The 273483-nt window shown below is 48.2% G+C and overlaps 8 protein-coding genes and 1 long non-coding RNA gene across 27 annotated transcripts; 3 read left to right on the forward strand and 6 right to left on the reverse strand.

Annotated features, from left to right (window-relative positions):
- The first annotated feature begins 7672 nt into the window (after positions 1-7672).
- Positions 7673-20139, forward strand: IL10RA (interleukin 10 receptor subunit alpha). Of its 4 annotated transcripts, none has more exons than XM_082683599.1 (7): positions 7673-8014; positions 10033-10153; positions 10719-10903; positions 11800-11969; positions 12610-12760; positions 14088-14209; positions 17452-20139. In XM_082683599.1, exons 1-7 carry the CDS (start codon positions 7948-7950, stop codon positions 18358-18360), a joined length of 1725 nt encoding a protein of 574 aa, XP_082539725.1. In that variant the 5' UTR covers positions 7673-7947; the 3' UTR covers positions 18361-20139. The 4 variants fall into 4 exon arrangements, with proteins under 4 accessions (XP_082539725.1, XP_082539727.1, XP_082539726.1 ...); XM_082683601.1 differs by having other exon boundaries at positions 11800-11951; XM_082683600.1 differs by having other exon boundaries at positions 7716-8014; positions 10039-10153.
- A 1832-nt stretch (positions 20140-21971) lies between these two features.
- On the reverse strand, positions 21972-94038 carry SMIM35 (small integral membrane protein 35). 2 transcript variants are annotated; one of them, XR_014298866.1, is made up of 6 exons: positions 93729-94038; positions 34448-34564; positions 33379-33412; positions 32583-32715; positions 31761-31911; positions 21972-22566 (listed from the first exon to the last, which is right to left on the reverse strand). XR_014298866.1 is itself a non-coding variant. In XM_082683675.1 (5 exons), the coding sequence occupies exons 1-4, from the start codon at positions 93733-93735 to the stop codon at positions 32616-32618; spliced, it is 258 nt and encodes an 85-aa protein (XP_082539801.1). In that variant the 5' UTR covers positions 93736-94038; the 3' UTR covers positions 24966-31911; positions 32583-32615. The 2 variants fall into 2 exon arrangements, 1 of the variants encoding a protein (XP_082539801.1); XM_082683675.1 differs by lacking the exon at positions 21972-22566 and having other exon boundaries at positions 24966-31911.
- On the forward strand, positions 84782-118486 carry TMPRSS4 (transmembrane serine protease 4). Of its 2 annotated transcripts, XM_082683622.1 has the most exons (14): positions 84782-84995; positions 100516-100549; positions 103880-103996; positions 106713-106865; positions 107919-108048; positions 110353-110454; positions 111423-111463; positions 111610-111684; positions 113334-113493; positions 114573-114739; positions 115527-115625; positions 115813-115955; positions 117148-117297; positions 117687-118486. In XM_082683622.1, the coding sequence occupies exons 1-14, from the start codon at positions 84993-84995 to the stop codon at positions 117696-117698; spliced, it is 1386 nt and encodes a 461-aa protein (XP_082539748.1). In that variant the 5' UTR covers positions 84782-84992; the 3' UTR covers positions 117699-118486. The 2 variants fall into 2 exon arrangements, with proteins under 2 accessions (XP_082539748.1, XP_082539749.1); XM_082683623.1 differs by lacking the exon at positions 111610-111684.
- A 15906-nt stretch (positions 118487-134392) lies between these two features.
- On the reverse strand, positions 134393-154322 carry SCN4B (sodium voltage-gated channel beta subunit 4). Of its 2 annotated transcripts, XM_082682841.1 has the most exons (5): positions 153898-154274; positions 145989-146161; positions 144742-144970; positions 142024-142153; positions 134393-138245 (listed from the first exon to the last, which is right to left on the reverse strand). In XM_082682841.1, the coding sequence occupies exons 1-5, from the start codon at positions 153956-153958 to the stop codon at positions 138152-138154; spliced, it is 687 nt and encodes a 228-aa protein (XP_082538967.1). In that variant the 5' UTR covers positions 153959-154274; the 3' UTR covers positions 134393-138151. The 2 variants fall into 2 exon arrangements, with proteins under 2 accessions (XP_082538967.1, XP_082538966.1); XM_082682840.1 differs by lacking the exon at positions 145989-146161 and having other exon boundaries at positions 153898-154322.
- On the forward strand, positions 151521-153139 carry LOC309840621. Its single transcript, XR_014298715.1, has 2 exons — positions 151521-151622; positions 152807-153139. It is a non-coding gene; the product is annotated as an uncharacterized lncRNA (long non-coding RNA).
- Positions 154323-163615: 9293 nt separating the features above from the next.
- On the reverse strand, positions 163616-175982 carry SCN2B (sodium voltage-gated channel beta subunit 2). 5 transcript variants are annotated; one of them, XM_082683265.1, is made up of 6 exons: positions 171112-171301; positions 170605-170758; positions 169725-169790; positions 168404-168570; positions 167905-168115; positions 163616-167416 (listed from the first exon to the last, which is right to left on the reverse strand). In XM_082683265.1, exons 1-6 carry the CDS (start codon positions 171214-171216, stop codon positions 167217-167219), a joined length of 903 nt encoding a protein of 300 aa, XP_082539391.1. In that variant the 5' UTR covers positions 171217-171301; the 3' UTR covers positions 163616-167216. The 5 variants fall into 5 exon arrangements, with proteins under 5 accessions (XP_082539391.1, XP_082539392.1, XP_082539394.1 ...); XM_082683266.1 differs by having other exon boundaries at positions 171151-171298; XM_082683268.1 differs by lacking the exon at positions 169725-169790 and having other exon boundaries at positions 171112-171296.
- Positions 175983-184393: 8411 nt separating this feature from the next.
- JAML (junction adhesion molecule like) lies at positions 184394-215348 on the reverse strand. 5 transcript variants are annotated; one of them, XM_082683634.1, is made up of 12 exons: positions 214164-215348; positions 212105-213095; positions 211773-211888; positions 206644-206707; positions 203678-203832; positions 201583-201808; positions 196593-196705; positions 193908-194145; positions 190719-190857; positions 187960-188020; positions 186474-186560; positions 184394-184888 (listed from the first exon to the last, which is right to left on the reverse strand). In XM_082683634.1, the coding sequence occupies exons 3-12, from the start codon at positions 211800-211802 to the stop codon at positions 184817-184819; spliced, it is 1185 nt and encodes a 394-aa protein (XP_082539760.1). In that variant the 5' UTR covers positions 211803-211888; positions 212105-213095; positions 214164-215348; the 3' UTR covers positions 184394-184816. The 5 variants fall into 5 exon arrangements, with proteins under 5 accessions (XP_082539760.1, XP_082539761.1, XP_082539758.1 ...); XM_082683635.1 differs by lacking the exon at positions 212105-213095; XM_082683632.1 differs by lacking the exons at positions 211773-211888; positions 212105-213095; positions 214164-215348 and adding an exon at positions 211518-211700.
- Positions 212831-237329, reverse strand: MPZL3 (myelin protein zero like 3). Of its 3 annotated transcripts, none has more exons than XM_082683652.1 (6): positions 237170-237329; positions 228191-228357; positions 224209-224419; positions 222510-222675; positions 220533-220596; positions 212831-216035 (listed from the first exon to the last, which is right to left on the reverse strand). In XM_082683652.1, the coding sequence occupies exons 1-6, from the start codon at positions 237240-237242 to the stop codon at positions 216009-216011; spliced, it is 708 nt and encodes a 235-aa protein (XP_082539778.1). In that variant the 5' UTR covers positions 237243-237329; the 3' UTR covers positions 212831-216008. The 3 variants fall into 3 exon arrangements, with proteins under 3 accessions (XP_082539778.1, XP_082539780.1, XP_082539779.1); XM_082683654.1 differs by lacking the exon at positions 237170-237329 and adding an exon at positions 230581-230837; XM_082683653.1 differs by lacking the exon at positions 212831-216035 and adding an exon at positions 221052-221106 and having other exon boundaries at positions 220532-220596; positions 237170-237307.
- A 1246-nt stretch (positions 237330-238575) lies between these two features.
- MPZL2 (myelin protein zero like 2) lies at positions 238576-251110 on the reverse strand. 3 transcript variants are annotated; one of them, XM_082683661.1, is made up of 6 exons: positions 250691-251043; positions 249496-249662; positions 248801-249011; positions 245467-245614; positions 242337-242412; positions 238576-240613 (listed from the first exon to the last, which is right to left on the reverse strand). In XM_082683661.1, the coding sequence occupies exons 1-5, from the start codon at positions 250746-250748 to the stop codon at positions 242349-242351; spliced, it is 648 nt and encodes a 215-aa protein (XP_082539787.1). In that variant the 5' UTR covers positions 250749-251043; the 3' UTR covers positions 238576-240613; positions 242337-242348. The 3 variants fall into 3 exon arrangements, with proteins under 3 accessions (XP_082539787.1, XP_082539788.1, XP_082539786.1); XM_082683662.1 differs by having other exon boundaries at positions 238576-240540; positions 250691-250971; XM_082683660.1 differs by lacking the exon at positions 238576-240613 and having other exon boundaries at positions 242066-242412; positions 250691-251110.
- Between the last annotated feature and the right edge of the window lie 22373 nt (positions 251111-273483).

Genomic DNA, 273483 nt, shown 5'->3' on the forward strand with positions numbered 1-273483 from the left:
CCCCAGAAGAGCCAACCTATAGCCAGGTGAGCCTCACTCACCAGCCTCCAGCCCCACACTGGCCTTGTCAATCCCAAACATGCCAAGTACACTCCCACCTCAGGGCCTTTGCACTTGCTGTTCCTTTGCCCAGAATGCTCTTCATCCACATATCCACATGGCTCATTCCCCGTCTCCTTCTGGTCCTTGTTTAAACTGCCAAACCTATCATGTGAAGCCTTCCCTGTATCCCCCTGTTTAAATTGCAACACGTTGGGACACGTGAGTGCCTCAGTCAGTTAAGTGTCTGCCTCGGCTCAGGTCATGATCCCAGGATCCTGGGATCGAGCCCCATGTTAGAATCCCTGCTCGGTGGTGAGCCTGCTTCTTCCTCTCCGTCTGCCTGCTGTTCCCCCTGCTGTGCATGCTCTTTCTCTTTCAAATAAGTAAATCAATCTTTATTTTTTTTTTAAGATTTTATTTATTTATTTGACAGAGAGAGATCACAAGCAGGCAGAGAGGCAGGCAGAGAGAGATGAAGGGAAGCAGGCCCCCTGCTGAGCAGAGAGCCCCATGCGGGACTTGATCCCAGGACCCCGGGATCATGACCTGAGCCGAAGGCAATGGCTTAACCCACTGAGCCACCCAGGCGCCCCGTAAATCAATCTTTAAATAAAAAATAAATTGCAACATGTTACTCCATTCCCTCCCTTTCCTACTTAATTGTTCTGTGTAGCACTTATCACCATCGACCAGTATACATACGTATCTAACTTATTACTTATTCACATATCTCCTCCCAGCAGCATGAACCCTCTGTGTGGCAGGAGTTTTGGTTACTTTGCCTAAAATTAAGCCTGGTACATGGCAGGCAGTCAATAACCATTTGCCAAAAGATAAACATACTCAGGGGGCCTTTCTCTGGGGGAAGTGGAGCTGGGACCTGGAGAAGAAAGCCTTTGCTTTGGAAGCCTTCAGCCCAGAGCCCTTCTTACACAGGTCTCAGGGCCAAACACAGAACCCCTTGGGGCCTTTCTTACCATTCCTATTCATTTTCATACCCAGAGAGCCAAGAGGCACCACAGAATCATCACAGACCCCACCCCGGCTGCTTGGGGTTCTGGGTCTCTCCCAGGGGCCTCAGCCACACCCAGACTCCTGCCAGCAGCCTCTATGCTAGTCCTTTGCCTGGCAGCCCTCCAATGGGCTCATATAGCTGGAATTGTCCTACCTGCTTCTTTTTGCCTGTGGCTGGCTGGGGGAGAAAGGGAAGAGGAGGAGGGACATGGTGTAGCCCATTCAGGAAGAGGGGACCACACTGTTGGCTGGGTAATCTTGGGAATATCATATAACCTCTCTGAGACTCGGTTTCCTCCTCCGTCAAATGGGAAAGTCTACCTCAACTAGGATCAGATGAGGTAGCAACAGCATATTACCCAACACAGTCACAAATGCTGGATTTCCTTTCCTCCTTCCCTTCCAGATGAACATCTTCTAAGGCAGAGACAGTATCTTTTCCATCTTTGTACCACACACTTAGCACAGTGGCTGACACATAGCCAGTACTCGAGGGATATTAGCATATTTGAGCTGTTGACCCAAGAGGAAAAAGGGCCTTGAGGAAGATGTGGTAATTATGGACTCTCTCTCATCCGGGTAGGACATCAGCGGAGCTGAGTTACTGACTTAGGATTTAAAGTTTTTGTTTTTTTTTTTTTAAGATTTCATATATTTATTTGACAGAGAGAGAGAGAGAGCACAAGCAGGGGGAGCAGAAGAGGGAGAAGCAGTTCCCCCACTGAGCAGGGAGCCCGACGTAGGGCTCAATCCCAGAACCCTGGAATCATGACCCAAGCTGAAGGCAGATGCTTAACTGACTGAGCCACCCAGGCGCCCCTGACTTTGGCTTTAATATGCGGTATCCAGAATTGGCCCAGGGAGGAGAAGGGAAAGAATGAAGTCCTGAGCTCAAGAACACGGTGTAACAGAAAGAGGCTACTAGATTAAGAGCCAGAAGAAGGATCTCCTTCGGCAGCTGGACGGGGAGCATCCCCAGGGACCAGTGGGTAGGTAACCATCCAGAACTCGCATGGAAACCCTTCTGCTAATTTATAAATGTGGACACAAGTAGTGACCACTGATAAGACTGTCATGAACCTCAGAGCATCTGTTTACTCCAGCTTTCTAAAATTAGGCTTAGAATTTCTACAGATTTATAGCAGTAAACATGAGTTTCCCCTTTGGAACTCCATACTGCCCATCGAAGTGTCAATAAAAATGGTATCGACTTCTGAACATCTGTTACTTAATCAAAGGATTCTCATGTGTTAAAAATTGATTTACCAGGGCGCCTGGGTGGCTCAGTGGGTTAAAGCCTCTCCCTTCAGCTCGGGTCATGATCCCAGGGTCCTGGGATCGAGCCCCGCATCGGGCTCTCTGCACCACGGGGAGCCTGCTTCCTCCTCCCTCCCTGCCTGCCTCTCTGCCTACTTGTGATCTCTGTCTGTCAAATAAATAAATTTTTTTTTAAAAAATTGATTTACCAAAGTTCTACGAGGCATTAAAAAATTACTGCACCATACACAAGGGCTAAAAGAACTGCAGGCAAAAAGCCAGTTTTCCCCTCTTGGGTCCCGGAAATTTCCCACGTGGGTTCCTTGGGCGACCTGGCAGCTGGGGCTGGGGCGGGACGAAAGGGCCGGGTAGCGGAGGCAGGGAGGATGCTGGCAGCTGGACGCCCAAGGGCCCAGCAGGACCTCACGGCATCAGTTGCCCACCGTTGGCTTACGAAATATAGTTTGGAAGAAGGTGTAAAGAGCATGAGCTCGCTTGTTCTTATGCCCTCAAAGGTCAGATGGCCACAGCATGAATCTGAGGGTGAGGTGTGAATCTGCCGTTGTCAAAATGAGTTTTTCCTCTCTGACTTTCATTTTCTCATAAATTATAAGAACTTCAACTCCACCCTAGGAATGGAGCTTCCCTCTTCTGTGACCCCCTCCCACACGTGTGTCCCTGACCGCAAGACACACGTGCACACTCAGCACTCAGTCTCTCCGGCTAACCTCCAGTTACTGTTTCCTGACTTGTCACGAACTCTGTTTCCTGGGACAGAAGCAGGAGGGTGGGTGAATTGACCTCCACGCAAGGAGTCCAGGATTCTATGGGAGCATCAGAATCTCGAGTCCAGGATTCTATGGGAGCATCAGAATCTCAAGAAGGAACAGGTTTGGGGTTGTGAGCTGGTCAAGGTGTGCTTGGGCTGCAGTGAACGCACAGGACACCTGATCTAAAAAAAATAAATAACAAGGGTACCAATATCCTGCATAGGCACTATACGTTGGAGTTGACGGAACGCTTTCTATCTGAGCTGGTCCTTCTAATATGCTGTCAAGAGTTATTTATGACAAGTTTAAATCCCCTGAAAGCCCATGAACCTGACAAGACAGTGACTAATTTTTGCACCCCACGGTGCTTAGTCGAGGGTACTTAACAAACACTTGCTTACATTATTCCCATCGGCTGCTCTGTGAAGAGGTGTCATCCTCATTTCACAGCTAAGAAACCTGAGACCCGAAACCCAGTCTCAGGTGACAACGGACAGCTGGGACTTTGAGCCCCTGGAGTAGGTCTTCCCAGCCAGCACTGGCTGCCAGTGGAGGTCAGCCTTCAAATACTCGAAACTGTAAACTGAGGTTTGCCAGAGTGGCGGTGGGCAGGGGGACGTGTGAAGGAGAGCACCGGTGGGGCACAGCGGGTGTTGCAGGGAAGGGATGAATCACTGAATCCTACCCTGAAACTAATATTACACTGTATGCTAACTAACTTGAACTTAAAGAAAAACTTGGAGGAAAAACAAGTAAAACAAATACTTAAAAACTACCTATAATAAAAGAGATGACAGGCAGTTTCTATAACACAAGCAGTGATTAAGATTTGTCTTTGAATGGGAGCCTCCCTCTGCCCTAGGTGGACCTTCTTAGTCATGTCGAATTAAAGTAAGTGCGTGTCCCTCATCTTGGGCAAAGCCTTGGACATTCCTACTGCTCCAACTCTGCTGATTCAAGGGAATTAGCAGGGGAGGCTCCTCACCGGGAAGATCAGAATTTCTTCCTCTTTCCTCTAGGCTGATGGGCAAGACACCCTCCCATAGTCTTCAGAGTGCCACAAGTTTGCTGCCATGAAAAGTCAGGCAAAGAGAGGTGACTCTAGAGACCAGGGTTTTGATTCTGCCATTAACTAGCAAATCTCACCTCAGCTGCTCACCTCTATGCGCTGAGTTTCCTCTTCTATTTCGGATGCAAATCTGCCATGCTGCCCTCCTGTCCCAAATCCTTCAGGGATGCCTATCACCCACCCAGCTGAAATTCAAACAACTCCCCCTTCCCATCTGCGTCACTCTCTAAACCTATGAGAGGGGTCCTTCCGAGAAGGGGGCTCTGTCCCTTCTGAACTCTTTTAGGTCAGGCAGACAAGGAAGGGAGGTGGACATTAATTAGGTTCTGTAGTCAACAGCCAGAAGGTTCTTCCTGGAGCTGGGGATGACCTCTGGTGGCCCCCTCAGCTTCCTTCCACAGTTCTCCTTGATCCAATGACTGCCAAGTGTCCTCAGGTTGTCTCCTTCTCTCTGTCTCCTTCTCAGGGTCGGTTCCGTCTAGGGCTCTTTCTCCGTTATGTGTAGCTCTGACACAGCGATCACAAGGCCTGGAACTTCCCCAATCATCAGTTCAGGGACCGAAACTACAAGTGTGCCTGTTACCACAATTGAGCATGGACTTCCTACCCTCCCAGATGTCCACCCTACCCGCCCCTCCTCCCCGCCCAGCAATGCCTGTTTAGAAGATCATCCTGAGGACCAAGATGAAGTAAAGCGAAAATGAGACAATGCAACTATCCAGAGCTCAAAATATGCCCTAAAAATTTCCCAGTGTGGCCATGGGGACAAAGCTGTCTACCAGCTCCACCCACAAGTTCCCTGGGGTCCACCATATTCCTTCCACCCACAACACTCAGCCCTGAGCTGTTCTCCCCCACCGTCCCCCCCTCAATTCACTACACATTTGTCTTTTCCAAGAGCTCTTCCAAGATGGGAAAGGGCATTGTTTATAGGGTAGTGAAGGCAGGAGTTCTGGAGCTGGAGATCTGGACTTTAATCTTAGCTCTGTTACTCACCAGCTGAGTAAGGCAGACAAGCGACTTGGTCTCTGACCTCACTACTCCATCTGTAAAATGCTGGTAATGAAGCCACTCTCGTGGTGGTGGTAATCCTTATTACCCTCAATGTTGGGAAACCTGGGTGGCTCCGTCAGTTGAGTGCCTGCCTGTGCCGGGCTCGGGTCATAATCCCAGGGTCCTGGGATTGAGTCCTGCATTAGGCTCCTTGCTCAGTGGGGAGCCTGCCTCTCCCTCTGCCTGCTGCTCCCCCTGCTTGTGTGCACTCGCTCTCTCTCTCTCTCTCTGACAAATAAATAAATAAATAAAATCTTTTTTTTTTTTTTTTTAATGAGACAACGCTTGCATCAGGATACCTAGACCTAGCTGATATAACAAAACTTCCCAAATCTCAGTAACCTGATACAACAAGAGTTCACTCCTCTCTCAAATCACAGGCTCACACAGATTGGGTGTCTTTACTGAACAGCTCCCCTCCAAGAGTTAATTCGGGGACCCAGTCTCCTTCCATCCCCTTGGAGTCCTCCACTGGACCCCCTCCACCTAGCTCACAGAATAGCAAAGACACAGCTAGAGGCCAGGCCAGGAAGTGGAGCCCATCAATTCAACTTTACATTGGTTAAAACCCAGTCATATATTTCACCTAACTGCAAGGGAAGGAGGAAATACAGTTGTTACGAATACCAGAAATCACAGAACCTTAGTGTGGACATTTTAGAACGTGGAGACTACATTACTAAATACAAACCAAAGCAAATATATGAATTTGTTTTTTACAAAAAGTATGGTAAAATCGTATGTTGGACATAATTCCTGTTCTGAGGGCTTTGTATGAATTTAGAATGTAGTAGAATGTAGAATGTAGCAAGCTACATGTGAATGGCCTATATTCAAACTCGGGCTCTACCTGAGCAAAACCTTAACCTATGTCAGGCATGGTGACGTTCTCATCTTAAAAGAGGAAGACTAATTTATGCACTTGTCAAGGTTCTTCAAAGTGCCATGTTCCCCCATCTCTAAGTATATACTTCTGTCTGGAACACCTCCCTATCTGCTCTTCACCCAGCTGCCTCCTACTCATCCCTCACTATCAGCTTATATGTCACCTCCTCCAAGAAGCCTTCTCTATCTTCTACCAGTTGGGGTCGAGTGCCTGTTTCCTGTGAACCCATACTTGTCTGTACTTCCCTTCCCAGCACACTTCTCACAGCATACTAAAATCTCTCTTTACTTTTTGTCTCTAGCTAAATTGTAAATTTCTTGGGGGAAGGGACCTTGTTCTGATCACCATTGTATCCTCAGCTTTAACACAGTATCTGCCCCCAACAGAGTGTACAGAAAATCTTTGTCATATGAGTGAATTAAGAAATCAAACCCTCCTTTAAAATGGCAATGGAGAAAGACTTTTAAGCTATTATAACTCAACAACAAAAAAGGAAAGGAAAGTGTAAAGGCAAGTTCAGCAAGAAACTGCACAGTGTCCTCCTCCTTCAAAAGGTCAGTGGGAACTGAGAAGTCATCTCAAAAGGCAGCCCCACCCCTTGGGTCATGCCTGGATACCTCTGAGCAATTGGTCACACTCTTGATCTTTCAGCTGAGCAACAGAGAGTGCAAAAAACATTCTCACACATTAAAAACCCTGGAACTCTTTCTCCCAGGGGGCTGAGACTGCGGTAACAAGAGTTGTCCCCTTAGGGTGGCTCCAAATGACCCTGTATCCTGTGGGCTGAGGTACACCACTCTCCACTATCCATGCAGCTGGGGCATGCCTGACCTTCACTCATCATCAAAAAGTGACGTCTTCCTAAAGTAGACCCTCAGACCCGAATAGGACCCCTTCCTCAAGGCTCGCACACACTCTGAGGCAGGTGTCACGGTGCAACCAAAGTGAAGCGGACAGAACTTGTCTCCCCAGCTCCCACATCTTCGGTGTACCTGGAGTGAAATCTCCAATGAGTCAAGTGATACCGAAGCGTGAGTAACCAACCGATGCTGGGCTACCAGGTTTTCTAAGAATGCTTTTACGGGGGGGGGGGGCACAAACAAACAAAACAAACTCTAAACGTGAGATTTCAGGCAAGCAAGGGAAACCAAAAGGAGCTGAGGGAGATTGTGGGCACCCTCCAAAACTATTCAGTCAGGGAGGGGACTGCCTATTCTACCGTTGGTTTGGCTCAGAGCCCTACACCAGGTATTAGGGCAACACCAAGAGTCACGCGTGGGTCCTAGCAATGTTCCTGAGCGGCTGGGACAATCTCCTTCCCCAACTCGAGCAAGCGGCCGTCTTTGGCCACAGCTCCAATCCCAACCCTATTCGTCGGGCAAAATCAGCTCTGACACCCTCACCCCACCTTCTGCATGACAGCCTGCCCTTCCGCGCAGCGCAGACCTCTTTGACTAGATCGGGGTGGGGGGGCGGGGGGGGGGGCGGGGGGCGGGGGGGCGGGGCTTGGAAACCGGGAGAGAAGCGCTGATCAGAGCCCCGCCCCAGGCCCGGGGCAGCTGGGTGTTCTCCCCCCGCCCCCACCACTGCACCGCAGCCCCTGCATCCTCCCCATCCCCGGAGGTGGCCAGCGCTCCGCGGTGGGAACCCGGCCCCGACCCGCAACCGGACGCTCAGCCTCGCGAGCGAGGCGTTCCGGGGCCCCGCCCCTCTGACGTCAGCCTCGTGGGGCGTAGGCGGGACTGCAGGCAAGTCCCAGCTTTCAGAGGCAGAGCCGCGGAGAGGCGGCCGGAGGCGGGCAGCCTGGGTCCTGCTCCGGCTTCGACTCAGGCCCCGGAGGATGCGGCGTGCCCAGGATGCTGCCGCACCTGGTAGTGCTGCTGGCGGTGCTTCTCAGCCTGTGCCTCGGCTCCTGCGCGCACGGTAAGGATCGCGGCCAGCACGGCGGGGCTGGGGGCGCGTCCACACCCCACTCCGGCTCTGCGTCGCCCCTACGTTAAAGTTGTGCGTTCCGCGGAGAACCCCGTCTGGCTGTCCCTTCGGAGAGCGGGGAGGGGGTCCGTTGTCTATCAGAAGCTCCCCGGTCCCCTCAAGCCTGAGTCTTAGGCTCCCCAATGTGGAAGTGGAAGAGCAAGAAATTGGTGGGGCGGGAGTTGGATAGAGAAGTTCAGTGACACCCACCCACGCGCCCCCAGTTTATCTTCCATCCATCTCCAAGCGAGTCAGAAACTTAGTCCTGGCCTTTTGTTGTTGTAGTAGTTCAACTGGTAAGAATGCTTTCCCCTCTGGGGAATGACTTTGATCCCCCAACTGACTCCATCTTTCCCTAGCCCTCCACTTAATCTATTTCTTTCCTACACCATCCCCTCTCATCCCAGGTCTTGCCCCCTACTATCACCTGTTGCTCCATCCAATCGATCATCCCTGCTCCTTCTTTAGCCCCAGATGTACTCCCACTGCCACCTGCCTCCTCCTCCCTCCTCCTCCCCCTTAGCTCAGTCTTCCAACCCAGGCAGCTCTCCTGGAAAGTTTCTGCAAGGAAGAAGAGTAAGCCTGGAAAGGCAATGCTGGGGCAGGGAGGCCGAGGCACGGAGAGCGGCGCCAGGGAGAACAGGGATTGAAACTGTGTCTACACCAAAATACAAAGTAAAACCTGCAGTCAGCCATTCACATGATCGAGAGCTGAGTCGGCAATATGCAGCCCCAACACCGCAAAGTCCTGGTGCATTTCTCACTTTCCATCTAACGTTTTGAAATTGAAACACAGCCTTAAGGATCAAAGATACTTTAAGAAAGAAAGCAAGGGACAGGGGAGATGTACTTTCTAAGTGTGAATGATAATTCTAGAAGAAGCTGTTACTAGAGAGATGGTGAGAAGTTAGAGAACAAAGGAAGCCTGAGAGAGAGGCTGGCAGATAAAGAGATATGAAGGGATGGAGGAAACAAGAGTAACAGACTGGCTAATGGCCTTGACCTACCTCATTGCACTTGATTGGCAAGACTCTTAGAGTAGGTGTATTTATTACATTCTTAGAAATGAGAGGTTCGGCGAGGTTAAGTAATTTGCCCAAGTCACACTAGCAGATGTTAGAGGCTCCTGAAGTTGGGGTGCCCCATGGTGAATAGGGGGCCGGGGAGGGGGGCAGGAGATGGAGTTAGACAGTGGTATTTAGTATCTTACCACAGAGCCAAGGGTGCTGACTCTGTGTGGAAATGTGATCAGCACAGTCTAGAATCAGACCTGCTTCATTCTGTCTGTCCTCACTCAGCCTATAGCACTTCTAGATAAAGGGGAATGGAGTAAGCATTCAGCTTGGGGTTGCCCAAGACATCTGTGAAGAGAAACAGGCAGATGCCAACAAGCAGGATATCTGTGTATCCCCAAGAACTCCAAAGAGGAGGCCCTGGGCTGGAGCCAGGGCTGCGGTCAGGGTGGCGACCAAGGCTGGGGATGGGGGCCAGCCTTGAGATGAGGCTGGAACAACCACAGGGACTAGCTCATCTGAGATGAGACTCATAGTAGACAGACATACCTCAGCCCATGCCTTCTCTCTGGAGATACATCAGACTCAGCTTGGCTCTTCTTAGCCACCACCTCTGCTTCTGATCACAGACAGCGATCTATGGATACAACACTAGCTCTGCAATCAGACACATGTGGATTCACCCTGCCCCTTATTAGCTCCACTGGCCTTGGGCAACTCACTCAAGCTTTTTGAGCCTCCATTTCTTCTCCAGTAAAGCTGGGGTCATAACTGCCTATCTTGTAGGGCTGGTTGTGAGAATTAACTGAAATAACATATGTAAAGTACTTAGTAGAGAGCCCAGAGTAAAGTAGTCAATAAATGGAAGCTGGTAGTATGATGGCCACCATCACCATTGTCATTGTCATCGCTGGGGGTAGGCTCTGCAAGCTCTGATACTGACACTTTTCTCGCCAGGGACAGAACTGCCTAGGCCGCCATCTGTGTGGTTTGAAGCAGAATTTTTCTCCCATGTCCTCCACTGGACTCCCATCCCGAAACCGTCAAACAGCACCTACTATGAAGTAGAACTTCTGAGGTACAGAAAGGGGAGGATGGAGAAAGGAGGGAGGTGGGTGCGGGGGGACGCACCCATCCCCTTCCACTTCCCTAGCATGGGAAGACATATCTGTCTCGTTAATGAAGTGACACTAGGAAGGATCCTGGCATATATCCATCGGTTGACAAGGACTGATGTATGTGTTGAGCAGTGTGCTGAGAACTCTGGCATAAGAAAGCAAAAGTATTTCTTTTACCCTCAAGTTTTTCCCATTTGATGGAAAAAATAGGAATTGCATCCATAATATAATTGGAAAACAAGGAAACCCTAAGGGACTGCAAATGTAATTGGGAGAAAGCCTGAAAAATCAGGCTGTACTGCAGTGGGTAGGAGGTCTTCCTGGAGGAGTTGGGAGATGTTAGATATTCCAGTCTAAGAGAAGTTGGTACGAGGTCCCAGAACCAAGAGAGATCCTCTTGCAGATGCCCAGGACCAGAGAAAATACTTCATAGGAGCTCACTCCCTGGGCCCCTTGCTTTCCTCTTAAAAGAGGTAGGTATGAACACAACTTTCTCTACCAGTGCCCTGCCTCGTCTCTCCCCAGGTACGGGCAAGAACTCTGGAAGTCCATCCCCAGCTGTAGCCAGACCCAAGTGTCGTTTTGTGACCTCACTATGGTGACCCTGGACCTGTACCACAACAATGGCTACCGAGCCAAAGTCCGCACAGTGGATGGAAACCAGTACTCCAACTGGACCTACACCAACACCCGCTTCTCTGTGGATGAAGGTGCTTTTCCTCCCATGCACCTAGAAGATGGCTTTGGGGGCTCCTTCCTGCCAGAAACTCTGATCTAGAATGTGGCTCTGTTCCCGTAGCTCACCATCCAGCCAGGCTTCCCGGCCAAGGACCTAGTTTGCCCAAATGACTAGTCAGGACTTTTGAGAAGATTTAGATGAAAATAGCCAAGTGGTTCAAGATTTAAAAGGAACTGGAGTTGTTTATCCTACAGAAGAGAAGTCTTGGGGTGAATTGGAGGAGCTGAGTCACAAAGGCCAGACCTGTATACTTGCAGGGTTCTGGAAGAGGAAGTGAATCCCTAAGCACTCAGCACAAGGCAGCAAACAGTGGACAGAACTGGATCCAGTCCTCAGTCCCTTAAGGCCGAACTCCCAGGAATCAGGTTGGGAGGCTTTGAAGCAGGGGGATGTTACTAAAGAAGGTTTGGGGGTCTCTCTCAGCAGACATAAGAGAAAAGGGTTAGCCCTAGACTTGATGGGATTTTTCCATTTTACAAATTGGAATTGACCATGTTCTATATGTGTGTGTGGAGAGCCCACTCTGCAAAATTCAGAGTCACAACCAATGGTTTTCAAGGTCTTTGGTTCCCAAGCGCCTGCCCACAGGCCAGTGCCAGCTGGCTACAGAAACATTACCTAAGGAATGTGTTTCAAAATCAATGTATCCAGGGCCCAGCTTCAAAAATTCAAGTTCACTATGTCTTGAATGGACCCAGGGCATCTATATTTATAAGGTTCTCCCCAGGGAGTCCTTATGTGCTGCCAGGCTGGAAAATGGTGGCCCAGGTTTTACGGTCGGTAAAGCCTGACTCTAGAGGCCAGGCATGGGTGGGACACCCCGGCCCTCCCCAGCTTGCAGGCCTCATCATTTTGCTTCCCCACCAGTGACTCTGACGGTTGGCAGTGTGAAGCTAGAGGTGCACAACGGTGTCATCCTCGGGAAGATCCAGCCCCCCAGGCCTAGGACAGCCCCTGCGGACGACACCTATGAAAGCATCTTCCCACACTTCCGCGAATATGAGATTCAGATCCGCAAAGTGCCGGGGAACTATACGGTACAGGCCTCCCTAGGGCCACAGGATAGCTGTATTTGTAATGCAGTGGACTCCCTGGGTCTCCCTGTCACCGGGGCTGGCAGCACCTTTTGTGCACCCCTGGGGAACTTGGCTGGCAGAGTAGGGAGGGAAAGCATGGGGCGGGGGGGGGGGGTATGCTGAGATGACCTCACCCTTCACACCTAAGCTCTTGCATAGGCAGCAGGGAAAACATTGCCCATGAGTATCAGGCACCACACGACATTTAATAGCTATTATTCCTGATCCCCTCACAGGTGGATATTTTATTCCATTTTATAAATGGGGAAATGAGGTGCCAAGAGTTTACATAATTGCCACGGACACCCCCCCTAAGTAGGGGATCTGGAATCTGCCAGAATCATCCTCTTCCCACCATCTGATTCCAGCCCCTTCTAGGAAGGTCCTTGGCATCTATGAAATGGTCCTTTTCTCTTTTGGTACAAACTCAGTCATGTTAATCAGAGATCCTGAGCTGTGTTGAGAAGAGCAGGTTGGTCATTTCAGGGAAAGGACACTGAAGGGGGTGTCCTGGAGCATCTCTGACAGATCCCCTGCTCTCAGCTACCATGGCCCATGAATCAAGGGTATTTTGTTTATTGCTATGTTGTTTTTGTTTCAGTTCACAGAGGTGAAGGTGAAACATGAAAACTTCAGCTTCTTACCTCCTGGAGAACTGGGAGAGTTCTGTGTCAAGGTGAAGCCATCTCTGAGCTCCCGACTGAACAAGGGACTATGGTCCAAGGAGGAGTGCATCGTGCTCACCCGGCAGTGTGAGTCTCTGGTCGGGGCTGCTCTCTGGGGCAGGGAGGGGAGGCAGAAAGGGCCTCAAATGATCTTAAAAGCATCAGTTGAGGGCCACCCATGCCAGGGGCACTCTCCTGCACAACCTATGAGAAAGCGCCTACTGTCCCCATTTCAGAGATGTGAGAACTGAGGCTCCATGGGTCCAAACAACTTTCTAGAGCATGGCAGCAGAGCCAGGTCTCCTGATTCTGCTGGAGATGGTGTGCTTCCCAAGAACCCCCCTCATGTCTAGACCTGCTCTGTCAGCTGTAGTAGTTCCTGTTTGTCACATCCCTCTGCTGTCCTTTCTTGAGGCTGGGCACAGATAGCCTTCTTCTTATCCCCCCTAATCACTGGAACTGAGCTGAACCCTGCCAGAGGTGCTAAAGCCAGGCTCTCCACAGGTGCTGAGACAGGGGAGGGGGAGGGACAGAGGAGGGGAGAGGACCTGGGGTGTGAAAGCCATGGTCCTGTTCCTGAAGATCTTACAGTCTGGCTGGGGAGGAAGCTGTAAATAGCAACTCAAGGAAGCACATGCCCGACCAGTCATGCCAGGCCAGTGTGGGCAAGGTCCAGCAAAGACCAGAGTGACTCCCTATATTTCTACCATGCATTTCAAGTCACGAAGAAAACTCACACAAGTTCATTGTCATTTAGCCTCACTCTCACATAAGTGGAGTTAAGGCATCATCCCTGTGTCAGGCAGCCTTAAGAACTTTTTTAACATTCACTCACTGGTAGAAGAAAAAGTTTTGTGTCTAGGTCTGACTTCAGATCTCATCTTTACCACTTACGTGGTAAGTGACCTTGGATAAGTGACTTAAACTCTCTGGGTCCCAGATCCTATTCTGTATGGGGATGATAACAGTATTCACTTCCTAAGGTTGTTATAGGGATCAGGTGACATAAGTTAAGCAAGGTGATGGATGATCAGTGCTGTGTACTTCACTATTGTGTGGTAGGCACTATTACCGTTCCCATTTTAGAGATGGGAAAACTGAGGCTCAGAGAGGCTGAGTCAGTGGTGGAGCTGGAATTGGAATCAGGCCTCCGCTCTTACCTGCTGTACCATCCCGCCCCCGCCCCAACCCATTCCACATGCTGTGGTGTGAACCGTGTGCGGGGCTAGAAGCACAGTGTGTCTAGTGAGGAAATCCCTTCAGAACAGAGCTTGGAAGTCCAGGGATTTCCAAGGATCCAGAAGCATCTGGTTGTGGCCTAGGAGAGATCACCTGGGCCATGGACGAGTGGCTCCTGAGAGTAGTCATGGACTCCCAGGAGCCAGGCCACAAACACATCCCTCTGGGCCTGCAGATTTCACCGCGACCAACCTCAGCATCTTCTTCACCTTCGTCCCGCTGCTGTGCGGAACCCTGGCCTACTGCCTAGCCCTCCATCTGTACGTGCGGCGCCGGAGGAAGCTGCCCACCGTCCTGGTGAGTCTCGCGGCGGCCGCAGGCCCATCCCTCCTAGCCAATCCCTCCTAGCCATGTCAGGAGTCCAGCAGACAGGGGGGCTCCCTCCCAGATAATCCCTTCCCTCAGCCCTGACAGTACAGGAGGGTCCTTGCCCCTTCAGCAAGGACCATGGGGACAGAGGGAAGGCTTAAACGCAAAGCCCAGTGCTAAGAACACTGCCTTCTAAGAGGCCCCCAACAAGGCACATACTGAGTAGTCCCAACCCCCTACATGTCATTTTGTAATTATTTACAGGCCATGGGCCCACCCCTTTGCATTCCTACCTCTGAGGCAGGAATTAGCCTCATTTTGCTGGAGATGGTGTGCTTCATTTTGCAAGGAAGGAAACTGAGGCATGGAGCGATTATTACAGACACGGGGGCCATAGAGTCAGGAAAACTCAGGAAGAGCCCATTCTTTCCCACCCCTACCAGCTGATGAGGATTTGCGCACCAGAAGAGGAAGAACACAGGACTGGAAGTCCAGCCCTGGGCTGCTGCAAGTGGCAGAAAGCGGAGTGGGGGGTACTGCCTAGGAGCTGGGGTCGTGGAGGTGGCCAGGCTCTCCACTCCCCTCCCAGAGCACTTCCTCTTGCCACACAGTGCCTGCAGCTGCTGCACTTGGACTAAGCCAACCCCCAGAATTCAGCTCGCAGCATGCAGCAGCAGTTCCAAACCTTCACCTGTCCCGACTGGGACTCAAGTCGCCCCAAAGGCTGCCGCCTCATCCCCACAGGGGGCATCACTGTGAGGGCCACAGGCTCTGCTGGGAAGGACCGGCTCCATCAGGGAGGCAGGGGGCCCCAGGAAAGGCCACAGCTGGGAGGGCACTCCCCCCTCCGAGGGTTCCCAGGATTTCTAGGAAAAATAAGGAGACAAAGACCCTTTGGAATTATGTTGAGTAAGAACTCTGAGAAGTGGGAATGCAGGCCTAATTAGGGTCTTTATCCAGGCAGCAAAGACTATGTTCCTAGCTCCAGTGCCCATCCAGAGTGGTAGGATGAGGAGACTGGGAACAGGCAGCCCCTACAGCCTTACAGGATTAAAATGTGCCTAACTGAAGTATGTAATTCATTGTCTCTTCTCTGTGCTCCCGGGAGATTCGGATCCACAGACATGGATGCACCGGGCCATGCATCAGCTTAAAAGCGCCCTGAGTCTGTTCTATATGCAAGGCCTGGAGTCGGTACATGGCCTGCCCTCAGGGAGGGATGAGAAAGCAAAGGGGTGGTCCTGGCAACTGGAGCAGGGATTCCTCGCTGGGCAGCTGGAAGAGCATCTAGGATGAGATCATTGAAGTAAGCACCAAGGACAGGCCAGATGTGGTCCAGGAAGAAGCTGATTCTTTTACAGCCCAGTAGAGCAGCCAGCATGGAGTCTATTACTTCTAATGCAAGCCCGGGAAAGAGGCACAGGTACAAAATGCCAAAGGAGACCAGCCTCTGGGTGTTTGTCCCTCTGTGCCATTTGGATCACAGAAGTGAGCTCTCCTGGAAAATGTTTTCCTCCTCAAGACAAACGCAGCCCAGCTGCCTTCATCTAGCACTGGCCGTCATTGCTAACTTCATGAACAACTTCGAGTGCACAGAGTACTTTAACACTCATATGCTTATTCCCAGCCATGAGCTGTTTGGATCTGATCTTTGGCCAGACAGGGAATTCAGATCAGGACAGTGGACTACAGGTTTGCTCTTTGCAGCTGTGACCTTGTGTGAGTCATCTCATGTCTCTGAGGTTTGAATATCTCCTTAGAGATTGAAGAGTTAAATTCAGTTCACCCAATACTGACCGAGTGCTTTCTCTGCACCAGGCACTATTCTAACTACAACATGAGGAGGCAGGTACCGTCACTATTTCTGTTTTATAGGTGAGGAACTAAAGCACAGACAGGGAAAATAATTCAGCCAAGGCAACACAGTTGATGCAAGACAGAGCTGGGAATTGAACCATGCAGTCTGATATCCTTAATCATCAACCTGTGTGATGTTCATAGGAACTCAACCAATAAGAGTTGCATTTGAGTCCAAACTTACAAAGGGAATGAGGATAGGTGTGTCCCAGTGAGTTAGTAAGTCAGTCAACAAACCTTATGAGAGCCAGCTTAGTTTAAGCTCCAGGAACAGAGTGGCCAACAAAACCAGACATCTCCTTTCCTTCAAGAGCTTATATTCTGCTGTGTGTGAGGGGGAAATGTAGCTAGATAGCAGGTTGTGATGGGAGGCCAAAAATAAATTTTAAAAGAATTTCAGGAGCCAAGTGCTAGGAAGAAGTAAACTAGGTGAATGTTGAGCATGTCGGAGCACTGTTTTAGCCAGGATCATCAGGATGACCTCTCTGGAGAGGAACATCTGAGCTGAGACTCAACTGATAGGACAACGCAGCCAGAAAGTGCCAAAAGAAGAGTTCCTGCCACAGGGCATAGCATGTGCAAAGGCCCTGAGAGCACTGAGCTGAGGCATTCCAGAGCAGAGAGAACCCCAGTGTGGCTGAGATGGAACAGCAAGGGGGAGAGGGATTAAGTGACTTTCCCTGGGGCTCCGGGCAGGTTGTGAGGAACAGGTCCTCCCCACTGCTAATTCTGTGCTCATTACATTGCCCCGTGTGGCAGCCACCCCATCTTTGTGCAAGTCACAACTTGGTGGGTGGAGAACTTAATTTGGTGTCTCACATCCAGCATTTTAAAAAAGGAAATGGACAAGTGAGGGTAATGGAGGAGATGGGATAGGACAGGGTAGGATAGACTAGAACAGGAGTATAACAGAAAGAGAGTAGTAGTGTAAGTCACAGTACCCAGGTAGTAATGAGAAGTATTTTGTGAAACTGCTTTCAGTTTATGGGTTATCTATAAACGGGCTATTATGTAACACATTTCTTATTTGGGATCCTAGCAAAAAAAAAAAAAAAAAAAAGTTTGAAACACACTTCTAAATCTATCTAGAGGAGTCTGGCTTGCTCTCAGGTTTGGAAAGGACTGCTGCTGGGGCTGAGAACATTCTCCGTTCCCAGGCCAGCTCCCATTATGCTTGCCATTCCACCTGAGCTGCAAGCACACAGGCCTGAGCCAGACTGAAAATCACACTGGGAGGAAAGGTAGATTCTGAAGTGAAATAAAAAGTGCAAGTGGCTCCATGGGCCTCTCAGTTAGAGCAGAACCTTCTCAAGCCCGCCTCCTGGCCCCTGGAGTGGGTTCCCACAGGTAACCCTTGCTTCTCTCCTGTCCAGGTCTTTGAGAAGCCCCAGCCCTCCAGCTTCATCAGCCGGCTTCCCTACCCCGAGCCTCAGGACACCATCAATCCCCTGGACGAGGAGGCCTTCCCCAAAGTGTCCCCAGAACTGAAAAACTCGGAACTGCATGGCAGCACGGACAGTGGCTTTGGCAGTGGGAAGCCATCCCTGCAGAATGAAGAACCCCAGTTCCTCCTCCCTTCCTCCCACCTCCAAGATGGAGGGACCGTAGGCAAGGGGGCGATCCCAGAGCTGGAGGGCAGCAGCAGCGGCAGCAGCAGCAGCACAGACAGTGGGATCTGCTTGCAGGAGCCCAGCCTGAGTCCTGGCACTGGCCCCAGATGGGAGCGGCAGGTGGGGGACAGCAGCGAGAGTCAAGATGACAGTGGCATTGGCCTAGTCCAGAACTCTGAGGGGCAGCCTGGGGGTGGGCATGGTGGCTCCAACAATCCCGTTGGGCCTGAGGGGCCTGGAGAAGAAGACCCAGCCTCAGTGGCTTTCAGGGGCTATCTGAAGCAGACCAGATGCACAGAGGAGAAAGCAGCCAAGACAGGCTGCCTGGAGGAAGAGTCCTCCTTGACAGGCAGCCTTGGCCCCAGGCTTAGGACATGCCTGGATGCCGAGGCAGGCTGGCCTCCACCAGTGCTGGCCAAGGGCTATTTGAAACAGGACCCAGGAATGACTGTCACTCCCTCAGGGACCTCAACCGGACAGTGGGACCAGCCAACTGAGCAGTGGTCCCTCCTGGGCATGACCAGCTGTGCTGACCTAGGAGCATCTGACTGGACCTTGGCCCATGATCTTGCCCATCCAGATAGTGTGGCAGCCCCAGTCGGTCTCCTGGGCAGCTTTGACTCAAACCTGGTCACCCTGCCACTGATCTCCAGCCTCCACTCCAGTGAGTGACTCAGGCTAAGGGACTGCTTTCGATTTCAGCTGAGGGCCCCCAAGGGGCAGATGCATGAGGCCAATGTGGGCACTCTTCTGCAAGCCCGGGGTAGGGGGGACCAGCGCTCGCCAGGCCCAGTAGGGCTGGCTAAAGGGCCCAGGGCAGAGAGAGAGTCTCTTGCTAAACTCCTGCAGGCTGTAGGGGTGGCGCTGGCCCATGCTGCAGGAGGGCTCCAAAGACTGTGGCAGAGCCTGGAAGGGCAGGGCGGAAATCTCCCCACTCCTTGGTGCTCTTCCTGCGCTGTGACAGAGTATTTGCTGAAGGGAGTCATAGGGTTTTCTGGAACTGTGGGGAGATCCAAGCTGAAGTCAGTTCGGACTCAAGCCTCGCCTCCAGAACAGCCAAGGGCCAGGGCTGGAATGGTGGGCGCTTCCCTGCAGGGGTCATTTCTAGGAGGACAAAGAAGGAGCAGACCAAGTTTGATCTCTGGATGGTCCGAGCTGGTCAGCCTGGGATGATCACATGGAGAAGCTTCCCGGCTGGCAGCCCCCCCAGGCAGGGGGCTTGTCATGGAAGATCTTAGGATGTGTCCGGTGGGTCAGTCAGTCGGCCAGCCCCAATTATGGAGCCACCGGGGAGGAGGGGATGAAGCCCCCAAGGCCAAGCCACTTACTCCCTTCACCCTAATGCCGCCACCATCCTGCTGACGGTACCAGAGAAATCATGGCTCTTTGTATTGGGCAAAACTCAGCCCTTCAGGTGGTCTTGGTGTGGGCACCAGCTCGCCTGGCCCAGAGGGTCAGGGTTGGGACCTGTGCTTGCGTTTACTGCTAGCATTGAGCTACAGACCCACAGGACACAGCACTGGGCTCCGACCCCTGCTCTTTCAGCATCCAGCTGTGTAGCATGGGCCAGCCACTTCTCAGAGGCCCTCTTAACCTCTGATAACGCATGTGGAATAATGACTCAGTGTCCAGTGGGCCCTCCATGCTGGATGGTAACCAAGCTGGCGTCAGGCCTGACGAATCCAGCCTGGTGTGACCCCGGGCTGGGAGGAAGTGGACTGCAGAACCCGTATGTGCACACAACGGCTTTGTTCACATGCTGGGGGTTAACAGATTTAGCAGAAGTCCACGCTAAGAGGACCAGCTGGCCCTGGGCCCGTGAAGGGGACAGGTATGGGCTCTGCCTCCCCACAGTCCAGGTTGGGTTCTACCTTCAAAGCCAGTTTACAGTGCCTGGGCAAGAAAGCTTGGTGGGGAGCGAATGACAGGCCTGGGGTTTGCCTGCCCCCCCCCCAACCCGGGTCACCCCTCAGCCCTGCACTTTTCTGTGGCATTCTGAGAAGGGACACTAGCTCAGAGAATCCACCAAGACGCACCCCCGACTCCCCCACCACATCATACCCGGAGGCTCTGAGGTGCCCCTCTGATACCTGAACTCCCTCTCGAAACTTGAGCTGGAGGGAGAGTTCCTCAGGGTTCTCTTGAAAGGTTTATTTATTTATTTTGTTCACGTATTTATTGAAGCAGCAGCATGGTCCAGTGCAAGGATTCTGGGTATATCAAGAACCTGGAGGTTCTTGTTCTGACTCCATGGTTTCCAGCGTCTCCTCATCTGTAAACTGAAGGGCCTCAGTTTCTTTATCTGTAAAACTAGAAAGCCACACCTGATGTGTGCAATGGACACGGGTGCGGGGTCACCAAGGTGGTGGGTGTGAATGTGCCTTGCATGACAGGCTCTGTAAATCAGCCATGTATGTTTTTTACTTCAATAAATTGTCAGGACCTCAGGAATCCTGTGAAACCAGTCAACTTTCTGATGACACGGTGGCTGGTGGAAGCCTCAAATTGTTGATAACTGGGGTTGATAACGAGTTAGATGTGTCATGTCGCTTTAGCAGCAGCAAAGACTCAGCTCCAGTCAGAATGACACAGGTAGGCGTCCTCACACTAACCTGAAGTATGGAAGGGACTGGAAGTTTCTTTCTGAAGGTTGAAAAGTAAATGCAGAACATAGTGTTTTGAGTGTGGCATCTGACCTGTTGGAAAAGAGATCAGACCTGCCTGGAGCCTCACCACCTGCTCCCCTCGACGTGGAGGGGTGTCACGGGGTGCTTCTCATAAGTGCGGAAGCCATCTGCATTTGCTTCTGAGAGAAAGCCTGCTCCTTCCACGAAAAGCCACACGTGGGTTTGAGTCTCTCCCCAAGCTCAGCCTTCTGAATGAAGCACACTCAGGGCCCCAGCCAGAGTCTCCAATGCACTTTGCCCTTTGTCCCATCCTGGATCCTCAAGGAGGTGAATGGGGACACCTCACCCCTGTTCCTCTGTGTCACCTCTGACAGCACTTCTTGCCGTCTTGCGCTGAGGAGATACAGTTCTGGGAAGTGCCAATCCTGGCATTACCAGAGATCTTGGCTAATACCACACCATTTGGAAATGCTCAGACGTTTGCCATGGAGGCCTCCTGCCCTGTCCTGTTGGTAAGAGCTTTAGGGTCTCCTGGCATCGGGTGTGGCAGATGGCCTCTGCCCCCAGGAAGAGGCCCATGAGGCATGTTGGATGGAGAGCAACAGAGAGGTGAATACGAAGATGGAGAGAATAAGAGGAATCAGCAACCAGTTGGGCAGGAAGAGACCAAGCGCAGAGCAGCTGGAAGAACCAAGTCCAAGGATGTGGGCTCTGCTGCAGGCCTTGCCAGCTTTCCTCGGGAAGCATGAACAGGAGTTCCCACTGGGTCTCCTGCCCAGCCCAGCCGATGCTTATGGGGGAAACGGAGTCCTTCCTGCAGCTGGCGCTGAGACACTCATAGGCTTCTCCAGAATTGGATTCAAGACCCTCACAGAAGGCCATTTGTTCTTAAACTGAGTAAGCTCCTTCGAGGGCTTTTCCAGGCTGAGGAATGTGTGATTCTGGGTTTCTATGAGCTAACGGAACTTCCTCTTAGTAAGGAGAGGGGAAATGGACAACGCTGACTGAAGAGGAAATTTCTATTGAACTGTGTTTTCCTGGCTTTCTAAATAGCTGTATCAAAGAGCCTGCCTTGTCTTCCCCGAAGATCTCTACCCCCACCCCAACCCCCTGGGAGGTACACAACATACCATCCCAGAATACACACAGTGGTGGGGTGGGGAGACACACCCCATGGCACACACTGCCCTGTTGGATGGGAGCTCTCACAGCCCCACGTGGGGATGACAGAGACGGGCGCTGTGGGCTGTGGCCACCTGGGACAGCAAGCTGGTGGCCGTGAGAGGCAGGCTCAGGCAGTGAGGGCCGACTCTATGTAGCCCCAACCCAGAGGACACCAGGTAGTGGGAGGTGTGACTCATCCATTTCCTGTAGTGCTTGTGGGTTTCAAGGTTACTTGGAAAACACATCCACAATTTGAAATTAAATGCATATTTATTAATGATTCACAGCACCTTTCCTCACTATCAGTTTGATCTTAAATTCATCTAGCTCCCGTAAACATTCGACCCAGAGCAGGGTGGGGGGTGGGGGGAGTAGAGCCAATAAACACCCTGACAAGGAAGGGTTGGGTTGGGTGGAATTAGTGTTTTAAAAAGTCTGTGAAGTGTGTAAACCTGGCGATTCATAGACCCCACCCATAGGTTGGGTGGAATTAGTGTTTTAAAAAGTCTGTGAAGTGTGTAAACCTGGCGATTCATACCCCTGGGGATAAAAATATATTATATGTTTATAAAAAATAAAAATAAAATAAATAAAATAAAAAGATAACCATGGCCAAAGCATAAGGCATGAGTCAGAAGGGACAAGGCAGAACATAGGGAGACCTGGTTGGAGGTGCGTGTAGTCAAACTTTCATTTCTTCAAGAAACATTTTAAAGCACCTACTGCATGCTGGACATGGTGCTTAGCCAGCCCTGGGTCCAGATGGAACAAAAGAGGTGCAGCTTCATGGAGGGAGCCATCTGGCTATGAAGATAAACATCAAGTAACAGACTAGCAGACACATCATTACAATCAGTGGTGAGTGCCATGAAAGGAACTCAGATGGGAAAATAAGGAACGGAGACTAGAGGCAAAGAAGCTGAAGAGGAAGTGGTCTTAGTTTGCTTGGGCTGCCATAACAAAATACCATCAACAAGAGACACTTCTCATCAGAGGCTGCAAGTCCAAGATCAAGGTGCCAGCCAATTTGGTTCTTGGTGAGGGCTCGCTTTCTGGCTTGCAGAAGGCCCTCTTCTCCTTTGTCCTCCTGGGAGAAAAAAGGGAGAGGGGAGAGGGGGAAAAGAGAAGAGGAGGAGGAGAGAGAGAGAAAGAGCTCCAGCTAGGCAAGCACCCTGATCTCTCTTCCCCTTTTTTAAAAAAAGTATTTATTTACTTATTTGAGAGAGAGAAAGAGCACGCCCTTGAGCGGGAGACGGTGAAGGGGAAGAGAGAGAATCGCCAAGCAGATTCCCCACCTGCAAGGCTTGATCCCAGGACCCCAAGATCATGACCTGAGCTGAGACCAAGAGCTGGCCGCCCAACCAACTGAGCCACCCAGACACCCCTGTCATCATCTTCCTATAGGGACACTCATCCCATCATGGGGACCTGGCCCTCATGACCTCATCTGACCTCTAATAGCCTCCCAAAGACCCCACCTCCTGATAATATGGACTCCTAATGTGCTTCCGGGCTTCCACATACGGATTTGGAAGGGGCACATTCATTCCACAAGGGGCTCACACAGTAATCCGATCCAATGACAATATTGAGCAGGGACAGCAGGAATGGAGACCAGGTGACAGATTCAAAAGACATTCTGCAGAGAGCGCTGGCAAGACTGAATGGCAGGCTTCAGGGAGAGAGGCACTGATCCCACTCCAGCATGGAGAGGAGGAGGAAAGTGAAATATGCATGAGGAAAGGAGACATGGAGAGGGGAGGTGGAGAATTCTGGTTCCCTATGACAAGTCACCCAAGGAAAAAGTCCTCCAGCATTGGTGAGGCAGGCTTGGCAATAGGGGAGAGCTCAGAGCTGAGGGTTCGGATATACTCCGTGTGCCCCACCAGATGGGAGCCCACACATGGGTAAGGAGATGAGGACATGGATCTGGCACTGGCCACTCTCCCTGCTGCCCACCTGCAGTGAGAATACTCAGCTATTGACCTGCCTAGAGGAAAAGCAGGCTACCATCTCTGTAGAGTGACTGGAGCCATGCCTGTGCCCAGCACCCATCCTGCAGACCCCAGCCAGGAGCCTCATTCATGCTGCAACCCACCACAAATGTGCATCTGCTCCATATAGGGTGTAAGCTCCCAAGGGGACACGGGCAAGGGTGCCTGGAGCAGACTGGCACATGATTGGCAAAGGTCTGGGTATAGGGTGCCACACCCATACACCTCTACCTACACAGGGAAGGAGTAGTTGATGGAGGTCAGGGCCTCGTGATGGCTCTGGAGAGAAGAGAAACATTCCTAAGGATCCTGCTGCCTGGTCACCATGATGTTGGCAGTATTCCTTACCCTCCACTGCCTGACATTCCCATCTACCTGTCCCTAAGGACAGTTCTCAAAGGACGACCTGCATCAGAGTCATCTGAGGGGTGCTTCTTTTCCTGAGCATCTCCAAGGCCAGGAAGCTCTGGATGCTAATTCCCAGGGTCCGGCTTTAGTAAATAGTTTACAGGTGATCAGGTACAGGTGACCCCCTGCACACTGACTTGTGAAGCTCGCTCCTTTAGAGAAGAACTTGATGTGATGTCTACTAAACTCTACCCTAGTCCATGCCTTTAAATGCCACCTGGATGCTGATGACTGTCCCTTTACTGTCCCTCTGCTTCCACACCTGCTGCCTTAGTCTAGTAAGGTATGATTCATATAGTATGCTTAGTCTAGTACAGCAGCCAATGTGATCTTTATAAAATACAATTCAGGTCATGTTATTCCCTGGCTGAAAGCCCTCTCCTTTGTTTCTGGTCCAAATGAGAGGCAGAGTCCCAAGGAGTTAGTATCTGCCCACCCACCACACCCCACCTCCTGTACTCTCCCCTCTGCCCACCCTGCTTCAAGCTCATTGCCACCTCAGGTCATTTATTCAAGTGTCTTCTCAAATGCAAGCTCCTTGGTGAGGTCTCTAATGACCACCCTATCCAAGTATCCTCCCTGTCTCCACTGTACCCCTATCCCCAGATTTTTTCCATCAGAGCACTTATTACCTGAAGTTTTAGGACCTCTTTATGTTTATTTGCTCATAGCCTCTCTCTACCAATAAAGCAGATCTTTCTATGAAGGCAGAGACTTTCTCTCTTTTGCTCAGTCCTCCAGTCCCACAACCAAGAGCCTAGTAGATGGTTTGTATTTGCTGAATTAAAGAGCAAGTAAAGGGGCGCCTGGGTGGCTCAGTGGGTTAAAGCCTCTGCCTTCGGCTCAGGTCATGATCCCAGGGGCCCCACATCGGGCTCTCTGCTCAGCAGGGAGCCTGCTTCTGCCTCTTTCTCTCTGCCTGCCTCTCTGCCTACTTGTGATCTCTGTCAAATAAATAAATAAAATCTTTAAAAAAGAAAAAAAGAAAGAGCAAGTAAATAAAGGAATAAGGGTAAGCTTACAAAGGTGTAAGCGTAGTCTTAGCCTAGATTGACCCCCAGAAGCAAGAACACAATTCAAGGAGTTGTGGGCAGGTGGTTTATTTGAAAGGTGATCCCAGAGAACAAGAGTGAGAAACCAGGAGAAGAAAAAACCCAAGCAGGAATATGTTATCAAGCTGGTCCTGCTGGGAGCAACTGGGCCTTGATCCCTGGAGCAGGTAGAGGCCTCTTCCAACGGTCCCTGAGCATTGACAAGAGAAGTCCTGATCCAGCAGCTTCTGAGCGGGCTGAGGCTTCCCCCAGAGGTGTTAACACTCTCAGACTGCTGGTACAAGGGGCTGAACGGGTCCCCCCAGAACACAAGGAGCCAGGGCGGTTAGCAAGTGATGTGCAGTGAGCACTGGAGAGGAGATTTGTCAGCACGAAGTGGGAGCCCATTCGGAACTGTCTGGAATCAGGGGTGGAGCCAAGGATGAGAGACAAGGCACTGGGGCACCTGCTGTTCATGCTATGAGGGAGATGTTCCCAGGGGTCATGGGGGCATGGGACCCACCCAGGGGGTTCAACACACACTTTTTGGACTGAATTGAAAGGAATGAAGTGAGATTTATTAAATTATGCTAAGAGAGGTTCAGAAACTCTCCCCAAACTTGAGAGATTATAAGATCTGAGCCCACCATTCAAACCCAGGGCGATAGGAGGACCCAGGCAGTCTAGCAGGCCTGAGTGGCAGGATGCACTGATGGCCACAGGACCCTCACATGATGGAAGCATGCACCAGACACCCAGACTAACGGATGAATCCAGAGATAGGCTTCCATGGCAAGGCTGTTGGTCTGGAGATGCCCCACGGACAAAGAGGAAGAGGCAACAGACCCATGCAGTGGAAAGAACACTGGGCTAGCCCGGAACTCGGGAAATGGAGAAATGGTCAGACCCAGGAAGAGGCTGGGCCGGTCAGGAAGGGCTGTGCTCCAGGAAGGGCTGCTGCTCCTCTTAGCTCAGCTCACTCAGTCATGTCCTGTCAACTCTGGGCCTCCATCTTCCCAGCCATCTGCAGAGAGCACTCTTCGGTCTGACCTCTCCCTTGAATGCCCTGGGCATCCTGCTGTCGCTGAACGTACCACTGAATGTGCATTTGTTCCACTGTGAGCTCTAGAGAACAGAAACTTCCCTGACTGACCTCTGTATCCCGGTGTCCTTCACACCCAACTGAAGCCTAACATACAGGAAAGTGCTCGGTAAATGTGATGAAGAATGAACGCATGAACGGATGGATTCTTCGTAAAAAAAAAAACCTATGAAAGGGGTTGAGGAAGTAGGATATCCAAGCATGACCATGGCAAGGCTAGCAATGGTAGCTTGAAGCTGGATTCTTCCTTGGGAGACATTAGACTGAGCCCAAAAGAAAGCAGGCTGAATGTAAATTTGACTGAAATTTTATTTTCAGGTCTGTCGTCTTCTTAGCTTAGTCATATTATACCATGATCATTCCTTTCCCTGTGATATTTACCCTCTAGCTCCTAAATATTGTAGGGACCCAGGGCTAGAGACCAAACAGGAAGTCTAGAGCAGCGAATGTGGTCAGGAGAGAAGGCAAAGGACCGTGAAAATATTCAGTACACAGTCATTCACTCCTTTAGCAAACATTCATTGAGCATCTGCCATGGGCAGGCCCTCTGAGGATATAGCAGGCAACAGTACAGATCCTTCTCCATGGGTCAGGACTCTGCAGTGTACACACACGCACACACACATACACAGGTGACTCCACTACCTCCTCCCCTGCCCCCTTCAGCCCTGTGGAACTGAAGTCACCCACGCTCTGCGACAGCATCACAGCTGGAAGGGAACTTGGTGTCCTCAAGTCCGACAGCAGCCTTACCCAAACAAGGCACCTGGCGCCCCCCCCCCCCGCCCCTAGCTACCGGGGCTACCACAGAACGTGAGGCTCTGTATATACTCCCCTCATCTCCTTCCTAATGGCTCCCTGCTTATACATGAAAAACCTTATCCTGAGGCTTTGGGGGAGGGGAAGAAAACCCCCATAGACTTGCAGGTAAAAATCCAGGAGACAGGGACCCCACCAAGGCCATGGTCTCCAGCTCCGCCCCACCTGTTGTTTTGTTGGCCTGTTGCTACTCTGGGCAGACAAAACATTTTCACTTCTGGTCTCCAAATGTGAGAATTCACCAGGCCACTGGCTTCCTGTTTTGTACCAAATCTGCTTAAATCTCACTGCTTCTCGACAGCTTTTGATCACTAAGCAATTTTTTAAATATAGTAGTGATACGCCTATGTGCTCCCACTTTGGGGTTCTTAGACTCCTGGGGCAGAAAGAGGGCACTCCAGATGCTGGCCCCTGCATGGCCACTGGCATGAGACAACATCATTACCACAGGGGAGCACAGCCCTTCCTGACCGGCCCAGCCTCTTCCTGGATCTGACCATTTCTTCAGGGAGCCATTAGACAGAAAAAGTCACTGTGGGGTGCTCTGTGTCCAGATCTGCATCTGATGATGGCTGCAGTGTTGCGCATGATTGAGGACAGGCAGAGAAAATCAGAAGCTTTGGTTTTCAGAGCACCTAAGACTAGACCAGGGATAAAGTAAAGCCCAAGCTTCCCTGAAAAGACTGAGAAATATACAACATAATCTCCTGAGTCATTCCTGGCTATGGACAGAACCATATAAGCTACCATAGAGAACTCAGAAAAGTTAGAAGACCTGAATTTTGCCTGCAGAAAATACCCATCAGATAGGAGGGTACACAGTTAATCTCAAGAAAGACTGGATGCCTCCACAGTGCCTAGCAGTTCCTGGCATATTACAGAAGCTGCATGAACAAATGAATACAAGGGAATACTCAATAATTCAGTTACAGAAGCCAGAGAGTATTTGTAATTAAAAGTGAGAAGACAGTCTGTCTGTCAGGTGGGCTGGAGGGCTCAGTCTGTCAGGTGTCTGCCTTCAGCAGGTCATGGTCTTGGGATCCTAAGACTGAGCCCCACATTGGGCTCCCTGCTTAGCCAGGAGTCTACTTCTCCCTCTCCCTCTGCCCCTCCTCCTGCTTGTGCTCTGCCTCCCTCTCTCTCTCAAATAAACCAATAAAATCTTCAAAAAAAAAAAAAAAGTGAGAAGACAACAAGATCCACCAGTCTTAAGGAAGTCACCCTGGGGAAGTGAAAATTGAGCTGGCATAAAGAAGGGGCAGAATTTGACGATTTGATGGCCAAAGGGGTATTAAAAAAATAATAAAAGGAAGAATAAGAAATGGAGCAGCAAGAAGCCCAGAGCTGAGGACAGGGCTGTTCTCACCACACCAGGGGACCCGGAAAAGAGATTAGAGGCCAGCGGGAGGGGCCTGCTTCCTTGGGGGCCAGGAAGCTCAGGGAAGCTGCGAACTTGGACAGAGGCTATAAGGGGCTGACATTTTAAAGAAAACCCATTCTTGCCTGGCCTTCAGCACATCATTTCACTGGCCCCTGATCCTCTGTCTCCTCCCTGTGAGAATGAAGGGAGCCTGCAGACAGAGCCCCTGCCCTGCACTCTAGTATGTGTTCAGCAAACATCAGTTTGCTGGTAAAGAAGGGTTTGGTTGGGAACGGTCTGGTCTTAGATGCTGGTTGGATTTATCCAAAGTCAAAGAAAGGCTAAGGAATAATTTGGATCCTAGACCATCAGAATCTAAATGAACTATACTTGTCACCTGTCACCTCCTAAGCGAGAAAGTATCACTATACTTTGTACTTGTATCTTTTGTTCAGTGAACACCTACTATATGCCAAGTCCTATGCTAGACACTGAGAATACAGAGATCTAAATAATGGTACAGGGGTGCCTGGGGGGGCTCAGCTGGTTAAGCATCTGCCTGCAGCTCAGGACATGACTTCAGGGTCCTGGGATCAAATCCCGTGTTGGGCTTCCTGATCAGAGGGGAGTCTGCTTTTCCCTCTCCCTCTGCCCCTCACCCTGACTTTGTTTCTCTCTCACTCTCTTTCTCTCCCTCTCTCAAATAAATAAAGTCTTTAAAAAAAAAAAAAAAGCACAAAAACAGATAAGGTCCTTTTTCTCCTTCAGGTAAAGAGAGGAGCCTTGGACAGGTAATCTGATCCCTCGATATCCAGATGCTAAAACATATGCCCATGGTGGTGAATGACTAGCCCATGGCCCCAGAGCACAGCATGGCAAGTCCAGACCAGACTGTATTTTCCAGGGTTCCATCCTCATCCCACTAAGCCTGTGGTCAGGGTGCATCTGTGAGGCCTCACTCTCTCCTCAGGCCTCAATGCTGTCGGTGGCTATGCAGCCTTAGGCAAAGTGTGCTACCTCTCTGAGCCTCTGTCTCACCAGATGCAATACGCAGCCGGCGACGGTGCCCACGTCACAAGTTTGCCACAAGGTTCAAGCCGCAGTAACGCACAGGAAAGCAATTTGCTCTCTGTGGACTGTGTGTTGTGCAAGCAGCTCCTGCTCCTTCTCAGGTCACCAGGGCATCTTTCTCCAGGACCAGGCGGCCTTCCATCACCACAGTGAGGATTCTGCTCCACTCAGCAGGCCTTTACTGAGTACCTCCTACGGGCCCTCCTTTTAGCGGTTACTGAAGACTATGGGCCATAACCCTGCCCACAGAGGGCTCCCCCTGGCAGGGGGGGACAGCACAAATGGGAGAATCATGGCCACTTGCCATCAGGATCAAATGAGTGGTAACGAGTCTGGAGTCCTGGGGAAAGCCACAGGGAAGAGGACACTTGAGCCAACCATGAAGATGAGCTGTGGCTCGGGAGGGGTCAGCAGGGAGGGAGGTGGCATTCTGGGAAGCCCTGGCAAAGACACTAAAGAGGAACAGGGTAGCACAGGGACTGGGAGTGGGCAGCCCGGAGAAGTGCTGGCTCTCCAGACGGCCTCCTGGCTCTTGGGGCCAGGGCAAAGAAGAACAGCTAAGAGGGGAGGGTGGGTTTAGGGAAGGTGTTGGCATGGCCATGGGTCCTACTACCAAGCCCAACCAGACCCGCAGCCAGATCTCCAGCCACCTGTTCCCTAATCATCTCTGAAGCTCTCAATGAAAACATGTTGTATCCTTGGGAAAGGCCTGGGGTGAAGGGCAATGGTATGTTCACCAGCAGGACTGAGTGCGGAAGTCAGGAAAACAAGAAGGAGGTGCAGGGGACAGGGAACACGTCAGAGGACCCTGAAAGAGGAAGTAGCCCAGTCTCGGTTCCGCTCCCAAGGATGGGAAATACCCTCCATTCTCCCAGCCCTCAGCAGCTGTCCCTGTGTCCCTACCTGAAGCCACCAAACCTGGGGTGGGACCATCTGGGCCCTGGGCCCCATCCTTTCAAGTTTCCCCAAGGTCTCAGAGTCCTGAGCATACTCAGGGAGCTGAGAAGCCCCCTATGGGCTGCAGCCCCAGGATCCACACTGAAAGGGGCATCATGGAGAGTTTCGCTGAGCCTGGACATCCCATGGGTTAAGGAATGGGGCCCAGCCCTCAGCACTGAAATCCAAAGAAGGATGTCAAAGTCACCCCATCCCCCCTCCTCGCTGCTTTCCCAATAAAGCCTTCAAGAGAGAGTGGGATCCGAAGCTACGGGGGGCTCTGCCCCACACTCACCAACTCAGGGATAGAAATACTGGGGCCCAGATGAAAATCTCCAAATTTAGAGATTCGGTTTATTAAGTCAGAGCCTGGCTAAGTCAGACGTTAGGAGAATGGCCCCCCAGATCCTGGCAGGAAGTGAGGGGGTAGGGGCTGGTAAGGCCCCTCTCCTTTCTCCCTTCCTCCCTTCCTCCCTCCCTTCCCCTTACCCTTTCCTTTCTTCACAACTGGCTAGAACCCAAAGCAAGAAAGAAACCAGGCTCTGGGGAAGTGAGGATAGGAAGACAAATACTAAGACTTCTGTCCTCCCCACCCATCACTGTCCTCGGCTCCTGCATCTTCTCAGCCTTGGTGCTGGGACATGGGCAGGTAGTTCTAACTACAGGTTTCAGCAGGGGCTGGGCCCCTGTCAGGCCCGGCTCCATCCACAGCTGCCCTGAGAGCACAGTCTCTCTGGATGGAATAACAGTGCATTAAGGGCCTACTAAGACAACATCTGGGTGTGGATACCACAGCAAGGCAGACCAGAGGAAAAAAACGATGACTCACAAGGCAAAAAGTGCTGCTGTCCACTAACCTACATGTGGTTCGTGATTTCCCTTGTGCATTACCTAGTTGGTTTTTTTAAGCCTGGCGTGGGTCCCTCCCTGACTCCCACTATTTCTAGTCTGCCCTCCCCATCACAGGGCAAGCCTGGCACAGGAAATGCAGAACACAGAGAGTCTGAGCTCTCTGCCCCCGACCCCTGCCCACCCATCACGGAAGCCTACAAAATAAGATTGTATTTCTAGACTGTTTTAAGCACTGACCTCCAAATGGTTTGGGAGGCACTGAGGCTGGTCAGCGGCAGGGTAAACAAAGCCAAGTGGTAGACAGAAGTGTGGGGAGGTTGAAAGCACCAGAACAAAGCAACAGAATGGGACAGGGCAGGGCAAAGGCCAAGATCAGTCTTCAGCTCTTAGAGGAAGTTGGCTTCTGGTAGGAAGGTTAAAAACAGCATCTGGAATCACCTCCACTCCCACATGACTTTGCCTATTAAAGATATGACTGGTTTTCCGACCTCTGGAGTCCGCCCTTCGAGGGGAAGTGCCTGGGGATGTCCCGTGGAGAGCTCCCCTGTGGGGCTGCAGACCTTGCCTACACTGGGCTGAGCTGGGAGGCCTTTGTTCTCCAGGACACCTGGAACCCCTCCCCAGGCTCAGGGTCTCCTGGGAACCAGTCTCTACTCCTGGGCAAATGCCTATCTTTTTGTTTGTAGGAGAAAGCCAGTGCTACCCTACCAGACTCTGTCCAGAGAACCTCCTGGGGGTCCTCCTGCTGCAGGCCTATGGTGCACCTGGAGTGACTCCTCATCATCCACAACAAGACTCCAGAGGTTGAAGGCAGCCCGGGGAGCCCATGAGGGGCAGGTGCCTCCCCAGGAGCCTCCTCCTGCAGACAAAGAAAAAGGAGAACAACTAAGAGATGAGGCCTAGAGGATTCCTCTAAACCACTGCATCTGGTGAGGCTTCTCTCAGGCCAGAAGAGAAGCTCAGAGAGAAACTGGGGGTCCATGAGGGATTCTGGAGGGAGAAAGTGGCTGGGAAAAAGCAGCTGCTATGCAGAGAGGGGATGGGCTTGAAGGCGGGAGGGGTGGAGTAAGGGGAAGGAAGGTGTGATCCAGGGGTCAGCTGGCCATGAAGCAAGGATGGCTCCTGGGCCTTCCATTCAAAAATGACACTCTGGAGTGATGATTCTTGGAGAGAGTGGCCATCTAGAACCTTTGATTCACAGCAAAGGGTTGAGATAGAAGCTTGACTCTAGAAGCTGCTACCTGATTAGAAATCTTTCCCCAGGAAAGAAAGGCAGGACGTGGACTGGGTGCCCAGCTGGAAAGGAGCAGTCTGCTGCCAGCAGGTGGTGAGGACAGCATGACCCTGGGCCTTGGCGCCTGAGATCATCTCCCGTGGACCCACTCCTGAGAAGTGGGGGCGGGGGGGCAGGGAGGAGATGAAGCGAATCATCTCTTGGGTTCCAAACAGTTCCTGGTGTTAGGCTTGGGCGCCTGTGCCATCCGAAGACCTTACCAGGGGATCATATTTACTCGGGAACTCACCACTCACCTCTCCCGGGCTCCAGAGCCTGACACTCCCCCATCAGACTAGCCTGTCGGAGAACTTCATGTAGCCACCATCCGAACTGCTGACATGGCCACTGATGGTGAAAGGTGGACCCACCTCCAGCTCCTTCAGGTTCCTGAGAAAGATGATCCAATCAAGTCTTGGGGGGCTGAGAACCTGGACTCTCCTTGGGAGCCCAACTCCCTAGGCCAGAGCATGGGAAGAACTTCCTGGCCATGGCTCCTCAACCAACCCATCTTCCAGAACAGGAGTTGGCCCACGTCTCAGGGCCAGATGAAGAGCAGGCCCACCTGGGGGCAGCGAGCAGATAAGGGGGCTGCAGGAGCATTTTCTGAACCCCACTCCCTAAATCCCTGATGGTCTCCACTTGCTCCTCTCTTCTGACACTACACTGTGCCTGAGATGATATTATTTGTAGTCAAGTCTGTGTCCACCACAGACACTGAAATGCTTAAGGACAGAGACTATGTACATCATACCCCCTAGAAAATAATACCACGATACCTGCAACAATAGATTCTTCTTGAGAAAACTATGAGTAGCTGACAAAGGTATGGCTGGTCCCTGTCTGGGGGCAAATGTTAAGAGGATCGCCATCAGTAGGGTTTCCCATAATCCTGGCCATGCTCAAGTTTTTATTCATGGTACTTTCTAAATAGACCCCAGCTCCTTCCTTTACTCTTGTTTGCTTAGAAGCATGGGGAAGAGACAAGGAAGAGAAACAGGGCATTTGGGCTCCATACCTAACCCCACCCAGATCTGCTCTGAATCTACTCACCTGATCTGGTACAAGTTGAAGACAAAATTAGGCCCTAGAAAGACAATCAGAAAAGAGAGGGTTAGCACCTCCAGGGAGACCAGTCCATCACATTTCTGGGAATATCTGGTGCTCCCTCGCCCGATCTGGGAGGAGCAAGGTGGCTGGGTTGGACCTCAGGATGCTGTGGGAGGGTCCCAAGCTCCTTCATTGGCTTCTGCCTGCCACACGCCCATCTTCCCAGAAAGAACCACCAGCTTTGTGGGGCAGATCCTGTGGCTAGGAATCCCCCCTCCCCCGCCTTTAAGGGATGCTTAAAGGATGATTTGCCCTAATTGCCCTGGGAAAGAGGCAGTCCTAGTGTAGAGCCCAAAAGAAGCAGACCTGGGCTTGAATCCAGACTGTACCACTCTTGAACCCTGTGACTTCAGACTTCTTGCTCCATCTATAAAAAACTAAGAATTCTAACCTTACTTGGAATTTTAAAGAAAATCCTATTAGGCAAAGTACACTGGCACATAGTAGGTGCTCAGCAAACATTCATGGAAGCCATGGAAGTCAGCTGCAGGTCAAGAAATGCCTTCTGCCTCAGGGGATCCCAGCACTCCCTGCCAGCTCTCCCAGGTCCCATGGGAAATGCCCATATGGCTCAGAGCTGGGAGGGCAGCAGCAAATTCGGGGAGACTCCCAGGGAAGTGGAAGCTGAAGCAAGTTTCGGAAAGGGCCCCAAGACCCACAGGCAGGGGGAGGGATGCACAAGGAGCCAGAGTGGGGGTCCCCTGTCCAGCCTGGCCTCGAAGCCCATGCAGGCCTTGGGGATGGACTCTGGTGGGCTCTGAAGGAAGAGAGAGACAGCCTCTGGCTGGGCAGGCAGAGACCTCACTCCCTCAGTCAAGGCCCAGTACCCCACCCTCAACCATTCGAGCGCTCTGCCACCCCCACTCAAGTCTTCAACCACTGCAGCCACCACAGGAAATATTTTTGCATGATACCATGCTGAAGGGTGTGCAGCCCCACCCAGCCGTGCCCACTGCTACAGGAGAGGAGGGGCAGGCCAGGGCTGGTCTGGCGGGGTCCGGCACTCACTCACCCTCCCAGCAGTACCCACGCTGGTACCACTTGGCCAGGCTGTAGCCCAGGATGGACACAAGCAGCAGCGAGAGTCCCACGCCGAGGATCAGGCCCAGGGTGCTAATGGAGTCCTCACCTGCAGAAACATGGCCCCTTCTGTCGGCTGCCCAAGTCTCCTTCCTCCCTCCCCTCTGCCATCAACATGACGGCTCCCACTAAGATAGCAGCATCACATACCCAAGTTTTTAGTGTTAGCTTGTTTATCCAAAGTCCCAGTCCTTGACCACAGAGGTAGACTGGAGCTGGGAGGGCCTCCTGAAGCCACAGGCCTTCTGCTTATTGGAAAATGTGCTGCAGTTTGGAGGAAGAGCCTAGAAGGTCTCTCCTCAGCCTTGCTCAGTGGTCAAGGGCAGCCTGGAGGCCCCAAGAAGGGAGATCAGAAGATCCTTAGTATCCTCCCCACAAGCCCGGGGACTAAATGGCAGGGTGTTTACTTGTAAATTCTGTTGCCACTTATACATATCATTTCTTCCCTTTTTGTGGTATGAGCTCTTAGCTAAATTTATATTTTATTTGTAAAGCCAAACCAAGGTAGAAAGGGAAGGAGGAGGGGCGGTGGGGGATCGAGGAAGGGGGAGAGGGAAGGAAAGAAGGGAGGTGAGGGAAGGAGGGAGGCCGGGAGAGGCAAGAGGAGGGGAGGAGGAGAGGAGAGGGGAGGGGAGGGAGATTGGACCTCTCCAAGAAGATGAGATGGGCCTGAAGCTGAACCAGCAGCAGAGAGGGAAGCCAGCAGAAAGAGGCTGACAGTGGGGGCACCATGGAGAAACCCACCTGGCAGGCCAGTGAAGGAAGAAGAAAGCCAGCACCACTCCTGCTGGATGAGCACCAGGAGGGTGCAAGAATCAACTGATCCCCAGCTCTGTGGCCCAGGGTCCTGGGGCTCTGGGGTGCTGCCAGGGGGCCAGGAGGCATAGTGGTTAGCCTTCAGCACAGCAGATTTGCTTCCAAAGCCCAGGCTCATCATTTGCAAAATGTGGGACCTGAGCAACTCCCTTTCCCTCACTAGACTTCAATTTGCTTTTATGGAAAATAAGCATGGTAATAAATACACGCAGACTTGCTATGCTGATTAATGGCAGTGCATTGCAGAGACTAAGTGTAGTACATACACTAAGTGTATACAATGTGAACTACAACAGTGTTGCTGTTGTCATTATCAGTATCAGTGTCCTTTTAAAATATTTCACAATCTCCCCTGCCCAAGCCTTTCCCTCCCCCATGCCCCTTGGCCCTTCTTCCCATGAAAGCATCCCAGCAAAGCATGTGAGTGCCAAATGCACAAAGAAAGGGTCTGTCTTCCTACTTTTTGATTTCAAAAGCCCAGACCCTTAGCAAAATAGAAAGTATTCACAACTTAGACAAGAGATGAGCCAAAGCAAGACGGCCTTCCTCGTCTTACTAGGAAAAAGATCTCCAACCTGGGGGAGGAGAGGGAAAACAAGAGATTAAGAGAGAAGTAGGAAAAAAGCATTGAAAACATTGAAAAAATGCCAGTGGGTCCCAGAGAGGAAGACCTCATTCTCTGATCCAATGTTGAGCCCTGAGGAGGCAACAGAACTTCCAGGCAGAGCTGTGGGACCAGAAAGCTGGACTGAGCACCAGAAAGATAAGAGCACAGGAAGGATGGCTGCAGGGAGCACTGTGGCAGATGGAGCCTCAGACTGCCTTGGAGAGCTGCTGTGCCCTCTCATGGCATGCAAGCAACCAAATGATATCTAGCCCCAGGAGAAGCAGGGAAGTCACAGAGAGACCCTCTCAACCACAGAGAGTCACACAGCTGGGATCTCGGGACATCTCTGCAGCCCTCTTCCTGGCTGAGGCTCAAAGCCCTCTCCAGATGATGGCCATTGTCATGGGTATCCACATAAGCACATGACATCAAGGACTATGCACCCTTCCCGACTCCTTACATCCCCAAGAGATGGGGGGTGCAGGGATCCCCAAAGTCACTAATGGCATCTTCTCTGTGCCAGGCACTTTTTCTAGACCCTTACCTTATAGCAATAAACAAAATTAAAAAATCCCTGTTCTCGTAGAAATTACATACCAGTGGAGGGAGACAGACAACAAAGAAATAAACTGTATAGCATCCTGGAAGGGGATTCATGGTAGTGAGAAAGAAAGAAAGCAGAGGAAGAGATGAAAAGCTCTGTGGGGACAGGAGTACAGTTTTAAATAAAGCAGTCAGGGACGGGCTCGAGAAGAAGGTGACAGTTGAGGAGAAGGCCCCACAGGAGCTGAAGATATGCCATGCAGGCGGCTACAGCAGAAACACGCTGGGCAGAGGTTCCAGGAGCATTGAGGAGCCCTGTGTGAAGTTGGGGGGGGGGGGGGATGAGGGACAGCAGCAGGCGACGGGTAACAGGAACCAGCTATGATATTGTATAGTGAGTAGAAGGCAGTACGGCAGTTTGGGTTTTCCTCTAACCAAGAAGGGGTCGCGAGAGATTCGGAGCAGAGGAATGACATGATGCCATGTATTAAGAGGACAGTCCACTGGCTATTATGTTAAGAACAGGCAATGGGGAGGGGGATGATGATGATGAAGGGAAACCAGTCAGAGGACCACGGTGAAGCTCCATGCTAGAGACGCTCACTGAGGAAAGCATCGCAAGAAACAGAGAGGTTGAAATCCAAGAGACCATCTGTGTGGGTCACAGAAAGTGTAACAAGAACCCAAGAGCTCAAGTCTTCCCCAGTGATGATGGGGGGTGACTCGCGAGTGGTGGACAGATGACTCAACAAGGCACGGGAGAAGTATCTGCAGTGCTGGTGGAAGCTGAGGTTTTGAAGGGTTTCATTAAAGAAAGTACCAGAAGGAAAGCACCAGCAGGGAAATCACAGGTCTTCTGGAGATCCAGCTGATGAGGGAAGGAGGTACACCAGCTGTGCTGGCTACCATTTTGTCCTCACCCACAAAATAGTGCCTTCTGGCTGAGGTGGATTTCAGACACACAAATTACTCTATTTCACACCTCTTTATCTTCCTAGGCCACTCTTTAACTAATATCCTTTTTTTTTTTAAAGATTTTACTTAGTCCCTTGAGAGAATGTGAGAAAACAAGCGGGGGAGGGGCAGAGGGAGAAGCAGACTCCCTGCTGAGCAGAGAGCTTGATGGGGGTTCCATCCCAGGACCCTGAGATAATGACCTGAGCCGAAGACAGATGCTTAACTGACTGAGCTACCCAGGCACCCCAAGGTTTTATTTATTTGAGAAAAAGAGAGAGAGAGACCAAGAGCAGGGGGAGGGACAGAGGAAGAGGAAGAGCATCTCAAGCAGACTCCGTGCTGACTGAGGAGCCCAACATGGGGCTCCATCCCACAACCCCAAGATCATGACCTCAGCGGAAACTAAGAGTCAGATGCTTAACCACCCAACCGAGCCAACGAGGTGCCCCATCTTTACCTAATATTCTTTACTTAATCTTTACTTAATTCTCCCTTTTGTATACCTTTGCATTTCTTATACTTCACACACACAAGAAGTACACAGATTAACATGATAAATATCCATGTGCCTACCATTAAGCTTCAAAGAATTCAAAAATTCCAGTATTACTGCTTATTAACTTCAGAATAGCCTTCTCCTACCTCTCCAAGTAACTGCCCTCTCAAATTTGATGTTTTTTATACCATATATTTTTAAAATTTATATATATATAATATATATTTTATATATATTTAATATATAAATAATATATATTTAATATATATTTATATATTTTTATACCATATATATATATAACATACCTATATATATAGGTATGTTTTTTATACTATTTCCTTTCTCCTTATTATATGTGTGTGTGTGTATATATATATATATAATTGTTTTCCTTATTTTTAAACTTTATAAAAAGGATGGTGGGATTACTTCCATTCCAGGCCATGGCAGAATAACAGACCAGATTTACTCTCCCCACCCCCTAGTTAAACACTAGAAAACCAGACAAAATAGGTTTTCTATTTTGTCTGCAAAGGTACAAAGGTGCAGACCTAAAAAGGTCTGCAAGGTGATGATTCCTGAGAGGCAGAAATGAAACACAGGGCATTCTGTGACTGCCCAGCTTACTGCCTGGGGTGGGTTTCCAACCCCCAAGTACAGGGAGGTGGGACCCAAAGAGAAGCCAGCAGTCCAGGTTGAGGAGAAAGAGTCTGGCACCCAGGAGACCAACACAGCTCAAATTTATGAGACGAGAACACCAGAGGGGAAGGGTGCATAGACTGATTTCCAAAATTCTGCAAAACAGTCCCCTGATGTCCCTGGTTGTGGTCTGTCCTTTAACTTTGCTTATGGCATCTTTTTTGAGCAGAATTTAAATGTGTACTTAGTTAAATCCATCCATCCATTTAAAAACTCTTATTTAATAAATCCATCTTGGGGCACCTGGCTAGCTCAGTCGGTTAAGTGTCCAACTCTTGATTTCGGCTCAGGTTATGATCTCAGGGTCGTGAGATCCGGTCCTACATCGGGCTCTGTGCTGGGCATGGAGCCTGCTTGGCTTTCTCCCTCTCCTTGTGGCCCTGCCCTACCCCCCACTTGCTCACTCTCTAAAATAAAATAAAATAAAAATAAAATCTCTAAAAAAAAAATAATAATTCATCCCTACTTCAAGATATACACCTTAGTTTTCTTCTAAAAGTTTTAAAGTTCTGTTTTTCACAGTTAGAACACTCATCTACCTAGAATTCATTTTTTGTATGTGTTCTAAGGTAAGGATCTAATTTTTATATGGAAAGTTATTTTTCCATACTTTGCCCTGTGATTTTCATTGTTGTCACTTTCGTGTAACAAGTTTTCCTTATATGTTTGTTTCTTTTCCTGGGCTCTCTATTGTCTTCTATTGGGCTGAACATTTATCACTTTAACACTCCTACATGATCTTAATTACTATAGTTTCATAATAAAAATTGAATCTTGATCACTGGCAAAATAAATACTGCTCCTAATTCCCCCTCAAAAACATGTAAATTATTATGGATACTTTGCCCTTCCCTGTGAATTTTAGAATCAGCTTTTCAAGATTACTGCAAACCTCTATTAGAGCCTTGATTGGAATTGCCATGGGTTTATAGGTTCTTTTGGGTAAAAATGATGCGGAGTCTTCAAATTTATAAATATGGCATATATTTTCATTTATCTGTGTCATCTTTTATTATTTTTGTAAGATTTTATTTATTGGTCAGGAAAGAGAGAGTGAGCAAGTACAAACAGGGGAAGTTGCAGGCAGAGGGAGAAGCAGGCTCCCTGCTGAGCAGAGAGCCCAATGTAGATCTTGATCCCAGGACCCTGGGATCATGACCTGAGCTGAAGGCAGGCACTTAACCAACTGAGCCACTCAGGCATCCCTGTATCATCTTTAATAAGCTATCATATGTTTTTGCGATTTCCCCTTTAAGGGTTTTCCATACCTTCTTGCTAGATTTATTCTTAGGATCCAAATCACAGCTCCAAAAATGAAAACCACAACATCCAAGAAAAAAATATATTGGGATGGGATTAACAGCAGATTAAATGTTACAGAACAATCAAAGCTGTGCACCTGAAGACAGAGCAACACCAACTTACTCAAAATGAAATACAGAGAGGAAAACAAAACAAAACAAAATGAATGGAAAGAACACCAGTGAAGTGTGGGAAAACTCCCAAGCAAATTAGTACATGTGTAACTGGAGTCCTTGAAAGAGAAAAGGACAAGAAATATTTGAAGAAATATTTGGCCAAACATTTTTTAAACTTAAAGAATCCATCAATTATCTACTCAAATAATACCTTTCCTTCTCAGTGAGGAATTCTGGCACCCATGGTTGATAGCAAACCTATTTTCCTTTTCATTACATCAAAAAACCCTGGGCCAGCTATAGGAAGATGACAATTACATTTCCTTTCTACCAAACCTCTGTAAGAATCACTATTTTCAATGACAGTGTATGTATAAGGTGGAAAGTATGCCAGACAAGGGCTACTTGTAAGACCTTGGACAGAAGGTGAGTCTCTGTGTTGGTTATAAAGGCAAAACCAAAGATTTAGAACCAGACAAAGCAGATCAATATGTTGGGGTATATTTTCTCGGTAGAAATAAAGAAGCTTGACCCTTCTTCTCTCCTGTGAGATGCTTGTGCTGAGGTGGAGTGATCTTCAAGCACAGCCAGAGACTTCCTCAGAAATCATTTAGGATACCTCTACTATAGGAATGATTCAAGATGAACAGGGAAAACCCTATGATCTTACACAGGGAAGTAGTATTTCTTTGAACTCTGATACATTGTGCTGAAATGCAGGTTTCATGTAAGTCTCAGTAACTCTGACATTATGATAAACTAATAAACTGAATAAGGGTCAATAAAACAATGTTATTCCCAAAGATGGTGCTATAGGTGAGAATTCTCTCTGGTTTTTCCAAATAGGCTGTCAGATATGCAAGTCCCAGAAAAAAAAATCTACCATCACTTTTTTGTTTTTCCTTTTTTGGGCTGCAATATTATTGCCATTCTATATTTTAAGGAAACTATAAATAAGAGCTCATAGAAGCTAAGTAATTGCCCAGTCTGAGGGGCCCTATGCACCCAATTATTTCTGGCTCCAAAGTCCATAACCCTTTCATTATACTTTATTGCTTAAAATTACTTGTTCTGCAAGGCTATTAGACAGAAATTTTTAAAATTTTAGATGACATTTCCAAAACTATGATAACACTTTTCTGAATAGTTTACATGAAGCTTCTTTATGTCAGTAGTTAGGGAACAGTATTAACTCATCACTGAAGCTATCCCTAATTCAATACATTCACTACCACCAACTTAGAAAAGGGCTCACCCTTTCATTACCTACAGCAGGGAGGCGTATAACCACAGGACCCAGAAACAGCTTCAGATCACTAGGATGTTTGTTTAAAATGATGCTATTTAATATCAGAGTCCTGAGGCACCTGGGTAGCTCAGTCTGTTTAACATCTGACTCTTGATTTTGGCTCAGGTCATGATCTCAGAGTCTTGAGATTCAGCCCTGCATAGGGCTCCATGCTCAGTGTGGAGTCTGCTCAAGGATTCTCTCTCCCTCTACCACCCTGCCCTGCTCACACTTTTTCTCTCTCAAATAAATAAATAAATCTTAAAAAAAAATTCTGAGTCCTATTTTGTATTACTCATGACTTATTGGATTGAGGGGAGCATTTCTCTCAGCCCCCCACTATTATCATTAAGATGCAGATTTGTGTCCAGCTCAGTTGCCATATGGCTAATAAGGAGTCACTATCACTGTGATCTTTTATTAGTCCAGATCCCATAAAGGACCATGGGGCTCTAGGGGGAAGTGAAGCATTCAAGACTACCCTTTACATCTCCTTTCCCAGCCTGCTTTACTACTCTTCTCAGTGATGCTGATCGGCCCCAGTTCACCAGTGGGCCAAGTCAGTGAATGTCAGAAGGTCACAGTCATAACTGTTCTACTCCACTTCTTCCTTCCATGTGTCTGAACAGCAAGCAAGCAGTCTACCATCATAAACCCCACACTTATGCTCCTTATGACAGCTCCCTGTCCGTGCAAGCCAGAGCATGGTTAAGATTCAGGATTTAGATTTGGGTAAGGAGGACAGAAAAAAAAATGCCCAAGCATCTTCAGCCATGGTCATTATTCTAGCCAAGTTTTCAAGATAGATGTGTGGGGACTGGAGACACAAAACCTCTGATATAATGTTACTTTATTTACTTTAACATTTGTTTCCTGTTTCTTTATATACATCTCTCCCAGAGATTTTGTGTAATCAATGGTAGGACTTCTGTATTCCTAGATATGGCCAAAAAATCATCAACTCCTTTAAAACCCCTTTGAAAAAGACTGTGCCAACTGGCTTCACCAATAAGCCAATGTTTGTCCTTATAGAAAGTACTGATCTAGGAAACTCAGGTTTTTAGTAAAGAAGGAAACTGGCATAAAGTATATTTGGAAAGATGAAGAAGAAAGAGGAAAAAGTGGAAGAGGAAAAGAAGAATCTGAGAACAAAGGAGAGTTAATGGTAGTTAGGAGATGGGGAAGGAAGGGAAGAATTGAGAGAAGAAATTTGTGAGTATGTGTTTGAGGTGACATCATATTTTCCCTTTCTGAAATTAGGATGCAGGACAATATAGTCAGTTATCATTATGTCAAACAAATAGCATGTCTGGACATAGCCACCCAAATAAATGGCATAGCAACCACACATGCAAAGTTGTATAAGTATATAGATAAAACCAAATGCAAAGAAGGACCAAGACCCCAACCTAGTACAGAACATTACTCAAAAAATAGGAGTAAACACCTCAAAATCATTTGACTCTTTAGAAGCGCTTATTAAAACCATGCATTAAAATGAAGATTACAGGGAAACAAAGATTAAAAAAATAAATCAAGGACCACATATTATGATGAAGATATTATATTCAATATAAACAGCAAGAAATAGAACAGATACATTAAAAAGGAAATTATTGACGTAGAGACAAAGCTTAAGAAAAGCATAGAGGATGGGGAAGAAAAACTCAGAAAGCAATTAGAGAAAAAGCTAATAGTTATGGAAGACAAAGATTATACAACTGAAGGAAAACTGGTAACTCTGAGGTTGAAAACCCAATAAATCAAACAGAAAATATTCTCAAAAAATATTTTCCCAAATCATAGGACACAAAAATTCCCAAAACTAGGACACAAGATGGGTTACGTGGGTGGCACAGTCAGTTAAGTATCTAACTCTTGGTTTTGGCTCAGGTCATCATCTCAGTGATGTTGGAGCATTGCTGTTCTCAAGCCCTAGTGAGGACAGAGCTACAAACATACACCTCTCCATGTATTTCTATATCTTTTTGTATGTGGAATATCTGAATGCACAACAATAACTCCAATATAACACCAGAAGGTTTATTCCATCATCCAAGAGTGAGAAATCTGGCTTCTGTTAATTGACTAATCCTCTCTATGTATTCACTTCCTATCTCTGCTGCCCACTCCCTGCCCTCCATGCTCTCATCATCCTGCTTGGGATCTGACACCTCCTACTGGGCTGCCCTGTCATGGCTTTTCAACTCACCCTGTGTGGGCTCTGACCCTGTGCCAGGCCACTCTTCCAGGGCATATCTTCTGCACTCTGCATGGGTCTGACTCCCCTTGCTGGGCCATCCCCTTCAAGCCCACCATGGATGCCTTCCTCATCCCACTCAGGTCCTGATTCCATGAGGCAGATCACTCCTTCAGGAATACCCTCCTTACCTGGCTTGGGCTCCCTTATCAATGAACACATCTACCACCAAAATCTTGGCTTCTAATTACCATTTTCTACTCTAGGAAACTAGGATTCCTTGGATAAAAGACTGATTCCAGGATTGGCAGGAAAAGCACCAGATGAACATGTAAATCTTGTCCCCTGCTCCCACCTCAAAAGAGAAGGGTCTAAAGAATAACAGGGGCATGTCAAAAGAACATATAGGGGCAACTGGCTAGTTCAGTTGCTGGAGTGTGAGACTCTTGACCTCAGGGTCGCGAGTACAAACCCATGACAAAAGATATATAAACCAGTTTCTGTTGGAGCCAATTCCATGTTAAAACCTGTTAAACTCCTAGGGCCTCCCTGGGCCTACTTAGCCAGAGTGACTCCATGTTGCCTAGGTAGCCATTTTGTTGTTTAATAAACGCCTCAGCAGTTACTGGTATCGGTTCTGGGTAACCATTGCTAAAATGCACACCTAAATAAGGCCAGACAAGTAGGAGACATCCAATCAGCCAAAGTCACATACGTAGAGGTCTGTGGTTGTGCCCTATAAAAACCAGCCTGTAAGACCAAGGGGAGTCACTCTCTTCAGAGGCGGCCCTGGCTGGTCAGTCTGACTTCTAATGCTTGGCATAGAATAAAGCTTTGCATAACTTTCACTTTGTCTCAATCTCGTCCCTTAGATAACGGACCCCATCTTTTCTATTGGCCGAATCAGGATAGTTTGAGCATCAAGATAAATTATAGTGCTAACAACCCACTGGATAGCAAAGAAACCTAAATCCATACAGATATTAGTTAACTAACTAATGAAAAGTTAAGTGCATAATGAGATATTTACATGGTTTCAAATCCCTTCTCACAAAAATTTATTTTGAGAAAGAGAACTAACTTGACAAAGGGGAACCCCGGCAAACACACTAATCAAGTGATAAAGTGGACATCAGGAGCAATGACCCACACACAAAAGATGTGCCTCCCGACAGGATGCCAGGGAGAAGAACGCGGCTTCATTCCGAGACATTCCTGCCAAAGATACAGAACTTGAACCAAATCACGGGGAGACATCATGCAAACCCAAATGGAGGGCATTTTACAAAGAGCTGGCCTTCAATCTTCAAAAGGGTAAAGGTTACAAAAATCAAGGGAAGACTGAGGACATGTTCCAGACCAAAGCCGATTAAAGAGACATGATAACTAACTACAACCTGTGATTCTGAACAGGGTCTTTCTCCTATAAAAGCCAGTGCTGAACAACTGACAGGACCTGAACAATCTGAAGGAGTGACGTACTGATACTAATTTTCTGATTTCGACCACTGTATCCTAGTATGTAGGGAAGTATCTCTGCAAGGAAACACACTCTGTTGAGTTGTGATGGGGGCATCAGGCTAATAACTTATTCTCAAATCATTCGGGGAAAAAAATTCTGATTTACTTTTTTTTATATATAGTTTCAACTTTTCTATAAACTTGTAATCATTGCAAAATAAAATTTAGTAATTTTTAAAATGCAGCTTGTCTCTGTTTAATGGTTTATAAAATCTCCAGAGCATTTTATAAATGAAAAATGCAAAGTTTAAAGGAATATGGTATGTATGGTATATATATTTACATATTTTATGCACATATTTGTATAAATGTATTTATATATTTTATGTATATTTTCCAAAAGAGTATATTGTTACATGCATACACTTTGTACAAATACTTACACAAACACATTTATGTATCTTATGTCTATTTTTCAGAAGATTATACATTTTGCTACACATGTATATATAATTTTTCTGGACAGATACAGAAGAGAAATAACACAGTGATCTGCCAGAGCCAGATCTGGGTGGTGGTGGGAAGGTGATTTTATTTTTTATTTAATATCTTCCCTCATGGTTTCAATTTTATTGTCAGGTACATATGTTAGTCTAATTAAAAAAAAAAAACAAGAATTTTATGAAAAGTAAGATTCTGTACCATTTTTGTCTTTCTTATTTTTGTGCATTCAAATAAATGAGTATGTTAAGCATTTGCATCTGTATACATTTAAAAATGTCTATAATCAGGGTAAGAGTTTAACAAGGGTGAGATATCTTCAATTAAGTCAAGTTCTGAACAATTTTGGTAGCAGGGAGACTTTATCTGATGTTTTATTTAATTTTGGCTTTCTAATTTAAATATCTGATGAATTTCTCTTGGTGACCAATTAGCAAGGATTCTGGAACGCGCCAGGCTTCAAGGTAGTAGTAATACCAGGACCATGTTGCTGAGAAAAGCAGCCCCTCACTTATTAATGTAGATGTGTGTTTCTACTACTTTGCTCATCAAAACTTCATCCTGTAGATATGTCTTCAAATCTACCCTCTTGTCTGGTTCTAAGACCTCTGACACGCATTTTACAAACTTAAAGGTTTTAGACATAATAAGTTTAAATAGGGTTTAGATTTTATAAACCCCTGAGTGTTCTCTTCCATATTTGTTTATGTGCTGCCTTATTAGTAGAGTCAAGGGGATTTTCCTATTGTTTTTGTTGTATTTGGCTTCCTGATAATGTCCTTGTAAAATCAAGAAAGTCTATAGCAAGAGAATCTACTCAAACACAGAATGCTTAGAACAGATTTTGGTTTTCAATGATCTCTCGATAAAAGATGAAAGGGAAGCCTCCCTCTCTCAAGGCAACTATAGGTATAGAAGAAGTTTCAAGAAGCACTTCAAATGAAAGTTTACATGAGGTTTCAGAAGACTGTCAGACAGCAAGAAACCACTTACAGAATTCTAGAATCCCTGGGCAATACAAAACAGAGTTTAAGAATTTGAGCACTGGTGCCAAACAGCCATGAATTTGAATCTCTACTTAAAATGTGTCTTTGAGCAAGACACCTAACCTCTCCCAAACTCAGCTATTTATCTATCCAGTGGTCTCCCAAACTCAGCTATTTATCTATCCAATGGAAATAAAAGTACCTACTGCTTCAAACTAATAGATTCTTTGAAATAATGTCTTTCTAGCATAGCATTTAATAAGTATTAAAAGTAGCAATATGGTTATTGTTGTTGTTGATTGCTTTTTAAAAAGAAGCCATCACAGTCTCAATCTGTGTTAGCAACCTCACAATTCCAAGGCTCGGGGACCACAGTGTCAAAGGTAGAAGGAAGAGGGAGATGACTACTTTCTATATGCAATTCTTCACAAGAATTGGAATATGTGTCTGTTAGGCTGCCAGTTGGTAAGACCAGGTTGTAATTATGAATATTAAGTGGTGAGGAGTTTTCTTCTGAACTTTTCCTCTGACTCCCTATCAGCTCTAAGTAGAGCCCCAGGACCAAGCTCCTATCCTTGGCCGTCTATGCTCCACGCAGCATTCATTCCCACATTCCCATACACTCGACAGTATTTGTGGAGTTCCTGCTCCGTGCCAGGTCCTGCACTAGAACTGGGCATAAAGTGGTCAAGGCAGACAGGATCCCCGCTCTCATGAGTTCATGCTCTACAGGAAAGAGGTATGTTAAATAATCATCCTAGTAATCAGTTGATCAAAAACACATATTCTAGGAAGTACGGTGTGTCAGAGTGCCTGTAGAACAGGGGAACATGAGCTATTCTGGGAGATTAGAGAAGCCTCCTCAGAGGAGATGACATTTAAGCAAGACCTGAATGAGAAGTGAAAAGCAGCATTTAAGGCAAACAACAACGTGTGCAAGGGACCTGAAACAGGACAGAGCATGGGACATGTAAGATAAGAACTGCAAAGACTAGTGTGAGAGCAGAGCATGTTCTGGTGTGGAACAGAGGAGAGAGAAGGAGCAGGAAGTGGGCACCAAGAGAAAGGGACACAGGAGGAAGAGGAAGATAAATGGGGTCTTATAGTACATGTTAAGGAGTCTGAACTTTATTCTAAGAGCAATGGGAAACCAATCACACATTTAACTGGTATAATGTGACCAAATGTGTTCTAAGAAAAGCTCTGACATGTGTGTAGAGTAACTTACCAGACAGCCAATAGAGAGGCAAGGAGACCACTTGGCAGGGAAGAGACAGTAACTTGAATTGGCGTAATTATCATCTCAGCTATGGAATACATGGAATCAGTAATGCAAACATCCAGCAGCTGAGCAGGTAGTTTTAGGGGAAGGGGAAGGGAAACTGTTAGGCAGCCTAACAGACACATATTCCAATTCTTGTGAAGAATTGCATATAGAAAGTATTAAGGCTTATATTCACTTAATTAGATAACTAGTTCAGGCCAAAACAGGATTTTACTGCCGTGGTCTGTAAGCTCTGTAACAGCGTCTTTAAGGCTGCTGAATAATCAAGGAGTCCAAGAGAGAAAATGCAGAGCGCCTGGGTGGCTCCGTCAGTTAAGCATCTGTCTCCAGTTCAGGTCATGATTCTGGGGTCCCACATCAGGCTCCTTTCTCAGCAGGGGGCCTGCTTCTCCCTCCGCTCCCCCTGCTTGTGCTCTCCCTCAAAAATCTCCCTTAAAATCATAAAAAAAAAAAGAGAGAGAGAGAGAGAGAGAAGAGAAAAAAAGGAAAAGAAAGAAAAAGAAAGGAGAGACAGGAAGAAAATGCTAGCATGAAAACATGAGAAGAGCCACTTATACTCCTCCAATGAAACTGGTGAAAAATGAAAACAACAACAACAAAGAAAACATTTAAAGCTCTGGAAATGGTTCTAAGGGCAAATATCAAATGAAGAAATATCTATGCAAGAAAATCTATGAAAATCTGGTAGGAAAGGCAAGAATATGTGCTATTTGAACCAAGACCACCGCCTCCCTCCCCCCACTCAGCCCAGCAGAGACTCCACTCCAGACTGCTGCATCCATGAACAACACAATGCTCCCTCTCCCATCACACCCAATTAGAGGGATTTCTTCCCAGGAGGAACAGGGCCTCAGCATTTCTCACCCTGCCCCTAGCTACTGTTGCTGAGGCTAAGTCCCAGGTGAGTGTAGCTGAGAAGTGGGGGCTTCCTCTTCCTGCCAGCTGCCTTTTATTGGATGGAGGAAACACCTTGGGCAAGGCATGCTAAGAATACTGAGGCCCTGCTTCCCCCTGCCTCAGCTTATGAGAGCGAGCTTCCACACCAGGAGAGGCAAATCAAGAGGACCTCAGGCTGCTGCTCCCCACCCACTGAGGGCTCAGGTCCTAGAGGAAAGGTGGCTCTCAAAGAGGGATCTGCCATTGTCCCCACCCCCAGCCTCATAGCCTGGCTCAGGTTTTTCCGGGGAAGTGGGGAGCAGGCCATGAAACAGATAGCTCATAATATCTTCCCACAGGAACTGGCTTCCTTTGCAACAGAACATAGAGAAGTCAAACCCAAGCTTTGCTCTCAGCACAGAGGAGGTTGTAGAGAAAAGCAAATTAAGGGAGATTCAGAAATTTAATGAAAACACAGCTTAACTGTAGCTAGTTTGTAGGAGAAAACCAGAGAATGAGACAGCTGGGAGAAAGCTTTGTGGGGCCAAAACACATGTCAAACAGAGACCTCAGAAACTATTCCTTCAAAGGAGCCAAAATTTGACTGGATTCATTTGTAGAGCAATTAATACCACACAGCTTGTTGAAAACAGCAGAGCAATCAACCAGCAATCAATGGAGTTTAACAGCTGGGTGTGGTGGAGAAAAGCAAGGAAAAGAGCACTACAAATACCATTGTCATCCCTGAGTAACTGTAGGCATATTCAAAGCTGCATCTCCCTCAGGAGCAAACAACATTAAAGGCTGAACACTAATGGGAAAAAGGAGACTTCACTAAAATAATCCAGCCAATCACTAAAAAATAAACAAGAAACAAAAGCAAGCCTGAGGTGGGGAGAACCAGCTGCCCAAAAAAGTGAATATATGACAACGCAAAGAAATCTAAAGTATAAAACATATTCCAGAAAGAAAAGCAGGTAACATGAATTACATGAATTGCTGCCCTAGGAGAACAACAAGATGTTGGATTTAAAAGAAAAAAACTTCAAAATACCCATTAAAATCCCTTTAGAGAACTAAAGGAAAGTGTGGTTAAATAAGTAAAGGAAGATATGATAACAAGGTCACATAATATAGAGAATATCAATAAGGCAGTAGAAATTATAAAAAGAGTCAACTGAAATTCTGGACTTGAGAAGTACAATAACTGAGATAAAAAAGTCATTACAAGGGCTCAACAGCAGATTTAAACCAGCAGAAGAAAGAATTAAAGAACTCAAATCACTAGATTGGTAGAGATAATACCAAAAAACAGAGAAAAAAAAATGAAGAAAAGTGAACTATGCCCAGAGAAATGGCAGACGCCAAAAAGTGCGCCAACCTATAATGGGAGGACCAGAATGAAATGAGTGAAAAAACAGAGAAAACATTGGTTTTTAAATAATGGCAGGAAACATCCCAAATGTATTGAAAAATAATATATATGTCCAGGAAACTCAATAAACCTCAATATGATAAACACAAAAAGATCTACAAACAAATATGTCATGGTCACTTACAAAGGACCCCCAATAAGATTAGCAGGTAGCTCCTCAGAAGAAGCAATGAAATCCAGAAACAGTGGAGTAACAAAATTCAAATTGTTCAAAGCAAAAAAAAAAAAAAAAAAAAATCAGCCAAGAATTCTATATTCAGCAAATCTACCTTTCAAAAATGAAGGCAAAATAAGGATTTTCCCAGAAAAACAAAAACTAGAACAATTTGTTGCTAGCAAACCCACCTTATAAGAACTACTAAAGGTTGTTCTTGGGGCTGCAAGAAATGATTTTAGATGATTATTTAATTCTACCAAACATTCAATAAAGAAATAATACCTATTCTCCTGAAGCTGTTTCAAAAAACAGAACCAGAAGGAAAATTTCCAGACTCTTTTTATGAAGCCAGCATTACCCTGATCCCCAAACCAGACAATGACCCCATTAAAAAGGAGAATTTCAGACCAATATCTCTGATGGATATGGATGCCAAGATTCTCAAAAAGATCTGAGCTAATAGGACCTAACAGTACATTAAAAAGCTTATCCACCATGACCAGGTGGGATTTATCCATGGGATGCTAGGGTGGTTCAACATTCGCAAATCAATCAATGTGATAGAACAAATCAATAAGAGAAGAGAAAAGAACCACATGGTCCTCTCAATTGATGCAGAAAAAGCATTTAACAAGATACAGCATCCGTTCCTGATTAAAACACTTCAAAGTACAGGGATATAGGGAACATTCCTCAACTTCAGAAAATCTATCTATGAAAAACCCACAGCGAATATTGTCCTCAAGGGGGAAAAGCTGATAGCCTTCCCTTTGAGATCAGGAACACGACAAGGATGCCCACTCTCACCACTCTTGTTCAACACAGATGATTTTTTAAATCCACACAAAAACAAAGGTAATTATGTACCAATAAAGAAAATTATTTAATTACTTTTAAAGTATAAATGCATATTTCTCTCCTTCATTCTTATAACTAATTAAAAAGCAATAGTATAAATAATATGTATATAATGTAATGTTGGACCTATAACATAGAAAAATATAATATTTGTCAAAATAACACAAAGGAGGTGGGTGGGAGCAAAGCTATGCTGAGCTAAGAATATGTCTGCAGTTAGTATACTAACATAATGCATTGTGGGTTTGTAACATAATAGATGTGATGTGTATAACAATAATACACAGAAGTGGGGAAAATGAACTAGAACTATGTAGAAATAATGTTTTTAAACATCACTGGAATTAAGCTAGTATAAATCTAAAGCTGATTCTAAAATGTATATGGTAAACTCTAGAGCAACCACTTTTTTAAAAAAATGGTGAAAAAACATTAAAGAATCTAAAATGCTACATTAGAAAAATATCCACTTGATGCAAAAGAAAGCAGTAAAGAACTAGATAAACAAAACAAAAATACATAAGCCATACAGAAAATAGAAAATACAATGGCAGATATAAATATAACAATATCAATAACAGCAATAAATATGAACGGATTAAATAATCAAATTAAAAGGCAAAAACCATCAGACTGGGTTAAAAAAACATGGTTCAACTATATGCTGTCTGCAGGAGCTACAGTTTGAATTTTAAAAAAAAGTAGTTGAATATAAAAGGACAAAAGTAGACACACCATGCAAATAGCAACTAAAAGAAAGGTGGAGTGATTTCACTTACATCAGATAAAATAGACTTTTTTAAAATGTTACTAGAAGAGCATCTGGGTGGCTCAGTTGCTTAAGTGTCCAACTCTTGATTTTGGCTCAGGTTGTGATTTCAGGGTTGGGAGATAGAGCCATGCATCAGGCTCACACTGAGTTTGGACCCTGCTTAAGTTTCTCTCTCTCTTTCTCTCCCTCTCCCTCCTCCTCCCCCTATCCTCTCCCTTCCCTTTCTTAAAAAGAAAAACATTTCTAGAGATAAGGAAGGACATTTCATGATGGTAAAAGGGTCAATCCATCAGGGAGGTATAATAATTATAACAAAGCACAAAGATATATAAAGTAAAAACTGACAAAAATGGAGAGACAGACAACTCAACAATAGTTGAAAATTTCAGTGTCTTACTTCCAAGATTGGATAGAACAATTAAACAAAAGATTAACAAGGAAACAGAGGACTTGAACAACATTATAAATCAACTCAACCTAAAAGACATCTCTAGTCAACAACAATAAAATATACATTCTTCTCAAGTGCACATTGAACATTCCCCAGGATAGACTATATATGTTATGCATAAAACAAACTTCAATGAATTTAAAAGGATAGAAATAACACAAAGTATTTTCTCTGACCACAGTGGAAGGAAATTAGAAAGCAACAGCAGGAAAAAAATTTAAGCAGCTCACAAATATGTGAAAATTAAACAACAAGCTCTTAAATATGACCTATAACAAATGAGACAAATAAGAAATCAAAAGAGAAATCAGAAAACAGTTTCAGATGCATGAAAATAAAGACAAAACATACCTACAGGGACACCTGGGTGGCTCAGTTGGTTAAGCAGCTGCCTTCGGCTCAGGTCATGATCCCAGCGTCCTGGGATCGAGTCCCACATCGGGCTCCTTGCTCGGCAGGGAGCCTGCTTCTCCCTCTGCCTCTGCCTGCCATTCTGTCTGCCTGTGCTCGCTCTCACTCTCTCTCTCTTACAAATAAATAAATAAAATCTTAAAAAAAAAAAAAACATACCTACATTTATGGGGTGCAGCTGAGTCAGTGATTACAGGGAATTTTGTAGTTGTAAATGCATACTTTAAGAAAGAAGAAAGATCTCAATAGCTTAGCCTTTCACTTTAAGACACTGGAAAAATGGACAAACCAAACCTACGGAAAAAAGAAGGAAGGAGATTAATGAAATAGAAAACAGAAAAACAGTAAAGATTACAAAGGAAACCAGAAGTTCATTTTCTGAAAAGTTTAACAAAACTGACAAACCTTTAACTAGATTACCCATGAAACAAAAAGAGAGAAAACTCGAATTACTAAAATCAGAAATGAACAAAGGGATAGAAATACTGACCTTACAGAAATAAAAAGGATTATAAAGGAGTCCTATGAACAACTATACACCAACAAATCAGATAATGTAGATGAAATGGACAAATTCTCAAAGATGAAAACTTCTAAAACTGGCTCAAAGAAAAATAGACTATCCAAATAGACATAACCAGCAAAGAGATTAAACCAGTAATCAAAAACCTACCCACAAAAGAAAGCCTAAGTTCAAATGTCTTCATTACTGAATTAAAACCAGTTCTTCACCAACTCTTCCAAAAAACAAAAAAGGAGGGAATACTCCCAATTCATTTTTTAAGACCTGTATTACCTTAATGCCAAAACAAGACAAAGATATCGTCAGAAAATTACAGACAAATATTTCTTATGGACTTGAACACAAAAATCCTCAACAAAAGACTAATAAATTGGATCCAGCAACATATAAAAAGGATTATACACCATATCCAAATGAGATTTATCCCAGAAATGCAAAGTTGGCTCAACATGTGAAAATCAATTAATATATCATATCAATAGAATTTTTAAAATTACAAGATTATACAGTAGATGCAGAAAAAGTATTTGAAAAATCCAACACCCTTTCATGATAAAAGCACTCAACAAACTACAAATAGAAGTCCAATGCGCTATCCATTGCACGACAGAGCCTCAACAAACTACAAATAGAAGTTATCAACTTGATAAAAAGCCTTTATAAGGAACCCACAGCAAGGTTCCAGGACCCCAGATCAATACATAAAACTCTGTTGTGTTTTTGCAACAAACAATCCAAAATGAAATTACAAAACAGCCATTCACAATAGCATCAAAAAGAATGACACACTTAGGGATAAACTTAATAAAAGTAGTGCAAAATTTATACTCTGAATTTCATAAATCATTACTGAAAAAAAGAAGAAGATCAAAATAGATGGGGAAACATCTCATGTTCTAGGATCAGAAGACTTAATTAACATTGTTAAGACAACAATATTTCCCAAACTGATCTGTAGATTCAACACAACCCTATCAGAATTCCAGATGACCTCTTTGTAGAAACTGACAAGTGAATTTTAATATTCACACAGGTTTGCAAGGGACCCAGAACAGCTAAAACAGTCCTGAAAAAGAAGAAAAAAAAATAGGTTCCATACTTCCCAATTTCAAAACTTACTACAAAGCAAAGGTGATCAAGACTGTGATCTTACACAAGGATAAACATATAAATCAATGGAATATAACTAAGGATACAGAAATAAATCCATGCAACTATAATCAACTGATTTTTTACAGCGAGGCCAAGACCATTTAATGGGAAAAACAATCTTTTCAACAAATTGTGCTGGGACAACTGGATAGCCATATGCAAAAGAACATGGTTGGACCCTTACCTCACACCATATACAAAAATTAACTCAAAATGGGTCAAAGACCTAACTGTAAGAGCAAAAACTATAAAACTTTTTGAACAAATTGAAGGGGTAAATAGGACCCTGGATTTGGTTAAAGATTCTTAGTTAAGACACCCAAAGAATGAACAATATAAGAAAAAAACTGGACTTCACCAAAATGTAAAATTTGGGGCTTCAAATGACATCATTGATAAACAGAGTCCCCTCAGGATGGGAGAAATTATTTACAAATCACGTATTTTTTAAGGGACTTATATCCAAAATAAAGAACACTTACAACTCAAATTCAAAAAGATAAACCAATTTAAAAATGAACAAAGAATCTGAATAAGTATTTCTATAATGAAGATATACGCATGGCCCAGGGAGCACATGAAAAGATGCTTTTGACATCATTAGTCATTAGGGAAATACAAATCAAAACCACAGTGAGACGGGCGCCTGGGTGGCTCGGTGGGTTAGGCCGCTGCCTTCAGCTCGGGTCATGATCTCAGGGTCCTGGGATCGAGTCCCGCATCGGGCTCTCTGCTCGGCAGGGAACCTGCTTCCTCCTCTCTCTCTCTCTGCCTGCCTCTCTGCCTACTTGTGATCTCTCTCTGTCAAATAAATAAATAAAATCTTTAAAAAAAAAAAAAAAACCACAGTGAGATACCACTTCCCATCCACTAGGAAAGCCAGACTTAGATAATTGTTGGGTATTTGTTGAGTTATGTGGAGAAATTCAAAATCTCGTACAATGCTGGTGGGAATAAAATGGTGCTGCCATTTTGGAAGATAATCTGTCAGTTCCTCAGAGTTACTGACCCAGCAATTCCAAGCTCCTGAGTATGCATCCAAAAAAAAATGAAAACATGCCCACAGAAAAATATGTATGTGAATGTTTATAGCAGCATTGTCTGCAATAGCTGAAAGACAGAAACAACCCAAATGTCCATCAACAAACAAAGGGGTAAGCAAAGGTGGTATATATCCATATGATGGAACACTATTTGGCCACAGAAAGAAATGAAGTTCTGATACATGCTATGACTTAGACAAACCTTGAAAACACTATGCTAAGTGAAAGAAGTCATTCACAGAAATCTGCATATTATATGATTCCATTCACACAAAAGTCTTGGAGAGGGAAATCTACAGAGCTAGAAAGCAGTTATAGGTTGCTTAGGGGTAGGAGGTAGGAGGGATGGGAAGGTAAGGGGATTTATAGATAAAGTGCATGGGATTAGGTGGGAGCTTTTTTGAGGTGGTATGTTCTAAAATTGTGATGATGGTTGCAGATATGTGTGAATACACTAAAAATTACTGAATTATATACTTCAAATGAGTGAATTATGTATTATGTGAATTACACCTAAATAAAGCTGTTTTTTTTTTTAATGACAGTCTATTTTTATCTCTAATTATCCCCACTTGCAGCTGGAAAGAAGAGGTCCCTAAATCCTTAAAGTCAAAGAAATGCACTGAAATGTATTTTCTATGATCCAAGTATTGTGCAGATATAATGCTTAAAATCCACTCAAAAAGCTGAGGTACCAAAATCCTTACAGTTAGGGTCCCATCTGCTCACATTCTGGAAAAGAAGTCTTAGTCACTGGCCAGTCTGCCAGGTTTGGGAAAACTCAGGTATTACCCTTCATGCAACACAATGTTTCCTAAACTATGGGGATGAGCTGACCTAAAACCAAGAGAGTTTCCAAATGGTCAGCCCGCCCACTTATACCATGACCTCCCTCTAGATGCCCCTCCAACTCCCATTTACCAGTTTATTTTGACAAATACAAAATAAAAAGTTTGAGGAGAAGTGGGTTGGGGGAAATCGGAAGGGGAGACAAAGCACGAGAGACTGTGGACTCTGAGAAACAAACTGAGGATTTTGGAGGGGAGGGAGGTTGGGGGTTGAGTAAGCCTGGTGGTAGATATTAAGGAGGGTATGTATTGCATGGAACACTGGGTATGGTGCATAAAATGAATTTTGGAACACTGAAAAATTAAATAAAATTAAAAAAAAAAAACAAAACAAAACAAAACCCAAAAAAGCAGTTGGACCCTCCTCACTTAGAGGGAACCTCTAACAAGTGGTTGGATCTCTCTAACTTTTAGCTCCATACTGCCAAGGGGCTTAAAAACAAACAATAAAATTAGCAAATACATCAAACAAAATCAGAGGGAAGTGTTAAAATTCAAAATTTCAGTGTAATCAACCTCAGTGGGAAGTGGTAGGTTTAAGTATTAGGATTAATATTGGTGAAGGCAGACATGGAGACAATAGGGCCCGAGGTCCAGCTATGGCAATAGAAAACCAGATATTTTGATCTCAAACTTCTGGTAAATCTGGTTCCCTTTGCTCCCCAATCCATCAAGTTTTATGGAGCCTAGTTTCTCCGCAGTTGGAACCCAGAGTCCCTTTTATTGTTCATTTCATCAAACAATGCAATAAAATGATGCAAAGTTCAGTTTTTTTTTCTCAAACTGTTTAAACCCATTCTGAATTGTGAGCCCTAAAATTAACAGTTGACCTGTGGACAAACACGGGTTTTGACTCCCCAGAAACTTAATAGCCTGTTTAATGGAAGCCTTGCTTATAACATAAACTGTCGATGTACACATATCTTGTATGTTCTATATATTCTGTACTGTATTCTGACAATAAAGTCAGCTAGGGAATAGAAAAGGTTATTAAGGAAAACACAGAAAGAGAAAATACAATTGCAGTACTGCGCTCCAAAATATCCCCATGCAGACAGTGCACCCTGTGATCCCTCAAGTTTCTCTCTTACTGCAACATTGTTTGGGCGGAACAGAGCCAGGGAGCCCCTTCTTCCAGCCTCCAATCATCCTTCAACCTCCTCTGTAGCAGTAAACTTCGGAGCCATCTTCACAACCACCCCCTTGCCTTGGGGACCAGCCAACACCAGCTTTTGAGCTTAGCCCCCACTGCCCATGAGCTAGGACTTCCCAGATTTGCCAGAATTATTCCACCAACGTGGAGGCCATAGCCAGCCACCTGGTCAGCCTGCACCTGCATGCCTCCAACCCTCCCTGTCCTGGCTTTCTATTTCCACCTCGATGCTGTGGCTCTGGACCTCAATGGCACTTCTTCCAAGAGTGGGCCGGGAACCAGCACCAAGGCACTGGGAGTCCTTGGGTGCAAAACCAAGACTGCAGCCGTGCCCTCCTTCAGGACAAGCAGAAAACTCCCAGGACTGACAGTCAAAAACTGAATTTCATGGAAGCCGCCTGCCCCTGAAAAAAACCTGAAGCTGACCCTTCTGGATCTGCCAGCCCCAGGCGGTCTGTGCACGACTCTGGGACCTGCTGGAGAACTGCGTCCTAGAGCAGCAGGTGAAGCTCATCAGGAAGATGGGGCGCACCTGCCTGAGCTCGGCGGGCTGGGCTGCTCAGCTTCACTTTCAGGGGCTCACCCTCCTGCGGACAGGCAGTCCCCACGGCTTTGAGGGGTCCCTCTGCACCCTCTTCTGTTGGGTCTTCTGCCTGAGCCTCTCCCTGCAGGCCCTCGGCAGTTTTTTAAACCTCATCCAAGCTAGAAAGCAAATGGTAACAGTATACCTCTTTGGAGGGGGGGTGGAATCTGAGTATAAGTGGACCCAGACAGTCCAAACCTGTGTTATTCAAGGGTCAACTGTACTTTATTTTACTTCAATTAACTTAGTTATATGCCAAATTAAAATATAGTCATTCCATTTTTAAAAGATCAATCCAAATTGCAAACAAAATGCCACACACACACACACACAGGAGAGCCCACACACATACAGAAAGGACACTGTAATTGGATGGGAGGGGGGTAGGAGTAAAGACAGAATCTCTAATTCTGCCTTTGCATTAATTGAACCCTATAACATTGCAATTTTTTAAGTCAAAACAGGTATCAGCAATTTCATACCATTTTAATTTTTTGCAATAGGAATGTTTGTGTAAAATAAACTATGGACTTTGTGTGATAATGACATATCACTCAGCTTTATCAGTTGTTAACGAATGTAGAATTCTCGTGGGAGTGCTGATGGGGGAGAAAATGCATGGTGGGGCAGGGGTTTATGAGCAATCTCTGTATCTTCCTCTCAATTTTGCTGTGTACCTAAAACTGTACTTAAAAATTAATTTTTTAGGGGCACCTGGGTGGCTCAGTTGTTAAGCCTCTGCCTTCGGCTCAGGTCATGGTCCCGGGGTCCTGGGATGGAGCCCTGCATCTGGCTCCCTGCTCAGTGGGGAGTCTGCTCCTCCCTCTCCCACTCCTCCTGCTTGTGTTCCCTCTCTCACTGTCTCTGTCAAATAAATAAATAAAACCTTAAAAATATATATTTTTTAAAAACTAGACACACTGATTTGCTCACTGCCTCTCAAATTCGAAACTTTATCCCATTCTTTCAATCCAGTGTCATGAATGAGTGGACAGCAGATGTCCCACCCATCTTCGTAAGTCTCGGCTACCAGAGTACTTGCTTTAGTGGTAGGACATCATGGAATAAGAGTTAGAGGCAGGCCATCTGCAGGCTGAAATATTGTTACTTTGAACAAGATCAAGTTTCAATCCTTGCCTATATCAAAGTGGAGATAAAAACAGGAATTTCACATGGTTATGGTGGTGACTGAGAGGTCTGTGCAAAAATAGTATTATACATACCACTTACTGAAACATAGCAGATATTCCGTAAGTTACTTTCCTTCACCGAAGGTGAAATCTTCTAGAACAGCATTAGAGTGCTGGAAGTTTTGTACTGATCCATCAGCAACCTTTGACCCACCCCAGGGCAGAAATCAGCAACGCACCAAGCCATGTGAGCCCACACAGTGATCGCCATCTGCCCACACTGTTCACAAGTCTGCCTCTGATCCCATTGTAAGAACAAGGGTAGGCAGCAATGGTCTCCACATAGATCGTGATCGCACATGACATAAAACAAGGCTGATTGTTGGGCCCCTTGCTCTTTAAGTGATACCACGTGATCTGATGCCACTTCTAGATTAGATGGAGAAAGCCCCTTTACACAGGAAGCTAAGCATTACCCCTGATGCTCAGCATAGGGTTTATGGAGTAGGAGACCTCAAGAACCTCTTGGTCCTGACAACCAACATAAATGCAATCTTGACATCTGCTGGTTGCCTGCCTACTCAGGCCTGTGCCTCAGCACACCCTTGTGTACCCCAGGCCCCAGCTGGAGTCAAGTTTTCCCTGCAATTTGGGCAAGTTGGAACAGTTATAGACCAGGTAGTCCCAAATACTCCAGAGTCCCCTAAGGATCTTTCCAAGAAGGGAGCTACCTGGAACCCATTCCACATCAGTCTCCCCCATCTCTGCAGAGGGGGAGCCCAGGAATCTGTAATTTTCACTAAGTCCCCAAGGGGACTCTCTTACAGACCAGATTGCCCCCATTCGGGTCTGCAGGACAGGGCAATGGGTCTACCAAAGTCTATTCTAGGAGAGTCAGTATAGGGAGTTTCCCAAAGAAATAGTTCCGGTTATCTACACTAAAGAGGAAGAAGGTAAGAGTCATAGTGAACATACTTAAGGTTAGACACAAAGATGTTTAGATTTGGAAATGTATTCTTCTGAGTAAGACTTGAAGATAAATAAACATTTTAGGTTTCTTGGTAGATTCCAATCCCAAGAACACTTCGTTTTACTACTCCTCTGAACCACATAAGGTCAATGAGAAAATCAGAAGCCTCGTTTCTAATAAGCCTCAGGAGTGAGGCTCAGGAGTAAATTGATTGCTGAGTGTTAGCCACCCCCTTGCTGTGGTGATCTTGAGGGAAGTGATACAATCAATGGGTGTCTGACGACAGAGACAGAGAAAAACCTACAAAGATGAAGCCCTGGCCCTGAGTCGGGGTGCTGAGGCTAGCATTCTAGAGTCTTCCTGATAATACCGGGAAGCTCTAGTTCCCTGAACAGAGTCTTGGTGGTATCCCAGTAAAGCCAAGACATGATCCAGGGGGAGGCATGTATAGTACATCTCATAGCTAGTCCCAGTCATCTCAGAAAATCCCCACCTGAGACTGTCCTACTCAGACACCAAGGGCTGGAGAGACTGAGAAGATCCTGCCTCTGTCTGCAGGGCCTGGCCCTCACAAACAGGGGAAGCAAAGAAAAACACTCCAGCTGCCACCAGATTGGAGTATAAGCTGTGGTCACTTACCACAGGGGGAGTCAAGCCAAGTTTCCTTTACATTAGCATAAGCAAATGGCTGCTGTGAGCTGGGGATCACTGTGACCCCCACCCCAGGGCACCAGTTTTTGAGTGCCTAAGTTTGCTGGACAGGGTCTGTGTCTTGGGAGGTGTGGAATGGAGAAAGCATCACTGAGTGTTTCAAGTCTTGACAATGGTCTTTTAGGAGGTAGCTCTCAGGCTCAGGTGGAACATGGCCAGGGACTCTCCCTCCAGCCTTCCACATCAGTGTTCCCCAGAGCACGGGCGCACCTGCTGGTGATCGGGAGGTGATTACAATGGGGAACCGTGTTTCTGTTCAAGTCATGCATTTATTTTAATGTGTTTAAGAAGAGCAATTAGCATATCACAGCTGAATTTTGCGGACTTCATTGCTTAGGACAAATTTAAAGAAACAAGAGATTTAATATTAAGAAGTGACTCGGGTTTAAGAAAAGTATTAAATAATAGTACACTTGGTTTGGGCATGAGAGGTCATAAAGGGGTTGGGAAAACACAGGTCTGGATTAAGGGTGTAACAGCTGAACCCCAGGCCATCCCAGAAGAGATGGAGATGCCTTCTGGAAAGGAGGATGTCCTAAAGGAAAAAAATGCCGGGGGCCCTGAGCCCATGGTGGGGGGCAGGGGAAACCACTCCTCATATTTCCTTCCGCCCACAACCTCATGCCTAACACCACACTGAAGAGCTGCAAAAAAGAACAAGTAAAAACCACAACAGCTTTGTCAATAATCCTAACGTGCTACTTTTGTGACAAATATATTTTAGCTAAAAAAAAAAAGTGTGCTATTTCAGAAAATTTTCCATGGGACATGGCAAGCATGAGCTGTCATAGCAACCAGAGACAGCAGCCCCTTGACACGGACATAAGAGGTCTGCAGGCAGAGGGCCCTCCCCCCAAGGGCAGCCCTGTGGCCACCGCTCTGGCATTAGCAACAAGGGGGGACGAAGCCACGGTGATCCACAGAAAGGGGACAGCTCTGCCAAGGGGTGGCCAAGAAGGCTGGTCCAGAGAGAGAAGCTAAGATGCCATCTGCAAGTGTTTCAAAAGCAGCGGTGTTCCCTTATTCTTGCATGTCTGTTCCTTCTCTTTAACTGATGTGTGTTTTATCAATGGTCATATATACTAGAGCATAATTACAAATATAACCTATAAACATCAGAATGTACACTCAGAATTGCTTATGGATGGCAGGTAGGATCGAGAGAGTTGGACAACTACAGGTCTATGTTAGTTACAAACAACACCGCCCGGACAGCTGCCAGCCCTCACTGTGTAAACTGGTACCACCCCCACTGGACACAGAGGGAGGAGGGTTCAAGGCTGGAGGCACCTGTGCCACTGAGTTCATCCCAACTCCTGCTGCATCAGGGTTTCTAGGGACTGGGGGGAGCCAGGCTTCTTGGGAGGAGAGGGTCCAGGGAGGCTTTGCAAAGTCTATTCAGAGTCCCAGAAGGAGCACAGGGCTTGCCTTCAGAGGGATGCACAATGGAGCTCCAGCCCTAGCACACACCAACTGTGCAATCTTGGATGAGCCATTCTGAACTACAAGCTCATCTTCTGGCAAATGAAGAGCTAACGAATGATGCATACCTTTTGGCACCGTTGTGAGACTCATATGAGGTAAGACAAAAGGGCTTTGGGGAATCACAGAGCATCCTTCTTCTCTGAGGTATTGTCCCAGGCATGGTGGCCCCAGAGGCTCCAATGCTCCAAAGCCTGCAAGGACCAGGGACCCCAGGGCCAGCCAGAGGTACCCATGCTGAGGCCCTGCCCAGACGAAGCCAGGTCTCTGCGCAAGGGGACCAGAAGTCATGCACGGCCCAGGCGAGCTGGAGCACTGGCTCCCAGCCACCCCCACCAGCCATCCACCACCTGTCTCCAGGCTCCTGCAGCTGGTGGAACATGCAGGGGCAAGGAGGCTTTCATTGTTTGACCCTTCTCGTTGATGTCTGTCAGACCCTTGTGGGAGAAGGGAAGGAGGGGAGACAGACACACATACTCAGTGGCAGGTACTTGTTCTGAACACCCCAGATCCTCGTGCCTCAGAGCACCCTTTGCGCCCAAACCTCTGCTTCCTGGGCAGAGCACAGGCTGATTCATGCATGCTGTTGAGAACACGATAAACCAGGGTTGTTTATATGGCTGCAGGTTCAGAGGCTTTGGGGTTTTCTGGATCTGGCCTTGATGCATCTAGAAACACCTGAATCCTCGGGTGATTTTCCCCCTTTTCTCTCCCTTGTTGCCCTAATCACCCTGATGTATACTGAACCCCAAACCAGAGGCTCCCAAAACTTTGTGTACCCTTTGGAGGAAATGCCTCCACTGACCTCTCTGATCCATTTCCATCTCATGTACTTTCTCCAAATCCCTGCAAAAGAACCTCTCCATGAGCAGAAATATGCTTTGACTCAGTGTTCTCTCCCATGTCTGGTTCTTGCCACGGGAGAAACAGCAGAGAGAGAGAGAAAGAGAGAGAAGGTTTTCCTGTACACTTTTGTGAGGATCTTTGCCTGTGTCTGGGACCAAGAAAGAATCAAGAAAGGTCAAAGCCATTGCTCTTCACTAAAGTTGGTGGCATGAGAAGCAGAGAAATTGCCCTCCCCAATTTTGTACAGTCTATATTATGCCTTTTCCTGTCCTCTGCTGACATCCTGAAAGAGACTCTGAGATTCTCATGCACAGCCACACAGATGCTCATCCTTCTCCACACCTCCCCACCCAGCTCTATGCCCAGCACAGGCAGATGCTGAAGCCACAAGGACAAGGGCATGGCTGATTCAGCTCTACCCTTACAGCGAGCACAGTGTCTAACACAGCAGATGCTTAGTACTGTTTATTTGATTAAATCTGATGGAATTAGCGCCCCCCGACTTCTCCCTGCCCTGGCTGAGATGTCCAAATTAAATGCAGGCTTTAGACAGCCTAGAAGATCTTGCAAATCAGTGCTGGGTCTCAGAGATCCCTTGCATAGGTGACAGACTGGAATGGAGATTTTACCCAGGTGTGAGCTCTCCCATCAGCCCAGGAAAGGGAGAAAGGTGAGAAACTCTCACCACAGTGCAGACACAGACAGGGTCAAAAAGGCCATCAGCACCACCCTACCTGTGTGTGCCTTTACCATCAGAGCATACGGCAGGATGGGAAGGTATCAAAGCCAGCCACATCATATGTGGTTTCACTTCTATGGTGAATCACAGCCCTGTGCAGGTGCCCAAGGAAGGCCGTCTCAGGCTGAAATATTGGTGAGCTGACCGCAAACAAGAGGCAGGAGGGTGAACCAGGGAGAGCACGAAGTGTGCAGTCCACCTGCCATGGTCCGGTGTGCCAGGTACCCGGGGCCCAATCACAAGCCTTCTGTGGAAAGGGAACAGTTTACCTGCCTCACTGGGATGTGGTGAAGTGTGAAAAGTGCTTGACAAACAGAAAATCCTCCGCACCTGTGAATTATTTCAAGCATTCACAGCAGTTGCTGGACAGATTCACAGGCACCCCGTGGTAAAATGGCAGGCCACTATTTGCACAGACTCGGTGTGAAAAGTCATCCCTGCCCACCTCCCATCCCCCAACCCAAGCTGAGCAGTGCTGCCTCCCTGCCTCCAGAAGAGACCCAGACCCTGGGTCCCTGAACCCAGCCTCGAACCACTGCTTGAGGCCCAGGACACCCGTGAAGGGAGGCAGCAAGCAGAAGCTCCCTGCTGCCCATGGGGAGTTAGCTGCAGAAGCACTGGCAGGATATCTAAAAGGAAGGAGAGAAGATGTGAAAGATAGGTCTCCCACACACGGGGTTTTCCGGGCAGTAAGCTGAATCTTCAGGCCTTCCACTTACATAGACCCTTCAAAGCCCCTTTACCTAGTATTGTAGTCTTGTTCTAAAAAGCCTCCAAAACCTTAGAAGCTTCTGGTCTCATAATACCCGGATCTGACTGGACTCCTCTCTCCCTATCTCTCCCCACAGTCCAATAGCCAATACCCTCTGCCAGCCACACTCCTCCCACCAGACATTTACCTGTCTAGCCAGCTTGGACAGGCCAATAAGTTCCTGCCTCCAGGCATGGGCTCAGGACCTTCCCCTGCTGGGACTGCCATGTCTCTAACTTTCTGGCCTACTGAACTCCTACTCACTCTGCAAAACCCACAGCAAACAGTCCCAACAGTAGGAAAACTTTTCCCAAGTTCCAAGCAGAATCAACACTCCCTCACGGGAGCCCCATCACAGCACAGATATGTCACCTGGAAACCTCCGTTTGGAGGGTCAGCCTCCCTGCCAGGCTGTGTGCTCCCCCAATATCCTGGCGGGCTTATCCAATTCTGTATCCCCAGAACCTGCCAGCTCAGAGCTGGCCCCTCCCAGGTGCTGGGCAAATGTTTCTTAAATAAATGCATTGATAAGGGGCACCTGGGTGGATCAGTCTGTTAAGTGTCCGACTCTTGACCTCAGGGTTGTGAGTTCGTGCCCTGCATGGGGCTCCACTCTGGGCACAGAGCCTACGTAAAAATAAATAAATGAATCAGTGAATGGCCCTCATGCTGGGGACAATGACAGAGTGATTCTGAGAGGTCAGAGTGCGGTTCTAGTGTCCCATCAGCAGCCAGCAGCCGTTGCTCTTACACTCTGACTACCCTTCCTGGATATATCACTCAGCCCCTGCCTGGAAGCCCGGGCCCTGAGAAACCATTCCTGGAGCGTGTGCGCCCTCGTGTGGCTGAAGCAGCCACCAGCACCTTGCTCCAGAACCAAAGGAACCAGTCCCGGACATGTCTGACGCACACCCAGAGCAACATGTTTAACCAGGGTCTTATTCATGCAGAGGCTCAAGTCTATAATTCCCTGGCCTGGAAGAGACTAGGAGGACTCATCTCACCTGTGGTTTCAAATACCCCACTGTGGAGCAGGGTCCCCCTATGGGGATGGTTGGTAGAGTATTTGCATAAACTATCTGTTAGGTATTTGCATAGACTATCTTGTTAGATACTGATAGAGTATTTGCATAGACTATCTCCACATCTGTTCAGTAGATCTCAGAGAAAAGGGAATGGCGTCCCTGCTTCCTGTGTCTCTGGCCCAACGTCCTCACCTGTGGCCTGCCAACCTCTAAGCCTGTGAGTGAGCACCTCAAATCCTAGGGCCTTCCGAGACACCTGGGACTGGTGCGGGGGCTAGGAAGAGCCATGGGAACCGTGAGCATAGCACAGTCACACTCTACTGCTGGGTCTCTAAAGGAGCACATCTGCTACCCTCCTCCAACTGCCTACCTCACTCCATAGCACACAGAGCCCCGGCCCTGCCACCTGGAAACCAGGAGAGTAAACCATTGTACTTTATCCAGCCAGTGCTGTCAGTGAGGCAACCTTCTGCAGCTGTCCCCTGTCCCTTACTAAATATGGTCATGTCCCTGTCCCCCCTACTCCTGAAGAAATCAAAGACCACCCACCCTGATTCTACCCATTGATTCATATCCTCCCTTTCCACACCATTTCATAGCTGCCTACAAAATGCCTCTGAATTGCCTCTCCTAGGAAGCCCACCTTGATGATTTATTCAAAAATCATGAAGCACTGTTTTGATGAACAGATCACAACCCCAGGCCTCTGGTCAGGGAGACAGAGGAGCTGAGATATTACTACAGTGGTTATTATGGGGCAACAGGTGCTTTAAGAGGTGAGTGTAGGGGCTCTGAGAGCACAGGGGCGCTGCACAGACTCCAGATTTGAGGGTGATGTCACATAAGTGTTCCTGGATGAGGGGACACATGTACTGAGTTGCAAAGGATGCCTGGGTAGTTAGGCACTGTGGACAGGACGTGCTCAAGGAAGAAGGGTCTCTGGGCTAAAGGCAAGGAGAGGCAGGAGAGGCGGCACTAAAGGCTCTGTCTGGTCAGAGGCTGAGCGTCAAGTGGTGGCCAAGGGCAGGTCACTGGGGGCCTTGCTGTTTATCAAGGAGATTGTGATCACACTGGCTGCTCAGGAGGGTCCCTGCAGCCACAGCGTGGGGACACTCTGGTAAGGAGCAAGGCTGGCTAAGGAGACCCTCAGGAGCCAGAGGGGCCATCCTGAAGACAGACGTGGGGAGCCCGATGATTGGGTAGGGGTGCTGGGGAGGCAGCACAGTCCGGAGATCAGCTCCATGTGTTTAGTTAGTTAGGGGGGAACCTGCTGACTCCTAGAATGCTGACATGGGTAACAGGGTAGATGGCTGGGCCACTGAGCTAAAGGAGGTCACAGGAGAAGGCAACTTCATTTTGCCCTATTGGATTCCAGGTACCTTAGGACCCTCAAGAGGAGATGTCTCCCAGGCAACGGAAATATGGATTTATCACTTGGAGAGTTCTCTGGACTAGATAACTTCATTTGGGAGACTGCAGCCCCCAGGTGACAGGTGCAACCTTGGAAGTGGATGAAGTCCCCAGGGAGAGAATATAAGCAAGAGAAATAGAGGCCACAGTGGGAACCCCAAGGACCATGAGAAGGAGAGGGCAGAGAAATGCAACCAGGAGGCTGTGGCAATCACAGTGGCAGAAAGGTTCCAGGGAGAAAGGTGAACTCTGTGGAGAAGTCCTGTGAGGCCACCGCACACCGGGCCTCGGTGGGAGCAGTCCCCAATGAAGGAAGGGAGCGGTGAAGGACCATGTGGGTGGCAGGGAATGCAGGGAGAGCACTGACCACGGATCAGGAAGCAGGGCGCGGGGAGACGACAGGTCAGTCAGGGGTCAGAGACAACGCTGCTGCTGGGATCACAACCATGAGGCTGAAGGAGTTTTCCAGCATCCCAGGTGCAGGTGTGGGTAGCTGGAGGGATGATGTTTGGCTGGCCAGGTGTGGCAGAAGAGCAATGACAAGGGTGTTGGCAAAAGGGAGGTGTGCTGAGGGCACTGGCCCTGGGGACTGGGTAGGAGAGGATGGAGGGCAAAGCCAAGAAGGGGCTACTGGATGGAGAGAAACTGGCTGGTCTGGGAGCTGGATCTTTAGGACGCTAAGCAGCAGGCATGATGAAGTCCAGGCAGCAGGAAGCGGGGAGGACAGGAGAGCATGGGTGGAGGAGGAAGAGCTGGAGCTTGAGTTCTATAAGGCTGAGAGGACACCAAGCCACAGGCAACAGGGTGGGCAGCTGGGCTGGGGCCTGGGAGAAGGGTGGTCAAGAAACAGGAAGTTAAGATGTTGGTCAAGGAAGCATCTGTTCCTGTCATCGAGGCAGGGGGGCTGGACACAGGGGACATGCCAGACTCTTCCTTGGAAGAGTGACGGGGTCAACAGTGAGCAACACAACAGGAGGGCTCAGACTGTACTGCCCGAAGGCTCAAGTCCCAGATGTGAGAGGGTTTTCTTTCACATGAACTTGGAGGTGGAGTGTTTAAGCAGTGACAACAGTGAGCTGGAAGAACACTGCCCCTTCCTCTCCCCTCTTACCTCCTTGCACACAGGCGTTAGACTAACCAGCTTCTGCATCCGATGGAAAGAAAACAAGGGTACTCAGGTTTGGGTTTTGGAAAGGAAAGGGACTTTTGGACTCATCTTGAGAACCTAGTGGAGATCCTTCTCCCAGAATGGGAGCCCTGGAGAGGAGGAGAAGGGAATGAGAAGCTCAGAGCAGAATGGAGAGAGAGCAGGAGTCGGCCTGCATCTAGCATGTCAACCCAGATGACTAGGACCAAAGGACGGGGTTGAACTACCCAGTGCTCTCCCTTCAGAACACACTGAGGCCCCTGGAGACAGAGGCCTGGGAATGCCAGCCAGACAGCACACCCTTCCCGTGGGTTTCCAAACTGGATGTGGATAAGCTATTACAGCACCCACCTCCCTAAGAAATCCCAGGCCCCAGGGCACGGGACCAGCCAGCTTGCAGGGCCCCCATGCCTAGAGCCACAAAAGAGCAGCAGACAAAGCATCTGGGGCGGCCCAGACTCCTCCAGGAAGAGCAGCAGCTGCCCAGCTGGCTTGCCCATTCAAGGGAGCTGACTCCCAACCACTCCCCAATAACCTCCAAGGTACATAGAATCTTGACTCTCTCCACCCTATTCCTCCCCACCCAGCCTCACACATGCACACACATGCACACACGTGCACATACACATATGCATATATATGCACATACACACATACACTCTACTATCTGCTTGGCACCAACCTCTTCCCTACCTCCTTCCCTCCCAACAGTCTGAGGGGACGCTATCACTAGAATGATGAATGATAACAAGAGGAAAGCACACTGAGCACTTGCCATGGCCATGCACAGGGCTGAGGCCTCCCACCTGACTTACAGGGGCTCCCAGCATGGACACCTGAAGCCCCTCTGTCTGAAAGGCAAGGCCTACGCAAGCAGGAACCTGCTCCTGTGGAAGCCACATGTACTGACACCAACAGTCCACTGGAAGGGGCCAACCTGCTAGACAGGAGCCAAATGAGAATCAGGCCTGAAGTCACTCCAATTTCCCTTTGTCCAGTCATCTCTTGTAAGGTCTGCTTCGTGGTGCAATTTTTGTGAATTAAACATGAATACTTTAAAAATAAATAACTACGATGCTATCTTCAGTTGATCCAAGCCTATGATCTGACAGCTGGCCACAAGAGTAATGTCATCACAGGCGGGGGATTCAACACCAGAGACCCTAGGACCTAGCTGGGAGCCGATTCTCCCTAATTAGAACTTTTGTAATTTTTTTTTTTTTTTTTTAATACTTAAGGGACCAATGCCCTGGCGCCAGGCACCCTACTCCAGGGGCCATGCTGCTGGAGGCCAGGAAAGCAGGGCCCCAGAAGCAGAGGGGCCACCGTCCCGGGCTCACTTCGGCTGCTGGGTCCCTTTCAGGGCTTCCTGCAGCCCCCGGGGTGGTCTGCTGCCCCCCTTTCCTCCATCTGTCCTCCTTTCCACTCAGCGCTCTCTCCTCCTAGCCCAATCTCGGGTTCGGTGTTCACCCCAGGCCCAGACCTGCCAGGAAGGGGATGGGCAGGAAAGGGACCCAGGGAGGGGACAACACAGACCTGGGCAGCTGTGGGGGTCTGGCCGATGGAGAAATGATGGACCTTGGGATGGGGCGCCCAACAGGTAGGTGAGAAGCACATGTCAGGGATCAGGGTGGCCTTGGAAGCAGGGTCCTAGAAGCAGGGCTTAGAATAGGGACCAAACCAGAGATCCACTTGCAAGAATGTGAGAAAACTCAGACCTTGAGAAACTGAGGTCCAGGTGCATCTACCAAAGTGAGCTGGGGAGCTGAGAGCCAGTGGGGCTGGGTCTGCTGCAGAGTCAAGGGCAAGAACTCTGAGCATGTCCCCCCTCCAGGTGAGATGGCTCTGAGGTCTGACCAGAGCCCAGCCTTGGGAACTTGGGACAGAAATGGGGTTGGAGGCAGCCTTCTGCAGAGGGGCCAGGCAGTGGTTTCAGAGTATCTCCCCCACTTCCCTGCCTGTCAAGAATAGTACTAGGCTTCTGAGGGTTCGCCAGTAACTCTAGGGAAGCAGGAGAGGCCAAAATAGGGCAAGTTACAAATTGAACAGACATGTCACCAGAGCCCCTGGCCTACCTGGGGTGAGGCTGTTCTCAGGCCCTGCGAGGGTGGGGGGTGGGAACCAGCTCCAGCTCCTCCCACCAGGCTTCACCCTTATCTGCAGAAGCTGGGTCCTCCCAGCATGGGGCCCTCAGGCCTGTTTGGGTCTTGGATCAGGAACTTACCAGGGGGTCACCTCCCTCCTTTGGGGCAATGACCAGCCTTATTTAACCTACCACATGGACTGCTTTAAGGATTCAAGCAGAAAATCTGTGGAAGAATTTTGCCCACTGTAAAACACTGCACAAATATTTGCCGCCATTGATAAAAATACAAAAAAATAGGTCCTGGGAGCTCCACTGCCAAGAAAGGCAACATGAGGGGCACCTGGGTGGCTCAGTGGGTTAAGGCCTCTGCCTTCGGCTCAGGTCTTGATCCCAGGGTTCTGGGATCGAGCTCTGCATGAGGCTCTCTGCTCGGCGGTGAGCCTGCTTCCCCCCTCTCTCTTTCTGTCTGCCTCTCTGCCTACTTGTGATCTCTGTCAAATAAATAAATAAAATCTTTAAAAAAAAAAAAAAAAAAAGAAAGGCAACATGACAGGCCTCTGGATGCACTGGGGTCCATGAGGACCCCCCAGTCTCAGCAGGCCTTCTAAATATAGCTCTGTATCTCCATTCCTTCGCTGCTTTGCCTGGAATAGCAGTCTGGGTTCCCCCACTTGCTCTGGGCCCAGATGAAACCTTGGAGTGCTGTGGGGAGTCCCCAGGTTGGGTGAGGTGCTCAACCACTGCTAGATAAGAGGATCAGTGCCCCGCCCCCCACTCCCTATAGGGCTGGGAGCCTGGAAGGAGAATCCTTGCTGTGTGCAGCAAGCTAAGAACCTGCAGGCCCAGAAGGAGAATGTGATTAGCATATTATCTCTGTACCTCCAGCCGGGAGCCTGGGGAGTGGTGGAGGCTCCCCCACCCCTGCAGACACAGGAGCACACCCACCTGTGTGGGATGAGGAGGAGGGGTGCTGACAGCTCTCATAGGCTGCCAAGGCCACCCCCCAATTTGGTGCCTCTACCCGGGGGGAGTCTGCCTGGAGTCTCCACCCAGAGCCCAGACAACTCATCCCACGACTGCCCTTGAGGAGCAGGAGTGCAGGCAAGGCTGAGGCACTCCTCCAGCAACAGGAGTCCCAGGCCCTTTCTGTGCTCTGAGTGTGAACGCCCTCTCCCACCTCCCCCACAGCCCTCTTGCAATGAACCCTGGGTGCCAATGACAGCCCTGGGAAATACGAAAATAAGATCTGTTGGCTCTAGAAGGCATGAGTCAGAGTTCGGCGGCAACCAATGCCATCAGCAGCTTCTCTCCCCTGGCCACCGATGGAAGCTAGACAGGGAGCAGGTGGGCTGAGAAGGATTTGTGGTAGAAACCCAGAGCAGGCTCTTTCACTCCACTTCCCAGCTTAGGATCCTGTGTGCCCCTGCCTCCCAGGTGGGACCAAAGCAGCCACCACCAGCTGGCTAGAGCCTCTGTCTGCACAGCCAGAGACTACAGGGACCCCTCTTTTCTTTTTTTAAAGATTTTATTTATTTATTTGACAGAGAGACAGACAGTGAGAGAGGGAATACAAACAGGGGGAGTGGGAGAGGGAAAAGCAGGCTTCCTGCAGAGCAGGGAGCCCGATGCAGACTCGATCCCAGGACCCTGGGATCATGACCCGAGCCGAAGGCAGACACGTAATGATTGAGCCACCCAAGCACCCCAGGGACCCCTCTTTTCTTTACCCTCTAGCAATCCCCTCCTTCCCTATCTTCCTGTGGTTCCCTGCCAGCCCCAGGCCTCCTGGAATGCTGGTCCAATCTGTCTTCTAAACCTCTTTTCAGCCAGCCTTGAGGACAGACGCTGGCCCTCCCATCACCACCTCTTCTGCTTATCTGCCTTTGTTCTTTGCAGTCCTAGGCATATACTCATGCTGGCCCTTGATTTTCCCTTACTGATCCAAGATTAAGGGACAGAGTAAGCACCTCATGCTGCAAAACCAGCCCTGTGTCCTGCCATCTCAAGGATCCTGGCTGTAGGTGTGGGCAACTCCCATGGGGAGGACCCCAGGCCAGCAGAGCCTCCCAGAGAGGCCAGTCTGGCTGAGTCACTGGTTCTAGCATCTGGCCCTAGCCATGCGCGTCCAGAGATGGGACTCCCTGCACCGGCTTCTTGGTCGCAGATACACACTGCCCACGTTCAGTGGGGATGACTCAGGCTGCACTGGGTCTGGGCTTAGAGCCCAGCAGCACCCCGCCCCCAGCTCCCTCAAGAAGAGAAGGGTGACAAGACCAGGCTTCTGGCCTCTGACAGCTTTCTGCAAACCCCAGATCTGGGACTGTCTTCCCATCTATGAAACGGAGGAAAGAATGCCCATCTCCCAAGACTGAGGGCAGCATCAGATGAAACATTCACCTAAAGCATTTAGCAAAGTCTGGTAAGTGCTCATCCTGTAAGTGGCATTTCTTGCTACTATTATGCCAACATATTGATTTTTTTAATAGTAAATTATCCCAGGGATCAGCGTGGCAAGGGCCCACCCCAGGTTGTCTTCTATCTGGCATCAGTATCCCATGGAAGCCAAATCAGTGACTATCTACCAAATGAACACACAATCCGATCAAGGGAAGTGAAAGGGTGGGAGGGACAATGTCTCCTACGCTCCAAAAAGGCCCCACAAACCGCATGAGGCCTCCACTAGGATACCTCTCCACAAGACACCTGCTGGCACTCTGCCCCCTCCGCCCCAGGCCCTGGCCTCTGACCTGGGCTTGTCTGGATCTAGGCAGCTTGCCTCCTCCCCTCCACATCCGGAATCCCCCTTTTGAGGAAGCTTTCTCTGCCCAGATTCATGAGTGTCACTGACTAAGCCAGAGTCAGGCCCCTATTCTCTGGGCCTCTGGAATGCTATTTCTCTCCCTATTACGAGTTAACCTCAGAAAACCAACCCTAACTACGCAGAGGTTTCCCCGTGCCTGCAGCCCATGGCCTTGCTGCTGGTGGGCAAGCGTGCCGCTCACCATGCAGAGTCTGACAGTGATAAAGCACTTCCGCCCCACCCATCGCCTCGGTCTTGGTTTAGGATGGCCTAGTCCTCCCCCCTGAATTGTAAGGTCCTGTGTGACCACCCATCCCATGGGCTTTCAATTCTGTTCCGTCACAGCAAAAAGCAAATCAGGAGAAGCAGCCAGAGCTACAACATCAAGGCAGGCACACCCTCAATTCAGGGGGGCCTGGACCACTGGTCAGCCTGGCTCCTCTCCAGACCCTGCTTGAGGGCCCCCTGCCCCAGCAGCAGCAAAGCTGACTCTGCCTCTGACCTTTTTCTGCAGCCCAGCTGGGTGTCAGGAATGGAGGCAGGAAGTTTGCTAGGTCTCTGGTGCAGCCCAGCTCCAGCCCCTTCGACTGCAATCAGGAAATGGGGCAGATGGATGGGGAAGAAGGAAGGTGAGGGAATGCTTCCTCCAAGCAGGTCTTGTGCCCCTGACCCCTCTGCCTCCCCGACATCCCTGAGCTTCTGCCTCCTCATGCCCACTCTCTGTTTTCCTGTTGTGAGTCTCAATTCTACTCTTCTCTTTCTTTCAGAGAGTGATTCTCTAGATAACCTCGCTTCTCTCCTATTTTCTGTCTCTCGTCTCTCTCAGCATCATTTTTCTGTCTTTATTTCTAAACCTACTCCATTCTCTTAAGTCTTTTTTTTTTTTTTTCCTTTGGTCCATCTCTACCTCTCTTCTTTTTCCTTAAAGAAAAACACTAAAATGGGAGAAGATAGCCACTAGCCTCCAATTAGCATCACATGCCCTGTCCCCTCAACCGTCGTGCACACAGAGCCCAGGATCCCACCAGAGGGGCACGCTGGTGGTTCCAGGTGCCACCTTCAGAGGCACCACTGAATAACAACTGCTTGCCTTCTCCACATCAAGCCCCACATGGACTCTGAGAGAAGCACATCCTGACCTGGGGCAGCATGGGAATTTCAACTCAGAAATGACCAGACCAGGATAGAATGAACTATTTTTGTGCTCGAGCATGGCCCCCCATGGAGCCTTGGTAATCCAACACCCGTCCCTGCCTTGGCATCTGCACAGCACCCACACCCTATCCTGCCCCACCCTGTGCCACCCCTGCCCTCCACTTGCTTATCTTAGTACCCAAAGATGAGAACAAGAACACACCCGGCCTCATCAGACTTTCCCAATGACTTTGGCCTGAACTCCCGTGAGTAAGGAGCCTGATCACAACCCAAGATGGCTCAGAGGAGGAAGAAAACAAGGGGTACCCATATTTTGGGTGGTTCCCAGAAGTACAATATGGGGAGTAGTCTGGATCTGATCCCTGGAAAGGCAACAAGACTGAAGGGAAGACACCACTGGTGCCTTTAGTAACTCATTTCATTTCCTTGGAGCACTCCCTCACTGCGGCCCCACCAGGGGAAGGGACAACTGCAGCCCAAGACCTCCAGAAGCCCGATCTGGTAGGATGACTCTACCCAAGGCTCTCACTGGCAACTCTGACTCAACTTGCTCAAATTCAGACTCATCTCCTTCCCCCAAACCCACCTGTTGCTTCCATCCCATCGCCACCATGGTAAATGCCAGCCCTACCTGCTCAGTCACTCAAGAGAATGGAGACTCACCTTGGATCCTCCCCCGCCTTGTTTGCCAAATGTATTAGTCCCCTGAGTCTAATTCATATGTAAAATTGCTCTTTCCTCTCCTATCCCCCTAACCTAGGTTCAGGACCTCATCCCCCCTCACCTGGACTTCTGCAAAAGTCCTATTATTCTCTGTACCCCAGTTTCTCTCTCCACAACTGCCAGGGAGGAGCCTCTGAAATTATCAGAGCATAATCCTCGCACTTAAAAACTTCCACTGGCTCCTGACTGCCTGCAGCGAGGATGTCCAAACCTCTTTCATCACTGTCTGTAACCAAACAAATGTTGGTACCCAACCCTAACATATGTATTTTTATTTATGTGGATATTACGTTTCCTTGTACCACCATCGTTATATGGTAGGACACAGAAATACCTGGCATATGGTGTATCTGAAAAATAATAAACCTTTAGAGAAAGAATATTACTGATATCAGATTTGAATCTATGTTGTAAAACTACCTTGGTAATTTTGAATATTTCTGTTCAGCTTAATTGACTACCATCGGATTGTTACCATTTCAACTCAAGATGGAAAGATAACTAGGAGCCCTTTAGGAGTGGGGGAGAGCAACCACCTTGCCATGTTCTTGCTATCTGCTTGTGCTTGCTTTACCCACCCTCTCTCCAGCTCCCAAGTGTCTTTCCACTTGCTAAGACCTTACCCATTGTGGGAGGGTCAATCTAGTTAAAGCCAGAGAAGATCACCCACAAATCCCCTGCAGAAACAGGTGTACATATGTTGCAATGCACTAAAGCTGAATGACAATGTGAGACACCCCTGATGGTTTCATGGAGCCCCTCAAACCCTCTGTGCCACAGGCAACATATGTGACACAGGGGCTAAGTGCAGGCACCAGGGTCAACACATACAGTAAACATTAGAGAAGCTCAAATTTTTAAGTTTAAAGACTACACATAAACAGAGGTCTGGGTATTTTTTTTTCTCCTATCCCAATGGATCCTCTTGCATAATCCCAGGGCTCAAGAACCCTAGCTTGGGAACTCCTAGTGTGTACATAGGGTCTGTGTCCAAACTCCTCATTCTGTGTGCAGATCCCACAAAAGAAGATGTCTTGTAAATTTCTCCTATTCGAGGTCATGTATTATTTATGCGCCCAGGCCCAGCACAAGGCTGGCATGGAGCAGGTGCTCAGTAAATATCTGTGGAATTAAGAGCTGGCTCCCCAAACACACTCAGCCTCCTCTCTGTGCTGTGAGGGTTCTTTTCCCCCTTAGGGCCCCTACTTCTCCACCTGAGCAAGTCCTGTTCATCCTCATAAGCTCAGTGCAAATGTTACCTCCTCTGAGGAGGCTGCCCTGACCTCTGGCTCTGTTTGCTCTTTCAGTGCACACATACCAGGAGATCAGAGTACGATGTCTGGGCCAGGGTACCCCCAACCCCCATGCCACCCCCCACCAAAGAGCTACAGAGGCAAGGAAGACACTTCATCCATCTGTGTGTCCTCAGCACCCTGTACATGGTCAGTAAGCATCTGATGAACCAGATACACAAAGCCAGGAATGACGTCAAGGGATGGTCTGGGCTGGAGACTATCAGGCTCAAGAACTTTGGTTCAGGGTCACAGGCAGGGAGAGGACGAAGGCCATGTGAGATGGTATGAGGGGCACCCAGGACCATGTCTACATGTTGAAATTCATGAAGTGCTGCCCACTGATGGCCTTTCAGGCCAGATATGAAGTCTTCTTGGAGGAGAAGCAGGGCCCCAGGTGTGGAAGTGAGCCCCCAGCACATAACAGCACTGCCCTGGCACCCCCACAGAGCCTGAGTAGCCCCAAGGAGCCAACCCGCCTCTCCCCAAGCATCACTCTGCGGCCAAAAGCACTCAGTCAAGCAAGAGGCACCAGCATTATCAATAAATGATCATCCATGGAATTTGGCAAGGCCTGGACAAAGACAATCTAAAAGCATTCCCTCTTTCAATGGGGTCAACCCAATGAACTCATCAGTTAATGGCCCGCCATCAATACCACCACCTACAGAGAACCTCAGCCGCCCCCAAGCTCTCCCTCAGTGGGTCCTTTGGGATCTGTATCTGCATAACTCCAGCACTGCCCAGCAACCTGCACCTACTTGCGTGCCAAGTCAGTCTGCCTAGTACAGGCTGTGGGGTGATGGACCAGTTAGCTCTGTTCCCACAGCCATCGTGGGAACAGAGAGAGACTGAGTCCGCAAGGCTATTTAGGACAGCAGCAGTTATGGTGCACACGGCAGGGAGCACCAGACAAAACAGAGTGGGAAGTCAGAGACAACGTTCCTCTCCCTTTTCTTTATCCTCCCCAGCCCTGTGGACCACACATCGATGAAGGCTTTTTCCATCCTTCCCCTGAACTACTGCCTCTTCCCTGCCTCGGTCCTCTCCCCTGCACTGCTGCCGGAATTGTCTTGCTCTGTGGCAGGAGCCGTGTTTTAAGCTACATTTACCCATCCAATGCTGAAGCACCGTCTGTGCGGCAGATACTGCCCTGGGGCTGCAGAAAGAAAGAAAAGCGTGGTGCCCCCCAGGAAGCCCGGCGCAGGGTCCATACGTACTTCTGGCTGTTTTCACTAGAAAGTCTCTAAGCTGAGACTCGAACTGAACCACCGGTCTTTCTAGTTCACCACCCATCTCCTCCGACCTCCTTCCCTCCCAGCCCACCCTGGCACAAAGACTGGTAGCAAGAAGTCCCAGCACAAAAAGACTGTCGGGGACAGTGAAAGAAACAGTGACCAGGCAAACATGATGACTCAAACATCTTCCACCCATCTGACTCACAGCTCTGGTGGAGAAAATGCCATTTCCCTGCTCATATTTCTCTGTAGGTGGCAGCCTGAGCAAGATCAGATCCTCAACCAAGAGGGCATCCTCACACAAAAGGAGAAAAACCCAGCACCTCCATCCCCACGAGACACAAGCCCAAGGCACCAGGCTTCCATCCAGCCTTCCATCCTTGGGCAGTGTTGTTCTGGCCTGAATGGAAGGCCAAGAGCAAGATCCAGCAATGACCTCACACACCCAGCTGGAGACCACCAGTCCCAGGCTGCGAAAAAAAAGCCTGTTCCCAATACACAATGGCCACACCACCTCCTACCTTCCCTCCCAGACACTATCACATCACACTATAGAACAGGGCACAGCTGGTGTAGCTGAAGTGGTACAAGGGACTCTGAAAAAAAGCCAGAGCCAAAAAGGAGCTAACAAGGGGGTTTGGCACAATAAATATAATCGAGGTCAAGGGTCAAAATTCCATCTACGCAGGCCATGAGCTGCCAGGATTTAACTGCTCTGTGTGTCTAACCGTCAAGGAGGAGGAAGGAGAGGGCAACTCCAGAGGAAAGAAGAACACAGAGAAGAGAAAGACAAACCTGGAGAACTATCACTACATTCATGTCCTGGGGCTACAGTGACAAAGGCCCACAAACTAGGTGGCTTAGATAGCGGAGACCTATTGTCCCACAGTTCTGGAGGTCTGAAATCAGGGCGCTGGCAGGGTCAGGCACACTCTGAAGCCTCCAGGGAAGGAGCCTGCCTTGCCTCGTCCATTTTCTGGTCGTTCCAGGGGTTCCTTGGCTTTGCAGCTGCCCCTTGCCATCTCTGCCCCTCGTCTTTGTGTGGCTTCCCCACCTGAGTCTTCACATGGTCCCTCCTCTGTGAGTGTCTCTCTCTGGCTCTTCTCACCAGTCCTGTTGGACGAAGGGCCCATCCTACTCCAACATGACCTAATCTTAACCAATTACAGCTCCAAAGACCTTACTTCCAAATAAACTCTCGGCCTGAGGATTCAGGTGAGAATGAAATCCTAGAGGAGGCTGTTCCACCCGGTGGAGACCTCTACCACCCAGCAGAAAGCTGTCCGGCCCCACTGTCAAAAGAGGGTAGAAGAAAGTTCCATGTGAACAGGTTGGGGACTGGTCACTTCCAAGTGGACAACTCAGTAGCCGTAGGACCCTGAACAAGTCAGTCAGCCTCTCTGAACCTCCGTTCTTGGATCAACTGCACAAGGTCATTTTGAAGGTCACATAAGAAAAAGTACTGTTATATAAAGCTCTGTACGGAGACACGGGTGATGTTTCCTTACCAATTCACGCATGTTCTCCCTCAACAGTGCCAGAAAAGACACTGATAACCCTCGCTGCCTCCTTGCTGGACCCACAGATTCTGTGACAATGCCCTCTGCACCTCTGAGGCCTATCGCTCTAGTCACCTGTGAGCTCCCTGGGGTAATAGGGAGCTGTCCTGATCACATCAACAAGCATCTGCCAGCATACCTTTGCAGAAAGTCAAAGTTGGATCATTTTGTGATTTACAACTTCTGGATGGCCCCCATAAGTAGCTGGACCAGAGGGAACCGAGGGCGGGGGCAGGGATTGTCCTGTTAAGCCTCTGGCTCACCTTCTCCACTGGTTCAGGCCTCTGATTACACCAGGAACTTGCTTTTGTCTCTTTAGGGATCAGTGTGTAATTCCATCCCTGGAAAGGGGGTAAAAGTAGAGTGCCAAAAATGAGATGTGGGGGCTGGACCTCTCCTCTAACAGTCGTGAGATGCAGAACGAGGCAACAGAATGAGCCCAGCACATGGTGAACAAAACTCAGTGCAGCTCTAAGAACCTAGAAGGAGCTCAGGTACAGGACAGTGCAGCCCTGCCCACGGCAGGTAGAGGGACAACATCTGGGCCCTCAAAATTGTCCCAAGTCCCCATATGCAAGCAGCAACTGGCCCTTTACCTTGATAGGGCTCTGGGGAAGATCAGAACCTCCCCCCATGTGCCTCCCCCATGCTCCCAGCCATAGGGGCAGACTGTGCAGCTCTTTTACCCTGCAGGTAACTGAGGCCCAAAAGGGTAAGGGTCCTGCCCTCCCCCACACAACTGGCAGAAGATGGGGCTGGAAGGGGAATTACAAACGCACAGTGTGTGACGAAGCATTAAAGAATGAATGACATGTGCAGAATATGTGGCACACAGTAATCCAAAAACACATTCTGAAGGTAATGATTCATTTAACTATAACTGAAATAATTCTCATGTTCACCTTCCTGGAGTATTTCCATGGCACTTACCACATGCCACATACCAGTAAGCACTCTCCAAATGTTAAGTCACTCGATCCTCACAACAGCCCTAGAAAGTGGGTCTTTTTATTGTCGTCCATTTTACGGATGAGAAAAGTGAGGGAGAAAGAGATGAATGAATGTGCCCAAGGTGACACAGCCAGCAAGTGACAGAGCCCTTACAGTCCAGGTTAAAGCCATGCATGGTGATTATGCCATGTACAAGATATTGATCCTGAGAATAAAAATGTAGTAAAATGTTCATCTATACAATTTAATTTCTAGTCAGATTCTTAAGAAAAAAAAAATCATCCAAGTCCTATATGCTCATGGTCTCAGATCTATAGGACAATTAGGATGAAATGCAATGTCTCCCCTCCCCACTGCCCTCCCCATTTCTTTTAGCCGCCCGATGCTCCGGGGTGGAGTACAGAGCATCTTCTAGAGAAAGACGGAAAGAAAGGCTGGACTCAGCAATAATCTGAAATTCATTCTTTGCCTAAGTTGAGGAGAGAAGGCCAAATGACAAAGTATTTTTCTGAGACCAATTTCAAATTACATGGGCAATGTGGAAATTGCCCCCAGGGCCCAGGCTGGCCCACACAGAGCTCTGGTGCTATGGGGGCCTGAGTGGCTTTTTGAGGCCTCTGGAGAGCTCTGCAGACCCTCTCAAGGCATGACGTACTACATCTCAGGAAGTAGAAAAGGCCTAGGTGTCCTAGGTTACACAAACCTAGGACCCAGCACTCTCTGCACTCAGTTTCCCCCTCTGTAAATGGAGGTAACGGCAGCACCCACATCCTAGGGTGGCCCTGAAGTCTAACTGAGGTAATGCATTTCTTTGCAGAGGCACAAAAGCCTGCCATGCAGGAACCCATTCCATTTGTCAGCAAGCTTTCACTTCTGTGGCCCTTTGAAGCAAATGTGACCCGTCCTTCTGTCAGATATGCCTGTCTGCCCTCACCCCCTGCTCCCAGCCTGAGTGGAATTCACCCCAGCAAGGGCCGCAAAAGGAAAGTCAGCTCCCACCTGACAGAGATCCACCAGAATCAGGCATTTTCAACATCTCCAGTCTCCCTCCAGTGCAGATAAGTGAAGCTTAAGTCCATGGCTTTGAGGCCTACACCATGTCTTGGGAGAAGGATTGGTTAGCAGTAAAAATCCTCTGCAGAAAGTCAGCGAATCAACAGAGAGCCACACTTGCACACCTCACAGTGAGCCAAGGCGTCCCTTCTGTCCCCACAGATGCATGCCACATTCCCCACATGCCACATTCCAGAGCTGCTGGCTTGGGTGGTACAGGCTGGTGCCAGCACGTGCCTGCCACCTGCGTCCTTCTCCTTGGAACTTCCCAGAAGAGGCCCTAGCAGAAGAGTCTGTCACTGAAACTGAGCTCAAATGACTTGGGCTCAGAGCAAAGAACCAGAGGCTCTGCTGGCTGGAAGGAACTCCAAAGGTTCATCCATGGCAAGCTGCAGTCTAAATTCAGTTCATTCCAGAAATAACAGCCTCTACCCACTCCTGAGCGTGGGAAGAGATCTAGAACAGCATTTCTGAAACTTTGAGGTACATACGAATCACCCAGGGATGCTGGAATACAGATTCTGATTCAGATTCAGTAGGTCGATCAGAGCAAAGGTAGTAATAAGATTTTGCATTTCTAACATGGATTTCTAACATGGATGCTGGGAGCTCCACAGACACACCCTGAGCAGGAAGGATCTAGAAGGCTTGCTGGCCTCAGAAGCTCCATCTTTCATGGGAGAAATGCAGTACATGGGCAGACTGGGCTAAGACACAAGCTATTTATTTTTTCCAACCACAGTTCTAACCACAGTGACTTTATTTTTTTTTTCTGGATTTTATTTATTTATTTATTTATTTGAGAGCAAGAGAGAGCATGAACAGTTGGGAAGACTGAGGCAGAAGGAGAAGCAGAATCCCCATGGAGCAGGGAGCCCTAGGCAGGGCTCAACCCCAGGACCCTGAGATCAGGACCTGAGCCGAAGGCAGGCACTTAACCAACTGAACCACCCAGGCATCCCACCACAGTGCCTTTAACACCACAGAAAATTAACTGTTAGGCAGAGAAGCAGGTGGTTGTTGATATGAAGTCCAAGTGTGCAATCAAAACAACTGACAATTTATACACTCTCCTAAAAATGACATTTATATAAGTAAAAATGTCCTGTCCTGGGGTGGAGGGGAATGAAGAAAGAAGGAAGGAACGAAAGAAGGAAATAAAGCGGAGGGTAGTCAATGATGAAAAAGGATCTCTGAACCCCCAAGAGTCTTCTTTCCACCTCCACTGGGACACCTATGTAACTCAGCATGACTGACAGATGCATCGTAGCACCTCCCAGAGGTGTGTGCTCGGCCCGTGTCTCTCATTTCCAAACCCAGGGCACCTAGCACAGGAGCCAGCCCTTGCAGGAGCTCCACAAATGTATTTTTGCTAAACAAATAAGGATAACGGTTCCATTCATGAAGTTTTTATTTTTAGGAGCCAGACGGAGACTATCTCATTTAAACCATGTAACAACCTCATGAGGTCAGTATTGTCATCATCTGCCCTTTACAGAGGAGGAACACAGAGCTCAGGAGGATAGACTAAAATGGCCAGTCACCCAGTCAGTGGCTGGGATGAGGACACAGGACTCCAGGCTCCCAGAGCTCATGCTCCTGACCGAGGGAGAGCCCAGTTTTGTGAGGCCTGATGCTTTTCAAGGGGCCCTTTTTCAGAAAAAGCATACCAAAAACCTGCTGCACAATTTCCAATAACCTATGCCCATGTGGACAAATCACTGGGAACTTTCTTGGCCTTGGACAGGCTATGCAAGGGAGGCAGAAGCCAGGGGTGAGTGGGCAGTGGAGAGGGATAACCCAGCTCAGGCTGCATTAGCTTCATGGCAAAATTGCCTCTGACCTTGACCCATGTGCTGGAAATGAGAGGGGAAAGAAGAGGAAGAAAGAGGAAGAGACCAGAGGAAAGCAAAAGGAAGGGAGAGGTGGCAGATGCCAGGATAGGACTCTAAAGAGACAGGTGGAAGAGAGAGGGAGTGGTCAGACAAGGGACAGGAGGAGGTTGAGTGGGGAGCTAAGGCTGCCTCTGGGTGAATGGGGGGGGGGGCACAGCAGTAGTTCCTGCCTAGCTCCTGGGAGGTGTGAGCCCTCTGTGCCTCCACCTGGAGATCCCACAGCCTCTTTCCAGGCACCGCAGCAGCCCCTGCCACTCCCCAGGCTCCCGGACCCACCTGGGAGCTGGGCCCAGAGCTGAGTCAGAAGGGTGGAAGAATCACCCCTCCAACATGGCCCGCCCAGCAGCACTGTTGTGGGGTGCTCAACACCTGAGTGCCCAGTGAGCTGATTCAAACCTGTGGCACAGAGAAGAACGAAGGCTGGGGAAAGGCTAGTGCAGGGAGGCCCACTGGCTTCTCACTGTCTGACTAGGGGAGTCCTCCTTGAAAGGGAAGCACCTGCCTAGGTCTTTGCAGCCTGTCCCCCGAACTCACCTGTCCTGACATAAGAAGCACTGCACTCAGCCCCAGACTTCTAGCTCTAAAGCCCACTGCCCTAGACAGGGGAAGGGCTGCTGCCACACTGGCTCTAGAGAGCCTCCAGACCCGCCTTGGGGCTCTACTGCTCAGAGACAAGTCCAAGGCCACGCCACACTGAGTAGCTGAGATGGGGCCAACCATCAGTTAAACCTGTCCCCCTTCTGCTCAGACACCACTACAGTCTGCCCTGAGCCATACTTCCCCAGACCACAGACATGGGGCTTCAGACACTTGGGCTGCATCCAACCTATTCACAGGAAGAACCAGATTCAAGTCCCAGCTCTGCCAGAACCTCAGGAAGACTTAGGAGCCAGCCACTTCATGTCCGTGAGCTCAGATTTCCTCACCTGTCCAATGGGAACAGAATGTTTCCTCACGCGGTTGCAGCGGAATTAAAGAGACACCGGGCACAGAGGGGCCAAGACACGCATCTACTCTGGACTGATCTCCAGGAGGGTTTCAAAGCCAAGGAACTAAAGATCTGAATTGGTTCCCTATCTGACACAAACATACTGTGTGATCTTTGCGTCTCTGGAATTTCGTTTCCTCGCCCACAACATGGAGGACTGGGAGAAGACAGTGACCTGGGTGCCTTCCAGCTCTTCTGGTTCTGTGAACACAGCCTCCTCTGTGCTGGCTCTAGCCTCACAGGGAAGAGAAAGCAGATGCGAGTCCTGCCCTCATGGAGTTCAGAGTCCCCTGGCCAGGAGGGCACCTCGGGTCAAGATATCAAATCTGTAATCACCCGGAAGGATGGGCAAGAGACACTGGGAAGGGGTGCTGGTGGGAGTGCTGGATATGAGCCCCGCACTCGCCAGCTATGCACCGGGGGCCAGGGAAGTGCGTGTAGCTCATCTTCTCCTGTTGCTCCCCACGTGGCAACAAACCAGTTCTGTGGAACACCCCAAACGCCTCCACCTTCCACAACCCTGATCAGAAGCACCCACACACTGAGAAGTCCCACAGCAAGGAGATAGAAAAAAGGAGCCTCCTGCTGTCTTGGGCTGGGTGGAAGTCATTCAGGCGGGAAGGTTGCTTTTGCAACATCTTAGGCGTGTCCCCTGTTCTGAGGCCAAAGGGCCATGAATGACTCCAGGTGTGTGCCAGCCCCTAGGACAGGTGTCAGGTTACAAGATGCATCATCATTCCAGTTTGGCAACTTCACCCGTGTGGTTGTTTTAATCAACTGGCCCCACTGTCCCCAAATCACTCCTGAAATACAGCAGCGGAGGCGGCTAGGGTGCTAAGGGGAGACGGATACCGGGCATGTGGGACCAAGGCCTCTTCTAGCCAGAGCTGCCCCAGGGCCTCTGACCTGCTGGCCAGTCAGGGCCCGATCCAAGGAGGCCCACGTCCTGACGGGCCACCCACCTCAGTTCCCGCCCAGAGAGAAATCTGGAAGATCACAGAGCCAGCATGGTAAGTGTGGGGGCCCTCTGGTCTGAATTCTGGGGGAGGGCAGGTCTCCCATAAAGGGCCCTTCCAGCAGCCTGAGAATTTTGTAACACCTTCCCAATTAAAAAAAGAGGTCATACCGCATCACCCCCACATTCCGGCCCTTACCTATCTCAGTACCCACCTGCCCTCCTCCTCCTCCCTTGGCCAAAAGCCCCTGCCACAGCACCAAGGAAGCTGGGACCCAGAGACCAGGCCTCCCCTCTCTGACTACCCTCCTAAATCCTGCCTGCTCTTTCGTCCAACGTCTCCTAATCTGTTGTCTGGAGGCTGGCACTATTTTGCTAAGGGCAAGGGGCTGTCATGACGGCTCTCTGCCACCTCCTTGGGGAAACGGACTCCTTTTCTTCTTAAAGCAAACAATGGACAGCTGCCTCAAAGCAATCCAAGGAGTCTGTGGATACCCACTTGGTTTCCTTCTGGGCCGTGCCCTGTATCCTCCTCCTCTGAACACCTAGAGCTTCTTCACTGAGTTGGGACAAAGAGAATCAACCATATCTTTCGAGGACACCTGAGGACAGGGAGGGGAAGAAATAAGGTCAGGTCTGAAGTGCAACTCGGAGAATCTTCCTTCTCTGATTCCTGGCGAAGATGCTGCAGCTGCCAAAAGACCAACACAAAAATGACAGGGGAGGGAAGGAAAAGGAAGGGAAGCTTTCTGTCCAAGGGGAACAGAGGTGGTGAGCTGAGGTCCCACACGTGGTGGTCTCCTGACTCCCTGCCTGAGCACTTCCCATGACACTCCCCTGAAAAGGCTGGCAAAACTCTAGCCCCAGTGCTGGGGTAGCTGAGGGTCAGGAAGGGGAAGGGCTTGCCGGCTATTCTATAACTTAGCCAGGACCAAAGTGCCAGCTTCCCCCATCCCCATCCAAGGAAGCACCTAGAAGCCGAGCCTGTGTACAGAGAAGCTCCATCTTGCTGGGCTCTCAGGAAAGAAGGGGAAGCAGTCCCCACCTGCCGTCCTGGCTGTGAGCCACTTGTTGGTGGCACCAAGGAGACCTGGGTGTCTCCTGAGGCACTGACACAGCAGGAGGCAGTTTCTGGGGCCGTTAACTAGAGCACAAACTACAGAATCAGAAGGTCAAATGGCCAGCTTCCTTTTGAGCTCCCTTAAGAGACTTTGCTCTTCCTGAGACTTCATTTTCTTCCTCTGTAAAATGGAAACATTATCCATGCCAACCCTGTGCACACACACAGTTGGCAGAAAGACTGGGCTAACAATGTGAGAATAGCCCCCATACAAATGCAAGGACATGGGACTCGAGAGGAATCCACTCCAGGAAAGGACCTGTTGGTGGCAAGGCCAACACAGAGCTTCACCAGCCAGGGAAGGAGGCAGGGCAGGAGGGCACACTGTGCAGGGGGCCAGGCCTGAGGCCCCCGAGGCAAGGTAGCGGCATGGCCCAGATCCCAGGTAGGAACAGGGAACTTCTGGCCCCTAAGCTAGCCATTAAGCCACCTGTGCCTAATAACCCAGTCACTCCCTCTCATGAGGCTGGGACAAGCCTAGCTCCCAGCCTTGGGGAGCAGTGAAACAACTCATGCCCAGGCCCGGCCCTCCCTTCTCTTACCCCTCCCTGCCTCCTCTCACCCCTGCCGGCCCCGCCCTGGACAGACGCTGGTCTTGCACGGTTGCTACCTCCTAGCAGTGGCTCTCTCTTGAGAATTGGGCATGACTGGGTGGGCCCACAGAAAGCAGGAGCTGAGGAAGGCCCTGGGCAGAGGTCTGAGCCCAAGCTCTGTCCCCAAGGAGAATAGTTCCCTTGTGATCTCGGCTGCAGCTGAGCCCCAGAGGGAAGCCTCCCTATCCTGGTTTTGACTCCTTACGCACATGACGCCCCAAATATACCAGAAGCCACCAGAGCAGAGTGTTAAACACCTGAGGTCAGTTCTGGCCCAGATGCTCCCAAGGAAGAAGGTCCTCCTTACCCTCTCCCCCTTTCCTTGCCAGCTGGTTTAGCCCAAGGGGGCTGCTAGGCTTGGCTGGGTTCAGGAACATGGCAGGTCTAGCACGCCCACCTGTGGCAGTGGGGGTTCTGGGAGCATGGACAGGCCTACCTCAGACAGACTGAGTCAGCAGCCCACTGGGCTTTGGAAAGATCCTAGAAGGCAAGATAGGCAAGGAAGGGCTAGGTCCCTGCCTGCTCCCCTTATCCCCTCACTATCTGGGCAAGGGGCTTGATGCTGTGACCCCCAAAGTAGATCCATCCACCTAACCATTGAATCAGCCCCTATAACTGTCCAGCCACCAGGCAGGAAGGGGGGTGAAGGGGGGGGCAAAGGGGCACAATGCCTACTTTCTGCCCTGTAGCTTCCCAAAATCCAGAAGGAGGATAGTTCCTTAAGCAAAGGATGGTGAGAGAATGTGGCAAGTCTAATGCCAGGGAGGACTGCAAGATACCCCTAGAGCAGAGAAGGCAGGAAATTCTCTCAAGCGCAGTCAGGAAGCTATCCCAGAAGAAAGAGGACTTTGCACTGGACCTTGAAGGATGAGCAGGCTCTCTCTGGGCAGAGATGGCAGGAAGGGTATCCCAGGCAGAGGGACAGCATTGAATAGTAAGAGTGACAGTGTGGGGGACTGGGAGGCACTGTGGCTGGAGCGGCGAGCACCAGTGGCAGAGAGGAACACAGCTGAGGGCTGGATCCCCCAGGGCAGTCACACAGGCCCCGACATCCAGCTTGGGTTCAGGGTCCCTGCCAAGCCACAGAGCTCAGTGGGGCCTGGACAGTGTCCAAGGGAAGGTGCTCCAGCAGTTGCCGGAGTCTCACACTCCAGGTGGAACCATGTCCAGAAGTTGGTACAGGCCACCCTTCCCTGCCAGACAGAGCAGCAAGCATCTAGCTCCATCCATTCATTCATCCCACAGCATGGGCCACAGGCCTCCTCTGTGCTGGCTCTAGCCTCACAGGGAAGAGAAAGCAGATGCGAGTCCTGCCCTCATGGAGTTCAGAGTCCAGAGGGGTGGAGGGCAGGAAGGGACAGTCACACAAACTCACGATTAACTACTGACACACGTGGTGTGATGAAACACACCAGGAGTTGTGAGAGCTGGGGCAGGGACATGGCCTTGTCAGGGATCAGGGGAGCCTGGGCTGCACACAGCAGCCCAGAGGGTGGGGAGAAGGGCCTGTTCTGGACAGAGTGAACAGCAGATGTGAATGTGGAAGTACGTCCCCCAGACCCCCTTCCACCTCCCAGGGCCCCTCCCCTGCAGCCTTTGGAGAGAGCCCAGGCCCAGCTCCTGACAGGGAGTAGTGTCTAGAACTCAGGTCTCCTCCATGGCCCTGGCCTCTCTCCCTCCAGCCTTCCTGGTGTATGGCTGTGAAGGTGAGCAGTCGCGGGCAGCAACCACCCTGCACGCCCTAGCCTGGCTCTTTGACACAGCCTAAGAGCATCTGAGGAGCTGATTCCAAGGGCAGGGGCAGGGGTAGGGATGTAGTAAGGGGGACGATGGGGAAAGAGACAAAAACAGGACTCAGGAACCCTGGAAAAACGTTCCAGCCTGGGAAGGCAGGAGACACATGCTCTCAGGCCTGAGACTCTGCATTTCAGATTTCCCAGCATTTCCCCCAGCCTTCCCTATTGACCAGATGAAAACATCTACTCAGTAAAACCCCTCAAATTCCCACGAGCCATTCCCCAAGACTGTGAACCCCACCCCACAACCTAAACTGCATTTGTCTGCTACAGTTCTGTCTAAATCTGTTGCTGCCAGATGGTGAGCTCCTCAAGGACTGGGTCTTGTCCACCTGTTGGCCCTAAACCTAGCACAGGGCCTGGCACACAGCAAGCACAGGATAAATATTTGTAAGCAAACAACAAATAAATGATGAAAGACTGAATTCCCACAACCAGCTGATTTATCTGACACTGATAACAAAGTTAGCCAAGTCCAATTGGAAAAGATCCCAAATTCTAGCAAAGTTGTTACCAAGGTGGGGTGAGAGGGATAGGCCTGAGCCTGCCTGAAAGCCCCAGGGAGGAGAGAGAGAGACTGAGCAGAACAAATGTGGCAATCCCGCCGGTACGTGCTTCCCTCCACCTCCCAGCCTACAACTCTGACAATCACAATTGCAGCAGAGAAATTGGTAAACAGGGCTCAAAACCAAAACAGGGCTCAAAACAGAGCTCAAAACAGGGCTCAACACCCCTTCCCTACCATTCCCTCCCGAAGCAGCTGCCAGTTCCCCGGCATAATCCACATTCAACCAGAAACTCTCCTAGGGTAGCGGGTGAATGGAACGCTTGAGGAAGAGGGCAAGAGACAGGTGGCACGTGCCCAGCATATCAGCAGTCTCCCATCACAACATGTCCTGCACACCCGTCTGGCCAAGCCCACCATAGCTCCAGGCATTTCCTGTGATCTCAATTTCCTCCTTTATAATATACGTTCACTCATTCAGCATGTGTTCCTTAAGCATAAACTGCGTGCTAGGCATTGGGAAGAGGCCTGAAGATTCAGAGAAGAATATGCACAATCAGAGCTCTCAGTTCCATGTACTCCCAGACGGAACAGAGCTTCCCCCACCCCACGCAGGGCAGGCCACTTGCTGCCCCACGGATGTCCACACAGAGAGGGTAACGCAGCTGAGGTCACCCCTCCTCACCTCCGTCCCTTTCCCACCCTGACACTGGGGCCTCCATTCCTATTTTGGATCCCCAGGGAGGCAGGCACAGCCAGGCTGTTGGAAGCATCTCTCCTGGTGGGTACAACTCCCCAGTGGTCTAAAGAGAATGACAACAGCAACATCTCGTCCCTACCTGAATGCAGCAAATGCAGCATTTTGCAGCTTGAGAAGCACATTCACAACCAGAATCTCCCTGAATCTTATACCAACTCCTGGAGACATCATGCTACAGATGAGGAAATCCCATGACTCAAGAGGTTGAGGACTTGAAAGGATCATTCTGCCAAGAGTCAAGACAGGAGCTCTGGGACTTCAGTATCAAGTGCCCAGAGTTTCCATTATGCCCTCCTCCTCCACCAAGATGTGACCCCATAGACCTCAACTGGAAACTAGACCTTGAAACTGAACTTGCACTAGTAACTATAGAACCATCTCCCTACATAGAAGCTGATCCACTTTATAATATAAAGTGTGCGTTGAATGAAGACTGTACAGCTGACACAGCCAAGTGGAGGAAAGATGATGTCCTTTCTTCCAAGAGACTTCATCCCTCACTAGCCTACCAAAGGTCATGAGGAGGAAGTGAACACACAGACAAGAAAAACCAGTGGGCAGAATTAACTTAGACTTTCTCAAGAAGACGAAGGAAGTTTCATACCCAGGGCTGCTTAGGGAAACAACCCAAGTTGCCATGAGATCATTAAGGATAGAAAATTGATTTAGAAGGAGGAAATAATAACTAAATGAGTCCTAGGACTAGTCTCCTCTGTGGGAGGGGGCAACAGACGCTCCAGGCTAACAACAAACAAGCTCTTCCAAGTCACAGACCCTCAGGAAAGGACCTTAGAGGTCTTCTCAAAGGAGTCGGTATTTTCCCCAAAACTGTTTTAGCCTCATAGCCCACTGACCATTGAAACCTAACATAGAACACCCATGTGGAAAAGAGCCTGGGACCCCCACCCACTCCTGTCTTGCTTCCATCCTCTTGTAGCAACCTCAAAGGTCTCCACCAAGTCCCCTGGGATGCCAGAAGGGATACCCCTTCTCTGGCCTTGTCCTGGTCTATCAGGGACAGCTACACTGTCCAGTTCTACTCACACACCTTCTGTTGCTTAGATGATCTTCCTTAACTGAGAAAGAGAAAGAGAGAAAGACAGACAGATAGACAGACAAGTCTTTCTGTAATGTCCCCTACTGATCCTGAGCAACCCTTTGGCTGCATCCTTGAGATGCCCCTACCCATTTTAAAGGACCACATTTGTACTACCAAAGGTCTTTGCTTCTCTGGCCTGTAGCCTCCTCCACTTGTTCATAGAGAGGTTGCAGAGGTCAGGTGACATCATCTCAGGACCCCTAACTGCCCTGGTCCCTCTCAGCCCAGAGCGCTCCAGGGCCCAATTCCCTCCTGAGGACAGGGCCCTGGCCCCAGGAAATCACACCAATGGCCATCTGTGCAATGCCTGGTAAGCATGTGCAAGGCTCTCTGCCAGGCTCTTCCCACAGATAAGAAAGGATTTGTGAGTTTGTGCTATGCCAAGCACTTACTAGGTTCTATGGTAATAGTTACTAATTACTAATAAGAAATAGTAACATATATACTTCATGGGCACAAGGCCTTTGTCTTTTTCACTCACTACTGTATAACCAAGCCCCAGAACAGGGCTTCACCAAATGGATTAGATAGTCTTATTATTGTTGTTGTTTTTATTATTGGCATTAGGGCATTCTTACTGTATACCAGGCAATGTGCTAGAGGATATGCATATTCTGGTCTCATTAAGAAGACTTGGAATCAATCAATCGTATCTCTCTCTCTCTCTCTCTCTCTCTCTCTCTCACACACACACACACACACACACACACACACACACATACCACACAGGAAATAGAGGCTCCCAGCCGTTGAACACCTGGCCTGAGGCCTGTGCTCCGTCCACAGCCTCCTCTAGCCAACCGCAGCCCAGAGAGGAAGCCCTCGTGTGGCCTCACGGAGTTATTGGGTGGGCAGGAAAGTGGCACAAGGGAGCATCAGTGATGTCACTGGCCAGCACTAGGTGCAGAGGAGCCGCTGGGCACGGTGGCAGCACTTCTTAAGGGATCCCGAGTTTGGAGTTCAGATGAGAGACCCAGGAGTCACTGAGGACGTTTGCCAGGAGATGGCAGCTCTTCGCTATGATAGCCAAGCTGGGCCCCCAGAGGCTGCTTCCCCGGGAGCATCCGGAGCAAGTGAGAACACTCAGTCCTGCCCCTGAACAACACTGCCAGGCACACCCGCCTCAAACACCGTGTGCTGTTCTGCTCCCTAGCCCTCCGGGGTAACTGGAACTGAGGGCACAATTGTTTGAATGTTCAGGTCCTCAACTCCTCCGTACGCCAAGCCCTGAGTCAGATACACCATGGGTGTCATCTAGATCATCCATACTCACAACCACAGGAGGCAGATCACATTCTACCCATTTTACAGATGACAAAACTAAGTCACTTACCTAGAAACATATGGCTCATAAGGGGCAGAGCAGAATTCAGGCCAGAGCTCCTAACACACAGCTCAGAAGGAACAGGGATGGGGCCACCCTTGTCTGAGCAGCACAGCTGAGACCCCTTGAACTGTGAAAACCATCTGAGGGGGACCATGAACAAATCTGTAAAACCAGGAGAGAACCACACAGGGCTCCTGTGGCCTTGAAAAGGCACGTGGTTACTGGCAGCTGGAGCCCCTCCCAGAACCTTTCTCACTCTCCAGTTTTATCATGAACTTGTCACACCCCCTTCCAAAGGCAGAAACATCTCAGGGTCCCAGAGATGCCCAGTGATTTGCCCAAATCACTGTCTCAGCAGGTATACTAGAGTTCCACTTTAGAACGCCAGAGCCCTCTTCCCTCCACACCATTTCCCTCAAAGTGTAAAGGACAGATCAGAACAAGCAGAAGAGAGCATGATTTTTCGAAGGCAGAACAAACTAGGATTCTTTCATAAACATCAGGCCATGCCTTGGGTGGAAGCTCTTTCATTCAGGTAAATTGCAGCATTTAGAGAACACTCCCCTCTCCCCAAGCTTTAAGATCCAGCAGCCCCTCCTAAAAGCAAACCCCGGAGAGTGCCTGTCAGGCAAACCCCTGCAGGTCACCTTTGGTCCAAGGGGCCTGACTCCCGATGGCTCTCTCGTGTCCCCTTCAGCCACTGCCCACATGCCACCCTCAGCTGTGCAAAAGAGATGGGGGACATGTCTTCCTTTCCAACAGACACTCCTGGGAGGGAGGGGGCTTCACCAACCCCTACCCCAGAGCAGAAAGTTGAGAGAAGTAGAATTGTGGAGAACTCAGGCTGCAGAGAACGGTCTTCCTTCCCCTGGGCACCAAGAGAAGGACGTCTGAGGGCTTTGTACGAGTTACAGGTAACAGCAGCATTACCCGGAGGCAAGTTCAACTCAACCCCACCGCCATGCACCAATACCTCACTCCTGCCCTTCACCTGGGCTTGTTGTGTGACCTGGAGAGAGAAAGCATGGTGACTCTGTGCCTCAGCTTCCCCTTTTGTGGAACAGGAATAGTTACACCGATACCCCCTCCCACGGCTCTACCTGGAGTGGGGAACTGTGCCTAGACACAAAACCTGACCCTTAGCAGAGGGCAACCCACCAGCAGGCTGACAGAGGGACAGTGGCAGGCCACCTGACTGGCTGCCCCAGGCCCTGCCCTGGAGCCACTGTGCACTACAATGGGGGTTGAGGTGTTCAGCTCAAACTGCCAACAAGTCAGCACCTCTGTGGCTCTGAAGGTTTTGAGGTCAGTCCTGAAGGAAAACTCGCTGCTAGGACGCCTTGCGCCAGGCAACGTCCGCAAAGGCCCCGGCATGTGAGAGCTGGGACACCCACCTGTGCATGGCCTGGGCAGGGGAATGTGTCTGGAGACAGGCTACTCGTTCAGAGGACCCCTGAGAGCCAGCATGATGTGCCATTTCCAAGATCTTTCGATGTACTCAGGGCCAGGCCCATTTCAGGGAAACTCCTACCTGTCCCTCTGCTGACTCACAATCACCGCGCCCTCACGGCCCCTCTCCTCGCCTTACCTGTCATGGCTGAAGCACCCAAGACAGGAGACACCTGCCCCAGCCTGGTAAAGGCATCCAACTGTCCTGCCCGCCCCTGCAGGTGGAGAGCGCACAGCCACCTGCTGTTGGGTCGGAGTGGAGTGCAGGGTCAGGGTCAGGGTCAGGGTCAGAGAGCAGTGAGAGGCCCCTTCAGAACCGCCCCTAAGCACCTGAGCCTGCCAGCGGCCCAGCCCTGCTCTGAGCACCGACTAGGAGCAGCCTCTGGGTCTCCTAGATCATCAAAGAACTTCCCCACCCACTCCCCTGGGTTTCCCCCATGCTGTGTCCCTAGCCTAGGTAACCTAGCTGCCACAAAGGACTTGTTTGTCCCATCACCCAGCAACAGCAGCATTTCTGCCTCTAGGTTTTACCTGAGGGACCATGGGAAGCCCCCATAGGAGCCCAAAACTGCCGCACACCAGAGCAGAGCCAGAAAGCCCCTTTCCTCCGAGCCTCCGCTTTTCTCCCTTCCTTGGCACCCCAGTCATCCGAGCTCTGCCCCGAGTTCTTTCCAGAACAAGGAAGCTCAGAGACAGCAGTGCAGAGAGGAAGAGAAAAATAAGACCCAGGGGCAGGCAGCTTGGAAAGGAAAGCAGACAAAGGAACTTGCTAGGCTTTCTGTTCTGGTGGCCTCTGTGAGCTACCACGTCTTCTTTGTCTCATTACGAGCCTGGTGGAGCACCTGCCTGTTTCAACACATGGTTATTAACCTTCTTATCTGCTTTACCATCTCTGAGAGTTTCCAATTACCCTAGGGACCCCGAAATTCAGAAAGGTTGAGGCGTGTGCCCAGAGGCACCAAGCAAGTCAAAAGACAAGGCAATATGAGAACTTATACTCCCCAGGCTGGTTCTTTGTGTCTTCTCTGCAGCAAATTAATGCTCATCCTCATTTTAAAATAAGAGCTGCCCAGGGCCTGGGTTCATCCCCCATGAGCTAGCTCTAAACCCAACCAGGATTCTCCAAAATCTGAAATACCAGGACCTGAGGGTAAATAAACAGAGGAGGAAGAAGAGCTGAAGAGGAAGGAGGGATGCTAATAACAGTGAAGGCCCTGCTGGGCCCAGGACAGCCACAAGCCCTTCCCCAGACAAACTCTGGGAGGGTGTGCTTACCCTTGCTGATGGAAGACTTGACAGAGCTAAGAACCAGGCAGAGATGGGTTTGCCTGGGGATCTGGGGAGGGCTGGGGAGATGCTGGGGGTAATCTCTGTATATCAATGGGGAGGGTACTGGAAGGGAATGAAAACAATAGTCCACAGAGTCCAAAACCCTCACTCCCAAGAGCTGGCTCTGTTCCTAACTTGCTCTAAGGCCACTAAATCTACAGGAGGCTTGGTCTTCTCTTCTAGAAAATGGGGATAATTTCTCTGAGTAGTTCTGAAGATTAAATGGGACAGCATTTGTGCAAAATATTGTAAGCTCTGTACTCATCCCCAAATGCAGTAGTTAATTGTTCAGCCTCTACACATGAGTCTCAGATTAATGTCTTTCTATGACCAGCAACTGAATGAAAAGCAGGGAAAGATAATTCTCTAAGTGAGACCAGCCATCACTAGGTGATTTTTAGCCTTCTAACACCTACCTTCTAACTTCCTCCTCCAGCTGGGCCCTTCTGGGCTCTGGGGGCCTAGCATTTCTGTCCTCCTATTATAATCCAGGAGCTTCCTTCCCAGATGAACCCCTAGGTCAGACAGGAGTTGGGCTGGGCCCATGAGTCAGGGCCCCACAGCTTGACTGAATCAACACAGCAGACAGGCCTGACCCAGCCAGCAACCCAACAACACAGGAAAGCCTGGTGCCTTGGCTGGGCCTGGGCTAGGCTTGGGCTGTGGCAGCTGTGGCCAGGGGCAGAGTTCAAGTTGGGGATACACTGAGACACCTCCAACAAAACAGGAGGCACACAGTGGGTGTTTTGTGGTCTCTCAAGTGCCTTCCCTCCACAACTCTAGGGCTAAGAATTTCCCTGGTCTAGGAAACTAGGAAGTTGCCTGGAATGGTCCCCAGAGACCCTTTGCCTCCCATGATCATGGCATGAACTCACCCAGGGATGGGGGATGGGCCAGGTTCCTGAACATTATCTGGTAAGATTCTTACCTCATCTCTCAGCCCCATCTCTCCCTACTCCCAGCCCTGACTCGGGATGAATTCTGGGCTGAAAGGCAACACAGCTGCTATGCATTTCCGTCCCCACCCTGCTCAGGAAGGTAACTGATACGAATATTCCCCAGTCCCTGCTCATAAACCTCAATGTACCCATCCTCCCTGCCCATGACCCTGGAGGCTTATGACCTTCCACAGCTCCTCTTCCCAGAAGTTTGGCAACCCATCATGTCTAATCTCACTGTGTTGGAGATATTTGTCAGAAAGGCGTCAAGAAAGCCAAGGAGCAGGCCACTTGACGAAGAACTCAGGCAACATGAGAGTCAGAGTAGAGCACGGGAGGATGGGGGACAAGAGCTTGACTCCTTGGACCCCTCAGCACAGCCAGGAGACTGCTTTTTTTTCTCTTTGAATCTCAGGGGCACACTACTGGATGAATCATAATCCTGGATTCATGACATTTTCCTCTGTTGGCCCACGCAGGGCCCCCTTGTATCTCTCTAGCTGGGGCTTTAACAATGTAGTCAGCCTTCCTATTTCAGCACCCCAAACAAGCGCTGCCACTAACCAGGCTATCTCCTGCCCTCCCACCCACACCCCACAGCCCCAGTCCTACTGAGGGTGTGGGCAAGTCTCTCAGGTTTAGGAATTCAACAAATATTGATTCTACATCTTTGCCAGACCAGGAAATGTGCTAGAAGCCCCCTGGAAAATAAGCCTCAACTTAAACCCCATGTTTATCATTTCCTAGTTCCTTATGGAAAAAATTCTGTGTTACATGTAATCTTCCAGGGATTTGCTTTTTACTTTAATGTTAAATTACTAATGTCATCCATGGGATTTTGTGGTGCCATAGCTCATTTGTTTTGACTGCAGCATAATATTCCAATGTGTGGAATAAAAAACCCTAATATTCCAATGTGTGAATGAATGTATGAGTCAGCCTGGGACTGAGCCCTGAAACCAAGACATTTTCCTTAATTCTTTCACTCAACAAATATTAAATACCTACTCTGGGGACACCTGGGTGGCTCAGTTAAGCGTCTGACTTCAGCTCAGGTCATAACCTCAGGGTCCTGGGATTGAGCCCTGCACCGGGCTCTGTGCTCAGCGGGGAGCCTGCTTCTCCCTCTCCCTTGCTGCTCCCCCCACTCATGCTCATGTTCTCTCTCTCTCTCTCTCTTTCTCTCTCTCTCTCAATCAAATAAAATCTTTTTTAAAATAAATAAATACCCACTCTGGGCCAGGTCTTGTAGGAGACACCAGGGATGATGAATTACCAATTTGTCAAAGTCTCTGTCATTGTAGCTTGTAGTTTTGATGTAGTTTATTTTCTCTGTTTTCAAAAAGGTGTGGGATGTTTTCTGTGTAAGCCCTGTTCAGTGGATCACAATCAAAAACATATTAATTAGCTAAAGGGGTACTGAGGTCACTCCTGTTCACAGATGAGAAATCAAGAAAGTGCGGGCTGTAAGCCTCTTTTGTTCCCTCTGTATCTCAGTCTCCAGCATCACGCCAGGCCCATCAAAAGCATACAGTCAATATTTGTTGAATTAATAATAAACAAGAGACTTGCCCTACCTACCTCAACTAATGCAGGCATGTGAGCACAAGCAGAGTCAGCGAGAAAGAATGAATTGCTGGGCAAGGGCCACTCAGTGGCTGTTCCTGACACCCCTCCAACCTGCCCCTCTCGCAGCCTTCGCCCCTGAGCAAATACCCTCCTATATGCTCCCTGAAACCCAAGAGCATCCAGTCAGTTGGTGAGCCCTGCTGCTTAGACCTTCCAAGCATGGATATCTTTCCCCACCACCAGCCTTCTTCTCCTTCCTCCTGTCTTTGCTGGTCTTTATTCTGTCCCTCCAACATCAGGTTTTCTCCTTCCCCCCTGGCATTCAGATCTCAGCCTACAGGCCAAGATCTAACCACCCTGGCCCCTTCCCTAAGCCTCCAGCTCTAAGTATCCACCAGGCACTGGCTCCCATCGCCGCTTCGCTCTACATGGCACTCATCGCTCCAGCTTTATCTGCTCACACCTTTCCCTCCTTCCCCCACTCCCCAGCTGCCAGAGGTGAGGGCAGGGCCTGGCCTGGCCTGTCTGGGCAACTCTGCCATCCTACTGCACTTAGTATTTGTCTTTGAATGCACAGCTCCCAGAGCAGGGCCTTGTCAAATAGTTCACTGAATACTTAATTACTTAAAGCCACCCCTACTGGTTATCAGACAATTGGGATCCTTTTCAACCCTGAACCTGACCGAGTCAGACAAAAGAATTTGGTAAACTCTTACACAGTGATTGTAGGTAGATTAAGTACTATTGATAACTATTATTACCCAAAGTGGCAGCCACAGCAATGCAGTGTTATAGGACTTGTTCTTATCTTTACCCTGGAAACAGTCCCCCCTCCAGGCCCTGGAGATGGCAGAGGACAGGGGTCTAGGAATGACCCACAGGGCAGAGCCCAGAGTCCAGTTCCATTTAACAACATCTCTCTGGTCTTTCGTGGGTACGAGCCCAACGCAAAACTCTGAAGGTGCAAACGCTACAAGAAACAAGGATGACTGCCCAGTGGGAAAGCTCTGCAGCGAATGCTGGAAGACCCTGGGAGCGCAGGGAGTGCAGTGCGCCTGTGTGAGCTAGGCCGTCCCACTACATAGCTCACCTAAACCTCATGGTAGCACTTTGAAGCCAGTGCCACCTTCCCCACTTTACAGAGGGGGAACATGAAGCTCAGAGAGCTTAACTATCTCACACCCAAGACTCACAACTGAGACGCAGAACCTATATTCTAACTCTGCAGACTCCAGAGACTGCTGCCTTTGCGACATCTCCCAGCCACCCAAGGCCTCATGCCACCAAAGGGCAAAGCCAGGCACGTCCCTCCAGCAGATTACAGAGTTTGGGAGGAAAGAAAGGAGCTCCCTCTCCCAATGGCTATGTCTGCCACACTCAGCCAAGGAAACAAACATCCAGGGACATCCCCCTCTCCCACTGCTGCTAACCATACCTAATCTGGGACACCCACCCAGAGGTTAGATGAAGCCCATCACCCCCAAATGGGACTAGGAAAATTCCCAGGTGGAAACATTCAGAGTCCTCCAGCATCTCCACCTACCAGTGGAACCGTCATGACCTCAGCACCGCAAGCAGATGAGTCCTAGGATGGAGACCCAGACCCCAGGCAGGCCTGCTGCTCACCCAGCCCCGGGACTCAAGCTCCTATAGCGACTGCAAAGGGAGCTAAGAGAAGAGAGCTTTCTGGGAGGCACAAGAGTGAGACATGAGCCTTGGCAGTCCCCTCCCCTATCCTCTGCTTTGCAGGAAAGGGGTGAATGGACTTCATATGTGAGCCTTGTGTGCACGGCTTCTGGGTACGACCCTATATGGCTGTGAGTGTGCTGAATGTACACATGCAGCAGTGTAACTGGAAGAACAGAGGCTTGTGTTTGTGTATGTGTGTCCACGGTGATCTAAGAGTACACTTAGAGAAACCGTAATGCTCTAGTACCGTAGTACTCTAGTAACGTTTTGTCTTTGTTTGCTCTGTTAAGTATAACATGTATTTAGTAAAGTGCTCAAATCTAAAGTATACGCCCCAGTGAATATTAAACATACGTGCCCCCATGTAATCAACACTTAGATCAAGATCTGTAAGTTTTCCAGCATTCCAGAAGTTTCCATTGTGCTGCTTCCAATAACTGCCCCACTTCCCCAGCCAGTGGTAATCAATATTCTGACTTGTATCACGAGAAGTCAATTTCATCTTTTAAAATCTATATATATATGAAAGACACAGAGTACACTCTTTAGTATCCAGTTTCTTTCTGTCACTGCTATGTCTGTGAGAGCAGTCCACAGGTCACTGCACTTAGCAATAGGTTATGTTTGTTGTTGAAATATATTCCATCATATAAATATACCACAACTTATTTATCTACTCCACCACTGATGGACATTTGGGTTTTTCCGATTTGTAGCTATTAGGAGTGCAGTTACTACAAACATCTCTGTACAGATATTTCACTAGACACATGCACTCATTTCTCCTGGCTAATTCCTGGGTCATAGAATCCTAGAATAGTCACATAGTTAGATTTAGCAGATCCAAAGTACCTGTACTGATTTATGCTCCTGAAAACAGTGTATAAGAGTCCCAATAGTCCACATCCTCTTCAACACTTAGTATTATCAGTCTTTTTAATTTTAGTCTTTCTGGTGTCTCTGCAGAGATATCTCATTGTGGTGTGAATCTGCATTTGCCTGGTGAGCCATGACATTGAGCATCTTTTGGCCCTGAATGGCTATTGAAGTACCCCCTTTTGTGAAGTGTCCAGGTTTTTACAGAATTAAATCTATCAAAGTAGGCAAATAGTTGACCAAAACAGACAGCAGGGCAGAATCATCCTAAGTAACCCAGCAATACAACAACCCAGCAGCCAATCATTTCCATAATTGCTAACTAGCTGCTACAATTAGTAAGCTAGTTGTACCATGTAATAAAGACATATAACTGAGAACCAGTGAGGTATCACTGAGCCCCCAACTTTGACTCAGCGGGGAGAAGGGGATGCAAATAAGAACCAAGAGCCTGTCCTGAGCCTTCAGCCTCAGCCTGAGAGGTTCCCTCTCTCCACTCACAGATTGTTTTTCCTTCAATTACAGGATCCTGACAGCGATCAACCCCTGAACAGCCTTGGTAAGCTCAGGTCCAGCTTTGCCTTGTCTACGTCAGCCTCCAAGTTTCAGTCAGTTACCAAATAAATACTATCCACCTCTTACACCCCCTCACCACCGCCACTGAGGGCTAAACACTATGGAAGATCTCCATCCACCCACTCATTCATCATTCAGCAAAAATGTTTTAAGCAACTCTAAGGTCCAGGATAATTCTAGAAGTAGGAAGCATGGTCTCCAAGGAAATAGGACCAACAAACCTAAAACCCCAAGAGCGGTGATCCTCCAACTCATTCATTCAGTTACTCATTTTCTTATTCATTCAACAACTCTGTGAATGCCTGCCACGTGCCAGGGTCTGGGTTAGACGCTGGACTAAAACAGCAGGTTAAGACAGAGTCCCTGCCCTCAAAGAGTTGCCAGTCTGACCTGCTGCCATGGAACAAGCTGGACAAAGGTATTTTCCCTGGTAGACTAGAAAATGATAGTATTTGCCTGATTTACGGGAGAAGAATAATTTAAGAGACAAAGCGTTCCCAAATTTAAGGGATTTTTTTCTGCCCTCCCACTCTATTTTGTTAAACCAATGAGAACCACTCCCAATAGCCTGCTGGATCCACAAGACAAGTGAGCAAAGCACAAATTAGTATGACAGATCCACAAGGAATCTGTCATACTCTCCCGCTTACTGCAACAATTTCAGGACCTCACTTTAATAATGATCACAAACAATGTAACCTTCTGCAAGTAAGATGGTGCCTAGTTTATACTCTGGAATTAGACAGAATGATAGACCCCCGTGTCCTCAGAAAACACCAGACATCCAAGGGTTCCACCACCTGAATAACCCTGAGAACCACCAAGTTAGATTTGCTACCAATGCCTGCATTGGGGGAGCTCGAGAAGGAGCGATCAGTGCCAAACAATCAGAGACAACAGCATCATGGATCAGGCAAGCTCTGACAAAGTCCCCACCGGAGTAAGCTATCACAAAACGGAAGGAAGTGATGAGAGTTTCAGTGGTGAAGGGAAGAGTAGGAGCAAAGGTTCAGAGGTAGGAATGAAGGCAGGTGTGCAAGGACCAGGGCAGAAACTGTCCGTGTAGCACTGAGGACTGGCAAGTGGGAAGTCCACGTGGCCCCAGATCACGGTGGCTTTGCAAGTATGAAGAAGAAAGTGGTCTAGATCCAGAAGTCATGGAGGGTTCTCAGGCGGGGATGTGACCGGATGACAGCAATGTGCTGGGAGGCGCTGTCCTGCCGCAGTGGGCAGGACCAGCTGCAGGAAGGAATGGTGGCAGGCCGGGAGGCTCGTCATAGCTCATGGTGCTTTGTCAACTTTATGTATAAAATGTAAACCCAGAAAACTCTACCCTTCTTGATGCTGTTCTCCCTGAGAACATCAGGGAGGCATAGGGACCTGGACAGGGGAATCTAGCAAGGGGCTCCCAAGAGTTGAGGCACCTCTGAGGAAATAAGCCACCTCGCGTCCCAAGCAGAAGACGCTCAATAAATAAATCACGCATGAAGGAGGGATAAACAGAATGTCGCCATGTCCACGGTCACAGGGAAAAGGAGAGCTCTGCACACTAACTGCTGGAAACTTCAAGAGATACCTGCTAAGACTGAGAAGTTCCCTGGCGCCTGCTCGGGACAGGCAACACCAGCCCACGCCCCGCAGGCCTGAGTTCTGTGTCTGAGGCTTCAACTCTCTTTCTGAGGAGACACAAGGTTTCCGATGCTTTCCCTTTCAACAGATTCAATGATATCAGCATTTCCTGAGCACCCGTCTCTGGCTGGATGCCATTCTCCACTCTTAAAGAGCTGAGGAAAGAGCTCAAGACAGACTATCACCAGCCCTCATTCAAGTCAGGAAACCAGACCTGGAACAAAAATGGGAAGGATGCGCTTAAGAGATCAAGCAAAGAGCGATGCATGTATTCACTTGGCAGATACTTGTTGAAGACACCTGGGATTCAGAGGTAAACAAGAAGAAAAAAAGAAGAAATATTCCTTAACTTCAAAGTCTTCATTTCAGAAACGTACAGGAGGGGATGGAAAATACATACAATATGTAAAATACAGAGTATGTAAAGAGCTGGTAAGTGTTTTTAAAAATGCAGGAGGACAGGTAACATTGGAAGATTACCATTCAAAAGGGAGTCAGGAAGGCCTCATAAGGAAGGTGACAGACCAAGCTACAGGGAGGTGAGGAGAAGAGAGCTGACCTATCACCCTCCCTGGACTCAAGGCAGCCAGACTTCCTGCCCTAGCTCGCCCTGGAGAAGCCCCGGGCACCCGCCCCAGCTTACTGCCTGCAAGGAGAGAGGATCCAAGAGGACACATCTCAGATACTTCCTGAGAATTTAACTTTTCAGATCCTGGCCCTGGTACCATCTCCTTGGATAACCATATGAATAGACAATATAGTTATTATTAGCTCTGTTTTAGGCACCTCTAGGCTCCTACCTGGTCACCCTAACCCCAAACTTGTTTCCATCCACCTCCTCCCCAGTGAATTATTCACCTTTCTGAATATGAAAATGATCACATCTTTCTACTGCCAAAGCTGTCCATAGCTCCATACTGCCTTCATGATAAAACCCAAATTCCCGGCATAGTGTTCAAGACTCTCTGTGGACCGACACTGCCAGTCCTGCCTCTGTAACACGCACCTGCCCATGTTATATCTGGGGCACAAGACAAGATCACCAGGCCTCTGCCTAGCTGGTCCAGCCCCCCACCACATTTAAGTGCTTTGCTGGCATCCAGAGATAGTGGCAACTCTGTCCTTGCGTGCTTCTTCCCCCAAACTGGCATCTCCTTAAAGACGAGGACCATCCTAGGGACTCCCTATCTGTTGAGCTGGAGATGGAGACCGTCAGGATGTGCTCATTTGCAAGCACGTATCAGGGCTCTACTAAGCATGAAATGAGTTGGAGGTCCCTGCCCTCCTCAAGCTTACAGTTTAACTAAAGATTAGTCAGAAAAGAGGATAAATGATAGTAAAATAAATGAGTACTTGCCTCTCCCCAGGCAGACGCAGGGCAGACCAGACAGGGTGAAACATTGCAAAATAGGCTAAGTCAAGACAAAGAGACAACATCTTGTTCTGGAGGCTCCTCTGGGGGGCACAGGTGAAAGATGGACAAGCCTGGATAAGCGAAGGAGGGGGGATGACCTTGAGCTGTTAAAGCTAAGCCCAGTCTGCAGGAATAAAACCCCAGTCCTAAGCAAAACTGTCCCCAAAGCATTCTGCGGCTCAGCCCCATGGCCAGAGGGCAGGTAGGCTGTGAGCCTTGGTGGGGTGAGCTCCAAGTGCTAACAGCAGACTCTGTCCCTCTGCCTCACAGATGTCACCCCCCTGCGCAAACCCCGAACTCCTCCCCTGGAGACCTTCAAAAAGGTGGGGGTCCCAATCATCGCAGCGCTGCTGAGCCTGGCGACCATCATCATCGTGGCTGTCCTCAGTAAGTGGCAGCCCCCAGCCCTGCCCTCACCCCCTCATGACTGCCCCCACCTCCCCTTCAACCCCACAGGAAATTGAAGCTCCCACCTGCCCCTCGGAGCACAACCTTACCCACCACCCTTCCACCTAGCAGCCACAGACAGCTGAGCTGCAGAAAGCTTTGTGTGACATCTGTCCACCCCCTGCTCTGAAGGAAGCCTTCCTCCAAGAGTCAAAGGGGGAGGTGAACGCAGCCCCCACCTACCCCAGATGAACTCTACCACCGGAACGCATAGCTGCACATAGTACGAACCCACGCAGGGAATGGGCCATGCCTCTGCCTCCTTAGTCAGGTGCCTGCAGAAACCTAAGCAGCCCTAACAGCTAGAAGACTGGGGAGCCCTTTCACCTTTGAGGCAGGGACCCACACAGGGAGCACAGGGGAAGCCACCCAGGCAGATAGCGCATGCACATGCACACACACACACGCACACACACACCACACACACACTGCCTTAAGCTCTGTCTTCCTCTTGGCCAGTGCCCGAGATGCAGTGTGATCTCCGGCAGGCCATTCAGTAATGAAGACTGAACTGAATGACCTGCCATGCCCACCACCCTGGTCTCCACTCCCACTCCGCCACCGACTGTCCTTGCCTCCCCACCACCCCCCGCCGACCCGCCACAGTAATAGCAGGCTACTGACTGCTCTCTCAGGGTGGGGAGCAGGGCACAGCAGACCAGGCTAGCAGTCAGGACACCCCTTGCTGCCATGTGACCTTGAGTAAGTCCTTTGACCGCTCTCAACTTTAGTCTTCTCCTCTGTAAAACATCCTGTCTCTCCCAGAGGGATGTGGGGAGGAGGAGGAGGAGGAGATAATGTGAGTAAAACACCCAGATGAAAATCAGGTGGTGCCAAAGTGTGGGTCACCAGACAGGGTGCAAAGATGTGACAGAGCCACACACAAAAGCACGCATTTGTTAACCCAGGGAGGATGGGCCCTTCAGGAGCCTGCACTCACAGCCAGAGTGGCATTTCCACTAGCAGCAACCACCAAGACTCGGCGATCACTGGGCCCACACCCTCCTCCTCCACTTGAGCATCGGGGCTCAGAGAGGAGGCCTGACACTTAGAGACAGCTGGAACGGGACCCCAGGACCCAGATGGAGCAAGTCCTTTTCCATCTGTGGCAAAAGAAATGCAGATCCACAACACAAACACTACCTACACCCCACCCCTGAGAGCTGGCACATTTCTTCATGACCTTGGCTGGCCCTTGGCCCTGGGTCTGCAGCAGCAGCAGAGCAGCTGTCCTAAGCCTGTTCTATTCACGCTAATACAAAGGAGAGCTGGCTTTCTCTGAGCATATGGCTGGCCACACTGGAGAGAGAAAAAGGGGCCAGAACCATCCAGGCATGCCTGGGCAGGAGTGGTGCACAATTTAGAACTGAGGTCTCCCCATCCCACAAGGTCCTGTGTGGTGTCCATCCTGTAGTCCCCCGGGTTCTGCAACCAGAGGAGGTCATCTGAGCCTCCATCCCAGGCAAGGTTCCCTCAACTTTTTGGCTTCTGGGATCTCAACTGATGACACTGTCATCAAGAGGCTAGAATGACCCTGCTCTACCCTGGGCCCTGACCATGAACCAAACTCTGAAGGTCTAGGAAAGATCCAGCCTTCTCCTTCTCCTGTGTTCCCTCACACCCAGGGCATCCAGGCCAGCAGACCCCAACTCAAAGCCCCTCAGGGAAGGCATGGAGAGGTAGCAAAGAGCTTTGGGGTTAGACAGACCCTGATTGGAATCCTGGCTCTACACAGAAGTGCTGTGTGGCCTGGGGAATTAAACCCCGACTTTGTAAACCCACCATAATGTGAATTAATCACAACACCTGGCTCCTCAGATCATGGTCAGGATGACACAAGGCAGTGCATGGGAAGCTCTCCACAGTGTGCAGCGAGGCCACGGTCAGACTTGTCACCATCACCTAGGGTGGCTAGGCAGGGGTAACGCTGGAAGGCAGGAGGGAGCTTGGGGCCAAGGGTGGGGTCAGTTGGGCAGGAGGGTCTCTTCCTACCAGGAGCCTTTAGAAATGTGAAGTATTCATTGCCTGAGGAGTCACAAACACTAGACTCATTCCCATCAGCCAAGGCAGCAAAGGAGGAACAGAATCTGAAAGCAGCAGGGAGGAGACAAAACCCAACGAAACACCAGCCCCTCCATGGCTCTTTCAGCCCCAGATAAAAAACACCCAGACCCATAACTGCATGCACTTGGTGGTTACAAGACCCTCAAGGCCACAAGCTCACGAAACGTTCTCAACCACCTCACCCTACTGTACAGCTGAGAAAACTGAGGCCCTGGGAGAGGATGTGATAGGTCTAAAGTCACAGGGGAGGCGGCAGGGCAGCACTCTCATCTTTTGGGCTCATTACCAGAGGTACTGTGCCAGCACCGGGAGGATGAGGCCAGTGGGGCTGTTTTAAAGTTTCTCCCACACATTCTCTTGCTTCACACCATATAGGTATGGGACAGGCATTACTTTACAGAGACAGAAACAGAGGCTCAGCACCACGTACCCAGGCTATCAAGTGGCATCACTGGGTCTGGAACCCTCACCTGCCTATTTTGAAGCCCAGCACGATTTCAGGGAAACACAGCCTATCCCATCCCCCACTCCCACCAGGGCTGCCTGCTTCACGGTCAGTCCTCTCTGCCCCCTCCCTGCCCCTGCCTTCCAGTCAAGATGATTCTGGACAAATACTACTTCCTCTGCGGGCAGCCTCTCCACTTCATCTCAAGGAGGCAAGTGTGTGATGGCCAGCAGGACTGTGCCTCTGGGGAGGACGAGCAGCACTGTGTCAAGACCTTCCCTGATGGGTCCCCAGTGGCAGGTGAGTACAGGGGCTGGAGGGACCAGGGGGGAGGGCACAGCAGGAAACCAGCTCAGGTCCCCCTGGGTTCAAGGCACAGCATCTGCCAACTGACTGGTCAGTTTCCATCCCTGCTGCAAGGTTCGTAAGAGCAACAGGACTAGATTCCCAGTACTTAACACGGAGCAAGGACTCGGTGAAAATGAGGAACAGATGCAGGCTAGAAGGGACAGGAAATTGTAACATAGCCTGCCTTGTTCTGCTACACTGGGGTGGAACTGAGGCATGCAGCTGGATTGGATAACGCTGGGGAGTTCCCTCCTTTCTATGACATCTGTTCTTTCAAGAGGACTAGAAAAGTGGGTGTCAGGCCATTAACTATTGATCCTTCTATCCCTTAGGTGTTTATTGTAGCCTGCTATGTAACAAGACTGAGCTAGGTCCTTCAAAGGACTAGAAGAGGTTTCCAACAAAAACTCACGTTCTTTTCATATGGGGCTGGCCCAGCTTCATTCACCTAGTACTTGGGCTCTGGAGAGAAAAGTCAGCCAGGAGATGGGTGTTGGGGGGGGTTGACGGGCAGGACAAAGTGACTTCTTGCACATATCCTTTTTTTTTTTTTTTTTTTTTTAATCAGAAGTCAAATGTCTATGGGCACCGGCCATCCTACTGCCAATAATACTTCCCTCTCAACCTCCTCCCTCACATCAAAAGGAAGCTAGGTTCCTCAGTGAGAAGTCCCCCAGGCTAGGCAGGCCATGAGGACCATGGGTAGAGTCACCATAGATCACCAAAACTGGTATCTGTAAGAATAAAATGGAGAGCTGCTGGTAATTCTACCAAGACAAGAGGAGGTTCCTTCCAGGACATCTGGTCACCCTCGCTACCACTGAAATAAGGCTCAATCAGGCAAAGCCAAACAGAAGAATGTCCTTTGAAATTGAAAGGGCTGGTTTTCTGTAGTGCTCTATGGTCTGGGCGTAGGGAGGTTGTGCTGGTCCCATGATGAATTCTGAGGGAGATGGGCCAGACAGATCCCTGCCCTGGAACTGACCCAGGTTTTTCCCCTCTCAGTCCGCCTCTCCAGGGACCGATCCACCCTCCAAGTGCTGGACCCGGCCACACAGAGCTGGGCCTCTGCCTGCTTTGACAACTTCACAGAAGCTCTGGCCAAGACAGCCTGTGGGCAGATGGGTTATGCCAGGTACCCGGCCCCAGCCTCCAGAGGCCGTCCCCTAACCCCTACGACTTCCTTCCTCCTTCCTCTTTTCCTCTCTCCCTTCCTAAAAATATAGATACAGAAGTCAGACAGAACTGCTCTTGAACCTGAGCATAGAACCAACATGAAGTTCAATCTCCTAAACCCCGGTTTCCTCAAGGGTTAATTGGGGCAAGTACTGGCAATGTCATAGGAGAGCTATCAGGTGCAGCGAGAGAATGTAAGCCTCACCACGCACCCCCAACACCATGCTGGCTCCTCGAGACCCTCACTCCTTCACAGCTCAACAAGAAGCTGCCCCGCCCCAGAGTGTAATACTTACTTATTCAATGTCCCATTGATTAAAACTCAGTTTAAACAAACCTGATTCCATTGAGGCCCCATCGGCAATCACAGCTCTGCCAGCAAATTTCTACAGCAGCTCCAAAGCTTCAGTGGTGAAGAGTTATATAATCATAAGGGTGATCTGCTTGATGCATTATATTCATTTGATCTTGGCAAAAACCAATAGGGTCGTTACTACTGTATCTATTTTAGAAACAGGTTCAGGAAAGATAAGTAACTCGCCTGGTAGGAGCTGGGGAGGGAGAGGCTTGGGGGCTGTGCCCAAGCCCCCTATCAGGAGTTCTCGCAGCATCTCTGTTTCCAGCTTGGGTAATTCTCTCCTCCCCAGGACTTCCCTATAAAGGGAAGAGAAGTGAAGCCACCGACCACTCAGAAAGCATAACCAGAAAGGAGTGAAAAGAACCCATTTATTCAGCTGCAGAGTGGGGCAGGTCCCCAAGGACTCTAGGAAACTGGTCTAGGCAGAAATGAGAATTGCTAGGCAGACACCGTCAGTCAATCACGGAACTCTCTTCCGTCCCTTAAAGCAGCCTCCAGGTCCTTTTTCAGTAAATGCTCCCGGCAGCATTACTGATCCATCAGACCTTGGGGCCCCCTGTGCTCTCTGGTTATCAGGCCTCTCTGCTGCTCAACAATCTCCATGTGGCACAGTTGGGCTGCTTATGCCTGGCCCCTGCTCTTACCCCTCCTCCAGCAGCAGCCAGGCCTCCCCTGCAGCAAGCCCCTCCTCCTCACTGCAGTCCAGCCACTGCAGCATCAGCAGGGCCCAGTGCCATGGGCAGCACCATGGGCAGCACCGCCGGCTGCGGCTGCCTTATGCAACCAAGGTGTCTCCCAGGCTTCTTAAGGTAATAGGATGCTAACGTTTCTGCCCTTCTGGAGTACACTAATGCACCAAACCAGCTGGCTTCTTGAGTTCTGCAGAATCAAAGCTAGTCAGAATTATTCATTAGGATGTAATGGGTGAACACAGCTTAGCTTTCCAGGGACTATCCGTTTCCACCACTGTCCCTCCTTCCACGTCTCAGATTTCTCTACTCTCTCCTTCCTCCACCTAGATAAGAAGCCCTTTTTGTCCCAGGACCATAAACCTGAGATGGCTCAATATGGGAGAGGCTCTAGAGATCAGGGGGTCCACCTCTCATTCTACAGAGGGAGAAAGTGAGGCTTAAGGAAACCCAAGGAAGGGTGTGACCTGTCAAGGTTACACATCAAGCTAATGTCAGAGGCAGGACCAAAGCCTCCATCTCCAGGATTCTGAAACCCAGTACCGCCACACCCAGGCCCTTCTAGGTGTACCGGGCCCATCAGGAGTGCACAACTCCTGCCCGGGAATGTGAGAGCATCAGTGGCCAGTAACCCCATGCCTCAGTCATCCTGAACCCTGCACACAGAACCAGCACTAGCATAGCTGAATGGGGAAGAACAGACGATCAGGACAACAGGATGACTCAGGGAAGACTTCCTGGAGGAGCTAAAACTTAAACCCGTGTTTGAAATTAGACAAACACGGATCGATAGAGAGAAAGAGGGTGGGTGCTCCAAGGGAGAGACTCTTCTGGACTCATGTGAAGATTGATCTCATCCTGTCCTACCTCCAAGGGAGCCATAAAGTACCCCTCCTACCCAATTCAGCCCAGATGCCTTGTTCAGAAAACCAGATATCCACATTCTAATTCTCTGGCTATGACCCAGGAGAAAATATCCTATGACATTTGAAATAGGGTTATAGCTGGGAGTTAGGAAAGCATGTCCATAACTTGTCCAGAGTTCTGGGAAAGCAAGACCACATCAGCATTGTGCCCAGATCTGAGTCCTGGGACACATTCTTTCCCACCACAGCTCCTGGGAGTAGGGGCTACTCCTGACATCTCCTAACCTCCTGCCCTAGCTCACGTCTCTCTCTCTCTCTCTCTCTCTCTCTCTCTCTCCCAATGTGAGCAGCAAACCCACCTTCAAAGCTGTGGAGATTGGCCCAGACCAAAATCTGGATGTTGTTGGAATCACAGAAAATGGCCAAGAGCTTCAGGTGCAAAACCTAAGTGGGTAAGTGGGAGGATGGCCCCTGGCCCACGAGAGGCTCGCATATGGAGGCTGCCATCAGGGCTGTAGGCAGCCAGCCCAAGCAGGTGCAGCAAGGGGAATATAAGTCAGAACACAGGAAGAACTCCAGGCCATGCAGACTGTCAGATACCAAGAGCTAGAGAATCAGATTTCTGAGAGGTTTTCTGGGTTGACTCCATTTTTCATATAAAACAGACAGCTGGACAAGGTATCATGTCCACGTATGGGTGGCCTTCTCATCCAAGAATAAAACGAAAAATTTTCCTACTGCTTTACACTCCCAATTAAACCCAACAGGCAAGATTCCAAAGGCCACTCTATCCATCCCGCCACTTACCGAGGCCAGGGTAAGGCCTCTCCACGTTCCCAGCTCTCCAGAGAAAAGGCCCCACAGCCTCTGGCAGCGGCCTGTTCCTCTGCCTCTCCACCCCACATGACAGTTCAGCATCTAGAGAAAAATGGTCACACGGCAGCAGAGAGTACCGGAGAGGATGCTGGCTCCCTAACATTTGGGGCTGCTGCTGAGGGCTGCTCATTCTCCAGAGAGTAAATCTTAAAAAGAACCAAGATGGTAGCAGAAGGATCGTGTGCCTGTAATTCCACTGAAATCCCCCTTTTCGTTCATTTGAAAAGTGCACAGTGTTACAGACACTGTTCCAGGCTCTGCTCTCCCATCCACTCCAGGATGCCAAGGGCTCGGGTTGGGCTCGGACACAGGCAGGGCCCAGCACATTGTGAGTCCTTAAAATCAAGGATCTTGAACCCAAGCCAACTGAATTGCACTGAACTAAATGGTCACGTGGTTTCTATATAGTACCTCAGCATGTGGATTCCAGATTTCCCGGGAAAATCTTCCAGATTTTTCAGGAAGGGGACTGGGGTCAACAGGATCAGGGGACCGAAGTCCGCACCTCCCACAGAAACCTCAAGGCCCTGTGTCTCCCTTCCAGACCCTGTCTCTCAGGCTCCTTGGTCTCCCTGCACTGCCTTGGTGAGTACGCCCCATCTCTGAGGGTTTGGGCCCTGGGCCAGCAAAGAGTGGGGAGAAAGACCTTCATCTTCATTCTTAAATCTCTCAGACTCTAAGTTTCTCTCTGTTTTGTCCCAAACTTACTTCTTTCGGTCTTGGGTTTGTAGGGAAGTGCTCCTTCAAGGAGTTTATAACAGAGAGAGACAGAGAACAGAGAGAAAGAAAAAGATGCAAGACCACAGGTGGGTGGTGCCAGACTGAACAGAGCTCATAGCTGACTGCCACAGAGAGACCCAGGCACCAGTCCCACTGGCTTCCAGTGTGACCTTGAGTAATTCACCTGACCCTTCTGAGGTTCCTCTTCCCAAGAAAGCCTTTTGTCCAACTGCCCCAGAAGATCCTTACAGAGAACAGAAGAGAAAACAAGCTCTGTGACCCAGCTTGTCCTCCCAGACTTGTGGAAGAACTGAACAGAGCCTGCCAGGCTGGCTAGATACTGGATAGGCGGAATGGAACAAGGCCACTGTCACTGCCTTTGCCGTTGGGTAGTATATAGGCTTCCCTGTTGGATGTTAAGACGTTCTATCATGAGCACGTGATGCCCACAATCCCTGGTGTGTGGTGGCTAGCTAGTGAATGACTGAACCATTAGTCACATCATCTGTGCTCTGAGCTGAATGGCCCTGATGTCACAGGGAGGCTGGAGTCACAGATCTTCCCTTGAGGAGCTGTCAGTCTTAACAGGAAGACCAAAGCACAAAGGAAATGAAAGACAGGCCAACACTGGGAGCAGGCTATGGAAATTCCAGGATGGGGGTGGGGGAGTCTCCAGGGATTGGGTGGCTCCCAGGGGGTGGTACCCAGGCTAAACACTGAGCTGTAGGCTCCCAAAAGGGAAGGACCACGTCTGTCTGTCTTTCTTGTCCTCAACTCTCCTCCCAGCGTCCCTGAACACAGTAGGCACTTAATTCAAATTTGCTGAATGGATCAATGGTTTAGATAAATAGCAATAGGACAGCATCTCAGGGATGGGGGCTTCCTCAAGCAAAAGCAGAACAACTTTTTAGGGAGCTACACAAGCAGATCAATTTGGCTAGACGGAAACTTCAGACAAGGACAGTGGGCAGCTGCCAGAAGGACTTTGAACTCTGCTCTAGAAAGAAAGATGCCTCTGCGCTGTGAGGGAGCAAGGAGACACGGAGAAAGCAGATTTTGGAATAACAAGTATCTGAAAAGCCCCTGGCTGGCATAGGCCCAGAAAGAATGGCAGCCTTTTCCTGAGAGAACCACCACTGTGGCCATGACCACCAGGACTGGAGAGACTGGAGGGCAGGGAGATGGGAATGAGGCTTTTACCAGAGCTTTAGGGCCATGATGGAAAAGCCAAGGACAGTGGCATATGAAAGAGCATAGGATGTCAAATTGGGAAACTTACTCATCACAGGGGAAGGGACTTGGAAAAAGGTGAGTTTAGGATAGGAAGATCTAGTATCTGGAATGTTCTTCCCAGTCCCGGCTCCCAGAGCAGTTTGTGGGCATCTGCTTGCCAATATTCCGCAGGAGCAGCTGGGACACTCCACCTGGGCAGGACTTTTGTACTTCTCTATCACCTGTGGTTTGAAGGCCATGAATTCCCAGCACAATGGATACACCCATGTTCACAATATAAACACATCCAAAGCCCAAAAAAGGAGATGGAGATTGGGAAAAAGTCTATGGTCTGAGACACCAGCTCCCTAAGAATAACTCAAAATGGGCGGTCCTCCCCAACCCTCCAGGTCCAAGTCATAAGGGCCCTGCTCTAAGGGAACTGACTCAGGGCTCCAAGGGGAGGCAGTCCATCCCTCAAGAGCCTAACTCCTGATTTCTCCCCCCTCCCTGCTGACTCCAGCCTGTGGGGACAGCCTGAAGGCCCCTCGGGTAGTGGGCGGGGAGACGGCCTCTGTGGATTCTTGGCCTTGGCAGGTCAGCATCCAGTACAACAAACAACACATCTGTGGAGGGAGCATTCTGGACCCCTACTGGATCCTCACGGCAGCCCACTGTTTCAGGTAAGGCTGCACCACAAGGAAGCCTTGGGGGCTCAAAGCCTTGGAGGGGCCTAAGTATCCGGGTTCCCTGCCTCCCAGCCTGTTTTCCAAACCCCTACCCTCTCTTTCCCCTCCCTCTAAAGAACACGTCCTTGGGTGTGGCCACCCCCAATGAGACACTGAACATCCTTTGTTAGCCACCCAGGGTCTGAGGAGAAGGCGCTGGTCACCAAGCTTGATCACCAAGCTTGACCTCTTCTAGTTGGGAAGCAATCAGATACCCAGGGTCCTCAGTCCAGTCCCTACTCACTCCACAGAAGCTCTTCCCATCCATCTTCCTGGAGTCCTGAGAATGTGCTCCTTCTGCCAGTCATCTCTGGAGTGGTTCTGGGGTTGAGAATCACTGTCACTCCCCCATTATACCCAAAAACTTAAAGCAGAAAGCATAGATTCCTTTACAAGCCAGCAGAGAGAGGCCTGCCCATACCTCTGGGAAAGGACTACTCCCAGGCCCTCTTCACTTTCCTTCCTTCCTTCCTTCATTCATTCATTCATTCAATATCTAATGAGTACTATATTATGTATCCGTATGCATTAGCTCTGTCAGCACCTTAGAGGAATTCAGAGTGTTGGCCAGAGATTCTTAACCTTTGAGATCTGACAAAGCTCTAAGTCCTTTCCTGGGAAACCACCCATGCACACTATGCAGGCAGGAGTGTCGGGAGGCAGACAGACAAGTGCATAACGAAACTGACAATACGAGTACCACATGAGTAGCACAGACAGTACCGGGGGCAGGAAAGTGCCAGGACCCCAGAGCTCAGGTGATGGGAACAGCCCCTTCCCTAGCCCTCCAGTTAGAAGTTTCCTTGAGCAAGTTTCACCAGGGGAAAGGATCAAATTCCCTTTTAGAATTTGTCCTTTTGTAAGGGATTCTTCAGACCTGCTCCTTCTCTACCACCCCTGGCCTCACCATCATAACCCCCTACAGCAGGAACATTCAGCACCCCGACCCCCAGCGCCCTGGGGACCCAGCTGTGGGCAAAGACTGCACAGGCTTGGTTCAGGCCTGAACCCCGCTGTCTCTGCCTCCACCCCAGGAAGCATCACGATGTGTCCACCTGGAAAGTGAGGGCTGGCTCAGATAAACTGGACAACTTCCCATCCCTGCCTGTGGCCAGCATCTTCGTCATTGAGCTGAACACCACGTACCCAAAAGAGAAGGACATTGCCCTCGTGAAGCTGCAGTTCCCACTCACATTCTCTGGTGAGGGCATGTGGGAACAGACCCCCTAGGCCAGGTTATACTCCCCTTCTGCTACTAGCTCACTACATGGACTTGGGCACACTGCTTCTCCTCTCAAGCCCTCAGCTGTACATTTGTTTCCGGTGAATACACCAGCCTAACATCAGTGAGGGGCCATAAGAACCCTTTCAGTTGTCAGCTCACAAACCTTTCAGTTGTCAAGCTGGGTTCTTTTGAGGTCTGTTTTCTCCATGTGGAGCATATCAAGTGAGAATCATAGACTCATCCAATCTTGGGGCTGTAAGGGAACTAAAAGATCTTCTAGTCCATCCTCCACCCTCAATGAGTGCCAAGAGCCTGCACCATATCTCTGCCAAGGGGTTACTGTGCCCACCTGGTTTCCTCCACAGGCAGAGAGCTCATTACCTTTAAAGCAGCCCATGGACTCTTTGAACAGCTCTGTTAGATGACTCATGCTTGGATAGTATTTCTCAGCATTTGCAACTGTCAGTTCCACAGGACACTGGTCCCTTGGAGAAAAAAAAGGGTTCTATCCTAAATTTGGGAAACATTTTTATAGTAGAGCTCTTTTCTTGGGGCACACTAGCATATAAAGATATGATAAGGCCTTTAATTTTTAATTTGCTTGTATTATGTTTAAACTATACTTCAACTTATTTGACCACAGAACTTTCTCATGCCACTTCTGTTAACATCCCCTGGAATACAGGTCATAGAAACCCTGGTGTCAACCTTTCCAGAGTACTTAGCCATCAGGCTCTCTCCGCTTTCTCTCTGCTCCTGGCAGGCACAGTCAGGCCCATCTGCCTACCCTTTTTTGATGAGGAGCTCACTCCAGCCACCCCGCTCTGGGTCATTGGATGGGGCTTTACGAAGCAGGATGGAGGTAAGTCCTGGGCTCAGGAACACAGGGCTGAGGGAGCAGCTCCTGGAGGTGATGGGAAGGAGGACCACCCTGGGGGAAAAAACCCATCCTGGAAATCCAAGCACTGAGATGCCAGGTAACCCAGAGAATTATCCTGGGTGGGGGTAAGAGGCAAGAATGGGAATACGCATGTGTTTCACCTTCCCAGGAAAGCTGTCTGACACACTGCTGCAGGCCTCGGTCCAGGTCATTGACCATACTCGGTGCAACGCAGAGGATGCCTACCAGGGGGAAGTTACTGAGCAGATGCTGTGTGCCGGCATCCTGGAGGGCGGCGTGGATACCTGCCAGGTGGGATCATGAGGGAGTTCCTTGGATAGAGATTTTAGTCCTGGAAAAACAAGTTAAGTCCAGAGGCCAACAGCCCCAAATGAAGTCCTGCATACAGTGGGCACTCAATCGTGATGAAGGGAAGAACAGAGAGAGGGAGGGAAAGGATGGACAGAGACAAGCAGAAAGATTTCAGGTGTGTATTTCACCTACAAAGGTGGTTAGCCAACCCACCTGCTCTTACCTCCCATCACCCACAGGAGTAGGAGTCACGTGAGGGCAGGACGGCCAGGTCTGTTTTCTCTAGAACTGTCAAGATGCTGCACTAGACTAGAGAAAACCCATCTCCTGCTGGATGAGCCCTGGAACAATGCCTCCCCTGCCCCCAAACCCCATTAGTCCCTAAATACATTTTCACTCCCTCCATACCCAGAGGTTCTTCCGAGCCATTTTCACTAAAGCCCTTAACCCCACTCCAACCCCATTCTCAGTCATTAAATTCCTCCACTCAAGAGATAGCTCTTGGCCATCACTTGAATGCCAGGTGAATACTGGGTTTTGGGGACAGTGTCTTCTGCCCTTAGGGAGTTCACAGTGGTGGGCAAGAGGGGCAGTTAGGCTATGGTGTTACTGGGTTCTGAGGGAGGAAGTCTCGGGGGCTATAGGAGCTGGGACAGACACCCAAAGTAATGCACTTTTCACTATCTGACATGCTCTGGTCTGTTGAGTTTTTTGCTTGTTTATTCTCTCTCTCTTCTCCATCTAACTCTAAGGTCCCTGAGGGCAGGATCTTTGTTCCTTTCATTGATTGAATCCCAGTTGTCTAGAATGGTACCTGGCATGCAAAAGGCAACCCGTGAGCAGCTAAATAAATTTAGGAAGTACCGGATTAAACAAAGATAATCAGGCTTCTCACTGAGGAACCCTAGAGCCTTGAGTTTGCTAGCGTGCCTTGTGAATCTGAGAGAAGGCACACCAACAACTTACTTGACCACAAAAAGAACCCTTTTGCCTCAAAAGAAAGGGCCTTCCAGGCTGCAGGAACAGCATGAGCAGAGGCAATGAGGGCAGAACAGCATAGAACACTGGGGAGCAGTGGGGGGCATACAGAGGAACAGATGAGCTGGTGCGAGGCGGGGAAGAAAGAGAAGCCCACTCCTCCACCCTGCCCCTGCTTGCCCTCCCCAGCAACCCCTGTTCTGGTGTTTCACAGGGTGACAGCGGTGGGCCCCTGATGTATCACTCTGACCAGTGGCAAGTGGTGGGCATCGTGAGCTGGGGCCACGGCTGTGGGGGCCCCAGCACCCCAGGAGTATACACCAAGGTCACAGCCTATCTCAACTGGATCTACAATGTCCGGAAGGTGAGCCTGTTGTGCCGCCCCCTTCCTCCACCTTAAAGATACAAACTATCTTTAGTTTGATTTAAATGGCTCTGAGATGACCCCGGACATCCTAAATTATCTTCCCCACCAGGGAAAATCTGCAATTCCACCAGAAGAGCTGAAATTTCTTAGTCTGAGATTTCAAATGAATGCAAACGCCTTAGGGTATAGAATACACCCAGCTTTATCATTCTCTATTCTCTGGCAGAGCGTTTCCCAGGAACAGACTCCATTAAGGAGGAGGGTGGAAAGGCTCAAGAAAATTCCCTAGAGGAGAGAGGAGAAAAGAGCTTCAAAAAAGTGTAATTCCACACACATCACCACCTTGTTCAGTTTCAAATCATGTCTTTTTTGGTCTCTTATCATAGTCGGAGTCATGATGCTGCTGCCCCTCCATTCTCCTGGAAACAGCCTCCCCCTGTCCTGCCCACCTGGGGATCCGAGAAGTGTGACGGAGCAAGAGCCCCCGAGCGCACACCACTCTGCCCACAGCCTTAACATTTCTTCGTGCAGCAAAGGGCCTCCATTCTTGTAAAAGACCTCACAGCTCAAACGCACCCAGAAGGAAGTCAGCAGCCCCAGCACTGCCACCCCTGGGGCTCCTGATATCCCTGGGAGAAAGACACAGTCCACTGGACAGGCCAGCCTTCTGGCCAAGGTCTCAGAGGCATGCTAAGCACAAAAGAAACCTTCCCACCTTGATGAATAGAAGCAGACTCTCCAATGAGAACCCAGATCACCAAGGATTGGAGTAGAGGGAGAAAAGAGTCTGAGCCAGCCCTCTCCTCCACCCATCCTCAGGCCCAACAGAGCAAGAAACCAGTTGTAATTTAAAATGCACTGTCCTGCTATTGGTACAACTATTACTTAGTGTTATGACTGTTAGCTCTATAGCTGCTGCTATTAAACAGGTGTGTGAAGACCTTGACACAGGCGGACTGGGCTGCATGCTAAGAACTGAGCTAGAACTATTGCATCATTCTTGAACCTGAGTATGAAAAGTTCTTGGGGAGACCACGGATTCTCAAACAACGAAAAAGAGACCCAAAGACCAGAGAGAACACCTATGACTTGGGAGAGGGAGGATTTTGGTACTCAAGACTGACAGTAAATCATGGTTCCCCCAGGGGCTGGAAAGAAATACTGCACCTTTGAGTCCTTACTTCTACCTAGAGAGTCCAGGCCGGTTGCTTTCATTCTTTAAAAAAAAAAAAAAAAAATTATCACCTGTAAAGTCTGAGGTGGTCCATTAGTGGGGTTCTAGGGACATAAGCACAAGTCCTACATGCAAATGGTCAGAGGATTAAGCCCCATAAACTTCTCAGGCCACTGAATTGGGGCCTGGGTATTCTGAGGCCTAAATCCTGAATATACTTGGTCAGATCCTAAATATACTTGACAATGTTTTAGTAGGTTCTCAGAAAATAACAGAAATCCTCAAAGACAAAAAAAAAAAAAAAAATCAACCAAACAAAGCTATCAGAATCATGAGCTGAAACAAAGATAGGTATCTGGGGGCAACAGCTAACTAAAATCTGGGGTGTCCAAGGGACCAAGACTTATATGAAAGCTGAGATCAGAACTAAACCCAGACCCAGTGATCACCATCAAAGATCAGCCAAGGTTTTTTAAAAAGAAAACCTTGGGAGTAGGAATCATCAAAAATAACAAATTTAAAACCTCAAGGACCTTAGATGTTAGAATTATCAGATTATAAGAAAAAGTGATACAGTAGAATACTTCTACCTGCCAGACACTATTCTAAGTGCTTCACTGTGTACTGAGCATTTAAGACTCACACAAACCTACAAGATCAATGCCATTCATATCCCATCCCCATTTTAGGGGTAAGAAAGTAAGACTCAATGAGGCTAAGTATCTTGCCTGGGGTTACATATGGGAAAAGTGAATATGAGTATTCTGACTCCAATGTTCATGCTATAAACTATCACACTATAGGACCGCCAATAATTTATGCATCTTTAAAGAAATTTAAAATAGGTACGTTTTCCACATTTTAAGACACTTTTAAATACTTTTAATTTAAAACCCACATGAGGGGTGCCTGGGTGGCTCAGTGGGTTAAGCCTCTGCCTTCAGCTCAGGTCATGATCTCAGGGTCCCGGGACCCAGCCCCACATCGGGCTCTCTGCTTCCCCCTCTCTCTCTGCCTGCCTCTCTGCCTTCTTGTGCTCTCTCTGCCAAATAAATAAATAAAATCTTTTTAAAAAAAAAACCATAAAACTTAATATCAACCATTTGTAAGTATACAGTTCAATGGTGTTAAATATATTCACATTGCTGTGCAACCATTACCACCATCCATCTCAAAGCTGTTTTTTCCTTTCCAGAACTCTGTACCCATTAAGCAGTAACTCCCCATTTCTTCTGCCCCTGAATACTTGGAAGCCACCTGCCTACCTTCTGTCTCTATCAAGCTGACTATTCTAGGTACCTCATGTAAGTGGAATCATATAGTATTTGCCTTCCTGTGCTTATTTCACCTAGCAGAGTGTCTTCACGGTTTATCCATGGTTGTAGCCTGCGTCAGATTTTCTTTCCTTTTTAAAGCTGAATAATATTCCATTATTTATACCACGTTTTGTTTATCAAAACAGACATCCGGGTTGCTTCTACCTTTAGGCTATTGTGAATAATGCTGCCATGAACATGGGTCTACAGATCTCTCTTCAAGATCCTGCTTTCGATTCTTTGGGATGTATATCCAGAAGTAGAATTGCTGTATGATATGGTATCTGTTTTTAATTTTTTATTGTTTTCCATAAGGATCTCACCATTTCACATTCCCACCAACAGTGCACAAGGGTTCCAATTTCCCCACATTCTCCACCAACGCTTATTTTCTGTTCAAAAAAAATAAGTATTTTAATAAGCAAATATGATAGGTAGATGTGAAGAAGAAACAAATAGAGCTCTTAGAAATAAAAACTATAATTATTAAAATGATAAAATGAATGTTTGGGTTAAGTAGCATTTCAGACATAGATTAAGAGAGGATCAACAAACCGTAAGGTAGATTGAAGAAGTTACTAAGTTTACTGCAGAAAGAAATAAGAAAATAAAATATACATATATACGGGGGTGCCTGGGTGGCTCAGTCAGTCAGGCGTCTGCCTCCGGCTCAGGTCATGATCCTAGGGTCCTGGGATTGAGCCCCAAATCAGCCTCCCTGCTGAACAGAGAGCCTGCTCCTCCCTCTCCCTGTGTGTGCACTCACATGCACTCTCTCTCAATAAAATCTTTAAATATATATATATATGTATACACACATATATACGAAAACAAGGTTATGGAAAATGGAGGCTAGAATAAGAAGGTCTAACATAACCGGTTAAAGTCTCAGAGGGAGAGAACAGAAATATGAAAGAAAAACCACATCTAAAGAGGTAACAGCTGAGACTGTCTGGAACTCATTAAAGGCATGAACCCTCACACAGAGTATTTGCCATTATAAGGTACACACATGTACAACCCAGGTGGAAACATTCAAATAATCCTTACCTTGGTATATGATCATGAAGCTTCAGAACACCAAAAATAAACAGAAACTCTTTAAAGCAGCCAGAGAAACAGTCCAGACAACCTACAACACCATCAAGATACCACAGCAATGGGCACCTTGGGTGGCTCAGTTAGTCGAGCATCCAACTCTTGATTCTGGCTGCAGCTGAAGTCAGGGGGTTGTGGAATCACGCCCCACGTTGAGCATGGAGCCTCCTTGGGATTCTCTCTCCCCTCTCCATCTGCCCCTCCACTTATGCTTGTGCTCTCTCACTCACACACACTCACAATAAATAAATAAACAAACCACAGATTGCCAGCAGACATCCCCTCAGCAGGAAAGGAACCACAAGACTCTTCAGTGTGCCTAGACAACAGCAAATTATGAATCCTACAAAACTACCTTTTAAGAAGGCATTCAGGAAAACAATAATAGAGTATACTACCAACAGATATTCTCTAAAGGAAAATCTCAAGTATGTACCTCACTTTTTTTTTAATTTTTAAATTCCAGCTAGTCAACATACAGTGTGATATTAGTTCTAGGTGTACAATATAGCGATTCAACACTTCCATACATCGCCCAGTGCTCATCACAAGTGCCCTCCTTAATCCCCATCACTTAGTTTGCCCGTCCCCCACCCACCTCCCCTCTGGTAACCCGCAGTTTGTTCTCTGGTTAAGAGTCTGTTGTTTGGGGGTACCTGGGTGGCTCAGTGGGTTAAGCCTCTGCCTTCAGCTCAGGTCATGATCCCAGGGTCCTAGGATCAAGCCCTGTATCGGGCTCTCCGCTCAGCAGAGAGCCTGCTTCCTCCTCTCTCTCTGCCTGCCTCTCTGCCTACTTGTGATCTCTCTCTGTCAAAGAAAGAAAGAAAGAAAGAAAGTCTGTTGTTTGGTTTGCCTCTCATTTTTCCCCTCTTTAATGGTTTGTTTCTTTTGTTTTGTTTCCATGTATGAGTGAAAGCATACAGTATCTGTCTTTCTCTAACTTATTTCACTTAGCATAATACTCTCTAGCTCCATCCATGTCATTGCAAATGACAGGATTTCATTCTTTTTCATTGCTAAGTAAGAGTCCATCACACACACACACACACACACACACATCTTCTTTATAAATGAACACTTGGTCTGTTTCCATAAGCTGGCTCTTGTAGATAATGCTGCTATAAACCTCAGAGTGCATGTATCCCTTCTAATTCATATTTTGTATCCTTCGGGTAAATTCAAATATGTACTTTAGAAAGAAGAAAAACTATCCTCATAATAAGAATGGAGGTGCAAGAAGACATAGGGAAGCAACTGGTAAAAACGTACAAAAATTTAAACGAACTTTGTCTATGTAAAATAGCATCTATTTTGTGGGTTCATTTTTTAAAACCTAACTAAAATACAGGATAACAATACCATGTGAGTCAGGAGGGGATGGGTGGAGTTAAAATAGTCTAAAGTTCTGAAATTGTTCAAGAAGTTTAAATATTGAATAAAGCTACGTTACAGAAAGTGTATGTACTATATTTTAAGTGGTCAGAAGAGTAACCACCCATTTCCATTTCTAATGGAAATAGAGTGTTTATCTCCCAAGATAATAAAAATAAGAAATACACTAAGGAAAAGCAAACAGAAAATAACACAATCTCAGAGGGAGGAGGAGGAGACTGAAAAAGAGAAAGCACAGAAAAATGGAACAAAATCTACAAAGATGGTAAAAATAAAAGTTATCAATAATCATGTTAAACTCACCAACTAATATATAGAGTTAATCAAGTTGGATAAAAATGTAAAATCAAGCTATGTGTTGTTTATAAAAGAGAAACCCAAAACATTAGGTTAGGGAACCATTAAAAATTTAAAAAAAATAAAAAAGATCTAGAACACAAGCACTTTACCAAATTTAAGCTGGAAAAGCTATGTAATATTTTTTTTTAAAATAGGGATGTAGGACAAAAAGACAAAACTGATTTTAGGATAAAGAGAGTCAAAAGATAGTCACAAAAGGATCAATTCACCAGGAAGATAGAGTAAGTTAAGACCTATAAACAAAAAGAAAAAAAGAAAGGAAAAAAATGCGATCCCTTTGTCACCAATAGAGTTGGCTGTCAAACCAAGACCCTATTCTGAAATAGCATTCAAAGGGGGGTGGGGGGAATCATCATTCTCCTTCACCATAGAAATCTACCTCCAGGTAAAAAGGTGGCTTGAGGTGGTGAGGGGAAGCTCTTCTTTATACACACAAAAAATGTAATCAAGATCAAAAAAAAAGTTAATCAAGATCTAATCAAGATCAGTGAATGACAGAGAATTTGCAACTTCTATTGAAATAATAGATTCAGAGACAGGAGAGATCACAACCAACACCAAAGAAATACAAACAATTATAAGAACACATTATGAGCAACTATACTCCAGCAAATTAGACAATCTGGAAGAAATGGATGCATTCCTAGAGAGGGATAAACTACCAAAATTGAACGAGGAAGAAACAGAAAACCTGAACAGACCCATAACCAGTAAGGAAATTGAAGCAGTAACCAAAAACCTCCCAACAAAGAGCCCAGGGCCAGATGGCTTCCCAGGGGAATTCTACCAAACATTTAAAGAAGAATAAATACTTATTCTGAAACTGTTCCAAAAAATAAAATGGAAGGAAAACTTCCAAGCTTATTATATGAGGCCAGCATCACCTTGATCCCAAAACCAAAGACCCCATCAAAAAGGAGAATTACAGTCCAATATCCCTGATGAACATGGATGCAAAAATTCTCACCAAAATACTAACCAATTGGATCCAACAGTTCATTAAAAGGATTATTCACCACAACCAAGTGGGATTTATTCCTGGGCTGCAAGTTTGGTTCAACATCTACAAATCAATGTAACACAATACATTAATAAAAGAAAGAACAAGAACTATATGATACTTTAAATAGATGCAGAAAAAGCATTTGACAAAGTACAGCATCCTTTCTTGATCAAAACTCTTCACAGTGGAGGGATAGAGGGTACATACCTCAATATCATCAAAGCCATCTATGAAAAACCCACAGCAAACATCATTCTCAACGGGGAAAAATTGAGAGGTTTTGCCATAAGGTCAGGAACAAGGCAGGGATGTCCACTATCACCACTGCTATTCAACATAGTACTAGAAGTCCTAGCCTCAGCAATCAGACAACAAAAAGAAATAAAAGGCATCCAAATCGGCAAAGGAGAAGTCAAGCTCTCACTCTGCAGATCATATGATACTTTATGTAGAAAACCCAAAAGACTCCATTCCAGAACTGCTAGAACTCATATAGGAATTCAGTAAAGTGTTAGGATATAAAATCAATGCACAGAAATCAATTGCATTTCTATACAAGGCAGAAGAAAGAGAAATTAAGGAGTCAATCCCATTAACAATAGCCCCCCAAACCATAAGATACCTAGGAATAAATCCAACCAAAGAAGCAAAGTATCTGTACTCAGAAAACTGTAGAACACTCATGGAAGAAACTGAGGAATGGTGCCTAGGTGGCTCAGTGGATTAAAGCCTCTGCCTTCAGCTCAGGTCGTGGTCCCAGGGTCCTGGGATCAAGCCCTGCATCGGTCTCTCTGCTCAGCAGGGATCCTGCTTCCCTCCTTTTCTCTCTCTGCCTTCCTCTCTGCCTACTTGTGATCTCTCTCTGTCAAATGAATAAATAAAATCTTTTTAAAAAAGAGATTAAGGAAAACACAAAGAAATGGAAAATGTTCCATGTTCATGGACCGGAAGAACAAATATTGTGAAAATGTCTATGCTACCTACAGCAATATGCACATTTAATACAATCCCTATCAAAATACTATCAACTTTTTTCAAAGAAATGGAACAAATAATCCTAAAATTTATATAGAACCAGAAAAGACCCCGAATAGCACAGGAATGTTGAAAAAGAAAACCAAAGCTGGCAGCATCACAATTCCAGACTTAAAGCTCTATTACAAAGCTGTAATCATCAAGACAGTATGGTACTGGCACAAAAACAGACACATAGATCAATGCAACAGAATAGAGAGCCCAGAAATGGACCCTCAACTCTATGGTCAACTAATCTTCAACAAAGCAGGAAAGAATGTCCAATGGAAAAAAGACAGTCTCTTCAACAAATGGTGCTGGGAAAATTGGACAGCAACATGTAGAAGAATGAACCTGGACCATTTCCTTACACCACACACAAAAATAGACTCAAAATGGATGAAAGACCTCAATGTGAGAAAGGAATCCATCCAAATCCTTGAGGGAAACAAAAGCAGCAACCTCTTTGACCTCAGTCACAGCAACTTCTTCCTAGAAACATCGCCAAAGGCAAGGGAAGCAAGGGCAAAAATGAACTATTGGGACTTCATCAACATAAAAAGCTTTTGCACAGCAAAGGAAACAGTCAACAAAACCAAAAGACAACCAACAGAAGGGTAGAAGATGTTTGCAAATGACATATCAGATAAAGGGCTAGTATCCAAAATCTATAAAGAACTTATAAACTCAACACTCAAAGAACAAATAAACCAGTAAAGAAATCGGCAGAAGATATGAACAGACATTTCTGCAAAGAAGACATCCAAATGGCTTAACACACACATGGAAAAGTGTTCAACATCACTTGGCACCAGGGAAATACAAATCAAAACCACAATGAGATACCACCTCACACCAGTCAAAATGGCTAAAATTAACCAGTCAGGAAACAACAGGCATTGGCAAGGATGCAGAGAAAAGGGAACCCTCCTACACTGTTGGTGGGAATGCAAGCTGGTGCAGCCACTCTGGAAAACAGTAGGGAGGTTCCTCAGAAAGTTGAAAATAGAGCTACCCTACAACCCAGCAAGTGAACTACTGGGTATTTACCCTAAAGATACAAATGTAGTGATCTGAAGGGGCATGTGCACCCCAATGTTTATAGCAGAAATGTCCACAATGCCCAAACTATGGAAATAAATATACAAAATATATATATATATCATATATATATCATATATATATCACATCTTCTTTATCCATATGGATATATATCCATATATACCCATATATATATGAATGAATATTAGGCAGCCATAAAAAAAATCTTGTCATTTGCAATGACAAGGATGGAATTAGAGGATATTATGCTGAGCTAAATAAGTCAATCAGAGAAAGGCAATTATCACATGATCTCGCTGATATGAAGAATTTGAGAAACAAGACAGAAGATCATACAGGAAGGGAGGAAAAAATGAAACAAGATGAAACCAGAGAGAGAAAAACCATAAGAGAATCAATCTCAGGAAACAAACTGAGGGTTCCTGGAGGAGAGGGTGGTGGGAGTGATGGAGTGGCTGGGTGATAGGCACTGGGGAGGGTATGTGCCATGGAGAGTGCTGTGAATTGTGTAAGTCTGAGGAATCACAGTCCCATACCCCTGGAAAAAATAATACATTATATGTTAATTAAAATTAAAATCAAATAAAAAATTTTTTAAAAAGAAACAATGGATTCAGGCAAGAATCATCAATGGAGGTGAAAAGTATTAAGTGAAAGGTTTATGGAGAACTGGGTACTTCCTTAATGCCCAAGTATCACCCCACAGATTCTTTGCTAATCTCAAGAGGAAACTCTAACGTTAAAATCAAGGAATCAGGCTGACATCACTCTGCCCACTAACAGTGGAATGACAAGACACTGCATGCCTCCCGATGTGAATAAGAATGCCTCAGATTGCACCACCTCAAGACTCCTTATCAAAAATGCTTATTCTACACCTCTACATCTAATTTCCAGCTTATAGGGAATATGTACTTTAGAGGAATGAATTAAATGACACCACTGGGAAATTAACAGATAAATTCAGAAGGTGGGACATTCAACCACACAGGTGACCCAATCTCTGCCATAGGTCAATGTCATGAAAGGCACTTAAGAGGCATAACAACCAAATACGAGTTCCTTGATTGTCTCTTGAATTCAACAAATTAACAGCGAAAGACATCTGGGCAAAGAGGCAACTGGGGAAATGTGAATAGGATATGGGGATTAAATGATAGTAAGAAACTGTTCATTATATGTGACAATGATATCATACTTTATAAAAATATCCTTAATTTTAGACATGCATGCAGAAATATTTGGGATAAAATGACATGAAGGTGTAATTTACTTCAAGAAAAATACAACAGTTGAAGCAGATATGACAAAATGTCAAGTGAGAAATTGAAGTGATGTTTACTATACTTTCTACTTTTCTGTATATTTGAAATGTTTCTCGGGGGCACCTGGGTGGCTCAGTGGGTTAAGCCTCTGCCTTCAGCTCTCAGGTCATGATCTCAGGGTCCTGGGATCGAGCCCCACATTGGGCTCTCTGCTCAGCAGGGAGCCTGCTTCCTCCTTTCTCTGCCTGCCTCTCTGCCTACTTGTGATCTCTCTCTCTCTCTCTGTCAAATAAATAAAATCTTTTTTAAAAAATGAAATGCTTCTCAATAAATAGGTTTTTCTTATATGAACAGAATATAAAATAGCCCTAAAAACTAACAGAACTACAAGGAGAAATTGATAAAACCACCATCACAGAGGAAGACTGCAGCATACTTCTCTCAAGTACTGATTTACATCAAGCAGGTAAAATATCAGTAAAATAGAGAAGATTCAATAATATGATTAGCATGCTTAACAAACAGGTATAGAATCTTGCACTCAACACTTAGAAGATGAATATCCTTCTCAAGCACATCTGTAAAGTCAACTATGTAAGACCGTAAAGAAAGTCTCAACACATTTCAAAAGTAATATGGGCACCCATCAGACCCACTTTTGTGCTCCCATCAATCTCTAACCCAGCCTTGCCTACAACCCCCAAACTCCCATCTCTAAGCCTGGCTTCCTGTCTTGCATGGACCCAGCTCTGGCCCCTTTCATTTCCGTGGTTCTAAAGCCCCAGTAACTGCCATCATTCTAACACACCAGTCCCACCCCACCCCCCACCTGGAGCCAGGGCCAGGCTCTGCCTTGGGTGGTCTTCATCACGCCTACCACGGTGGGAACCACAGTAGCCCCAGCATCCAGAGTCAGCAGTCTGCCCCCACAGCACTCTGGCATCCCCCGGGCTGCCTGGAAAGGCTGAGTAACGTAACATGAAAATTATTATCTATAGGACAAACGTTGAATAATAGAAGACAGGAGACGGGACGGAGCCGGCAGATAAATTACTCATCCTTCTTCCCCGGGTAGAACTATTCAGAGAAGCCCTATTTCCCCAGGGACGGTCCTGTGATTCAGCTGATGGAGCTGTGGTCAGCTCAGGAGTCCTGCACCTTGTGCTGGCTTTCTCCCTCTCCCTGCCTCACAGCCCTTTCCCCTGACTCCTGCTTCCCTGCAATAGAACCACATGAAAAGGCGTTAAGTGGTATTTTTAATTTAGACAAGTTTTCTAAGAAACCTAGGCTAAGATTCAGCACTCTAACTGTAATGCTATTAAAGGCAATAGCAAACAACAATTTTTTAAATATAAAATAGGGACACGTGGGTGGTTCCGTTGGTTAAATGTCTGAGTTCAGCTCAGTTACTGATCTCAGGTCATGGGACTGAGTCCCCCAACAGACTCCCCACTCAGCAGGGAGTCTGCTGCTCCCTCTGCCTCTGCTCCTCCCTCCGCCATGCTGGCTCTCACACACGTGCACATGCTTGCGTGCATGCTCTCAAATAAAATCTTTTAAAAATAAAAATAAAATATAAAATACAAATGTAGGGACACCTGGGTGGCTCAGTTCGTTAAGCAGCTGCTGTCAGCTCAGGTTGTGATCCCAGAGTCTTGGGATTGAGTCCCACATCCAGCTTCTGGCTCAGCAGAGAGCCTGCTTCTCCCTCCCACTCTGCCTGCTGCTCTCCCTGCTTGAACTCTTCCTCTCTGTTAAATGAATAAATAAAACCTTTTATAAAAATTTTTTTAAAAATACAAATATAAAAGACATCTAAATAATCCGTAGGTCAGAAAGGAAATTACAAAGTTTACTTAAAATAGAACATTAATGAAAAATATAACCCTATACACATATAGAAAGATAGAGCTATATACGTGTATATATTCATAGAATGTTCTAGGGCGACATTCAGCAGCTAACCTCAGCATGTGCAGAGACAGGCCTACTTTTGCATTGCACAGTTAGAGCCTAAGTGACTGCATTGGCAGGGCAAGAGGGAGCCAGAAATTATACCACAGCTAACACAGATTCTCACAGCAGAACTTCCTCATCTCTGGAAGAGAGGATGTGGAGACGAGGTTGGTGGGTAGAGAAGATTCTTTCCTCTTCTGCAAGGAAGGAAGGAAGCTGTATGCCAGAGAGATGAGCCCAAAGCCAGAGCAGGGGCCTGGCTCTTGCAGCTGCATGAGAGCCCTCCTGTGGAAGCAAGCCATCCCAGGGAGCGTGACTGGGCCCTGAGTGTGAACCTGGGCTTAGTACCAGGAGAGGGGCTGGGAGAGGGAGGTGCAGCCCAGCGCATCAAGGCAGTGGGGCAGCTCAGAGGAGAACTCTAACGTGATGTTAGAGCACTGTACATACAGGAGCACTGTAACCCAGGTGTGTGTAAATGCTATGGAAAGAGGCATCTGAAATGGAACTAGCAGCTGAATAAGGCAAATCCAGCTGGGGGGGCGGGGGGCGAGGATCAGCTGGAACAAAGGCAGGGCAGGGAGAAGTCCCGTGCTCTGAGGACAGTGTGAGGAGACAGAACGGGAAGTAGAAAGGACAAGACCAAGATGGCTTGGTAGCAAAGATCTGGGTTCTAGAGGCAGGCACACCTTGACTTAAAACTCAGAGTGAGTGTTTATTGTGAATGGATTACCTAGTTCTAAACAATGCTGAAGATTTAAAGTAAAGAGTCGAAGTTCTGGGGCACCTGGGTGGCTCAGTGGGTTAAGCCACTGCCTTCGGCTCAGGTCATGATCTCAGGGTCCTGGGATCGAGTCCCGCATCGGGCTCTCTGCTCAGCAGGGAGCCTGCTTCCTCCTCTCTCTCTCTGCCTGCCTCTCAGTCTCCTGGGATCTCTCTCTGTCAAATAAATAAATAAAATCTTTAAAAAAAAAAAAAAAAAGAGTCGAAGTTCTCCCTTCAATCCCTGACCTCCCTCCTCAGAGGCAACCACTGATCTCTGCTGAATATGTATCTTTCCAGACTCTTTACAAATACAGAACATCTCTTGGTCTCCATTTCCTCATCTATAAAATGGGACTAACAATAGCAGGTCTTCCCTCACAGGGGTGCCCTGAGGGTTAAATGGCTGAATACACGTAAAGGACTCAGAGAAGGGCCCAGCCAGCAAGCACGCAGGGTATGGTAGTGACTGGCATATTAATATTTACAAATATCCATAAATGGTTGTCTACTTGTTTCACAAAATGCACAGGGTTTAAATTCTAGCTCTGCTACCTAAGAGTTATATCTATGGGAATTTTTTTCAGGTTTTTTGTTTTTGAACTTCTCAGTGCTTTGCTTTTGTCTCAGGTAAAACAGGGACAATTATATTTGCCTTCCAGGAATGGAATGAGACTTGGATATGTTGCAGGAAGGTGACTTGGGACCCTAGGGATTCGATCTGTGTTAGCCTGCGTCTTTACTATACAGGGTTGGGGGTTCTCCTGACTGTTTCCAGCAGTCTCCACACTACCTGGTTCGGGCTAAAGATGAGGGAGAACAATGGGCAAGACAAAGCTTTGCTTTTCTAATGGGCAGGCAGTGCCAGGATGAAAACCAGGTTCAGGCCAGGGACCCGCACCTGCCTGTAGTTTGAAACCAGTACTTGTGGGATATGCACAAAAATCACCTGGGAAACTTGCTAGAGAGCAAATTCTCCTTCAGTAGATTGGAGGTGGGGCCTGAAATTCTTCCTAAGAAGCTGACTGGTGCTGCTCATGTTGCTGGTCTGCAAACCACACACAGGGCCCTGAACTCCTGCCCCTCCCATGCCCCACCTGAAAGTCATCTACAGGTGCTCTACCTTGTCACGCACTCAGATGACTGACCTCAAAGTTCACTCTGGTCCCAGGGGGCTGCCCTCCGTCTGGACAGGACTAGTACATCCTTAGAGACCCGGGGCCTCTATAGATCCCATCCCTTTAAGGAAAGGGGTGGGGGGAAAGGGCGTGGGATCTAGATTTCCCCAGAGAATAGAAATAGCCCTTATTCCCATGAAATTTACATCCCAGATACACAATAAACAAAGTAAACATATATAGGTCTGCTAGAGATAAATGCTTTGAAATAAAGCAGGATGAAGAAAAAATATCTCCAGTGGTGGGAGGTGTTATTGTAGATATGACAGCCAGGGAAATCTCTGAAAAGATGACATTTGACCAGAGACATGATTAGAAGAATGACACCTGTGAGGGGTGGGGGAGCATGCGCAAAGGTCCTGAGACCAGAGAAGGCTGATTGGTCGTTTGTTTTTTTAAGATTTTATTTATTTATTTGACAGAGAGATCACAAGTAGGCAGAGAGGCAGGCAGAGAGAGAGGGGAAAGCAGGCTCCCCGCTGATCAGAGAGCCTGATGCGGGGCTTGATCCCAGGACCGTTAGATCATGACCTGAGCCAAAGGCTCAGAGGCTTAACCCACTGAGCCACCCAGGCACCCCAGCCACCCAGACACCCCTGATTGTTTTGAGCCTCAGAAAGGAGAACAACCAGACTATGAGTCAGCAGAAAAAAGAAGATATCAAAGGGGCAACAGGGGAGTGCCTGGGTGGCGCAGTTGGTTAAGCATCTGCTTTCCATTCAGGTCATTATCCCAGGGTCCTGGGATCCAGCCCCACATTGGGCTCCCCCCTTAGCAGGGAGTCTGTTTCTCCCTCTCCCTCCCCAACCTGCCCTGCTCAGTCTTTCAAATAAATAAGTAAAATCTTGAGGGGAAAAAAGCGGGGGCGGGGGGGCAGTGGGAGCAGAACAATAAGGTCTTCTGTGCTATTATGAGGAATGAATAAGACAAACTGGAAGGTTCTGACCAAAAAGAGTACCATCTAATTTTTTGTAATTTTTTAAGACATCCTTTCGTACAATAAAATTCATCATCTTTAGTGTAGAGTTCTACCAATTTTGACAACCATGTACAAGCAAGCAACCACAGCTCCATCACCCTCCAAAAGCCTCTCTTGCCCTTTAGAGCCTTCCCCATGCCCTCCTCCAGCCCCCATCAACCACTCATCTGTTTTCCACCCCTACAGGGCTGCCTTTTTTCAGGACGGCACAGAAGTGGGACAATACAGTAGGTACTTTCTCCAGTCTGCCTTCTTTCACTCAGCATCATGCATCCATACGGGCACACAGAGCTTTTCACCACCGAGAGGTAAGCCACAGGACGGATGGTCCAGCCATTCACCAGCTCAAGGACAAGCAGGGTGTTTTCTTTTTCGGCAGTGACAAACGAAGCTTCTACAAACATGTGTGTCCGGGTTTCTATGCGACTGGAAGTTTCATCCATCTCTCCCGACAGAAGATGGACAGTAAATTCACTCTCCCATCTGAAACAACTCAAAAACTGGGGACAGAAGGGCTTTCGGACCCAGGACACGAGGGAGCCCGGGGAAGAGATCTGAGGGCAGACAAACATGCCACGCGCCCCACATCTGTGACAGGACGAGACAGGACAGGACGGGACGGGACGGGACAGAGAGGCTGGCAACACCAGAGACGGGGCTACAAGGCCGGGAGGGCTCACCTTCCAAGTCCCGGGGCACAGCGAGCTTCACAGGGAGAATTCGGGGGACCCGCAGAGGGAACCCCGCAGCTTCTCGCCTGCCCCCAGAGACGTGCGCGCGAGGAAACCACCCGAAGCTGAAGAAGAGCCGCTCTGCAGAGAGGGGTGGCCAGGCCAGACCAGTCCCCGGCGCTCACACCAGGCCCGGAGTAGGAACACCGCCACCAACTTTGTCTCATTCGTTCCCACGGGCAGGGTGTTCAAAGGGGGCTGCCTCAGGAGGGCGGCGAGATCAGCCCTAGGCGAAAGGCTGCCCTGTCAGCCCTCGGATCCTCCCCCCCCCCCCCCCCCGCCATGCTCTTCCGGTGGCGCTTCCGGCGTCACGTGGTCTCCTGCCACGCGCACTATCGGCGTCAGCTGAAGACTCGCGAGGACCCTGGGCTGGTGTCAGGCCCTGGGAATGCGAGTTGCCTTCACCTTCCAGTTTCTTTCTCATCAACTCAGAGAGTCGCCGGCTATAGCCGGTCCCCTCCCTGCACCGCGGCCTGGAAATCCTCTTCAGGCTGTGCATTCGGTCTACCGAGAAGGGCTACCTCACTTGTCTGTCCCTTTCAGGAATCACCGTCCTCCCCCCATCCCTGGGGTCCTACATCTGAAAGCCACAGTATCGTCTAGTCTCTCTACTTCCGTAGGTGTTTGAGGTTCAGAGGTACACGGTCCCCAAGTCTCTGTCTTGTCTGGAAGCACAGATGACATCATCTCGTTTTGTTTTGAAGGAACCGCTCAAGAGACCAGACTGAGAACGGGCTTGGGCAGAAGTAGGCAGAGCAGGGAGGGAAGGTACTGAGGGAATCCGGGTGAGAGCGCATGGGCCAGCTTCCAGATCCTACCGATGACAGGCCTCACAGGTGACTGAGTTCAGGACCTGTTGGGAACATGGAACTGATGAGGTTTGCTGATCAAACGGTTTCAGGTGTGAGATGAAATAGGCAGGCATAGTAGCCTCCACTCTTGCTGGCCTGAAGACGTTCATACATATCCCCAGTTCCAGAAACTCTTCTGAAAGCAAGAGTGTCTGAGTAATCCATGCTCATTTGAGATCGATGATATGAAATGGGCATGGGTGGGGTCGTTCCTGAGGTATAATAAGCCAAAACTCCTTTCCTCCCCTACCACCACATAGCCTGTGCCCTAGAACAGCCGGCTGGAGGGACCAGCCAAGCAAAGCCCAGGATGCTACGTCACCAGGTGGTATTCGTCCAGTGCTCTTCCTCTCCAAGGCTGTCCTTGTTCATTTGAAGCCGATTTCAGCTGTTTCCAGATGTTATCCTGGGGCAGGAGGCCCAGGGAAGGGGATGCGATGGCATTTAGTGGTACTGGGATCATTACCAAGGTCAGCAGTCCAGGGAGGCCTGCCAAGGACGCCAGTATTAAAAGGTTGGCTTTCCAACTTCTCCAGAAAAGGAATCAGCACTAATATAACTTGAATGCCTGGGAACAGGCCACACATTCTTCGACATTTTCCATGTGTGATCCTACCTAGGCAGGTAATATTTTAGACATGGAGACTGGGGCTCAGGGAAGTAAAGGAACTTGCCCCAGTTACAGCTGGCAAGCAATAAAACAGGAACCCGGGGCGCCTGGGTGGCTCAGTGGGTTGAGCCACTGCCTTCGGCTCGGGTCATGATCTCAGGGTCCTGGGATCGAGTCCCACGTCGGGCTCTCTGCTCGGCAGGGAGCCTGCTTCCCTCTCTCTCTCTGCCTGCCTCTCTGTCTACTTGTGATCTCTCTCTGTCAAATAAATAAATAAAATCTTAAAAAAAAAAAAAAACCAGGAACCCAACTCTCAATAAGTCAAAGATGGAAACCCCAAGCCATTTCTATTAAACATAATTTTTATTTCATTCAAGGCAAAGCTAAATAAAATTCTACAATGCCAAACGTGTTATAAAGGCATGATAGTTGATCACATCTGTTCTGTGCTTGAACACAAGTCATTGCTGGGTGTGTGCATATCTGTGCCTCCCAGAGGCACCCATGGACCAGAGGCCTCAGACCCCCTGCTGCATTGTTTTGATCTATAGTTATATATATATAAAAAAAAAAAAAGTGACTATGGGTATTGTCATCCAAGCCAGAGGAATAAACCATGCATAAGATAGTCAAAAGCTCTGAATATTAGGTGGGAGGTGGGAGGGGAGGGACTCCAACCTGGGACACAGTGAGGTGAAGCAAGCTGTAGGGTTTTTTCCCAAGAAATTCCCCTCCTTGTCCTCCCTCCCCTAGCACTCCTGGCAGCTGTCCATAACGGTGGGAGGGAGTCGTGGAGTCACAGAGTTATGGAACCAAAGAGCATGGCTGGTCTTCCCCTCTGTCTCTTATCTTTTCTCAGGTTCCTGGTGTCCCAACAGGTGTAGCTCAGGCCAGGGAAGATGGCTCCCCAAATGTTGCCGAGTCTCCCCCATCTAGACCCCCAGGCCACAGGCATGCGTCTCCATATACACCATCACCTGCCACCATCTCTGGGACACGCTGTCACACCCCTCGCTTCACCTCCTGCTCTGATCAGCCAGGCAGGTGGGTAATGTCTGAAATCCATTGACCCCTCTCACAGATCACTATAGCCTTACAGATTCATTCTGATGAGCTTTTGTTCAATTCCTACCCAGGGAGAAACCCAAGGCCTGGAATGCTGAGGTCCCGTTTTGAGGTCAAAGATGGGGAGCTCAGAAAACTGTATCTTTGGTCTCACTGACTTGACTGTCAGCACAGCTGCGTGCCTGCAGGGCTCCCAAGATCAGCTCTGTAAATGGTTCTCTCTAGCCCACAAGCCCGGGAAATACCTTCACCAGCCCCTGCAGATCTGCATGCACTGAGGCTCTGTCTGAGAAGATGGCTTTGCCCACAGACATTCTACTGCAAATCCATGCCCATGTTCCTCCATGGGTTTCACCCCAGCGTTAGGGCACAACAATTCTCTGTTGTGAGGATGAAGCTGAGCATTCCTGAGCACTCTCTAAATGTCCATAGTGCCCGCAGTCACTGGGACTACCCAAAATGTCCCCCAGATTCCCTATCATCTCACCTCTATTGGAAACTCCCAAACAAGAGTCGTGGATCAGAAGCTTTAAGCATCAGAGCCAAAGTTTCTAATATTACAAAGACTAAAATAATTCCAAGGGGGAGGAGTGGGAAGAGAGAGAACGTGCGCAAGAGTGAAAGAGAAAGTGCATGCGTGCGAGTGTGCATGTGTGAGTGTGTGTGCATGTGTCTCCTAGGGATGGGACACAGAGGTGAGGACAGGACAGACTTGGAACAATTCCTCCAATTATAATGCCTGGCCTCCTAGATCCCTTTCCAAGCCAAAAAGTTGTTTGTCTGTCTGTCTGTTAGTTTGTTTGTTTTAAAACAAAAACTCACCAAGCCCCACAACCCAGGAGGTAGGTACATATGATTACACCCACTTTATAGATGGGAAAAGCTGAGCCCAGAGAAGATGCATGACCCACCTATCAGTCAATAGTAGACCCAGGAGTGGAAAGGATGATGCTCTTCCCCCACAGCCCCCCTGCTCTATATACCTGGCCTCCTCCAAAGCCAGTAAGGGGAGCCCAGCTGATTCAGCTCATTCAAATGTTGGAGCTGGGAGGGAGAAAGAAAGCAGCTTTCATGAAGGTAGACACAAGAAGTTTTCCAAATGGCTGGTAGCTCTTGTCTGTCTGCTTCCCAACCAGGACAATCTGAGCCTGCGCCTCAGGTTCTGGGGGGACAAGGATGGGAGTCCTGCAGGCAGATCAAAGTGGGACCCTGCGAACCCATCAGGTGGAGTGAGGGCCACAGGCCACAGCCAGGCACCTGCCGGAGCTGCTGTTCCTCAGTCTCCCCTACCCCCATCTTGGGGGAAGCCAGCAGCTGCTTTTTAACAGGGAGAATCCTGAGGCAGTCCCCATAACCTCTTTGGAAAGGAGGAAGGAAAGGGGAAAAAAAAAAAAAAAAAACCTCTGGAAAGGGAGGCTACTGCCCTCGCATTCCTCCCAGGCCCAAAGGACAGAGTATCAGAGAGGAAGTGAGCAGAAGCAGATGGCAGAGTCCTCCTCTAACACCGCAGCACTCACTTAATCCCTCCCGCCCCGTGGGGACACCACCACTGTCTTCCAACAGCTCCAAGATTCCATCAGTGTCCAGGGGGCCGTGGGTGGCACCACCCCAGCTCCAGGGTCTCCAGCATGACCTTGGGCGGAGGCAGGTTGGGGAACCCCTCATAGCGACACCCCAGGGCTGGCTGTCATGCACAGGCTGGAGAGGGGATGGAGGGGATGAGCCTGGACATGACAAGCTAAGGCACAGTCCAGCCCCCCACACAGGGGTGTGCAAACCAGTTCTCAGGAAAGCAAAGGAAGACTGAGCACCCTCTCCCTGCTCCTCCCCAACCCTGGGGGAGGTGAGGAAGGGGTGACACAGCTGAACAGGAAGCAGCCAGAAAACACAAGGGGCCCCCTCTTCTGAAGCAAGAGGATCCCTGAGGTGAAAGCAAGCCCTTGACCCCAGGGTGGAGGTGAACAACCCTGGGCCAGGGGAGAAGGTGTGATGGATGAGCAAGAGGCAAGGGAGGTGTGGGCGTGAATCCGTGGGAGGGGAGGATTTGAGGGAACAACACCTCAAGCAAGAGGATGCCACCTGCTGCCTCAGGGAAAGAAGAGCGGAGGGGAGGCAGGCTCAGGAGTTCCCAGGGGCGGCAATGGGCCGGCCATGCCAAGAAGGGGCAGCCAGGATGGGTGGGGCTGGGGTGGGCATCCCAGTGGCCAAGAGGTCCCGGACATAGGCTCTCCCATCTCTGCAGTCCTGTTTCCACAAGGAGAAATGCTAGGAAAGGCATAGGTAGCACCCCAGTGCTCCAGGAAGGCGGGAGGCTCCCCAACACGAGCCCCTTAGAAACTCAGAGATCAGAGGAGCAGGCTAGGGGGGCCGGGACCCCAAGACCAGGGTGGCCAGCCCTAGTTGGGAGGGTTCACAGACTCCAAGAAGCAGGGGGGGTGGCAGGGGTCTGGGGAGTGGGGATGGATCAGGGGCTGCCAGACACCCTGTGTGGGAGGGAGGGAAGCGCCTTACTAGAGGGACCTGGGGGGTCAGTATCCATCGGAGCCTCTCACTATCAGCACCCCTCCAGTAGGCTCCCACCCCGGATCCTGTACAGAATCTTCTAGGCCACATCCACCACCAAAAGGGTTAGATCTCCACACTATTATTCATCTGTTAGGGCAGGCCTCATGATCCCCCCAAGCCTCTCTTAAAGAGAAAACTGGAGGAAAACCAAGGTATTGCTCATACAGGGTCAGGAGACTAAAGAAGACCCCATGTACCCCAGGTGTCAGGGAAACCGCCCTCCACACCACCCAGCCCTCCTTTCCTTTCCTGAACTTTCCACAAGCCCCCTCTCCTGGCCAGCCCCCATCCCTCGGGAGCCCTGGCTGGGAGGGAGCAGGCAGGCTGGGCAGGACCCCAGTTTCTCCCCAGGAAGACTACAGTTGGAGCCAAGCAGCAGGTGTCTCAGGCACGTGGGTTCACGGACATGGCTCAAGCATCAGTTCGTCATCAGCAAGTGAGGCCCAGGCTGCGGCTTGGCCCCCAGTGGGGGCTCACACTTTGGTTGGTGGTTTCTCTTCCGCCTTAGAGCCAGGCAGCCCATTCTCTGTGTTATCATTCCCTGAGGAACTCACGAGGCACTCCTTCCTGGAGAGGGAGAAAGGAGGAGAGGGAGCTGGTGAGCGGGTGAGGAGAGGGACCAGAGTAAGGGCTTGGCTGTGGACAGAAGCCTGGGCCCTGAGACCAGCCCCATGCCGACCCCATGGCCCTCTGTCAGGCAAAGGTGGCAAGAGGTCAAGTCACTGAACCCCTCTGGGCCTCAGTTTTCTCATCTATAAAATGGATATGACGATGACCTTCTTCATGGGGATGCACCTAGAACAGGGCCTGGCACGCAGAGAGGGCCCATAAGGCCCACTATCACCGAGTCATCCCAGCCTGGTGAAAGGCAAGGGACCAGGCGCTGGTCCCAAGGATCAGTGCACAGGGGGAGCCAAACCAGGTTCATTCCCAGGCTGCGCCAACCCAGCGGGAAGGGTGCGGGCCAGCAGGCAGTATGGCAATGGCAAGGTCAAAGAGCTCCTTCTGCAGACCCCCTTCCTCTCTGAGCTGGCTGTGACCAGAGGGAGAAGAATGCTCATGCCAGTGGCGGTGCAGGCCGAGGTCTGGGCAGCAGGGAAGGCGGAGGTGGGCAGAGTGTGGTAGGATGGGAGATGGCAGCAGGAAGGGGAGATAGTTACTTGGGAAGACATCCCCACCTCCTGCTGGCAGCTGGGCACGCTCCAGAGCGAGCATGTCCCACCCTACCCTCGCCCGCAGCACCCGGGCTGTGCAGAGCGCTCCGGGGAACCTCACAGCTACATCAGTTTGAGCTTGCTGCTTGGGAAAACTTTCAAGCCTGTTTCATGGCTTCTGTGGCTGAACTATCTCAGCCTCACCCCGGACTTGTGTAGCCGGCTTCGAGGCCTTCAGGAAGGACTTAACTATTTTGTCTTCATCCGTTTTGTTCTGCAAAATTTAGTCCGTAGCTCCAGCCTTTCAAGCTCCTCCTAGATCCCAGTTTTGTTCTCCAACATAGTCACTAGGTCCCTGAAAACTTGATATCATTCCTGGTGTAATTCAAATCTTAATAACAATGAATGAGCAGAAGCCTGTGGCATACCAGTAAAGACCTCTATGCAAATCGATCGATCGATTGATCAATCTATCTACATATCTCTATACTTAAGGTAGTCAACCCAGACAATTCCCGTCCACATCACTGTACTCCCAAGCACTCTGCTTTTCTGAGGATCTGCTGGGTACCAAGCACGTTGTCAGACTAGGAGGCTGCCTGCTCTCAGAAAACTCACAGTCTTCCAGAGAACGTGACATTCAATGAGTAACCACAGTACGATGTGATAAGTGATAGGAGGAAGGGTTTACCAAAGAGGGATCCACATAGGAAGCCTCCTCCGAGGGGTCAGGGAGGGCTCTTTGGACAGGTCACAGAATTTGAGACCGACAAAGATGAGCAGGAAAGGAGAGAGGGGGAACTGCCCCACGAGTGGAAACCCTGAGATGTTGTCCAACACCTCCCTTCTGGGGAAGCCACCCCATCTCTGCTGTTCATGCAGGCTTTCCTCGCACTCAGAGGACCCCTCTCAAGTTTCCCTGTGGTCTGTCTCCCGCCTCCAGCCTCCCCCTGCCCTCCCTGTGCTCATCAAGGCCAGACCCCTTCTTCCAAAGCCTTCTGATCATGCCAGGCCTTGAAAGCCTTCATCAGCCCCTCTGAACCCAGGAAAAAAGCCAGTCTCAACCCAGACTCCCCAGTCCCCAGGGGTCTCCCGGCAATGCCCTGTGCAGGCTTGTTCTCTCCTTCCCCCTACCAATCCACCCAGTCTCTCGACTGACAAAACACCTTGTTCTCCAGACACATGTCTCTTCCTAGACCCTGCCTCTGCTCTCAGCAGTTCAGGAAGGACCTTCTCCTCACCCTCCCCAGGGCTTACATTACATCGTCTTGCAAGGCCTGCCACAAACATCCTTCAACCAAAAACCCTTCCCTAGTATTCCACCCTCTTTGGAAGCCCTGGATCATTCTATAACATGTCTTTGTTGGCACCCATCCTCTCTACCTTGTCTCACATTGATTTGCATACACGCCCTGTCTTCTTTACTCACGGGCAGAATCTCATTCCTTCCAGAATTTCCTACAGCACCTGGCACAGTGCCTTGTACACGCTACTTCAGAAACAGCCATCACATGAAAGAAGGAATGAATGAACTCTGGATATACTACCCGAATCAGGAGGATACAGTGACCGTGGTTAAAGCTTTGAAGCCAAACAAGCCAGGATGCAAACAGGTCTAACACTTTCAGGTCTAACACTTTCCAGCTGTGTGGCCTTGGGCAAGCTACATCACTACTCTGAGCCCCACCACGCTCGACTGTAAAATATAAAAATCGTGGCTATCACATAAATACCTAACACAGTACCTAACACGTGGTGGGCATTCACTGAGTAACAAGAAGCATTACCGCCTGCAGCCGTCTCCTGATCCACCAGTGCCCTGGCAGGAAAATGTCTGGCCTGCCTTGTTCTTGATGAGCCCATGGCAGCTCCCAAGGATCGCTATTTTCTTTTCTAGGTGCTCTTAAACCACGGGTTGAATAATCTGTTTTCCAGTTTTGCTAACCATCAGTAGCAAAACCAAAAAGAGAATTTGGTCTAATTCCATGCCCCTGGCCTCTCTTTCAAAATCTCCAAAACTCTGGCCACGACGCAAGGAGACAATCCAAGAATTCTCCATCTATCTCAGTCAGTGCCTCCCCTTCCCCACCCCCACCCCCCCCGGTGCCTTCCTGACTTCAGCTTCCTTCCCTTGTTACCAGCACAACTTCTGCCCTTTCAAGCCTAATTCCCTCTCTCAACAAAGCAGAGTGAACAGGAACAGAAAGAGAGCAGCTCTCCCTTCCCCCTGGCATCTCCTTGCTGCTACCCCTCTCTCTGCTCCAATGTCTCCTCTCATCTTTCTTGCTGATAATACAACTTCCAGGGGCACCTGAGTGGCTCAATCAGTTAAACACCTGCCTTTGGCTCAGGTCATGATCTCGGGATCCTGGGATCGAGCCCCGCATGGGGTTCCCTGCTCAGTGGAGAGTCTGCTTCTTCCTCTCTCTGCCCCTTCCCCTCATTCATGCTTGTGTTCTCTCTCCCTCTCTCACTCTATTTCTCTCTCTCTCTCTCTCTCAAGTAAATAAATAAAATAAAAAAAAATACAATTTCCAAATGCCTTTTTATATTCACTCCTGCTTCTCTGGAGCCTGACATAGTTCTAGCAATTCTGGACCTGGAGCTCATACCCTCTCTACCTCCCTGTTTTCCCTCCCCTTCTCCTTAAGATGTCTATCTCAAACCTGAGCTCACCCTGAGGCTTCTGGGGAGGCCCTATCAGCCTTTGTGGGGGTTTTTTTTAGTCTCCCCCATGTGAACTTCCAGAGTCTCACAGTAAGACTCCGATCTCTCAAGAAGGGTCTTCCCATTTTAGAGTTTCTATACTTGGAATCTCGGCTTTTCTCTGATGGAAAAAAACAAGGCATCTAAATCCTTTGGTAGGACTTAGGTTGGGGAGGTACAAATGGAAAGAGAGATGTTTAATGGGATGCATGAGGAAGCCGGATAAGGAAGAGTAAGTTCATGTACTCAGGGAACCCATTGTGCTCAATAAATATGTACTAGGAGGGACAGGAAGAGGGGCTGGGAGACAGCAAAGAGTAGTAGGAGTGGGAAGAGAGGACGTGACGAGGGGACAGATGGAAGGATGAAGGCGGATGGGGGCAGATGACGGTGGAATGAGACGATGCTGAAAACACCCACAACACAAGACAGGAGTGTGTGGTGGGCCAGTGGGAGGACAGGAGCGTGCAATGGAGTCAACTCACTTCTTCTCCTGAGTCTTCTTGATGATGAAGGCAATGAACTTCTTGACCAGCAGGATGAGGATGAGGAGCCCGATGACCCCACCCACGACGCCCAGGATGATGAGGGTCACCGTGTTGTCCACTTCTTCCACTGTATGGCCAGATCAGGGAGAGAAGGGGGCAGGTGAGGGGAGCAGGAGTCACCTGGAGCCCAGCACGATGGCAGCCCGATGACTACACCCCTCCAACCCTGGCATCTGGGATGCACCCACCCCCACAGGAAACAGAAGCTGGAACATGGCGTCTACCCGGCTAAGGCACAACCCCTCACACACATACTCTCCCATGGACACACACACGGTTCTGGAATAATTCACACTCAGGGCCCACCGTGGTTTGACTTGGCCCCCAAAACTGCCACATTAAACCTGTCATTGTCTCTTTCTGGACCTCCTTCGTCCACACAGGAAAAATCAAGAATCTCCCTGAAACAACTTTTACGTGGCTGGAAGACTTTGGGGTCAGGGCGTCTGGATTTTAACTTCAGGGTCTCAGTAGTCACTAACAGGCTGTAACTCTGAGCTGGCCACGTTAGCCCTCTCCCTCAGTTTCCTCATCTGAAAACTGAACTCGTGACCTCTGGATCCTGCTCCGTCTCCCCACCTCCATTGAGAAAACTCCATCCTTCCCACTGTTCTGACCAAAATCCTTGGAGTCATCCTTGACCCCTCCCTTCTCCGAACCCCACATTCAATCCCCCTGAGAATCCTAACAGACTTAACTTAAAAATTCCAGAATCCAGGGGCACCTGGGATGCTCAATCGTTAAGCATCCGCCTTCAGTTCAGATCATGATTCCAGGGTTCTGGAATCGAGCCCGGCATTGGGCTCCCTGCTCTGCAAGAAGCCTGTTTCTCCCTCTCCCACTCCCCCTGCTTGTGTTCCCTCTCTCATTTTGTCTTTCTCTGTTAAATAAATAAATAAAATATTTTTTTAAAAAATTCCAGAATCTGATCTCTCAATACCACATTGGCTCAAGACATCCGGCCTAGACATTTGTAGGGGCCTCTTAACCAGACTCCTTACTTCATTGTCTATTCTTGGCCCCACAGAGAGCTTGTTCTAGGTTAACTCATCTGCTCAGAGCTCTTCAATGGCTCCCATCTCATGCAGGCTGACAAGGCTCCACATAACATGGCTTAACTTGACTCATTTCTTGCTATTTGCCCTGCTCCAGCCACATTGGCCTCATTGATGTTCAAGTATAGGCCTCAGGGCCTTTGCACTTGCTGTTTCTTCTGCCTGGACTATCTTCCCAAAGACATCCTCATTGGTCCCTCAAAGGTCCTTATGCTGTGTCACCTTTTCCGTGAGGCCTTCCCTGGTGACCCTGCTGGCACCCCATCTCTCCCTCCCCATTTTGCTTTTTCCCTACAACACCAGCCATGCTCCCTCATACAACACCATTTTCTTCTTATTTTGTTTACTACATATCTCCCCTGACTAGATGGAAATTCCATAAAGGCAGAAACTTGTCTACCTTGTTCATGCCACAGTAGGTGCCACATAAGTCATTGCCCAACAGATATTTGTTGACTAGATGAATGAAGGAATCTATAAAAAGGAAGATGCCTTCAAAGGGACATGGGAGGGACAAAGATGCAAAGGTAATGGACAGCACCTAACTCAGTGTTCAAGATCCTCCATAAATTTATCCTTCATAATTGTTGGTTCCCTTCCCCTCCTCTTCCCTCCCGCAAAGGCTGAACACAAGCAAGACAACATCCAGACCAACGAAAGGATGAGATGATGCCATACACAGCCTTGACGCCAACAGCTCTAGGCTCAGAGAGAGCTGCCTGGAAGGCCTCTGGCTCTTCCCTTGGCACAGTCAACAGTGAACCCATGGGCATCTCTCTCTCTCCAAGCACCTCACTTCATCCAGGAGAGCAGTGAGTTCCCAGGCACCCAAGAAATGCAGCACAAATAGGTTTCTTCCTTTTACTCTACTTCTGTGCCCCCTTCACCTTCCAGGCTCCCCATCCATGAAGCCCAGCATAACCCCACCAGCCCCTTCTCTAACTACCTCTAGTGTCGGTGGTCATGTGACCAGCTGGCTGCTCCTCACAGGCTTCCTCCCTGTCCCCCTGCCCCACCTGTGGCAGACTGCAGTCCTCAGCTGTGGTTCCACCTCCAGAGGGGAGCAGTGACTCAGTCTCAGTTGCCTGTGGCTCTACATGCTCTGTCCCTCTGTCTGTCCTCTGTTGACCCATTTTCTGTCTTACCCTGGACTATAGTCCTTCCTCAAGGAAGAACACTGGGGATTATTCATGTCCCATTTGTTCTGATGCCTGGCTTTCGATTAACAGTTGCTAGGGGCGTACACAAGAGCGGTAATCATCAGCTCACACAGAGAACTTTCCCACCACGAACCATCCTATATCCCATCCCTGCTTCTCACGAGCATCCTAGGATGGGGCAGAATTTGCAGGTGAGGAAAACCAGGCCCTGAGGGGCGAAGTCTTTATCATAAGCTATTCCTTAGGGGCAGACTAGGTATTAGAGCCAGGTTATCTGAGCTTCCAGAAGTGACTCCAGTAACTTTCAAAAGCGTAAAGCAAAAGAAAACACCAAGGTGGTCCATTTTGCCATTTGACTGAAATGACCTTTGACCCCACTGAGTGGGGCTCCCCGCCATGCTTCCCATCCCACCGCCCTCATCCCAGCCCCCACTGCTTACGTTTATCAACGACTTGGAGGAAGATGGTAGCCTGGTGCTGAAAATTATTCTCCTTGGGGTTCTGCACATGACAGGTGTATTTGCCTGTGTCACTGAATTCCAGGTTCCTCAGCAGAATGGAAATGTTGTTCATCTTCTCCTTAGTGGAACCCTCCAGAGTGATGCGATCATCACTTTTGAACTTCACCTTGGGGTCAGACTTCTCGTTCTTTACCGTCCCGTCTATGAGCTAGGGGAGGAAAGGGATGGGGAAGAGGGGGCTCAGAAAGAATCGTGGTCCTCAAGAGTTACCGCATCACTCCAGCCCATTCCTTGGGTGCCTCACTGTCCAGGTCTTGAGAGAGCCTACAGCCAGAGGTGCTCCCCCCACTTGGTTTCCTTCCAATACCGATAGCGCTGCCTGTCTAACCTGAATTTCACTTGCTTCAAGCTAAACCCATTTTCTGTCATTAAGATCTCCCTGGAACGCAGCACAGCTTTTATCTCTTTCTTCATAAAAGCCTTTTACGTAATGGCTCTGGCAATTACCACTCTTATTTCCCTCTGTCACCACCACCGTCCACAGCTTTTGCTGACGACTTGTACCCTGTCCATCTGAATTCTGGCTCTCCATCAATATTTGGGTCAATCCTACAGCACTGTCCATCAGCGTCCCTGAGCCCAGTGTTTCATTACATCCAGAGTTGGTCTCTTGTGGCCTCCTTATATACACTTCGGGTCCCCTACGAGACTGCACCGTGAGTACTCACTAAACACCTGCGGGCTGGTCCATCTCCACCGCCAGCCCACAGCCCTGCCGGTGCACCCTCAGAAGACCTTTCTCTTCCCTAGCCGCCCCTCTGTTCTTTCTAGGTCCAGTTCCCCAGCCCTTCTCACATTTGGACTCTTCTCATTTCCTCTCTCCAAGCCTTCCAAAGGTCTTTCTCTCTCCTGTCTTTTAAATTGAATTATTTTTACACAAACTATCCAAGTTTCGGGCATTTCTTCAGACCAGACAAAGGACTCTAGCCAAGAACTCCAACAAACCCAAATTCTGGCAACACCGTCTAAGCATCCTTTCCACTTAGATCCTTCTGGACAGGCTCTGGAAAGAATGCTAGGAGAAAGGATGACAAAAGGTGGATTCTGGGGACCATCACAGTGAGGTCAGTCCAGAAAGGACCAGAACAGGGGAAAGGAAGGCAGGGGTGAGGTGATAGGGAAGGGAGGAGTGTCTGAGATGTCCTGTCCCTTCCCCTACTACTTACAATCCTGTAGGTATCACTGATGTTGTAGGACCACCAGAAGTGGAGGTCTTGAAAGCCAAAGCAGCTGGAGAAGGTGCAGGGTAGCAGGATCTCTGTGCCATTGACAGCGTAGATGGTGGTGGCCTTTCCCACAGACACCTCCAGCGACAAGGACACCGGGAGCAGGAAGAGACCTGTGTGACAGGCACCACCTCTCTTAAGAAAACCTCACTGGAATCTCCAGCCTGGAGCTCTGGAAGAGGACACTCAGGCAGGGAGGAGTGGCCAGGCCAGACAGGGAGGTCGCTGTCGCCCTGTGTATCAACTTCCGGAGGATGGTTCTCTTTACCTCAGTTAACACTGCCTGAGCCACCTGTCCTCATTCATCTCTCCCCCTCGGCCTGGGCCAGGGAGCTGCCCGTGTGGCACCCGGAATGACCACCAGAGGTCGCCCCAACCCAGGAAAACGAGGCCCTTGCCGCGAGGCCGCGCCCCTACCCTGCGGGCGCAGTCTCCGCAAGTGCCATCCCCGCACCACCCCGTGCGCGGGACGGGCTCCACCTGTTTGCCGTGGGAGTTTCGCATAGGACGGTGCGCTGCCCCCTGGTTACGTTTCCCGGATGGGGAGTGGGGCGGGGCCCGGGGCAGGAGAAGAGCGGAGGGGGCATGCCGGAGCCTAGTCCCTCGCGGAGAAGAGAAAATGGCCAAACGCATCCCGCGACACTGCGCCGCCGCCTCTCATCCGCGAGCCCTGGACACGCTCACCGGCGCCAACAGGCGGAGAGGCAGAGGGCCACCTCCCGCCCCAGCGTGCTTAGCCGGCGGGGTCCCACACCCTCGGACCACGGGTCGGGACCCCGGGAACAGGAGGGAGCCGGCCCAGGCGGGGAAGGGACTGGGCCGCACCGGGTGGCGGCGAGCGAGCGGCGGAACGCGATCCCAGGAGAGAGTGGGAGGGAGGGCGGGAGACACGGGTGGAGGCCGATTCCCGACCCCAGGGATGCTGGAGCCGGGGCGGCTTGGAGAGGGTGCAGGACCGCTGGTCCCTCCGGACCCGCCCCCACACACACCCCCGCCGCTGGGGCGAGTGGAAACCATTAGTCTCCACTCTTGGCCTTTGGGACTCCCCCCTCATGAGTCCTTGTAACGGGCCCTGGCCCTCCTGTCCTACAGAGTCCTGGAGGAGGCCCAAGGGGAGGGGCGTCAGAATAAGATGCCTAGGTGGTGTCCTCGCCACGACGTGAAAGGAGCACCTGAGGTCTCCGAGACAGTCCTAGTCGGGTTCCCCCCGACTGGGCCCAGAACCTTGCTACGAGCTGCCAGCGGGTATTGCCTTCCCAACCCACACCAGTAAGATGGGCATCACTAATCCTGCATTTACAGATGGGAAAGGCAAGGCTCAGAAGAGCAAAGTGTCTTGCCCAAAGTTGTACAACTTCTAGGGATTCTTGAAGTCTGAGCCCAGGTCTACCTAAGAGCTCGTGGGCAGTTGAGGAGAGCCATACGGCTGGACTAATTCCTGTCCCAAAGTTTGCCCAATGTTTCCTCCCAGACCGCACCTTCTCTCAGCTACTTCGATCCTACAACGCCACTCTTTGAGGCCCCAGACTGATCTGTTACTCTCACTGCCTGCTGGAGACACAGGACCACAAGGCCCCACATGGGAGGATACCCGGTTGTGGTGACCAGGTGTACTGGCCGGGCCCCCTGAAACCCTCTGTTGTCCCAGGTCCATCCCCAGAATTGGTGTTGTTCCCAAGAGAGCCAGGGTCGTCTTTGTTCTAAAGGTCAACAACCTTGCTCTTTCGAGCCCATCCTCACTCCTAAAGAAGGACCTCCTTTGTCTACCTTGATCCCCCATGGCCCCTATCCAGCTTTCCCTTGCTTTTCTCCCCTAAGCAATGCTTTTTAAATGACAGAGAAGGCTTGAAGAGAGCTGGCTGCTCTGTTCCTTGCCCTTGGGGCTCCTCTGACCTTCTTCGCATCACCCTAGCTTCTGAAGGCAAAGGGGAGCGTTCTTACCTCCAAAGGCCAGAAAGAACCCCAGGGGTGCAGTGACCCATCGTGACCCCTGCCACTGTCGATAATAGCTGATGTGCCCATTTGATCCTCAACCCCATCCTATGAGGGACATACTAGCATAGGTCCTGCTTACAGAGGAGACAACTAAGCACAGAGAGGTTAACTGACTTACCTAAGGTCAACAAGAAACATTTCTAGCATTCCAAAGCCCCAAAGGGGGGGGGGATCCTTTCTTACATCCTAATATAGCGGGACTTGCCCACCAAGGTTCCCATCAGTGCTGAGAAGTTAGCCCTCCTTCTTTGATCGGCTCTTAGGTGCCAGGAAGTGTTCTAGAGCAGTGGCTTTTCCAATTTGAGGGAACATCAGATCACCTGGAGGACACCAAAGAGCTTGGCCCTCCCTCTGGAGTTTCTGATTCAGTATATCTAGTGCCTGAAAACTTGTATTTCTAAATGACTCCAGGGACTGCTGGGATCAGGGATAATACCTTGAGAACTACTGTGCTAGAGGGTTTCTACATAGGAGCGCCAACTTTTATTAGAACACCAAAAGGTAGGTAGACTTTTTCTCATCTTACAGATTAGATGAAATTGAGGCTCCGAGAGGTTAAGTAACTGGCCCAGGGCCACAGAGTAAATGGTGAATTGGGGGCTGGGCATTTCCTCTAAGAAAGGACAGGCATTTTATATACATTGTCTCATTTAATCCTTATACTAATCCTGTGTGGTCATTATTTTTATCCTCAGTATGCAGAATGAAGAAACAGGCTCAGAGACATGAACTTGCTCAAGGCCACACCCCCAATGAGGGGAATAAGAGGTACTGACACTGTCAAGGCTACCTCTGCTTAGCGTGCAAGGCTTTCTTTCTACCTCTGCTCCTGCTCTGCGGCACACCTCCCCAGGAGGTCGGGGACAGAGACCAGACAGGAGAGTCAGCCCTCCAGCCCAGATGACGTAGGAGAACCCAGCTCTGCTTCCCATCTCCAATTTTCTTCCAAACCAAGGAAGAGAATACGGAGCTATGACAGCAAAGCCCCCAGGAGACTCTTCCTGATAACTACAGACCTCCCTCGGGGCCTGAGCTCCAAGGAGAACCACAGCTCCAGCCTCCAGTGCTCCCTGAAACCCCTTGCCCAGGAACCTGGATCCTGGGGAAGATGGGGGAACTCAAGTCAGGTGTCAGATCACCTCCCCAACCCCAGCCAGAATAGGATCTCCAAGAGTACCAAAAATACACATCCAAAGTAAAATCTTTCAAACTGCTTTAAATAGGTAGAAGCAAAAAAAAAAAAAAAAAGCAAAAGAACAGTCCAGAACAGAGGACAGACTATTTCTTTAAGGTCTAGCTCTCATGACAATGCACATTTCTGCCTGATTAGTGTGTGCCTGTGTGAGTGACTTAAGTAAGATCCTCTGGACTGCCACAGTGAAACATTGCCATTCTCCCCACCACCTGGAGGGGACAAAGGAAAGGCACAGAGGCTTTCACAGATAAGTCCAGAGCCCTGTCCAAGGGAAGGCATCAGAGAAGGTGGGCAGGGCTGGCCTCTGCACCACACATCCTCCCAGCAATCTGGAAGCCCTGCCCCGCAATGTCTGAGAGGCTCCTGCTTAGGAAAGCCCCAGGGGCCTGTCTCCCTCCCTCCCCAGGGTGCTCTCTCCCATGTGAAGCTGTGCTAGGGGGACAGAGGGAGCAAGGCCAGAGTGTTGATCTACTGGAGACCCCCAGAGAAGAGCTTCAGTAGGATGGCCAGGCCAGGAGCGGGGTGGGGGGTGGTCAGCAGGTGCAAGGCAGGCCCTGCTCTGCCCGCTGGCCTGCTGACCTTGAGAAAGTCAGGGATGCCACATCCAGCACGCAGGCCCCCAAACTAGGACAACTAGGACGGTTGTCTTTCCTATCTTCTGAGCTTGGTGTGAAGCCAAAACACAAGCTTACAAAACACAGGAAGGGCTTCAGTGAGTCCATCCCCCCTGACTGAGGCACCCTGCTGGTAGAGGAGGATGGTGTTCGGATGGAGGGAGGGAGCAGGTCTGGCCTTCATCCCAGGTCTGGAAGTAACCAGGGCCCCCCTCGCTTAGTAACCAGTGTCTGCTGAGCTTGTCTCCAAGCCATTCACACGTTTTGTACTCGCCCCCTGTACCACCTCATGGAGTAAATACGCTGCTTAGAATTTCAGCTGTTGAGAATTTCAGTGTGTGCACATTTGTATCTGGGATTGGGGGCCTCTCTCTGACATCGTGGGACCGAGGGGCAAGTCCCCATGATCCTGTAGCATTCCACCCTGAGCGCCAAAGCTTTGCCTTTGCTCACTAAAAGGCCCTAAGCAGCAAGCTCATGTCTCTCTGAAGCCTTCGGTCCCTCCCATCCTCACCTGGGTACGACTGGGCTCTGTAGGAGGATTGACTTGGGACTCCAAGGTTCCACTAAATAAGGCAATAAAAGTACTCGGTGCATGCAAATCTTATTAAATACTCCCACCAGCCAGTCTTCAGACCCCCAGCAGACATTCCAAGGCAAATGCCAAGGCAGGAAATGGTCTTCCATCTTTTCCCACATCCAAGGATCTGTCACAGGGACACACACACACACACACACACACACACACACACACACACGGCCTGAGGGCAAAGAGGAAAGAGGGGCAAGGTGGCCTGGACTCTAAGTTTAGCTCCAAGGCTTTGCCTGGCATGGCAGGTGGAAACAGGCTGACTGTAATAAGGAAGCTGATACTCCGGGGCCCCAGGGGAGTCAGACAGGCTCCAAGTTAGAGCTGAGAGGCAGAAAGTGGGCCGAGGCAGCAGGACAAGACCCCCCCCTGGGGGTCGGGCTCTGGAGGCTGTGGGAGGCAGGGCTGGGCCAACCAAGGCCCCTGGGCCCAGAGACAAAGGAAAGATCTTAGCTCCCTCTCCCTAGGCAACCTGCATACTTCCTGCCCACCCCCAGGAGCTTCGAGGAGACAGAAGCAGGGCCCTCAGAGACGACTGGATGCTCAACAAAACCAGCTTTGCCAACAAGCCCAAACGGTGTGCTTATCCTTCCTCTTGCAGGGCTGCAGAATGCGGAATGCTCGCCTAGGCTTGTGCGGGGATCCCCACACTCAGCAAGAGGGCGAAGTCTGAGAATCTATGCTGGGGTCTACATTTCACACAGAACCCAGTTGGGGGTGGACAGGCCAAAGGGCTTTGGGATACCCCATAAGGCAGCATCTCCAGAAAAAAACAGTCACCAGGGCCAGACTCAAACCTGGTACATTCTCCCCCACCCCACCCCACGCCCCCACCAGTTTTCCCCTTTCCCGCCCTCTTCTGCGTTAACTCCTTACCTCCCCTTCCCTTTCCTTTTCTCTGAGCGGGTCTGAGCACCCTCTCCTTAATTGTGTTCTCATTAAACAAGCCCTTAATAAATACATACCAAGGGAGAGAGGGTTGTGCAACATAGCGCCCTCACAAGTGATAATTAAACACAGAACACAGCAATTAAGCAAATGAGGGAACAAGGAAGGGGTGGGCAGGACAGATATATTACCAGTTACAAGCTCGGGAAGGGACTGGCACCCACGGAAACCCCAGCTGCAATGATGCAGCTTGGGAAACTCTTCCTCCACTGAAGAGAAGGACGTCTTGTGAGGTTAGGAGAAATCTGTAGGATCAGTCTGTGAGACTGAGCTCAACATGAAGCCAGGGGTCTGGGCGGGGGAGGGTGAAGGACTCCTGGGAGGCTAATGCTCCGTGTCCAGTCTCCACAGTCGTCTGGACCCCCAGGCCTCCATCCCTGCATGCCTCCCGCTTCCCTCGGCTCATCTGCACAGTCCTGCTGACCTTCCCTCTCAGCCAACTTTGGTCAACTAGGAGGCAAGTTGAGCTAACAGAGCCCAGGAGACCTAGATTCTAGTCCACGTGACCATCAGTTGGCCCTGTTGGGCGAGCCTCCTTCCCCCCTCTGGACCCTGGTTTCCTCATCCTTTGAGAAGCTCTGTGATATGGTTTCCACACTTCCTGCAGTGGGCTGTCCAGTTGCTTCTGCTCTCCCCGGGCCAGACTGAGGGCAAGGACGGTGCCTGGGTCCCAAGCTCAAAGCAATGCCCCCTGGATGGGCTCAACAGTGGCCGCCTGGATGAGGTCCAAAGTGGGCCCCTGGTGGTATTCGCTCTGCAAACCAGAGGGGCAGGGAGCAGTAGGCAAGACCAGTTTTAGGGCCTGTAAGTCTCCCACCTGAAAATCACTCTGCTTTCTCCTGGGCTCCCAGAGGATAGCTCAGGGCCTCACCCAAACCTGCTCCAATGAGCTCCTGCTCCTACCTAGTTTACGGAATGGTCCTTGGAAGAAGTGGGGACTTCCCCCTGGAGAAAAGTACTGAGACTCTGCCCACAGTCCTCCCCCAGTGTGTGGTGTGGTGTGTCCCCCCCCCCCCCCGTGGTTCTATGAATATTCTAATGGCCCAGGCACTGGCATCCCACCACCCAGCCGGGCAGTAGGCGGAAGGGAAGCCAGAGGTGTTGATGAGTGGGCTGGATTAACAACCACATGCATGTGAAGTCCCCAGTGACCCCCTTACCCCAGCTGTGGTCACCGTGAGAACTGGAGCTGATCAGAAATGGGATGGGGGGAGTGGGGTGTGCAGCAGCACGGTGCCCACCCCCCGGAAAGAGACGTCTTAGACCTCATGGAGACCAACCTCATTAGGGCCACGGTGAAACCAGCACACATCTGTGCCAAAGGGGCAGGAGAAAACAGCAGCGTCTTCTCTCTAGCTGGGGGCATGCAATGAAATCAGTGGCCCGTGAGTGAGAGAAATACTCTCTCTCCCTCCAGGATCATGTGCCAACATGCAGGTCTGCAGACGGTTTATTTACATTTGCGGAAACAGCAAGGACTGCCCTTAAAAGCTGGGTCTCCCTGTTTTCAGCACAAATGCCTACATCATGCGCCCAGTCCAGAGAGGGGAGCTGCCAAAAACCAAATCTGACAAGTATAAACAGGAAGAGGTCCAGGTGCCAGAGATGGAGTCAGTTTACGTCGAAATCCAGCTACGGTTTTACGAGGAGATTATATTCTGGACCAACCTCATTCTCTAATCTCTTGGAGTTCGCCACTCGAAACCATCATGTCCATATTAATAGATATTAAGACTCTGTTCCTTCTGTGGCCTCTGGCTCTAGCTCCTCAGTCTTCACATTCACCCCCAAAACCAAGAGCTGAGAGCAGATTAAACAGGTTCTCCCTGTGGGATCTCTTCCTAAGAAGAGAGACAAGATCCTTCCTAAAAGGGGGCTTGAATGATCCTCCAAGTCCCTCCAACCCTCTCCAGTTCTTGGTGTGGAGCCTCAGGGAAGACAGTGGGCACTGAAGGAGATAGAGGGCAGAGGAGACAAAGAGAAAAAGGGCCAGGAGGAAGGGGAGCCCCCCTCCGCCCCCGCGTTCCCCTCTCCACCCCCTCCAATTGGTGCATGCCTGATGCCTGGGCAACAAGCCTCCAAGTTGCAAACAGCTCTGGGCAGGGGTAGAAAGCACCATCCCAACGATCACACGTGCACCCCCCTGGCATCCCCCCTACCCCCAACCCAGGGCACAGACACCCTCGCCTAGCACCCCTAAACCTCGGAACCCGGGAGACCCGTACTGCAGCCCCGAGAGGCAGCTCCAGAAGCCTGGAGCTGAAGGCACCAGAGACAGCAAAGAACTAATCACGGGGCTGGACGCTGGGGCGGAGGACACGCACGGTCCCCAGGGGGCACAGCCGTCCGAGCAGGGCGGCCGGCAAAAAACTGGTGGCAGCAGGGCTTATTCCGTACCACGCCACGCTCCAAAGCCCACCCGGGTCCGAGGCACTTCTCTTCCAAGTGTCTCCTCCCCGGGGAGAAGAGGGTGGAGAAAGAGAAGGGATCAAGCCGGGGCTGCCTTACCCAAAAGCCCAGTGCCCAGCCATCTCGCCCGGGCTGCGCCTCTGTCCCCGGCCCCGGGCATCTTCGTGTGGTCTCCGGAGCGCGCCGGGGGCGCGGGGACGAGATACAGGGCACAGCCGCTCGCAGCCCGCGGTCTGCAGTGGGCCGCGAAGCCGCCGGCAGCTCTGCGCCGCCCGCCCGGGCTCGGGGAAAGTTAGCGGAGAGACCGCAAGAGCTGGGGGAGGGAGGGAGAGGAGGAGCCGGCTCCCGGAGCTGCTGCTGAGGGCAGCGGCAAGAGAAGGAGGAGCAAGGGGAGGAGGACGGCGATGAGCTCGAGGACCGCTGAGCGGGCGCAGAGGAGAGCGGCGCTGCGCCTCTGCTCTGGAAGCGCTCCAGCCGCAGGAGGGGCGGTGGCCGCCGCGGAGCCCGGGGCGCCCCCGCCCGTTGCGCACCCAGCCCGGCGCGCCCTACCTCGCCACCCGGGAGCCCCGGGAGCATGCCGGGCACCCCACTCCCTCACCATCTCGGGCTGGGCGGCTGCGGCTTGGCACTGCAGAGCCACCCGCAGCCGCCCGCATCGTTCCCGGCGCTGAGCTGCCAATTAGGAGGATAGTTTTGGGGGGAGTAGATACGGAGCTCTTGGTGTTGGAAGGATGTGTTGGTTCTGCTTTGGAGACCACGAGTAGGGTAGCGACTCCCTCTCCCGGGACCGCAGAGGGACCACTGGAACGTCCGCGGGTCGCCCCGCCGCAGCGGGTGAGCCCGTGTGGGCTGGTCCACTGCGGACTCCAGCGCCTGCAGCCCTCCGCCTTCGCCCCCGAGGTTTGGGGCTCCGGGAACTAAGCTTCCAGTTGCAAACTGCCCCCGCCCACCGCCCACCAACCTCTTCCATTTCTTCGTAGACTCCTGAGAAATCGTGATGCTCCCAACTAGGCAACCGGGCCAAACACTCCCTATCTGCGTCCAGCTACACCCTCCTGCCACACCCCTACTTCTCATTTCTCCCAACTAGGCTGTCCCTTCAGACTCTGCCTTTGCCCCCTCCTCCAGGAGGTTCCCTGGGCCTCCCTTTTGGGGTCCGGGGGTGAAGGAGCCCAGGGCAGGCCTCCCTGCTTGCTGTTACAGCCTGGTAGCAGGGCTGCAGTGAGACCTCTACCCAGAAAGCCTTATCTAGCCTCTGAGGGAAGAGTGAGAAACGCTATTTGGGGTGGTCTGGTAGCCAGGGTCTGCTATTCTCACTGTCCTCTTCAACAATCCCTTGCCAACAATCCAGACCCCTCCGTCAGTCACAGATCCCATCTCCTTCCCTGGATCTCCACTCATCATACATCTGGAGGCTGATTCAAACTCGAAAACCTGCTCCCACTACACGCCCTGACCCCTGCCACAGCCCCACCGTTGCTTCACCAGCACCCCACCTTCTTCTTTTTTTTTTAGCACCCCACCTTCTTAAGCTAGGGCCCCTAGTGGGCTTCAAGGAGATCATGGACCCCACCCCCACCCCCATGTTGGCTGAGAAATGCTGAATGCCTGTTTTTCCAGAAGAGAGGCCCGCGGCCTTTCCTCCGTGAGCTGTGACAGTATTGCAGGAGCTCTGGGGTTAGGTGCTGGGGAGTCCAATCCCAGCTCCAGCGTCTACTGCCGACCGACCTTGAGCAAGTTATGCAATCTTCTGCAGAAGCCTCATCTGTACTCTGGTGAAGGGAATGATATTTACCTCGTGAGATTGTTAAGAACAATGCCACTCTTAGGCTGGACGACAGGGAGGGGCCTCAGGGGCCCTGGGCTCCTGAGCCCCCAGGGCCTTGCTCTGGCCCTCCTCTGGCTATCATCTCCCCCCTGGGCAAGGGGGTCCCATGGGGCAGAAAAGGAGGGTGGTCCATGTACCTCCCTCTTCTAGACCAGGCTCTGAAGATCTGGGCCTCTGGCATTCCCTGCTCTGATGACTCAACCCTGAGCCAGCCTCTTCCCCAGGCCCCTTCTCCCAGGAGCCTACCCTGTCTGACGGTGCACCGGTGGTGGGCAAGGTACAGCTGTTTGCAGGGGGCTAGGGAGTGTCTAGAACTTGACATCAGGTGAAATGTTCTCAGGCACCCATGAGAGTGGACCAGAGAAGGCCTTTTGGACTAGGTCTTCAAATTAAGGTCAAGGAAAAGTAATCAAGTCAGAGGACAATAGATACATTTTAACCCTTTGTTATCCCAATTTAGAACTCATATTTAGGCACATATGTAATTTCCGTTTATACACTTACTCCAGGCCTTACAAGCCTTGGGGGTGGACCTAACTATAAGGACCGAATGAGATATCGTTGCATATAAAAATGTTTAGCAGAGTGGTAGACAGAGGGTAAACACGCAGTCCATTTTAGTTCTTGTTATTCTCAAAGAGGTCTGTGCCCCCCCCCCCCCCCCCCGCAAAATGCTAAGTCTCTTCCCATCTCCAAGCCCGCCCTCTCCTAGGAGGAGGTCCTGGACACTAGATTCACAGGTCCAGGCAACCGGGCCGGCCTGCTTTATTTTTACAGCAGGGCTCAAGTTTCTCAGAACAGGAGGCTGAGGTGAGAGAGGAGGTGAGCCAAAGGGAAGGCAAGTGACCCCTGCCCAGAGAAGGGGAGGGGAGGGGACAGAGCTCTCTGGCTATCTTTAGATCCTGGCCGCAGGAAAAGGGGCCCTGTCCCCAGTGCCCTCTACCCTCCCCACAGCCTCCCTTCGACCCTGCTGAGAGTCCAAAGGATCCTCAGGAGACACAAGCATTTCACAGCTGAAGATCCAGGCGCAGAGAGGTAGAATGCATAGCCCAAGGTCACAGATAATGTGTGTCTCAAAGCCAGGATTAGAACCTCCCCCACTATGTGATTCCCTGCCTCCACCCTCGGCTTTCCTCTGAAGAACGCCAGGAGGGTTCCACACCCCGGACAGAAAAAGTGCTTGAGGAATGCATTAGTGGCTAGAAGATTTCCACATTTTTAGAGCACTTGCCTCAAAAATTCTCAAAACCCTAGCCCACTGATCCAGCTTGGAGGACTGTCCTGAGGGTGCTCGAGGACAGGGTGACAGAAGGTCAGAGCACCTCCTCTCCGACCCTTTGAGAACCATCTCTTTGAGGGACCTCCCTGATTTAGCCCCTTCCGCCCAGCTCAAGACCTCCTGTCTCCTGGTGGGGGGGTGACTACACACTGCAGCACCTGGCACTTTTGTTCTTTCCCCTCCATCCCCTGGAAGTCCCCAGAGGGCGGGGATGGTGGCTGGGACACAGTGGCACCCTGACAGGCTTGCTCCTTGGTGACAGGGAATGCACACTCACATCTTGGGCAGCCTAGCTCAGAAATACGGGGAAGAACAAGTTTTCAGAGATGCGGATGGGGAGGGGACCCCTTGCCAAGAAGCTGTCAGGGAGCTGTCATCTGGGTGGAGGGGGAGGGGGTGGGGAAATAGGGTCCAGATTGAAGGGGAAGGAGAAAGGCGGTGGGGGGGCACATATATTCTTTGAAACCGTCCAATAGTCCTCTCTGAAGGCAGGCAAACTGTCATTCCTGCCCTCCAGGCAGCTGGACTGGAGCCAGGATGGAAAGTGTGTGGAGGGTCGGGGATAGCTGGGAAGAGGGGGAGCCCCTGGGGGCAGAGCTCAAGGTCCCGGCGACTGACCTGGAAATGCTCTCCCAAGGGAAGGCACTCGCGCCCGCCTGCCTTGGGCGGTCCCACCTTCTACCAAAGCAGGTAGACAGAAGGCTCCATCCCCTGTCGGTTCTCAGAAGGCAGCCACCTAGACCCCACACAGCGGGGAGGGTGAGGGAATGCTCCTGCGACCTCCCGAGATTTCCGGAGCTATTTAAAGAGGAGTTCCTCCTAAGTAACAGGAGCCTGGCAGGGAGCCTCCTGCCTCTGGCTCCCGAAGGCCCTAGCCTGCCACCCCTTTCTCCCTCCTCCCCCTCCTCCCTCTCCCCCCCTCCTGCCCCACAAGCCCCCGCGCAGCTCCTGTCCCTGTGCTCGTCCCTGTCTGGGCCTTGCAGGTAACAGAGCTCACTGGCGGCGACGTAGACCCAGCAGGAAAAGGCAGAAGACACGGGGTTCTGCGGGGAGCCCCCGCACACTTCACCCTACAGCTCCTCTCCTACCAGCCTCTGATCTACACCAGGATCTGCTTCCACTCCCTTCTCTCAGCTGCCCTCCCTCTGGCTATAAACAGAGCCCTAGCCCTAGGACCGTGGAAATGCAGGCGAGATTCTCTGCCTGCATGCCTGCATTAATTTAAAGTTAAATGCCGTCAAACCCTTCTGCCTCTCAGGTTGGGCTTGGGTGGCTGCTACCTGGACAAACTTTTGGGAGCCTCCTTCCTGCGTCTGTCCCCAGCACGTCCCTCCTCACCACCCTCCTCCCTCCAGCCCAGAGTGCCAGCGCCTGCCCCCAGCTACGGTCTGGGCATCCACTGAAGTTTGGTGGTGCCGAGGGGGTTAACAAGAAGGCATGCACCAAACCAGCCCCGCAGGCACGTGGTCTAGCAGTCCGAGATGAGGACGCGGACCGTACTGGTCACCTAGCCAGGGCTCCCCAGCCCACCTCGCATGGTGGAGTTAGAGTAAAGATAAGCTCTTCCCGAACCCTCCACTTTCTAAGGGCTCTGGGCACCGGCAGGTAGGCAGCCAGCCACCTCCTCCATCACACCCATCCTCCTCTTCTGTTTTCTTCCAGGTTCTATCCAAACATCCCTTCGGGCAAAGGGGGTGGGGAGCCCCAGACAGATGAGCTCATTGGGTGGAGGAGGGCAGAGGGAGGCGGGAGCTGAACCGTCCTGACCAAGGAGGTGCTCACCGGACAGTCCCAAGCTGGAGAGGGGCGTGTGCCCACTTCTAGGAGCAGACGTCGGCTTCACGTCGGCTTCCCTGCCGCAGCTCAGAGATGGGGTGAGTCCTGGGAATCTCTTGATTCTGAGCCACATGGGGGTGGGGCGAGAAGCCCCAGGGCAGGCTCAGCTACCCCAACCAGCTCCCCAGAGCTGTGTTGATTTCCTGCTTCCCTTGCCACCCTGTCAAGTGAGCGTGGGGGCTCAGAAGGGCTGGGGGCGGGAGGCATCGGGAAGATTCGACATTCACTGCAGCCATGGGACTGCCTTGTCAGCTGGATGGCCAGATGTCCTCCTGGACCTTAGACCTTGTTCTGCCCTGAACGGGGCGCTGAGACAGCCTGACCAAAACAGAAGTGTAAGACAGTGTGGTGGGGAGTGCCAGGCCCAACCCCCTGAATATTCTGATCCGTCTGCTCCAGAACACTGTAGTGCAGGAGTAGGAGGTCTTGCAAAGGGAGGCGGGGGGGGGGGGGGGGGGGGGGGGGGGGGGCGGAGGATGTGGGGGGGAGTGGAGACAAGGCAGGGGGCGAAGGTGGGGGAGATGGAGAAGCGGCTCCCTGGAGCGAAGGGAGAACTTGGAGAAGTTGGAGTGTGGCACAGGCCCTGGAGTAGGGGTAGGAGCAGGGGACAACTGCCCAGAGCCAAGAAGTGGTTTTATAGGTTTTTAGGAGCCAAGAGAAGAGAAAGCGGCCAGCAGAGGCCAGAGCTATAGGCACAGAGCTGTGGGGTCAGGGCCAGGCATGGAGGGGGTGGGCTATTAGGGGCCCATTGAGGAGGCTTTGCTTCTGCTCCCATACCCTTTTGCCCTCACCTGGTCCATGGTCGTTCCGAGGTTGGTGCCAAGCCACCCTTCCCCCACTCACTCCTAGGTCTTTGGGCTGCGAGAGGTCAGTCCTCTGCCCCTTTCTTTCATGTGATGTGGTGCCTTTTGCATCACCCTGCCCCAGGGTTGAGTCCTCTGCCCCTTTCTAGCCATGGCCATGTCACTTTGTGTGCAGACGAACTTAATATAGCAGAGCTTTGGCCTCCCCATCTGTAAAAGTGAGAAAAGAATGCATATTTGGGGAGTTGCCCTGAAAATTCCATCAGCTGACATCCATAGAATGCTTAGTTCCAGGGCCAGGCACAGGAACAGTACTCAGCCAATGGTGATTATCCCTGCTAATCTAGCCAGCTCTCACTCATCTGCCCCTTCCCTTTCCCCTCCCCACACCTCACCCCGACCCCCTCAGCTGGACTTGAACCTGACCCCACAGCCATTCGCTGCAGCAGTGCACCCAGCTCAGGCGTGAGCAAGCCACGGGGATGGAGAGGCTGGAGACTTTGGTGAAGCTAGGAGGGCCCACCGAGGAGGAAGCTGTGAAAGCTAGCACCTTCTTCCTACAGTCTGGGCTGGAAGGACAGGGAAAGGTCTGCCCTGACCAAAGAGCCAAGGACACAATTTACACTTGGCCTGATCTTGGGAGAGAAGTTCCAAATTTCCAGCCTCTCACAGTCTATTTCTCGTATGAATAGGTGCTCACCACCTCCCCTCTCCCCGCCACGGATAAATCAGGTAAAGATGAACAGGGTAAAGGGCACAAGGGGACAGAGGCAGGCTGGGGAAGAGCATGGCTGAGGGATGGTTGTTGGTCTGTGTCTAGGTCATATTTGTCTTCAGGCAAGCAAGAGTTAATCCCCCTTTTATCACTTGAATCCTAAAACGAGGGCCGCAGAGGGCCATGTTAGCGACCTTAGAAGGCATCTAAAAGTATGCTCTGATATATGAGTCTTCTCAACAACACCCTCAAGCCACACTTGAATACCTTCCGGGATGGGGATCTCATTACCTCAGAGAAACTCAACCCTTGGCACAGCTCTGACTTCACATTGAATCAATACCTGTCTCTGCCTGCCTGCCCTAATGTTCTGCCTTGGGGCAGAATGAGACAAGTCTAATCCCTTTCCCTGTGGCCACAGACCCAGCCACTGTATTGGCCAACAGCTGCGATACTCACATCCCCTCCATGGAACAAGCCCTCTTCATCTGCCCATTTGCCCATACATAAGAGGGGCTCTCAGTCTGTTGAGGCAAATGACTCCTAGTCCATGTGTCACCTGTTTATGGGGCAGTTGTCCCAGCTGAGAAGCAGAGCCAGCTGTGTCTGGGATCGAGGTGACTTCGCCAGGGCTGTAGGGCAAGTCCCTCCCGTGGAACCCCAAGTAGCCAAGCTGAGTGCCCAGTGCCCATTTGCCACCTTCCCTGGTGCCTCTTGGACCCTCGAGGTCATTCTTGCCAGAGAAAAGGAAAAGCACCTTTATCAGTCTTTCTTGCTCTTCTAGCCAGAGGCCTCCTCAGTCCTGCAGGGCTAGGGGCTCCTAGGCGAGGACAGTCTATCTTGGGATCAAACCTAGGTCACAATGGCAGGATATAGTTCTTGGAGGGGCTTCCCTCCCCCAGGTCTCCTGGTGAGCTCATCCACTGGAATGGCTGGAGCTTGTCTTAAAAGGTAGCTGGTGCCCTGGACACCAGCATGGCAGTGAGCAGCCAGGAATGACTAGAACCTGGTGGGCTTCAGGGTGAGAGGTCTGGGGAGATGGGCAAGGTCACCAGGGCCATCTGAGAAGAGTCCCTATGGTGCCCTGCCAACAGGGACCTTCTAAGCCCTCTAAATGCCAGGGGGAGGGCTAGAGACCTAGTGGGGGCTCACACTCCAATCCAAGCTGACCAGCCCACAGCCCCCTGGACACTGCCCAGACTCGTCTCATCTGGAAATCTGTAGATACTGCCCCCAGCCCAGCAAAATGAGAAGGAGACACGTGCTCTAAGAGGGGCCTGTATACAAACCAACATGAGGCAATGTGGGAATAGGACTCTGGGCCTTGGAGCTGGGAGACAGGTATCTTCTTGTCCTGATGGGCATCAGCTCAGCCTGGGGAAGGTCTTACCTGGGGAGGAGAGACTGGTTTCCAGGGCAGGCTCTTCATTAGCCAGCTGGGGCTCTGGGAGGAACACTTCTGCTATCTGGGTCTTGGCTTTACATATACCCCTTGTAGAAGCACTGGGCCTCTTCTAGCTCCCCCCAGGCCCAGCTGGAGAGGGGCGGGCAGGATCTGGGGCTGGTGTGTGCAGCTGTGCTCAGCTGTGCCCAGACTGGGGACTGTGGGAGAACTGCCGACCTGGAGTCCAATAGGAGATCCTGTCTTGACCTTGACTCATCATGTGGCCATAAGCAAGTCACTTGCCTGTTATGGTCCTCAGCTTCCCCTTCAGGATACTCAGGAGGCTTGGCCAGCGGCTCCCTAAGATCCCCCTGTCTCTGATGTTGTAAAGATCTCCCCTCCCATCCCACTCCATTTGGCCAAGGGACTTCTCCTAGGGACTCTGAAATACCCCCTCCCCGCCCCTATACAGACTCATCTTCCAGATAGCAGGCAGTGGACAGGCGGATGGGGTGCCCAGCCCTCCAGGGGCTCAGCAGTGGGAAATGAGAGGCTCTTGTATCTCAGTGGGGGATACAGAAGACTGGTGACCAGTTCTGAGCACCAGAATGGGAGCTAGCTCTTCCTCCACCGGGGACCTCATTCTGCAATCAGAACTCCCCCCACCCCGGCCCCAAGCAGGCTGAGCTAAAGAAAACATCAATTTAAGAGAGATGCCCGAGCCAAATCCAACTCTCCCAGAAGCCAGGCACGGTTCCAAAGCGTTCTGGGAGAAAAGCCCTAGAATAAGGAAGATGCTGGCCCCACCCCAGAAAGAGCCAGCCAGAATCCTCAGTGCCTTCTGCTGCTCAGTCTACCTGTCCTGCCTCAGTTTCCCTATTTGTTAAGTACAGAAGGATCCTCTCTTACATCCCATCCTTGGAAGGACTCAGAGGCTCTGGAGAACAGACATCCTTTTAAACCAAGGCATCTTTCATTTGGTTCAACACTAGCCATCTCTGTTTAATGCTGCCCCTCCCTCTGGCTTCTCTCTCAGGTAGCGGCTAGAACCCCTGCAGGTGTCACAACTACCAATGTCAGGGTCCCTGGGAATATTCTAACATGCACCTGGCCACTAAGCACTGGCAAGGGTCTCTGGGTCGCCAGGCAGTAGACAGAATGACAGAGAAACCAGAAGAAAAATAGGAATGAACCACTTCTGCATTTCCTTGCCATTCAGAAAGTTTCAACTTTTCTTATCTTTCTCGTGCACACGCACGCGTGTATGTACGTTCGTGCATGTGTGCATGTAGGTAAAAAAATGCAGAGACTAAGAACAGGAAGCAAGAAAGAAAAAGACTGGGTTTGTCTGGACTAGGAGTGTCCCCCTACCCAGCCACACCAGGAGGGCGTCCTTAGTCCCGAGAGTGGGATTCTGCAGCAGCACACAAATCTGATCCAGCAGTGCTCAGATCGGACATGAACAACCTGACTCTTCCCCCTTACCACCCTCACCCGTGAATGGGCATGAGGGCAGACTCTGAGCAGCTCTCACCTATTCTCCCCCAACCCACCAAGTCCAGAGCAGGTAAAGGAAGTGCCTGCCTAGTGAGACATGGCTTAGAAATTGGTGGGGGCTGGGGGGGAAGAATGGCCCATCCATCTATGGAAAAAATGGCCAACGTCCATTTAACAGTGTCACTATGCCCAAGACTCGTCATCCCAGAAATAACCAAGAGGCCCCCAAGAAGTGGCCATGTCTTCAGGGTGCTTCCAAGGTGGAGGGAGTGCCCAGGATTCCGAGAGAAGGCAAAGGGGGAAAGACATGAGCCATTTCTCAACATGAGCAGAGTAGGACTGTGTCCTTGCTGAGGACAGGGCAACATCAGCGGGATCACCAGGAGAGGAGCAGCAGGGATCCCTGGCAGCATCCCTCCAAAGCCTCCAACTTACCCCACTCTGCACCCCCGAAAAAAGCCACACTCAAGGGATGTTCAGGGGAGATGATCTGTTTATTGCAGCCAAAGATCCAAGCAATACGGCAAACTGCAAAAGGAACGCAGTCTGCTCCAAGAAGCAGACACATCACAGCAGCTGGGCCACAGAGGACCACTGGATTTTTCTCCCCGCCACCCCCTCCAACCACCCTGTAGCACATTAAACCTAGAAAGTGCAAAAGTAGTTGGGTTTTCTCCTCCAAGTGCACAAAAAGCAGTAAGAACATTCCGTAATTTGCCTTTGGTGAATTAACTCAAAACATTGAGAAATGATGGTTTCCCCCACCTCACCCAGTATAACTTTTGGGGTGGATGTAACACAATGTTTTCTATTTGTATATAGAATATATCTATACCTATATACCTATGTGCAAATGCATCAGCAAACTTCAATAGAGGAAGACATCAGCAAGAGGCACAGTCTGTCCTTAAGACAAATTGCAAGGAAATTTCTTGATTTATCACTCATTCCAACCGCACCATGCCATCCTTATGGCCCGGGACTATCTTCTGGGACCTGGCCAGTATTTCCCATTGTCCATCTGCTTTACCTGACCTTGTAAATACTTACCAGCCCGACTTCCCCAAGGGGACTTCCGGGGAGAAAATATGGATCCAATCAGCTTTTCCTTTCTATAAATTGGGAATAACTGTGATTAGTCCATAGCTAAGGGGCAGGTAGTCATTTTCAAAGCCAGTTTCAAGGCACCTCAAGGCATTTCAGTCCTGAAAAATTGTACTTTGTTCTTGGAAGTTAAGTCCCATGGGTTGACCAGCCCATCTCTTTACAAGTGGCCCTTGATTAGGAGGAAGAGATAGACAGGGGGCTCCAAGACAACAGGAGAGGCAGGGGTGGTGGAGGAAACCAGCAGACTGGACCCAGCAGAGCGCAGTGATGGGAACATGCAGCTGGAAGTGGGGTTGGACCCCACCCCGCAGGGACAGGAGCAACTTGCTGGCAGAAACTAGAAAGCAGGGTAGAGAAATGGCTGCTATGGGAACATGTCACTAGTTCCCCACCTCTACTCAGAGAAGCCCCATCTTGTTCCCAACCTCACGGCTCTGGGGGAGGCAGCCCTAGGAGACCTCCAGAAGAGATTCTAAGAGGCTGCAAGAGAAAGCGCCCATGAGGGTGGGCAGCCGGGGGGCCCCACTGGGTCAGGGTGTTGAAAGGAATGAACCCAGAAGTCTGGCGCTTCTTGGTGGAGAGTTAGGACTTCTTAGAATAAACCTAGGGAATCACACAAAAATTTCCCCTAAATGTTACGCCTCCTGGAAAAAGAAAAGTGCCCCGCATCAGCGCAGATCCCCACTCATCCTGGGAGAGGAGAGCACTTGAGAGGTTGCCGGAAAGTGAAATCTGCAGGCTGCAGAAGTGTGTCCCAACCGCCCTTGGTCTCAGCTGGTATGAAATGCCCACCACCCATCGCTCCCCTCCGAGCTGGTTGGCTCCAAGGATGGGCTGTGCCCGCCTGCCCCAGGCATCCTGGTGGCTTAGCCCACTCCCATTGGCAGTGTGTTGATTGGCAGTTAGGTACAGAGCTGGACTCCCCCCACCCAGGAGCTGTGACCCAGGCTGTCCGTCCCCCATTCTTCACCCACTCTGCCTGGCCTGTCACCTTGTTCCCTGTGCACCTCCCCCCCTCCCCTTTCCTTCCTTTCTTCCCTTCCCAGGGCCCAGAGTCGGGACTCTCTTCCTACTCCAACTCCAGCCCTGGAAGCAGTGGCTGCAGAGGTGGAATTAGATGCACCAAAAAAAAAAAAAAAAAAAAAAGAATCTTGGTCCCCACAGTGCTGACCTGACGGTTCCCAACTCTGTTATGGCTTTGTGTGTCCCCCCCAGCGGCCAGCACAGTGGCCGGCACACAGGAGATGCTCAGTAAATGGATGTCGAATTGAAGTGACTTAAACTTAACCTCCCGTATGCTCTTGTTCTCTCCCCAAATTGGCCACCTGCCTGGCAGAGGCAGAGAATGCTCCCTGAGACTGTCACATCCTGTCTCTACCCCCTTTCCTCAGACCGGTTCCTGCCCTGGGCACTGACTCCAGGAGCCTGGGCAGGGTCTGAGCTCCTGGAAAGGCTGGGGAAATGCTGAAGAAGGTCAGTCTGGGATGGGGATTGGGGGGGGGGCCTTGCCAGCAGCTCTGCCCGCCCGCTCCACTTCCGTCCCCAGCGCCCTGGGAGAGGATCAGGCAGTGGACAGCCCAGCTCTCTCACCTCACTTCCCTGTCTAGCAGCCCGCAGAGACCCTTGCCACAGGGAAAACTATGGCTCTGTTGGTTCAAACAGGAGACTGAGGAACCAGAGGAGGGAAGGGCCGGATGCTCAGTCTTGCCAGTCTGAACCTGGTTCCCCACCCGTAAGGAATGGCTTGCCGCCTGGATCTCTGAGGGTCTTCCAAGGTAGAGTGCACGTCAGCAGGTTCTCTCTGTCTCTCTCCCTCTCTTGAGGCTTAAATAATTCCCTCTTCATGTGAGTAAAATGGCAGTGAAAGTTGGCTTTCCAGAAATGCTACTTGCCTCCCCACAGAGGGGGGCCCTGGGGCCTGGAGGGTGAAACATGGCGGCAGGATGTTTCCCTCAGGGCATCCCCTTCCCTGGAAAGGAAAAGCTAAAAACCCTGCTGAAGCTCACGGAGAAAGTCTGAAGAGAAGGCCCGGATGAAGGCCCCAGTCTGTACCTCAACTCCTCCACAGTCGCGTCCACCTTCCCCAGCCCCACGCCCTCACTGAGGGCCGTCACCCCGCTGGAGGAGGCAGACTGTAACCAACTCCATTTTACCACGGAGCCCCCACCCCTTCAGACCTTAGCCAACTTTGAAATTTCTCTGCTCTTAGTAGTTCACTATGGTGAAAAATGACCACTTCCTGCAAGGAATCAACCCATCCCCAGCCCAGCTCCGTGAGTCTCCATGTGGTGCTCCTCCCGCCCCAATCCCAAGAGATGCGCTGCCAACAGAAACCCCCCCCCCCCGGGGCTCCTGTGGTAACAGCTGTCGAAGGAGAGGGGGTAAGAGCACAGGTCCTTGGGCCAAGGCTTCCCCTCAGTGCCCAGGAAATGCAGTCATCCCTTCAACATGCCCCACCCCCACCCAAGTGACAGGAACCCTTCAGCAGTCCCCAGCCTGACAGGGCTGCCTGGCCTGGAGCAGCTCGGGGAGCAGAGCCACGCCACAGCCCAGGCTCTCTTGAGGCAGCCCAGGAGAGCCCCTCAGCCATCCGCAGATCTTCCCTGAGGCCCACCAGACCAGTCCACAAACGAGGCAGGCTGGGCCGCTGACCTCCCCCTCATCCACCCCCCCTCTGGGACCCTCGCTCAGGCCTCCTGCCTCCTCTCAGGGACAGGCAGTTTGAGCCCACTTCTCCCTCCCCAGGGCCCACACGTCCCACGTGCCATGGCAGGTTTCCCAAATGAAAGAGAGGTGAGTCACTCTTGGTGCAGGGTAGGGGGTACGAAGTGAGGGGTTCGGGAGGCCCCAGGTGGGCCCTGGGAACCTGGATCAAGAGAAGCACACCAAGAGAGGGCAGGCAGGGGCACAGTGTGCAGGGTGGAGGGTGGGAGGAAGACAGGACGCGAGGGAGGGGCTGCGGGGCCGTGTTACTTGGGGCCGTCCTCCGCGTTGCCCTCTCCGTCTGTCTTGCCCTCCTCCTCCGTCTTCAGGTCATCCGTGCTCAGTTTCTGCTCTTTTTTCCTCCTCACACACTTTACTACCATCAGCACCAAGATGACCACCGCCAGGAAGCCGCCCACGGAGGCGCCCACGATCACGGCCACTGTGGAGTCCCGCTCAGGGGGCTCTGCAGAAGGAAAAGAAACAGACCTCCCCTGAGCACCAGGGCAGGGAAAGGGAGCCTCCGCCTCGGCCCCCTGCTCCCCGCAGTATACGTGGGGTGGTCCTGACCGGACGCTTGGCATAGAAAGCACTGTCGTAAAAGCCACAATCAAACCAGGCCCCTGAGCTCTCTGCACTCCACCCCAAAATCGCAGCGCACCTCAAAGCCCCAGGGAAGGACAGTAAAATGCAGAATTTAAGAGCACGGACTTTGAGATCAAATAGACCCAAACTTGAGTCCTGATTGTGCTATTTACTCATTGCATGACCTTAGGTGGCTGACTTCTAGTAATAGCATGTGCCCAACCAATGACCCCCCCCACAAGCCAGAGCTCCCACCTCAGGAAGGCACAGCCCCTCCCAAGGAGCAGGGTGATCCCTCTGCTGGAGGGTAGGGCGTGGGACAGGCAGGGGCCCCAGGGCAGTCGACTGCCCGCTCTGCCCGCCACTCACCTTCCATGAGGACCTGCAGGTAGATCTTTCCGTGGCCACGGTGGCGGTCGGGCGGGTTCATGATGTAACAGTTGTAGGTGCCCGCATCCTCGAGCTGCACGTTTCTCAGTGTGACCGACACGTCATACTTGCTGGGGTTCCCCGAGAACTCCACGCGGTCTCGGAACCGCTCCAGCTTCAGGTTGATGATCTTCATGCGGAACTGGAGGAACTGGGGAGGAGGAACCACATGATCAAGCAGCTGCAAGGAGAGGGTGTGCACCCCTCCCCCCCCCACCTGGTTCCCTGGAAGAGAGGCGGCTACCTCCAGGTCTCTGCCGCCCTCCCAGGGCCACCCAGGTGTGACCACACACCTTCTGCGGAAGCCCTCTGGAGCAGACTGCCCACCAGGATCCCCAGGGTCCTGGTCCACGGCAAGGGGCAGACGGTGGGAAATGTGGGCTTCATGCCCAGGAGCTCCTGCCTCCTCCCTCCCCGCCAACCCCCTCCGGGGACTCACCATCTCCTCAGAGCAGTTACTACACTCCTGGTAGGTCCAGTTCAGGGAGAACTGTTTGTGGTTCACTGTGTAGCAGGAGTTGAATGTACAGGGCAGACGGGCATCAGAGCCATTGAGGACGTTGAGTGTGGTAGGTACTGTGACCTCCATGGTCCGCCCCGGCGGCACTGTGGATAAAGTGACAAGCTGGTGAGGATTCTGGCTCATGGGCCCAGGGAGGCAGCAAGCCTTCTGCACCTGATGGGGAGAGGAGCAGAGCCTTGGCCTTGGGCTGGGTCCCTTGGGTCTGAAATGAGTCAGGGAGTGGTGTGGGGCGGGCAAAGCTCCCCAGGGTACGTGATGTGGCCCTTGGAGTAAAGCAAGGCTTGGTGGGGAGAGAAGTTGCCTATTAAACCAGGGCAGACGAATGGCCCCAAGTCTTTCCCAGGACCATAGATGTGCAACCCCTCATCTGGCTATCCTGCCCCAGCTCTACTATTACCACCTGCTAGCAGAAGACCGTGGACAAGGGACTCCACTGTGCTGGCCTCAGTTTCCCCCTTCTCAACTCTGCTGATCCCAAGCCCCTCCAGCCGAAGCTGCAGTGACTCCCACATGGCAGAAAGCCTTCAGGACAGGTGAAGATTCAGAAGGCCTTGCTCTCTATGCACAAGGGCCACAGGAAAGCCCAGCTGCCTGCTCTTCCCTGGGGTTTCTGGCAAGCAGGAAAAATGGCAGCCAAGCAGTGGGAGGTAAGAGGCATCCCAGAAGAAGAGGCACAATTCCAAGGGACCAGCGGATGCATCAACGAGGACAGGAGTCCCTTCTGGAGATGTCAGACCTGGAAATGTCCCAGCAAGGAGCTGACATAGGCTGAAGGGGTGACAGAATGGGGACAGCAGATTTCTGTCAAATCCTATAAGGAGCACCAGGCCTAGTGTAGAAGAGTTGGGTGCTGGGGCTGCCCGGCCCCCTTGGACACCCTCAGCAGAGCAGAGGCTAGGGTGAGCTGAGGGAGCCCAAGCCCTTCCAGTTGAAGCCGCAGGGATCTCCATGGGGCAGAAAGCCTTGGACACAGAATTTAAGGGGTCATCCACCCTCAGGGTCAGGCAAACATGTCTTTAAACTGCACACCATAGGTCCCTCACTGGCCTCACCTTAGTCCTGAACTTAACGCTAAGATTTTCTGCCAAAATCGTTGCAACCTCATCCCAAAATATTCATTTTGTTTATAGAGTTAATCTGTAATGTCCAGAATCAGCCACGCATTCATTCATTTACCCCATATTTACAAGCCACCCCCCCACACGCCCCTGCACTTAGCCTACGCCCCAGGACTTACTGCTGTGAACAATGGCGGCAGAGTCCCCGCCACATGAAGTTTGCCATCTAGGGAAGGGAACACACCCTAACAAGGAAGAAAATTATAATGTAACTATGTAGTGATGTCTGGCAGCTACTGTAAGAATTATAGCAAAGCAAAGGGGTGTTGTTTCCTACCCACAGTCAGGGAGGACTGCTCGGAGGAGCTGACGTGTAGGCAGCCCCTGACAAAGTGAGGGAGTGAGCCATCTCAAATCCTGAAGGAATGAAGTGCAGAGCAGTGGAGCATCAAGACCACAGTCCCAGTGGCTGGAATGAGCTTCTTGTGTCTGCATCACAAGGAGCAGCAATCAAGGAGCAAATGGTAGGATCCCAGAGTTAGGCAGGAGTGAGGCACTAGGGTCTCTGGGTGGCCAGAATTTGGGATTCCGATTTTCTTCTGTGTGTGATAGAAAGCTCTCTGGGGCTTGGGGATGGAGGCGGGAGGGGTGCAAACGGAGGAGGGGCAGAGGGCGTGGCTAGGAAGCTATGGCTACAGGAAGAGCGTAGACTAGGAGATCCCTGAGACACGGGGCCCCTTCCAGCTCTGCCTTCTATCGCTGGGGGGATGTGGGCAAGCTCCTTCACCTTCCAAGGCCCAGTCGCCTGCTCCGTAAAACACAACTGATGACAGCCACCTCCTGGGGCTGCCATCATCATTTCAAAGAGATAAAATACTAAAAGCGTGATGCGCAGGCTGGCAGCTCCTGCTACCCTACATTCTCCTTAAGTTCTGCCCTCCTAAACAGGAAGGCCTTATGGGACAGTGTCCTGGCAGAGGGCAGCCCCTTGGAATTCCCCCAGCTCTGGCACCCGGCCGGCCCGCGGCGCAGGCCGGAAGCATCACCCGCAGGTCTCACCTTGCCAAACCGCGGTGTAGCGCACAACAGCTGGGCCCCTCCCCGGAAGCAGCCGCAGCGCAGCCTGCGAACCGGGGGATGTCGGTCTGCTGAGCTCCTCCCCCGGGATGAGTGGCCGGGATTTAAGGACAGGAGGGGCTCCGACCTGCTGGCTCTAGAGGTCGTAGCGGAGTCTTAGGTGGAGGCATTAGGCGTGCAGACCCACCTGCAGCGCCCTGGCTTCTGGGAGCGTGGGCTGCGCTCACTAGGGGAGCGTGACCTGGGGAGGCTGAGTGGGCCTGCCAAGAAGAACAAAGCCCATTTCCCGGATCCCCGCTCTCATCAGCATTATGAAAGCACCTAGCACAGCGCCAGGCAAGGAGGAGGTGTGCAGAAAATGCCACTGCCGCCCGCGCTCTGCAGAGGCAGAGAAATCTGCAGGGAAGCAACCAGGCAGAGCCTTGTCCTGAGCTCACCTCTTACCCGAGTAAGGCCCCCGCTTCTCTAACCCCCTCCGAGTGCCACTACCTTCCCAGGGCTCCTTCCCAAAAGGGGCCTCCGACTGACCCCAGAAAGCAGGTGCTGTGAAACGGGCTGACCTATCCCTGGCCTTTTTCCCAGGTCAGCCCCCATCCCTCAGATGAGAACTTGAATTCCACAGGCAGCCCCCTCCGCTGAGAAGGAGCCCGCACCCTGCCGTGTGGAAGGGCAGAGCTGCGGGGAGGTCCTTTCTGGCTGAGCAGAGTGAGCCGAGGTGCAATGCGGAGTCCCTTTACTTCCTGCAGCCCAGCCGCCTGGCCCCGGCTGGAGGCCCCAGGAGGGACGCGTGCGCCCTCTAGTGGTCAGAGACAACCAGGGAGTCCCAAGCGCAGAGAGACGCGGGGATGGTCACAACAGAGGAAGCCAGATGGGGCATCACCAGAATTGGGGACCTAGACCCACCGCTTCCCCAGTGAGGCAAGTGAGGCACTGAGGGAAACACACAGAGGACGCGGACAAGCCGGGGCCAGACTCTAAGTCACCGTCGTCAGCCTGAGTCCCCTACCAGGGTTTTAGACCTCTCACCAATCCAGGCCCCCATTAAAGACGAAGAAAGCACCATGCAACAAGGTCAGAGCTGTGAGCAAAACCCCAGTAAACTCTGCGGCTCCCGGAAAGTAGCCAAGCCCGCAGCTAGGGCCATAGAAAGGACTTCCCAACAACAGAGTGCTTCCTGCAGGCCAGATGCTGTCTTACTCATTCCATAGATATGACCTCATTTGATACTTACAAGAGCCCTGTTACCACCCTGTTTTCCAGATGTTGCAATTGAGCACAAAGAAGTTACATGCATAGCCCAAGTTCACAGCTAATAAGTAACAAAGTTCCATTTTGGCCCAGGCTGCCAGGCTCCAGACAAGGGGTGAGGGGTTTAGGCCTGGTGATACTCCAAGGAATGCCAGGGAACAACCATGCCTCCACCCCCCCATCTCTCCCCACCCCCGGACTGTCTCCACAGCAGATCCAGCCCCAAACTGCCAGCCCCCAGCTCTGGAGGGGAATGGTACTGTTTAAAGGGACATCCATGAAAGGAAGCTTAGGCCTGGTTGTCCCATTTAGGACCAGGTCTGGGTCTCCGGATTTCCAACTGATAGAAAGGAAATGGGGATCAATGGGGGGTATAGTAAGGATGTGGCTTCTGGTCTTAGCTCCAAAGCATCACTGGCACCCAAGCCTCCCCTCCTTTCTTGGGGGGCCACATCTGGGCACCCCAGGTCCCATGCTATCCACTGTTCTAACTGGCCCATCTTTCAAAGATCACACAGATTTGCTCATGTCCTACCAAGCTCTGTCTCCTGCAAAGACAAAAGGGAACTCTCTCCATTTCTCTTTCCAACCCTACAGCAACCAATGAGGTAGGTTTATTTTCTTCTTCATTAAAAGAGAGTATCTAAGCAGAGGAATGGTCCTCCCCAACCTTCTGAGGCAGCCCCCTGCCTCCCAGAGGAGTGTGACACACAGACCCTGCCTCCTGCTTTCAGACCCTCCCCCACACCAGGATCTCCATCTCCAAGCCAAGTCTACCCCTGGCAACATGTCCTCACCACCCCTCCACTGGCTCCCTGTTGCTTTCAGGATCAAGTCCAGGCTCCTGGGCACAGCTTCCAACCCTTTGCCACCTGGGACCAACCTAAGTCTTGGCCTCCTCATCTGCAGCTCCCAACCATCCGTGCTTCCTCCACATCGGTGATCTCCAACTCTTTACTTTTCCTAACAAACCCACCTTCTTTCACCCCTCATGCCTCTGCATACGTTTATGCTTCAGGCCAGGAATCTCATTCACCCTTTTCAACTTGGGGCCCTCTTCCCTATGCTGCAGTTCACAGCTCATGAGGCATGCCAGGAGGACAGCTTGCCCAGCACCTGGACCCTCTCCCCAGCCCTGTTCCTATCACTTCCAGGTGACTGGAAGGCAGAACAGCCTTGTGGCCAAGCGGTGAGAACTTAGGCAAGAGAGTTAACCATCCAGACCCCAGTTTCCTCATCTGTAAAATGGGAGACAATAATAGAATCTGACTCCTAGGGCAGTTGTGAGGATTACATGACTTGCAAATGTATGAAGCTCCCAGTGATGCCCGGTACATATTCCTCGACGAAGGCTCGCTACTATCATGATCAGCATCATTATGATTTATCATTAGGACAGGCCCTGTGATGTTGTGCTGTCATTATCTGTTCATGTGCCTGTGTCTGTGTCCCTTGGGAGGCTCTGGGGAACTGATTTCTACTCATCTTGGTATCCCTGGGTATCCCCTTGGTATCCCCAGAACAGTATGTGATACCAGATGGGCACTCCATAAATGTCTGTGGAAGGAAGGAAAGGTATTTCCCCTCCATGTCCAGAGCCCTGCAGATGCAGGCAGTGGGCCCGAGTGCGGACCGGACTCCACTTTCTAACCCTCGCCTAACTTAACCCAGTCTTGGTAACAAGGCTGGTGACTGCAGAGCCGATGGTCTTAAGAAAAACTCTGGCAAGTCCAGTCATTCAGACTATTTCTAGCTAAAAACTAGTCTCACGTGCCTCTGCTGTGTGTATGGCAGATTGCCCAGCTGGTTATCCTCTATGATTTACCTGCTCTATGGTTATCCTCACAAACCCTTCCCCTGATATGGTCCCCCCTTTGTCATTTGTCCCTTCACCTTGGAGACTGACGCCATTACAATCACCAAAATTCCACTGTCCACCTGAGCCCTTAGACTTGGAGTGCCAGGGCCTACCTCATCATAGCATCAGTCAAGTTCAAGTTCAAGATCTACCACCCAGGTTGCAGAGGCTCTAGCTTCCTCCCACCATCACCTTACAAGCCCCATTCCCTGACCTCTTCACTCTAGACCCCATCCTCCCGGAAAACATTCCCTGGTCACAGTCATGGAGCCCCCTTCCTTTTTTCACTTAGATCAGGCTCTCATAAGACTGTCGCCCTTCCACAGGAAGCTCTCCTTAAGTGCCAAGGAAGTCACCTGTCCTCCATCCCTGGCTCCTTACACCCAGGTCATCCCCCAACTCCCCGTCTCTTTGCCTGCCTTGAGATTCTTTGATCCATTCTTGTTAATATAGCAGTACCATTTCAGGAACATTGGGGGCAGTAGAGTTCAACAGCTAAGAACTAGAAGTCCGACAAACTGGTTCAAATCTCAGTTCACCTTACACTAGTCGTATGACTTTCAGTTACTTTGAGTAACTTACTTACTGCATTTCTCTGTGCCTGTTTCCTCATCCATAACAGAAGGATCATAACAGCACCTACCTCATTCGATTACTGATTATCCTGAGGACTAAATAAGGCATACACCCCCTGGGCATGTGAAAAGCCCAACTATTATTGAGCACCTGCTGTATACCACAGCTTTACACAAAACCCAGGCATTCTCCAGGTTACCCACAAAAGAACCAAAGCTCAGAAGGGTCAAGTCACTTGTCTGTGGTCATGAAGTAAAGGTGATTTTAAACCCAGAACTGATTCCAAGGCTCACCATCTTTGTATGGCCCAGTCTCTGTAGGGCCCAGGCTTCCGTAACATTCCTGCTCTGTTAATATGTCCAGTAACTCGGCAAATCTAGTAGGCCTTATGACGCAAGCTGCCAGGGGCTCTGTGTTGTCTCTGTCTAGCACTCCTGCCCAATATCCAACCCAGCACACCAGAGAAAGACAAGGAGAAGGAGGGAAGGAGGAGGGAGGATAGTGATGGGGACTAACCCCACTGACAATCCCTGGGCTTGACTACATCAGCAATGAGTAAGTTTAGGAGCAAGAAGGAAACTACCTATAAAGCAGGCTTGCAAATAACTCTCTAGCCCACCTACTCACCAGGAAGTCCTGAGTAGTCCAATGTGAAATTAGAAATTAACATTTGGATCAGTTGACAAGGCTGTTTGCAAGGCTGGGCTGCTCTTAAAGGGCCACAGCCACACTCAGCCAAAGAGTTCCTTTTTTTTTTTTTTTTTTCTTTTTTTCCTGATCCCTTCACCTGACTCCCTCCTCCACTCCATCTGGCCCAGAGGCCTCCATCAGCGCTTGCTTCAGCAAGTCTCTCCCCAATGCAGAGACCATACTTCAAGCCTGATATCCCCCCACCGCCCCCCCGACACATTTCCACAAATCAATGGTACAGATTTCCAGACTCAACTTTCTACCTCCCACTCCCCCAAACATTCTTTCCTAATATCCTAAATCCACCAGATTCCAAAGATCATGGTCTGCTAGAGAAGCCCCTTAAGAGAGCATGAAGACCCACGACCCCATATTTGCAGCAGCTTAGAAAAAATCCACGAAGAGACTTTGCAGATCGACCTATCCTCCTCCCCCACCCCCACGTAAGTCCATTTCAGGGGAACCCAAAGAAAAATCACTTCCCGTGGTCTTAACTGTCACCCCCGAGGCACGCTCAGATCCCCGACCCAACATTTCTGTGACCAGCTCGTCCCAGCGTTATGCAGTCCCCAACAATGTCTTCCCCCAGTCCCCGGTACCTCCCTTCCCAAGGACATGAAGGGAAGCTCCAGCAAGGTCTCCTTTCCTGCCCCCGGCCCCCATCCTCTTTCCAGCTGTGGCTACACTTCTGGACCCTCAGGAGCATGCAGATGTGCAGTCTAACTTACCCAAAGAGAAAAAGAGACTGAGCCCCGTGAGACTGAAGGCAGGGCGAGGTAGCCAGGCATCTCTGTGCATTTTCAGAGACTGAGATGTTAGTCGGGTGGGATAAGGGACAGGGTGATTTGAGGGGCCGAGGGCTACAAGGGAGGAATGGTTAGATGCTAAAAAAAAATGCACAGAGGTACTTCAAAGACACATACAACATTAAGGAAGCTTTATTTCCATCTCTCTAATATGGCCGGCTTGTATGTAGCTGCTAAAAAGAGAGAGGGAGTGTGTAAGGGAGAGAGAGAAAAAGGGGGATGGAGTAAATTCTGTGGTTGGTGGATTTTGAAAAGCAGGTGGGAGGGCATAAAAAAATCTTTCTGAAAAGAACAAAGTTCCCCAGGATTCTTTTCCCCCTAAACCAAGAACTAAACCAAGTCCTGCCTTCCTTCTTCTTCTTTCTTCTTCTTCTCTGGGATGACTGTTGGGATTTAAAGGTTGTTAGAGAAGCTCATTCATTTCAAAACTGCTATAAGTTGGGGGGGGGAGACTCTTTAAAACACCCCCAAAAGGAGATGCTTGTTTTGTGTTATCTAGAAAGGGTTCTGGGAAGTGAGTTAGGGAGAGTTTCTGGAAATGAGGACTTCCTCATTTTTCTACAATTACCACTGAAAACAAAACATATCAAAGCAGGTTGGTGTAAAAACACCTAACAGATCTTACAAAGGAATGTAATACGAGCCTTTGGGGAATCCTGACACCCAGTCAAATCAAGAGTAAAAAGACATTTTTTGAGACAATTGGGAAAAAATAAATGTGGGCTGGGTATTAAATTATATTCATGAATAATTCTTAAGTTTTGTTGGGTGTGATAAAATATTGTGGTTATGTTCTTGAATATCTTTTTGGTTTTTTTTAATTCTTTATTTAAATTCAATTTAGTTAACATATACTGGATTTTTAGTTTCAGGGGTAGAGTTCAGTGGTTCATCAGTTGCATGTAACACCCAGTGCGCATTACATCATGTGACCTCCTTAATGCCCACCCCCCCCCACCTCCCTCCCCTCCTGCAACAAACCCTAGCTTGTCCCCTAGAGTTAAGAGTCTCTTATGGTTTGTCTCCCTCTCTGATTTCATCTTTGTTTTTTCTTCCCTTCCCCTATGATCATCTGCTTTTTCTTAAATGCCACATATGAGCGATATCATATGGTATTTGTCTTTCTCTAACTTACTTATTTCACTTAGCACTGTACCCTCTCGTTCCATCCACGTCATCGCAAATGGCAAGATTTCATTCTTTCTGAAGACTGAGTACGTATCTACTCCACATCTTCTTTATCTGTTCCTCTGTTGATGGACATTTGGACTCTTTCCATAGTTCGGCTTTTGTGGACATTGCCGCTATAAACACTGGGTTGCATGTGCTCTTCAAATCGCTAGGTTTTGTGTCCTTTGTATAAACACCTAGTAGTGCGATTGCTGGATCGTAGAGTAAGCATTTTCAACTTTTTGCGGAACCTCCATACCGTTCTCCAGAGTGGCTGCACCCGTTTGCATTCCCACCAACAGTTCAAGAGGGCTCCCCTTTCTCCGGATCCTCGCCAACACTTGTTGTTTCCTGAGTGGTTTATTTAAGCCAATTTGACCAGTGTGAGATGGTATCTTACTGTGATTTTGATTTGAACATCTTTATCTGTTATACACACTGGAGTGTTAAAGTGAGATGATAGGGTGGCTTGTAGTTGCTGTATTACACACACACACACACACACACACACACACACACACAAAAGGAGTGGCAGGTAGGTGACCCGAGTCTGGACGTTGCTGTTCATGGTTGAACCTGGCGGCCGGTGCACAGAGCTCATTACACAGTTCTGTCTTCGGTGGTGCAGGTTTGAAAACTTTCCATTTGAAAAAAGAAGGAAAAAATAGGCAAACGTCGCAAGTACGAGGACTTAGGTTGGAGAACCAAGGTGGCCCTTCTGGGGAGATGTTCGGTAGAACGGAGGTTTCTGTGCAGCAATCCCTCACACTTGCCCAGGGCCACCGAGGCACCAAAGAGGGAGCAGCTCATCCTTTCGAGTAATAACTCTGTGCCAAGTACTTCACAGGTGATATCTCGATTGAACTCTAGCCCTGGGATGGGGATTTCTTCTTCTCTCTCTTTTTTTAATTGCAAATGGGGAAACTGAGGCTAACAGACCTTAACCCACCTGAGAAGACACATGGTAGGCAGTGAGGGCAGAATCAGAGCCAGGATTCAAACTGAGGTCTGTGTGAGCCAGGGGGTACTTCCAGTATTCTACACAACCCATCACCAAGGGGAAGAGACCCCAGACCTCCCATCAGGTTGTTTAGAGACACAGGGAAGAGAAGACTGGAATGGACAAAGCGAGGGACCTTTGCACAGGCTGTGAGAAGAGGGTGCTAGAGCGCGCGGGGTGTGGATAAACAGAATGGGAGCCCAGTGCGGTGTTTGGCTCAGAGCAGGCAGACAACACACAGGGATAGTAGTCGCTGCAAGGCGCAAGCCTGAATGACCGACCGAAGCGAAGAAGGAATGAAGAACGAATGAATGAATTTGAAGAGAAAATGGGGGAAAGCAGACACCGTGCTGACAGCAGTGAAATCAGCCTCCAAGGCTGCTGAAACTGTTCTGGGCTGGAAGGAGTGACGCGGGCCGGGTTGGGGGGGGCGGGGCTGAAGGCAGCGGGAAGAGAGGTGCCTCTAGGCACCCAGATCTTCACAGACTCCATCACTTAACCGTCTCTGGCTGTGGCTGGTTCAGCAGGTTCCTCCACACGGGGAGCACAGCCCAGGGGAAGGGAGATCAGCAAAGGAGCAGAGGGGCAGCCTAGGGAAAAGTGTCCTCCAGTGGCAACAGCCTGTCTCCATCCCCACAGCCCCCTCCAGCACCGGCAGCTGCCTGGCTCTCCAGAGTGCCCAGAGGGAGAGGCTGGCCTCCCGCCGGGCCCCAGCACAGCCAGCCCGGGTCAGCAGCTCAGCCACCCAAGCTGCCGCAGGCACATGTCAGCCGGAGAGTTTTGGTTTGACGTAGCCGGCCTCCTCCTTTTCCTTAATGTCGCAGAGGGTGACTGTGGGGCTCAGGGAAGCTGCTTCCTTGGCTCATTTGGTCTCACATAGGGTCCAGAAACTTCTATTCTGGAGACATCTGAGATAAGGAATGTCCCTCTGTTTCTACCCAAAACTTGGGAAAGGGAAATCATGAGTACAATTTATAACAGAATAGCCTTTGTGCAACTCAATCCCCCAGGAGTAAGGGTCAAAAGATCAGGGGTGGAAGGGTGAGGCAGGAGGAGGGCTACCGCAGAACCTTCCATGGCTCACCTGGGCCTCCAAATGCCCATTTGTTCCCTGGGAGCCAGCAAAGACAGGGAAGCTGAAACTCAAAGAGGTGTTTCGTAGAACGAAGATACCAATATCAAAAAACGGGCTGTGGGGGGAGTAAAGTCCTATATTTTGGCATTTCTACCCGGTGCCATTTACCCCTGAATATTTTATTAGATAATATTTAGTCACCCACCCTGCTGGGAGAAGCAGTGTTCTCAGTAATCCAAAGGAAGGTAGTTTCCGTTTGTCTTTGGAATGCCCAATCCCGATTCTACAGAGAGCCTCCCTAGCCTGTTTGTCTTAAAGCCTCACTTCTCAAAGCGTGGTCCCCGGACCAGCATTGCAGGGTCACCTGGGAGCTGCTGAGAGATGCAGAGCCACAGGCCCCACTTCAGACCCATGAGACCACAGTCTGCATTTTTAATAAGATCTCTAGGTGCTTCTCAAGCACATTCAAGTCTTGACTTCAACTAAAAGTAAAAGGTTTGCAATCCATGAGCAAGGGGCAATGAGAAGCCAAGTCCAGGAAGCAGGAGCGAGCGGAGGATGAGATGCTGGTCCCAGGGTCTGCAGAACCAGAGGAGTTAACAAAGCCGGGGACTATTCTACTCACCTCTCCTCTGCCGCAAGCGCATCTCCAGCCCTTGCATTCTGGGTGGCTCCTCTCACCCAGCCCAGCTCTTCACATCTTGGCATCCTTCCTTTGCTGTTTTTTCCTCTGGGAGTGCCCCTCTTCTCTTGTCTGTTCAGCAACCTCCTAGTCTTTCTTCAAAACTCTGCTGCCTGGGTGGCTCAGTGGGTAAAGCCTCTGCTTTTGGCTCAGGTCATGACCCCAAGGTCCTGGGATCTATCCGCATTGGGCTCTCTGCTCAGTGCTCAGCGGGGAGTCTGCTTCCCCTCTTTCTCTCTGCCCGCCTACTTGTGATCTCTGTCTGTCAAATAAATAAAGTCTTTAAAAAAAAAAATCTGCTACCAACTCACCTCTTCCTTACCTCCTATATACCCCTTCTCTCTGTGCACCTGCGACACTGGGTACGTTCACTCATTTATCAACTCCCCCATTCAACAAACTCAAATATCCACTTACTGTCCCCCATGCGCCAGATACCAGGCTAGATGCTAGAGACTCAACCGCCAATGAAATACAGCTCACCCTCTTCCCATTCTAGACGGGGAGTCAAAGGTATAAACTCCCCTCAACAAGGGGTACAGGAACAAATGTACACCTGGTATTGCCTGGATATCAGAAAGGATTGTCATTTTTTTGTTTACCTGTCTTGTCTCCCCAGCTTAACTACAGCTAAGGACAGGGGGTGGGTCTCATTTTGAGTTTGAGCAGAGCCTCTCCCTTGTCTCTGACACTTGAGAATAAATAAATAAATCTGGGCAAAGGGCAGAAACTCCATCAGCCTGAACTTACGCAGCCAAGGGTAGAACCCCAACCAGAAGCCAGGTCCAGCAGCTTCCCATACGTGCTGTCCCATGCCATTTCTAGGAATCCCATTAACAAGGGATTGACCCACGTGGAGTCAGATGTTGCAAAAGACACAGAAAAGACCTAAAACAAGGTCTCTAAGAGCTTATGATCTCTGAGAAAATAAAGCTCCACACCCATGAGACAACTGGAGAATGTTAGCAGATAAGATCTGGTAAATGGAGACACATTCAGGGAGATGTTAGAGAGAGGACTGAAGCGGAGCCTTGAAAGAATATTGATTTGGGGGGCGCCTGGGTGGTTCAGTGGGTTAAAGCCTCTGCCTTCGGCTCAGGTCCCAGGGTCCTGGGATCGAGCTCCGCATGGGGTTCTCTGCTCAGCGGAGAGCCTGCTTCCCCCTCTCTCTCTGCCTGCCTCTCTGCCTACTTGTGTTCTCTGTCTGTCAAATAAATAGATAGAATCTTTAAAAAAGAAAAAAAAAAAAAGAATGTTGATTTGAACAGGCAAGAAGGGACAGGAAATTCTAGTCAGGGAAACACCAAGAGCAAAGGCTCTGAAGCAGAAAGGACACGGGTATATGGAACAGAGGGGTCCTGCCATGGAAGAAAAAAAAAAGGGAGGAATGGATAGGCAGACAACATGGCCCCAGTCTCAGGAGGCCATGAACGTAAGATATGGGGTTCAGACAGGTGCTTTGAAAGTTCTGGGACGGGCCAATCACTGTTGCTCTCATCATCTATAAAATAAGCAAGGTTTAAGGGTTGCCTGTGTGGCTCAGTCTGTTAGGTGTCTGCCTTGGGCTCAGGTCATGATCCTGGAGTCCCAGAATCTAGCCCCACAGCGGCCTCCCTGCTGGGGGTGGGTTGAGGGGGGGGCGATATTTTCTTCTCCCTCTCCTCCTCCCCTGTTTGTGCTTGCTTTCTCTCTCCAATAAATACATAAAATCTTTTTTTTTTTTTTTAAAGAAAGGTTTTAGCCTTCTGAGAAAACTATGAGTTCCTTTATTTTTTGGTAAAGGAGACATGTTTTGAGAGCTGAGTTTTACAGAAGTGGTTATGGATTGCCTGATCTCCCTTGAGGAGGACCAGACCACATTCAAGAGCTAGCTGGCCTGGACAGAAGGTCAAGAGTCCTTAGAAACTTTGTTTTTTCTTAAAAGGGGATAACTGGTCTGTGTTGGAACAAAATTTGCAAGCTAAGATTTTTTGGCTCTAAGTGACCAAGTTCATTTAGGGGAAGCGTGCCCCCTCCCAAACCCACATACACACACGCACATGTGCGTGCACACGGCTAGTGTTTTATACGATAAGCTGCCAATGCAGACATGGAAGTGTACTGACCAGCCAAAAGGAGACAAAGCCGAGTGGGAACCTGGAACAAAGAGTAAAGGGCTGGTGGAAGGCAGCAGCCTTTTCCAGGAGACACATCTTCTCCAGGTCCCCGGGGACAGGCTGAAGTGTTTTCAGTTCCAACAGCCAAGCTCTGAGGCTGCCAACTTCTCCATTATTCATGGGGGGGCCCCACCCCCTCCCCCTTTCAAGGCCCGATTTCCTTTGGCAAAAGCCTGCATACTTCTGGAAACCTTTGAATGTGGGAGCATCTGGTGTTCTAGGGACTTAAACTAGTGCAAATGTAAGCAACAGAAGCACTAGCTGAAGCCTGGACCACAAGGAGATCCAGCTGGCTGTCTCCAGGAGCTCTCCCACCCGTGGAACGCCCCCACCCCCCAGCAAAACCCTTCCAGAAGCTCAGCGTCCTAGCGCTCTCTTCCTTTGGGTGGGAAGAGGGATTTAGGTTTGTTGGGTTAAAGGGCTTTCTGCCCACAGAAATAAAAATTAATGAGAGACGGGGACTGAATCACCATTAGACCAACCCAACTAGGGAAGAACACACCAGAAGGGGCTGGAGGGTCCACACCGGGCACTGGCACCTAAGCGACCCCATGTAGTCCTTACAAAAAGACCCTTTGAGTCTCTATTTTCTATATAAGGGAATCAGCCACAAAGAACTGAAGTAAACTTAGCAAAAGGCAGAACCAGGATTTGAACCAGGCCTGTTTGAACTTGAAGCCCATTCCCTACACCATATTCCTTCATGATCCTGCATTTAACAGACGACCACCCCTAGGAGAAGAGCATGAAGAAGCAAGCAGATCTTCTCATGGTCCTCACAGGGTTGTTCTGCTATGAGGCAAAATTAATATGTGACAGCTGTGATTTCCACTCCCCACCTTGACTTGAGGACTGTGTATCAAAGAAAGGTTTGTGGGGAGGTAGGATTGGGAGAGAGAAGTAAGCTTCCTCTTCCTCCTCCTCCTCAGTTATAACTGCTCCACCCAGAATGAAAGCCAAACTTTGAATGACTGAAGTTCAAATCTGGACCAGTCCACCCCTGCAGGGGCGGTGCCCACACTTCCCTATCCAAGCGCCCCCTGCAGGAGCATTTGGGTAACTGCACAGCCCTCCCTCCAGCTCTCACCCCAGTATATTCTCTTTGATCCAGATTACAAGAATTAATATCCTCATCCAACCACCTAACTCATATCTTCAAAGTCCTCCTCTTCTGCATATAATATTTCAGGAAGTAAAAAAGGACCCCTAGCTCAGGAGAGCATGTTACTTAACAACGCCCAAATGAAATCACTTCCTCTCCATGAATTCTTAAGATATGAAAGTCTTTCTCTCTGTTCTACTTACCATGGCAGCATGTGTCACTTCTCTGGTATGTGTTGGACAGAATGCATGTCTTGCAAATTACTGACATATTCCTTATTAGAGTAACAGGTGAGAAGGATGCATTCAACGACTCTCACCCACAACTGACCAAGAACAGAGGCTACAGGACAGGACTCCAAACAGTCGCCCAAGAACAGTCGGTAAAAGAGAAAGAAGTAATAATGGATGTGTTATAAGAGGGTCCTGAAGTTTGGAGAGTTAGGAGAATCCTTAAAAAATGTAGCTCCAGGGGTGCCTGGGTGGCTCAGCTGGTTAAGCATCGGAATCTTGATGTTGGCTCAGGTCATGAACTCAGGGCTGTGAAATTGAGCCCCACATTGGGCTCTGAGGGGAGTCTGCTTGAGGTTCTTTCTCTCCTTCTTCCCTCTACCCCTCCCCAACTCTAAAAGAAAGAAAGAAAAAAAAAAAAAAACTCTTGAGATTAGATCAGAAATCCATGCCCTGAATGGCTAAGTGGGTGGCACTGGGGTGCAGAGAATGAGGAAGGGCCTCAGTGGTGGTGGAGAGGAGGTCTGAGCAGAGCCCAGGCTAGAAATGGGAGCTCAGAACCAAAAAACCTTTATTTATTTTTTCTTGAACATTTTATTTATTTGAGAGAGAGAGCACAAGAGGGAGGAGAGGCAGAGGCAGAGGGAAAAGCAAACTCTCCCAAGGAACAGGGACCTCAATGCAGGGGCCTGATCCTAGGACCCCAGGATCATGACCTGAGCCAAAGGCCGATGCTTCACCAACTGAGCCAGGCGCCCCAAGAACCAGAGGATCTTTAAAACAAACCTCATTAAATTTTTACGATGGTAACCAAAAAGTACAGGAACCTCACCTTTCAGACCAAGAGCTACATCAGTGGCTGTCCACTTCAGCAGCCCGTGAGCACCACTTCTGAAAAAGACACGTGCCCACGCCCCAGCTTGGATGCCTCTGGTGGAGCCCAGCGAAGAGCCGCCTGCCGTTAGATACCCAGCCAGGCCAGCAGAGGCCGGGCTAAATCCTCCAGCGGTATTCACAGCCCACTCCAACCTGCTCACCAACGCACGGTCCCAGGGCCAACACCGCCTCCAGTGTGAGTCAAGAACGGCTCTCCTCACTTCGGCTGTCCGAGGCGTTCCTAACTCTAACTTCCTCGCCAAGCCTCTGCTTGCCCCCCTCAGCCAGGTATACAAAGAGGATGATTTTCACAAGCCATGTTTATTTAGGGGTAATTTGCCAAAGGAATCATTTGGGTTGGTTTTTATTTCTGTGATTCTTCCCAGGGACCCCTCCACGAAGAGCACCATCGATGCGGAGGATCTGAGGGAACGCTCGAGGCCACCACGGCTTGGCCAGGGTCCCCAGGGCCAGCGTCCCAGGCCAGAAGGACTGCATCCATGCTTCCCTCCGCCGGGGCCTGTCCCTCCCAAGCTGTCCAGTCTTTCTGCCAGGTTCTGAACCCTCCTTCTTCAGCCCTTCGACCAATGAGGCAAGAGAACAACTCGGGGGGCAGGGGGGGTCCCAGAAGGACCCACGCAGTAACTCAGGACACACAGAGGAGTCTCTGCCATTGCTAAGCGCAAAAGGAACTCTCTTTTCTTCTCAAACATCTTGCTCTGGCTTTAGAATTCCCCCAGCGGACGTTTTTCGGGTGGGTTACTGGGTGCCGATCTCACAGAAGGCCAAACTGGGTGCTGCCAGGGGCAGGGGGAGGGGGAGGAAAGAAACAAAGCACATGTGTAAGTATTTCCACCAGAATCGTTGCCATGTACTAAGCGCTTTCCATCCGTCTGCCCCAGTTCTGAATTTCACAAGTCCTCCTGTGTGAGAGCCTCACCACCTGGGAGGTGGGTACTGTGATTCCCATTTTAAGGATGAGGAAACTGAGTGTCAGACAAGCTAAGTTACTGCCTGCGATCATCCAGTGTCAAAGTCACAGAGCCAGGAGTCGGGCTCAGGTCTGCCCAGCTTCAAAGCTTGCCATGTTAACCACCAGCTGTCCGGCCCCAGAACGGGGACACAGAGGGCGTGGTGCCCCTTCCTCTGAAGCAGACATAATCAATTCAACAACAACAACAAAATCAAAGGCTTGTTGTCTCCCTACTCCCTAACCAAATAACGCCTCTCTGCCCGAGATCTCCCACAGGCTGCCCGCGGGCCCGGATTCAGCCAGAGGCTTCCTGAACTGGGAATACGGCCTTTAAAACAACTTGACCGGCCTCTACAGGACTTAAGAGTCTTGTGGCTTTGGCCTGTCACCGTACTCGCTTCACTGGACCCGTTCCCGAACGACAGAAGTGCTCTTTTCCGCAGAGTCTCAATCCAAGCGCCTCCGCCAAACACGGGGAAAGCAGGCCTCACAGGTTTTTGGCCACCAGTCCGTGCAGCTGTCAGCAGCGGGAGTCCGAGAGGCCGCACAAGGCCAGGCGGCACCGGGAGCACCAGTGGTGATCACGGGAGAAGAACAGCGGGGGAAACGGGACTGCACACGACTCCCGAGGGCGGATACTGTTCCACTAGGTGGAACCCCGCCAGGCCCCTGATCTTTCTCCGCTGCCATCATGTGTCCTCAGCGCTGGTGTGATGGGAACACACGCAAGCCACCATCCCCCAAATGGAGGAGGCCAGCCTTCCCGAGCCTAGCAGAACACTGGTCCCTGCATGGCCTGGATGCCTATGACTAGCCTACCGATAGCACCGTGCCCGCTGCCAGCTCGCTCTTTCTGTCCTTACTCCTACTCACTACCAGGTGCCTTTTCTAGGTGCTGCACTTCCCGGGAGTGGAGGAAGGAGACAGCAGGAATCCGACTCCATATTATTATATAGAATGTAGCCTTCCTGGCAATCACAGTATGTCAGAACAACATAAGCCACAGAATTTAAAAACTTAAGAACTGGAAGGGACTCTCAGATCAGAAGGAAAGTTGCAACACGACGTCTGTCCAAGGATCTGTGGTACCTTCTCTTTTAGGTTCTGCTTAACCTCTAATGAGGCAGAGACACTTGCTTCTCCCTGACAAAGGTGCCTCTTTTCACCACTAAAATCAATCATTGTTAGCCCCAATGACCTTTAAATACTCGAGACTGGGTATGAAGGCGAGTTTGGTGTCACTCTTCTATCCAGCAGACAGTCAGCTTCCCGGACTTCCCAGCTACAGAAAAAAGTCTCCGCCCTCAGCAGTCACCTCCTCCAGGGACCCAGCCACATTGCCACATCCTTGCCAGCTCCTTTTCCATCCTCTGGACACCTGGCCCAGCTGCGCCCAGAAGTGCTCTCACCATGGTCATGTAGGTGGCCTCTGCTTTTCCACTGGATTCTTCTTCCTCAGTCTGCTCCCGTGTGGCTATTGAAGAGTAAACATGCTTCTGGGGGGGGCGGGGGGAATAGTATAAACATTACTAAACATCAGTAAATGTTACATGCCAAAGAAAAAAGCCATCTATAAGTATCCGCAGGGCGTCGACACCAGAGGGCTATTGAGAGCCAGAACAATGATCACTGATGATGATAATTCAATCCCCAGTCTTCTCAAAAATTAAGAAAATTGGCCAGTCAGCAAAGAGCACTACCTTAAGAAACAAATTCTTTGCTTCAAAAGACAAACCTCTTTGCTTGGACGGGCACTTTAAGGCAGCAGCAGGGAACCCTTGTCTGGCCAGGTTACTTGTACTTCGCGCTTATTTCCCTCTAATTCAAGGCCTGGCAACTAACCAGGGCCAGCTCTTCAAGAGGGTCTGTAGGGCAGGGACAGCCCTCGCTGGACCTTGTATCTGTGAGGTCACTGGTATGCTGTGATTCACATTCCTGTCCCTATCTGGGGAGGTGATGTCATCCGGTGACAAACTCTTGGGCTTCTGGAAGCCCCTGTGCCATGTTGTGACAAAAATCCTACTATTGGGTCACAGACAGGGCAAAATATGGGAAAGTAAATATTCCAAGAGGAGTTTTTAAAACAAGGGAGGGAGGGAGGAAAGGCAGTTCAAGAAAATGAATTCATTTCTCAGACCCCTGTACAGCTCCATGATAAACTAATATGGAAGAAAAAGTTCTTCCTGATCCTCTTTCTTAGGGCTCCCGAATATTTAATTTGAACTGTTAACTCCTTCCTGTAACTCCTAAATGAACCCCAATTCTCCCTTATGCTTCCACAGAGATCATGAAGCCCTTGCAGAACTTCAGGTTATCTGAACCTTAAAACAGTCAAATATGTTGGTCCACATTCTCATTTTACTGGGGAGAAAAGTGTGGCTCTGGGAGGTGGCAGACCTGGGCTTGAACAGGGATTTTTTTTTTTAAGATTTTATTTATTTATTTGTCAGAGAGCCAGCGAGAGAGAGAGAGAAAGCAGGGGGAGCAGCAGAGGGAGAAGGAGAGGCAGACTCCCCACTGAGCAGGGAGCCTGATGCAGGACTCGATCCCAGGACCCTGGGATCATGACCTGAGCCCAAGGCAGACACTTAACGGACTGAGCCACCTATGCCTCCCATGAGCGGGGATTTTTTGATTCTGAGTCCAGTGCTCTTTCCTGTGGCCCTACCAGGAGGCCCCATGGGCCCACCCCACTCCCTCCTTGGGGGCTCTCACTCTGGTGATGAAGTTTTCCCGAGCCCCTCTCCATGCCCAGCACTGGCCAGCATGCTGAGATGTAACACCAAGTAAGACAGGCCACGGAGAAAGACAGTGACGCCACCTGGATGATGGAGCGTATCCGCCCTGCCCTCACAGGGCACAGCAGCAAAACGGAGGTTTGAGTTCGTTCCTTACCTCTGGATCAGCCTTCTTTATGTTCTCCAGGCTTTTTACCAGGGTTGTGGAGGTTACTGAGCTGCAAGACAGGAAAAGCAGGTGGAATTAACCGGACAGCACTGTATACTCAAGGGGGCCAGCCCGAGACCCCACCGAGGGTGACCCCAGAGGAGGAACGCTGCTCTCTAGGCTCCCCAGCTCGCCCTGAAACCTGGAAAGTACATCTCTATGGTGGAGAGCAGGGAGGCATTCTGGAGGGAGTCTGGGCTCAACAGCTTTGCCTTCTCTATCTCCTAGCTAACATCTTTCTGTCCACACAGTCTTTAGGAATTAATAGCGAGCGACGCCACAGGATTCCATGTTACCAGAATCCAGAACTGGGGAGGTGTTGCTGAGCCAGCAGGGGGCAGCCGAAGCTCGGCGACGCAGGGGGGGGGGGAAGGGGGGGGCTTGCAGAAATACCGCCACATCGCCCCCTCCTCCTCACCCCCACCCCAGCCGCCAGCACTGGCCCCTTCCCAGCCCTTGGCCTTTGATCTCTTGACCATCTGCTTTCTGCATCTGCCACTGAATATACTTCCTTTTTTCTGTTTTGGCCTAAGGTAGAGCGGAAAAAAAAAAGGGGGGGGGGTTTGAAGCTAGAAAAGAAACCATATATATATATGTATGTATATATATATTTGGTCCCAAAGTGGAGGAAATCGTTTTCTCATACTTTCTCATTATAAGGTTGTATGCTCTCATTGTAAAATTAATTCAAATAGTAAAGAAACAGAGAGAGTTGGAGGTTGAAGTCCTGGTAAACCTCCTGCCCTTGTGGGACCCACCTTGTCTTTTCTCTCAAACGGTACTACTGACACTACTGAATTATTCTTTCTTGACACAGGCCTACATGTGCTCACATAAAATATATTTTTTGTGTATGCTGCTGCAGCGAGCATTATCTAATTTTCTTTTTTATAAAGATGAGATCATATTACATACTACACATGGGACACCTTCCCACGTCCCTACATCCGGGATCGAGCAGTATGTCCCGGAGTGGAACACTGATTCAGGGAATCGTTAGCGGACAGTCACCGAGGATGATTTCCATGTTTAAATATCATCAGTGCTATAGCAACCGTGTGTACAGATTTCAGTGTACCAGCCTGGTTGTTTCTTTAAGATAAGCTAGTAGATGTGGAATTACTGATTTCATTTTGAGGGAAACTGAGGCCCAGAGTGGGGAGGTGAGTTGATACAGCCATCCACCTCTGGGCTCAGGGCCATCTGCACACCCAGAGCAAAGACCCTCGGAGAGGCCAACCAAGTACAAACCAAGTCAGAGAGGCCCTGGGGATCAGAAGTGCCAACCCAGCAGGCCAAGCGCTTTTTGTAGAGTCCGTGTCTTGTGAGGAAAGGAGACTCAGCAGGCAGCACCTGCAATGGGGGTCTTTGCCCACTGACAGCATTTTGACAAGAGAGCTGGTTTGCCCCAGCAATGGATCCCCTCATCAACAGGTGGGAAAATGGGGGGACGCAGGCCTGCTCACAGCCGGTGAAACACGGCTGCCGTGTCCGGGGCATCTGGACATTTCGGAGATGCTGGGAGAAGGAGTGATGAAATTCAAGACTTTAACAACATATTCCGACAATAAGTAACTTGGGACCTAAGGGTATCCATACAAAAAAATAGCCTCTCGGAATTAGAATGTGGCCCTTTATTTATTTTTTTTAAGATGTTATTTATTTGAGAGACAGAGAGTGGAAAGTGTGATCGAGGAGAGGAGCAGAGGGAGAGGGACAAGCAGACCCTGCACTGAACATGGAGCCCCCGTGGGGCTTAATACCACGACCCTGAGTCCATGACCTGAGCCGAAATCAAGAGTCGGATACTTAGCCCACTGAGCCTCCCAGGTGCCCTGGAATGTGCTCCTTTATTTATTTATTTTTTAAAAAGATTTTATTTATTTATTTGTCAGAGACAGAGGGAGAGAGAGCGAGTGAGCACAGGCAGACAAAGAGGCAGGCAGAGGCAGAGGGAGAAGCAGGCTCCCTGCTGAGCAAGGAGCCCGATGCGGGACTCGATCCCAGAACCCTGGGATCATGACCTGAGCCGAAGGCAGAGGCTTAACCAACTGAGCCGCCCAGGCTTCCCGAATGTGCTCCTTTAAATAAGCCCCCGACAACCCTCAAGATCCAATCTTCCCTGTGAAGTGGGTATTGTGGATAATTCAAAAACCACTTCTCTCTGGCATGGAATGACAGCTTATAGCTCTCGTGTAAGATTTATACTCTTAATTATGCTCCCCTCAGAACCCCGTTTACAAAAGAGCTGATAATCTCTGTAAAATACCAGAATGAAAGAGGAGGGTGTAAAGCCATGCGAAGTCTTCCTGGAACACAGCGAGTGGAGGGTTGGGGTCACTACAGAGATGACATCTAACGTGACAACCACGGACGATTCTATTTAAAGTACCCGCTTCTGGGGCGCCTGGGTGGCTAAGTGGGTTAAAGCCTCTGCCTTCGGCTCAGGTCATGATCCCAGGGTCCTGGGATCGAGCCCCGCATGGGGCCATGGAACTCTCTGCTCAGCGGGGAGCCTGCTTCCCTTCCTCTCTCTCTCTCTCTCTGCCTGCCTCTCTGCCTACTTGTGATCTCTGTCAAATAAATAAATAAAATCTTAAAAAAAAAAAAAAAAGTACCCGCTTCTGTGAGGATGGCACAGCGAGCACCCTTCTCACTCTTCCGCTTCAGGCTCGAAGCACCACTGGCCTCCCGACCCAGCCCTGTACCTCTTACTCCTGTGGGTCCTCTTCACGATCAGTATCAGAACAGGAAGCAGCAGGATAGTGCCGCAGACAATCCCCACGATGATCACCAGCTGATTGCCACCCAGGAGCTCGGGTCTGAGGGCTACTGGGGTCACCGATGCTTGGGAAAGGAGAAAAGCAATGAGAGGGTCTCAATATCCCAGAAAAGAGCCGTGAGTCCCACCAGTTCTTACCAAGGAGACACAGCCAAGCCAGGAATTTGGGGGAGAAGGCCAGACTTCACCCCACGCTGAAACGCTGGGTCTCCAGCTGTCCCCATTCGATGGAGAACCAAGTCGGGCTGCCTTGCTTATCCCTACCTACAGTGTGGATTGAGGTGGATGGGTGACAGCAGACATTGTTATTAACAATTCTACCTTAAAATAAAATAACAGACGTTTTAGAGGCTTCAGATCTTTCTGTGAGAAAGTGATTGGTTTCAAAAGCATATATGGGACAACACTCAGACCCACAGTCCTGATACCAGGTGAAGCATTTCTACCCATATTTACCCTTCATTCATTTCTTCAGTTTACTCTAAATATGTACACAAACACTCCTGGGTGCCAAATATCACTAGGCAAAGAAGCTACAAAGACAAATAAGACATGATCCCTTCAAGGATGGGGACAAACATGTTGACAGAAAACCACAGACTGCTATAGGGGCCATGACAGAAGTCCATATGGGAAGTCCAAAAGGGTACCCAATTCTATGGGAAACAGATGTTGAGAATTTCTCAACAACAATGTTAAAGTTTAAAAGTCTTAAGGAAACATCAAGTTTGTTGGGCAGACAATATGGGAAAGGGGGCGCATTATACACAAGGTCTGGAGACCCAAGAGGATGATGGTACTTCCAGAAATTAGAAATAGTTCCACGGGTCTGGCTCAAAGCTGCATTTGTGGGCAAGGTGGGGAATTAGGCTGGACAGATGGCAGAGTCTCAGTCATGAAGGGCCTTGATTAAACCACCCAGGAGTCTGGCTTGCTTTCTGTAAATGATGGAGAAACCAACCACTGAAAGACTCTGAGCCCCAGGACAGAACGCTGGGATTTGTGATTTAGAGCGATGGCTCGGAGAGCTGCAGGGAGAGTGCGAGCGGGGCTGAGAATGAGAGCAGACACCAGCGGGAGGCCTACAGGTCAAGACAGAGAGGAAGACAGCTAGAGTGTTAGGCAGGACTGGAAGGGAGGCGTACTCAAATTCAGTAGTAGAAACGACAGACCTGGTTGACCTGTGAGATTGGGGGTCATGGGAAAGGGATACAACTCCCAGGCACCCAGCTAGGAAACTGTGTAGAGGGTGACGGCATTGACTGAGGTGGAGGAGATGAGCCAGGGAGAGGAATGCAGAAGCGGGTTAGGATAACGTAGCATATGAAGTATCTGTGGACTATCTGGCTAGAATTTGGATGGATACATAAATGGATTAGACAGGAAGGGACGGAGGAAGGGAGGGGTAGGAGGAAAGAAGGAAGGAAGAATGAATCCAACACAGAATATATTGAATATATTGTATATACAGAGAATACGGCGTCCAATACTACTGGGGTAAAGAAGGCCAAGGGCAGACAGTTAGAGCCACGCTGGTGACCTAGGCTAGAGCAGAGGCGGAAGCAGGAGCCAGGATGCAATGCACGAAAGAATTAATGGGAAGTGAGAGAGGAGGCACCACATATGGTCCCTGAGCAAGCGGCTTGGCTAGGTCAAGACAGAAATCGAGAACTGATTGAAGTGAAGGACACACAACTCTGAATATACTAAAAGTCACCGAGTTGTAGGCTTTAAATGGGTGAATGTATAGGATGTGAGTTGTTTCTGTTTTAAGACGACGACACGGGATAAGAGCTAAAGTAGACACGGACAGAAGGTGAGAGGAAGGGGTGAGCATATTTATAGGCTGGATGGCAGAAGCCACTAGAAAGCGTTAGTCTCCCGAGACAGGGAGAAAATGCCACGTGAGCACAGGAGTCTGGATGAGCCTGGGGTGGAAGGGAGCCTGGCGCGGCGGGACAGACAGACAGGGGAGGATGCGGGCAGATGGAGGTAGGCCTGGAGAGGGGCGGGCTGGGGGCTTGGAGGTTGAGTGAGCTCCCATTCAGGGTGTGTATTTTCCCTGTGAAATGGAAATAAGACTTCTGAGAGTGAAGACATCCATCTGTCCCGCTTCCCCCTCCAGCTGGGACCCTTTGCTGTGTGTGTGTGTTTTAAAGATTTTATTTGAGATGGAGAGAGAGGGAGCATGAGTAGGAGGGAGGGGCAGATGGAGAAGCAGACATCCCGCTGAGCAGGGAGCCTGGTTCAGGATTTGATCCCAGGACCCTGAGATCACAACCTGAGCCAAAGGCAGCCGCTTAACGGCTGAGCCACCCAGGCGCCCCCTTGTTATGTCTTAAAACGAGGTGCCTCCTGAGACTCAAGTCTCTGGTCAGAGGTACTGAGGTGTGTTCCCTCCTCACCCATATCCCCACCCCCAACAAACCGCAGCCAACCCCCAGCAAAGGGCTCCAGCAAAAGGCAAAGTCCACAGGCCACATCCTGACTGTTAACTGTGTTACCGTTTAACTTTAAGCCCTCACTTATCAACCTCTCTGGGTCCACACAATTGAATCTTTATTCTCCGACACACCACTGGCTTTAATGTACAATGTCTGCCAGAATAGAGAAGCTTTCATCAGAGAACACCTCTATTTTGGGTTCTGGTCCCTTCCTGTTTTCTCTCTGCTCTGTTCTGTCGCTCATCAGCTCAGGGTCATTTTCCCTTCTGCTACAGAGTGTACAGCATCCAAGGAAAAAAGACCTTGGACATTAGCCCCAATCCATCTCTGAGCTCCTGTATTTTTAAATCAGTATACTAGACGGGCAGGGAGTGAGTTCTGGCGGAAGGCTGGAGTTCACCAAATATCAGCTCCCTTGTCTTTGAGGCACCCGCAGGGCCAGAACTAGAGTGAGGCAAGCAAGGTGCCTCGGACTCCAGATTGAAGGAGGCATCACTGTGAAGGTCACGTATGTCCAGGGTACGAGGACTTATGTCAGGGTCATGGAAGTACAGCATTTCAGAGGTGTGCCTCCTGCAATTTCACACCCCCGATGCCTCTCTGACCTCACCCCAGTCCTGGCCATGCCTCCCAGCTTGGAGGCCCCTCCCCCCCAACCAAAAGCCAGATACTTTGGGGCTCTTTCACGATCACGTGCAGCAAAGTGGTCTTCCTGAAGGTCAGGTTCCCCAGGTGGATACTGCAGGTGTAGCTTCCTCTGTCAGACCCCTTCACTCCTTGCAGCAGGATAGATGCATCATTGCGGGAAGTGTCCCCCACCAGAGTTACACGGTTCTGGAAGCGGCCCCAGTTCTGGGAGTACCCCACAGGGACACTGAGTTTGGAGTAATAACGTAACACAATTTCCTCCTAGAAGGGAAAGGCAACATATGAGTTTGCAAGGACTATGGAAGATGGGGGAGAAGGGAAGATGGAGTAGGGGGCTCTTGGGACTCACAGGGCCCTGAATGTGTGGGCAGTGAAGGTGTGATCAGGCAGTATGAGACATCATGAGTCATGCACACACACGCGTGTGTAGCATGTGTAGCTGTGACGGACACACCAAACCATGAACAACTGTCGACTGGCAGAAAGGCATGAGGAAGAAAAGGGGAGGAGGGCCATTCCTTTTTTGTACTTCACCAGGGAAAGGAAGTAAAGGTATACCTTTACTTCTTAGCACTTCCGGTTGGATTTCTAATAGGCACTTGAAACATGTCTAAAACTAAACTCCAAATTATTCCCCCAAACCAGCTCCTTCCAGTCCATCCCTTTTTGGTAAATGGCAAAGCCTTCTTCCAAATGCTCAGGCTAAAAATCTTGGAGTCATCCTTAATTCCTCTCTTTCTTAAACTCACACTGAAATCCCTCAGCAAATCCTGTCACTCCTACCTTCAAGACAGATCCAAAAAAAAAAAAAAAAAAAAAGATCCGAAATCTAGCCATTTCTCACTTCCTCCACAGTTATCATTCTGGCCCAACCTACCCCAACCCTCACCTGAATTCCTGCAAAGAGCTTCCTTATTTGTCCTTACTCCCAACTATGGTTTATTCTCAACAGGAGAGCCCTTAGAAATAGAAGTTAAATCATGTTACTTCTCTACTCCAAACCCTCCAATGGCTCCCCATTTCAACTAAAAGTAGAAGACCTTCCATGATCTGCCCCACTCCATCTTCCTCTTTGATTTCATCTTCTACTTTTTCCTCCCTCACCTATCTGTGTCACTTCACTCCATCCACACTGGCCTTATTGCGTTTTTTGAGTACTGGCCTCAGGGCCTTTGCACTTGCTCCTCCCTTTCCCTGGGACACTCTTCCCCCCAGAAATACACATGGTTCCCTCCCTCACTTCCAGCAGATCTCTGTTCAAATGTCATCTTTTCAGAGAGGCCTCTCTGATCATCTATGTAAAATGAGAACCACAAATGCCTGTTTTTTTGTTCTCCATAGCTCTATTACCTGACATATTACATATTTATTTCTTCATTATTTTACTGTGTGTCTCCCTTGATCTTAAGTCTCCCATCAAAGCAGGAACGCTGAGTGTCTGCCACATCGGTGCTTAAAACACTTGTTAAGGGGCCCCTGGGTGGCTCAGTGGGTTAAAGCCTTTGCCTTTAGCTCAGGTCATGATCCCAAAGTCCTGGGATTGAGCCCCGCATCGGGCTCTCTGCTCCGTGGAGAGCCTGCTTCTTCCTCTTTCTCTGCCTGCCTCTCTGCCTACTTGTGATCTCTCTCTGTCAAATAAATAAATAAAATGTTTTAAAAAAAATTGTGTTAAATGAGTAAGTGTTGGAATTTTTAATAAAGAGAAGTAAATATTACTATTTTCAAAAGCTTTTAAGGAAAGGAAATGGGTATACAGACATGAACAAGAAGACCTGGTCCCTAATATCTTATCTCTTGTGTTTTGAATTCACAGATCAAAATGTCCTTTCTTGACCTATTTTCTGCTGTGACTCACATAGTGGCAGACATCTAAACACATGATAAGCTCCCAGAGGTGGACCTGAGACTACATGTAATTTCCCACACTCTATCACAATGCCACCCTTTCACACCCACTCAGCATATGGGAATCAAGTGAGTACAAATGATTTTTTATAGGAATGACTGGGAATATGTTAATAAAAAAGCTACTCTGCACCTTGATTTTTATTAGCAATAAGTGACCTGGGATCTCCCCCACAACACACTTTGACTCATGCACAGAGGACATTGCCATGCACAGAGGACATCCACCAGTCTAGTGAACTAACTTGCCACTTGCTGCTTCAGAGTTCCCACAAACCATTCCATACCCTGGCCCAGGACCTACTAATCCCAACATCAAAGCACCCATAAAGACAAAGAAAATTCCTTCCATCCCATAAGTGGGGCAGTGGGACACAGAAGAAAACATATCAAAATAATCCAAATAAAAACAAGAATACAATCATTCTTATGCCTAGCCCAGAGCTTAGAGACAAGGCCACAGAAGCCAACCCCCTGGACTCTACAAAGAGGGGATGGGAAAAGAGGAAGGAAACTCAAATGCAGTGGCCAAGGCACACACAAGTGCTTCACAGGGATGATCTAGCATACGTGTCCCAACAGCCCAACAGGCTGAGCAGCAGCAGCCGGAATATCGTCCTCCTCTTTGTCATCTTCATGAGAGTTATTCTTCCCACTACGGAGCTGAAGCTGCCCAGCCAAGTAGCGCTTCTGACAAGCTCCAAAGTCCATGGCACCTGGAGCCTAAACTCTCCCTCTCCCCACACTGTCCTGACACCGTTGGCCAGGAACTCCACCACATGCTGATGGTTCCTCCTCCTTACCTTGGCGGGCTCTCCTGATGAGAATGTCCAGTCTACCTTGGTCATGCGTTTCTCTTCTGTGCTCTGGAAAACACACCCCAGCTGAGTCGAGTCACCCACATGGACCGTGAGCTCTGGGGATAAAATGGTAACTCAAGTCAAACCCAAGGTAACGTCTACAGAAGTCAAAGAACATCCATAAGAGCTCATGCTTAGCCAAAGCTCCTCAGCCATAAAATCAATGTCACCACTAAATACTGCACAAATTCATTCCACAGATGAGCCAGATGATCCTGCGTGGATGAAGTAGTAGCCAGAGGCCTCCCACTCACAGGACACCCCATGAGTAAGAGAGTACCCAGAGCTACCCACACTTTCAACTCTGAGGGGTCTTCAAACTACAACAAGCACTTTGTGATTCCCTTTAGTTCCCTGCTCCTTCCCCTTTTCTAGAATTTCTCCTGAGGCCCCGCTCCAGTTCAAGCGATGCTAAAGGAAGTACAAAAAATCTTGAAGCCCCCCTTTCTTTTTTTTTTTTTTTAAGATTTTATTTATTTATTTGACAGAGATCACAAGTAGGCAGAGAGGCAGGCAGAGAGAGAGAGGAAGGGAAGCAGGTTCCCCACCGAGCAGAGAGCCCAATGCGGGGCCAGCACCCTGGGATCATGACCCAAGCCGAAGGCAGAGGCTTTAACCCACTGAGCCACCCAGGCGCCCCAAAGCCCCCCTTTCTATTCACCAACTTAGACACCCACATCTGTGGAACGTAAACAGGAAGTAGAGAGTTATATAACTTTCATGCTTACGTATAACCCACCAGCTCTTCTAGCTGAAAAACTGATTCACAGGCAATTTTCTTCAATTTCTTATATTCTTTTTACAAGTTGTCTTAGGACTTGCTTAGGATAGTTTTGGCTACAGTACAGGTCACAGGACTGCTTGCTAATTAGGCCAAGACAATAGACATTTTTCCTCTTGGTTCTTTTTTCTGTTTTAATCCCTACCCCCACTCCCTTCAGCAGATCCCTCTCCCCCTGCTTCGGGCTTCCCAACTCCTAGGCTCTTCCTTCTGCTTATTTGTATGAGCAGCTGACCCCATCATATGCTTATTACATAAGTCATTTTGAGGGGTTCCTGGAAAAAAAAATTAGCAAGGCATTTCTGGTTTTTCAATAATGTTCTACACAAATCAACCAGAAAGTCAGTTGAGAAATGAAATGCAGGGTGGTATTTAGGGAAACACAAGCCTTAGCAAGTCTTAACTGGACAGAATTCCTTCAAAAGCACATCAGGCAAAGCTCATGAAGGAACAAAGAGTGCATAAGCTGACCTTTTCATCGGAACTGTTTCTCTGGGAGAATGTGAACTTCCTGCCCAGCAGGAGAGATGCACGATAGGAGGAAACCAAGAGAAAATATTATGAACTTGAAACTCTATGGAGGGAATCATTTTGAAAGTAATAAAAATTCACTCCAAAGAACATCAGTGGGGGGGGGGGGGAGTCCTCTAAATCCAAAAGTACATTAAGAACTGAACTTTATTTTTTAAATGTAGTAATAAGGGCACCTGGGTGGCTCAGTTGGTTAATCATCTGACTCTCGATCTCTGCTCAGGTTTTGATCTCAGGGTCGTGAGTTCAAGCCCCACACTGGGCTCCCCACTGGGAGTGGGCATGGAGCCTACTAAAGAAAAAAAAAAACAAGGGTGCCTGGGTGGCTCAGTTGGTTAAGCCACTGCCTTAGGCTCACATCATGATTCTGGAGTCCCGGGATCGAGTCCCACATCGGGTTCCTTGCTCAAGGGGGAGTCTGCTTCTCCCTTTGACCCTCTCCCCTCCCATGCTCTCTCTCATTCTCTCTCTCTCAAGTAAATAAGATCTTTTTAAAAATTATATAAATACATAAATAAATAAATAAAACAAGATAAAATAAAATGCAATAATAAACACCAAACGATTCTGCACCTTTCATCAGGCATGTGTCAGACACTGTGTATGTAGCATGTCAGCTAGTCATTACGGTATTTTGAGATATGCGCTGTTGTTCTCCTGTTGTCAGAGGAAAAGGTGAGAGAGCCCAAGGGCACATAGCCTAAGAGTCCGTGAAAGGCAGAGCCAGCACATAAACCCAGGCCTGAGGGAAGAAAAGCCCAAGCTCTCACTCACTATATTGTGCCACCTCACATCAGTGGAAGGAGAGCTGATTCCAGCTGATTCTAGAGCAAAGGTACAGGAAGTTAACAGTATTTTTATTTGCAAGAATATTGCCTATAGGGGCATCTGAGTGACTCAGTGGGTTAAGCGTCTACCTTCGGGACAGGTCATGATCTCAGGGTCCTGGGATCGAGCCCTGCATCCAGCTCCCCACTGAGCAGGCAGTTTTCTCCCTCTCCCTCTGCCCCTCACCCCCTACCCCGACCCGAGCTCTCTATTTCTCTACTCTTTCTTTCAAATAAGTGGAATCTTTAAAAATCTTCAAAAAATTATTTTAAGGGACACCTGGGTGGCTCAGTGGGTTAAAGCCTCTGCCTTCAGCTCAGATCCTGGGTCCGGGATAGAGCCCCGCATCGGGCTCTCTGCTTCCCTTCCTCTCTCTCTGCCTGCCTCTCTGCCTACTTGTGATCTCTGTCAAATAAACAAATAAAATCTTTTTAAAAATTATTTTAGAATTTTTTAAAAGAATATTGCTTATCGTATTTTAAAATAAGAACTATGAGAAAAGGAAGTGAAGGAGTAGAAGCATAGAATGATTATAAACTGATGAGTAAACTTTGTAGAAAAAAGTATAGAGGCTTCACATGGGGGAGGCCAACCTCCGTCAAGCAAGCTGAACATCTTCTCAGTGGCCACCAGGCACATTTTGAGGAGTTGGTTCTACCCTCTTTCTGACTAGAAGGAAAAATACAGGTTGCTCCATGGACTAGTGGGGAAGTTATGTGACTAACCCTAAAATTGCTGTGGACTGTTTCCATGGATTCGCCAATTGTGAAACTGGCTTTCAGTTCATGCCTTCTGTGTCTCTTCAAAGAGAGAACAGCTGCCCATATTGTATACCATGCTTGTGTCTGGGCAAGGCATCAGAAGACAAAGCAGAAAGGAGTAGCCGAAAGGTAATCCTTGGAGAACCTGATTCCTTTCCTCTTTCTGGAGAAATACAGCTTTGAAAAGCAAAAGAAAAATGTGAATCGAAATCAGAGGGGGAGATGAATCATGAGAGACTACAGACTCCAGGAAACAAACAGAGTTTTAGAGGGGCAGGGGTTGAGGGGATGGATGAACCCAGTGATGGGTATTAAGGAGGGCACGTATCACAATGAGCACTGGGTGTTATACGTAAACAATGAATCATGGAACACTACATCAAAAGCTAAGTACTGTAGGGCGACTAATACAACATAATTTAAAAAAAAAAAAAAAAAAAGAAAGAAAAGGGGCACCTGGGTGGCTCAGTGGGTTAAAACCTCTGCCTTCAACTCAGGTCATAATCCCAGGGTTCTGGGCTGGAGCCCCACAACAGGCTTTCTGCTCAGCAGGGAGCCTGCTTCCCTTCCTCTCTCTCTGCCTGCCTCTTTGCCTACTTGTGATCTCTATCTGTCAAATAAATAAATAAAATCTTAAAAAAAAAAAGTAGGAAAAGAAAAGGAAAAAATAAGGTAGGAAAAAGGAGGAGAGAGGCAGAGGCCACCTTCTACAATTCCTTCTACAATTCCAAATCCAGTTTTTTAGAAACTGGATTCCAGTGAGGGATACTAACTCAAGAAATCCACTCATTAGGTGAAGGTTTATTGATTGCTTACTCTGTGCCACGCATGGTGTCCAGGGCTGAACAGAGGACAGAGAATACAGACCCACACAAACAGGGAAGATACAACTGGACAGGTGTGAAAAGTGTCACCAACAAGGAGCACTAGGTGCTCCAAAGGAGTTCACTCACAGACCCAACCCAAACAGCTGGGGAGGGGAGGAGGTCCAGATTTTAGCTCCCTAACTAGACTGCAAGCTTTCCTGAGGCCACAAACTGTTCCCTCAATGCACACTTTCAAAGAATGTAGCTAATTCAGCGGTCTTCAAACTTTCTTGAAGCAGCAGAATTCTTTCTTTTAAACAAACTCTTAGCTGGCAGCCCAATGAATAAAACAGGAAAAAGAGAAAGGATTTTGGTTGCAGTGAAGGTAGGAGCCTGAGGTCCTACCTGACCTAGTCCTCTATTAACCCCGTGGACTGTTCTCACCCTCTGTGCAGCCTACCATGTTGGCTGAACCTTTAGGCTTCATCAGGGCACAGCTTAAAACCACAGTATACTAAAGCCACTCCCTCCACTGACAAATGGGAAAATGAAATCCAAAGAAGTTAGAGAGATCTCATTTCTTTTCTTTCCCCAGCACTTACCATAGGAACCTATGAGATATGGACATGGCATCAGTGTGGATAACTGATGGGAAGCACCAGGGTAGAGTAAAAGGAATAGGGACTTTGTGGTCAGAGGTGCCAGGGCTCAAGGCCAGATACGTCATTTAATAAATACGTGTGCTTAGGCAAGTCACATCTAAGCCTCTCTAAGCCTCAGTGACTTCATCTGTAAAATAAAAGGATCAATACCTCCTACACAGCATTTTCACAAGGATGGACACATGTAAGGTAATCACAAAATAATCATTCTTAGGGCGCCTGTGTGACTCGGTTGGTTAAGCAACCAACTCTTGATTTTGGCTCAGATCATGATCTCAGGGCTGTGAGATCAAGCCCCATATGGGGCTCAGCACAGAGTCTGCTTGCCCCTCTCCCTCTGTTCCTCCCCGCACCCACCTTAAATAAATCAATAAAATCTTTAAAAAATAATAAAATAAATAATCATTCTCATTATTTTTATTTAAAGAGCACCCACTACTGTGGATTCACTCTGTGGTACATATCTGGACCAAAGGCTGGCACACGTTTAACAACATCTATTCCCTTCCTTCTCTGCACACTAAATCTCTTGCCCCTTCACCCTCCTCCTGCCCATTCACGTACCTCTGGGTTCCTCCGGTAGTACATGCAGCACCACTGCTTTTTTGAACACCAGGCTTTCCTTTTCCAGCCGGATTTCACAGGTATATGTTCCCTGGTCAGCGTCTTCCACATTTTGGAGCAGGAGAGAACCATCATTGCGTAAGATGTCCCCCACCAAGCTCACACGATTCTTGAAGCGCCCCACAGGTACACTGAGGTTGGCATAATAGTACAGCACATAATCCTCCTGGAGGGCAACACAACGTCGGGGAAAATCTAGAGTCACTGGCACCAGACCTAGGAGTCTGGATCCAAAAGACCCTGTTCTGTGCCAGTGGCAGCATCACTACCACCATTATCATCACCACCGTCATCATTACCATCACCACTACCACCACCACCATCATCATCATCACATCACCATCATCACTTTCACCACCACCACCACATCACCACCACCATCATCATCACCATCACCACCAGCACCATCACCACCACCATCACCACCACCATCATCATCACTATCACCACCATCATCACCATCACCACCACCACCATCACCACCACCATCATCATCACCAACATGACCATCGTCATCACCATCACCATCATCATCACCACCACCATCATCATCATCATGATCAAAAAGTACTTGGTACCAGTGAATAATAAGATAATAAGAATAGTAAGAATAATAAGAAATAATAATAAGAATGTGCCAGGCAATGCTCTAACTAGAACAAGGCCTGGTGCCTTATTTCATACAAGGACAAATTGTGAAGCATAGTCATTTCTTATAGTTTAAGGTAAAATGTAATACCCACTCTGAAGACCACTCTGGGGAATTCAACTCAGAATTTTTGAAAACCTTGTCTCCTGTTCAACCTATTTTCTGCCATGGCCACTGGACTGGATGGCATTCAAAGGCATGATGCAGTCCCTCAGACTGGGAGTTGTGATAAACTGGCTGGTGTGTTAGCTGTTGCTCCTCCCCGTTCTGCCCTCCTCCAGGCAGAATATCACACAGCCTGAGAAGGAGTCATCCTCAGGGCATGGTTTCCAGGCTGGGACGGGGAGCCCTGGGAAATCCTTTTTTTTTTTTTTTTTTTAAGATTTTATTTATTTATTTGACAGAGATCACAAGTAGGCAGAGAGGCAGGCAGAGAAAGAGAGGCAGAAGCAGGCTCCCTGCTGAGCAGAGAGCCCGATGTGGGGTTCAATCCCAGGACCCTGAGATCAGGACCTGAGCCGAAGGCAGAGGCTTAACCCACTGAGCCACACAGGTGCCCCCAGAAATTCTTATTTCTACTTAAGCCATGGGCCTATCCCTCTTATGATAAAAATATACTAATAAAAATTTGAGTGAGAATAGCATTATAGGAATAATATGCTATGAGCTACAGAAAGAGTATTTTACCAGCAAACTTTGAGACCTTACTGTTAGTAACCCATTACTTAGGATGTATTTTAAAATGATCCTAAGATACAAATATCTCCACAGAACCTCTGATGAGGTTTATATACTGTTTCCCACTCCGAACAGCTCCCATGAAAGACCCTCCCTCAGCCATGCTACATCAGCTGATCCCAACACTTGAACATTTGAAACAGCCATGAAGGAGAGAGAGGTGATGCCCGAGCACATAAATGGGGCACAGAATGCTCAAAGAATCTGGCCCTCTCCCCCATAAAGGATTCCTGTGACATCATTCTCATGCCTCTTCTGTCTAGACCCACATTCTCTCCCTTCTCAGCCCTCCCACTCATCTATACAACTCTACAAAGGGCAGACATCAAGAAAAGAAACAAAAAGAATATTATGTGCATGTCTTCCATTACTTCTCAATGACCCAAAAGGTAAGCATTACCATTATGATAATGACCTTCATTTCCACAGATGAGGAAGCTGAAGTTCAGCAAGGTTGAGTAACTTGCCCAGCTGATGACACAGCCAAAGGGCCAAGCTAGGAAGAGGCCCAGTTCTGACAAGCTTCAGAGCCCAGACTCTTGCAACACCATCTCTTGACACCTGATGACCTGGCTCTCCCTCTCCACCCCCTCCCTTCTCCTGACACCACTGGCCAGGGCTTCAACAGTAAGATTCCCTCCTTGTTACCTTGGCGTGCTCTCCTGATGAGACCGTCCAGTCTATCTTGGTCACACGCTTCTCTTCTGTGCTCTGGAAAACACATCCCAGCAGGGCTGAATCACCCACACAGACTGTTAGCTCAAGGGAGGAAACAATCAAGTCATTCAGGCCCAAGGAATAATCTATAGAAGTCAAAGGCAAGAGGAGACAGCATTTAGACAAATATCTTCAACAATAAAAATCAGTAATCAATCTCTAAGTAACTCTACAGCTTCCCTTCCCAGATGACCCGACATGGACGAAGTCCTCAGAGGCCTATCACTCAAGCCAGTATGACATTCCCAAAGGTAGGCGAGATACCCTCTAGTTACACACAAGCCTCCCAAGTCAGAGGGGTTCTGCAATCTTTGTTCTGCAAAAATGCATGTCTGCTCCCGTTCTCCTAGCTAGACCCTTCCCCATTTCCCAGAATTCCTTTCTCCAAGCCCCTTTCTAAAGAAAGAAGAGAAACCCTGACATCCTCCTTTCAAGTCGTGAATTTAGACATCCATAAACAGGAAATGAGATGTCTCTTGCTCCTAGTTTCCCATGGGTTCCCTATTTGAAAAGCCAATATTTTGGCTTTTTAAAAGTATTTTTGGCTTCCTTCCTTTTTCCCTTTTCTTTAGTTCCTTTTTAAAAGCTTACTCTGACTTTGCTGGCAATTCTGACTGTCCTAGAGGTCCTTGTTATTAGGCCCATACAGGGGCGCCTGGGTGGTTCAGCCGGTTAAGCATCAGATTCTCGGTTAGGGCTCAGATCTCATGATCTCAGGGGCCTGGGATCGAGCCCCGCGGCAGGCTCTGTGCTCAGCCCAGAGTCTGTCTGTCCCCCTGCCACTCCCCCCACTCACTTGCGCATACTCTCTCTAATAAATACATAAAATCTTAAAAGAAGAAGAAGAAGAAGAAAAAGAAAACATTCTTTAAAAAAAAAAAAAAAAAAAAAAAAGAGGCCAATCCAGAGCACGGCTCTCCCCTTGAATTTCCTTTGTGCTTGTCTTCTCCCCACCTTCCCACTCCATCTTGGCCATCAGCCCTGGTTGCTCAGCCTGAGGGTGTTTTACAGCATGCACCACTCCACTCCGCTATCTGTATATTCCTCAAGGCCTTTCTCTTTTTACTAAAAGAGAAAACCATCACATAGATATTTCTGTTTTTACAAGATGTGCTCTGTGCAAAGAGACAACAACATCAAGAAAGCCACGTTTAGATGCTGGCCAGTTTATGTGGAGGACGAGCCAAGGGAACGCATGTGGGAATAAACAGAAAGCGTGCCAGCCTTTCCGTGCAAGCTGTTGGCCCGAGAGAAGACAGTTCACTTGCTGCCCAACAGCAGGCACACAGTAGGGAAGACGGAAAAGAAAACAGGAACGCTAAACCCTCCGAGGGGCTTGTTTTGAAAGAAATCAAAATTAGCTCCAAAGCCAATCTGGAATTTTCCTGTAAGGAAGAGCTGAGCAGCCTGACGTGTGGTTAAAGGTGTAAGAAGTGCGTTTAATCTACTGTGGAGAAGCGCTGTATGTGGAAGTAAGTGAAGGGTAGCTAGAAAGCAGGCGCAGCCATGGGAGCAAAGAGAAACTTCCACCTCTACAAAGGGTCACCTTTGTAGAGAAATGGCTAAAGAAATGACACTTTCTACAAAGGAGGGCAAACCTCTCCACAAAGAAACAGAATGCTCCCTGATACCACCAAGTCACTAGCTCCAAGACTGGTTTGTTAACTCGGGCTGGGATGCTAGAAGCCTGGGCTGCTTCCCGCACCTCTGAGGCAATGTCTGAAGACCCCATCCAGAGTAGGGCGCCTGGGTGGCTCAGTGGGTTAAAGCCTCTGCCTTCAGCTCAGGTGATGATCCCAGGGTCCTGGGATCGAGTCCCACATCAGGCTCTCTGCTCAGCGGGGAGCCTGCTTCTCATCTCTCTCTCTCTGCCTACTTGTGATCTCTGTCAAATAAATAAATAATAAAAAAAATCTTTAAAGACGACAGCTGCGAAAACAAATTCTCTTAAATACATCCTATTTTCCGGGGAGGTGGGGTGGGTGTCCATGTGTCTGTCTGCCTGGGTGCATACCCTCTGTTCCCTGGAATTACAGCAAAGGCATTTCTTTTTTTATTTGGCTGAGTTGGTGTTTAGGTTACTATGCCCAGGTACAAATAATAATAATAATAATAATAAGATGATGATGATGATGATGATGATGATGATGATGATGAAGAAAAATAAGAGACAATGAGAGCAAAGAACATCCTGAGTCATTTATTCCTCCCACAGAGCTAGATCTGTGGATAAAGAGAAAAGGCCGGGAGAGAGGTGAGCAGCTTAGAAAGAACCGCTGAGCCACAAGCAACAGAGGGTTTGGAGGGTTCGAGAACAAGAGAGTCCACAGCCAGAGGAGGTTTTTAGACGGATGTGGAGTTTAAGGAGAACTCTGAAGTGTCAGGAAGGCTTGGGCAGGTTTGCCCAGGAAGGTGAGGAGAGGAAAGTTCTTGGCAAAAGAAACTGCCCCGGACTGTGAAAGAGCCCGATACACTTACAGAACCACAAGAAGGCTGGAGTGGCAAAAGCGTGAATACAGCTGCAGGGATTCTGGGCTCTACGGTGATTTCATTTCCTGATCTGAGACTAGCTGTGATTTTCAAGTCACAACTGAGAGTCCAGGAATGCCAACGAGACACTTTCTTTGTAGCACAAAGGAAGGTCCCAGAACCCCCAGCTCAGGACCCAGAGGCCTCTGGTGTCTAACAGAAACAGTGGAAGATTCAGCTTTTCAAGAAAGAGTTTGCTCCCCGGCTTCAAAAACAGCTGTTCCAGCAAAATGCCAAAGTTCCAGGTTAGGGTTTCCCGTTTTCAACAAACCAAGGGGGAAATGAAAATATAGAAAATTGGCTTTTGAAACTGCATGAGACTTAACAAGAAACCCAGTCCCCTCCTTGGTCCCTTGGTTTCTACTTACCCAGTAACACTGGCATCAGGATGAGTTTCAGAGGGCAAAACATGCTGCTCGCCAATTTTTCAATCTTTAGATAAAAGAAAACAAAAATCAGAAAACCGCATCAAGAGAAGTTTGTTAATTTAGCAAACCCACAGTCAGTGTGCCTCTGTGGGCCCAGCCTCTGTCTGAGGCTCTGGGATGCAGCCCCAAACAGAAAGGGCAGGGTCCCTGCTCACGTGCAGCGCAGTTCGAAACTGGGGTGGAGGGGGATGGAGGAGGAAAAGAGGCAAATGAATGAACAAGAAAGTGGCAGATGCTGGAATCTGCTTTGATGAAACAAAACAGAGCCGTGTTTAGAGAGTCACTTGGGGGCCGCTGTAGACTGGCGGTAAGGGAAGATTAAACGAAAGTGGCTTTTTGAGAAGAAAAAAGCAACTAATTTCAGGATATCCTTGAGGCGACAACCTAGCCGTCCTGCAACTTCAGGTTTCACGCAAGCAAGAGATTACAGGAGACTCAGCCTGAAAGTTTTGCCTATCTACCCAACTAAATTAAAATGGCTACTTTTTTTTTTAAGATTTTATTTATTCATTGGACGGAGAGAGAGAGAGAGTGAGCACAAGCAGGGGGAAGGGCAGAGGGAGAGGGAGAAACAGACTCCCTATTGAGTGGGGAGCCCCATGTGGGACTCAATCCCAGACCCTGGGATCATGGCTAAAGGCAGATACTTAACCATCTGAGCCACACAGGCACCCCCCAAATTGCTACTTTTAAACATACAGAGAATGTTCAGGACATGTGGGAAAGGAGATACATAAATAAGGAGAAATTTTTCAATCTATTAATTCACCAAGCCCTGTGGCATTAAGAAGCTGCATGAAATGTCCATGTTGAGGTTTTGGGGAGTTTTGCCTTTTTTTCCCTCACTTTTTTTGTTTAAGAGAGGGAGAGAGTTGGGAGGGGCAAAGGGAGAGGGAGAGAGAATCTTAAGTAGGCTCCACACCCAGTACAGAGCCAGATGTGAAGCTCAATCCCAGAACCCCGGGATCATGACCTGAGCTGAAACCAAGAGTCTGATGCTTAACCAACTAAGCCACCCGGGCGCACTTGGCCCAGATTTTTCTTCATGAAACAAAAGAAGACCAACTCCAAGGAGTTATAATCCAACCAGCCTTGAGTTCCTACCAACTACTGTGGATGGTTTCAGTCATGACCCCTGCACGCCAAACATCCTGCCACTGAAGGAACTCTACCTAGAATCTTCCAGAAGGAAAGGTCTCTTCCCAGCTCTGCTGGGAAGTCTAGCACATATGGTGGCCATTTTAATTTATTAAAAATGACTACCTAAGTGAGTCCTTATCTGAGTTCTAACCAACAAAATCCTCCATCAGGAAAATCAGGATCAAACTGTTCAAGGAAGTCCCATCCTAGGTCCCACTAAGGAGAGATGTCATTTGGCTTTGCTCAACCTCGGTTCCCTTGCCTATAACATGGGATAATAATGCGAGGATCAAATATGATAATGTAGATAACAGTGCTTTGAAAAGAAGAAATCATTATCACATAAGATCCTATTTTTCATAACCTAAAACTAGATAGGAAATAGAATTTGTTATGTTAGAAGAGATTTGGGTTCTGAGCATCTACCTTTAGGTAGAATGGCAAATGATGAATCAGAATGAACTGGAAACTTTCAAGTTTCAATTCTTGAATCCCATTATGATGTAGATAATAATTAACACTGACTCAGATATACCAAAAGTCACATTACGTTTCCCCCAAACATAAGGACATCTGATGAAAATAAAGATCTATCTCAAGATAGCCTCAGTCCTCTTCTGGCTCTGATGCCCATCCCACCCCACACATACATGGGTGAGCATGATAAAGAACTTCCTTTATAGTGTGTCATGGTGTGAATTCACCGTATCTGGGACTTCTGAGATCCCTGCACTTTCTGGGTGTGTTCTTCTTCAGGGAGTCGGTTGTGCTCCCCAGCCCGTCCAATGCACCACCTGCTTGGAGGAGGAACAACTGACTTACAGGTCTAACACCAAACCCCAGTAAGTCTAGAATCTCAAGAAGGACCATGCATTCTTGTCTACCAGTACCCCGGGTCTGCGCCACCACACCAATAAGGTGCCTGGCGTAGGCTGGGTAAGGGCTGCTGGCTGCCAATGCGACCATCATGTTGAAATCGACTTAGATATCTTACAACTAGGCCATTCTATTCTAAGACGACACTGGCGATCCCAAAGAGGCTCTGAACCTAGTCACCAAACTCAAGTCACTCAGTCACACTCAACCCTTTGCAAACAAATTTTAAGAAATGTGCAAACAATCTAATGAACAGAGGATACCATTTTTGGTTCAAAGTACTCACAGGCATCATTAGAACTCTCTGTAAATGAAGAGAGGAGCAATGAATTCATGGAAAATGCACTTAATTTCTCAAAAATTCTCCTCCTGGGTCAGACCTTCCATTAACTAATCTTTCAATCTCTGGGAAATTGTTCAATCTCCTTAACATTCAAGGATCAGACTTCTTCTCCCTCCCAGTTAATACAGGAGCACACTAGAAACCAGTCATTGATGTGCAGTAAGCCACTAAGGCCAATGTGCCAGGAATCGCCAGAGTGCCGCCCCACACACTGACCCCCTTGATCTTCACGACAACCCTACGATACGGGGCAGATGGGGAAACTAAGGCACACACGGGTGAAGTGATTTCCCTAATAATGCCCAGCCAGTGACAGGGCCAGGATTTCCCGATCAGATCCTGTCCCCTCACGACGCAGTACTGCTCCTCATGTTTGGGAAGCTATCCCATATTTTAGGACCTAACTTCCCTGAACTTTGTTTATCCCAACAGGATGAATCTGCTCCCCTGACTGGATGCTCTTCCCGCCACCGGCTTCCCCCAATGAACCTCCATGCAGCTTTCAGATCGCAAGCTGACATGGTTTCTGTAGGGACAGCTCTCCTGAGCCATGCTCACCAGGTCAGAGTCCCAGCCACAAGTTTAAATAGTTCTATTTCTCTTTCCTTCAGGGCACTTGTCACAATTTCTAATTCTCTATTTACTTGTGTGCCTGCTGGATTAAAGTCCTGCTATCCACCCTCACCTCCCAAGACTATAAGCTCCAGGAAGCCAAGACCTGAGCCTCTGTCGGATTTGGGAACCGCTCATCAAAACAGAGAACAACACCTAAGAGGGCCCAGGACACTTCAGTCAAGTTTCAATTTACTTTAGTTGGCAAATATTCAGAAATTCCTATCATATGTGTATGTGGGGTGTGTGTGTATGTGTGTGTGTGTGTGTGGATGCATGCCGAAAGCTAGGTCCTAAATGTATATACCTGGATAATGAAATTCAGAATTTTAAATATACACAGAATATCTAAATAAATGGTCTCCGTCTTTAGAAATCCAACCAAAGCATTAGATGCTCCTTAAGCACCTTCATGAGACTCCATTTAAATTCTCAGCTTCTTCCCCAGATCCCACCATCTCCTCAGCAGCTTTCTTGAGGTAATTCATATGGTGAGGCAGCTCATATGGTGGCCAAACATTTTGACCTGAGCTCATGGTGTTTTCACAACAGAACTCCTGGCAAACGTCTTTTGTCACCCCTGGGGAGTTGTAACTATAAGGCTCCCCTTTCCCATTATTAACAGTGCAGAGAAATTGTTTCCCTTGGCACGATGATGGTAGAAAAACACCTTCAGAAAAGAGACTCACGACAATGAGACTACCACAGAGGATGTGAGAATGACCCCCGAATATTACAATATCACAAGACAAGATAGGGAGAGATGCTGTCTCTGAGTGCAGCCATTTGCCCCCAATAAGGACAACGAACCACTGAGCAAACAGCAACTGCACAGCCTTCCTTCATATAGCCCGCCCCCCACTCCCCTCCCCCTTCCCCATCCCCCACTCCCTCCATGCTAAGTCCTCTCAGTTTACCGTCCACTGCTCACCTCCAGGCTCTCATTGTTTTTAGGTCTATGAATCCATGTAACCCCTCTACAGTGCGTCCTCATTTTTCCTTCCAAGACCACTTATCCGACATTGGGCTGGGTAGTTACATGGCTCCATGTAAGACAGTCTCAGTGACACTGGTCACCCCTCTAACCTGAAGGGGACTTTGGAAATCATTATTGCTGCTCCCTCCTCTACAAAAGGCCTTCATGAGGTCAGAGCTTTGCCAAGGACATGGCAAGCAAGAACATGAGTCTAGCTCTCTTGAGAGGATTAAGTTCTTGGCTTCTTAAGGTTAGATATTGACCTGTCTAGCAGCCTCTGGGTAATGCAATCGGTCGAGTCCCGACTATTGGTTTCAGATGGGGTTCTGATCTCAGGGTCGTGAGATCGAGCCCCATATCCAGCTCCCCACTCAGAGTGGAGTCTGCTTGGGATTCTTTCTCCCTCTTCCTCTGCCCTTCCTGCGAGCATGTGCTCTCTCTCTAACAAATAAATAATTCTTTAAAAAAAAAAAAAAAATGGCCTGTCTAGGGTTGGGAGAAGGGCAACAGTGAGGGAGAAGTGCTGCCGTGAGCTAGAGGACAACTGGTCAGGAGGACAGTTAGTCAGGAGGACAGCTAGTCAGTCACTGTGCTACCTAAAAAACACAGGCAATTTACAAGCTTAAGTCCTACGACCACCAGCATCATCTGCTCTTTCATTAAGAGCAAACCTCTTACCCCACTTTTCTCTGGGGATCTTATCAGAAGTGACTCTACACTACAGAAAGGAAAACTGCACTCAGCAGCCTACCTTATGCCAGTTTCCTCTTACAAATGTGGTCATCAAATTAAAACCTTCAGAACCAGCCTTCTCCTGAGAGAGCCAAGTTTTCATCACTTCTTAAGAAATGCAAAGCAACGGCTTACCCACGATGAGACGATGAGATGCACCCAGGGGAAGCAACACGGTAGCTCTGCTGAGTGCAGTACCAGAGTCCAACTCCAGAGACTTCTGCCTGACAGAAGGTCAGGCTCAGAACAAACCAAATGCATATGATCTGGGGTAGCTACAGAGATGCAAACAGGAACCTCTACAACAAGGTTCTCATTTCTGTCATCTGGCCCACGGCCCAATTCTTATTTATACCTTTGTTCTACAAGGGAGTAATAAACTCGACTTACTAAGGAGAGCCTGATTCCAGACCAGGACATGTGCTGTCTCCCCTTCTAGATTATAAGCTCTCTGAGGGTGAGGTCTCCAGTGGCATCGGGTGGACCTTCTCCAAGAAAGAAACCAGCTGCATGCAAACAGAATACAACAAATTTAAGATGAACACAAAATGGTTTGTTCTGTTTAAAATATAGTGACCCCCCAAGTAAACAAAACAAAACAAAATAAAATAAAAATAGAGTGGCCTCTCATTTTTTTTTCTCTCAACAGAGAAGTGCAACATAGCCAGGCAATCACTCAGTCCCTGCCTCCAAAGATAGGTCTGCTCAGTCCTCCAACTTACCATGTTGATCTCCTCTGACCAGGAGACGTCAGCATTTACAGGACACAGGTAGTACGTTATCCCGAGAACCCTTTGCGCGATTTGGACATCGTAGATAAGAACTCAAAGCTTCTTCACTTCAAGACATCTTTTGCTTATAAGTTGCCTCTTCAAAATAAGTGTTCTCCATACACACCTTCAACCTTGGCTTGACCTACATGTGGCCATTTTTTGGAACTTGTCCTTTATCATTCAAAAAGTTGTTGAAGGGGCACCTGGTTGGCTGTCAGTTAAGCATCTCTGCCTTCAGCTCAGGTCATGATCTCAGGGTCCTGGGATGGAGCCACTCATCCATCTCCCTGCTCAGCAGGGAGCGTGCATCTCCCTCTCCCTCTGCTATTCTCCCCCACCCTGCTCCTGCTCTCTGTCTCTCAAAAAAAATTAAAGAAAATCTTTTAAAAATAAAAAGTTGTTGAACACTTGCACCCTCCAGGACTATGCTACATGGTTGCATGGTAAGCCAGCAACGTACATAAATACTCCCTCCATGGCCTGTTCCAAGCTTGTAAATTCCTAAAAATTGAATCAGCTCTTGCTCTGTGAGCCGGCTCCCACAGACCACCAAATCTATGCGGGCTGTTGCAGGGGCACTGCTTACAGACGAATGCCTGCTTGCTGCTGGAAACCACAACCTCCCCACCTTGCCTCTGACGGCTCTCATTTTATATGTAGACACATACCAAAAAGTAGTCAGAAAGTGCAAAGCAGTTTATTAATTATGATGTGGTAAAGATCTCAAGAGTTACGATGTCTGTGAATATTACCCAACAGTGTACATATGCCTACAAAAAAACAAAAACAAAAAACACAGTGAAATGCAGCTGTTAACACTGCAACAGTCCCACACGGGGGTCAAAAGAAGGGAGACGCCCCTTCTGACAGCAAAGTTTCCAGTAGCCCAATTAAATGATCATCTTGGTCTGCTCCCTCCGGGTCTTCTTACAGCACTCATCTGGAACCATAACAGAGCAACACAATAGAACTTTCAAAGTCAGGATTTGGCCTCCAACAATTTTTTTACACAGGGACATACAACATTCCCTCTTGAAGCACCAGTGCCTAGTTTGGGAGCTGCAGAGAACTAAGACATCCTCTAAGAAGCCTGCGGTAACAGGCCACATAGGAAACACAAAGCATTTTATAAATTCACATTTGGTAACAGAATTAAGAGCTCAATGTGCAAAACTTACAAGGTAATGTAACCACAAGTAAAGCCTTCAGTAGCCAAAGAAAAATTCTGAAAGGCTTTTCAGCCCGTCTGAAGCTTTCAGAATCCGATTTCCTTTCTAGAAAAGGAAAGGCTGGTCTTCAGACAGTGTGCTCTGTATCCAGACCAGCAAAACAATAGAAAGAGAGGGAAGAGCACCTGAGAAGATATTTTAAAAGATAAAACAAAATAAAACAAAAAAACCTTGATCTTCTTTCCATCCTTAAAGAAGGCAGGTATCCAAACACTGCTTTTTGCTCCTTTGGGGGAAGGAGAGAAAGAAAGAAAGAAAGAAAGAAAGAAAGAAAGAAAGAAAGAAAGAAAGAAAGAAAGAAAGAAAGAAAGAAAGAAAGAAAGAAAGAAAGAAAGAAGGAAGGAAGGAAGGAAGGAAGGAAGGAAGGAAGGAAGGAAGGAAGGAAGGAAAGAAAGAAAGAAAGAAAGAAAAGAAAGAAAAAAAAGAATAAAAGAAAGAGAGAGAGAGAAAGGAAGGATGGACGGAAAGAAGAGAGGAGAAGGCAGGGGAGAGGAGGGAAAAAAGCTGTAAGGCTGTAAGCCAGACTCAGGATAAGAGATGAGCGGGGACAGCAGCCCTATGACTGATGTGACCTTTGAAAGCCATGGAGCCGACTGAATAATCAATCAGCTTACTCTCTTCCCATGAAGGATGCTACCATCCAGTCACTCAGGAAGAAAGGGACTTGTTCAAATCATGATCAAGTCTACAAAATAAGGACGACCAAGTCTCCACGCAGCAGCATCTACCTGGAGGGACAAACACCGCCCACCCACCCCGGATTATTCCTCATCGCAGACCTGAAGGGAAATTACAAGAAAACCCAGATAAAACCAGTTCCTCAATTCATGAAATGCGGTTTTCGCTGGGTTCTTGTAGCACCATCTCTTTCTCAGAGACAGGAAGACCCACGAGAAGTCTGCCTCACAATTAGATCTCTATCTTCCGATCTCCTAGAGCCCAAAGTATTTACTCTCGTTGCTCAGACACATTTTCCCCTCTCTGCTGAGGTGTCAGACCGTCTCACTAGACTGGCCCCAGACGAGCCCAAGCAGCTCGAGTCTGAGGCTTAACCACTGGAAATAAACAGTCAATGTGTCTTTTCCTCTTCTACTTCCTTATGTGACCAGACAAAAGCATAATTTCTAATTAACTAACCAGACTCTCTTATGTATGGACTAGACTGACAAAAGAGGCCAGGCCAAACCTATGCCATCTTTTTAAAAAATCTTTACTGATGACTTCCAGAACTAATAACCCAAATTTTTAAAAAATAAATCCTGGGGAAGTGACTTTTTTGGATACTGTATACAGTCTATTAGGCTATAATATGGAAACCACCTGAGCCACCTAGTGAGGGATCTCGGACTCTCCTGCTAAAAAAAAAAAGCGACGATGGGGAGAGGGGATAATTTTTCTCTCTCATAATTGAGAAGTAAACTCTATCGCTGTTTTACAGACGACTACACTGTCGATCCTTCTGGACATGTCACACGTATCTCTTAATGGCTTACAGAAAGTCCTATGTAAATTAAAGTTTGAAATCGCTTGCTGCGGGAAAATGGAGGAAGTTGATGTGAGGTATCAGAGAACAGAAACAAGTAAACATTATGTACCACCTCACTTCCTTATGTCAAATATTATGTAAAAACTGTTTGTACATAAATACCTTAGCTCACTCATATTTGGAGCATTTTAGAACACAAGAAAGTTCTAAAGCATGACTTAGGTCAAAAAGATTATTTCCTATAAACAGAAGCCTCATTAAAGCCAATCCAACATCTGAACTTTGGAGTGGCATTTGTTAAAAAAAGAGTATTTCCTTGCAAATAACTGAGAAAATTCTCTACATTCCCCACTAAAAGCTTCTCAAAGAGTTTTTCTTGTCTCTGCTCCAGGACATCAAGAAGGAAACCACCAATCAGTCAGCTATAAGGAAGTAAAGTAACAAACTGTACCTAGCAAGACAAAAGGAAGGGATCCCTTTAGGTCAACATTCCCTTCCTTAATTATAAATTGATGACACTTTAATACTTTAAAAACCCAGTCAAAGCAAACCATGGACTCCCAGGCCTGCCAGCTCCACAGAAATTAGGGTTCCGAGTCATCCAAACACAACCAATGGTGTCACAAAACCAAGGAGTGTAGGCTCTTTGCTGATTCACAGCTGAAAACATTCATGGAGCAAATAACAAAGGACACTTATCCCCAACAAACACTTCATCTGGTAGCCTATCAGGAAGCTACGAGCTCCATTTCATTTTTTAAAGATACTTTGGCACCCACGGTGTGGCCAACATTTAGGATTCCCCTCAAATAACTGGAAAACACGTAATACATTCAAGAACACAGGGGAAACAAAAACCATCTTTCTATTCAGGAAGAGAACTCCTTCATTCAACTAGAGTGTAAGTCATTAAAAGGGGTAGTTGTGAGTTTCTTCGAAGAGTCCTTAAACAGTTTATAAATATAAAAAGAACATTTCTTCAATAAATAAATGGTTCCTGAAGTCTCTCCTGATGACTTCTAGAATCCTCCAGCACTGCCATCCAAGCCAGCCCTGCTTCTCCGAGAGGCTTTAGCTGCCAGTGGAATGGGACATTTTCTGCTAGCAGGTGACTCTTCTTGTGTCATGAAGATCGTCATCAGTATGTCTCTTCATAGTCTGAGTCCTGGAGGGAAAGAACAGCAGTCGTGGTGTTGATACGTGGCCCCTGTCAGAGTTTAGACAAAGATGGCATGCTAGGACCCCTTGACAGAACTCAGCATGAAGTGACATTAACAGTGAAAACAGCACAGGCTCAGCGCACCGGTGTTCCCACGAAGCCTCACGGACCAGCAATAGATTTGCTGTCCTTGGACTAATTAATGCTTTGAAACCCTAACAGTTCCATTTTCCATGGTGGATATCTTTTAAAACCTCAACACACATGAAAAGGTGGCTGTCTGGGGCGTCTGGGTGGCTCAGTGGGTTAAGCCTCTGCCTTCGGCTCAGGTCACGGTCTCAGGGTCCTGGGATCAAGCCCCATATCGGACTCTCTGCTCAGCAGAGAACCTGCTTCTCCTCTCTCACTGCCTGCCTCTCTGCCTGCTTGTGCTCTCTCTCTCTGTCAAATAAATAAATAAATCTTTAAAAAAAAAAAAAGAAAAAGAAAGAAAGAAAGAAAGAAAAGAAAAGGTGGCTGTCTGCATCAGAACATGAGGACTGCAGCTAGGAGTCTGTGTTTCTCGGTTTCTCTCAGTTCCAATGTCAGCTCCACCCCTTGCTGGCTGTGTGACCTTGAGCAAAGTTATTAAACGTCTCTAGATCTCAGTTTCCTTGTCTGTAAAATGGGGGGCAATAAAAATACAGACACGTCATAGAAAGGGGATGAGAACTGAATGAGACAGTATATGGAAATCACTTCGCATTGCACCTTGCACTGTGTAAGCACTCATTCAAGATTAGCCACTGTTACCATTGTTCTTATTTTTATTGTTTAAACTTGTATTCACTACTTCTAAGCTCAAGTGGCCCATTAGTACTACCTGGCACACCACATTTCTCTGGCCCGTCATTCTCCTGTTCTCCTGGATGACTGTTCCACACCTCTCCCTCTTTCCTTAAACCTCAAACCTCCAGCACCTCCTCCTCACTTTGTTCTCCAAGGATGACTTTGCTTTCTCCTGACACTGGGAAGAGAGGGGTCAGCAGGGAGCTCCCGGCACCAGGTATGCGCACTCACCGGCATCTGGGCCCAAGGGCGTAGCACTCCTCACTCTTCATATGGCCACTCCCTCCCCACCTTTGTCTACAGTCAGTATCCCTGTTGTGCATCACATCCTAGAGCTCCTAGAGCTCCTCCAGCCACCTCCCCTGGCCCTCCTGCAGCATCATTTTTCCCTTTTCTACTGAATCATTTCCACCAGCACACAAATGTGCTATAATTTCCCCCATCTTAAACAGAAAGTAACTCCTGACACACATCTCCCTCCTACCTATCACCCTACTTCTCTGTATCTCTTCACAGCAAAACCCCTTGCAAGAGCTGTTTACACCCACAGTCACCCACATCTCCCTTTGTGTTCCTTCTCAACCTGTGACCCCCATCGGGCTTTCTTCCCCTCTCTTCTCCTGAAGCTGCTTTTGCCAAGGTCACCTATGACCTCCCCATCACCAGATCAGCCAATAATCAATTCTCAGTCCTCAGGTCCTCATCTTACTTGACCTGACTCAGCAGCAATGGGCACAGTTAATCACCTTTTTTTTTTTTTTTTAAGATTTTACTTATTTATTTGACAGACAGAGATCTCAAGCAGGCAGAGAGGCAGGCAGAGGGGGAGCGGGAGGCAGGCTCGCCGCCGAGCAGAAAGCCCGATGCGGGGCTCGATCCCATGACCTTAGCTGAAGGCAGAGGCTTTAACCCACTGAGTCTCCCAGGCACCCCAGTTAATCACCTTCTTTACCTTGAAACACATTCTTCACTTGGTTCCCAGGATAGCACACCCTCCTGGTTTTCTCCTACCTCACTGGATGTTCCTTCTCAGCTTCCTTTACCAATTCCCCTTCCTCTTTCCAACTCATCAACCTTGGAGAGCTCCAGGGCTCACGGCTACACCCACTCTACCCATACTACCTATTCCTCCAGCTGCTCAAGTTAAGAGCTGTGGAAGTATCTCTGATTTCCTCTCATTCTTTCACAGATATTTGAAACCCATCCATAAATCCTTCCTGCTTTACCTTCAAACTATAATGAGAATACAGCCACTTCCTATCACCCTGGTTCAAACAAGTACCATTTTCTTTCACTTGCATTATTGCTAAAGTCTCCTAACTGGACTCTCTGACTGGCATGGTCCCTTGACCAAGGTACCACCTATTCTCAACACAGGAGCCAGAATGAGCCTTTGGAAATACAAAGTGCTTCTCTTCTCAAAAACCTCCAGTGCATCCCGTTTCATTAAGAATAAAGCCTACGGGCGCCTGGGTAGCTCAGTGGGTTAAAGCCTCTGCCTTCGGCTCAGGTCATGATCCCAGGGTCCTGGGACCGAGCCCCTCGTCGGGCTTTCTGCTCAGTGGGGAGCCTGCTTCCCCCTCTCTCTCTACCTGCCTCTCTGCCTACTTGTGATCTCTGTCTGTCAAGTAAATAAATTAAAAAAAAGAAAAAGAATAAAGCCCAATTCATTCCATTCACTTATTATGTTCATAAGATACAGTATTGTCAGGGCACCTGGATGTCTCAGTGGGTTAAGCCTCTGCCTTCGGTTCAGGTCATAATCTCAGGGTCTTGGGCTCGAGCCCCGAGTCAGGCTCTCTACTCAGCAGGGAGCCTGCTTCCCCCCCCTCTCTCTGCCTGCCTCTCTGCCTACTTGTGATCTCTCTGTCAAATAAATAAATAAAATCTTTAAAAAAATATATGGTATTGACTCTCTGATATCAAAAAACACTATTCTTCACCTTGCTCATTTAATTCCTGCCATATTGGTCTCCTTGCTGTCCCAAGAACATGCCCATCATGACCCCTCCACAGAGTTACCACGCCTACCATTTCCTCATCCAGAATGTTCCTCTGAATGTTCCTCCACAACAGCTATACGGCTTCCTGTCTCCTTCTTTTAGGTGTTTGATCAAATATCACTTCAGTGAGGTATACATCAAACCCCCCTATCCAGCCAACCCATGTTCTTTCCCTATTTTGTTTTTCTCCACTGCATTAAGTACCATCTGGTATACTTCATGTTTTGCTTATTTTTAAAAGATTTAGTTATTATTTGTACCCGCAATTTAAGAGAAAGTGATACTGAAGCCATGTCTTAAAGAATGAGAGCTTTCTACGCATGGAAAGGAATGTAAGTTATTTGAGGGCAGAGATTTTCGTCAGTATTGTTCACATGTGTTTCCTAAGTAACCAGAATCCCATCTGGCACATATCAGATGCTCAGGAAATAACTGCTAAATGAATTAATATCCGGGGCGCCTGGGTGGCTCAGTGGGTTAAGCTGCTGCCTTCAGCTCAGGTCATGATCTCAGGGTCCTGGGATCGAGTCCCGCATCGGGCTCTCTGCTCAGCAGGGAGCCTGCTTCTCTCTCTCTGCCTGCCTCTCCAACTACTTATGATTTCTCTCTGTCAAATAAATAAATAAAATCTTTAAAAAAAAAATAAATTAATATCCGAAATACGGAGGGTGATAAGCCTGACACTAACTTATTTTGTGTTATTAGAGTATTCAAACCCTGAAGGGTTACTATTAGATTCTCTTCAACCTTCCTCTCATCTTAGCTACTACATTCCAGTCTGCCAGAGAGAAACAAAGGACACTGCAGTGAACAGCTGGGCTACAGCCGTCCGGCCAAGTGCTGAGCTTGGCAGTGAGTACAAAGAGAACACAAGTTTAAACCCTGCAATGACAGGTATGTTTCATATTATATCATAAGTTGCTTTTGACCTGTTTCCAACTGCCCCACATCAGAGAGTCTCTCCTCCTGGGATGCTGGGACAGACACACAAACCTACCAGTCATAGCAGGAGCTTAAAAAATGGAGGGATGACTGCCTTTTGAAATTTAAATCAACATTCAGGTCTTCCAACATGGGTATTTCTTTTTGTTTGTTTGTTTTTCCTTTTTTTTTTTTTTTCTTTTTTCTTAAGTAGGCTCCATATCCAGCATGGAGCCCAACACATGGTTTGAACCCACAACTCTGAGATCAAGACCTGAGCTGAGATCAAGAGTCAGACATTTAACCAACTGAGCCACCCAGGTGCCCCTCCATCATGGGTATTTCTTACTGATAAAGCAATAAGTCACCTAAAAGGTTGTATCATTCTAATTCCCTGGGGAAAATAAACTGAGGCACAGCAGGAAAGTTCAGTTCAGGGTTCTGAGTCAAGCCAGACAAAGTCTCTTAGCACGACCTTGGTGGCACAGGCCCTCCTTTTTCAGGGCGCTCTCTGTCAGTAAGCTGAGACTTCCCCAACCTAAGGACACCACCCTATACCCATGTGACACAAAACAAAATAATGGTCAGAATCGGTCCCCTGAGACCAAAAGGCTTTTGGGGAGTACCTTGGTTCATACCTTGCTTTGGACCTTACCTGCATATCCTCTGCTACCCTTGAGGGGAAAGGATCCCCTTAAGTAAGCGGGAAAATGGAACACGAATGGTGAACAGAGAAATGGCACAGGCTTACCAGGCATTCAGCACAACGCACACAAAGCCTCGCCATGCAGTCATCCCCTTCCTCTTGGTCCGTGCTGGAGAAAAAGGACAAAGCAAATCTGAACAATTACTGTCCTCCATACAGTAGGGCATGGAAGAGCACAGCTGTCCAAGTCAGACAGGTCTTGTCTTAAAGTCCAGTTCTGCCACTCACTAGGAGTGTGAGTAGGCAGGTTACTTAAGCACTGGGATAAAAAATAACCACATGCAAACCACGCACCACAGTGTCTGACACGTAGCAAGTACCCAGTAAGTTGGAGCTGGACCCAATCATTCGCTTAGAAATGTACTGAGCACCAACCACATCTGAGCCATTATGCTGGGCTGGGGACCAAGACATAAAGTTAAGACACTGCCCCTTGAAGAGCTCACAACCTCGTGGGTGTGAGGAACCTGTTGCAACCTGACAAGTACATTAGGACACAATGTAATAAAATGTTTTAATAAGCTTAAGGTCAAACTGCTAGGGTAGGAAAGAGGAGGGAGTGACCTGTTCTCTGGGAAGGACTCAGGAAGACTCCAGACAGGCGACATTTCAGCTGGGTCTTGGAGGATCGGGAAAAGTTTTCCAGGCAAACAAAAGAGGGAAGGAAAGGATTCCAAGCAAGAGAAAAGCATGTGGGGGGGGGGGGGTCTGAGTGAGTGTGGCTTATTTAGAGAAGAAAATATGCTGTGTATCTGGCCCATGGAGTCAATGAGATGAAATGTCAGGGAACAAGGGGCCTGAAGGTTGGAGCATAGGAATCTTGTTAGATGGCGCTTAGAAATAGACATCTTGGTATTTCTACCGAGAGTGCCTTACCTTTTGTGTGGGGCTAGAGATTCCTGTAAAGGGCACTCTCTCCCATGAAATAAACACACATGCACAAATAACATGTGCACACATGCAAAGAAAAAGAAAATGTTCCCCAGGGAAGACTTCCTGCCAAGGCTAAGAGCCTCAGATAGAGACAATGGAGAATCAAAATGGGTTTTATGCAGACTTTCGTCACCTGTTTTTAGTAGATTTATTCCCAGGGAAAACTGGGTCAGACCTGCTCCCTGGCAACATGTTTCATAAATGCCTTTGATAATCACAATCCCATTAGCCCCTCTGAGCATCGGCTGACCAAGAACACAACTTGCTTATTTAAACTGGTTTTCCTGTCCAAGACTATCCTTAAAGCCTTCATCATTGCTTAGGCATCTTCTACTGGGACCACATCAGCTTGGTGCCAAAACAAGAAGGGAAAAGTAACTGACTTGTTGGAATTGCCCGTTGATTCTGAAGGAATGTGATAGCCACTCCAGAATTTTTATTTATCTATTTAGAGAGGGGGAGAAAAAGAGAGAGGACAGGGAGAGGGAGAGAGAGAATCTTAAGCAGACATCATGCCCAGCACAGAGCCTGATGCAGGACTTGATCTCACAGTCCTGAGATCATGAGCTGAGCCAAAGTCAAGAGTGGGACACCAAACCGACCGAGCCAGGCAGACACCCCCACCACTTCAGAATTTATATGCAGCATAGGAGCACCTGAGTGGCTCCGTCGTTAAGTATCTACCTTTGGCTCTGGTCACAATCCCAGGGTCCTGGGATCAAGCCCCACATCAGGCTTCCTGCTCAACAGAAAGCCTGCTTTTCCTTCTCCCCTCTCACTACTTGTGTTCCCTTTCTCACTCTCTGTCAAATAAATAAACAAAATCTTAAAAAAAAAAAAAAAAAAAGAACCATAGCATAGTACAATCTGGTTTTCAAAGCAGAGACTAGGATCCTACATTCACCCCTCCATCTCTCTCTCCATGTTAATATCCACTAGTTTCACTTCCAACCGTCCTTCTAGTACTCCTAGAACTAACCTTGGCCTGGGGAAAGAGAAAAGGGATGGGTCAGGGCTCTAGGGACTATCCTCGAAGCAGGGCTCTGAAGAGGAAAGGGGTTAAGAGCTTGGCGCTCCCGCTGAACTTACTCATCGGAAACCTCAATAGATGACTTCTTATAGCCAGACTTGCTCCTCTTCTTCAGCCCTGCAGACTTCCTCGCCATCCTCACCAGCAGCAGAATCACCACCACAGCGGAGGGCAGGAAGACAAGGACGGACAGGAGGGCCACAGAGGACAGCATGGTGCCAAAACCTAGAAGAGGAAAATGGGAAGGTGAGAGGGAGGGACGTGCGGAAGGGCCTCCTTGGACACGAGCTACATTTTACTTTTGCTCTTGTATTTCTTCTGATTATAACAAGAATAAATTCATTGTGGAAGAGGTAGAAAGCACACAAAATTACAAAGAACAAAATGCACCTGTAATCCCACTACATAGGATTGACACGTTGGTATCTACCCACACGGTGTTCTTTCTAGGAGTACGCGGGTATGGGTCTGCAGACACAGAGGAGAGTGCCTAGTTTTAGAAGTATGGTCGGGAGGCCTGGGTGGCTCAGTTGCTCGGGTCATGATCCTGGAGTCCCGGGATCGAGTCCCGCATCGGACTCCCAGCTCCATGGGGAGTCTGCTTCCCTCTCTGACCTTCTCCCCATTCATGCTCTCTCTCACTGTCTCTCTCTCAAGTAAATAAATAAAATCTTAAAAAAAAAAAAAGAAAGAAAGAAAAGAAGTATGGATCGTATTAAAGAAAGAAAAGAAGTATGGATCGTATTTTACAGACTATTTCTAAGCTCCTTTTTTGTGTAATAGATGATCATTTTTTCCCACATCATTAAAAACTCCTTCCAAGTGTTACTTTATCATGGGTGCACTGTATTCTACCACACTGAGTAATTTACTGAGCCAATCCTGAGACGCCGGACACTCGAGCTATTTCTAATTCCTTGAAACTACAAGCTACATTATGATGATCATCCTTGTACATAAATCCTCATATTTACCTCTTTTTCTTTAAGATAAAATTTAAAATGGGATTCCTGGACCAAAGGGCACATATTTTTAAGGCACTGGAGTCACGTGACCAAACTATACTCAGCTCCTACTCAGCCTGCAGCATGAACATGCCTGTTACCTTTGAAACCTTGAGTTATTGTCTTAAAAAAAGAAAGAGAGGAAGAAGGGAAAGGGAAGGAAAAAGAGAGACAGACAGACAGACTTGAGAAAGACCTGGGAGATGGTAAAGCATCTATCATGAACCATAATGCAGTTCTGTATCTGTACATCTTTGGTTCAAGGCCAACTTAGGATGAGAATGACCACTCAGTAGTCACCCGAGAATAATGAAGAAAAAACATCAGTCCTTAACCTACTTTCTTAAAGTGCAGCCCTTTGCAACATATAAGAAATGTGCTGCCTCCCATCATTAGAAGGGGCACCTTTCAACACACGAGCAAGAAGATGGCCTCATAACTGAGGGTATGAACAGACTGGGGAAATCAAATCACACAGATAAGAAGCCTCCATCTCCTTAGGGGTTTGTCAGGTGTTCCACAAGACCTCTGGTCACCTGAAGTTAAAATAAGGAATAGATAACGGGGAAACTATAACAATATTTGAATGACAACTTCAGTTTGCAAAATCAAGTTAAGAAATTCATCCTTGTAGACAATTCAGGATGGCAGACTGGCTCACACCCACAGGTAGTTTTGCTTGTCCCAGACCTCTCCAGTAGGCAGTACAGTAGTCACAGAGCCCGGCAGAAGAAGGTCGTGGCAGTTAGCTTACCCCTTTCTGTGACTGTTAGCTCTGTCGCAGGGATATTGTGGTGCACATCTGGGGGATTCTTCACAGCACAGCTGAAAGTCCCATTGTCCTTGAGGGTAGGGTTGCTTATGCTGATAGACGCATCCCCTCTGTATACATCTCCAACCCAGGAAATTCTATCCCGAAATGTACCTGCTGTGGTTGGGTACTGGAAGGACTGGTAATGAAAAATCTAAGAAAGCAACACCATAACAAAACAAAACAAAAGTTAATTTGCAAAATGCAATGAAAATGTCAAGTTAAAAAGGTCCCATATAAAATACAAAAGCATAATGAGTTTTCTCAGTTGGGTTTTTTTTTTTTTTTAATGTTTTGCTCACTTTCATCGTTAAGTTAAAAGACAAGTTAAAGGATGCGGAGAAAGGGGAACCCTCCTACACTGTTGGTGGGAATGCAAGCTGGTGCAGCCACTCTGGAAAACAGCATGGAGGTTCCTCAAAATGTTGAAAATAGAACTGCCCTATGACCCAGCAATTGCACTATTGGGTCTTTACCCTAAAGATACAAACGTAGTGATCAAAAGGGGCACGTGCACCCGAATGTTTATAGCAGCAATGTCCACAATAGCCAAACTATGGAAAGAACCTAGATGTCCATCAACAGATGAATGGATCAAGAAGATGTGGTATATATACACAATGGAATACTATGCAGCCATCAAAAGAAATGAAATCTTGCCATTTGTGACAACATGGATGGAACTAGAGCGTATCATGCTTAGCGAAATAAGTCAAGCAGAGAAAGACAACTATCATATGATCTCCCTGATATGAGGAAGTGGTGATGCAACATGGGGGCTTAAGTGGGTAGGAGAAGAATGAATGAAACAAGATGGGATTGGGAGGGAGACAAACCATAAGTGACTCTTAATCTCACAAAACAAACTGAGGGTTGCTGGGGGGAGGGGGTTTGGGAGAAGGGGGTGGGATTATGGACATTGGGGAGGGTATGTGCTTTGGTGAGTGCTGTGAAGTGTGTAAACCTGGTGATTCACAGACCTGTACCCCTGGGGATAAAAATATATGTTTATAAAAAATAAAAAATAAATAAAAAAGACAAGTTAATACAACTTATCAGGTGGGCGCCTGGGTGGCTCAGTGGGTTAAGCCTCTGCCTTCGGCTCAGGTCATGATGATCTCAGGGTCCTCGGATCGAGCCCCGCATCGGGCTCTCTGCTCAGCAGGAACCCTGCATCCCCCCTCTCTCTCTGCCTGCTTCTCTGCCTACTTGTAATCTCTCTCTGTCAAATAAATAAATAAAATCTTAAAAAAAAATACAACTTATCAGGAGAAGGCCTGATGGAAGTGTCTTAGGATCATAGCTCTCAAAGATCTTCTAAATTCTCCCTGAAGTCCTAAAGCAGTAGATCTCAACCGGGGGCATTGGGGCCTCCAGGAGACATCTAGCAATATCTGGAGACAGTCTGGCAGAGTGCTACTGGCATCTAGCAAGCAGAGGTCAGGGATACTGACAACAAACAAAGAATTCTCCAGCTCAGAATGTCACAGTGCCAAAGCCGAGAAACCCAATTCTAAAGTGTGGTCCTTTCTGGTTCGCAAATGAGTCCCACAGGTTTACTCACTTGAGCCACATAACAAAACTGAACAATCCATGGGGCATGAGGGAAACAAGGCCAAAAACTAAGTGAGTTACTCAAAGGCACACAGGTCGTAAGTGGGCAGAGGAAGCTTTTGTTTATTTTGAGGATAAACTTTTGTACTTTTGTAGGTACAATATAATCAAGCCTGTCTTAGGTTATCTGTCTTGGCAATTAATAAAAAACCCAAGCCAAATGATGATCAGGACTCAATGAAAGGATGCTGAATTTAAACGGTGCTATTTCAGATTGATGATCAGACACTTGGTCACCCAAAGCACCTCATTATGTCGGGTGGTAGGCCAGGCAGGGACTACAAGACAATATGATCTTTCTCTCTTATGCAAGGTTCAAGCGTTTCCTCTTTCTTTGTTTACTTGGTCCCTCCCCCATTTACAACCACTAAATTGCCCAATTTTGAAGAGCAACTTCCCAGAGTTGTTGTTGAATCACTTCTCACTTCGTTTGCTCACGCATTCACTCAACGATGAGTCACGGCACACCTACTATGTGCTAGGCACTGTGTTAAGCACAAGGATATAGTGAGAACCAAACAGGCGTAGTCCCTGCTCTCACAGATTTTACAGTCTAAGGGGAAAGACAGATATTAAGAAATAATAACATATGTGATGAGTGTTCCAAAGAGGGAGGTAAGAGGCACCTGCCTGGCTCTGTTGGTGGAGCAGTGACTCTTGATCTCGGGGTTGTGAGTTCGAGCCCCATGTTGGGTGTAGAGATGACTTAAAAATAAAATCTTTAGGGGCACCTGGTGGCTCAGTGGGTTAAAGCCTCTGCTTTCGGCTCAGGTCATGATCCCAGAGTCCTGGGATTGAGCCCTGCATCAGGCTCTCTGCTCAGCAGGAAGCCTGCTTCCTCCTCTCTCTGGGCCTCTCTGCCTACTTGTGATCTCTGTCAAATAAATAAATAATCTTTAAAAAATAATAAAATCTTTAACACACACACACACACACACACGAACACACACACACAAAGAGGGAGGCAAAGAAAGACTACCAATGATTACCAGCATCTATATAAAAGGGTTTGAAACTCCTTACTGACAAAACGAGGCCTGCTATGTATCTTCAAGATTAATCCAACCTATAAGTTCCGAGTTAAACTGGTCATTCCCAAATCCTTGCCAACCAATTAGACTGACTGACGTGACCTGAATTATCACTTGACTGTGACAGTCACGTCACATGACTTGAAAGGTCCACGGATTTACAACGTGCGTGCGCTTGCTTTCTGACCAGGCTCACAGAAGACAGCTGTTTTCAATTATGGTTTCTGACCCAAGAAGATCCCCCGTTGCTTGCTCTGTCCTACTTTTGGCCAAGGAGGCCGAGTCAATCAAGGCCAGCCATAGTTTTCTGACCACTTGAAATAATGTGAACTGTATTAAATCTAAAGGAAAAGTAACCATGAATACAGCCTAGCTGCCTTGGCTGGAGCCCCCTCCTGGCTCCTAGCTACGTGGCATTCGCTAATGGGTCCTAAAACAAAACTCAAAGCTTAGATATTAAAACCAAAGAGAAAGTTCTCCAATGAAGAAAACAGGATAAAAGAATTAAAGATACTTGGAAAAAATACAATCTTACATACAGCAACATTCACATTCTTGGTAGCATCTATCCTGAACTAAAGATATTGCTGGAAGCGTAAAGAGAAAGGGTTTTTTAGAGCACCGCAATCTTCAATTACACATCCACAATGGGATCTGAACCATAAACGGGTTTTATATGTGTGTATAAACTATATTGCTTCTAATACTGCAAGACCATCTGTCACCAACAGTATCTGTCATCCACACGAGGTGTCACCATCTCCTTCAAAGGGAACCATATAAATCAATGCAGGTGTTTATATACTAGGAGACGAGGCTAAGATAAATCCACAGAGTACAGATCCACGAATCGATATACCCACTGAGACAACCTCATACTGCAGGAAATGAGCAGCTTTATGAGAAAAGATGTTTATGATTGGGACCTACAAAATTTTTCTATCCAACAGTCCTGGAGGTACTCTTTTTAGTACCTTGAATCTGAAAACACACAAAAGGAAAACAACAAAGGGGGAACAAAATTAAACCACATTTCCTCTGAGTTTCTGACATTTTTTTCCTATAGCTTATTGACAAGATTCTCATATAGAAAGATAAAAAGACCTATGTGACCCAATGAATGCCAAATCGGGTAGAAGCTCATCTTCTATTTACACAGAAGCTCACGTCTGATTCTCGAATGCAAAGGCCTGAGGTATGCCTGGGACTCAGAATAAAAGGATTCCAGAGCTGCTGACCACTGAAGACTCAAAGACATTTCCTTAACAGGAAACACTCACTGATTCTGTTCGACTGCTGCTGGGGGGTCGGTACGTCCAGTCTATGGTGAGTTTGTCAGTGACAGATGAAGTCGACTTGAAGGTGCATTTGAGCTTGATCTTCTCGCCCACATAACCCCGGACGTGGGCATCTGCTTTAATCTCCAAGGAAAGGACGATGTGAACACCTGATCAAAGCAAGCCCAAACATTTAAATAGGTATGCATTTAGGTGGGATGGATAAGATGTGAGGGAGCAATACAGAGACACCATCGTGTTTTGGGCTCTCGGAGTAATAAGTGAGTATCTTCTCAGGGAGGCCCAGAAGGGCAAGGAGCAGGTATCTGCCTGAATCAGGTGTAGCATTTTTTGTCATTTTATAGTATTAAGTCACAGAATGGGTGCTTGAGTACAAATCTGAAACCTGATCACAACGGCATTTTTCCAAACACAGACTTGTGGTTAAATGCAGTACAAACAAGTAGGTCCGCCCACAGCCGAAAAGGTGATGCCATGTACCCCCCTCGGTGACACACTGACGGCCTCAGGAATCATAGCAGCTGCTGTGGTCTTAGGGACTTACCCCGAGCACAGCCTGGCTGTAACCTGAGGCTACCACTTTCTCAACCGCCAGCAAAACGAGAACAGGAAATGAGAAGAGGGCACTTTTTCAAGAATTTTAGAAAATGGTTCTATCCAGTCGTGTTTTACCTTCTCCTCTCTTAAGACTGGTTAATGAATCCCGCACCCATTAAAAGTCAATCACAGGAAGGAAAACAGAACAATTTAATGCACTCTAAAATGTAAAAATCAGATACCATATTTACACTCTCTAGAGATTTGACTCTTGCCAAGATGGGCTCATATAGCCAGCTTTGGCATTCCAGCTCCCCCCAAACACAGATTCCCCCTTTCCTCTGACCAATCCCCTTTCAGGAAACACTGAGTAGAAATGTATCTTCCACGAGGGAGCCATTTTTTAGCAAAGTCACCAGCACTTTGTTTTTACTGCTTTCTTCTCCACAGCAACAAACCCTGATTCTTTTGGCAGGCCAGAGGCACACAGAGCAGCAAGGTCTGACAAGAGAGCAAACCCACACCCCAGCCACACACCGTGCCTCTGGTTGAGACAGGATGCAAATCCCAGCACTATGGCTTAGGGGCTCTGTGGTCTCAGCAAGTTACTTAACTCTTCAGTTTCTCACCCTGGTGAGAATGCTAATAACAGCACTTACCTTAGGTCAGTGTGAGGAATAAATGAGTTAAAACAGGTGTAACAGTGGAAAGCCTGCCTGTCCCCCAGAGTGAGAGCTCGGTGCACCTCTTCAGTTCTGCCTGCTCTCCCTCAACCTTCCCCATCACAGACACAGTCATGAGTCATCAACACCTTCACCTCTGTCTGCTTTGAATTGTTTTTCTTGCTCCACTCAAGACAATCTAGTCTGTTGACATTCTTCTTAAAAGGAGGAGACCAAGACTGAGCTCACAGCTCTAATAAGCATCTGACCCATCCCAAAAATGAGGTTCGCCTCTGTTTCCTCCATAGCATCCACTCCGACTTTGCCATCCTAAACTTGTCATTCCTTCTGTGACTTGGCAAATGCTGTTCCTCTGCCTGGAAAGCCTTCATCCCTCAGCTCCTGCTCTCTCCCAAGCCTTTGCTCCCAACCCACACTACACACCATTCAAGATCCAGCTCTAAAACTGGAAGCTGGAAATCGATGGATAATCCACACTCTCCCCCATGCTATTCCTTATCCTAAAACTTAAGTACGGTCCAGAGATTTGAAAACATAGATTGAGAAGTAGGTAGACCTAGACTTGCATTCTAGCCCAGCTACTTTCTAGCTGTAAGATTTTAATCATAGTTACCTAACCTGTCCCAGTTTCAATTTCCTTACTCAGCAGATGGGCAGAACGACCAGACCTACTTCACTGGGTCACTGTGAGTTTCCAATGAGATTAAATAGCATAATACATAAAATGCTTAGCACAGGGGCGCCTGAGTAGCCCAGTGGGTTAAGACTCTGCATTCAGCTTGGGTCGTGATCTCAGGGTCCTAGAATGGAGCCCCATATCAGGCTCTCTGCTCGGCGGGGAGCCTGCTTACCCCTCTCTCTGCCTGCCTCTCTGCCTACGTGTGATCTCTGTCTGTCAAATAAATAAATTTTTAAAATCTTTTTTTAAAAAAATGCTTAGCACAGCATCTAAAAGAGAACCTTTCAATAAATGTTAGCTGCTGCTATTAAAATGAACACCACAAACATCCAAACACCTTCAATATTTCCTTCTTGGGCTATAGAATAAAATCCATCAAGTGACAATCTGGCCCCAAACTTCTACCACTCCACCCACCCACCCATCCCATCGCTTTCACCATGCCTAGAATGTCCACCACTTCCCAAATTTACTCTGTCCTTTCATGCCACTGTGCCTCTCTCTGAGTGTGGTTTTGTCTGGAAGGCTCTCCCCATTTCTACCAATCCTGCCTGTTCCTACCATACTACACCCCCCAATGCTCACAAACCTTCAAAAACCTGCTCAAACAGCAGTCCCCTCTGGGGTGCCTTCCTAAATTCCCTGGTACAGCTCACTGTTCTTTCTTCACTGTTCTCATGACATTTAGTCCATAAGGCCAAATAAGCACATGTACCTAATTTGTAAAGACTATTTCCCCTGTAAGACACAAGCACCTGGAAGGCAAAAACTCAAGAAGGAAGGGAGCAGACAGAGACCGAGAGAAAGAGGTAGACAGGTCACCAAAAATTCTAGTATAGGAACAAAGTGCTCATCAGTCACCTGCTCTCTTCCTATTCCATTTATACAGTATTTCAAACAGTCTTAAGTCCTGTAAGCTCCTCTCTCTCCAGTGAACCCATTCAGGAAAAGCTCAGTCCTAGATGACCACTTCTAGACTACGGAAGTGGTGTACAATGGCTGGTGTACAAAGAAGGTAAAAAAAATCACACAAAGGGACGCCTGGGTGGCTCAGTGGGTTAAGCAGCTGCCTTTGGCTCAGGTCATGATCCCAGTATCCTGGAATCGAGTCCCACATCGGGCTCCTTGCTCCGCAGGGAGCCTGCTTCTCCCTCTGACTCTGCCTGCCACTCTGTCTGCCTGTGCTCGCTCTCGCTCTCTCGCTCTCTCTCTCTGACAAATAAATAAATAAAATCTTTAAAACAAAAATCACACAAATGCATGGATCATTCCCATAAGCAATTCATGGAGTCTATCTACAGCTGAACCCTTAAGGAAGCATGATGACCCTTTAACCAGCCTCGGTCAGCTCCTCTTTCTAATTCCTCCAACTTCTGTCATTTCACTACCGTCTATGAAACCTCCAAATCCCTCATTCTCAGAAGAAAATGTCTCCTCTCACTCTTTCGAGAAATTTAAGGCTATACAAACTGCCCAGCCAGGCACTCTCCTGTGTCTACACCCATCCATACTTCCAAAGTGAAAGGGTATGGTATCCCTTTTCCAATGCAAGGCAACCCCTTTGGTTCTGCCCTTAGATTCCTCCCCTCCAAGCCCTGCTTCAGCAGAAAAACCCTCTCTACTCTATTCAAACTCTTCCTTTCCAGAGGGGCTCTCTCCCTCTTCAGCCTCTAAACACAAAGAAGTCTCTCCCATCCTTAAAAACAAATAACAATAAAACAAAATAATAACAATCTCTCCATAATCCTGTGATACTACGTGTTACCAACGACTGCCCGCTCTTTCCTTTCTAAGCCAACTTAGTGGAAGAGCAGTATACACCTGGCATTCACACTTCCTCCCTTCCCATTCACTTCTGGACCCCACAGAGTACAAAACACACTCCACTACCATTTCTGGTAAAGGGTGTCATGTCTTAAAACTACAAAACCCAAGGTACTTTTCTACCCTGATCTTACTGGATCTGTCCGACGCAGTGACCTCTTTCTCTTCTCTTCCTCTATCCTGAGGCTTCCATGACAATACTCTTATTCATTCACTCACTCTTCAAACATATAGTTATTGAGGATCTGTTTTGTGCCACCCTCTGAGCCTGGAATTAAATGTGAGCAAAATAAATACACTGCCAACTTTGGACCTTAATATGCAGCAAAAACTCAACCCATTAATCAAATAATCACAAAGACAAATGTATAATTAAAATCTGATAAGTATTAGAAGCAAAGACAAAGAGTGACTATGGGAACTTCATCAGTTATAGTGAGGAGCAGGGATTGGTTAATGAAAGCTTCTCTGTAAAAGTTACTTTTTGAGTTGAGCTCTGAAGGAAGGGTGACAAGGTGAGGAGAGGGAGAGCGTTCCAGGCAGAGAATACAGCATATGCAGAGGTCCTGTGCCAGGAAGGAGCACAGTCAGCCAAGGAACCAAAAGGAAGGCAGTACGGCTCCAACACAAAAATCATGAGAGAAAGAAAGATGTGGCTAAGAGGTAAGTGGGAAGCAGATTAAGCAGAACTTCAGAGATATGGCCCCTTATTCTCAGAGTAATGGGAAAGCCATGGAAAATACCTAAATGCAGGACTGAGGGAAAAGAGACATGAAGTTTTCATTTTTAAAAGATCACTTTATGGAAGACACTTAGGAGGTGTTCAGTAAATAGAAGGAGAAAACTTAGAAGGCTACTACAATAGTCATATGAGAAATAAAGCTTGAACTAAGTTGGTAATAGTGGACATGGAAAGAACTAAGAATACTTAGAGTAAAATCATCAAGAACTGGTGATAATCCAATCCAAGATTGGATGTGGAATGTCAGGGAGACAGAGGTATCAAGGATGACTCCCAGGTTTCTGACTTGGTGATAACATTCACTGACATAGGAAAGACTAGCAAAGTACCAGGCAGGGCAGGGAAGAACATGAGCTTGATTTTGGATAAGTTTAATGTGCCTTTGAGATAGCCAAGAGATAATGTCAATGGACAGTTGGTGTAGGGCAAAGGTCAGCAAACTATGGCCCCTAAGCTAAATCTAGCCTCCAATGTCTCTTTGTAAATAAAGTTTTATTAGAACACAGCCATATTTATTCATTTATGTGTTGTCCATGGCTGCTTTTGTGCTACTCAAACAGAACTAAGTAGTTGCAACAGATATCATATGGCCCACAAAGCCTAAAATATTTACTTTCTAGCCTTTCACAAAAGTTTGCCAACCCTGGTTTAGAGCAAAGAAGAAATGTATAGGTCACAGTTATAAGTCAGAATCTCATTAACATCCTCTAGCTAACTCAGAACACTGATTGTTACATAAGCATACAAACTCCACATGTGATTTGAGTTAACCCAATCGAAGTATAAGTTTCAGAATATTTGCTTGGAAAATTATTTAATGCCTCTATGCCTTGCTCACGTTCCTCTCTATGATGGAATTTTACTCATGCCCTATCTCTATCCTCTTCTTTCAAGATTTAACTTGGGTGGCACATCCAGGACGTCTTCCTTGTATCCTCACAGCAGATTCAGGGCACCTCTTCTGTGCTTCCACATTTCTTAGTACCAGACTCTAAAATTATCTGTTGGGGTGCCCGAGTGGCTCAGTTGGTTAAGCGACTGCCTTTGGCTCAGGTCATGATCTCGGAGTCCTGGGATCGAGTCCCCAGTCAGGCTCCCTGCTTCTCCCTCTGACCCTCCCCTTCTCATGCTCTCTCTCTCATTCTCTTTCTCTCAAATAAATAAATAAAATCTTTTTAAAAATCTCTTCCTTTAAAAAATAAAATAATTTGTTGACTTGTCTATCTTCTCCAATAGACCCTGAGCTCTTCAAAACAGAAACTAGTGCATTGTGGATGCTCAGTAATATTAAACTGAACCAAACCAACAGTTTCCTTTTTATGAAACAAAAATTATTGCAAAATAAGCATAAAAACTACAAGTTCTGAGCAAAACTTGGTTACTGAATCAGAGTAAGTACACCATTAATAAATCTACCTACCAACCAACTTCTTGTTAATATATATGAATTTCATATTCATGAGCATAATTTTGCCAGAGTTATCAGTATCTAAAGTCATTTTGCTGAAATCTAACCACTGGATAAGTGGGTCTTAAATGTATAGAGAAAAGTAAGATCCATGGATGAACTAAACTTAGCTACATGTCAGGATGTTGGTTCCCCTTGGGAGAGAATGGATAATGACTGGAAGGAAGTATAAGGAAGGCTTCTAAAATACGAGAAACATCCTATACTCTGATTTAGGTGCTGGTTACCCAGGTGTGTTCAGTTTCTAAAAATGCATTAAGCTGTACAATTACAATATGTTCATTTTTCTCTATATATATATATTATACTGAAATTAAAAGTGTTTTGGGGCACCTGGGTGGCTCCGTCGATTAGCCACCTAACTCTTAATTTCAACTAAGGTAAGATCTTAAAGTCAAAGGTAATTTATTTTTCACAAATCAACATTTATTACATCTGAAACTAATTTTTTTTTTTAAGATTTATGTATTTGAGGGGCGCCTGGGTGGCTCAGTGTGTTAAAGCCTCTGCCTTCAGCTGGGGTCATGATCCCAGGGTGCTGGGATCGAGCCCCACATCAGGCTCTCTGCTCTGAGGGGAGCCTGCTTCCTCCTCTCTCTCTACCTCTCTGCCTACTTGTGATCTCTGTCAAATAAATAAATAAATAAATCTTCAAAAAAAGTTTTTTTTTAAATGTTTTACAATCAACCAATGTAAAATGATATGTCTACTCCACTCAAAAAATAAGAAAATAAATAAATAAATAAATTACTAAACCACTGTTACATTCATTTAGAAATTTTCATCTTACAGGCACCTGGTGGCTCAGTCGTTGAGAGTCTGCCTTCGGCTCAGGTCATGAACCCAGTGTCCTGGGATTGAGCCCCACATCAGGCTCCCTGCTCAGAAGAGAAGCCTGCTTCCCCTCTCCCACTCTCCCTGCTTGTGTTCCCTCTCTCACTGTATCTTTCTCTGTAAAATACATAAATTTTAAAAATAAAAAATGTTTTTTCATCCTAGGCCTAATGTCCTTTGGGATATTTATCTTTTCTCCTGAGTAAAAAAACATTCTTGCCAGGTCAAAATAGTCAACAATAGAAATAAGAATTATTTTAAATAATAATAATTAACAATTTTTTTTAATTTTGGAGGAAAACAAAATCACATTTAAATATATATAATTTTATACAAAGAAGGAATGAAAAAATATAACAAAACTCCCAGTTTTGTACACCTAATTTTCCAAAATACAATCTGTCAACATTTGGTTCATAAAAGTGCATACTTGGAGGTTAAGTATAAGAACCTAAGCTATCTGATCTGTTGTTTCTATGTACTAGGACAACTGATGTAACAGGACCATGTTTATAACTTGGAGAATTCAGACAAGCTAATCATTTAATGGGTGCTATCTTTGAAGAGGAAAAGCAAATAAACACTGGAATGAAACCAAAGTCTATTGCCTAACATTTAAAAAAGGGGTGAACCTTGAAAACATGTTAAGTGAAAGAAATAAGCCACAAAGGAACATATATTGTATGATCCCATTTATGTGAAATGTGCGGAATAAACAGGTCATAGCCACAGAAAGTAAATTGGTATCTGTCAGAGGGTGATGGAAGGGAGGAATGGGGAGTGACTGTTACTGTGTATGGAGTTTTTCTTTGGGATGATGAAAATATTCTAAAATTGACTGTGGTAGTGACGCCATAAATCATGAATATATGAAAAACCACCTAATTATCCCTTTGGAATAGGAAAGTTGTATGGCATGTGAATTCTATCTCAATAAAGCTGCTTTTTTTTTTTTTTAAGACAAAAGATAATTCAAGTACATATGGGTCATAAATTTTTACTTTTGAATTATTTGGTCTGCTGTATTTGGTGGATGCTTTTCAATGTGAAATGGCATCAAGTTTAAGAAACCACCTATCCTTCCTAGCATTTTTTTTTTCCTCAACGGTACAATATTTGAGAGTTTGTGAGAGGGACAGAGAGATGAAACTGGAATTATTCGGAGTGATAGGTCAGCCTAAATATTATATTGCAAAAGAATCAGCTGAAAAACTGGACACTTGCGATGACAGAGCGCTGGGAGGGATCAGGGAGTGTGCTGGCAACATGAATATTAGTCATCAAATAAGTAACTTCCTGGCCTTACCCGCTGAGATTTAGAACAAATGAACTCTTTATGTCAAAGGCCCTCTTCAGAAATTCCCACTTACCCACAAGGACATTTTATGAAGTTAACAATTCACTCTGATTGTAGCTCTATTAACACACAAGTTCCTGAGAACACACACACACACATCCATAACTGTGCCCTAAAATGAAGGTAATTAGGTTGGGCTGAACCCCATGCAATTTTAAAACTGCATGAAAGCAAAATTTATCCAAACTCGAAGAATATGCCATAGTGTGAAAACTGTGCTTAGGATAATTGGTTAATAGATTAAGATTTTTAAGAGAGTTGATAGGCTCTTTCTTGTATTTCAAAAATGTTAGTAAAATGCTACAGCAGTTGCTTTTTCCTCAACAAAATGCGTCTCTACTGTAACGAAATCACAGCACACCCCTTTCTGGGACGAATAAACATTTTACTTCCGAGGCCCTGACAATCACCTACAAAAAATAAAAGGACCAACAGCCAAGATTTTCTTTCGCAAAATTACTGAGACGAACTCCTGAACGCTAGAACCGCCCCTTCCTAATCAGGACAAAAAACCCACAAAACCACAGCGGAGGTTTTCTCATCACAAGATAGCACGGGGTCCCCTCAACGCCAGAGCCCGCCGTGATCACCCGATACAAAGCAGTCACGCAAGGTGGTCGAGCTCCCCCGGGCTCAGGAAAGCACTGAGAAGCTGCCAAGCCCTCAAGTGGGCGGTGAACACAAGAGAACGCGCTGCCCGCCCCGTCCCACTGCCTGCACGTCTAGACGCGGTATGGGGGCTTTCCTGAGACCCCCCCACCGGAACCGGAAAACCGACCGTCTTCCCCTAACACCCAACCCCGGCCGGAAGTTGGAGGACCCAGCGGGCGCGCTCACCCTGGAAGAACAAGACGCCAAGCAGTGGGAACAGAGCGTAGCCACGGCCTCCAGCCGCTCCGCTCTGCTGCATCCCGACAGCTCTCTGGATGCTTGCACACCTTGTTTACGGCTCCCGGTAACCTCACAGGTGATACCGGAAGTGACGTCAGGGCGGGAGGCGCGAGAACACTTAAAATGGCGACTCGAAGTTGCCGTAGCAATGTGGCATCTTTCCGGAGCCACACCTGAACCTGCTCCGACCCGCGATTTTTTTTAAACCTCGAGTACGAATCAATTATTCACTTTTGCTTGACAATGAAGTAAGCCACAGACTTTGGAAAAATAACAATTTATTTGTATGAAATTCTGTCGTACGAGTCTCGATCCTCAGACTCTCCTCAGAAGTCATTTTTTACTCCCTACAGATTATTTTATTTGAACTATCTCAAAATAGGTTTCTATAAATTTAGAGTTAGAAGAGACCTAGGAGATTATACAGGATCAGTCAACAAATAGGTATTAGGCCTTCGTGACCAATGTGTACGTCCAGTGTCTTTGGTTCGTGTTTTGTGTTTAGCTATCACAGCATCCAGCTTAGTACCTATGTAAATTGGGTATTTTTTTTTTTAAGATTTTATTTATTTACTTGACAGACAGAGATCACAAGTAGGCAGAGAGGCAGGCAGAGAGAGAGGAGGAAGCAGGCTCTCTGTGGAGCAGAGAGCCCCATGCCGGGCTCAACCCCAGGACCCTGGGATCATGACCTGAGTCGAAGGCAGAGGCTTTAATCCACTGAGCCACCCAGGCGCCCCTAAATTGGGTATTTTATTATTAAGCTGCTGTTCGCAGTGGCAATGATGAAATGACTACAACATATAATAGAGGAAAAAAGGAATTCTTTTGGTGGGAAAAGTGAGAAAGTAATGTTTTTACAGTGCTGGGAGTGAAATGAAGTTGTAGTGTCCCATTCTAACAAAAAAGAGATGGGATGGTACCCTGCTCCGATCATTAGTCAACCTATCCTCTCGGAATCTGCGTGTATTTAATGAAAACAAGGGGAACAGAAGTATGCTTCAGCTTTGGGGGAAGTTTAATAAGCTCTCATTTTTCAATTCCCATTCCGTTACCAGACTTGAAAGCTAGTGATGTTCTCTATTGAGAAGGTAAGGTAAGGGTACGAGCAGAAGAGATGATACCCTTCCTTCAGAAAAGCTCCCAAACTAAGTAGTTTGTTGTGCCCAATTCCCGGTTGTCCAAAGCAATGTGGAATATACATTTATCCAGTATAAACTAATTTTATCCATTATTGACTTCTAGGCTCCCTCTAAGAAAATTCCTCAGTGAAGATAATATATATAACCATCTGGTTTTTTGGTACTTGCTGTGTAAAATATTTAGATTTGTATATAAGCAAATTATATAACATAATTCTTTATTACTAAAGGTTATTTACATATGTGTTTAAGGCACAATAAAAAATAAATTACAATACAAAAGTTATCTTTAGGAAGAAGATACTGAACAACAGGGTCCTATTAACCCCTGAATAATATTTAGCCAAGACATAAGCTACAAGTTTTACTGGAAAAGACTTTCCATGAGTTTTTAACCACTTCTTCATTACACTTATGGAATATCATCCAAGCAAACTGTTTGGAAAAAATATGTTATTTTCAAAGGTTGAATTATGGAGAAAAATAGAAAATGTGAGTTAAAGATAGTATAAACCTTAAATCTAACTTTTAGTTTCAAAATTAAGTATTAAAACTACTTTTTCAGTGTAATAGACAAAATAAGACAGGTACAGAATGAATTCAGAATCAAGGTTCATGTGTAAATTGTACCAATTATTTTAAAAATACTCAAAAAAAATCAAAGTTTACCATCTTTAAATACAGGTAACCCATCTGAAAATTCCAGTTTGTTAAAAGAAAGAACACTTTTGGCCAGTCAGTAAAAACTGAAAATATTAGACTATAAAGATGGGGGAGAGGGGCAACTAAACTTTCAGAAGTTTTTAACATTTTGAATAAATGCTGCTATAGCTTAGGTTTGGAAGGACACTGGGGAGATTAAACACTTTAAAAAGCACTCTTCTTTCTGAAGCCCACTTATAAAGTTTGTTTTCTCTACTAGTATAAAGGAAAAAACAAAGTTAGTTTCATATTGTTAGTTTTGGTATTTCTTTGCCCCATACCAAATCTTCCCTTCCACAAAGTAAGGAAGTAAATTAAAGCAAAATAAAATAAGATAAAGAAAAGGAGAAAATAAATAATATCATCCAGTTCTCAGAGCTTTTTATATAACATTGTACAAAAGTATCATCACTTAGGGTTGATTTTTTTCACCAGCCCTAAATTTTTACAGTCATAATTTACTATTTCAGAATCCTCCCAGGTAACTGTTTAATGATTCCATTCCGCGAATGAGCATAGATTTTGCTCTATTGTTGTAAAATAACTGAATAATAGTAAGCTAAGCAGCATTCACAGCTCATGAAAAACCTGCACTATGGGTTGTTTTTCACAACACAGAAAAAAAAAAGGTGATAAGTAATTCATCCTGGGGTGGCACTTGTCAATCTACAAGCATTTATAAACTTTTCTAGCTACTCTGTAATTTAGATTTGTGCTGTTATAAAACCTGGATCAACAAAACAAAAAACAAACATCATCTAGGCTATTGAAAGAAAGTTAATAAAACAAGATGTATCCCATCCTTAAAGAGAGCCACAAAAAATCAAACTGTTCTTTAACAGTTTGAATTTAAGATTTCCTGTTAATCAAAAATAGCTGGGAGAATTAGCTCACTTTTAATTAAGAGTGAAAAAGAAAGAGTAAACACATTAACTTTAGTAGCAAAAGTACTACTCTAGGGGTGCCTGGGTGACTCAGTGGCTTAAGCCTCTGCCTTCAGCTCAGGTCATGACCTCAGGGTCCTGGGATCAAGCTCCACATCGGGCTCTCTGCTCAGCAGGGAGCCTGCTTCCCCCTCTCTCTCTGCTTGCCTCTCTGCCTACTTGTGATCTCTCTCTGTCTATCAAATGAATAAATAAAAATTTTTTTTAAAAAGTACTACTCTAAAGAAACTAACATGTTAAAGGAAATGTCGTGACAGACACGTGGGCTTTCATCTCATTTGATACCAATGTATGTATGTACAATTAATCATCCACAAGGAGTGTCTAAGGGCAAAAATATAGCTTCTTAGTACAAAAGGCTAACAATGAGCTTTTGAAAAATATTTGCACTTTGAAATTAAATAAAACCTTAGTAACAGTTTGTGTGTGAGTTTGATATCTGCTCAAAAGGGCCCTATGCCAGCTCCAGAGAGATGTTGCTCCTCGAGGTGGTTATGTACAGCAGAGCTGGTTGGAAGCCAGGTCACAACTGGAAAAGCCAAAGAAATCTTCCATTAACTTCAACTCATCCTAGGGTTCTTGTTCTTGGGATCTTCAGCTTCCTGAAATATAAAAGCTTAAATGGATAATACATTTGGGAAGAGTGCAGAGAGGTACCTGGAGTTACAAACTAAATATATATTATTAGGCATGTTCTCCACTGTGAAGGAAAATATTCTTAATGTATTTGTTCTCCTCCTAATTCAACTTTTAAAATGTGTTTCTGATCCTTATATACTTCTCAGTGTCAGTGTCGTTAATTCATAGCCTCTGCCTTACATGAATATTTGCAAGACCCGTAGCGCACGCACACACGTGCATGCCTTCTCTCTCTCTCTCTCTGTCCTCTTTTATTACAAACAAAATCAAGCACATAGAAAAATAGAAAAGACAGTGTCAAGAATTTACCCATAATCTAATTTTAAAGCATTTTTCTGCATTATTTGCCATATATTTAATTGGTTTTTAATTTGTTACATATAAGCATATATAAATTTATATGCAATAAGTGTATATTACATATAAATGTATACTTAAGATAGTGACATTTTTCTCTGTAAACATAATACTTTTATTATACCTAATAAAATTAACAGTAATTCCCTAATATTATCCATATTCAAACTTTTCAAAGACTCCCATTGTCCCCCCAAATCTTCTTACAAGTGGTTTATTCAAACCTAGTATCCATCCAGTGAGGACATCCAGTCACACTGAACTTGATTGTGTTAATTCCTTAAATTTCTTTTCATTTCCATCTTCATTTTCCATGACCCTGACCATTAGACCCTTTCAGAATCCTAGATGATGTTTGTTTTTTGTTTTGTTGATCCAAGTTTTATAAAAACCATATCTGCTTGGTTTTAAAAAGGCAACCGCCCTCAGTAAAATCTCTCTCTGATATCAAATTCTTCTGGTTTTACAAATTCTTCTGGTTTTACAACAGAATAATGTCTTTCCATATTCTGTTTTATAAATCCTTGAGGTCTTTCCCTGAACATTAGGCTACAAAAATGTGACTCTTTTTGCAAATAATAATAGTGGACTTACTTCAGAAAATAGAAAAAATTCTGATCATACAAAAAATAAATCATTCTATCCTTTAAGCATAATAAACCTGAAAACGGGGGCACCTGGGTGGCTCAGTGGGTTAAGCCTCTGCCTTCAGCTCAGGTCATGATCTCAGGGTCCTGGGATCGAGCCCCCCATGGGGCTCTCTGCTCAGTGGGGAGCTTGCTTCTCCCCTCTCTCTCTGCCTGCTCTCTGCCTACTTGTGATCCCTCTCTCTCTCTGTGTCAAATAAATAAATAAAATCTTTTTTAAAAACCTGAAAACGGGAAAATAAAGCTATACAGTACTAAAATTAGATTCATAGTTCCAATAACTAGATGAATGGAATTGAAATCAATTCCAACTAGTATAAGAGTTCTGTCAAAATGTCAGACATACCTATTGACTCATTCTCTTGATGCACGATTGGTTTACAACAAAATAAAACAAGCAGATATCACTTCTTTCATTTAAAAAAATAAAGATTTATTTACATGTTGAAAGTGAATTATTCTTGGTCGTGGTAAACATACCAACAAACCCTTGAATAATCTTAGAATTCTCCCATCTTCAATGGCCGTCCATAACACTAGTAGAAGACTTCTATCTCCCTGACCCGGCTCCTCCAGTTTCATACAGAAAACACCTAACAGTCCTAAAATCTGGGAGATCCCCATTAGAGATGGGCCTGACGAGAAAGCTAAGGAAAGAAATCAACTCATTTATGAGCCTCACCCTCTAAGAATGTTAGTCTGTGTCTTCTAAATAAATGGAGACCTTTTTTTCTTGATTGAGCCTTTCCTCTTCTTTTCTGTAACAAAGAAGTAGAAACCAATGTCAGGTGAAAATGATAAGAAGCAAAGGAGGCAAGTCTTAGAAAGCAAGCTCCGGGTGATGTATTTTCTCTCATATTTTGGGAAACATTACCTGCATCTGGGAACAGATCCAAGCTTACAGAAAGCTATGCCACTAGTGCCATCTATCTAACAATAAACATGCCTCCACATGACCCTGTGTCTCTGAACTTCTACATGCCTCAGAATACTTTTAGATGGGAACCTGAAGGAGGTAAAGCAGACACCTTCGTTTATCATTAATATCCAGCCTCTAATTCCATTCCTTATTCAGAAAAGAAAAAAGAAAGTTCTGTGTTGACCTAGAAGCCATCTTTATTGCTTTGGGGTCAACCTCTAATGTCAGAGTTGGCTTCATTGGGCATCTTAAAATCAATTCTTTTTATTTCAGTAAATATTTCTTTAGGAAAAGAAACAAACAGTGCTGGAACAACTGAAAAACTGCAATTGCAAAAGAATGAATTTGGACTCCTACTTTACTGAGCCAACCAGGTGCCCCTTGAATTAATTTTTGTATTTATTACAAAAATTAACAAATATTTGTTAATATACATTACAAAATTACATATACAAAATTTAACTGAAGGGGTGCCTGGTTGGCTCAGTGGGTTAAAGCCTCTGCCTTCAGCTCAGGTCACGATCCCGGGGTCCTGGGATCGAGCCCCACATCGGGCTCTCTGCTTGGCGGGGAGCCTGCTTCCCCCTCTCTCTCTACCTGCTTCTCTGACTACTTGTGATCTCTGTCAAATAAATAAATAAAATCTTAAAAAAAAAAAGAAAAGAAAACAGTCATAAATCTTCAGGACCTTGGGGTAGCCAATGATTTCTTAGGTATGACACCAATAGCAGAAACAACAAAAGAAAAAAATTGATGATTGGGACTTCATCAAAATTAAAAAGTTCTGGGGTGCCTGGGTGGCTCAGTGGGTTAAGCCACTGCCTTCGGCTCAGGTCATGATCTCAGGGTCCTGGGATCGAGTCCCGCATTGGGCTCTCTGCTCAGCATGGGGCCCGTTTCCTCCTCTCTCTCTGCCTGCCTCTCTGCCTACTTGTGATCTCTCTCTGTCAAATAAACAAATAAAATATTTAAAAAAATTAAAAAGTTCTGTGCTTCAAAGGACATGAAGAAGAAAGTGAAAAGGCAACCCACAAAAGATAAACCCAACTTGTAAATAGGCAAAATATTTGAATAGAAAGATCTCCAAATAAGATATGCAAATAGCCAATAAACACATGGAAGGATGCTTAACATCATTAGTCACTAGGGAAATGCAAATCAAAACCTCAGTGAGATACCACTCTACACCCAGTAGGTGGCTATAATCTAAAAGTCAGACAACAAGTGCTGTCAAGGTCACGGACCAATTAAAAGCTCCTATGTTGCTGGTAGGAGTATACAATGATGTAGCTGTTTTAGAAGACAGTCTGACAATTCCTCAAAAAGGTAAACATACAGTAACCATATGTTCCAACAATTCCAGTCCCAGGAGAGTTGAAAACACATGTCTATGCAAAAATTTATAAATAAATGTTCATAGCAGCATTAGTCATATTGGCCAAAAGTAAAAAAAACAAAAAAACAAACAAACAAAAAAAACTAAAAGTCCATCAATTGAATGGATAATTAAGTGTGGTATGTACATGCAATGGAATATTATACAACCATAAAAAGGAATGTAGTACCCCTACTACTATATGCTCTACATGAATGAACCTAAAATATTATACTGAGTCAAAGAAGCAGAAATTAGAGGCCACACTGTATGATCATCCATTTACATGAATGTCCAGAGTAGGTGTAGGAATGCTGGCCATACTGACTCTATCTTTGACCCACCATCTTGTTGTAGTCTCCTTGATGACCTCTTCATGGCTACATGTTCTAGAGTAATGTATAAGATGTAATGTAAAAGTTAAATGTGAAAACTCCATACTCAACATTCCAAAACTGGAATATCCAGGGAGCCTATTCTGGATTTCAATGGGCCCATTAAGATACTGGTTCAGATAACAGAGTTTTCTACAGAAGCACAGGTGGTGCCAGAAAGTCTGTTGAACGTTAGCAACCAATCACGTGTATCTGACACTCCCCCACACGTCCTGCTCCTTTAAAACCAGCAAATGAGGGTCACCTGAGTGGCTCAGTCAGTTAAGTGTCCGCCTTCAGCTCAGGCTGTGATCCCAAGGTCCTGCTTCTCCCTCTCCCTCTGCCTACCACTCTGCCTACTTGTGTTCTCTCTCTTTGTCAAACAAACAAACAAATAAATAAAACCAGCAAACTAAAATGTGGGACTTCTGAGGAGACTACCTGTGCAGCTGTCCAGATGGCGGTCCTCTTGACCCACCCCCCATCAGTAATCTCAACATAAAACTCCGTGTTTTCTGTATGGGGCTGCCTACTTCATTCATGGTTCAAAGTGCCTCCTCAGCTTGGGGGGCACTCTACATTCTCCTCACCTTTGAACAATATGCATATCCACAGAAAGATTAGTAGCTGCCAGCAGCAGGTGGAGGGGACAATGGTAATGGCTAACGGGTATGGAGTTTCTTTTGAGGGTGCTGAAAATTCTGGCATTAGTGGTGATGGTCACAAAATTTGTGAACATTAAAAAGGTGAATATTTATGATAGGTCAATTTCATCTCAAAAACTATGAATTTATTGAGCACCTTCTATCAGCATGGCTGCCTTTCCTAGACACTGATTTGACCCCTGCTGACTACCCAGCAGTCCTCACTTTACATTAAAAGTAAGGAATAGCCTAGAAAAGTTTTATGTAGGCAGATTCTGATAATATCAAATCCTCCATCATAAAGCCTATAATGAAATCTTCCATAACATTAAGAAACCTTTTGTAAAGTTACTAAATCACACCCTAATTTATCCATCCTGTGAATTTAAATTTTTTACAAGACTTACTCAGAGGGAAGAACATCTGTTCAACAATCATTAAAATACCAAAAGTCATGATAGAAGAGTGTTAGAAGACTTCCCAGAACTGCCCAGCCTTACGGTTTTATCTCCACCACTTTATGAGCTCTCTCAGCCCATCGTTTCTTCCGGAAATGCTGGACGAGGACCACCACGATTACGATTATGACCATCAGTACACAGGCAGAGCCAATGGCCAGGGCCAGGAAATAGATCTCAGAGAAGCGGACTGTAAGGAGAAAAGGCGGATCTCATGTTTCTAAAAAGAGAAGGGACGTGATGAAATCTAAAGGGAGAAGAAGGATGTATTTTCACCACTAAATGGAATCTTCCTTTCTCCTACCGTATTACCATGTGACCTCTAGGAGCAATAAGCAAGCCACATGAATTACTTTAGTGGTTCTCAAACTACGGTGCCAGGAGTAGCAGCAGAGCACTCTTAAGAACTTTGAAATGAAAATTATCAGGCGCCGGCTGAATGGCGGGGCGGGGCCCAGCAATCTGTTTTAACATGTCCTCCAGGTGATTCTGATGCAGCCTGATACTTCCAGAACCACCAAGCCAGTAGAACCACTTTGTGGGGTAAGGTTAGTGCTGACCTCATCAAACCCAGAGCCGTTTCTCCTTGATTCCCTCTGCCATTCAGTCAGTCATTGATTCCAGCTTATTAAGGACCTACTATGTTCAGACACTGCAATGGAAATACAAAGCCAAAAAAGGCATTACCTTCAGGGAGCTCTTGCCCACCCGGAGGATAGGCAAGTTAATCAGTAACTATAGTCTACTAGATAAAATGATGCAAGAGGGAACCCAGAGGGAAAGGTCCCTAAACCAGGCAGAATCTGTGAAGCCTAGGTCTCTTGGGTTTCAGTCTGTTTTCTGATTTAAGCTTCAGTAAACCCAGGGTGCCTGGGTGGTTCAGTCTGTTAAGCATTTGCTTTCAGCTCAGGTCATGATCTCAGGCTCCTGGGATGGAGACCTGAGTCCCTGCTCAGTGGGGAGTCTGCTTCTCCTTCTTCCTCTGTGCTGTCAAATAAATAAAATATTTTTTTAGGGGCACCTGGGTGGCTCAGGGGTTAAGCCTCTGCCTTCGGCTCAGGTCATGAGCTCAGGGTCCTGGGATCAAGCCCCACATCAGACTCTCTGCTCATCGGGGAGCCTGCTTCCCCCTCTCTCTCTGCCTGCCTCTCTGCCTACTTGAGATCTCTCTGTCAAATAAATAAACAAAATCTTTTTTTTTTTTTTCAATCTTTTTTTAAAGGGTTGCCTGGGTGGCTCAGTGGGTTAAGCATCTGCGTTCAGCTCAGGTCATGATCCCAGGGTCTTGAGATAGAGCCCTGCACTGGGCTCCCTACTCAACAGGGAGCCTGCTTCTCCCTCTCCCTCTGCCTGTAGCTCTCCCTGCTTGTACTCTCTGTGTCAAACAAATAAATAAATCTTTCTTAAAAAAGTTTTTTAATTAAACAAATAAACCTCAATAAACCCGCAGTGCCAGAAAGGACATTAGAAAAAAATGTCTAAAAAAATTTAAATTAAAATTAAAAAAAAAAAAAAAGAAAAATGTCTAGCTCAGGGGTTCCCAGCCTGGAGTCCGTGAAGGAGGATGGGGAGAAAGGGGGGCCGCAAGTCCACAAACCCCATGTCATATTAGGTGTATGTGTACATTTTTGTGGGAAGCAGAGTTGCAGATTTCATTAGATTTTCAGAGCAGTGATCACCATATGTTTACGAACCACATGTTCTTGTGCAGGTTAGATGCAGATGAATTCAGAAACTGAGGTTAGATGCAGATGAATTCAGAAACTGAGGTCCCAAGACATTCTATTACTCCTTTCAGGATTCAAATGACTTCTCCAAGGTCACAGAGCTCTATTGATGGGGCCCCAAGGATGATACTAGGAATGAAAGGAGGAAAAACCCTACCACTTTACAGGCTTATATATTTTGGGTAATCATATTATGTGTTGGTTAAGAGCATGCACCAGAGAGAATCAGGTCCAAGTACCAGCTCCACCATTTAGCTGTGTGATTTGGCGTAATTAACTTATTTAAGTCTCAGTTTCTTCAAGGTATTAAGCAGGGGTAACAATATCCATTTCTTGAGTTCTTATTTTTAAAAAATCTATTCCTGGGATGCCTGGCTGGCTCGGTCAGAAGAGTGCACAACTCTTGATCTCAGGGTTGTGAGTTCAAGACCCACACTGGGTGTAACAATCACTAAAATAGGGCGCCTGGGTGGCTCAGTGGATTAAGCCGCTGCCTTCGGCTCAGGTCATGATCTCAGAGTCCTGGGATCGAGTCCCGCATCGGGCTCTCTGTTCAGCGGAGAGCCTGCTTCCCTCTCTCTCTGCCTGCCTCTCCATCTACTTGTGATTTCTCTCTGTCAAATAAATAAAATCTTTAAAAAAAAAAAAAAAAAAACAATCACTAAAATAAGTAAACTAAAAAAAAAAAAAAATGTATAAATTGTTCCATGGTGTGTCTACATGTAATAAACACTCAATCTGTGGTCACTATTATCATTTTCAATGCAAACATATTTTATTCTGTGCAGGTGAGAATCTAGGGAATTTTTACATCTATTATCTCATTTTATCCTCGCCATAATCCTCGCTCTATTATTCTTAGTGTAAGGAGAGAAAGAAAAGATTTATTGACAGTTGGTAAATGATAACAGTGGCTCAAACCCAGATTTACAGCTCTGAAGTTTTACGGTCTTTGCTTTTTATTATCTGGCTCAGTTCCCGGGTTTGCCTTTATAGGGTTGCAAGCAATACGGTGCATTCGGAGAGCTCTGGAGTTAAAAGATGCTTGGGTTTGAGTTCTAAATGGTTCCAGGTATCAGCTCCATGAATCTGGACAAGTGACTTAATCTCTGGAAGCCTCAGTTTCCTCATTAGTAAAATGGAGAGCACTGAGAGCACAATAAACTGATGTGATATATAAAGATGCAAAACCGTTAGCATGTTGCAGGACTTAATAAAGGAGAGCTTTCGATATTGGTATGTGCCGCCTGGGATGGTCGTATGATTAAATGAGCTAGTGTGGGTCCAGTGTGGGACAGTGCCTGACACAGAGTAGGTACTCAATACATATCTGGAGAATAAATGAGTGAACGATCGGATCTGATGTTAGCCTTTTACCAGAGAATTGCTTCCTTTCCATTTTACAGTCTCAATGCCATTTCTGTAACAGATTCCTTTCTCAGTTTGCTTAACTCTCTGTTTCTTTCCACAGACAAACAAAGCCTTTCTCTTTTTACCCCTCGACTCCTCAGTCTCCCTCTGTAGATTGCGGATCTGAAGGGCTAGCCCTGCTCTCCACCCTTTCAACCATCACAAAAGATTACCCCCCTCTTTTCAACATGCTCTCACCCTTCCCCAAACCATCCCCCCCCCAACCCCGCACGACCTACCAGTGTGCACGACGCTGAGCCGAATCTCCCCTATCAGTCCATCAACGTCAGGTGGGTTCTTCACCTGGCAGGTGTATGTCCCATTGTCGTCAAACTGCAGCTTCCACAGGATGATGGAGACGTCATACCGCTCAGGGTTCCCATCCCAGACCACCCGATCCTTGAAACGCCCGCTCATGGGTTTGAAGGGATCCACGTGGTAGTAGAATACCTAGAAGGCAGAAGCAGCCAAAAGTCTTCTTCAGTACGTGGGCAAGGAGGCTGAGGTGGAGTTAGCCAGACTCACTGCCCCATCTGCAGCTCTCTGCCTAGAATCTCCTGCTCTCAGGGCATCTGGGTGGCTCAGTCATTGAGCATCTGCCTTCCGCTCCAGTCATGATCCTGGATCCTGGGATGGACCCCAGCACTGGGTTCCCTGCTTGGCAGGACGCCTGCTTCTCCCTCTCTCACTCCCACTTCTCCTGCATGTGCTCTCTCTTGCTGTCAAATAAATAAATAAAATCTTAAAAAAAAAAAAAAAAAAGAACATCTTGCTCTCCCACTGATGAACCTCGCAGTTCTGTCTTTGTCCTAAGAATTGTTTCTCAGCTTTGCCCTGCACTTGTTGCTAAGAAAAGCAAAGGGAGGGCGAGGAGAAACAAACTGGCTTATTCTCCCAACCAAGGTCCCCTGGCCAATGACAATAATCTACTTACAAACTGCTCAGGCCCCCCATCTCGAGGCCGGAAGTTCCAGGTCACCGTCAGAGCATCACCCACGGGGGCAAAGCTGGAGAAAGTGCACTTTAACCGAACATCTGTCCCGTTGACAGCCTCTAGCACTTGGGAGGTGTAAATTTCCACCGCTGCTATCGGCCAAAAAGCTGCCGCCAAGAAAAGAAAAAGGGAAGATGTGTATTAAGAGAATTTCTGGGGACACTGCCAAAATAAATGTCCGAGCGAGGCACGAAACCAGAGATGCCCCAGCTTTCAAACTTACTTCATCCTGAGTCTGCAGACTCCCACCTACGTGCCCCTGGGACCTTCCCATGCCCCTGGGCCCTTCCCATGCCATAGAACAACTAAGAATACCACTCAGCGAGCCTTCTTAGTGCCCTCACTTTCTCCACAGCACCGTACCCCAGCCTCGGGGTACCCACTCCAAGCTGTTCTAAGGAAATACAGATGTCGGCAAATAAAATTGAAAGCAGAAACAAATCAAAACTAATCATAACATGAATCAGACATGGATTCATATTAAGCATTATGTAGCACGTGAATCATGGTCCCCTAGAAATTTTCTGGACGGGGTCCTTGTTATATCATGATATCATACTGTTGGTAGCCCTCTGCAGAAACTGAGCTCATCAACCCCCGCCAGCTTCTGCTTGCACCCCTAGAATGTCTATACCACATGGCTTTTTTTGGTTTTTTGGTGTTTTTTTTTTTTTTACCATGACATTTACACTGAGAACTTGCACGTTGGGACAATTTCAAAATTACGGGGGGGAAGGGAGGGTTCTCTCTCCTTAAATTCTCTGCTTTTCCAGGGCTGCTGCGAGTCCCAGATGAGACCCACACACAGAAATCCTGGTGCCAAGTCTTGCCTGCAGTGGGAGGTTGAGAGTAGCCGGACGGGGAAAAAAAGAAAAAAGGCTTGTAACCTGAGATTAAAAAGCCCTCTCTGTGCCCGAATCACTAGCTGCCGAAACACACCTAAACCTGTCTGTCCGAAATCAGTTCTCCAAAAACAACCCACCAACTTCAGTTTTCAGTAAAGTCAAAACCAGAACGGACAGCCACTGTGGCTCAGGCTCCCCAACAAAGCTCTAGTGACTTCGGAGACACTTAGCTAACTCTCTGGGGTAGGCAGGGAAGGAGCAGAGGCTGAGAGAAGCCCAGCGGCCCTTACCTGTGAGCTGTATGCCAAGGAGAAGCAGCCCAGCACGCGAAGGGTTCTTGCCATACATGAGGGAACCCAGCCCTGGCCGCGGAGACCAGACCGGGCAGACCGAGGCTCCAGCAGCCTGCCAAGGCCACTCCGGTAAGAACAGAACTGCGCTGCTCCCCTGAGAGAAGAGCCAGCCCCTCACCTACTGGGAGGCTGAGCGCCAGTGCCTCTGACTCACCCCTGCTCCGCGCGGCACTTTGCTGGAATGATAGGTGGGGCCTCAGCTCCCTACAGCCCTCCTCCTTTCCTCCCTCCCGCCTTCTGTGCTACAGGCAGTCCGCACTTCGTTCCAAACCCTGCAGTCCACTCTCTACTTTCCAGTTCCTTTGATGGGGTTCTGGCCTCTGGATGGCCTCAGAACCAGCCAGAGGATGTGATACCAATCTGGCACGTCCCAGGCTGCTTTGGGTCTGGCCCCCAGACACACACCGGTTTTTTCTAAGCAGGCTTCCCGCTGGCCTGGGAAGTGATTGTTGAAATCACCTCTTGCAATGATTCTGCCCCAGCACCTCCCTCCAAAACACTCCGAATGCCTTAAGGCCCTCTCCGACAAAAAGTCCTCCAGTTTACACCCTCCGTTTTTAGTCAAACATTAGCACAAAGACCTCTGTGACTTTTCTAGTTTGTAGCTTTCTCCAGACACCCACCTAAAATAAACCGGCCCAAACAAATCTCCATGTTTAATGATGCCTTCACTTTGAAGAACTTCAAGAAGAAGCAGGACAACAACCTTGCCCATGTAAGCTACTAGCTCAACCCAGTTCACCTCCCCAACATTCCCATGAAGTGTTGTTAAGAGGATACTAAGAGCCCAGAGAAGGTTAAGTGATTTGCCCAATGTTGCACAGCTGGTAAAAAACGGAACTTTTGTGACTCTTAAGTCTAATGCTCTTCCTGCAAAATTACACGTAGCGTGAACCATGGACGCAGAGGACTCTTAAGGAAAAAGTTTTCCTAATAACTTTTCTGTGCCTCCGATTTCATCTGCCATTTTTAGGGCAGCCATCTGCCTAAAAAATCTGGAGAGCTGAGGAATTTAAATGAGAAAAGGTGCCTCCTTGTCTGGAAAGAGGGTGGCTAATTGTGACAGATCAACGAAGCAGGAAACAGCCCCAGAAGACAAACGAAGGTTACACCTTGAATGAAGCAGCAGCTTGAGCAGGAATCTAACCCTGAGCAGAAAAGAATTACCCTAATCCCCGGGTTAGCAACCCAGAAACTGACAATTCCTGATAGCTACTCGTTAAACCCTGGAGCAAGGAAGTGGCCAGAAAAGGGAGGAAGGGACAGGCTGACTAGAAAAGATAAAACTTCATAAAGAGGGAAGAAAATTCCACCAAGGGAGAGGCAGATTACAGAAGTGGAAAAGAAAAGCCAGAAAGAAAAGCAAAGCAGAGGCGCCTGGGTGGCTCAGTCGTGAGGCCTCTGCCTTAGGCTCAGGTCATGATCCCAGGGTCCTGGGATCAAGCCTTGCACTGGGTTCCCTGCTCAGCAGGAAGCCTGCTTCTCCCTCTCCCACTCCTCCTGCTTGTGTTCCCTCTCTCGCTGTCTCACTCTCAGTGTCACACAGATGAATAAAATCTGAAAGAAGGAAGGAAGGAAAGAAAGAAAGCAAAGCAAAGCAAGAAAGGCAGGCAGCAGGAGAAAGATGTCATGACCCTAGAAGGAAGGAAGGGAGGGAGGGAGAGAGAGAGAGAAACAAAAACAGTGAACAACAAAAAACAGTTGCTAGAACAAAGAAACTCAGGGGCTACCCCAAATGAAGACCAGAGGTGTCTCAGCATGAATGTTTTGTTAAGGTGAGTGTTCCTGAAAATAGAGTAGCTCCTTTGTCAGCTTCTAGGTCAGAGATCAACCGAAAATCAGCATGCTGGGGAAAATCTTAAAAATGGTGATGGGATAAAATAGAGGCTCTGGGGTATGTAGGTCTGCAGAGCTCAGCTGCAGGAGCCTGAAAGAAAAGGGGTGAAGGAAACGTGATCCTCTTTGTTGGCTTTTAACTTGCAGAGAGAAATGCAGCTCTCAAGGAAGGGGGTAGGTAGAGCCTGAGGTTTTGAAGTCTAGAGCAAACTGCAAAATTTGGTGAGAGGTAGAGTTACCAAAGAGCTCAAGGACACAGAGAAAAGCATCAGAGGAGGAATCAGGGCGGGCAGCCTGAACAAACCGCCTGTTGTCCAGAGCAGAAGAATCTCTCCCCCAGGTAGCCCAATGCCCTGGGAGCTGGCTGCCAGCCCTGCTCTGAGGGTCAGCAGCCGCCCAGATCCCATTCTTCAGTAGAGTTCAAGTTCCGGGCTTTGTGCCCAGCAACGCCCAATTCCTTCCAGTGAACGGGAGTGGCTCCAGAGTCACCCAGTTCCCCTCCCTGGGAGAGGAGGGAGAAGACCAATGGCCAGACTCCTTGTATCGAGAAAACACTTGAGTTAAGAAGGACATTGCCCCTGAGTCCCCAGGGTGCCCATCAGTGGGGCTGTGATCAAAACTGGAGGCTTCTAGGTAAGGTCTAAAATGCACTTAGTCCCTAGGCAAATGGGAGAAAAGGAAGAAGAGAGAAGTTTCCAGAAACATCACTTTTTTTCCTACACTTTTCCAGAGAAAAATCCTGATTTTTGTTAAAATGGATGGTGTACCAATCGTTTTGAAAGTACCTCATCTGTCCCAACTGCCTACATGTTTCCCAAAAATATTTCTTTTCTTCTTTTTTCTTGTTTTAAGATTTTATTTATTTGAGAGAGCGAGAGAGTGAGAGAGCATGAGAGGAGAGAAGGTCAGAGAGAGAAGCAGACTCCCCGTGGAGCTGGGAGTCCAATGCGGGACTGGATCCTGGGGCTCAAGGATCATGACCTGAGCTGAAGGCAGATGCCCAACCAACTGAGCCACCCAGGTGCTCCCAAAAATATTTCTAATGAGGTATCTAGAAACCCACTGGGGAGGAGGAAACACACCGGGGTCTGGGGGGCTCAAAAGACAAAAAGGACAACTGGGTATTTGTAAAAGTTGTCATGTTAACATCCAAGGCAAAAATGTGTTTTTTCTCACAAGATGAAATCACCAAGGGAAACAAATGATTTAGCTCTTGGGTGGTTCATTTAAAGTGTCTGTTTACTCAAAACTTCCTGTCTGTATGTTTCCTTATTAGGAAAGATTATATTTAATTTTTGTTCTATGTCAGGCAAGACATAAAGTAGAGTAAGACATTTCTGCCTGGGGAGAAAAATTGGAGTCCAAAGAAGATTGGGAGGTACAGTGTGTATGTTAGCAAATAATTACCATATTAGTGACAAGAGAGACAGACAGACAGACAGGAGGGAAGGGCAGAGAGAATCCCAAGCAGACTCCACATCCAGCACGAGCCCGATGTGGGGCTCAATCTCATGACCCTGGGATCATGACCTGAGCCTACATCAAGAGTCAGACCTTAACCGACTGAGCCACCCAGAACTCCTGAAATGGGTCCTTAAAGGATAAATGAGAATTCTGGAGATAGAGGAAAAACAGAGGTTCTTTTGTTGAAACAAACGGAAGGGGGGTGAGCAGGAAATATAGACTCCACCGGACCTACAAATGATTTCTCAACCCAGTGCTCAGGGAGGAGTGGCAGGTCAGGAGGCTGGAAAGAGAGGCTGGGCCCAGATATCAACGGTCCTCATTCTCCATGCTAGGGAGTACAGACTCAATCCTGACAAATACACCATTTGTACGTAACTAAGATACAACCCAAAAAGGGTGGACTTACTTTGATATTTACCAGACCAATAAAAATAATGAGAAAAAGCCTTGGGACCTTGACCACCGCACACTCTACCGACTTTCTCATACACCCCCTGGCCTAAGAGCCAGAATGAAAAGTCCCAACTTAATACCCATTTGCAGAAGACACGGGGACTCCCAGCCACCCTTACCAACAGCAGTGCCAATCCATAACTCCTTTGTTTCCTTTTCTTGTTTTCTAAACTTCTGGTGAGCTTCTCAAAGATGGGGGTCGGGGGAGCACTAGCATGTCAGAGTTCCCGATGAGAGGGGGGCTCTCAGCCCAAAAGAAGTAGTATGTTCCCTTAGTCCTCCTTCTTGACTTGCTCTCCCTAGAGATATTCCAAAGCCAAGTCTGGATTTGAGACTAAGCTCTAATAGCTTAGAGAAACCATGGCGGGGGGACCATGGGAGGAAATACCTTCCTATCTCTTCCCCCGCCTCCCCCCAACCCATTCCTCCCACCCCCATCCCCACCCCATCACTGCAGCTTAGATACTCCCCAGTAAAGCCTTGGGCTCCTTTCCTAATTATAGAGGACAGCATCCTGCTCTTATTAACCGGCCCACAGAAGCGACTGTGAAGTTTAACCCTTCCTTTACTCTGAAGAGCTGCTAGAGGGATTTGCACGGGGCTGGAGAGATGGATGTCTTTGAAGATAACTGAAGGACCTCCTAGTTCACCGTAGGTACCACATCGAAATCATGGGTGAGAATTCATACCTGTGTCATGTTTACTGATGAATCTAGCATCTTCTGGTTACCACGCCCAATTTCCTTCCACTCTTAGGAAATGAATTCATTTCCCAAGAAAAGATCCAGCCACTTGTTTTTTTTATTACTATGTAGTGGGAGACAGGAGGCCGGAGCTGGAATCCCACCGGCTTGGACCCAAATGCACACTTGGCTGCTGACCAGCTGTGAGGCCTTGGGCAGGTGCTTCACTTTCTGTGCCTCGACCGTGTCATATGCAAAATGAGACCAGTACTACCTGCCCAGAAGGCTGGGTGTAAGAATCTGATGAAATACTGTATTTAAATATACAGCTCTACGCTCGGTGACATCAAAAACAGCAAATCTGGGGATGCCTGGGTGGCTCAGTTGGTTAAGCAGCTGCCTTCAGCTCAGGTCATGATCCCAGCGTCCTGGGATCGAGTCCCACATAGGGCTCCTTGCTCGGCAGGGAGCCTGCTTCTCCCTCTGCCTCTGCCTGCCACTCTGTCTGCCTGTGCACTCTCTCTCTCCCTCTCTCTATCTGATAAATAAAATCTTTAAAAAAAACCCAGCAAATTTGGTTGTTTGTGATTAGACTTAGTTACGATATTGCAAACTGCTCCCATGACCACTTTGGGAGGAGGTCTGAGAGTTTCTCATCAAGCCAAGTTTCATATAAAGCTAACCACCGTAGCAATTCCTTCCTAGGTATTAATCCAAGAGAAATGAAGGTGTAGAGCCACAAAAAGACTTATATGAGAGTATCTGTAGAAGTTCTATTAAGACAAAGATTATCTGTTTTATTAAGATTAGGATTAAGATTAAGGGGTGCCTGGGTGGCTCAGTGGGTTAAAGCCTCTGCCTTCGGCTCAGGTCATGGTCCCAGGGTCCTGGGATCGAGCCCTGCATCGGGCTCTCTGCTCAGCGGGGAGCCTGCTTCCTCCTCTCTCTTTCTGCCTGCCTCTCTGCCTACTTGTGATTTCTGTCAAATAAATTTAAAAAAAAATCTTAAAAAAAAAAGAAAGAAAGAAATTATCATTAATTTAAAAAATATTTCTGGGGCACCTGGGTGACTCCATGGGTTAAGAATCTGCCTTCAGGTCACCATCCCAGAGTCCTGGGATGGCGCATGTGGGGCTCCCTGCTCAGCGGGGAGCCTGCTTCTCCCTCTCCCTCTGCCTCCCCCTCCTCCCACCCCTGCTCGAGTTTTCTCGCTCATTCACTCACTCTCTCAAGTTAATAAATAAAATCTTTTAGAAGAGGATATTTCCGGGGGCGCATGGGTGGCTCAGTCAGGAAGCATCGGTCTTTGACTCAGAGAGATTTGTTCCTCCTAGTATCTACTGAGCCCAGTGCAGGTAGAGAGAAAGAAATGATTAACCAGGGGTGATGTTGAAAATCTAATCAGATGCCAGACTCTGACAGCTCTTAAAAAGGGTTCAGGAGTTTAGACTTTATCTTGAAGACAGTAGAAAGACTGAAAACTTTCTATCAAAATGACCTGATCTGACTTATGTATTAAAAAGATCACTCAAAGGGCACCTGGGTGGCTCAATGGATTAAGCTTCCAACTCTTGATTACAGCCCAGGTCGTGATCTCAGACTCGTGGGGTCGAGCCCTGAGTCTGGCTCCACGCTGAGTGGGGCGTCTGCCTGAGATTCTCTCTCTCTCCCCCTCCCTCTGTCCCTCTCACCCCACTTCACCTCTCTCTCTCAGATAAATAAATAAAATCTTTTTTAAAATTAAAAAGAAAAAAAATGTTTTGGTTGTTTAGGAGTGTCCTGGTTTATGCCTGCTACCCTGCTATGATGATTCACAGCACCCCTTTGACACTCAGATGTGATGGTTTGGAAGATAATTTCTGTGGTCAGCCTAGAGAAGGGGAACCCCAGAATGGGCCCAGAGAGGGCTAAGTTTGAGATAAAAGGGTCAGGAACAAAAACTGAAGGAGTTTTCCTCTGTGTGTGTATGTGTGTGTGTGTGTGTGTGTGTGTGTGTGTTTATAAAGTTTTCTCTCCTCTCGAGGGAGCTCTCACCTAATGGCTTCTCCTTTATATGTTTCCTAGGAAAGACTGGTCACTGCCCCGGAGTGAGACAGGAGATAGGGGAGCAAACATCTGAAAGAGAAAGGGGGAGGTCTGCCAGAGTTGCTGACAGGAATGAGAAAGGAAATTTGCCCATGTCTGAGACTTATAGGTCAGGGACCCACCTGGTGACATAACCAGAATCCAGAACCAGGCCTGCCTAACTTCAGGCCACCGCCAGAGACAAACTACTAAGAGTCAGGTGCTGTTCCTAGGAATCCAAAGGTAAAAGAAAAGATAAGATCTTAGCCCTCCAGGAGCGATCGGGCTTTTAACAAGTAGTCACAGACCCAGGGAGCTTTGCAATGATAAGGTCCATGCCGGATGCTAGCGACAGCACAGGAATTAGGACAGACTCCTCCTGGGAGCACTAAGGAAGTCTGCTCTGAGATGTTTCAACAATAGCTGGCGTCCACTTAACAAAAAGGCGGGGCTCTCTGGGCCAACATCTTGGCATTAGGACTGAAACAGCATGGAACTCTACATTGGAAATTAATGATGTACTGTAAGTTGACTAATTGAATTTAAATTAAAAAAAAAAGAATTGAGGGGTATCTGGGGAGCTCAGTCGGTTAAGCATCTGCCTTCAGCTCAGGTCATGATCCCAAGGTCCTGGGATCGAGCCCCACATCAGGCTCCCTCCTCAATGGGAAGCCTGCTTCTCCCTCTTTCTCTGTCTGCTGTTCCCCCTGCCTGTGCTCTCTCTCTCTGTCAAATAAAAAAATAAAGGATTGAAGCAGTATGGCCTGTGTAGGAGCTTCCAGTAGGAGGCTGGAGCGTGGTAATAGCAAGAACCATCACTTATCATGTAGCTTTATTAATATTCCTATCTCTTCTATTTTCTCCCCCTCCCCCTCCTCCGCCTTCTTCTTCTTCTTCTTCTTCTTCTTCTTCTTCTTCTTCTTCTTCTTCTTCTTCTTCTTTTTTAAACTAGGATCCATGCCCAGCGTGGAGCGCAGTGCAGGGCTTGACCTCACAACCCTGAGATCAAGACCTGAGCTGAGATCAAGAGTCAGACACTTGACTGAGCCACCCAGGTGCCCCAGTATCCCCATTTCACAGCTGAGGAAGTGAGCCTGGAAGATTTAGTAACGTGCGTAGCTGGGAGATAGTGTAGCTAGGTATTTTTTTCTTTTAAGATTTATTCATTTATTTGTGAGAGAGAGACAGAGCTCACACACCCAAGTGCAGAGGGGCAGAGGGAGAGAGAGAATCCCGACCAGACGCCCCACTGAATTCAGAGCCCTGAGACCACAACCTGAGCCGAAACCAAAAAGTCAGATGCTCGTCAGATGCTCGACCAGCTAAGCCACTCAGGCACCCCAGGTGTAGCTGGGCTTTAATTCCAAACCCTGTGGTCCTACAAAGCAACCTTAGGCTATAAGAGCAGAACAGCGGGAAAGGAGGTATGGAAGGTGAGATTCTTTTGTCTCCATTGTATTACGAGGGTTCTTGGTTAAATTCTGAAAATGTAGGGAGAGTTCTAATATGTCATGGAAATTTGATTTGGTTTTCTTTTTTTTTTTTTTTTTAAATATTTTATTTATTTATTTATCAGAGAGAGAGGGGGAGAGAGCGAGCACAGGCAGAAGAATGGCAGGCAGAGGCAGAGGGAGAAGCAGGCTCCCCGCTGAGCAAGGAGCCCGATGTGGGACTCGATCCCAGGACGCTGGGATCATGACCTGAGCTGAAGGCAGCTGCTTAACCAACTGAGCCACCCAGGCGTCCCTGATTTGGTTTTCTTAAAGATTTCATTTTTAAGCAATCCCTACACCCACTGTGGGGCTTGAACTCACATCCCTGAGATCAAGAGTCACACGCTCCACAGACTGAGCCAGCCAGGCGCCCCAGTAATGAAAATTTTAAATACGAATAAAAGAGAAAGGCAATATGGACTTGTCAGTAACACTAAGGAGGCTTTACTTTTCCTAAAGGTGACAGATACTATTAATGGGTTTTACACCCACTTAAAGATTTAAGGATAGATAATCAAAAGTGATTGCATCAAGCACCCACTGAATTATAACAGTAAGATGGTGGAAAACAATCAGTTGGTTAATTAAAACAAGGAGTCTCCACGCGAGCCACACTATGCCAGGCTGAGTGGGAAAAGGGTTCACCTTTTCCAACACCTTCAAATATTTTGCTCCATAAACACCATGGAGATGGGGTGCCTGGGTGGCTCAGTGGGTTAAAGCCTCTGCCTTTGGCTCGGGTCATGATCCCAGGGTCCAAGAATCGAGTCCCGCATCGGGCTCTCTGCTCAGCACGGAGCCTCTTTCCTCCTCTCTCTCTCTCTCTCTCTGCCTGCCTCTCAGCCTACTTGTGATCTCTGTCTGTCAAATAAATAAATTAAATTAAAAAAAAAAAAAAACACCGTGGAGAAAGCATGCTTTACCTTTGAAAACAGACTGAATCTTCCTGGAAGAAAGCTGAACTTGCAATTAGCCCGCTTACCGAACCTCTCCACGTGGAGACTTCCCAAACACGCTCGCCACAAGTCTTGACTTGAAATCCGGATCAGCAATTCTGTTCTCCTCTGGCCACAGCCTCAGCACTGTTCTGCCCTGGGTCTTCATAACCCACCTCTCATTCTTTACTATTTTCAGCAATCACCTCGAGCGGAAAAGGGAGTTGCAGACACACTGGGTTTAAGATGACATCCAGGCGCCTGGGTGGCTCAGTCAGTTAAGTGTCTGCCTTTGGCTCAGGTCAAGATCCCCGGGTCCCAGGATGGAGCCCCACATCAGGCTCCCTGCTCAGCTTCCCCCTCTCCCATTCCTAATGCTATGTTCCCTCTCTCGCTGTGTCTCTGTCAAATAAATAAAAATCTTAAAAAAATAAAATAAAATAAAATAAAAGGTCCCAGTGTCCTGGGATCGAGCCCTGTGTCGGGCTTCCTAGTCAGCCATGAGTCTGTTTCTACCTCTCCCTCTGCCCCTCTGCCTGCTTGTGCTCTCTCTCTCTCTCTCTCTGTCTCTCAAATAAGTAAAATCTAAAAAAAAAAAAAAAAGATAGAAAAAAAGATGACATCCCAGCCAGAGGAGCACAGCGTATGTAATCAAGCAATAAGAAGGACGGTGTCTGTTCCAGGGAAAAAGGAGAGAGAAAGAGAGCAGAAGATCAGGAGTCCAACTCTTAGAACTGCAAGAAATCATAGTGATTTGTCACTGCTACAAACATGCCCTAAATGATCGCTCAAACACCACTCCTCCAGGTGTTAGCAGGTGTTGAATGAAAAGAAGATTCTACACTCAGGGGAAGTTTGAAGCTAACTGAAATCAAACAAACTTTGGGTTTGTCTGTTTATAGCTACAGTACTTCTCAGGGGTTTTAATACATTAGCAAAAAAAAAAATTTTTTTTTCTTTTACACGTCACCTATTCATCTTTCCAGAATTTTCTGTGCATGAAAAAACTGAGGAAAGTGCTTCTCCAAGTGGTATCTGCAGACCAGCTGGAAACTGTAGGTCCTCAAGGAGAAAAACACAAAACCTGAGACTACGTGTCTAAAGCTCTTATAAGGAACCCGACGTGGCCGCCGCATCCGAGGCCATGCTCAGAGGACCGTCGTCTTCAGGGTAGAGAACAGTGTGGGCGTCGCAGATCGCTCCGCAGGCAGCATATGGTGCCAGCCTTGTACCAAGCGCAGGCGATAGAAGCACATACGGGTCGTACTCCACAGCGGGCTGAGCGCTGGGTTAGAAAACGTTGCATCCAAGGAATGAGCCTATGGGTTTGCCAGCTGGGCGAGCCAGATGGAAGAAGAACCCGCTAAGGAACTAGAAAAATTAAAAATAAGAGAATGTCACGGAGAAAGATTACGCGATGGCGGTTCTGATGGTCAGTAGCGTCCAGCGGCTCGCAAATCACCACGCAGCCCCTCCCAGCAATGCTGCAGAGATGAGAGACAAGTCAACCAGACCAAGCTAATGCCTAGAACCTCCATAACGAACTAGATTGAGGAAATTCAATCTTGAAGTCACACATGCCTGAAAAAAAAGGGGGGAAACCATTTGTAGCTCCCCCCTCCGTCTAGCATTGACCCAGATCCAGACAGGAGCAGGTAACAAATGAGTGAACCTGACCAAGGATGAGCCCATCAGAAGCCAGCAGGGACTGTGGCAAACCAGAAAGAACACGTGCTGGTCCATGGACACAGCTGCTCCCCAACTCCAGCCGGATGTTGCTGGGAAAAGGGCAGGCCTAGCACGGCATTCCGTTAAATGTTTTAAAGTTTTTAGATTTTAAATTAATTTAAATTAAAATTTAATTTTAATTTAAAAATTTTAAAAATAAAATGAAAAGGGAAAATCTAAAAATTTTTTTTAAAGATTTTATTTATTTACTTGACAGACAGAGATCACAAGTAGGCAGAGAGGCAGGCAGAGAGAAGGGGGAAAGCAGGCTCCCCACTGAGCAGAGAGGCCGTTGGGGGCTCCATCCCAGGACACTGAGATCATGACCTGAGCCGAAGGCAGAGGCTTAACCACTGAGCCACCCAGGTGCCCCGAAAATCTAAAATGTTAAAATGATTCTTAATATGTTCCTTAATTAAGCTTTTTGTGCTGAGATGTTCGTAAAGTCACATCTGCTGTTAGAAATAACAAAGATGGTGTGACTCAGTTTCCTCTAATGGTGACATACTGCAAAACTCTAGCACAGCATCACCGCCAAGATCTTGACATTGATTCAGCCAAAAGGCAGAACATTTCCATCACCACATCTTTTATTTAAGATCCTGTTGCATCTTTTATTTTAAAGAAATCTGGATTTTGGTTTCAATAACCCACTCTGTAAAGACGGTCAATGAACACACGTGTTTTTAAAACCCAGTGAATATTCTCTGTATGATTCCATTTATACTGAGCTCAACAACTGGCAAAACTAATCTATGGGGGTAAGAGGCAGCATAGGGGTTAGCCTTGGGGGGAGGACCGTGACCAGAGGGAGCATGAGTATGGCTCCTGAGGTCCTGGAACTACTGTTTCTCTCTCCTGGTGCTCATTTCGTGGGTATATCCACATCGGGCTGCACACGTCTGATTACATGCTTTTCTACAGCTATGTCAATAAAACCCGACCAAGGGGTGCCTGGGCGGCTCAGTGGGTTAAAGCCTCTGCCTTCAGCTCAGGTCCTGATCCCAGGGTCCTGGGATGGAGCCCCACTCAGTGGGGAGCCTGCTTCCTCCTCTCTCTCTCTCTCTCTGCCTGCCTCTCTGCCTACTTGTCCTCTCTGCCTGTCAAATAAATAAATAAAATATTAAAAAAAAAAATCCCAGTCTCTGGGGGCACCTGGGTGGCTCAGTCATTAAGCCTCTGTCTTTGACTCAGGTCATGATCCCAGAGTCCTGGGATCAAGCCCTGCTCGGTGGGAGGCCTGCTTCTCCCTCTCCCATTCCCCCTGCTTGAGTTCCCTCTCTTGCTGTGTCTCTCTCTGTCAAATAAATAAATAAAATCTTTAAAAAATATTTATTTTTTTTTAAATAAAGTCTCTACCAACTAAGTCAGCCACATACACCTCTACCCCTTTTTCATACTGTCTCCTCATTGTCACCTTTCTTTCTCTGCTCCCCACCTATTCATAGCCTTTCTTTTCTTTTAAGTCTGGGTGTGTAGGTGGCCATATAATTTATCGTCCAAACTAGGACACTTCTGAGAGTGAAAGTGACCTTATTGCTACTTATATGGGAAAAAAAGGCAAACAGCCTGACAGTCCCAGAGACACTGGGAGGTAGAGTCACCCTATTTTAAACTCTTGGGTCCACAGTTTCCAGGTTTATAAGACGAGGGGAGTGGACCAGGTGACTTCCAGGAACCCTTTCAGCCCTTTCCATTTGAAGAGTCTACTGTTCTATTTTTTTTTAAGGTTTTATTTATTTATTTGACAGACAGAGATCACAAGTAGGCAGAGAGGCTGGCAGAGTGAGGGGGAAGCAGGCTCTTCACTGAGCAGGGATCCCGATGTGGGCTCGATCCCAGGACCCTGGGATCATGACCCGAGCTGAAGGCAGAGGCTTAACCCACAGGCACCCTGCAAAGAGTCTACTGTTCTTGGTCTCAGTGCTTCTGCCTTCAAGCTCAGTAATACTCAAACAAAATTAAAGTCATGTTGTTCTTCACTAATAAGCTGCCCCGGGGCTCAGGACCACTGTTTACCACCACAGATCTGCTGAATGCAGAGAATCAGCAAAGGTGCTAAATTAGCTAAGCCATTTCAGCCTCTGCCCTCCCCTCCTCTTCCCAGGAGGCCTGATGCCTTGAAGGGAACAAGCAGGTTGGACTTGTCGGTTCAGGAGTGTTTCTGGGTGGAAAGGGCAGCCCAGCCACTTGCCCAGGCAAACAGGATGTGAGTCTTTTCAGGTGAGTCAGAGCCAGAGAGGGAAATCACTCCTGTCTCTCTCAGTGGGGGTCTGCCCGCAGCTTCTGAACGGGGTAGGCTCAGGGAGAACTTTGTTTCTGTGTGCTAGACCCCAGTAGCAGCAAGTAAGTAACCAGAGGAAGGGTCTTTCTTTTAAAGAAAGAAAAAACATTATAATTTAAAGCTGTCACCCTGACATTGGGTACTAACAGCACTTCAGTTAAAAAAACTAAAGGGGCACCTGGAAGGCCCAGTGGGCTAAGGCTCTGCCTTCCGCTCAGGTCATGATCTCAGGGTCTTGGGATCGAGCTCCCCATCTGCTCAGCAGGGAGCCTGTTTCCCCCTCTCTCTCTGCCTGCCTGTCTGCCTCTGTCAAATAAATAAATGAAATCTTAAAAAAAAAAAAAAACTAAATAAAATAGAGTAAGAAAACATTTGAAACCAATATAACATCATATATCATCTCTATTTCAGTTTTCAAAATAAAATCCATTCATTCATTAAAGCTGTCACGCTCAGTGCAAGCTTTTTCTTCTAATGACGCTGACATCCTCCCAAACACGTCTAGAAGGACTCTTCTGGAATTGTCTTAGAAGGCTGAACCACAGCTTATCTGAGATCCTTAATCATGGCAAATCTTCATGCTTTTGAGAGTGAATTTGATGTTTGCGCACAGATCAAATCTTAAGAGAGTGGGGAAAAGTGAGTGACTAAATGGGGCACTGATTATAAAACCATGAGAATGATGATCTTGTGAAGGGTGTAAGTGGTCCCTGAGGACCCATTAAGAAACAAAAACCTAGGGGTGCCTGGGGAGGCTCAGTGGGTTAAAGTCTCTGCCTTCAGCTCAGGTTGTGATCTCAGGGTCCTGGGATTGAGCCCCACATCGGGCTGTCTGCTCAGCGGCGAGCCTGCTTCACCCCACCCCACCCCCGCCTGCCTCACTGCCTGCTTGTCATCTCTGTCTGTCAAATAAATAAATAAAATCTTTAAAAAAAAAAAAAAAGAGGGGCGCCTGGGTGGCTCAGTGGGTTAAGCCGCTGCCTTTGGCTCAGGTCATGATCTCAGGGTCCTGGGATCGAGTCCCACATCGGGCTCTCTGCTCAGCGGGGAGCCTGCTTCCCTCTCTCTCTCTCTCTGCCTGCCTCTCCATCTACTTGTGATTTCTCTCTGTCAAATAAATAAATAAAATCTTTAAAAAAAAAAAAAGAAGAAGAAAAGAAAAGAAAAGAAACAAAGACCTAGGGGTGCCTGGCTGGCTCAGTCAGAGGAACATGGGACCTTTTTTTTTTTTTTTTTTTTTTGCAGGGGGGACTCTTTCTTTTTTTTTAAGATTTTATTTATTTATTTGAGAGAGCGAGAGAGTGGATGAGTTGGGGGAGGGGGAGGAGCAAAGGGAGAGGGAGAAGCAGACTCCCTGCTGAGCAGGGAGCCCGAGATGGGGCTCCATCCCAGGACCCTGAGATCAAGACCCAAGCCAAAGGCAGACACCTAACCGACTAAGCCACCCAGGTGCCCCAGAGCATGCGACTCTTGATCCTGGGATCATAAGTTTGAGCCCCATGTTGGGTATGGCAATTACTTAAAAATTACAAAAAAAATTTTAAATAAAATAAACTATTTTGTACTTAAGTGTGACAAGGGTATAGTCTCTCATAGAGCTTAAGATCTCTTGTACAGTTTTTGAGTTGGTGTACCCATTTTGTGGCTCTTCTCCATTCATGGATTAAGGCCTTTAATGATCTGGCCCCACCAACTACCCAGCCCACATCCCCTTTTTCCAGTCTCCTTGAACCTTGTTCTTAGCCATGCCAGACCAATCCCGTGCTGGTCTTACCTCCGCATGTACATCCATCCATTCTGTGACCACCTGATGAACCCTGATTTGCCTTTCAAAATTCAGCTCACATTCTATAAAGACTTCCCTGCCCCTGCAGTCAGAGTCAATAGTTCCCTTAACACCTCGCGACCCTTTTATTACAGCCCTTGCTATGCTATACCATCATTACTTGTTTACACGTCTGCCTCCACTTCTTTTTTCTTTTTGAAGATTTATTAGAGACAGAGAGAGAGAGCAGGAGTCGGCAGGGGAGGAGCAGAGGGAGAGGAAGCATCCGCAAGCCGACTCCTCCTCACTGAGCAGGGAGCCCGAGGTGGGGCTCCATCCCAGGACACTGACTGAGATCATGACCTAAGCCAAAAATCAAGAGTTGTATGCTTAACCAACTGAGCCACCCAGGCGTCCCCCGTCTCCACTCCCTTGAGGGCAGAGTCCAGGTCTTACTCATCTGTGCAACCCAGCACCCAAAACTGCTAGGCACCTAGTTAGCACTACTGTATAGTTCCCTGGGAAGCTAAGCAGTATGGGGCGCCCTCTGGTGGAACCCAAGGAAGCACCAAGAGTAAAGACCTTAAATCAGTCCCAGCTTCAACTTTGCTTATTTCTACAAAGATCATTGTCAAGTCAGAAAAATCTACACTGCACAAGAGCTCACCCATCTTCCATTGTTTTCAGCCTAGGATCCTTCGTGATATAGGAGGAACAAATATAATCTATAATCTATAATAGATATAAATATATGATATATAAAAAATAGATTCTATTTGAATATGTATAATGTAACATTAAACAATAATTGTCAGAAGGTGTCTCCTACTTTCAGTCACCCATTACATGTCTTAATTATTTTTTAAAAGATTTTATTTATTTATTTCACAGAGTGATCACAAGTAGGCAGAGAAGCAGGCAGAGAGAGAGGAGGAAGCAGGCTCCTCGTCGAGCAGAGAGCCCGATGCGGGGCTTGATCCCAGGACCCTGGGATCATGACCTGAGCCGAAGGCAGAGGCTTTAACCCACTGAGCCACCCAGGAGCCCCTAAATGTCTTAATTATTGAATGAATGGTCAACAATTACTAAATAAATGATCTAGGAGTCTGAAACCTAGAATCTGGGATAGACCTATATATTCCTTCATTTAATAAATAATGATTTAATTGAATAAGAACACTGAAACTAAATGCTTAGAAAGCACCTGTTATATTATTAACACTGCTGAAAAAAATATTAGAAGATGCCATTTCTGGCTTCAAAGAATTCAGTCAGTGAATACTAGAACCTTCCCAAAGCTCTATTTGAACACACTGTATCATGTAATTCTCACTACTCTATTTACATACAGATAAAGAAAATGAGGATAACAGACATGAAGAGATTCATCCAAAGACTCACAAGGTCAAAGGCAATTCTTTCCTTAAGTTTTTACTATGTAAATTTTCAAACATATATAAAATTAGACAAAATAGTATAATAAACCCTAGATACCTCTCACCTGGGCCCACTTACCATCCACCTATGGTCAACCTTTTTCCGTTTATATCTTCACCCAACCATCCAATATGATTTTGAACAAATTGAAGACATCATTTCACCCATAAATATAACTTCAATACCACCACCATGCCTAAGAAGAATTAACATTTCCTAAATATCAAATACCCAGTTTTTAAATTTCCAATGATCTCATAAATGTTACTTAAAAATTTACAACTTGGGGGCACTTGGGTGGCTCAGTCGGTTAAGCGGCTGCCTTCAAGTTAGGTCATGATCCCAGGGTCCTGGAATCAAGCTCCACGACCCTCTCTGCTCAGCGGGGAGCTTGCTACTCTCTCTCCCCCTGCCTGCCTCTCTCTCTCTGTCAAATAAGTAAATAAAATATTTTTTTAAAATCTTACTTTCTGTTTATTTGAATTAGGGTCCAAATCAGGTCCAAAATTTGCCATTGGTCCACATGTCCCCCCAGCCCTCTTTTATTTTTTTATTTAAGATTTTTATTTATTTATTTGACAGACAGAGTCACAAGTAGGCAGAGAGGCAGGCAGAGAGAGAGAGGAGAAGCAGGTTCCCAGCTGAGCAGAGAGCCTGATCCCAGGATGATCCCAGGACCCTAGGATCATGACCTGAGCTGAAGGCAGAGGTTTTAACCCACTGAGCCACCCAGGCGCCCCCCCCCCCCGCCCCTGACCTCTTTTAATATATAGGTTCCCCTTCATCTCTTTTTATTTCCATACAATTTAAATGTAAAGAAACTGGGTCACTTGTCTGATAAAGTTTTCCACAGTCTGGATTTCTCTGCCCCTGTCAGCACAATGTTGTGTAGTATGTTCCTTTGTATTTCCTATAAATCATTGTATTTAAATCAGTGATTTTCAGTCCTTCCCAACAGGATCAGAGTCATCTGAATGGCTTGTTAAAACAGATTGTTGGGGCCCCACCTTCTGCTGCGGGCAGTCCTGCAAATCTGCATTTCAGGTGGTGCTGACCACACCCAGAACTAAAGACAGAACGACAGCTGGGGCTCATTCAGATTCAGAATTCACTTTCTGTATGGGAGACTACCTCACCTGGTATTGTGTTCTTCTGTCCAGAAGTGCCTATTGCCCTGGGTGGTATATGCAACTGATGAATCACTGAACTGTGCCTCTGAAACTAGTAACACATTATATGTTAGTTAATTGAATTTCAATTCTGAAAAAGAGGTACATACTGTGTGGTTGTCTTTTTGTAATGGTAATGGTCTTGGGTGCTTTGCACCTGGATCTAATCATTCATTTGGTCTTGCAAAATGGTGATATTCAATCATTCTTGCTTTGTGTCCTAGTTAGACTACTCCTAGGAAGGGAAACTTCCTCATCTTCTAAAAGCCACCCAGTGGGATCATTCATATAGGAAAGACCCATTTTGAGCCTAAGTTGGTTCGCTGACATCGTCCAATGGTTACCAGCTAAAGATTTGTTTTTGTTCTTGTTTATCTGTAGTGCCATTCTAAACTCATGTCATCAAACATCTTTGATGCATATCAACCATTATAATTATTATCCTTATTGATTCTCAAATTATGCCATCTTTGACCAGGGGGACCGTGTTCAAACAGGCTGCTGAATCCTTGTGATGAAGGAGCAGAAGGCAAGCTGAGGGGCACCTGGGTAGCTCAGTCGGTTAAGCGTCTGCCTTCAGCTCAGGTCATGATCCCGGGGTCCTGGGATCAAGTCCCACCTGGGGTTCCTTGCTCAGCGGGGAGCCTGTTTCTCCCTCTGTCCCTCCCCCAACTTGTGTGTGTGTGTGCACACACGTGTTCACATGCAATCTCTCTCTCACAAATAAATAAAATCTTTTTAAAAAGAAGAAGAAGAAAAAAAAGAGGGCAAGCTGGGGCAAAGCACAATCTGATCCCCCCAAATCCCCACCCCCCCCCAGATGGGATATGGGTGACATTCCTCAAGCACTCTCAGGGGCCATAAAGCAAAGGGAAGGACAAACAAACGGCTAATCTACAGAGGTTACAGTCCTGCAAGACAGGACTCTCCTCCAGTTTACAAATGTCTCTGATTTACAAGACAAAAAGCATTCTGGTGAATAACCCAACTTCCAGAAGGAAACTCCCAACTGTCTTAATGTTGATGCTAGAGAGAAAAACCACCTACACTTGACAGGGCACAACCTCTGAGATATTGTAGGTCCTCTTTAGCATAGGAAAGTTCTTTGGAAAACCTCCCTTTCTCCTTACCTCCCCCAACTCCCAAGTATAAAATCAGTTACATCTCACAGCCCTGGAGCAGCTGCACTTCCAGCCACGGTCCCGTCGCTGTGCTTTAATAAAATCACCTTTTTGCACCAAAGATGTCTCAAGAATTCTTTCTTGTCTGTAGGCTCCAGACTTCACCAACATTCAAAAACTACATCACTTGTAATACGTGTTTGCTATTATCACTTAAGACTGTTAAGAATATTCAATTCTGCTATAGAAAATAAGAGAAGGAAACAAATAAAGAAGATAGATGACATTAAGTGGAGAGCTTGTGAAACAAGCTAGACCTTGATGAGCAGAACAGGTATCTGCTGATACAAAGAGATGGACCAACTAGGTCAGCATTGAATGGTCACAAGGCACAGGAAACGCCAAGCATTTATGAGACACTCAATATTGATAAGATCTTAAATCAGCTATCCCTCTGTGCTCCTCTCTGGCACTCTGTGTCTTCTTCTTCTTCTTCTTTTTAAAGATTTTATTTACTTATTTGACAGAGATCACAAGTAGGCAGAGAGGCAGGCAGAGAGAAGAGGAAGCAGGCTCCCCGTTGAGCAGAGAGCCCAATGTGGGGCTCAATCCCAGTGATGAAGTTCTAGAACCTAGGTGAGGTTCGGTGGGCTGAGGTCCGGAGCCGATGACCAAGAAAGAATTCTTGAGACATCTTTGGTGCAAAATGGTGGTTTATTAAAGCATGGGGACAGGACCCGTGGGCAGGAAGAACTGCTGCCCCGGGTTTTGAGGGATGGCAGGTTATATACCTTGCGGTTGGGGGGGGGGTGGTGAAGGGATGGGAGGTTTCAACGAAGTTTTCATATGTTAAGGAGAGCCTACAAGGTGCTGGGAGGAGGCCTTGCCCTTGTGGCTTGATCAATGTCGTCTTTAGGTCAGCCATTAACATGAAGATAGTTGGGAGATTCTTGGTGGGGTGTTGTGATCCTGCTGTCATTTACATTCCCTTCTACCTCAGCCTCCTCCAGTTTCGTTTGTGATGGGGAGGGAGATATTAGGGCTTGAGGAACGGAGAGTTATTTGCCTCTGGAAATTTGTGCCATTGATAAGGTAACCTCCTTGTTTGTAGATCTGTAGGACATCTGTAGAGCAAGGGAGATTCCTGTTCGGCAGAATTGTGACCTCTGCAAGTTAACTATTTATCGTTTTATGGCAGTCAGGGGTGCCTGAGGAATGCTACACATATTATGGAGGGGAGCGGGTGGAGAGGGGGTTGCAAGCCACCAGCTTTTGCTCTGTCTTCAGCCAGCCTCCTGCTCCCTCATCACCAGGACCCTGGGATCATGACCTGAGCTGAAGGCAGAGGCTTTAACCCACTGAGCCACCCAGGAGCCCCAGTGGCACTCTGTGTCTTCTGTCTAAGGTCTTCAGCTAAAATCCAAAGTTGTCCATCATGGTAATTTGCAAGCTCCAGCGATAGCCTAAAATTCTTCCCCTTGGTTCCTACAACAGAGTGTAGATGAGGGAAAGCTCCTGACAGTTCCTGGCTGAGTCTGAAAATAAAACTGACAAAGACAGATGAACAGGAGAAAAATCCTACAGATTTATTTAAGTTTTGTGTGACATGGGAGCCTTCACAAGGAAATGCGAACTCAAAGAAACAGACCTCAGTATTTTAGGCAACATTTGCTAAAGAGTGGACAGTTGTGGAGGAATGATAAATTCATAGTTTACACCGTATACAAGAATCTCCAAATGGTTTAAGGGGTGGAAGAGGCAGGCAAGAGATTATTGGTTTCCATCATGAGTCTTTCAGTACTAATTTGTTGTGTTATTTAGATTAAAAATATAGATTCATTATTAAAATATAAATAAAATTTTTAAGAGAGAAAAAGTTCAGAGCACCTGGGTGGTTCAGTCATTAAGCATCTGCCTTCAGCTCGGGTCATAATCCCAGGGTCCTGGGATCGAGCCCAGTATGGGGCTCCCTGCTTGATGGAAAGCCTGCTGCTCCCTCTCCCTCTGCCCTGCTTTTGTTCCTGTTCTCACTGTGTCTCTCTCTGTCAAATAAATAAATAAAATCTTTTTTTTAATTAAAAAATAGAGAAAGTCCAAGCATTAACAAAAATATGATGAAAAATAACATTCTTATAATTTTGGGGAGGGCAATTTGAAAATATCTGTCAAAATTTAGCAGCACACATCCTTTGGTCCAGTGACCTCTCTTCTTGGAGCCTATTCTACAGATATACTTGCTGAGAGATATGCGCACATGAATTTCTTGCAGCGTTATTTGAAATAATAACAATAAAAGGTACCTACAACCTAAACGACCACCAGGAGAGGACTGGTTAAATAAATCACAGTACCTCTAGTCAATGGAATATTTTGCAAACAGTACAAAGAAAAAATAAGAAGCTAGAAAATTTGAGATTCCAGATGTCAAGAAATCACAAGTGTGTCTTGGGGAGGACTTGAAGTGGGGTGGAGATAAAGGCCAGAGAATCAAGGTAAGTCAAGAATGTATGAAGCCAGAGTGAGAAGGATGATGGCCCCTTGGGTATAACTCAAATGTTGAAGGCAGAGAGAAAAGGTACAAACCAGGTGCTTAAGTCACTAGTGAATGTGAATGAATGCTGGAGAGGTAGGTTGGCAAAACCTCAAAAGAGGAAGGGGAGAAAGCCAGGGGCAGGACTTAAGAACTGGCTGTTTATTACAGAATTGATCCAATCAAGCCAAAATGAGTTTGCAGGGAGAGGAAGACAAGAAAGGAAAGAGCAGATAAAGAGTGTTTCCCTAAGCTGGTTACTACTCTGGGCACCTGTCACTCAAAGTATCTTAGGAGATCCTCCGAGGAACCATGTAGAATGCCTTTCAGAAAGGAATCAATCTTCTGAAAGATAGGTTAGGTCATAATCCACTATCTCCTCTCCCATTAGTTCAGGGCTGCTTCTGGGAGCAGTAAGTCTCTTCTCCCCATTCAGAACTGTGCCTGCCCCACAGGATGGGACATCAGTGAGCATCAGAAGTGACCACAGAGGGACGCCTGCAGTCATAGATGTGCTAAGGGGATGTGGCATTAGACACCAACAGCATCTGCACAAGGGTTTTCTGTTTGTGCTGGAGAGTGGAAATTCAATGGGCCAGAAGAGACGATGAAGAACAAGGAGCCAAACTTTTTATTCTTGTCCTCCAGGAGATAAGGACATTTGGAGCAAAAGCAAGAAAAGAAGTGTCCTGAGGAAGGAGAGAAAAGAGGAACCAAGCTTTCTGCAAGATTAGAGGTATGGGGAAAAGCATTGTATGAAGAGGTTGAGGATTTCAGGCACACTCTTTTCTGCGGAATTCCAATGGTACCCGGGAAACAGCTGAAAGAGGAACAGTGGGGTAGGGCAGATGTCAGTCAGCTCCGTATGGGGTGCAAGCTCGAATGAATTGTTGCAGCCCTAAATGCACTCAGAAGTGCCCTAAGAGACAGTAGTGAGGGTAAATCATCACCAAAAGCAGAGCTTCTGGCACTGTACATACTCATCCCTTTCAGTAGAAAGAGAAGTGGCCTGGGGTTAGAACATAGATTCATGGACAGTGGTAAATGGCTTAATGTATTGGTCATGGCCCCTTGAATGAGTAAGATTAGAAGCTTGGGGGCAAGGAAGTATGGAGAAGAGGTGTATGTATACAGACCTATGGGAATCATAAAATGTGAAGGTTTTTGTGTCAAAGAACACCCACCAGAGGACATCCATCATGGAAGAGACACTACAACACCAAGTAGAAGACAATGACTAAGCCAGCTAGAGTCAACTAGCCTCTGACCTTAGCCATCCCAAAACAGGGACAATGAGGTTATAAATGTAGTCAATGGGAACAATGGTGGAGGTTACACCTGGATACAACAGTAGGCGCTCCCTCTCACTGGGGCTGATCTAGCCACAATTGCTGCCAAAACAGTCCAACGCTCAGGCTCTGGTTTGGGACCACCTCTCCAGGAAACCCATCAGCCACTTCTTGGCAAGTTAATTACATTATGTCCCCTCCAAATCAGACCTGAAAGGGGCTTGATTCATTTCATAGGAATTGATACATATTCTGGGCGTGGGTTTGAGTTTTGAGTTTCTTGCCTGCAAAAGCTACTATCAGAGAGTTCACATACTGTCACATCAGCTCTAGATCTTACATAGCATCACTAGGGACCACAGGACCCACTTTATAACTAAAGTATATGGATATGTCACCATGGGATGCACTGGTACTATCATATCCCTCATCTTCCTGGAGCTGCCAGCTGGTGGATCAATGGAAAAACCTTTTGA

Source organism: Mustela nivalis (assembly GCF_964662115.1).
Source record: "Mustela nivalis genome assembly, chromosome: 9".
Taxonomy (NCBI): Eukaryota; Metazoa; Chordata; class Mammalia; order Carnivora; family Mustelidae; genus Mustela; species Mustela nivalis.

Excerpts from the sequence above, each read along its gene's own strand:
- IL10RA (XM_082683599.1), top strand. The coding sequence starts at position 7,948 with ATGCTGCCGCACCTGGTAGTGCTGCTGGCGGTGCTTCTCAGCCTGTGC. Across the intron at positions 8,015-10,032 it reads CCTCGGCTCCTGCGCGCACG|GGACAGAACTGCCTAGGCCG; the intron begins GTAAGGATCGCG and ends TTTTCTCGCCAG. Across the intron at positions 10,904-11,799 it reads CCGCTTCTCTGTGGATGAAG|TGACTCTGACGGTTGGCAGT; the intron begins GTGCTTTTCCTC and ends CTTCCCCACCAG.
- TMPRSS4 (XM_082683622.1), top strand. Across the intron at positions 115,626-115,812 it reads CTTTACGAAGCAGGATGGAG|GAAAGCTGTCTGACACACTG; the intron begins GTAAGTCCTGGG and ends TCACCTTCCCAG. Across the intron at positions 115,956-117,147 it reads GCGGCGTGGATACCTGCCAG|GGTGACAGCGGTGGGCCCCT; the intron begins GTGGGATCATGA and ends GGTGTTTCACAG.
- SMIM35 (XM_082683675.1), bottom strand. Across the intron at positions 33,413-34,447 it reads GCGTGGGTACTGCTGGGAGG|GGCCTAATTTTGTCTTCAAC; the intron begins GTGAGTGAGTGC and ends TTGTCTTTCTAG. Across the intron at positions 32,716-33,378 it reads TTCAACTTGTACCAGATCAG|GAACCTGAAGGAGCTGGAGG; the intron begins GTGAGTAGATTC and ends CATCTTTCTCAG.
- SCN4B (XM_082682841.1), bottom strand. The coding sequence starts at position 153,958 with ATGCCCGGGGCCGGGGACAGAGGCGCAGCCCGGGCGAGATGGCTGGGC. Across the intron at positions 142,154-144,741 it reads CCTCCAAGTCGTTGATAAAC|TGGAAGAAGTGGACAACACG; the intron begins GTAAGCAGTGGG and ends CTGGCCATACAG. Across the intron at positions 138,246-142,023 it reads AAGAAGACTCAGGAGAAGAA|GAAGGAGTGCCTCGTGAGTT; the intron begins GTGAGTTGACTC and ends CTCCCTCTCCAG.
- SCN2B (XM_082683265.1), bottom strand. The coding sequence starts at position 171,216 with ATGGGGGCTGACCTGGGAAAAAGGCCAGGGATAGGTCAGCCCGTTTCA. Across the intron at positions 170,759-171,111 it reads TGGGAAGGAGCCCTGGGAAG|AGCCAGCAGGTCGGAGCCCC; the intron begins GTAGTGGCACTC and ends TACGACCTCTAG. Across the intron at positions 167,417-167,904 it reads CCTGCAGGTCCTCATGGAAG|AGCCCCCTGAGCGGGACTCC; the intron begins GTGAGTGGCGGG and ends TTCCTTCTGCAG.
- JAML (XM_082683632.1), bottom strand. The coding sequence starts at position 211,643 with ATGCATTTGGTTTGTTCTGAGCCTGACCTTCTGTCAGGCAGAAGTCTC. Across the intron at positions 206,708-211,517 it reads ATCTCATCGTCTCATCGTGG|ATTGAAAAATTGGCGAGCAG; the intron begins GTAAGCCGTTGC and ends TTTTATCTAAAG. Across the intron at positions 184,889-186,473 it reads AGGCCACCTACATGACCATG|CACCCAGTTTGGCCTTCTGT; the intron begins GTGAGAGCACTT and ends TGCCCCTGGCAG.
- MPZL3 (XM_082683654.1), bottom strand. The coding sequence starts at position 230,671 with ATGGTAGGAACAGGCAGGATTGGTAGAAATGGGGAGAGCCTTCCAGAC. Across the intron at positions 228,358-230,580 it reads CAGTGGCATGAAAGGACAGA|GTGTTCACATCGTCCTTTCC; the intron begins GTAAATTTGGGA and ends TGCTTTGATCAG. Across the intron at positions 216,036-220,532 it reads TGCGTTGTGCTGAATGCCTG|GACTCAGACTATGAAGAGAC; the intron begins GTAAGCCTGTGC and ends CTTTCCCTCCAG.
- MPZL2 (XM_082683661.1), bottom strand. The coding sequence starts at position 250,748 with ATGTATGGCAAGAACCCTTCGCGTGCTGGGCTGCTTCTCCTTGGCATA. Across the intron at positions 249,663-250,690 it reads CCTTGGCATACAGCTCACAG|CTTTTTGGCCGATAGCAGCG; the intron begins GTAAGGGCCGCT and ends TCTTGGCGGCAG. Across the intron at positions 242,413-245,466 it reads AAAGTGGTGGAGATAAAACC|AAAAGAAGAGGAAAGGCTCA; the intron begins GTAAGGCTGGGC and ends TCTTTGTTACAG.